At 46.6% G+C, this 288,358-nt stretch overlaps 2 protein-coding genes and 1 long non-coding RNA gene across 12 annotated transcripts in view; 1 reads left to right on the top strand and 2 right to left on the bottom strand.

Moving 5' to 3' along the window:
- The window catches only part of LOC125756067 (uncharacterized), a 178,956-nt gene extending 147,250 nt beyond the window's left edge, over positions 1-31,706 (bottom strand). The window contains exon 1 of the long non-coding RNA XR_007414081.1: positions 31,396-31,706. This is a non-coding gene — a long non-coding RNA (uncharacterized LOC125756067). The remainder of the gene's footprint in view (positions 1-31,395) is intronic.
- The window catches only part of ZCCHC7 (zinc finger CCHC-type containing 7), a 252,482-nt gene extending 215,167 nt beyond the window's left edge, over positions 1-37,315 (bottom strand). Inside the window, exons 1-2 of one of the 3 annotated variants that reach the window (XM_025433198.3) lie at positions 37,160-37,315; positions 31,713-32,343 (exon numbers count right to left, since the gene is read on the bottom strand). In XM_025433198.3, coding sequence (XP_025288983.1) covers positions 31,713-32,322 — 610 coding nt within the window. In that variant the 5' untranslated portion in view covers positions 32,323-32,343; positions 37,160-37,315. Of the gene's footprint in view, positions 1-31,712; positions 32,344-36,562; positions 36,962-37,155 lie in introns of those variants that run through there. The other 2 variants (XM_025433199.3, XM_025433200.3) reach the window with 2 other exon arrangements.
- A 43,724-nt stretch (positions 37,316-81,039) lies between these two features.
- On the top strand, positions 81,040-276,648 carry PAX5 (paired box 5). Of its 8 annotated transcripts, none has more exons than XM_025432587.3 (11): positions 81,040-81,279; positions 94,742-94,907; positions 100,338-100,535; positions 108,329-108,393; positions 112,349-112,477; positions 146,088-146,263; positions 183,427-183,483; positions 189,613-189,742; positions 230,164-230,265; positions 263,157-263,243; positions 269,547-276,648. In XM_025432587.3, the coding sequence occupies exons 1-11, from the start codon at positions 81,234-81,236 to the stop codon at positions 269,621-269,623; spliced, it is 1,233 nt and encodes a 410-aa protein (XP_025288372.1). In that variant the 5' UTR covers positions 81,040-81,233; the 3' UTR covers positions 269,624-276,648. The 8 variants fall into 8 exon arrangements, with proteins under 8 accessions (XP_025288372.1, XP_025288376.1, XP_025288374.1 ...); XM_025432592.3 differs by lacking the exon at positions 81,040-81,279 and adding an exon at positions 87,610-88,844; XM_025432588.3 differs by lacking the exon at positions 81,040-81,279 and adding an exon at positions 87,613-88,874.
- The last annotated feature ends 11,710 nt before the right edge of the window (positions 276,649-288,358 follow it).

Here is a 288,358-nt window from a genome sequence, read left to right as displayed (position 1 = left end):
AAATGCTGAGAAAAAAAGATGACAATGAGGCATACCTATCCAACCATTCCCATTAACTAAAAAATCAACATTTTTTTCAGTTACCACAGAAACAGTGTTTGGTTTACAGTATAATTATGGCCATCTTTTTAACAATTACCTATTTTGTAAGAAATTTAACAGCTTAAGCAAAAGTTACAAGTATTTATACAAGATATTTTTAACTTTTTTGGTCATTTGGATTATCCATCCTATGAAAAAGAATGTCAAAAAAATTTTTACTCCAGGGTGCCTGGGTGGCTCAATTGCTTAAGCGTCTGTCTTGGGCTCAGGTCATGATCTCAGAGTCCTGGATTCAAGCCTCCACATTGAGCTCCCTGCTCAGAGGAGAGCATGCTTCTCCCTCTCCCTCAGCCACTCCCCCAGCTCATACTCTCTCTCACTGCTTCTCTCTCAAAAAAAAAAATCTTTGAAATAAAAATGATTTAATATTAATGTATGGATTTAGAGAAAATTCATGAAAATGGCTTACATCAAAAGAAAATCTAATTCATGTAAATATTCAAAAAATTTAGCTATACTAAAGAAGAAAACAAGAATGGCAAATTACAGCTATAAACAAATTTATCAAACCTTAGGATGAAGCTCCTTGATCCATGTTTAACTTAACCAAAACTTTTAACACATCTCCCACCAAAATAAAACAAAAACAAAACATAGCTAATATACCAACTAATGTATCCAAACTGCCAATAAAGAAAGCCTAAACATCTCCCTCTGCCTGTGTCTCTCTCTCTCTCTATGTGTGTCTATCATGAATAAATAAAATCTTAAAAACAAAACAAAACAAAAACAGGGATCCCTGGGTGGCTCAGCAGTTTAGCACCTGCCTTCAGCCCACGCGTGATCCTGGAGTCCTGGGATCGAGTCCCACATCGGACTCCTTGCATGGAGCCTGCTTCTCCCTCTGCCTGTGTCTCTGCCTCTCTCTCTCTCTCTGTGTCTATCATGAATAAATAAATAAAATCTTAAAAAAAAAGAAAAGAAAGAAAGAGAGAGAGAGATAGGAAGGAAGGAAGGAAGGAAGGAAGGAAGGAAGGAAGGAAGGAAGGAAGGAAGGAAGGAAGGAAGAAGAAAGAAAGAAAGAAAGAAAGAAAGAAAGAAAGAAAGAAAGAAAGAAAGAAAGAAAGAAAGAAAAAGAAAGAAAGCAAGCGAGCCTAAACATAGTAAAGTTGGGGTTGGGGGCATTTTGCTACAGATAGAAGATAGACCAGATGGTGTTATTTCTGACAGGTCAGAAACTCCAGTGTTATTCACCTCTACTGCTTAACAAAGAAAGAAGTCAATAAATAAGTGTGAACTGATGGGGCATCTACACTGCATGACAGGCAATGCCAGAACGGAATATTCTTTGTACTCACATTCTTAACCATTACCAAGTGATGAGGTTATTTGGAAGAACTTAAAGAGAACAAAGACCGCATCTTTTAGGTGGTTAGAGAAGACTGGAATTTGGTGACATTTACGGATTGCCCTCTGAGAACAGGACTTTTTAAAATAAATCACTCTTTAATATCCAACTTCTTAGAACGCCAATTACAAAAATTGAAATGTTTTCAATTGATAACGAGATACTCAATCACCAAACTTGGATTTATAATAAGTATTTATATGAAAAATTATTTAAAGGAAAAATTAGAATTCAAACTATTTATTGAAATACATTCGATAAAACTATCACTATTAAAACATAAAACCATAAAAGTATTATTATTATATACTACTAAAATCAATTTGGTTGACTTAGTTATTGCTAAGTATTTTTTTTTTAATATTTTATTTATTTATTCATTAGAGACACAGAAAGAGAGAGGCAGAGATATACGCAGAGGGAGAAACAGGCTCTCCATAGGGAGCCCAATGTGGGATTCGATCCTGGAACTCCTGGATCACATCCTGAGCCAAACGCAGATAGATGCTCAACCACTGAGCCACCCAGGCGTTCCTGAGTGAACTATTTATTTATTTTTTTTTTTAATTTTTATTTATTTATGATAGTCACAGAGAGAGAGAGAGAGAGAGGCAGAGACTCAGGCAGAGGGAGAAGCAGGCTCCATGCACTGGGAGCCCGATGTGGGATTCGATCCCGGGTCTCCAGGATCGCGCCCTGGGCCAAAGGCAGGCGCCAAACCGCTGCGCCACCCAGGGATCCCCTGAGTGAACTATTTAAATGTCATCTTAATGGCCATCTTTTATTTAGCTTCCAATATCCAAGTGTAATTAGAACACTCACAAACCTGGATCCACAGAATATTAAACATGACTGTTTATGTCCAAAATTATAAGAATTTCATTTTTTTTCCAAAAGCCAACCAAACATATTACACTATAATTCTACATTCTCTATACTTTAATAAAATCTGAAGAGGTCAAATAGACCCCAGAACCCATTAATTCATTACTTTACAAAATGTTATCATCATTCCTCTTAACTTTTAAAAACATCAATCTGAGATCAAAAACCAGTTAACTCTAACACACCATGCAATTCAAGATATACAACTTTAACAATCTTATATCATATCCTTGCCTATGTAGAACACCGCCAATTCATGTAAAACCCCAACAGTTCATCTCTCAAACTAAGTTAGTGATATGGTCAGTCAATAGTTATTAACATGTATTTAGCTCTTACAATGTTCCAAGGATTGCGATTAAGTGTTCTACATGTATTATTGGATTTAAACCTCGACAACAAACCCAAAAGGTAGGCACAATTATCTTCATTAGAAATGAAAAAAAACTTAGACCTGAAAAGTTTAAAGAATCTACCTAAAATCAGATGGCAAGTAGTAAGTGGCAAAATCCAATTACAGAGCCTGAGCTCTTAACCGCTACATATTTACCGTTTCCCAAACAGGGTTTGCCATTGTGGTTGGCTGAGGAAGGCAAGAGAAAGAATTTCCACCTAGTCACAAAATACAAAAATCCTGGAGGCTCCGAGCATGCAACTCTTAATCTCAAGGTCATGAGTTCAAGCCTCATACAGGGCATAGAGCTTTAAAAAAAAAAAAAAAAAGTAGTAGTAGATATTCAAATATGTCTGATTTGATTCAATCCATTATAGTTATGATAAAAGTAAAGATGGAATGCCTGGGTGGTTCAAGCCCCACATCAGGCTCCCTGCTCAGTGGGGAACCTGCTTCTCCCTCTCCCTTTGCCCTTACCCGCTCCTCACGTTCACTTTCTCTCAAATAAATAAAATCTTAAAAAAAAAAAAAAAAAGTAAAGACAAACACTGAGTGCTCAAATCTTGGTTTTTAAACCATTCTCCAATATAAGAAACAAGGCTGAATAGCTGATTTTAGGTCTGGGGAAAGAAATATACAAAGAAATATACCTATGGTCTCTTGCAGTTCCAGAAAGGACATGCTTTTAAAAAATGGTAGGATTATTGGCCACCTGACTGGCTCAGTCAGTGAGCATGGGACCCTTGATCCTAGGGTTGTAAGTTCAAGCCCTTGGTGTACAGATTAATTAAAAAAAGAAATTTTGGGGGGCACCTAGGTGGATTAAATGGCCAGTTCCGAATTTCGGCTCAGGTCTTGATCTCAGGATCCTGGGATTGAGCCCTGGACTGGACTCCAAGTTCAGCAGGGATTCTGCTTGAGATTCTCTCTCTCCTCCCTCCACCTCTCCTCCACTCACATCCTCTCTCTTGAATAAATCTTTGAAAAAAAAAATCTTTTTAAAAAATGACAGGATTGTGTCAGAGACACAGTAACCAACTGCAAGAGCTCCCCCAAAGGCCCAAGTTAGAACAATTGGGACACCTGGGTGGCTCAGTGGTTGAGCTTCTGCCTCCAACTCAGGGCATGATCCTGGAGTCCCAAGATTGAGTCCCACATCAGGCTCCCTGTGAGGAGCCTGCTTCTCCTTCTGCCTGTATCTCTGCTTCTCTTTGTGTGTCTCTCATAAATAAATAAAATCTTTTTAAAAAAAAGTTAGAACAATTTAAACAAAATTTAGTATTGGATTATAACTCAAAATATAAAATATCCATGAGTCCATATAGATATAAATAAATAAATGAGGAAGAACAAATAAATCTCCCACACAGAAAAATTCCAAATAATTTATGTATATACTCTCAAAGAGGTGAAATACTCTACTCCTTAAGTATAGGTTATATGCCTAATGACTTCCTTTCAAAAAGTATTTGATAAAAAGGGACAAGAGTAACTTTACAGTGAAAAAAACAAACACTACCTTGGCCAGGTGATAAAGGCTAACATCATCAATAATAAGTCACCTATAAATTATTTACACTTGATATAAAGAGAATGACCCTTTACCCCTGTGATCTTCCTCCCAAGAACCTATAAGCCACTCTAGCCACGAGAAAAAAATCAGACAAAACCCAATTGTGGGACAGTCTACAAAATATCTAATCAAGTACTTCTCAAAACTGACAAGGAAGGTCATCAAAAACAAGGGGCACCTGGGTGACTAAGCTGGTTAAGCTTCTGACTCAGGTCATGAGTCATAGGGCTCCATGCTCAGTGTGAAGTTGCTTCAGATTTTCCCTCTCCCTCCCTCCCTGCCTGCCTCTCCCCACTCATGCTCTCTCTAAAATAAATAAAATCTTAAAACACACACACACACACACACACACACACACACAAACACATACACACACGGAAAAGTCCAAGAAACTGTTACAGTCAAGAGGAGCCTAAGGAGACATGACAACTAAATGTAATATGCTATCTTAGATGTATGGGATCCTAGAACAGAAAAAAAACATTAGGTAAAAACTAAAGAATCATGAATAAAGAATGGACTTTCATTAATATTAAGGAACCAAGGGGCACCTGGATGACTCAGTCAGTTAAGTGTCTGCCTGGGTTCAGGTCATGATCTAGGGGCCCTGGGATGGAGGACCATGTCAGGCTCCCTGCTCAGTAGGGAGTCAGCTTCTCTCTCCCCCTGTCCCTCTACCCCACTCATGCTCTCTCTCTCTCTCTCTTTCTCTCAAATAAATTCTTTAAAAAAAAAAATCAATGTTGGCTCATTAATTTTCACAAATGCACCATACCACTGTAAGATGTTATTAACAGAGGAAACTGGGTATGGGGCATATTAGGAATTCTCTGAACAGGGCAGCCTGGGTGGCTCAGCAGTTTAGCACCGCCTTCAGCCCGGGTCCTATTCCTGGAGGCCCGGAATCGAGTCCCATGACCGGTCCCTGCACGGAGCCTGCTTCTCCCTTTGCCTGTGTCTCTGCCTCTCTCTCTGTTTCTCGTTAATAAATAAATGAAATATTTTAAAAAAAAAGAATTCTCTGAACCACCTTCGTGATTTTCCTGTAAACCTGAAACTGTTCTAAAATAAAGCATTTATTGGGACCCCTGGGTAGCCCAGTGGTTAAGCGCGTCTGCCTTCGGCCCAGGGTGTGATCCTGGAGTCCCTGGATCGAGTCCCACATCAGGCTTCCTGCATGGAGCCTGCTTCTCCCTCTGCCTGTGTCTCTGCCTCTGTGTGTGTGTGTGTGTGTGTGTGTGTGTGTGTGTGTGTGTCTCATGAATAAGTAAAATCTTTAAAAATAAATAAATGCTTTATTTTATTTTTTTAATATTTTATTTATTTATTCATGAGAGATACAGAGAGAGAGGCAGAGACACAGGCAGAGGGAAAAGCAGGCTCCATGCAGAGAGCCCGATGTGGGACTCCATCCTGGGTCTCCAGGTCACGCCCTGGGCCAAAGGCTGCACTAAACCGCTGAGCCACCCGGGCTGCCCTAAAGCATTTATTTAAAAAGAAAAAAAGAAGAGATGACTGGCTGGCTAAGTCAGAAGAGCATGCAAGTTTTGCTTGATCTCAGAGTCGGGAGTTGAAGCCCCACACTGGATTGTGGAGATTACTTAAAATCTTATAAATTAATTTAATTAAACATTAAAATCCATGAGTCCATACTCATAGACTCAGAAATTCTCAAACTCTTCCTAGTATATACTACCATCGCTGCTCTAATTTAAGCCTACATTCCTAGGAGAGATTGGAATACTGCTGGTCTCAATTCCTCATTTTAAAAAAGGTAGCCTGGGTGGCTCAGCAGTTTAGCGCCACCTTCCACCCGGGGCGTGATCCTGAAGACCCGGGATTGAGTCGCACGGCAGGCTCCCCACATGGAGCCTGCTTCTCCCTCTGCCTGTGTCTCTGCCTCTCTCTCTGTCTCTCCTAAGAAAATAAATAAAATCTTTAAAAAAATAAAATAAATAAGGGAGGGAGTTCAAGAGTTTTTATTCTATTCAAGGAAGTACACTGCCAAAATAAAGAATTGCTAATGTAGCACTGATCCACCAGGAAGCCTATCAAGAAACAACCTATAGGACTATGTTTATTTAAAAAGAGCTCCGACATCACCCTAAAATCAAAGGAAGAGAACTTTTTTAAAGATTTAACAGATGAAGGGTTGCCTGGTTGGCTCAGTGGTTAAGCAGCTGTCTTTGGGTGAGGCCATGATCTGGGAGGGGGATCCTGTGACCCACCCAGTGTAGGGCTCCCAGCTCGGCAGGGGGTCTGCTTTTCCCTCTCCCTCTGCCCCTCCCCATGCTTGTGCTCTCTCACACTCTCTCTCAAATTAATGTGTAGAATCTTAAAAAAAAAAAGATTTAACATAGGACGATCATTTTATAATTTTTCGTAAAATCTAAGTAGATAAGTCAAAAACTAAAATGAAAGGTACTTTTTTCCAATGTCAGCTTTAATGTCAAAAAGTAGGGACGGGTGGGTGGCTCAGGGGTTGAGCATCTGCCTTCGGCTCAGAGTGATGCCAGGGTCCAGGATGGAGTCCCGTATCAGGCTCCTTGCAGGGAGCCTGCTTCTCCCTCTGCCTATGTCTTTGCCTCTCTCCCGCTGTGTCTCTCATGAATAAGTAAATAAATAAATAATCTTTAAAAAAAAAAAATAATAATCTTTTTTTAAAAAGTCCCAAGTAAAATGAAGTACAGAAGGGTCATTGTAGGTGGAAAAAAGGTTTACTCTCACTGAGAAACAGGCTTGAGGTATTCTGGAAATGTATTTCTGATTTCAGTTGGAAAAAATAGTAAAGAAACAATAAATAATGTCTTTATAAATTCCAATGCTACAATGATTCACAGGAAAGAAAAAAACTACTATGTTGAGACTTATTAAACAAGAAAAAAAAACTTATCAAGCCCTGTATGCACACTAGAATGTTACAAAAAAAATCATAAAATAAACTCATAGGGCAGCCCCAGTGGCTTAGCGGTTTAGCGCCGCCTTCAGCCTGAGGTGTGATCCTGGAGACCCGGGATCGAGTCCCATGTCAGGCTCCCTGCATGGAGCCTGCTTCTCCCTCTGCCTGTGTCTCTTTCTCTCTCTGTGTGTCTCTCATGAATAGATAAATAAAATCTTTTAAAAAATTAAAAATTAAGAAAATAAACTTATAGATATTAAATGTTATGCATGAAGTACAAGGTTTATAGGGTCTATTATTTAGAAACCTAACGGGGAAATTATGGTTATATGCTGTACAGTAATTCCTCTTTCCACTCAATACTAAAAAGATCTCTATACATGTGATGCAGTGCCTTCTGGATGTTATTCCAATGTCTGGTGCAAAAATATACTTTTTGTTCCTGCACTGAAACATAGCTGTTTCTGGCACACATTTAGTATTTGCCCTCTTTTGTGATACAATCTGACTGACCTGCAGAATGTACCAAGGTCAATTACTGTCACCATACAAAAGAACAAGTTAAAACAATATCCTTATAGTGGAAGTAGAATTATAATTTAAATGAAATTTCAGATTTAATATATCCAAACAGTTTAAGTTAAACGCAAAAAAGAATTATGTGCTTAAAAATATAAACAGGGTTGATTTTGGTTATTGTCTCAAAATATTCAGAATTTGGTTTACCTTTCTATATTATACCCTACAAATTCAACATTTAAAGAGATCAATGAGAAAGTAAACTGTTCTGTTGTACAGGTGTCCCAAAGCTCCTGCCTATTCCCATTCCCTTCCTCTCCATCCCCTTTCTCCAACCTGATTAAAAACCTAAAAAGAGCCCAACTGAGAATCCCACGGCCACATACTGGGCATCATTGTAGTCCTAGTGATCCTCCTTTCCTCAGGAGCATTCATTTCTAAAACCTTAATGACACTCTGTCACATTCTCCTGAAAAGGAGAGGAAAAACTGCCATTAAAGACTGTGTTCAAAAAAAAAAAAAAAAAAAAGACTGTGTTCATTATAATCAGTGACTTTGTAAAAATGTTTGCAGTCAAGCAGTGATGTATCCTTGGGACTTCTTTCAGAGCTTGAGTCTTTTAGTAGCTTCTTAATGTTTCAGGGAATTTCTGTGCATAGGAAATTATGAGAAATGCTTAAAATTGCTTAGGGACTTTAAAAAAAAGAAAAGGCAAAAACAAAAGAGAATATGGTAATGTTAAATTTATGTATTTCCCATTTGCTATTTAAAATATCTGTCAAAGCAACTTAAATATATTTTTATATAAAGGCAAGCTGACACATGAACTATTAAGAACCTCAAATGGTAATAGAATATCCTCAAAGTAGCGTATTACATGCAAAACACTATAAAGAAAATACAGAAGAACCAAAATTATTCTATATGATATGAACCAACAGTCTTTTCCCCAGGTAATAATAATTTTCCTGGGAACTCCCCAATCTAAAAATCTGGATAGATTCCAGAAAAATATAAGGAACTGAAAACCATCACCTAATTCTTCTGTCAGTTTTGTGTTTGTTTGTTTGTTTGTTTGGGAGTGGTGGGACAGTTATTTTTATTCCTAAAAAAATTAAAGGGATATTTCCAGAAGAGGAAAATCAAGGGAAGTATTCTTTAGTACTGTTTCTCAAAAATTTTACAAAGTTTGATACAGATATTCTTAAATTTGCCATGTTCAATTTACCCAGTGTGAGACCCAAATTTCTTTAGAGACAACAAACTATGAAGTACTTGTTTATTCCTATGAAGTACTTGTTTATTCCTCCCCAATTTATAAAAGCAAAATCTTATACCATAGTGTACAAAATAATGTAGGTTTCATTAATTTTAATGAAATTAAACTGTCAATTTATTGCAAAATTATAAGCAGAAAATAAAATCAGACTCCAAAGTAATCAATTACACAAAGGCTTTGGCTATCATATAGGATGTTCTTTAGAGCTAGAACCTAAGACTTACAACAGAAACCATTCTAATAGGTCTAGTTTATGTTCAGACTGTATTCAGGAATTTTACCCTCCATTTAATAAATTCACAGTCCATTATTATTTAAAATCACACAAGCTGTCCCCATTCATCAGCACTGCCTCCAATTTAAATCCTACATGGTAGCAACTTACAAAAAGTGCAAAGAATTTTGGGACTTAGAGTGAACTCTCCACTACCTTTCTGAATAACCTTGTCTCCAGAAAAAAAATTTAATTCCAAAATAGATTCCCTTGCTATTCACATACTAATGGACCATCTATTTCTTGTCATCAATTTGAATGTGGCCCAAAGAGTACAAAATATTAGCCTAAGCCTTTGTTTCTCAAACTTTCTTTTTTTTTTTAAGATTTTATTTATTTACTCATAAGAGACACAGAGAGAGTGAGGCAGAGACACAGGCAGAGGGAGAAGCAGGCTCCACGCAGGAAGCCCAACGTGGGACTCGATCCCAGGCCTCCAGGATCACACCCTGGGCTGAAGGCAGCACCAAACCACTGAGCCACCCGGGCTGCTGTATCTCAAACTTTCTAAGAAATGTATAAACCACTTTAGAAAAGTTCTCTTCAACTTCAAATTAGTCCACAAATCCCAAATTGAGAACCAGACTTAAGAAATTGAAGTCCTATTCTATAACAAATGTCCTTAAACTGGGAATTATCACTGCAGAGTGTTATCTTTATAACTGGTACAATACTTTTTTTTAAAACATCAACATAACCATACAAATTTTAATAGTTCTTATGGAACTCAATGACCATACCCTCAAAATGGACCATAGGAGTTTGAGGAACCTAGGCTGAGAAACATTGCCTTATTCAAAATAGAAATAAGAGTCTGCTGTTCCCCTAATCATATGAAATAGACTATCTTCCCCACATACCCCCACCCTTTCCTTTTCTGCACCCCAATAGCTCTCTTATCCCACTCATCTCTTGTCTCTTCTCTTAAACTACCAGATCTTTGAAGTCAGGGTCTGTATCTGGTTCATCTCTGTATGGATCAGCACACCTTACAAGGCGACTCCAAAAGGACCTGATTATTTGTTGGCTAAATTAATGGATGTGGAATATATTCCATTGGCTATTATTTGCTATCTCAGATTATTTAGGTCTTTCTTTGCAATCACTTAAATAATCAAAAGTTCACAGACTTTTCAATTCAACTCCTACAGGGATCCCTGGGTGGCGCAGCGGTTTGGCGCCTGCCTTTGGCCCAGGGCGCGATCCTGGAGACCCGGGATTGAATCCCACGTCGGGCTCCCGGTGCATGGAGCCTGCTTCTCCCTCTGCCTGTGTCTCTGCCTCTCTCTCTCTCTCTCTCTCTGTGACTATCATAAATAAATAAAAATTAAAAAAAAAAAAAAGTTTCAATTCAACTCCTACAACCTGCTTATACAGTTAAAAAAAAAAAAAAAATAACAGAAGCAAGTCTAGCTTTTTTTCTTCCTTCTCTGTATGAAGAAACAATCACTGATATTTTAAGATACCAGGAAGTCAGTAAAAGATACAAATATAAACATCACTATCATCAGTGCTCTTATAGAGCATTTTCCTAAAAAAGGCAAAAATTCCTTTATAATTAAACTGATATGTTACAATGTATTAAAAATTCACTGATAAATGGTAGTAATTTTAAAACCTTAAATGTTTTTAAGTGGTCAATGGGTCTGACTGAACCAATAAAATCATAGTATATAAATGACTATTTTATGAATAAGGATCTATAGTACCTTTCATGCAAAATGAAATAAAACTCATCAAATACAGTAAGTTAAAATATAATAATGTTTACTTTTCCTTTCAAAAGCCACAAAGGTTTGGTCTATACTAAAAAGTCATAAAAAAATAATCAATTCTAAGTTACTATACAGTGTAACTCACATATGGATGGTTCCTTAGATGCTAATAAAAAGCACTATATGAGCTATTACTTTTAATCCTACCATAATTGTCATACCTTTTACAAAAGAAAGTAATTTGATTGTAGGAAATGTAAAAGCCTAAAAGGTTAAAGCTTTGGATATGAAATTTAGCTAGCAGACTCAAATACTAAATCCATATCCTAGTCTCTCTTCACTTCCAGTTATCTTTTTGGGATTTGGATATTTGGGAGTTTTTTTGTGTGTTTTAATTTTATCAAAAATAAATAACATTCATATCTCTATGTTAGACAATATTAGAAACTTTCAACAAAGTGTTCTGTGGGATTTTTTTTTGTTATATTTGTCAGACCTCACCTGTTTAAGTTCTTATGGGACAAAACATTTTTCACCCACATTACAATGTCCATTATTCCTAGAACGTTATTTATAAAGAAAGGGTATTCTCTAATAGACTTAAGATCAAATACTATTATTTCAAATTCCCAAACTTCCACTGAACTGTTTTTAAAATAGCATAATTTAAAGGTGTTTGGGTAGCAATTATAAGGAATGGGGCTAAATATTATTAATGGTATGAGATTACTCACTAAATCGATACATTATAATATGTAACTACTACATTAAAAGATGATAAAGAAACAGAAGTCCTAAAGAATGGTCTTTAGAATAGCCTGTCCCTCACCTCACCTTGTACTTCCTACAGTTATTTAAATATTAAACTCTGGACCTATTTTATTAGATACTTAAAGTTAACTTTAAAAGAGATGTTGCAAATAATGTTATTAGCTATGTTTTCTAAATATTTAAAATTTTAAATAGATCAATACAAGAACTCACTAACTTTAAATTATATGACCATCAGAGAACTTGATACTGAGTCAGATTTTCAACTTAACATACATTCTTTCAACTTCCTCTGAAATCAAATATAAAATAATAAAAGAAATTAATTTTTATTTAAATCTGTACTTTTCCATAATATAAGGCCATTATACTAAAGACTTCTCTCTTATTTTCCAAAGACCTTGAGGGAATGTTGAACAGCAAAAATTGCGTTTCTTTATCCAAAGAAATTAGTTTCATATTTGATGAACAACAAACCACCAGAGGAAGTTACTATTGATTTCTTGTTAATTAAGAATCTTCCAGTAACTTAATACAGTTACCATACATTTTTAGTTTTAAAAACAAGAGTAGGGAAAAGAAAGAGACTGAGCCTGATTGGTAGGCAATAATAATGCAGATATAATTTGGTAATAAGGTCATTTAGTCATACGATCAGAAATAAGGTTTTTCATTTGGAGGATCTAAATCCTTTCCAAATCACATTTAAAGAGAAAAATAAGAAAAACAGCATACATACTGACTTAAATGTGTTTCTCAGAAAACTGGATACACACTAAAAATGGCTATCTAGTCACTATCTGAAACTGACTTAAGAAAAAAGAAACCCTTTATATCAGAATCTATATGCTTCATAATTATTTGGATCATAAAATCTTATATAATCAACCCCCATAATAAAGTATTCCAGGTACCAAAAAACTTTGGTAGTAAGCAAAGGACTTAGTACAAAGGTACAGTATCTTAGAGATTAGATAAATCAAGCTAAAAGAATATCTTAAAGTAGTAAGATATTTACACTTGTTTCACCTAGTATTTATTATAAGGCATATAACATGGCCATTAAGGACTCACGTTCAAAGATTTCCCCAGAAAGTGGTAGGTTTGGGCCACACATTCTGAGCTACATAAGAACACACACAAAGATAAATGTTTAAGATATTTATTGCAGTATTTTTTATGTTGCCCTCTCCACAAAATAGGAGAAAGGTCAAATAAATTATGATGCATTTATATAATACAATGTTATACAATCATTAAAACATTTTCTGAGAATACTGTAATGATAATACACTTAAGAGTCTTAAGAAAATTACAGGACATAGAACTGTATGTATATGCAGTTGAAAATTCTATTTATACATATATAGATATTCCCATGAGGGAAAATTGGATATATACACAAAGATGTTACTAATGGGTACATGTGACAGGATGGATTATGGCTATCTTTATGTTCTTTATATTTTTCTGTACTTTTTAATATTTGTATTGTCCTATTTTCATAAAAAATAAAAATCACATTTTAACATACAACTTTAACAAAATGTAAATAAATTGGTATTTATTTATAATTTTTAATGTGTAAAAAAACAACTCAATGTCAAGCCTCAATCAGCCTTTTTTATTTAAAAGTGAATATATGTGAAAATGTATATTGTACACTTCAGCTACAAGATCTAAGATCTATTGTCCCAGATATTTACCTACTAACAAAATCATTATCCTATTTTAATCATAGGGTTTTGTTACTTCTAATTGAAATCAGTATCTACAATCCAATTTATAAGAACAATTTTTATCCAAAATTGTACTGAAACATCTCAGTATTTTAAATGAGCAATGTTATTCAAGGAAACGCTTATTTTAATGAGTTTTTTTTTAAGTCAAGGATCTAAAAAAAAACCTACCAATTTAGTAAGCAAGTAAAAGTTAGGCATGCTCCTCTTCTCTGAACTCCTATAACTTTGTATTTTTATTTATTTCTAACAGCCATGAAGAATCAACTTTCAAGCTGCTTCCCTTTAAATTAAGGCTTATTTCACCTGACAAGTATCTTTATTCTAGTATTCTTATGTTTGGTTTTTACTAGCTCAATCTGTTTCTAATCTACAAATTGGAAGCGTTTTTTAATTTTGGAGTGTTTTAATGTGTATACCTCCCCCAAAATACTTAACATATTCACAGCAAACTGAGGATATTTTTAGAAACATGTTTAAGAATATAAAGCAGACTTCTAAAAATTATTAAAGTATTATTTAATAAAGTAGACTATTTTTAAGACTGAAGAAAAATACAACAGGAAAAGGAAAATTTTAAACAATTTACTCAACTCTACATTCTTCCATGCCAATTTTCAATGTGGTCCATTTTTCAATCAAGGTCTACATATCTGAAAAGTTGACTTATTAAAATTCTCAATGAATTTAAAAGCACTGCTATTAAACTTTTCTTTAGTCCATTCAGCCCCTTAACTAATCAAACAATGAAACAAATATTACAAGACGAAGGCTGACAAAAAATCATAATGAACCTCTCAGATGAGAAACTAATTGGTACTAAGTACACAATGGCTTACATTTAATCCTGTTAATAACCACACAAAAAAAGAAATAAAAGACTCACTTTTCAGTCATCTCTCTGGACCACTGGGCTAAAATAACAGCATGACTAAATCTGACATTGACCCCGTGGCCCTGCTAGGAGTTAAAAGAATTCCTTTGAGTCTTCTGAGGCCTGTTTTCAACTGCTCCAGAAGGGGTGGGCTAGTCATACACACTTGTTAGCCTTCTTTACAGTAACAGGTCAAATTAGAAATGGTCATACACAACTGTAACATACCCTAGCTCTGACTTTAAAGTCTGTACCTTACAACAACAACAACAACAACAACAACACAAAAAGAACAATAAAACAGTAATAGCTGGCTGATAAAACGTCACATATGGATAAAATGTAAGTGGAACAATAAGAATATATCCAAGCAGTAAAATTACTGGAGATACATCTTTAAAACAAATAATATTATGTCTAAATTAACAAGACTGAAATTGAGACAAAACACCAAGATGAATCACTGATAAAAAGGAAAAATACCTTATACAAATCTAACTAGATTTGTCACAAAATAATTTGCAGCAAGCCTACTGATTAAAACACATATAATTCCTTTCTGAAGTTTTGCAGGCTTGGTGACATGAATCCAACGAACAACAAAAATGTCAAAATGGTATAAATATGTCTAAAAGCAGTTTACTTTTCCCTTTCATATTTTCAAAAACACTTTGATTTCCAACAAAGTATTAGCATCTCATATACTCCTAACTAGCGATTTAAAATAATTATAGGTTTATGATACTTGACAAGATTTCTCTAGTTCTAGTATTAGTACTTTTAAATTACTTTTTTCTTTACTAAAATTCCATGTCTTATTCTTATTTCACAGTCTAATCACTGAAAATCTAACAAATCAACCATTAGCATATTTTATATATTTATCTTAAGTTTTCACAATTTAAAATTTTCTACCTTTAAATTTAAAGGTAGAACTCCAATTAATTTCATCATTATTTAAAATTAAAATGTCCACATATTCTGTATGTTAAAAGCCAACAGATGTCCTAATAACACAAAGAAATAAAATTATACACACCAAAACATACTTTGTCTCTATGGCAAAATATCAAAATTAATTTCACATAATTCAATTTCTGTGCTGTTACAATTTTAGCTATCATATTAACAAAATCAAACAAGTACCATAGTCAAAGATCCATTAACTGAACACTATGACTTCAATGAACATTAGCAATTAGCCTAAAGGCATTGTTTTATTAATTTTGTAAAGGCTTAAATTAATTTAGGATAAAGATTAGAGTTGAAATTTTAATATCACAATCAAACTTTGTGAATATGTCAAAGCTTAAGTGAACTTTTAGAGAAAGAGAGTTCCACCCCTCTATGTTTTGAAAATTTGTAATTCCATATAAATCTCCACCTGTCAGGTGACAACATTTTGGGAAAGTTTTCTTTCTCTCCAGTTCTTGTTCTGTTCTCATTCCCTGTTATCTCTCTTTCAGAGTATATGATTTTTTTCAGGAAATAACAACAATCAACTAGAACACTGAAACACAAAAAAACCCTCAAACCTGCCTAGCAATCAGAGAACTACAAAATATTTCACAAACCCCTGTTTAAGGCTCTAATCAGAGTCTATTTTTCTAAACAGAAAACTAAAGCTAAAGTTTCCACACCATACAATGTAATTTTGCTCTCATTGGCTTACCTTCACAACATTTTCTGGCCTAAAAAAAGTATCAAGAATAAAAGTATTTCCATTATACTTGAATAGTTAATAGACATGTTTAGCCATTCTGTTTTAAAAGAATCTTCCACTCATTACCAAAAGAAAAACAGAGAGGGAGAACAACAACAAAAAAAAATCCTACAAAACGAGAGTTTCAAATAAAGACTGGAAAAGGCATCAAGCAATGACCTTAAAAAAAAAAAAAAAAAAGTTGACTGACGATGGTCTGTGAAGTTTTTTAATAGCATGAAAGCACTTCAACCAGTTTGTTCTTCCCTTAATAAATTTCAGGTTTGGCTCTACAGGGCTCTCCTACTAATACTACAAACAATAAAATCTGTGCCGTGAGCTTTAAGAACTAATAACATTTTACACAAACATTTGCAAAACTACTAAAATGTGCTAACAGGAGGATTCCTTGTTATTTTCAAAGCTGCATACTTTCACAGTTGGGTCAATATCCATATCACAGATTATACCTTGATTCAATATGAATACTAAAATTATTCATATCTAAATATATTTTATAACAAATAATAAACCTGTTTTATAAGAAATAAATGTATTTTAGAGGTTATTTATGTTTCTCAATAATTACATCTGAACATTAAGTATAAAACATCTTTCAAAATACTGATCGGATTTAGGGAGAATAATTCTACAAAGTTATGAGGCTTCTATAACTATAATGAAAGAGCAGAAATTCAGAAGATCAACTGCCATGGAAAAACATAGCTATTAGACTATTAGGATACATTTTCTTCATAGTTTGAAACCTCCACTAATTTTAAAAGAAATTGCTTCTTGAGAAGTCATTTGATAGAAATCAAAATGTGAAATACAACTAACTAGAAAACATAGTTACATGAAACAAAAATACAATAATGTTATTTGTTTCTTGGTAATAACAAATCCTATAAATCAGTTTCATAATCTTGGAACACTAAAATCCACAAGAAAATACTATAATTAGCAAACACAGAAAGAAGGCTTGCCCCTATCCCAATTTCCAAAGTACTCAACAGACACCCAGAAACAGAATTTTAGATACCTCACTGCCATGGTATATAATCAATTAAACAAACAAACAAACAACAACAAAAAAACCCTAAAATTATGCAGATCAAAATTAATTCTTCTTTCATCCTATTTATCAACATTAGAAAGTTCTTTTAGCCTTCACAACTCTTATATAACAACATCATTTTTCATGGTATATTAGAACTTATGCAATTTTTAAAATACCAAAATGAACCTCTTTATTATCTTACAGTATTTAATGAATACAAAATTCAGTTAAATAATGCTACTGCATGATGCACCCTCACAAAACAAATGCAAAATAGAAGTAACTCTTACCACATTAATTTCCTATTTTAAAGTCTTCAGATATTAATAAAAAAAATATTTTGGGGAGATGTTAGGACTAGAGACCTCTACTTTTCCCTTACAGCAGTAATAAAATACTCAATATTTAATTGCCACAGCACTTCTCCAAGGACTTAACATTCAGCAACATAAAGTTGTTTCATAAAACAAATTTCTTCACATAAGAAAAATAAGAATGTTTTGAAGGAATAAGCCTTCTAAGATCTGATCAAGTTAAACATGTAGGTTCCCAAGCAATGTATATTAATTGTCCATTTGCTTATATACATACCATAGACAACAAAAATTGAATGTAAGAGAAATCACGTATCAGATAACAACTGATTTCCTATGACTATCTTGAATACACAGTAATATTTAAATTAAAATTTTGTAACAGCTACCTACAGCTAATTAGTATTTCTATTTACTTAGTTCAACTATAACATTTTTATTCCAACAGTGGAGCAACTGTAAATAGAAAATTTGGGGATTAATAATTTTCTGTCAATTTCATGCATAAAGCTAACGTATCTTTTGAGCTTCTCAATGGCTCAAAAATTAAATTGCTACTGTTATTAAGAAAACAAAACCAAGAACAAAATTAGTTTTTCCTTGCTAGTCCCCATGGATCTAAGTCCACACAATAATTCTTCCCAATCTGCAAAACAAAACAAAACACAAATAGATGGGCTAAGGAAGAAAGATCAAAACAAAGAAACAAGTTTAAAAAAAACAACAAAAAACCCTCTTTCCCTTTAGCAATCAACAAAATAACAAAAAAGAAAAAGTGGAAAAGTCACCCAGAATATATGACCATGTAAGCATGGGCACTCTTGCAGAAAACCAAGTCTGCAACCCAAAGCCATGGGAAATTTAAATTAGAGCAAAGGCCACAATAGGCAGGGAAATCTGAAAGATAAAAAGGGACCTGCTGAGGTTGCAGGTATGCTACTAAAGATCTTTCAAGATTTCCAAACAAACTTTATTAGTCTTACTCATTTTAAAAAATAATAAATAATAACTGTATCACATTCCAGTTTTCCCCCACTTAAATCAAAACATACATATGTATGTGATATATCTAAAGAAAGAGAAAGAATTTTCATTGCTTAATACGGAGAATCAGCAAATCAAATTTGCTTCACAACTCTCTTTCTATATTTAAATAATGTTAAAGCAATTTAAAAATTTAACAAAAGGAAGAAAAGTCAGAGATAAGACCCTTCACTGCTGATGGTAACCTAAGTGGTAGCACAATCACACAGCTGAACACAACTTTTCTTTGCCCTGCCAAAAACTATATGTCAAAGTTAGTTTAACTAAGACAGCTTGAAAATTAGATCATCTGCGATACAACCATCACGTTTCATCGGTTAAATCCAACATTAAAAAAAAAAAAAAAAAAAGTCCCAAACAACATCTCAAACAGAAGAATTAAGGGACTTTGACAACAACCAAGACAGTTATGGTTTTAAAGAACTAATAGAAGTATTCTACAACTTAGGACCTGATAGATTTTTACCAGTAACTCACCTATCCAGAAACATTTAGATTGAATACTATGAACTTTTGTAGGGAAATATTTCATAGACATTAAAGCCAATAATATTGGATTAAAATAACAATTTATGGCAATATTTAAGTCACATTTATTCTCCCACAAAATTTATTATTTTTATTTTTATTTTTTTAATTTATATTATTTTTAAAGCAAACCAAAAGAGCTGGAGTAGACACAGATTATGGAATAACCTTCATTAAGGCTATTAATATTAATTATACAGGAGTGAGGTAATTTTTCAAATACTTATTAGAACAATGAAATTTTACTGCCAATTAAAATCTTCCTTAAAAGTGGAAAGTAATGCTATTTCTAAGTAAAATTGACAAAAGTTCATTTTTGTTCAAATCAGACTATGTAACACTAATTAGTGACTAATACAATATAAGGAGTAACTTACAGGATTGATGTGGTTTCACATTTTTTTCTTTAAAACCTTCATTCAGTTAAATTTATACACCATTTTCTTCCATGTCCTGAATTCCTCTCACCTGACTTTTCTAAGCATGATTTTTCAATTACTTTAACAATCTTATTTATCAGCCATAACCAGTCTATTTCCTACATCTTTAGAATTCCTCATTAGCTACAAATGTGGAAAGAGTACTGAAAAGTTTTCTAGAAATTTGGGCTTTTCCTCCCTAGAGCAGATAATTCTGTTACAGGCACACTGAGTTACAAAGCAAAATCAAATGTGACCTACGTACTTCAAGGGAATTGCCAATAAAAACACTTTTTCTCAATAAATAGCTCTAAACAGACATTCTTTCATCTTGAGGTAATTACAAGTTAACTACATATTTAGGCAAAAGGTGTGGGGGGGTATCATTTTCTCATTATAGAATTATGCTGTCTTCTCTTAAATGTATTTGCAAAAGATGAGGGTAACAGCAGATGCTCCAAATCTATAGTTAACTAATTTTCAAAACTATGTCAAAAGCTGAAATTATAAGGTAAAAATGTCATAAAAATAAAAATTACACATTTAGCAGACAAGATCCACTTTTAAATAATCTATTATTATGCTGCCTTTATATCTGAATCCAAATCTGTATTACAAAAATATTTTATCCCCAGAATTACATCTCTATCCAGAGTTAATACTATCAGATCAAGAGTCAAACATTAAAAAAAAAAAAAAAAAAAGTCAAACACTAAAAACAAGTCAAATCTATTCCATTACATATTCGTAAGTACATTTGTATAATTTAAAAAGAAAATGTATCCTTACACATGGTGGATGCTCAATTAAAGTATTTATTTCTTTATTATCAGAAGAATCAACAACAATCTGGCAAGTAACTCAAAATGCCAAAAACTTGACCAGGACAATAATTTATAACAAAGGTAAACAATGAATGAGAAAGTAAAAATTTTTGGCTGAGAAAATTCCATTAAGTCAATACTTTTACTTCATAAAGTGTTAACAACCAAGAGCACATTAGCAAGAGACTAGTAAATTATTTTGAAATTAAATATAAATTTAGCAGTCTTAAAAACAGGATCTCCTACTTAGAGACATGAATGGCCTTCATTCTTACAAGAGAAAAAAGAGTAAATGCTCTCCATTCTGTACTTCTTTCGAAAAATGTTTTACACTCTAATCATATGTAATTAACATCAAATTTACTTTCTGACCATAAAAATACACTGTCTATAAATTACTTCTTACACCAGTGATCACTATATGCAATAGATTATTTTTACAGCAAACAGCTATACGAAAATTACATTTCAACACTCTTTACCCAGACATCAGGATTCAAGTTCCTATGACCTGTAGATAAGAATGAAAATGTTGCCTGCCCATCTAATTTTATGATTCTCCATCCCCTCCAAAAATGTAAAACTGTAGCTGATAAATAATACTTGAATGGCAACTAAACCAAGTCATTAGTTCAATAAATGTACATTATGTTATTTTCATATTAAGCAGTTTCCAATAAATTTAATATCTTACATGAAAATCAAATCGGTTTCTAAAAGAAATGTCAAAAAAAGGGGCAAAATTTAATTCCCTTCCTAAGTACTTATCACTGTTGTAAAGAAAAGCTACTGTAAATGAGTTTAGACTAAAAGTCATAAACTGACTTTGGAAGAATGCATACCTAAATTGCTGATCAAAAGCGAAATCACAGAAATTAGCAACATACAATATCAACATTCCAAAATGTTATTAAAATCCAACCCAAAGCTGCCTTAGCATTTCTGGAATTTCTAATGAGATTTTCAGTCTGCTGAACAATGGCCATAAAAGGCTTTCAAACTTCACTCCATTCACAAGTAAAGTTGAAATTGAACATTTTTATTTCTTCTCTCCCTATGACAACTTCACCATGGAACAGTGAATAACACAGCTCAAGTCATTATGCTAATTAGAAATTAAATAAAAAGATGCCCTTACAATAGTTAAGTGTAAGGTGACATGCTACAACTAGAGACACAGTTCAAAAGCAGCTTTACGAATTGTGTAGTACAGGCTTACAAATGCTGAAAACATCAGGGAGGGAGCTCCTTGATGTTCTCGGTGACTGGAACTCTTAAGCATGTGGCCATTTTTCAATTATAAGGCAGAAATTAAACTATACATCAATGAGAAATATGTCAAATGGCAACCCACCCTTATGACCTAAAAGGCCGTAAGAGCTTCAAGAAACTGTATTTATTGAAATTAAGCAGACTTGTTATCTGATGAATGCAGAAAGGGGGTGGGGGGGGGGGAACACTACCTTAAAAGATCTAAAGAGAACTAAAAGCAAAGTTTAATTTATTAATGTTCCCAAACTAACCCAATGTGTTAAAAGACAGTAAAGAACACAATCTATGAGGAGCCCAAGTTTTATTTTAAGGTGTGTTCTACTTTGAACAGTCCTTCATAAAATATATTTTTAAAATAGCTGGTCAAGTCCTTTGACTAACCTTATAGCACCTGACCCACTTGAGGGATTTTTTTCTACCTGCCATAAAATATCCAATTTTTTTTTTAAAGGAAAAGGAGGAAATACACAAGCAAAAATCAGGTAGAAAACACTGGAACAAAATAACAACCAAAAAAAAATCTTCCAACAGCATTCTGAACACATATAAAAAACATATACAAAACCTAAATACCCTTTCTCATTTAGGCTGAGGCAGTTCCTAAAAAGACATGCTATTAAAATATTTAGTCATACCAAGACACATATTAAACCATTACTTTAGCATTAACGGTACCATACAGACTTAAGTTCTATTAGGGTTTTCAGCTTCTATTCTTCCTCCTTGCACTTACCCTGAACTAAAAATTCTATGCATTCTTCAGGACTCAGTTCAAAAGGCTACTTTCCAATTCAGTCTTGTACTTTGCCTATCTAAATATTTTTAAGTCTATTACATTCACCTGGAAATGATTTTGTAATGTGCTGGAGCATCGCTTGGATTTGTAGAAATGTATTTAACTCTGGCGTTACAGTGAACTTTCCATACTGTCAGGCATTTTATGGCTTCTAGAGGCAGGAACTACATAGCCCAACACCTAATGGTATAGTAACTTGTACATTGTACATATCCAATAAGTAATCATTGGACGTATTTTAATAATTTAGATTTAGTTTAACTAAAAATGTCACCAAATCGAATACAATTTATTTAAGGAAAGCGCCATACTAGAGATATGTTCAAAAGCAACTCTCACAAAAAAAGCTGAGAACCTGCAATTGAAAATACCAAGTGGAAACTATATGCCCATACTTGCTACAGTCATCTTGCAGTTAGAGTTTAGTCAAAACATTTTCCTACTACATTAATTTAGTCTAACCACTGTCCACTTTATCTTATAAGTTTAATAAAATGAAATTATTTTACCAATAATGAGATTAAGTTACCCAAAGTCACAGCTAGGCAACTGAGGAGCTGTAACAGACATAATAACTACCACTAATTGAGAGCCTGTAGGTTACCTCATTCAGAACTCAACTTTAAACTGAGACCCAAGGGATGAGTAGGTATCTACCAGGCAAGGTAGAAAGTGATCCAGGTAGAAAAAAGCACCATTTGTAAAGACCCAGATGGAGTAAAATATGACCTATCTGAAAAACTGAAATTCAAATAGGTAACCCACTCTACTCAAATTTTAATTAGTTATCAAGTCTTGGTTGAGTGCTTAATAAATGCCAAGGATTCAGCAATTACCTGTAGATGAGTTCTTCATCCTCTGAAATTGTATCCAAAACTTTTATGTGCATATTTTGGGGGTGTAAAGGGACTTGATACATAAACAACTACAACACTGAGGCAGCTGGCTGACTCAGCCAGTAGAGCATGCCACTGTTGATCTTGGGGTCATGAATTCGAATTCCACATGGGAGACTGGGTTTATTTTTATATATATATATATATATATATATATATATATATATATATATAAAAAACCATATATATATACACAAAGTATATAGTATATATTCACATATATGTAAAATATATATACATACACATATATATTATATATATATATACATACACACACACACTTACTGCACTAAGTCACTGAAAGTCATTATTTTACTTCAATTTCAAAAGCCATGATTTTACTTCAATCAAGTCATAATTTCACTTCATGTAGTAGTTCTATGTAAAGAGCATTATGCTATATGCAAAAGTAGGACTTCAATTAAATTCACCTAAGATTAACTAGATTATCCACTATGTGCCAAATGCTGATAAACTAAAGAAACAATGTGTCAAACTGTACATACTGAATGAGCTGTATGTTAATGTAAAATTCTATACCATAACAGTTACATACTAGGAACTAATACAGCTTCAACTCTTAAACATGCTATATTCTTCATTCTTCACAAGTTATTTCCTTTTAATATCTGAATCTAATTTTTTGCTAAATCTGAATCTTTTAAAATTACTAAATGAGAAACAAACATTAAGGCCAGTACTAAGTATAAAGCATGCTTGTCGGGCGGCCCGGGGGGCTCAGCGGTTTAGAGCCCCGGGTGTGATCCTGGAGTTCCAGGATCAAGTCCCACGTTGAGTTCCCTGCATGGAGCCTGCTTTCCCTCTGTCTGTGTCTCTGCCTCTCTGTGTCTCTCATGAATAAAAAAAATAAAATCTAAAAAAAAAAAAAAAAAAAAATGCTTCTGAAAGTGCAGTTAGACTATTACACACGTGTTTAAAAATTTTTTTTTTAAGATTCTATTTATTTATTCATGAGAGACACAGACGGAGAGAGAGAGAAGCAGGTTCCATGCAGGGAGCCCGACATGGAACTCAATCCCAGGTCCCCAGGATTACACCCTGGGCTGAAGGTGGCACTAAACCACGGAGCCACCCAGGCTGCCCTAAAATATATTTTAAGACTATAAAAGTATTCTATTCATCAAGTATTTTAAATTACTATTCATTCACTTCTAAAATGTATTTGTTACATGCCTAATGTATCCAGCTCAGAGTAGTGCAGACAACCCAAAAATAGTCCACAGTCCTAGAAATGAGGACTATCTTTATTACATACTACTATGGACTAATCTTCAGGTTATACTGTTAACAGGAAAAAAACAAAAAACAGTAGAGCAAAGTGTGGATAGTATACTACTGTCTAAGAAGGAGGAGAAAGAATACAAAGATATATATATATTTGCTTACATTTTTTAATATAAAAACAAACCATCAATTTTCTCTGGACAATTATCCGTAAGGGGAATGGCAAGAATAGGGTGAAGACTAGACAGAAAGTAGACTTCTCTGAATAAATTTTACCTTGTCTTGTTGACTTAAATTTGGAAACTTATAAACATTTTACATAATTACAAAACAAATTAAATTTTTAAAAGGCAATACTGAAAAATAAGCATATCCAAAGCAAAATGAAACCAGTAATCCATTCATGTATCTAGTTTATAGCATAATCACAGGGAAAGAAACCTGAATTTAATCAAGCTTCCAGCTTTCACTACCAAGTCACATGAAACACAGAGAACAGAGGATTATGTTAAACAATACCACAAAATTCAGACTATAGGACAACCAATCCAGTTAATACAACACATAAATTTCAAGGAAGAAAAAAAAGAATAAAGAAATAAAGATGAATCTATAGATAAAAGGACACTTAGGTTATCAATCAATTATAATAAATGGATCTGATTCAAATAAACTGTAAGAAAAAAAAAAAAAAATGAAGGGCCAGGATAGTAAATCTGAATGCTGACTGGGTTGTTTATTGTTTTTTAATGTAAGTTCCACACCCAGCATGGAGCCCAATGTGGGCCTTGAACTCACAACCTGAGATCAAGACCTGAGGTATGATCAAGAGTCAGATACTTAACTTACTGCCACCCAGGCACTCCTGACAGGGTATTTAATAATAAAAAAATTATTGGTAATTTGTTTAGTATGATAAGGATATGATTATGTTTCTTAAGAACTTTTACCTTTTTAAAAAAAATCTTTTATTTATTTATTCATGAAAAACACAGAGAGAGATGGAGAGACACAGGCAGAGGAACACAAAGAGCCCAATGTGGGACTTGATCCAGGTACTCCACGATCACACCCTGAGCCGAAGGCAGACCCTCAATTGCTGAGCCACCCAGGCATCCCAACTTTTACCTTTCGTAAATACACACTAAAATATATATATATGTGAATGAATGAATGAAATGATATGTCTGTGATGTGCTTCAAAATAATACAGGGCATGCAGCCAAAATTGAGAAAAGACTAGTCATATAAACTGGTTTATAAGACACTAAGTCCATTATAACATTCTATTTTTATATACTTTTTTAAGGTTTTATTTATTTATTTGAGAGAGAGAGTACGAGCAGGGGGGAGCAGCAGGCAGAGGGAGAGCGAGAAGCAGGCTCCCAGCACCTGGGATCATGACCTGAGCCAGAGGACGCTTAACCAGCTGAACCACCCAGGTGCCCCAATACTTTAAAATCTCCATAATAAAAAATTTTAAAAAGCTAATAATTACTCCTAGGGCTACTAATACTTCCCTATGCAGGAAAATAAGTGGCTGATTATTCCTCCATCATTCCTAAAATACTTATTGTCTCTTCCCATCAGTTGGCTATCTTGTATAATAATCCTTCCCCAACCTGAGATCCTCCTTACAAATTAAGAAACATGCTGATTTCCTTTGGTGCATCTTTTTCTTCAACCAGGAGATCTACCTTCCTAATACATGAGAATTGCAAGTCACTTGAACTGGAGATAAAAAAGGAAAGTAAAGGGTGAGAATTTCAAAAAGGAAAACAAATCACTGTTTTATAAAGAAGGCACTGTTATATAAAGAAGCCTTAGGAAAGAGTAAAAGAAAGTGAAGGAAAAGAAGTCTAGATTTCAGAAATAAATTCCTATATCCCTCAGTAGAGAGAGCAGAAAGCCAGATACAACAGGCACAGAGGCCTATGTTTTGGCATGAATTTATTACAAGCAAAATCCTCTTCATAACACTGCATGAACTGAAGAAGGCTAGGCTGAGCAAGTTATGTAAGTATTACAGCTCCAAGGCCACAGTAGAACCTCAGGAAGCTAATCAAGAACTTCAAGTCCGGGGCGCCTGGCTGGCTCAGTCAATAAAGAATGTGACTCTTGATTTTGGAGTTGTGAGTCTGAGCCCCACACTGGTTGTAGAGATTACTTTAAAATAAAACCTTTTAAAGGGGTGGGGGGGCGCACCTGGGAGTTTAGTCATTCAGATGTCTGCTTTTGGGTCAGGTCATGATCTCAGGGTTCTGGGATCAATTAATATAGAAAACTAATATATATCAAGGAATTACTCAAAATATGATAGGGAGACTTCTGGGTATGGAAAAGACCTGCCCTCAAGGAGTCTGTAATCTCTTCTATCATACCAATATTTTAAGTATGCCATAGTTTAGAGGTTTGGGGAAGAGGAGCAGTATACCAAATAGCTACTGCTACTGTTTTAACAACCATCATTTCAAAAGTATATCAGAATTTCTACAAATTTCCACCAAGATGAAAAAATCTTCTCTGTAATGACTACTATATAAAACTGAACTCAGATCGATTTATGAAAAGGATAATAATGGTTAGAGAGTAATAGTACACACAGATAAACATCAGTACAGAATATACTGCTTATTAACTGAAAAGAAATAGGATTATGACATTAGCAGATCAAGGAAATAAAACAGGAGATATATATTTGAATATCTGTCAGAACTTATAAGAGTCAAGCCAAGTTAATACACAAAATTACACACTTTCTTTAAATTTGGCTGGAACAGGGATCCCTGGGTGGCTCAGCGGTTTAGCGCCTGCCTTTGGCCCAGGGTGCGATCCTGGAGTCCTGGGATCAAGTCTCGCATCGGGTTCCCGGCATGGAGCCTGCTTCTTCCTCTGCCTGTGTCTCTCTCCCTCTCTCTCTCTCTATGTCTATCATGAATAAATAAAAAAATAAAATATCTTAAAATAGAAAAAAGAAAGAAAGAAAGAAAGAAAGAAAGAAAGAAAGAAAGAAAGAAAGAAAGAAAAGAAAAGAAAAGAAAAGGAAAGGAAAAGAAAAGAAAAGAAAAAAGGAAAGGAAAGGAAAGAAAAAAGGAAAGGAAAGGAAAGGAAAGGAAAGGAAAGGAAAAGAAAAGAAAAGAAAAGAAAAGAAAAGAAAAGAAAAGAAAAGAAAAGAAAGAAAAGAAGAAAAGAAAAGAAAAGAAAAGAAAAGAAAAGAAAAGAAAAGAAAAGAAAAGAAAAGAAAAAAAGAAAGAAAAAGAAAGCAAGCAAGCTGGAACAAAAAAACAAATCCTAGGCGCAAAGGGATAAATTTCAATATGGGTAAGAGAAATATACACTGAATGTAAGGAGTCAAGAATTACCTGGAATTACTTAGGTCTTGCATCTAATTACTAACGTTACTATTACTAATGTTACTAATGTTGCAGAAAAGGTATTACAAATGTATACACGCATACACACTAAACTTTAAGAGAATATATACCTATAAGAATCAGTTTCTTTAAAAACTCTAAGTGGAAGAAAAGATACAAGGAGAATCTGATGCAAAAAACAGCCATACTAGAGGCATCTGGGTGGCTCAGTCGGCTGAGTTTCCAACTCTTGATTTTGGCTCTGGTTGTGATTTCAGGGTCATGGGGTTGAGCCTTGAGTCCAGCTCTGCACTGGGCATGAAGCCTGCTTGAGATTCTCTCTCTCCCTCTCCTTCTGCCCCTCTCCACCTGCTCTCTCCCTCTCTCTCTAAAATAAAATAAAAGCTATACTAGAAATACATAAGCCAATATAAGCAACAAGTATAAAAAACGAAATACTAAGAGAAAAAACTATAATAATGAAGAGCATACTAGCACCTCAAAATAGAAATATGCAACATCACAAGTCATTGTTAAAAACAACGCAGTTAAATGGACCTCTCATACATACATTACTGGTGAGAATGTATAATGGTGCAGCCATTGCAGAAAACAGTTTGGTGGTTCCTCAGAAAGTAAAACATAAAAATCCCAGCTATACTGGGGGCACCTGAGTGGCTTGGTCATATGCGCAACAGACTCTTGGTTTTGGCTCAGGTCATGATCTTGGGATCATGGGATCGAGCCCCAAGTCAGGCTTCAAGCTCAGAGGGAGTCTGCCCCGCTCTCCCCCTCTCCCTCCCCACTTTGGTCCTTCCCCCTACTCACATTCTAAAATAAATAAATAAATCTTCAAAAAAAGAAAGAAATCCCAGCTATTTATTCTTAGGTATATACCCAAAATAATACCCAACATAGATATTCAAACAATACTTATACATGAATGTCACAGTAGCACTATTCATAATAGCCAAAAGGTTGAAATAACCCAAATGTCCATCTACAGATGATTGGATAAACAAAATGTGGTATAACATCCAATGGAATATTATTCAGCCTTGAAAAGGAATGAAGTACTGATACATGCTACAATACATATACACCTCTAAAACATTATGCTAAAAAAGAAGCCAGACACAAAGGTCATATATTACATGATTCTATTTACATGAAATATCCAGAATAGGTAAATGCATAGATACAGAAAGCAGATTAGTAGTTGCCAGGGTCTGAGAGAAGAAGGAATAAAGAGTTCTATGGGTGCAGGGTTTCCTTTGTATATACCAAAAATGTTTTAGAACTAGATAGATCTGACAGTTCCATAACACTGTAAATATACTAAATGCCACTAAATTGAGCACTTTAAAATGGTCAACTTTGTGTTATATTAATTTCACCTCAATAAAAATAAACACAAATATCCTCTCTTCCAAAAGTACAGTTCAAGAACAAGCATGTTTATTGTCTTCTTGTGACACAAAAACACTACAACTGTTTGCCAGATTTCTTGATATACCTAATTACCAACCTTCTCTTCTTCACTCCGATAAAACATACCTGACTAAATCTATCATTCCCTTCCTTTTAGAATCCTCACTTTCATATGGCTCAGGTCCCCTTTACCTCCTTTTCATGACCCCTCATTAATCTCTTTCATTTTGCCCTGAGAAACCCTCGTTCTACCGTGAACCACTTCACAGTCAACCTGCTCCTCTTTCTGCAGAAAAATAATCTTTCATTTCAATGTATCAAACTTTCAGTATATTAAATCTGAAATGACAATAAGACAACCAAATGGAAAAATCAGCGAGGTAGACAAGGGAAACCTGAGTTCAAGAAGAGTGACTCCTCCTCATGAACATACTGGTGTCTGATGAAACTAGGAGTGATGTCAGGAGAAGGCAATTTAGAGAAAGACTGGGCGACATGCTTTTGATCTGCTGGACCTTCTCTAACCGTATGTATCACCCTGGATCATTTGGTTTCCATAATCTTCCTCCAGATTGCCAAGTATTATGGGGAAAAAGTTATGAAATCCTTCAAAGTAAATTCACTACAAGGTCACATTGTTTCAATTTTGACTGAATACTACTTCTAAGGAATCCTTTTATTTTCTTATTGATTTGCTGGCACAGTGATTTCCCAACTGTGAGCCTTAGACCCCTGGGGAACTGCAAGATTAGTGACCACAATGGGTGCCCAGAAGCATGCATTATAAGACATATACACACATACGTATTATTATTTTTCAAATGTGCAGATGTTGTGGTTAATAAAATACTATCATGTGAAAGAATACTAAAATAGTAGCTAATATGCATTTCTCAATTAACAAATATTAGAAATATAACTACAGTCATGGGGGACCCACAAATTGCTGTGAAGTTAAAAAAAAGTTGTCATCTTCAAATTCCTGGGAACCACTAAGAGTATTCCCACTAGCACTTAAACACACTTTCCACACGCTAAGCTTCTAAGTATCCCCTGCGCACTTCCACTCCTAATTCTGCTTTCATTTTCCCAAGAAAATCAAACACATCCTCATATATTCCCTCATCCTCAATCCATCTAAATTTATTCTTTCTTCTCTACCTCTATAAATATCTGAGAATTTAGAAGTTAATGGAGTGTCTCTTCCTAACTTTTAAGACAAATTCAGATATACACACCCGATCCCCTCTACTTGGCCCACTATCCCAATCCATCAAACAGGTTTAATCTCTCCTTCTTCAAAAGTTTTCCCCTCTACCTAAAAACATTATCAGATCTACCTTATTCTACTAAAACTTTACTTGATTCCACTTTATGTTCTAGCTACTACTCCATTTCTTTCCTTCTTTTTGCTGTCAACTTCTCAGGACTGACCTATGAAAGACTGAGTCAGCCACTTGTTTCTGTAGAGATTTTGTTGAAATAGCCACCCCATTTCTTTAGATATTGTGGATGCTTTCAAAGTTAAGTAGTTAGGAAATCCTATGATCTGGAAACTTAAAGTTTGTATCCTAAAAAAAATGTCTGTCAATCAATGGGGTTCCAAAGCATGACCTATATATTCAATGTCATCATTTCCTCTGAGAATAGGTAGGTACTACAAAAGGTTTTGGAGCACAGTAAAGGACCATGAGTAAAAGGGCATCTCAAGACTATTAGTTTAACAATAGTGTGCAGGGAAGATATAAAAGATCATTTAGAAAACTACTGCAAGAAACCAGGCATTAGGCATACAGGGAGAGGAACAAAAGGGACTTTTTAAAGAAATAAGCACCAAGACTATGTGACAAAGAAGACAAAGTTTGCACCAAAATTTCAGTCCTTGATGATGTGGTTCTAAGAATGTGCATTTCCTCCTATAGTTTACTGTAGACTTATAGCTCTTCAGACTCTCCTATCTTAGGGACTGTGGAGTTCCTAAAATCTCAATTTTAATTCCATATCCCCAGTTATCAGGCATTTCCCACATTGCTACCAGGCTATCTCAGGGGTAAGCAAATCACTTAGGAAGAGGTGGTCCCAACAGACTTGGCCAAATGAAAGCACAGGACCAATGTCAGAGATGAATGGAGTACTCACCTGTGGTACCAAGCAGAGAGATTGGGGACTAAGATTTCAGGTCCAGAACTGGCTCTAGCCAAACAGGAAGAAGCAGCTATGAATTTGTTTAGAGTAGAAGCAGAGTGTCTTTGATATTCTGACATACTCTTTCTGATGTTCAAACAGACCACCATTAGAGTAGCCACTGGTAAAAGTCTCATGAGAAACAAGCCAAAAAACAAGACCGAAAGGTGAGGAATTAAATGGAGCAGACCCTATTGGTCTTTTCTCTAGGAAAAGCAGTCTTCCTTATTAAAGATGGTACAACTTTTCAAAATGGTCAATATGATACTAACCTTCATTTACAGAGTTTTCACATCCCACAAGATTGAGAAGGATATCATCATCTTTATCATCAACTTCACATCCCAGCAGCATCCAGTTTTCCACATTATCACTTTCTGAAATGGTGCTCTCTTCCTCTTCACTTGAACTGACCTCTATAATCATGACCTCTCGGATTGTACCTGGCATCTCTTCAGGTTTAGGCTGCTCAATATTCCTCTTGCATTTCTTATCACTCAACTTATTAGAATGAAGAGATGCAGGAGGACTTTGGGTCTTTTCTTTTGCTTGGACTCTAAAATTCTTTCTTTTGCATCTGTAAATACTATCTTCATCAGACAAAGTGATTACCTCTGACCCATCTGAGAGCTGGATGACCTCACTATCTGAAAGGATAATTAAGTTCTTCTGATTTGGTTTACTACTGGGTGATTCAGAATTCCCAGAGTTCTTCTCTTCATGTTCTTCCTCTCTAATGATATTTTCAAGATCTTGGGCATAATGAACTTGGCTGTAGAGCTGAAATTCCACCTCACTATCAACACTCAGTTCACTAGATGACTCTTCACGATAAAGGTCATCCTCATACGCTTCTATGGTCTCATAACCACCAAACATCATGGAAAGTCAGTAACCTTGATGCTGTAAAAGAGAAAATAATAAGAGAACATATTTTAACAGCTCAGATCATGCCTGTTTAATGCATAACAATATCACCTTAGAGCTAACTTCTGTGAAGACCATCACTGTTCTCAATGACATATTAAAATACCTTTTTCTCTTATAATACCTTTTTTTCAAGAATTTATAAATCCTGTTATGACTAATAATATCCACCTCTCCCAAATAAAAATTACTATCAACAAATTGAGTTATAGTTATTAAAGGAAATATCTTATTTTGCAGGTATGCTAGAAAGAACAGGTTGATCCTCTACCTCATAGACCATTTTTTTCCTCTAAAATGTTAAAAAATTACAAGAATAGTTTAAGTCATTATTACATCCATTCTTCATCTCTTCCCTGGTTCTGGTTCTGCATTTCATCTTTTCAGGTATACAATCTCACATAGGAATATTACTTCAACTTTTTTTTTTTTAAAGATTTAGTTATTTGAGAGTGAGTAAGTGGGAGCACCAGGGAGAGAGAATCTGAAGCAGACTCCCACTGAGCACGGAGCCAAATGTGGGGCTCAATCCCACAACCCTGAGATCATGAGCTGAGCCTAAATCAAGAGTTGGATGTGGGATGCCTGGGTGGCTCAGCAGTTGAGTGCCTGACTTCAGCCCAGGACGTGATCCTGGAGTCCCAGGATCGAGTCCCACATCGGCCTCCCTTTGCGGAGCCTGCTTCTCTGTCTATCTATGTCTCTGCCTCTCTCTCTCTCTCTCATGAGTAAATAAATAAAATCTTAAAAAAAAAAAAAAAAAAAAAAGAGTGGGATGTTTAACTGACTAAGCCACCCAGGCACCACAACATTACTTCAACTTTGACTAAATTCACTACAGGAAACAATCATCATATTTACTGTTTCCGTGCAGATTTTTATTCTCAATTTAAAAATTAATCTCATGGCCTTTTTTATCCTTGACTAAAAGAACACATAAAAATATCTGATAAAAAAAAATATCTGATAAACCTTGGTTTACTTTTGTACTAGCAAAAAGATGTGTCTGAAAAACATACTAAGGACCTAAATAAAACTAAGGCAAAACTTCTAGCTATAGGAGCACTTTATTTTCCTATTGTGGGCATATTAAATCTTGCTCATCCTTCAACTCAATTTATTCCTTCCACTTCCTTTTTAGCTATAAAAATATAACTTAGAAACACCAGCTGTTCTTAAGTTTACCAATTCTCTCCCCAAAATGTCAGGGTGTTCTGATGGTAGTTTTGGTAATACAACCAGCTGACTCCAAGAACCAAATAAACAAGAGCCAAAATTGCACTACCATTATGCTGGAGGGTTTTTTTTTTTTTTTTTTTTGTTAACAGAAATAAAGAAATAAACTTTCGTCATATACCTTAAACTTAGTCTTTTATATCAGGTATGCCTCAATAAAGCTGAGAGTAAAAATGCTAATTAAGTTCTGAGTTAACAATACTGTATTGTATACTTGAAATCTGCTAAGAAAGGTCTTAAAATGTTCTCACTGGGGGAGAAAAAAGGATGAATATATGAGGTGATGGATGTGTTAACTAATCTAAATGTGGTAGTCATTTCATATATCAAATCATGATGTTGTACACCTTAAACTTACACAATGGTATTTGTCAATTATATCTCGGGGGGGGGGGGGAAGAGAAATCAACTTTTAATGCCTTTTTCTTCTAAAAGCTACAATACACCTGTTCCCTTCTTGCAATGTCCTTTAAGTTGTTATGCTGTTGTCATACAAGTTAAATGTGGCTGTCTGAATGATAATGCTCATAGCATTTATCAGTTTATATTGAAATGTTAGCCTCAGAGGAATTCAAATAAAAGATGAATTCTTTCCTCTTTATTTAATAGGTAAATTAATTCTAAAAGAAGTCAAAGGAATTGTGCTTCCTTCAAAATCCTCACTGGATCCACACTGATAAAACATAAATAACATAATTCCAGTGCAGTACAGAAAAAAATTAAAAGAGCTAAATTACAGAGTTACATATTTGTACTACTCTTGGAGCCATCCCAAAGGAAAGGGATTAAGAGCCATGGCACACCTGTGAATGTATGCCAAAAATAAACTAAGAAATATAATAAAAACTGACTTTCTTGGGCCTAGGGGTTTATCTCTTTCCTTGAAATGTAGAAAAATGAATTTAACAATTTAGCCCCTATGGCCTTTAAGAGGATTTTGTACTTCTGTACTTGAAAATTGTGCTCAGCATAACTTGCTCTTTTCTTTACGTAGCTTATGTATGCCAGGGTTAAGGTTTGCCGGAGGCCATTTTGATTTTATGTTTATGTTACTACTTTAATTACATTCAAATGCATTTAATTTTTTTGAGTGTATACTCGCAGGACAAATATGAAATTAATATATATGTCTTGAACTAGAAGACTTTCTCAGCTTTTTAATCATTATACACAATTCTCAAGCATATTTAACTAGATGAGGTCCCCGTGAGAGCCACAAAATTTTAAGTCTCACATAGACCTTTCTGATTATCTCACAAACTCCTCAATTTTCACATAAGGAAATTAAGGATCCAAAGAGATAAGGAAGCCTATCCAAGGTTATGCAGCTGATTAAGAACACAGGACAGATTCACATTACCCTGGTTCTCAGCCAAGTATTCACTAAGATTTTTTTTTAATTTGAAAATATTTTGAAAAAAAAAAAAAAAACAAACAAACCTTCCTTCAAAGCTATATTTGCATTGGTTCTAACACCTTTACTTCAAAAATTTCTATTTCACTTCCTAGTGGAATATAGAAACTATAGAGGCATTTTAATTGAAAGGAAAAGCATACATCTGAATTTGTCAGTTTCCTATCAAGAACCTTATCAAGTTGGTACTCAGAATACAGCAATCCCATGATAAAAAAAAAAAAAAAAAAGATGGTTCCTATATAAGAACCTACAATACCAGATTGAGAATGAAATTTATCTATAAAATTAAAATGGCCTAACAAATATTAAACTGCAAAGCCTCTCACCATTCATAAGTGGGAGTAGCTTTTTCTCCTTCACTTAAAAATCTTAAACTATACAACTTACAGCTTATTTAGACTTTCCCATTTTACTATACTATTTTTAAAGCCAATACTTATGCTCTAATAGTCTACCAACTGGTCATTCCAGACCTTTTGCTTATGTTTCCTTTCAAAGAACTTTCAGCCTCAATGTTTCTTCTTGAGGACACAGGTATGTATCTCACCATTTACATAAAATGTATAGCTTAATTTTAAGTCCAATGCTCACTGGAAACTGATTAAGACAGCTGATTTTCAACTTTAAATTTTGGCATACTTAGTGAGCTCTCCTGACAGTGACACATTTGAAACACCACTGAGTCTAGTAATAAAATCTCTGTCCATTCTGGGGCAGCCCGGGTGGCTCAGCGGTTTAGCGCCGCCTTCAGCCCAGGGCGTGATCCTGGGAACCCAGGATCGAGTCCCACGTTGGGCTCCCTGCATGGAGCCTGCTTCTCCCTCTGCCGGTGTCTCTGCCTCTCCTCTCTCTGTGTGTCTCTCATGAATAAATAAGTAAAATCTTTAAAATAAAACAAAATCTTTGTCAGATCTTCACTATGAAGCAAATCTGACTGTGGTAGAGAATCCTAACGTGTAAAACACCACTCAAAAAAAAAAAAAAAAAAAGGAAGCCAGAATACAAGATATTGGTGGGAGAAAATTATGTTAAATTTATTCAGACAAGTCCAGCTATTCTTGGTATACATAATCTTTGATGACAACGAATCCTATCTTAAAACACTTCCTTCACCTTTCTTAGCCCCTTCTTCCTTTTCCTACAGGGCACCTAAGCCTTGTGGCCACTTTATCCTCTTCACTTCACCCCTTCCCGAGTTCGCTCCCTCCTCTGATTATGGAAAACAGCAATCCTGAACTGTCTCCAAAGCGGAACGCTGTCTGGAATAGACACACAGCCCACTTGGAAGTCTTTGCATCGGACAAACTATTCAAAAACACAAAGTCAAGAGCTTTGCATGGGACCTGAATCCCTCAACTGCACGCTGTCGTTGGGAAACGCGCTCTGAGAAGCTTAATTTATTCATTGAGCCCTAAGATCTCCTGTGATCTGAAACAGAGGTAGTCTCAGCCTCAACAGGAGATTTCTAGAGTCCCCAGCGAGTCGGTGGAGCGGCGACTAGAGCAGAGGCCTGCGGATCCCCGGCCGGCGCTCCCACAGCACCTGCAGCTCTTCAAGTTGGAAGTTAACGGCGGGCTCACACGAAGTGAGGGATAAAGCAAATCTTAGCGAACACAGTCCGAGTCTCCCTGTTTTACATGGGGGAAGGGGCACAGCTCCCTAAATTTTTCTGGCCCCACGGCTGTGGCTGCTGCTTCTGACAGCAGAGGCAGGAGTTGGGACCGTCTGGTCCTCACAGGCCGGGCTCCCTCAGAGCGGCAGGACCTCCGCGTTTAACGGGATGACCGGCTTCCCTAAAAAAAGGGGGGGGGGGGACTAGGGGAGGGGAGGTTTAACAGGCAGAAACGCCCCCTCTCCCCACCCCCCACCGAGGCCAGGGGCGGCCAGAGCTTTCTGACCCGCGACCTCGCCCTTGGCGGGGTGAGGAGAAGCGAACACCCCAGCCGGCCGGCCGAGCCGCGTGAGGTAGAATACGACTGAAGGGCCACAGCTGCACCCTGCCCGGAGTTGGGGGCAGAGCCGGGACGCGGAGGCCGGCCAGTGCACACGCGCTAGTTCCACACCCCAGCGGGAGCGACGGAGGGCGGGCAGGGGTCCCCCGGCCGCGGGCGGCTGGGGGTCCGTCACACACATACTCACTGCCGCGGCTGCGACCAGGAAGCACCAACCAGGAACCAAAACGCGTAGAGGGACGGGGAGGGGCGAGGACAAATGAGGTAAGGAAACCTCGTCCGCGCGGACCCGGGAGGAGGGAAGGCACTTCCGGGGAAAACACAGCTCCCGGGAGTCTTCTTCCGTCCCCGCCCACCCCGCGGGCCCTCTGTGCGCGTGCGTAATAACTGTTAACCCTTTCTCTCCCTCGCTGACTATCTCTTGGTTTGCCTTCTTTGCTTTGCTCCTTCGCCTTCATGACTTCTTTCAAAGATACGTAGGCAGCAGCTGTAATGGGGAACACTTGGTTTGGATCACTTGCACGCAGGAGATGCTAGTAAGTAGGCAAAACCAAGGGAGAGCTTGCACCCTTTCTGTGCCCACGAGGAAAACTACAATTCCCATGATGCCCCTGGGCGGGTTTCCGGATGGGCTCCGCCTCCTCCTCTCTTGACCTCTGGAGCACCCTTTTTGTGCCACGTGGCGTGGGAGGCGACCTGAGACCAAAGTAGGGTGGAAGTGCTCGCTCAAGAGAGACCTTGCCCAGCCCACTGGGGCACCCCAGCGAGTGAGAAATCTCTTTGAGCCTGGCATCTAGCGTTAGGTGACCTTAGGCGGGTCCCTTCCACTTCTCGTTTGAAGTTGAATTTAGTTAGGACTGGGGCGTTAATGGCTGTCTTTTCCTAGAATTTGAGGCAACAGATTTAACTCTTTGTGAACTTTGAAGAGCTACCCTTTTTTTTTGTTTGTTGGTTGGTTTGGGTTTTTTGTTTGTTTGTTTGTTTTTTAAGTAAGCTCTACTCTCAACCTGGGTCTTGAGCTCACGGGGAGATGAGTCACTTGCTTACCGACTGAGCCCGCCAGGCACCCATGAAGAGCTGCCCTCTTGCAAAAAATGGAAGTTAACACTTGTCCTTTGGAAGCCTCCAGAGCAACAAGATTGTGTTGGAAGCCTCTGGCTTTTCTGATCTTCTCACACCTCAATACTTAGTAATCCATCCATACAACTTTCCATAAGGACAAAGCACTTTGTCAGTTCATTGATCTTTGGCAACAGTCCTGAAAGATAAGCTTGACTTTGGTTCTTTTTTTTTTTTCTTAAAGATTTTATTTATTTATTCATGAGACACAGAGAGAGGTGGAGACATAAGCAGAGGAAGAAGCAGGCTCTGTGTAGGGAGCCGGATGGGGGACTCCATCCCAGGACCCTGAGGTCACGACCTGAGCCAAAGGCAGATGCTCAACTACTGAGCCACCCAGGCTCCCCGACTTTGGCTCTTCTTGCCAACATTTTTTGAGCATCTGTTAAGAGGCAGTGTTAGCAACTGGATATAGTGGTGAATTTTTTTAAAGTCTCTGCCCTCCCTGAGCCTAGCTGGAAAAACAAAATACCATTTGGATATAGTCTAGAGGTGTAGTCAGGGAAATAATTAGAAATTTTAATTAACAATGTGGTAAGTATTACAGGTTACAATGAAAGGGTAAAATTGAAGGAACCATTTTGCAGAAGAGAAAACAGGCTTAGAAAACACGGTCACAGAGGGGTGCCTGGCGGGAACAGTGAATTTAGCTTCTGACTCTTGGTTTCTGCTCAGGTGGTGCTCTCAGGATTGTGAGTGAGACGAAGCCTGTTTTGGGCTCAGCTCAGCAGGAGTCTATTTGAGAGTCTCCCTTAACCTCTGCCCCAACCCTCTGGTCCCACTCTTTGCTCTGTAGGAAGCCTGCTGCTCCCCCTGCTTGTGCTCTGTGTCAAATAAATAAATCTTAAAAAAGAAAGGGGTTTAGCATTGAAAATATATGAAGAACTTATAAAACTCAACATCCAAGGGATCCCTGGGTGGCTCAGCGGTTTTGCGCCTGCCTTCCACCCTGGGTGTGATCCTGGAGTCCCAGGATCGAGTCCCACATCAGGCTCCCAGGGAGCCTGCTTCTCCCTCTGCCTGTGTCTCTGCCTCTCTGTGTGTGTGTCTCTCATGAATAAATAAAGTCTTTTAAAAAATAAAAATAAATAAGAATAAAAGTCAACATCCAAAAAAACAAATAATCCAATTTAAAAAATGAGCAGAGGGTGCCTGGCTGGCTCAATAGAATATGTGACTCTTGATCTCAGAGTTAAGAGTTCAAGCCTCACATTGGATGTAGAGATTACTTAAAAAAATAAAATCTTTAAAAAAAATGTGTTAAGCTTTTATCAAGTGCAAGGCTTACTCTATAAATGCATTATAAATAAACCGTTTAAATTTTAACAATCTGGGACGCCTGGGTGGCTCAGCGATTAGGTGTCCACCTTGGCTCGGCATGATCCCAGGGTCTAAGGTGGAGTCCCACATCAGGCTTCCTGCGAGGAGCCTGCTTCTCCCTCTGCCTAAGTTTCTGCCTCTCTCTGTGTCTCTTATGAATAAATAAATAAAATATTTAAAATAAAATAATAAATTTTAACAATCTTTTGAGGATGATTCTTATTTACTTATTTATTTATTTTTAAGTAATCTATACACCCAGCTTGGGGCTAGAACTCACAACCTCAAGATCAAAAGTCACACACTCTACTGAATGAGCCAACCAGGTGCCCCTTGAGTTGATTTTTAATTCCTGTTTCACATAAAGGAAACAGATTCAGAAATTAAGTAACTTGCCCCAAGCCACAAGATTAGAAAATACTCCTAATTATTGTACCCAATCCTCCTATTATGACTCATGCATTCAACAGATTTACTACTTTCCCATGATCAAAATGCTTTAGTTACCCCCTTTAAGTTATGTCATAAAATCTGTAGTCCTGTGGATGGCATAAAGGGTACTTCATGAACTGACTTCTGCTCCTGTTCACCACCATGCTGCATCCTGGGCAGTTATCAGAAGACACTATGCTCTCCCACATCTGTACCTTTGCAGAAGGCATTCCCACTGCCTCCCTCTTACCTTCTTTCTGTTTTCCTAATAGCCCCAACTTATCCTACTCTGTTCAAGCCCTGGGTCTTCAGGAAGACCTTTCAAGTCAGCCAGACAGAACAGACATTACTTGCCCTGGGCTATCCTACACTTTGGATAAATTTCCATCAAGGCAATTGTATTGTTTACCTTACAGTTGTCTCCCAGCTGGATTGTGGACTCCCTGAATGCAGAAGCCTTGACATTTTTATCTATCTTCACCAGCTAATATAGTATTTGGCAGACAACAAACACTCACTAAAGGTGTTAAAAAAATGAAGACAAATTAACTCCCCAGAGGCTCTAGGAAATCAAGAATTAGATGTGGGTCCACCAGAATCACATCAGTGGAGAAACCATGTCATGACCCCAGATAAGTGGAATGCAGTGTGCTGCTCCATGACATTAAGACCGGTGACCGGTATAGGAGCACCTGGGTGGTTCGGTCAATTAAGTGTCTGCCTTCAGCTCAAATCACGATCCCAGAGTCCTGGGATCCAGCTCTAGGTCAGACTCCCTGCTCGGTAGGTAGTCTGCTTTTCCTTCTCCCTCTGCGTCTCCCGACCTGTCCTCCTATCTCCCCACTCCTGTGCTCACATGTACTCTCTCAAATAAATAAATAAAATCTTAAAAAAAAAAAAAGATGGGTACAGAGATTTGTAATTAAGGAGAGTAGTGTATATATACACACCTTTTGCCTTTACATGGTGAGTTCTCATTTAGACGGTTTTTAGAAATCATGAGATCCAGTCTCCTATTGCAGTAATGGGGAAACTGAAGCCAAGAAAGGAAGAGACATGCCAAGAGTCATCTAGCAGAGGCAGAACTATCTATAATCCAAGTCTCTGAGTCTCTTCCTAAGCCACACACACACACACACACACACACACACACACATACTAGTTCTGTTTCCACCTCCCACGGTTTCTAGTCCACACTTCTTGAGATCATGAGTAGCAGTATGCAAAGTACCCTAAAGCTTCTCTTACAGAGAATGTTCCTAAGAGCCCATTTACTTGAAGGAAGCACCTGTTTTCCCCCAGGACCGTGCCAGTACTACATCAACAGTGAGCAGCTGTATGGGGGTGAGGGTCCAGGACAAAGCAGAAATCTGCTGCAGAGGGCAGACAAGATGGGGATATACTGTAGTAGGGTCTAAGTGAGTGTCACATATTACTCATCTTTACCCTTCTATTGCAGAGGGAGGAGATACCACCTTCCTTTTATTCCAGTTTATAGGTAATACCTAATACCTCTGAAAACTAATCATTCTGACCCCTTAACAATTGCCTTTAAAGTATTATTTATTTTAAAGTATTTTTAAAGTATTATTTAAGTTTAAAGTATTATTCATTCATCGAGGCCCTTGCTTGCCACTTCAGATATACTGTCCTCTCTCCCAACCTCGAAATGACTCTGCAAGGGAAGTATTAACACATCTTACTAGTATGGAAATTGCAACATGGTAAAGTCATATGACTCATTCTAATTCACACAGCTGGGATTCAAACCCAATTCTGGTCTGAATCCAAAACCCATGTTCTTTTCTATGCCCAAAGCTGCCTTTAGAAACTCAACTCTTTAAGGGTGGAGACTATGATGACCTACTGCTATCTTTACACCCAGTACCATTGAAAAGATCCTGGAGATTGCCCAATCTGTGGGCTGCAGTGTTGATGGCCACTACTCTCATGACATCATAGATGATGTCAGTCATGGGGCAATAGAATGCTTAGCTAGTTAAAAACTAAAAGGAAAATATTTCAATAGGGGATCATTTGACAATCAAAAAAAGGGGGAGGGATACAAGGATACATCTATACCACTTTCTAAAAAGCTATACCGCTTTTGAAAGACTGAGATCTGTATATACTGACATAGCAAGATCTCCAGGACATACGGTTATGTGAAAAAAAAGGCAAACTGCAGAGCAATATGTGTATTATATTTTGTTATATTTTTTAGGATGCATATGTGTCTGTGTATAGATATGTTGTATGTAAATGCATAGAGAAAATACTGGATGAGTACCAATCAATAACAGCAGTTATTGGGATCCCTGGGTGGCGCAGCGGTTTGGCGCCTGCCTTTGGCCCAGGGCGCGATCCTGGAGACCCGGGATCGAATCCCACGTCGGGCTCCCGGTGCATGGAGCCTGCTTCTCCCTCTGCCTGTGTCTCTGCCTCTGTCTCTCTCTCTGTGACTATCATAAATAAATTTTAAAAAAATAAAATAAAAAACAAAACAAAACAGCAGTTATTGACCTTTGAGGTGGGGATTAGGGATGGGAGTGATGAAGAAGGACTTTCACTTAAAAAAAAGTGAGATTAAAAAAAAAAAAGTGAGATGTGATTCATTGAGAGCAGCACATCACTTCAGTGGTATTCCTAGCAAATTTCTTCCAAAAAATTACATAACCTGAATATACTCATGAGGAAACTATGAGACAAACACAAAGTAAGGGACATTCTAAAAATACCTACTCCACTCTTAAAAAATGTGAGTGTCATAAAACACAAAGACTAAGGAACTACTCCATGTTAAAAGAGAGTAAAAGAAACGTAGTCCCTAATAATGCAATGCATGGCCTATTTCTTTCCCATAAAGGATGCTTTTGGGATAATTGGCAAACTCGAAATAGGTTTAGATGTGATGACAGTGCTGTATCAAAGCTATTTTCCTGGTTTTTATATTTATATTAAGAGTTATATAAGGGACTATAGTTTTTTTATGCTATATCCCGTGAAGTACTTTGAGTAAAAGGGCATCATATCGTGTCTAGTGGCACCTGGATGGCTCAGTCAGTTAAGTATCTGCCTTCGGCTCAGGTTATGATCTTAGTGTCCTGAAAATGAGCCCTACCTCGGGTTCTCTGCTCCATGGGGGAGTCTGCTTGTCCCTCTTCCTCTCCCTCTGCCCCTTCCCCCTGAGCATACGCTGTCTCTCTCAAATAAATAAATGAAACCTTTTAAAATTATTTTTTCTCTTTCCCTCTGCCACTCCCCTCTCCGAAGAAAAGGAGCATTGTGTCTGAAACTCATTTTTAAGGAGTTGAGAAAACAATTGGGTTAGGAGAAGGGAGAGGAAGAAAGAATGATCACACAAATGTAGTAAAAAGTTAATGTTTTACTAGGAATCTAGGAAAAGATACATGAGCATTCTTTAAAGTACCTGGCAATTTTTCTCTAAATCCAAAATTGTGTCAGAATATAAAATTAAAAGGAAAAATAAAAAGAATGTGTCAAGATTTTCCAGATAGAGAGGGCAGAGGAATCTTCTGGCAAAAGGAACAAGATTAAAAAAAAAAAAAGGGAACAAGATAAGCAGAGGAAACTGACAAATGTGTCTTCTGTGCTGAGAAACACCAGTGGCAAAAAAAAAAAAAAAGAAAAAAGAAAGAAAAAAGAAAAAAGAAACACCAGTAGCTCTGAGTATCCAGGACATAGCACGGTGTGGGGAGAAACGGAGACAGAGAGGAGGTTGATGAGCAGCTGGACCCACAAATGGACACATTTCACTGCTTCCCAGTCTTGGAAATGAAGATTTCAAGATTTCTTTATATTCAGCCTCAAGCCCTGCAAAAAATAATTTGAGTTCTTTGGCTGCTCAGTCATTTCATTGGTGATTTCTCTTCATACCCTAGGAAAAAACCCTAGAATATTGATGGAAGGGGACATCTAGCACAATGCCCTCATTTTGCAGAAGGGAAAGCTAAGGCCCCAAAATGAGAAGAAACTTGCAAGTTCCCAGCAAAACTTAGTGTTAACACTGGCTTCCAGTTCACAATCCATCATTCCTTCTGTCGCCCTTAAGTCTGGAAGGTTGAGGCAGAAATCGTCTGACAAGTGAAATGAGTGAATATTGCCCTTTAAAATTTGGGTGTTTTTCATTTGCCACAGATACAGACTTAATGTCTGTACAATTTTAAAATGTAATTGCAGACACTGTTGTCATTTAAAGACCATGTATTAGGACTGGTAAGGGATATTCAATTCAGGCTCCTAGTCTAAAGCAGCAATCAAGGTGATTCTCAGGAATTCTCAATGACATTGGTACCCATCTGGATTTGTTGAAAAGTTTAACATCCTTTTTTATTATTCATGATTTTGCAGTTCTTCAAATTGCAAGGTGATGGGGAGAGCATGCAATTTTCAGCCAGGCTATGAAATCATTCTTGAAAATTTAGACATTCATATAGATGGGTTTTAATTTTTTCTTAGAGACTGTTTTTCCTTATAAAATCATGAAATTTAAATATATATATACTATAAATTAAATTATATAAAGGATAATAGTCACATTACAATAAAATCCTAGGATATGGAGCTAGTATTTCAAGAACTCTATTCTCCTTTGTTATTATTCCTAGTTGGAATTGTATTCCTCAAGGCTTGGATCTAAGTGAGTATATAAGGACCATTGACTAGCAAAACCATTGAGATTCTAATTTATTTAAGAATCATTAGATTCCGTACAAGGATTCTCAAAGCATGTCATCCATACTGTGTTGAGAAGGTGCACACTCCAAAAGACATGCCTTTATTTTAAATGTCCTTAAGCCCTAAACCCACAGATTCTACTGCATGAAGGGAAACACATACTCAGACAGGGACAGAGCTTACTTAGGTGTCATTCTATAAGGGATCAGCTTTCTTCACCTGCCCGCCCCAGACTCCAGAATCATGCTTGCAATTGTCAGTCTAAACATGTCTTTATAACAACATTAGCATAAACTATTTTATCAGGATTTTAGATTGACAACAGAAAAAATTAATTGAGAATAATCAAGATTACCCTATCAAATGAGTTATATACAGTGGACAAGAGTCACCTTAAGCACAATTATATCAAATAAATTATAGATGTTATGCTTTGTGTCTCAACCATTAATACCCATTGTTTCTTACTAAATTGGTGAAACCATTCACAATGTGGGGCTTCAGAGGACTGCCACTATTCTAGTAGAGTCCATATGTTCTTCTGCCTTCAATCTGGATCTGATATTCTTCTAAGACTGATTCTAGTGTGCATTTGTGCTGTGTTTTTCTTGTATCAGACCTTTGAATCGCAGAAGAGGCTGTCTCCTTATCTGTACAGTCTTCAACAACAAGATTTGCATGACCCTAGCAATCCCTGTTCTTGCTTTGCTACTAGACAGATCTATTACAATCCTGGACCCACTGCACATTTTATCAAAATGTTCTATGCCCCTCTCTCGAAAATGGCTTCTTTCTCCTGCCGTGCTATTGCTCTGGGAACTTACTCTCTAAACTTCTTTCTTCTATACCTGTGCTCAGCTGATGGGGACAGGGCAAGCTTTGATTGTTTGACTCAGTTTCTTGGCACAGAGAAGAGTCTATCTACCTAACCAAATATTACCCCTCAAAAAGCTACAGGCTGCTTAGTAGACAAAAACTCTGATTCTGTTCAGATAGTGTTATCAAAGAGTCTAGCTTCGTGTCTTCGAAGACCACCTCGGCAAAACTTTACTAGATTAGACCAGGATAGAACTGTGTGAAATGGGAGCAGGAAAGCAGTGGTCAGAGATTTCTAGGAGCATACTAGACAGCAGAGGGTAGAAGGCGTATCTCTCAGAAAAGAAAAAAAAAAATAGCTGCAGGCTGCAAGGAGTACTGCCATCAAGTAAGGACTGGGAGAGTAAACAGACTAAAATGGATCTCATGTGGTATTGGAGAAGAAATAAGCATCAAAAGTCTGTGTATTTTGGTGTGTGATAAAGTTAGCACTTCAAATCAGTGATAAAAATACAGAATATTTGATAAATGGCGCTAAAAACCCTGCAAACATGAAGTTAGAGCCTACCTTAACCCATTCAAAAGATAAATTACTGACAAATTACGTATGAATTAGAAAAAAAATTTTTAAGTGTAGTACTTTAGGGGGAAAGAAAACATTTAAAAATTAAAAGGCAAAGTGGGAGAAAATATTTCTCTCACGTATACTAAATGATATTACCCATAGCATGTAAAGAATTCTCATAAATCAGTTAGGAAACTAAATGCCACCATACAAAAAAAGCCAAGGATTTGAATAGGTAGTTATAGACAGAGAACTAAAAACAGCTGATTAACATGAGGTGATTGATCTGCCTAATAATCAAGTAAATGGAAACTAAAACCGAATATAATTTTTTTTTATAATATAAATCAGACTGACAAATTTTAAAAGACTGATAATAACCTTCATTGTTTCCTTCATTAAAAAAAATATTTACTATCTACTATGTGTCATGCATGGAAAAATCATGAGAAAAAGAGACTCAATCCCTGCTTTATGCCTTTGGGTCAAAAATGAGTACTCCTCTTACAAGTAGTACATAGTTGAATCATATTTTGTTAATCCATTCTGCCAATGTCTGTCTTTTAATTGGTGCATTTAATCCATTTACATTTACAGTGATTGTTGACAATGCAGGTCTTACCCTTGTCATTTTGCTATTTGTTTTCTCTATGTCTGATATCTTTTTTGTTGCTGAATGCCTCCAATACTGATTTCTTTGGTTTTTCATTTAATCTAGTGTACCATTTTGATTCCCCCATTCATTTTCTTTTCTCTAAATTTTTAAGTTATTTTCTCAGTGGTTACCATGAGGTACCAGATAACACCTAAATGTATACCAATCTAGTTTCTATTAATACCAACTTAGCCTATCCACCTCTCTCTGACAGCTCTAGGAGAGTATCCTTCCTTGACTCTTCCTAGTTTCTGAGGTTCTTAGCAACGCTAAGCATTTCATGACCTGTCGACACATCACTCCAACCTCAGCCTCTGTCGTCACATGGCCATGTTCTTCCTGTGTGTCTCTCTTCTCTTCTTATAAAGCCACCAGTCATATTAGACTGGAATAGGGGTCCACCCTACTCCACCATGATCATATCTATACAACTAATTATACCTGCAATAACTCTGTTTCCAAATAAGATCATATTCTGAGATACTGGGGGGTTAGGACTTCAACGTAATTTTGGGGGGAGACACAGCTCAACCTATAACAATATATCAACATCATTTTTAAAAAATTGTATTTATTTATTCATGAGAGACAGAGAGAGAGAGAGAGAGAGAGAGAGAGAGAGAGAGAGACAGGCAGAGGGAGAAGCAGGCTCCATGCTGGAGCCCGACGTGGGACTCAATCCCAGGTCTCCAGGATCACACCCTGGGCTGAAGGCAGCATTAAACTGCTGAGCCACCAGGGCTGCCCATCATCATCATTTTGAAGGACTCCCCTTTACCTCACTGATTCATTGCAGTCCTAGAAGAGAAAATCCCTTATACATACATATATATATATATATATATATATATATATATATATATATATATATATATATATATATCAGAACATTTTGTTGAAAAGAAGCCCTAGGTGAGCAGAAAATAAAGAATCCTGAAATCCTGAACCGGAAGTAAAAGACAGGGGTGTAGTCCCAGGAGTAACATGGTTTTACTGTGTGAATTTTATCTCGTGTATTTTAATTTCCTTACTTATAAAATGAGGAGACAGACTTAATGATCACAAAGGCCAAGTCCCTTTGAGTTCTCAGATTCTAAGATCCTTAGCATATGCGTTCAGTGCTAATAGATTATTCACAGGTGATACCATGGCCTTTAAATTGTTTAAACTGATTCCTCAGGCTGCTTATGCTCAAGGTCTCTCTGCTCATTTCCATTACTCTCCCATTGTTCATGAGATAATTTATTTTGAAAACACCTGGAGGATTCACTAGCCTCAATTCCAAGTGTCAAATATGAAGACCCATTTAAAGCTCCACAATTAGACCCAGATGTTTCTTCTAATACAATTAAATGCTCTCATCTAATCTTGGTACCAGGAATGGTGTGGGGTTTCCTCTCAGAGAGATGTAGATAAAAGAATGTCATAGGGGCCACAGGGAGAAGGAAAGGAGTGGGAAGATTGAAAATTGTGCTGTATGATCTCCCTCAACATCCCACCTATGAACGTGGCTTCCATGCACCCCTGCCCCACTTATCTGCAGCAAATACTCCTCTGGGGAAGGTGCTCTGTTTTATCTCTGAGTCCCCACCCACATGTATTAGCCCCCAAGCCAGGACCAGAACCAGTGTTGGAGGGAGGAAGGGAAGGAAATCAGTCATAAGACAAGTTTCATCACTGCTCTATGCCCACTCCACTGGTGTCCTCAGATCTAGGAACTCTCTTTTATTTTTTTTCTCCAATTTTTTAAAAAGGTATTATTTTTAAAGATTTTATTTATTCAAGAAACAGAGAGAGCACAAGTAGGGGAAGAGGAACAGAGAGAGAGGGACAAGCAGACACCTCACTGAGCAGGAGCCCAACATGGGGCCCGATCCCAGGACTTTGAGATCATGACCTGAGACCAAGTCAGATGCTTAACCCATTGAGCCATCCAGACACCCCTAGGAACCCTCTTTTATTTATTTATTTATTTATTTATTTATTTATTTATTTATTTATTTATTTATTCATGAGAGACACAGAGAAAGAGAGGCAGAGACATAGGCAGAGGGAGAAGGAGGCTCCATGCAGGGACCCTGATGTAGGACTTGATCCTGGGACTCCAGGATCACTCCCTGAGCTGAAGGCAGACGCTTAACCACTGAGCCACCCAGGCATCCCTAGGAACCCTCTTTTAAAAAAAATGTGGTAAATATACATAACATAAAAATGTGCTATATAACCATTTTTAAGTATATAGTTCAGTGGCATTAAATATATTAACATTGTTGTGCTACCATCAGCACCATCCATTTCCAGAACATTTTCATCTTTCCAAACGAAAATTCTGTATCCATTAAACACTAACACTCTATTTCCCCCTCCTTCCAGTCCATGGCAGCCACCACTCTACTTTTTGTCTCTATGAATGAATTTGAATATTCTAAATGCCTCATATAAGTGGAATCATATAGTATTTGTCTTTTGGTAACTGACTTAGCATCATGTCTCACTTAACATAATGTCTCCAAGATTAATCCACGTTGCAGCATGTGTCAGAATTAGGAACTCTCTTCCTGAGAGCAGCAGCGCCCTTAAATTCCCTTCTAGGTCTGAGATCCTTGATTTTTGTAGGAAGAAACAACTGTTCTGCTTAACAAGAGCAAGGGCTAGACTAATTCAGCCTCCTGATCTTCATCATCCTGTCTTTCCAACCAGGTTTTTGGCCTCCTTGGCCCTCATTCATTTACTCAATTAACAGACACCTATGTGACCTCCTTCTAGGTCCTAATCCTGCTCTGAGCTTCTACCATAGAAGCATTGTGGAATTCACAAAGACATGAGAGTGGAGGATTCATATATAACTGAAATAATGGGAAATGCCTCCATAAGTGACTCTGTGAATCTTGTAAGAGGAGTAGGTGGTAAAACCACTTGTGGAAACACCAGGACAGGGGAGAAGCGTGGTGGACAGGGGGCCCTGCCAGAGCAGAGGCCTAGAGGCAAGACCCAGCCTCATGTATTGGTGAAACTGCACATGAGTTGCCTGATTGGAGCACAGTGTGTGGGGGATATAGGGAGAGGTGGGAGACCCCATGAAAGAATGGTCTAGGAAGCTATCCAGGAAGGCAGAAGCCAGAACTCAAAGACCATGTATGCTACAGAGGGAATTTGGCTTTATTCTCAGGACAAGCAAGACCCATGGAAGATTTTAAGAAGGATGACATGATCAAATGCATGTTTTATCCAATCTGTCTGGCAATAGTGTGAGACTAGAGGTAAGACATCAGTTAGGAGACTGTTGCCTTAGATTGGGTGAGGAGTAACACAGTCATGGTGAGATGGGACAGTAATGTGCTTGAGCTGGCTCAGGCCAGCCTGTGAGAGCCAGCTGTCAAATTTTCAGGAACTTTGCAAGACAATTGTTAAACACAGTCATTGTTTAAAATTCAATTATGTAAACTCACAACTAAATACACTATATATTTAAAATAGTAGTAATACTCAAAATTCACTACTTTCTAATTATTACAACATTATCTTTGCTGTTACAGCAGTTTATGTCTATTGGATCTGCATAGTAGAAACACTAGGTAATATATGCTACTGCTCTTCTCTTCCCAGTAATACTTTCAGTGACAACTTGAAATTGGCCACTGGGGGAATATTTATACCATGGGAATTAGTAGAGGCTTTATTTTATAATTAATTAATTAATTAATTAATTAATTAATTAATGAGAGATACAGAAACAGAGTGGCAGAGATATAAGCAGAGGGAGAAGCCGGCTCCATGCAGGGATCCCGATGTGGGACTCGATCCTGGGTCTCCAGGATCATGCCCTGTGTCGAAGGCAGGCACTAAACTGCTGAGCTGAGCCACCCAGGCGTCCCTAGTAGAGGCTTTAAATCAGGACTTCCCCCCACACCCTTGAGAACCATTATTAAACATTTACCAGGGCACCTGGCAGGCTCAGTAAGAGGAGCATTCCACTCTTGAGCTCAGGGTTATGAATTTGAGTCCCACAATGGGTGTAGAGATTACTGAAAAATAAAATCTTAAAAAAAAAAAACACAGTGATTGGTTGAATGTAGAAGAGCAGAGGAGTCATTGGGTAACAGGTGGAACCATCTAATGAGACAGAGAAACCAAAGGAAGAGCAGATTTTTGAAAGGGAACTACTTTTAGACTTGTTGATATTGAGGTGCCTTTGGACATCCAGGTGGTGAAGTCTGGTAAGCAGCTGGACATAGAGGAAAGATGCTCAAGAGGGAGAACCAAGCACATAACTGTGTTGTATATTTGAGAATCTTCAGCTGAGAGATGACAATTGAAACATTGGATGGACATGAGCTTATCTAGGAATGATATGGAGACTGAAAAGAGGTGAGGACACAAAGCTGGAGGTTGGAACCCAAAGTTTAAGAGGCAGACCAAGTAGCCCAAGGCAAAGGATCAAGGGGAACAATCAGATTCCAAGATAACGTGGTAAAAGTAGTAGGAGAAAACTGTAAGGCAGTGGTGACCTCCAGAAGAGACTTTAAGAGGCAGGAGTGAGGGATCCCTGGGTGGCGCAGCGGTTTGGCGCCTGCCTTTGGCCCAGGGCGCGATCCTGGAGACCCGGGATCGAATCCCACGTCGGGCTCCCGGTGCATGGAGCCTGCTTCTCCCTCTGCCTGTGTCTCAGCCTCTCTCCTCTCTCTGTGTGACTATCATAAATAAATAAAAATTAAAAAAAAAAAGAGGCAGGAGTGATTGTGGTGTCAGATAACACCAAGTGAAAACTGAAGAGTCCACTGAATGCAGCAGTAAGAGGTGCCCAGAGTCCATTTTCAGATAAGTCCAGTTGGAGAGGTGGGAATTTGAGAGTGCTTGGATCTGAGAGGAAGTAGATGAGGTTACAGAGAAACACGTGGCAAGTCTTTGAAGACCATACTAGAGAGGAAGCAATGTGAAAATTTGGGGAGGGTCACCTGGCCTCAGTCAAAATAGCATGCTACTCTTGATCTCAGGGTCTTGAATTCAAGCTCCATGTTAGGTGTAGAGCTTACTTAAACAAACAAACAAACAAAAACGATGGGGCACCTGGGTGGCTCAGTCAGTTGGGATCTGCTTTCGGTTCCAGTCATGATCTCTGGATCCTGGGATTAAGCCTGTCATTGGATTCATTGCTCAGCAAGGAGTCTGCTTCTCTCTCTTTCTCTCTCTCTCTCTCTCTCTCTCTCTCTCTGCCTGCTGCTCTGGCTACTTGTGCTCTCTCTTTCTCTGCCAAATAAATAAATAAAATCTTAAGGGAAAAAAACGATAGGATAGAATTGGCGGTGTCAGGGTGGCTTAGTTGGTTAAGCTTCTGACTCTTGATTTCAGCTCATGTCATGATCTCAGCATTGTGGGATCAAGCCTTCCATTGGGATCTGCACTTGGCTTGGAGTCTGGTTGGGAGTCTCTCTCCCTCTCCCTCTGCCCCTCCCCCTGCTTGTGCACTTGCACTCTCTCTAAAATAAATAAATATTTACAAAAATAAAAATAAAAGATAAGAGAGACCTAAGCACATTTATAGCTGTGGGAAAGTGAAGAAGAGGTCAGGAAGGCAAGAAAGACTGCAAATGACCAATAAAATGACCTTCCAAGATAGAAGGGATTGGAATTGGCAGTTTCTTGGGTAATGTGCACACGAATTGCCTGGGGATCTTAAGATTCAGACTCTGATTTAATAGGTCTGAGGTGGGGCTTGAGGTTCTCCATTTCAAACATTCTTCCACTGAAGCCAATGCTGCTGTTCTGTGAACCACCCTTTGGGTAGTAGGGGCACTGGAGCTCTGAACTATAATTGCACTTTCTTTTGTCTGTCTCCCTCCATGGACCCTGAAGCAGAGTCCTTCCAGATAATCCCTATCATCTAGCACGGAACCTGTCATATAAAAGTTTGTTGAGTGTATTGAATATGTGAAGATTTATATTTGACATTATCTACAACTATGAAAAATGTAGGGAAGAATACTAAAAGTCCAATAACACAAGAATGGACAAGTAAATTTTAGTACAAGTATAGGTGAGAATATTCTTTTTTAAAAGATATTTATTTTATTTTACTTTATTTTATATTTTATTTAAGAGACAGTGAGAGAGAGCATGAAGGAGGTTCACAGAGGATGGGTGGGAAGGGTGGAATGGGCAGGAGTGGGGAGAGAGAGAAAAAAACTCCCCACTGAGTGGAGAGCCCTACTCTGGGCTCACTCCTTGACCCTGAGAACATCACCTCATCCAAAATGAAGAGTCAGATGCCTAACCAGCTGAGCCACCCAGACACCCTGACTTTGGAATATTAAGTAATTAAAATGATCATTGTGAAATCCATATGGTAATATAAGGAAATTCCTATGATAAAATTTTAGAAAGTAGGTGAATTTTTACTTATATTTTGATGGCCACTGTGTGAAATTATGCATTTGGCCAAGAATGGAACAGAAAAGCAAGTTACATATATTGGAACAACAGGATCATGAGTAAATTTTTACATTTAGATTTCTGTAAATGTTGTGAGATTTCAGCCCCCTCAAAAAAACAAAAAAAAAACCCCATGTTACACATGGGTATTCTGTGGGAAAATCAAGACAGAGAGGAATAACCTCTGCACATGGGAGTTGAGATTTTGGGTTGTGTGTATTCTTTTAAAAATATATGTTAACTTTTCTTAGCATATTCTTTTATTTTCACTTGACAATTTCTCTCTCCCTTTGTCCCTCTTTCCTTTCTTTCTTTCCTTTCCTTATGCTTCCCCTCTCCCCTCCCTTTTTTTAAGACATCCCTTAAGGAATTCCCATTCCCAGTGATATCTCGTCAAAGGAGCACATGAATAGCTGACATTATGTAATGCTTTGACATTTGGCATTCCCAAGGCATTACCCCACCCCTGATGCAGAATAAGTTGTCAGAGCATGAAATTGGTATTTTTACATATTCTTAATGTACAGATGTCAGTCTGAAAACCATTCACTAGTATTATGATTACATTCTTTGTCTCATTTTCTTTCTATGCCAAGATCTGTTCCTGTGATTTCTTTTCTTTGGGGAGTTTCAAAGAGGGAAGACAAAACTTTAATAATCCCGCTTACTGATTCTGCCAAAAGGTAAAAGTAAACTTTTAAGTCTCTCACCATTTTTGGCAATGATACTTTTGGCACAAGAGCAAGGATGTAACAAGAAGGACCAGATGTAAGCTGGAAATGCAATCAGTGGCCCACTTGATGGTGCCAGATTCCTCAGTGTATTCCAAATCAAATCTGCTTGGAGTTTACAAGTTTGTTATTTTGTGTTAATCACAGAAATGAATGGCCTAGGCTTATGGGAGAAACAGCCTGTCTAAAAATAATAACCTTGTAGAAAATACACAAGATAAGGACTGGGAGGGATTTAGAGACAGTCCCGTCCATCTTCCTATATATGCCCCTATAGGATCCCTGACAGATAGGAAACCAGTCTCTGTTTGATCACCTTCAGTGATGGACATCTCACTACCTCATGCAGCAACCCATTTCATATTTGGACAGTTGGCAAATACTGTTCAGTATCCTTTCCTCTTTCTTTTTAAAAGATTTTATTTATTTGTTCAAGAGAGACATAGAGAGGGAGAGAGAGGCAGAGACACAGGCAGAGGGAGAAGTAGGCTCTATGCAGGGAGCCTGACGTGGGACTCGATCCCCGGTCTCCAAGATCAGGCCCTGGGCTGAAGGCGGCGCCAAACCCCTAAGCTACCTGGGCTGCCCTCCTTTCCTCTTTCTAGAACAGCACCAACTTCCTTTGGGGAACTGCTACTTCTTCATTCCATATGGTTCTGACGAACATGGAGGTGGTGTCCTGCTCCCTAACCTGTAATTCCCTCACGTCCATTCCTTGCTTTTCCCTGCCCCTCTCGGGCTTGCAGGGGGCCTACAGGTTCTCTGTCCCAGGCTTTCCTGTCAGCTGGTTTTGGGTGGGTCTGACCAATGGGAGGCATTGATAGGAGATTGCAGAGAGAGGAAAGGGAGAAGCGAAGGTATTTCTCCCCCCTCTTCAAAAGGAGAGATGGAGGGGCAGCCCTGGTGGCTCAGTGGTTTAGCACCGCCTCCAGCCCAGGGTGTGATCCTGGAGACCCGGAATCCAGTCCCACGTCAGGCTCCCTGTGTGGAGCCTGCTTCTCTCTCTGCCTGTGTCTCTGACTCTCTCTCCCTCTGTGTCTCTCATGAATAAATAAATAAAATCTTAAAAAAAAAAAAAAGGGAGAGATGGTGCCAGGTTCCTATACTGCATGTCTTCCATGGCTCAGATTTAGCCCTAGTCCCAACTTCCAGTTAGTGACCTCAGCAATACCAGCTTTTCTCCATCCCTCCAATTTAGGATTAGCAATGGCCTCTACCTGTTGGTGATATCGGAGTTGCTTCACAATTCTCAGGGAGGCTACTGATGCTCTTTTATCACTTGTATATAACCAATAAATTCCCTCTGTTCAGAGCAGTTTCTATTTCCCGGTTGGACCCTGATTGCTACAGTTCCACGTGTGACCAGACCTGACAATCATGGTTCCTGTTTTCAGCTGAGTGATTGGCTGAGGGATGGCATATAATGCCAGCCAGATCTATCAGAGTCCTTTTCTGGGGCTGTATATGCACTTTTCAATGGGAGTCACTGAGCTTGGGTTGGGTAAGATTGGAAACTACAGCTATGTCCAGTCACTGCCCATCTGCACAGCGAGAGAATGAAGTTAGCACAGAGAAAGAACTGGAAAAGGATAGGGAGACATCCAATGGCATCCTTCAAGTTCCCAAAATCCCTGAAGCTCTGCCCTGAACTATCCATTTACATGAACCCAAAGTCTCTTTTTCCCCTATGTTTCCTTGATTTAGGCTTCTGTCATTTATAATCCCCAAATAAGCCTGACTAACAGAGACAGACTTAGTTGGTAGGAAAATATTCCCTGGAGGGACCCCAAATCTGCCTTTCCATAACCACCCCATCATCAACTGGGTTCTCAGCACTGGAGAGTGCAGCATTCTAGGTTCCTACCATCCTATAGAGCTCTTCCCAACAACAGCATAGATCAAGGAAATCCCACTGTCTCCTCTCCATGTCCCTGCTGTACCTCTTTCTCCCCTTCCCCACACTTCTCCCCTTCTGGCTCCCACTGCTTCCCTCAGACAATCTTTAGACATGCTGCTGACTTATCCTTAACTTTTCTTCCCATGATGTGGGAAGCCCCACAGGAGCTGGTCAGAAGCCCTCCTCATCCTCTCTGTCAAATAAGGGCATTTGCTGACTCTCTTCATGGCACTTCTGGGACTAAAGGCAGCCTTCATGTTTCCCTCACCTTCCTTTTCCAATCAGGACCTTAAAACCCATGGCCTTCAATCATGCCTTGCATTTTGAGGTCTCTGGTCCCAAGCAGCCTGGCACTCCCCAACAAATGCGTTCTAGAACAGTTGCTATATCTTCAAGAGATGGGTTCTACCGTTCCATGTGGGACCAAGAGCAGAAGATCTAAAGATAACTGTTCACTGTTCCTTGAAATCCCCTAAAGCAGAGACATCTTCCCAACGATCCAGAGAACAGTCACCTGGGATAACCATTTACTGGGCACTCTGCTAGATCTTTATTTGCTTTTTCATTTTCAATCATTATAACACACCCTGCAAAGTGGGCATGGCTGCCCCCACATTTCAGATGAGGAAACAGACCTAGAGAAGTCAGGCAGCTTGCTCCAGCTCACATAGGTAAAGGGTGAGGCTTACACTGGGCTAAGGAGCCACCCCTCACTTCTCTCCCTCTTCCACTACTGCATATGTTTTTAGGAACCAAAGAAAGAGAGAGTATCCTTCTCTGCTGCAGGGCTCTGATGTGTCCTGCTGGTTGTAGATGCAAAAGGCTCAGTGTAGAGTCACTGAGGTCTTCAGTGGGCATAGATATCTGTGAAAAGAAGGTCTAAAATGACGGGTGAGTGAGAAGATGCCCCATTTTAAAAGTGTGAAGCCAAAATCAGTGGCCTACATGATTTTGGCTTTGATTTACAGAGCACAGCTACCTCAGGCATATTGAGGAATCCTGTCAACCAGTGAGGAACACCTAGTAGAGAGATTAAAGGTTTACCCAAGACCACACAACAAATTTTAGAGGTGGAGCCTAGACTGGATCCAGGCTTTTGACTACTGACAGGGAGCTATCTTCTTTGAATTGAAAGGAGATGGGTGGCCCAGTCAATTAAGCATCCAACTCTTTTTTTTTTCTTAAGATTTTATTTATTTATTCATGAGAGAAAGAGAGAGAGAGGCAGAGACACAGGCAGAGGGAGAAGCAGGCTCCATGCAGGGAGCCCAACATGGGACTCAATCTTGGGTCTCCAGGATCACGCCCTGGGGTGAAGGCGGTGCTAAACCGCTGAGCCACCGGGGCTGCCCAAGCATCCAACTCTTGATCTCAGCTCAGGTCTTGATCTCAGGGTTGTGAGTTCAAGCTCTGCTTTGGGTTCCATGCTGGGCATGGAGCCTACTTTTTTAAAAATGGGGTGCCTGAGTGCTGGGTGGCTCAGTCAGTTAAGCATCTGACTCTTGATTTCAGCTCAGGTCATGATCTCAGAGTTGTGGGATTGAGCCTCATGTCCAGCTCCACACTCAGTATGGAGTCTGCTTGAGATTCTCTCCCTCTCCCTTTCCTTCCCCCTCTTCCCCTCCCCCTACTTGTACTCTCTCTCTAAAATAAATAAATGAAACCTTAAAAAAAATTGAAAGGGGAGGAGCTGAACCCTGGGCAGCACTAGTCACTTCAGCCAACATCAGCTTCGGATGTTGAGGTAACACTTCCACTCCCTACCTCATCCCACTCCACCCTTACTCCCTTACATGTCCAGCCAGACTCCCTCAAGAATCTTGTTGCCCAGAGCACCTGCTGGTTCAGTCAGTAGAGCATGCCATTCTTGATCTCAGCAAGGGTGGTTGTGAGTTCAAGCCCCACATTGGGTATAGAGCTTATTTAAAAACAAAACAAAACAGGGCAGCCCGCCTGCAGCCTGGGGTGTGATCCTGGAGACCTGGGGTCGGGTCCCATGTCGGGCTCCCTGCATGGAGCCTGCTTCTCCCTCTACCTGTGTCTCTGCCTCTCTCTCTCTTTGTATGTCTCTCATGAATAAATAAATAAAATCTTAAAAAAAAAAAAAACACCTTTTTGCCCGATATGCAGATCCTGGACTCTAAGAACCCTAGAAGCTTCTAGCTCAGATTCTTCAATCTACTGATAGAGACAGTGAGGCCAGAGAGAGGATGAGCATTTCATAGTTACACAGTAAATAGTTCAGATGTTCAATCACCAGGAATTTATCAAAAACTAATAATCTGCTGGGCCCTATGCTGAGTGCTTGGAATGCTTTGTGCAACCAGCCTGCCCTCATGGAGCTCTCAGTCTAGAGGAGAGGCAGAGATGACAAATGATAAAATTAATTTATTTTATTATTTTATTTTATTTTTATTTGTATTAATCAATTATAAATTATGTACGCTATGAATGAAACCATGAGCTGTAATTGAAAATAACTGGAGTGGAAGGAGACCTCTTCTAAATTAGGTCACCCAGGGAGGTCTCTCCAGGAAATGACTTTTAAGCAAAGACTTAAAAGATGAGAAGGGGCTAGGAATGCAAAAACCAGAGAACATTACAAGCAGAAGGGGTAGCACGAACTAAGACTCTGAGGAAATAATAATACATAAACATTTATATAACACTATATTCTCAGCACTATTCCAAGCACATTGCATATATCACCTCCTTTGTTCTTCTTAGCAGATGAGGAGATGAAGCACACTAATGCTAGTAACTCACCCATGGCCGAGCAGCTAGTAAGTGGTAGCGCTGGGATTCAGACTTAGTAATATGGCTTTAGAGTCCACATGTTCAACCATTTCACTGACAAATTTGGGCCTGGAGCCCAAGTCTCCTGACTTCTATTTCTTTTCACTTTTTTAAAAAAGATTTATTTATTTAGGGGCACCTGGGTGGTCTAGTCAGTTAAGCATCTGCCTTTGTCTCAGGTCATGATCCCAGGGTCCTGGAATCAAGCCCCACATCGGGCTCCTTGCTCAGTGGGGAGCCTTCTTCTCCAATTCTGCTGGCTGCTTCTCCTGCTTGTGCTCTCTATGTGTCAAGTAAATAAATAAAATCGAAAAAAAAAAGATGCATTAAAAAAAAGATTATTTATTTGAGAGAGAAAGGGAGAGGGAGAGGAGCTCGACTGTGTGGGAATGGAGCAGATGGAGAGGGAGAGAGACAATCTCAAGCAGACTCCAAACTGAGCAAGTAGAATGGCATGGGGCTCTATCTCACCTGAGACACAACCTGAGCCAAAATCAAAAGTCGAACACTTAATTGACTGAGTCACTCAGGTGCCCCTCCTGACTTCTGTTTCAAGGCTTATTCCATGGTCATATCCATGTATGAATAGGTTGGCATGCACATGCACAGGCATACACACACTCCCTAAATTTCCCTTTGAAGAATCTGAATGTAAGTAAAGGACACTCAGAGGCCCCTTTTCAATCAATAGTTGTTATAATTGGAATCCTATATGGCATTCCTGTGTTAGGCAGTGGGGATGCAAAAACAAGAAGTGCCTCCTAGTCCCAAGGGGCTCACAGTGCAGTGGGTTTGGAGAGGGCATGATTTGCAGCAGTCTTCCTGAGGGAGGTGACACTGAGCAGCTTTTCTGGAAGGAATGGGGAGAGAAGGGCAAGTTGGATGAAGGGCAAACCACACTGATGTGAGGGAGCTTGACCCAGTTGAGTAAATGCTAAGCCTTGGTATGGTGTGTCACAGAGAGGTCCAGAGCCCGAGGTCCAACTGATCACTGAGCAGGGCCTAGATTACAAAGGGCTTTGAATATCATGCTGAGGAGTTTACACTTTCCCCTGAAGGACCAGAGAAACACAGAAGAGTCTCAAGCAGCATTTTGCTCTTCATCATTTTAAGCCCCACAGCACCAGCTATGTTCTTGTATATATATATATATATATATATATATATATATATATATATACATATTCAATTTTATTTATTTATTCATGAGAGACACAGAGAGAGAGGCAGAGGGAGAAGTAGACTCCCTGCAGGGAACTGGATGTGGGACTCGATCTCAGGACCCCGGGATCATGCCCTGAGCCAAAGGCAGATGCTCAACCACTGATCCACCCAGGTGCCCCTATGTATATTTTTTTTAACTTTATTTATTTAAGTAATCTCTACACCCAATGTGCGGCTCGAACTCATGACTCTCAGATCAAGAGCTGCATGCTCTACTGACTGAGCCAGCCAGGCACCCCAAAGGAATAAATATTCTCACTTTTCTCTTTTCCCGTCCTCTGCTTCCTATATGGTGCCTCCTATCAGCTGAACCCAAAAGGAAGTAAGAGGGCAAAAATTTCTGGTTGGTGATGTCCACAAGGTCAGCCTGTCAGGGCACCAAAAGAGGGAGAGAGTAGGTTTGGAAGAGCATCTGTTTCTCTCGAAAACATTTGGTACCTTTTCGAAAGGCTAAGAATGACAGAGGAGAGAGAGGAATTCTAGACATGAAGTCTTCATGGAGGAGGAGCGTGTGAAGTGGGTCTTGAAGATCAAAGATCCTCAAGGTACAGATAGGAAAGGGGTCTTCTAGGAAAAAGGAAGCACATGAGTAAAAGCTCAGGGCATATTCAAGGAGCCGTAAGCTCTCAGTCCAGTATGGCTGGAGCAGAGGGCAATGTACAAGAGAAGGGAGAGGGTGGCATCCAGAAGAAAGGGGGACAGGAACAAAAGTAGACTGGACTAGATCAGGAAAGCCCAGACTCTGGAGCCAGACTGTCTGCTTTGTAGCCCAGCTAAACAATTTTTAATCTGTGTGACCTGGAGCATGCTTCTTAACCCCTCTGCTTGTTTCCTCCTCTGTAAAATGAGCATGATGCTAGTGTGTCCATGACAGTACATATCTTGTAGGGTTGTTGTGAAGATTAAGTGAATTAAAATATAAGAAGTGCCTAAAACAGAGTCTGGCATCTAATGAGCATTGTATGAGTGTGAGCTGCTGCCGCCACTGCTGCTGGTAATATCATTATGAGGACTATCTGCCTTCAGCTGCAGGGTTTGGGTACAACTCCTGGAATGTGACCCAAGATCACCCAATGTTTCTAATGCTACTGTGCAACACAGGTTTCTCCTCCCCAGGGTGCTCGTGACCTGAATATGAAGAATGTGTATATAAATGGGTGCAGCAAAGGCTATTGTAAAGTGATCAGTGAAAAAAATGGAAAGGACACAGGCCTGGGGATCAGGAGACCCGGGTTCCTACCTGAGCCCTGGCATTAATTCAGTAGGTGACCTTGGGCACGTCCCTTCCGCTCTCTGGACTTTATTTTGACCCTCTGTAAAATGACGAGGGAGGATTATGATGATGTCTTAGGGGCTCTCTTCCAGCTCTATCATTCTGTAATTCTAAATCCCTTTATAACAAACTCTAGGAGAGGAGCTTTGCTCTTGCAAATGGAGTGTAAAGTTAATCCTGCCTGTGCTGAGGCTAACTAATGTGCGTGTGTGGTTTATCCTACTTCATTAAACCCTGACTCCCCACAGAGCAATGCATAAGGCAGCCGAGGCAGGTAATACTGAAGTGTTGCTGAACTGGGTCTCCTAATGGAAAATGATTTTCCCCCACTCTCTCAGGTTTATCAACACAAAGCCTATAACCCCCATTTTCCACACTGTTACTTTGTCACATGCGCAGATTCAGACCCACATAGGTATGGCAAGATGGGTCCCGATACTGATTTATATGCACACAGCCCATAGCCCACTACCACCAGCTGTGGGCGAACAACATCATTTCACAGAGGAAGAAATGGAAGCTCAGAGCAGTGGTCTTGCTGAGGGAAGCAGAAGGGGTGGTGTGTGTTGGAAGATGTGAGGGCAATGCTGCTGTTGACCAATTGTTGGAACATTTGCCAAGGGGTGGAAATAAGGGAAAGGTAATTAGGAAGCTCTGAGGCTAAAAATGTGTAAAAATTCTTGTAAATTCCCAAGTCACTTTTTCCTAAGACTAAAAGAGCTTTTTTTTTTAAGCTTAGATTGTCTCTTGAGGACAAAGTTGAACACTACTCCCTCAGTTTTTCTTCTTTTATTGTGAAACAGAGTACAGCTACTGTACTTTAATGTATGATAGTTTAATGAGTAATTAAAAGTGAACCCTGGCAACTCCCACCCCATTCAGGACAGAGTATAATGGTGGGTGAAAGAGGCAAGACACAGAAAATACATCCAGTGTGATCCCATTCTCATGAAGCTAGAAAACTGACAAACTCAATGTTTGGGCAAAGTAACCAAACTTTGTACTCACTGTCATAGAGAGACCTGGCAAGTCTTCTTCTTTTGCTTCACTGAGCACAGAACCCACTAATGACCAAGAGGCACAGATGTACTGAATGTTACAGCTGGAAGCCACCTCATGTGACTTCCATTCACGCATCCATTCGTTCATTCCTTAGACTCTCTGGGATCTCACTATGTAGGGGCCTCTGGGCTGAGGATGGGGTGGGGAGTGTACAGCATGGAGACATCTTGCACAATACTGCCCCCAAAGGATCAAGAAAAGCTAGAATGAGTTGAGTCTGAAATGGGGAGCAGCAATAAAGGTCTTGGAAGTGCCTGGCTGTCAGCCAGGGCATACCCTTGTGCTCCTCTGAAAAAGAACCAGCTGGGAGCAGGGCCCATTATAAGGGAGGGACTAGGAAAAACAACTTTGGCCTCAGAAAGAATGAATAGGCCACTGCTGATGACCACAACCAAGCCTTCGTGCCAAACTCTGTTCTCAAAAGTCAAGTAGGTGGCGGTTTATGCACAAATGAATGCCAAAGGGCTCAGAAATTAGGCTCCAGAATGTCAGAGAAGAAGGATCCAATGCCCTTGTTCTATGAATGGAGAGAATGAGGTGCAGAGTAAAGTGACTTTTCCACACGTCATCTGAATAGCTTGAGGGGAACCAGGACTAAAGTCCAGGTTTCTGCCTCCCTGACCAGTTCTTTTCCTCAAGCCCAGATGAAAACAATAGTATTTTTTCTTTCTTTCTCTCTTTCTTTCTTTCTTTCTTTCTTTCTTTCTTTCTTTCTTTCTTTCTTTCTTTCTTTTTCTTTCTTTCTTTCTTCTTTCTTTCTTTTTTTTTGAGATTTTGTTTATTTATTCATAGAAACACAGAGAGAGGCAAACACTTAAGGAGAGGGAGAAGCAGGCTCCTTTCAGGGAACCCAATGCAGGACTCGATTCCAGGACCCTGGGATCACGACCTGAGCCACAAAGGCAGCCACTCAGCCACTGAACTACCCAGGTGCCCTGCAACAGTATGTTTCAAGATGAATTTTTAGAATCCTGGGTTTTCATGGTCATGAAACCATGAGGAAGAGACCATCAGAGCTGGAAAAGATCTTCTTGGTAATGTCTCTAGTCCAGTGGCTCCAAACTAAGCTGGGCGTCAAATCACCCGAAGAACTTATTTTTTAAAATAGAGATTCTGGGAGGCACCTGGGTGGCTCAGTGGTTGAGTGGCTGCCTTTGGCTCAGGTTGTGATCCTGGGGTCCTGGAATCGAGTCCTGCATCGGGCTTCCTGCATGGAGCCTGCTTCTCCCTCTGCCTATGTCTCTGCCTCTGTGTGTGTGTGTGTGTTTCTCATGAATAAATAAATAAATAAAATCTTAAAAAAAATTAAAATAAAATACAGATTCTGGGACCCTGGTCCCCAGAGATTGGGATTTCGTAAGACTGAAATTGAGGAGGACAGCTTGGCCATCTGTATTTTTTAAAAGCCCCCTGTTGATTCTGATGATTAGCAGGTAGGACCTTCACAAGCCTAGATAGCTCTCTCCAGTGACAGAAGAAGGAAGTGAGGCCCAGATTAGGGAAGGCAGAGAACCTGTACAAAGTGACACCTCATTTCATCACACATTCTTCAATTATCTAGGAGAAAACTGAGTCAGACGGCATATCTAGAGCCTTGATATATTAATAGTGTTGTCCCCCAATATTGTGTTTGTGGTTAACATATTGTATTTTTTGAAGCAGCTTAAAAGATTCCTCGCCACGCGGCAAGGCACTCGGCTTTGTGCAATGTTTGCGATGACTTTGTTGTTCATTAAACAAATTTACCCAGACTAACCCAACATGAAAAAAATCATCTTGTTTACAGTGAGATCCTGACAAAAATACGTGTAGCAAAGACAGACAAACACACATAAACCTGGATCGCCGAGTGGGACATGATTTGCTGCCGTATCCAATTTTTCTCATTAGAACTTGTTTTATTTGAACATGACTCAGTACCCCGTGTAAATGCAAGGCTGTTAATCTTATTACTATATGGAAAACAAATTAATTAGTATGCATGCTATTGGAGATGAGTTGTAAGGTCGGTGTTGGAAAGATTAGGAAAATACACTCATTACTCCAAATGATATCTGATATACACGTCTGACTTCCACTTCAAGATCGGTTCCATTATATGGGCAACAAATATAGCTAATAAAAATCAAGCTTTTGTGCTTAGCATCTAAATGTCGGGGTTGGCCAGAACATGCATACTGGCCTTCTTTGTTTTAAAACAAAGGTCAGTGGGATGAAAGACTGCTTGTCACTCTCCCTCCGCCCAGACTCACCTACAGCAAGCACCATTTCACATCCTAACTCCCGCTCCAAACCAACCCTGGCTAAGTGACCTTCTGTTTCTGCTACATGGCCAACTGCACTGCATAAAATCCTCCCTGAGCACTTTCTACTTTTTTGCTATGATCATAATAAGCACACTTCATTTTCCCAGAGGACTGTGCCCCTTGAGGGTGGAGACTATATTCCAATGGGAGGTTCAAATGCATATTGATCAGAATACCATGCTACAGAGAAAAGAAATACAAAGAATGAGGAAGATCTTTATGTTCCAATGGGGAACAATCACCAAGATATATTAAGTGTATATGTATGGAGTACAAGAAGTACACTGTCAACATTGATTACCAGAGAGGGAACACTGGGTAGTTGAGGGAGAGATGTAGGAAGAGACTTTTCAGGTTCTTTTTGTGCCTTTTGGATTATATATATAAATAATATAGATGAATATATATAATTATATATAATATAATATAATAATTATATAATCTCCAGTCAAATAAATAAAACAAATATTAAATTTAAAAAATAAAATTGAATAAAAAGGAAATATTTGCTCAAGAGAAACCTCAAAACACCAGAATGAATAAATAAAAACAAATTGCATTTGGGGTATCAAAGAGTTTGGTAAGTTCTTTAATAAATAAGCCTGTTTAGGGGTACCTGGGGAGGCTCAATCAGTTGAGCTTCTGACTCTTGATTTCTGCTCAGATCATCATCTCAGGGTCCCGGGATCGAGCCTGCTTGTCCCTCTTCCTCTACACAACCCCTCTTTTTTTCTCAAATAAATAAATAGAATTAAAAAAAAAAAGCCTGTTTAATTTTAACTATGTATTACCAAACATCTATCACCAGAGAGCTCAAAAAATAAATAAATAAATAAATAAATAAATAAATAAATAAATAAAGTATCCAGCATTTCCCAAATGACTTTGACCCTGAAATCTTTTTTAACATATTCTCACTTTTTAGTACCTCACAAAACACAAGTGACCCCCTAACGTGCTCTAGGCAACATTTTTATATTTTATGATTTTGTTTTCTACAAAATGACGAGGCTACACCCATGACGAGGCTCAAACTCACAACACTGAAATCAAGAGTTACTCCAGCTGTACCTACCAGCCAGTCAGGCACCCTTCTAGGCAACGTTTCAAATCAGAGGGTAGAAAGGAGAGTGGGTACTAACTCCAATGTTAACTCTGTGAATGGACCTGGACAAGTCCTTTCTCTTCTCTTGGTCACAGTTCCCCACTCTAAAATGAATCAGCTGTAAAAGATTATTTCTTTTTTAAAGTTTTTAAAAAATATTTTATTTATTTTAGAGAGAGAGCAGGTGAGAGAGAGATCATGAACAGGGAGTCAGAGGAAGAGGGAGAAGCAGACTCCCTGCTGAGCAGGGAGCCTGACCCCCTGGGATCCTGACCTAAGCTGAAGGCAGACACTTAACCAACTGAGCCACCCAAGCACCACCGGTATGAGATTATTTCTAACATTTCTTCCAGCTCAGAACTTCAAAGATTCCCTGGCAAGAATACATCAAAGATTTCCTCTAAAGCAAGCCCATGTTTTGAGCAGCAATTCGAGGCAAGGAGGTTTATGATGCTTGCTAAAAGAACTTACAAATGTACCTGATGTGAATTTACTTTCCCAGCTTCTCCCAAAACCACAAGGATAACAAAAGCAAAGCAAAGCAAAGCAAAACAAAACAAAAAGAATCCCCTGAGACTATTCCAGGAGGTTATAAGAAACCGACGCAAACATCTTTGGTTCACCATGGCTAATGATATTGCCAAACATTCAGCACTTTCATTTTTCACTGTGCATCCTTGGGCAAAACTGTGAGTTGAGACTCCGTTTCCTCAGCTATACAGTGGGTATAATCATTGCTTTGCTGCTTTCCTCAAATTCTTGGTAAAGGCATTTAATTTATGACACCAACAAAGATAAGAGAATAGAGAGCCAATGACAGGTTGTCAAACCATTTATTTGATGACTAACAATGTTATCAAGCTATCTTTTATTTTATTATTTTTAAAATATTTTATTTATTCATGAGAGACACAGAGAGAGTCAGAGACATAGACAGAGGGAGAAGCAGGCTCCCCATAGGGAGCCTGATGTGGGACTTGATCCCCAGACTCCGGGATCATGCCCTGAGTCAAAGGTGGATATCTAACTGCTGAGCCACCCAGGAGTCCCAGATTGTTAAAATTTAAAAGGTTTATTTATAATACACTTATAGAATACGTCTTGCACTTGATAAAAGCTTAACATATTTTTTTTACACATTTTTTTTTAAAGATTTTATTTATGAGAGACACAGAGAGAAAGAGAGAGGCAGAGACACAGGCTGAGGCTCCATGCAGGGAACCCGATGTGGAACTTGATTCCAGGACTCAAGGACCATGCCCTGGGCCGAAGGCAGGCGTTAAACCTCTGAGCCACCCAGGGATCCCCTTAACACATTTTTAAAAAATATTTTATTTTTATTTTTTTTAATTTTTATTTATTTATGATAGTCAGAGAGAGAGAGAGAGAGAGAGAGAGGCAGAGACACAGGCAGAGGGAGAAGCAGGCTCCATGCACCGGGAGCCCGATGTGGGATTCGATCCGGGGTCTCCAGGATCGCGCCCTGGGCCAAAGGCAGGGGCCAAACCGCTGCACCATCCAGAATCCCAAGATTTTATTTTTAAAGTAATCTCTACATCCAACGTGGGGCTTGAACTCTTAACTCTGAGATCAAGAGTCACATGTTCTACTGACTTAGCCAGCCAGGCACTCTCTGCTCATTTTTAAATTGGATTATTTGTTCTTAGGGATGTTGAGTTTTATAAATTCTTCATATATTTTCCATGCTAAACACCACTGAGCCACCCAGGCATCCTGAAACTATCTTTTATTTTTCAAAGGATTTCCCTCAGTTGGGGCAAGACTGTGGTACAAAAGTATCCTACTTATTCACTATTGGAGGCAAAATCAATTTATAAAAGCCTTTCACAAAGTGATTTATCCATATATATCAAGAACTGGGCAAGTTTTTGAACAAACAAGTCTAGATCTGGGGATTTTAGGAAATAACAAAAAACAAACAAAAAACAAAGGTATGAGGTATGAAGATGTGTGCTTTGGGATTATCTGTAATAGTGAAAAACTGAGTCTTTCTAAATATATAATACTAAGGAATGATATATCTACTTAAAAAGGTATTAAGCAGCCATTAAAATAATTATTAAAACATTTCTTTTAAAATAATTATAAAGACCATGTGGCATAATAAACTGTTGCATGAGAAATGTGTGAATACAAGCTGTAACTGCGCTAACAAATTACCTATGTAAATTTTGCTAGCATGTAAATAAGGGCAGAAAAGGAATGCTGAACAGTTCATTTGTTAGGATGGTAGGATTATGGATAATTTTCTCCCCTTTTTAATTTCCTTTATTGTTATAACAGTGTAAACCAAAAAAATCTGGAAAAAAATACAATGAAAGCAATAGATAGGTACGTTTCGTTATACCCTTTGTAAATCCTTTCACTGAAGAAAGGGATTAAATGTGGTTTACCATAGAAAATGATAAAAAAAAAAAGAACCACATATTGCATTTCTTCTAGACCTTTCTACCCTTCTGAGAATAAATTAAAATTTAAACACCAGAGTTGATTTTTAAAAATCCAGGATTATCTCATCATTCTATTTAAAACATATAAAGAAAGAGAAAGAGAATGCACTCTTTTTCTTTTGGATAAAAAATTTCCTCAGCCAAATTCCATATGTCTATTCTTCTCTGTCGATAGAGCTTGGGGAATCTCTTCTCAGTCTTTTGGCTAAGATCAAGTGTGGATAGAGCTTGGGTCCTTACTCCTACGTTATGCATTTCTCAACCTGTAGGCCCTCTACTTGGATGTATAGACACAGGTAGAGAAGGTCCAGTCACATGGAAGGAAACCCAACCGCTCCTGCTTTGAAAAATGCTAATTTCTGCCCAGGCTACAGCCTGGATCCTTTGTCAGGATTCCCTAAGATAATGTGTGTAGGGCAACACAGAATTGCTTCATAAATCCTAGAAAACTGCATACAGTTGGATCTTTTTTTCTTTGGCAGTCAGTGCAACATAATGGAGGACACACAGGGGTAGAATTTAGGTGAGGGTGAGGGTAGGGGCTAGAGAAAACTGAGTTTTAGGGAAGTGGTATAATGTTAACAATTAAGAAATGTGACTATAGGGATCCCTGGGTGGCGCAGTGGTTTAGCGCCTGCCTTTGGCCCAGGGCGCGATCCTGGAGACCCAGGATCGAATCCCAAGTCGGGCTCCGGGTGCATGGAGCCTGCTTCTCCCTCTGCCTGTGTCTCTGCCTCTCTCTCTCACTGTGTGCCTATCATAAATAAATAATAATAAAAAAATTAAAAAAATAAAAAATAATAAAAAAGAAATGTGACTATAAAGTCAGAGCAGGCTTTCAGATTCCAGGTCTGTTATCTAACTGGGTGATCCTAGGCAAGTCTCTGGGGCTTACCTCAGGGTGATAATGCTGTAAACCATGATACACAGTAAGTAGTGAGCACTCAAGAAATGTTAGGTGCTCTCGTCAGTACTGCCCTTCCCAGTAACTTACTGTGGAACCTTTGGCAAGTCTATTTCCTTCTCTGGACCTTAGTTTCTCCATCTGTCAAATGGGGCAAAGGGTTGGATTCAATGGCTTCCCAGTGGTGGTTTCCCAGTGGTGGTTGTACCAATGTCCCCCCCCCTTTTTTTTAAGATTTGATTTATTTTATTTTTTTAAGATTATTTATTTATTTATTCATGAGAGACAGAGAGAGAGAGAGGCAGAGACACAGGCAGAGGGAGAAGCAGGCTCCATGCAGGGAGCCTGATGTGGGACTCGATCCTGGGTCTCCAGGATCACACCCTGAGCCAAAGGCAGGCACCAAACCTCTGAACCACCCAGGGATCCCCAATACTTGATTTATTTATTTGAGAGAGAGAGAGACAGAGACAGAGACAGAGACAGAGATAGTGAGAAAGAGCATGAGTAGGGAACAGAGGGAAAAGCAGGCTCCTCACTGAGCAGGGAATCTGATTCAGGGCTCTATCCCAGGCCTCTGGGATCATGATCTGAGCCAAAGATAGCTGCCTAACCAACTGAACCACCCAGGCACCCCTTACCAGTGTCCTTTTAAAGATAAATATACAGGGGCACCTAGGTGGCTCAGTCGGGTAAGCGGCCAACTTGATTTCAGCTCAGCTCAGGTCATGATCTCAGGGTCATGAGATTGAGCTTTCAAGCACCTGTGTCCAGCTCTGTGCTGGGTGAGGAGCCTGCTTAAGGATTCTCTCTTTCCCTCCACCACCCCTCCCTCTCTCTTTCTAAAAAAATGATAAGTTTACATAGGAATCTATAGCCTATAGGGATGCAGCCATCGGAATGGGTTTTCAGAAATTTTCTGCAGATTGGGCTCTCAGTCTCATAATTCTTCTCCTGCTTTACTCCTTTTCTTTAAAAAAAATTTTTTTTTTTGTCATCTCTTCACCCATTGTGGGGCTTGAACTCACAACCCTGAGATCAAGAGTTGCATGCTCCGCTCACTGACTGAGCCAGCCAGGCATCCCCTGCTTTACTCCTGAATGTGCTTCCTTTAGTTGACATTACAAGACCACTCTTCTTTGCTGGGATTATTCATCCAAAGACGTACGGGGACTCCCCTTCCACCTTTTGAGCATATAGTTTCACAGGAAACTTTACTATGTTCCTTTGTTCTTTCATGAAGGCAATGACCCACAGAGGGAAGAACTAGGACCAACAGACAGAAGTAACATGAAAGCTGGTGTGTGCTCAATTAGATAAAGAATTCCTGGCAGCCATTCCACAATGAAAGGAGGTAGTGTGCCCCCTGTTCCTGGAGGTATTTGATCTTGGGCTGAGCGGGATGCTGTAGAGGGGCCAGCCTAGATACAGCTCATACAACTTAATGAGGTCCTTTACCCCAAGTGCTCATACTATTAATGAACTATTTACTGACTTAACTAGCAATACATCAATTGATAAACTACTGGTTGTATCATCTTAGAGATCTGGCCTATTCTAGGTTCTCTCTGTAGAGAATGCCCACTAGAAGACTCCTGGGATTAGGGCCTTGTGGAAAATCTGACAGAACACATGACTTACGACTCATCTTTCTGCACCTTCTTTCCCAAAGAGTGAAAGTCTTTCTATAATGTACAGGATGTGTGTGTGTGTGTGTGTGTGTGTGTGTGTGCATGTGGACAGCAGAGTTCACCTCATTAATGCACTATTGACTGTAATTATGTCTTTTCATTTTCCCTCTAGGATCTGAGGCTTTCTTCCCCGTTCAGCTCTGCCCAGCTGTGTGTTTCCCCAGCAATTCTAGACCGACATTGTCTTTTCAGAAATTTAGCAGCAATACCATGACAGCTGTTAACCTATAGCTCTCGGATGTGCTTGAGTTGAATTTTGTTTTCTTTGCTTTCTCTCTTGCAGGGCTGGCAAAGGATACTTTGAAAAGACCTGTACAATTTTGTAAGGTGAGTTCTGTCCGCCTCCTCCTATACGAACCTTCACTCACAGTGCCTGTCAAATGCTGTGCCATCAGCTCCTCCACCAAAGAAGTATATTTAGTCAACCAAACAAGATTTTCTTTTCTTTTCTTTTTCTTTCTTTCTTTCTTTCTTTCTTTCTTTCTTTCTTTCTTTCTTTCTTTCTTTCTTCTCTCTCTTTCTTTCTTTTTCTCCTTCCTTCCTTCCTTCCTTCCTCCCTTCCTCCCTTCCTCCCTTCCTTCCTTTTTTCTTTTTTTAGAAAGAGGGGTGGGTTGGCAGAGGGAGATGGAGAGAGAGAATCTTAAGCTGACTGCCCACTGAGCACAGAGCCTGATATCATGACCCCGAGATCATGACCTGAGCTGAAATCAAGAGTCAGTTGCTTTACTGGCTGAGCTACGTAGATGCCCCCAAACAAGATTTTCTTTCAACAGCTTTTGGGGGGTATAAATCCAGTATTTCATGAGGTAAGAGCCTACCTATTCTATCATTTGATCCTCACAACAGCCCAGAGACATAGGTTGAGTGGTGTCAATTAATCTCTCCAACACACAGGTTAGCAAACTGAGGGGTAGAAAGGTGACATCATACTGTTAGGATGCTGTAAAGTGGGAGTTAGAATTGTGAGATCTCCAGAAAGGATCTTCCTTTCATCACATTTATTCATTCATCAGACTCTCGAATGAGCATCTTTTATGTGCAAGTCCTGTGTTATTCTGGGGTTGCAGAGATAGGTAAGATACTATCTTTGCTCTCATAAGAAAAAGGCAAGAGGACAGGGGCACCTGGGTGGCTCAGTGTTTGAACGTCTGCCTTTGGCTCAGGTCATGATCCCAAGGATCCTGGGATTGAGTTCCCAAGTGGACTCCCTGCAGGGAGCCTGCTTCTCCCTTTGTCTATGTCTCTGCCTCTCTCTCTGTGTCTCTCTTGATTAAATAAATAAAATATTTAAATAAAAAACAAGAAAGAAAATAAAAAGGCAAGAGGAAAAATTGCTATGACAGTGTGACAAAGGCGTTTGCAGAGGTGTGGGACCCAGAGGGACTACAATATGGTCACTCACAGAGTGATTCTAGGCATAATACAGACACAAAACCTCACAAATATAGGCAGCAGGAACCTCTGCTCAGCCAGAGAGGCTCAGCAAGAAAGAGAGTCTTGCAGATTTCAGAGAGAAGTTGATATGTTCCCATGGCATCACCTGGGAGTGGTGGGTGAATGGGCCAAATCTTGAGGTGGCTTAAATGCAGGGGCACCTGGGTGGCTTTCTTGGTTAAGCATCCGATTCTTGATCTCCGCTCAGGTCTTGATCTCAGGGCTGAGTTTAAGTCCCACATTGGACTCCATACGTCATGGAACCTACAAAAAAATTTAAAAAGGGTTGCTCTAATGCAGGTTTTACTGTACCTCCTTGAGGACTCCATTTTCTCAGCTGGCCCCAGTTTCATCACCAGGGAACACTCTACACTCCTGCTCTGCCACTTTCTAAACAGGGCACATAAGGATTTTCTACCTCTTACCCATTGACCATACTGAACCCTTGACCTGTAGCAAACACCTTTCTCCCCATCTTTTCCAACTAAGTCTTCCAAGCTTAGATCAAATACTACCTCCTTCAAGAAACGCTCATAGATAACCCCAAGCTGGAAAGGACTCTGCCTTCATTTTCCTAACGGTATTCAATTAAAAACCCAATCGTGTTCTACCTTATATTATAGGCTTATTTCTCTGTCCTAACTATAAGTAACTGGGGGGCAAGAGAGACTTGTCTCTAAGACTAAGTACTGGGGTCTTTTTGTTGAATAGAACTGAATGAAAAATGAGAGGAGGAGACAAATAGTTCCTTGGTTCTTTTGGGACACACTGGGGATGGTTTGCAAATAGAGGTGCTGGTATTTTGGGAATGGGGTACTGTGATCCTGACAAGCTCCAGATTCTCAGTGTTTGGGTGGGTGGAGACCTGGTGAATTAGGCAGGAATGAGTGAATCCCAGAGGTTCAGTCCTTGCCCCAGAAAAGCTTTTAAGCCAGTGCTTCCTCATGGATGGTTCAGGTACTTTTTGCATCTGACATCCCGAGGAAGTTATTATACATTTGAGTTCCATGCACTGTCCCATACCCCAGAGTTAGGGCCCAGGGATCTGCATGCAATTCTTACACTGAAGTTTAGAAATTAGTGTTATTAACAAACAGAATGATACTTGCCCCAGAGGTGGAGCCCTGCCCAAGGGAGTTTATAGCCTGGGAGGAGTGGTGAGGACTGGACACAAATGCTCTATTGCCAGTGCACAGGGAAACAGGAAAGGGAGAACTCAGGGAAGGGTGTCCCATTGATGGAGGATTTACTAAGATGCATGAGGAACATTCCAGGCTGCAATTTCTTTGTTTTTTTTATTTTCCCCCAAGCCGGAGGTTTTTTTTTTTTTTGTTTTGTTTTGTTTTTAATGAACTTTGTAATAACTTCGTAAATTTCCCAGGTCAATGTTGATACAAATTGAGCTTTCTTGTGTATCTCTCCTTTGGTCTAATGGCCTTTCCCTTACCTCTACCTTTCCACTCACTCCTCTAGTGATACATGCAGCTACTACTCTGGCCATCCTAAGGGAGGCTGGAGAGGCAAGAGCTTGCCCACGGTACCAATCCTCCTTCCTTTGCCCCACACCCCAATCACTGGGAACTTCGTCCCTCAGAAGCCTTTGCATTTCCCCCATCCAAGCCCTTGGTCAACTCTTTCCTGGCTTTTTGCTGATATATTGGTATCTAGGAGTCTCATCTGCAAAACAGGAATATTGCTCTCCCCATCCTTATTATCTAGCAAAGTCCTACTCATCCCTCAGGGCTCATCTAGGTCCCTCTCCCAAAGAGGTCTCCTCTGACCTCCTCCCCTCCACCATTCCAGAGTCTGGCTTCTGTGGCACCCTGTCCGTTCTCCCACAGCCCCCTCTGCTTACCCCCATCCTCACACTTTTGTGGTCCAAGGAGAGATCTGTCTCCCATCTGGACAGGGTCGGGGCTCAAGCAACCCTGGCTTCTGACACAGAGTTGAACACTCCTTCCCAAGGATGACTGTGAGGGTCAAGTGCCCCGCTGTGTGCACTCACTGAGGGTTTCTTTGCAAATGTTTCTTGCCCCATCTCCCTGACACCTGTGACAGCGGAGGGCACTTGGCTGGCCCACTAGGCCAAGTGGACAGGGCGCCCCAGAACCTCAGGCATCAGATACTCCCACGGGGTCCAATGGAAGGCTCCCTACTTGGAGCATGTGCCCTTCCGGCCCAGATATCTGCTCCCCTCCCCCAGACCAGCTGGGCAACAGCTTTCGCCTGGGTGGCCAGAAGGACTTTAGGGACTGAGCTTTCCTCTGTCCCTCGAAGCTGCCCCTCCTGGCACAACCCGGGCATCCGGCCTGCACTGAGGGCCTCAGAGGAAATGGAGGAACCAAGTGCTCGCGACACAGGGGCAGGTTATGGTGAAAGGACCCTGGACAAAACCCAGCTCTGAGCTTAATTAAAAAGAGTCCTTAATCCCTCCCCCAACAAATGCAGATCTCCCACAAAGGCGAACAGGAATGCCAGTGGCCAGGAAGACCCGCAGCCTTATAAACTAGCGCTTCGGGCAGTGCAGGGCAGCTCCGCTAGGATCTGATACAATGACTATTGTCAAGGAGGGCTGTTTTTTCCATGTTTTTGTATCCTTTTCTTCGCATCTTCTTTTGCTACCTAATTTCATGCATCAGAGGTCAAAAGACAAAAGGTCAGTCCTGGTGTAGAGGCAGCAAACTCCCCACCACCAGGAACGTGTGTCCAAAGGAGCGCTTTGAGGCACCGCCTGCGGACCCCGGCAGGTTTTCATCTCTGCCTAATTCTCTTGTGTCACTTCATGGGGTCCACGAGTCTACGTGCAAATTGCATGAGAAATGAGACACCAACTGCTGTACCAAACTAGAAAAAAAAATCGCCCCCCTTTCAATTTACCAAACTATTTCCATCTCCTACCTTGTCTGTAAGAATTTGTGCCTCACAAGAAGCCCATCTGGAGCTTAGCTTGCCTATCCACAGAACCTTGTATATACCTATCAACTTATACTGTAAATAAAGAATGTGAATAGATATTCCTTAAATTGTTTTTCTGGGAGAATTTATAAAGATCTCTCCAAAAAAATTACCAACGCTTGTCCTAAAAATTGTTTTCATTGAAATTTTAGCAGCATTTTTAGGATGAATAATTTGGTACGATTCTTTTAGTATGAATTTAATATGAATATTTTGTTCTGGATCTCCAATTTTTTCAATTTCCCATTTTGGATTCTTAAGTAGTAGTGTATTGCTAGTTTCCTTGTGAGATAGGTAGACACTTAAGTCATTCTAAGAAAAATACAGTATCATGATTTCTCATTAGAAATATTTTCATGATTTAGGGGGAAAATGACTTTGTAGTTCTGTGTTCATAACCTCCTCATTCCATCTTGGTGTGCCAAATGGCTTTCATCTGATTGAAAATAAATTAGGGGACAGCTCTAATTTTTCTTTTTGTAGACAATTTCTTAGTCAATTGGCATTCAGCGTCTGAGGTCTGGCCCCCACCTCCAGGACAAAGTAAAGGAGAAGTTGAACACTTTGGGAAGTGTCTCTGGTCACCAGACACTAGGGCTGGCTGCAGGGCTCACCTCAAAGGCCCTCTGGACCCAAGCCCAGCCAGCTCCTCTTTTGCATCTCACTCTGGGCTGGGTCCTGGTGGAAGCCACCACAGCAGATAGCTGGTTAAGTTGCTAAAATAGGCAATCAGCAGGAAATCTGGAAGATTTTTAGAGCTCAGTTTTATTTCAGGCATATTCTCAAACCCTGTAGTGTCCCCCCCCCCCATAATTTCCCCTCAAAAGAAAAAAATAAAATAAAATAAAATAAAAAAGCAGTGCACAACCTTCCAGGAGACTGAGGTATTCACTTGGCGATTTGCAAGGTCACACAACAGGCTCCAGGGAAGGCGCTCCAATCCTGCTGTGATCCTCTGCCCTAGCTCTGAAGTTATTACAGAAAAACGGGGAATGAAGTAAGTGAGAACATTGAAGGGCCTACTTACGGGAGCGCTGCCGTTTCACACTCTGATCTACGCCCCAAAACTAAAAGAATCGTTTAACCTGTGCACGCACTCAAAATCGCTTGTGAAGTAGGCTCTTTTATGTTCCAATGCTCCATGGAATCAAATTATATCACATTAAAATGTTATTAGTTTAAAACATATTAAATAGAATATAAGTCTGGGCCGGTGCATGAATATTTAAAGCTCACATTAGGCGGAGAACTATCGGAAGAAGGGGTGGGAGTGCTGACGGTTCATCGTATAAATATTGGTGGAAATAAAACGTCCTACGTATAAGCTTTCTTTAGCAAATTAAGATTTTTCATTATTTACAAATTATGGCATTGTTAAATTTAAAAGGAAATATAAGAAGAAAGAAACGGATTTAGACTTGTTCTCAATGTTAAGCGATCAGTGCCAGGAAATCTTCTCCATGCCCCGTTTTGAATTCTTAGGTAGTAGGGGATTGCTGGGAAGTGTAGGCAAATTTTAAATGCAACCGACTGCCTGTTTTCCATAGTCACGTATTGCGAATGTAACTCCAAGAGAGTAAATTTTATCTCAAAATTCTCCAACAATTGCCTTCAGACCTCGTCTCTGTGCATATGTATACGGCGTACACTTGACGTCTGCCATGTGTACCTGTGCCCTGGAACCCAATAGTGGAACTGAATTTAATTACTGGATTGGGTTGCATTGAACCCATGCAAACGACCCAGGTCTGCCCTCTTTGCGGCGGCTCTCAATAACACTTTTAATTAAAGCAAGAAAAGCAGTAAAGTAAGACAACAATAGCAATAACCCACCATGAGCACCAGGTTCCCCGAACGAACACGGCCCCATCGTGTTTTTCCAGCGCTACCCGAGTATTTCTGGGTGGCGAGCCGCTAGCACATGATGCTACCAGCAGCCAGACCTCGAAGCCCTTTATACGCAGAGGACCCCACTGGCAGCAGAAATGGGCGTTTTGACCCAAACCATTCCACGGCCCCTTTCTGCCACCGGCGCAGCTAGAAAACTTGCGGCGGCGACTGGCCTGCGTTACGCGCTCTTTGCGCTCTGCGCCCCGGGAGTTGCCAGCGGAGAAGCGCCCCCGTCCACCCGAGCGCCGCCCCTAGGCAAGCCCCAGGCTTATACCGCGAGGGACCTAACTCGCCGCGCCTCGGCGTCCACCCTCAACCCTGACACCATCCAGGCCAAGCAAACGAAGCAGGGCGGGGCTGGGCATTAGGGGCGCCGCCTGCGGAAGGTGCCGAGCCACGTGCGCGCTGCCAGGACCCGGAATCCTGCAAGTCCAGCTGCGGCCTCAGCTGCTCGCAGAACTGGGCCCCCGGCGTTAGGGCGGGGCCTCCTCCTCCAGCCTGGACGTCGGCTCCCACCCACCCTCAGCGCAGGCCCCAGCCCCGAGCCCCAGGGTCGGAGTCGTTCCCCGCGGCTTCTCCCAGGGCTCGCGCAGAGCGAGGCCCAGCGGCGGACCCCGCTGGTCCAACCTTTGCTGGATTCCGGGCTGGGGATCTCGGGGGGCCCTGGGTCGGAACCGAGCCCCAGTCCCGGCTCCACCTGCCCTGGAGCCCTCGGGCGTTTCCTGGCCGAGGGGAAGAGCCCGAGCTAGGCTCCTCCGCTCCCGACGTCGGGCTCCCCCTCCCTAGACCGCAGCGTCTCAGCTAGAGGGAAGCTCGCAGCGTGCCTAGGCCAACCCCTTCTGCGACTCTTTTATTTTCCTGTCACTCTCTGTTCTCGGTTTCTGCTTTCTCCCTCTTACAGAATACCAGAGCGCGCGGGGCCGGAGAAGCGTCCACACCAGCCCCTTTCCTGGGCCTCCAATCTGCCCTTCCCCACAGCCTCGTCTGTCCCTCGACATCTTCCTGGCTCTCTAGCTTCTCCCCGCATTTCCCTGCCGGGTTAGCCAGCATGTCTCTCGGCCTCTCTACGTTTGCCTCTCCCTTTCTTCCTGGTGTAGCATTAAACAAATCCAGGGGGATCGAGGTTGGAGAAATTCCGGCAACGTGGACAGAAAGAATGCCTTATTCTGTCCGTGTAACCTCTGCGGTCACTACAGTTTGGCCTCCCCTTGAGGTGGTGCCAGCGCGGGTACCGCCGTGCAGGCCGCAGCTGCCGAGGCGCCGGCTCGCTCTCTCTTGCTCTCTAGCTGTGTATGCGTATGTTCGAGTGTGCACTTTTGTGTCTGTGGTTGCAAACCAGGGCAGGCTCTCCAAACCGAAAGCTGAGCAGAGTTGGGTGTCTAGGATTCTAGGTCTGCGGGCCAGTGAGATGGGGGGACTTTTCCGGGGGTCCCGACGCCGATCTGCGCCTAGACTCCACGCGTCCCCAGCCCCCTGCTAAATCTCCCTAGGGCCGAAGCAAGGATTCCGTGTCGTCCGAAGAGGTTGTCCACTTGCTCGGCGGCGGGGATCCGGCCCTCGGTCCAACGCGGCTGGAGTCCGGGAGGTCCGAAGCAAGCTGGCCAGGCGCCGGGGGAGCTCGACCGGCAGCGGACAGGGTGCACAAGGGAACGGCGGCTGGGTCTGGGTACCCCGCGGAGGGGGAGGGGGTCTCTGTGAATTCTGAGCCTGGCACTGGCGCCGCGCGACCCGCAGGGCTGTGACTAGGGGCGGGCGCCCCCTCGGGAACGCACGTTTGTTTCGCGGTGGTCTGGAGCGCGCAGAGCAGGGCGCGGCGGCGCTGGGGTCAGGTATTTCGGAGCCCCGTGAACCCATCATTTCTGATGCCTGGCCTAACCCTCTGCCCTTCTTGGGTTCAGACAGGAACGGAGTCGTGCCTGGTGTCTCCTCCCCCATCCCAAAGCCCCACAAAACCAAAATACACACGCAAAACTCACCAAAGCATCTCACAAACACAACAACTGAAGCCAACACATGAAAACATAAACCAAAAAAACCCCCCAAAACAAAAAAACCCTCTCCAAACGCTCGGCTTGTAAAAACAAAATAAAAATCGAAGACAACAAAACACATACAAACACAAAATTCACCTAACGCAAAACACGCAGACAACATCCACTAATACAAAAATCAAAACACATCAAAACACCGCGTAGAAGCAACAGCCTTCCAAACGACCCAACAAAAGACAACCTCCAAGGACAAAACATAAAAAAATTAAAACCCACAAGACGGAAAACAAAAGCCACCAAAAAAAAAAAAAAAAAAAAAAGACCAAGGCTCCTAGAGCAAAACCCTGTGAAATGAAATCCACGAAAAAAAAAAAAAAAAACAACTACACGCACCCCCCCCCCCCCAAACAAAAGACTCTCTCACAGATGTTGAAAAGAAAATTCACAGGAAAAAAACAAAAACAAAACAACCCCTCTAAATAGAAAACAACCCCAACAACTCCCGCCCCCAGCCTGGGGTGAAATGTCAATTCCGGGAGGGCTTTTGATCTGCAGGCGCGGGCAGGCCGCTCCTCGGCGGCTCGGCCACCCCGCGCGGGCCGGGCGGGAGGGCGGGAAGTAGGGACCGGGGCTGGACGGCGGGAGGAAGAGTGCAGCGCTCCGACAGGGCCAAAAATCAAATCGCCGGGGCAGGGACCCGGACTCGAAGGCTGCGAGAAGGAGGCGGCGCAGGGGGACTGCGCAGATTACTTGGTGGTTGGTGGGGGGTGGGGGGGCCGCCGGGGAATCCACAGCCACGTTTCCGATTGTGGCGAAATCGGCTCAGTGGATAAGAGATGTCCGGTTCCCGCCAGCCTCCCCCCACCCCCCCTTTCTCGGGCTCCGGGCTCTCCCCCCTAGATTGCGGCCCAGCCTCGTGACCACCCCCTCCAAAAAACAAACAACACTCTCGCTGAGGACGATTCACTTTCCGAAACTGCCATTGTCCGGAGGGCCAAGAGTCCTCCCTGCAGAGCGCTCCCCCCCACCCCGCCCTGGAGAACCTTGCCCCTGCGACCACCCCACAGCGGGGCCCCACAGACATCCAGTGGCCAAGCCTTGCAGCTGGACTCGGGACTGGGGAGGGGGGGGCGGGTAAGGGAGTGAAGTTTTAAGCCCGGGCCGAAGAGAGCGGGCTGGACATGCCACACCACTGCCAGGTCTCTCTCGGGCTGATTTCCCCTCTGGAAGCAAGTCCTGGGGGCCCGGGCACGCAGCAACGCCTCCGTGGCTTGAGGGCAAAGGGATTCCATTTATGGGCCGGGGTAAGGTGTCCAGGACTCCCGCCAACCTCCAGAGCCTCCTGAGATGGTTCTTCTCAGACCCAGCGCCCAAAGTGAAGGCCCGGATTCTATCTCCAGCATTTCACATGTGCTTCGGGCCAGAATGGGACATGGCGTGGGACGGAGCTCTGGGACCAGGAGGCTGAGTGGGGACCTGGGGGCTTTAGGGTTCTGGCACTACCCTAAAGTAAGGGACCCGGCAATGGTGTTAGAGTTGCAAGTGGGGGTGGGGGTGGGGTGGCTGGGAGCTCTGGGGGCGGGCGCCGCCCTAGGGGTCAATCTGAGGAATCTGGAACGCCCCCCTCTCTGCCGGGCGACACTACTTGCCTTGGCACCCCCTTCAAAAACACCTGCCTGGCAGGGTGGGTTAATTAAAAAAAAAAAAAAAAAAAAAAAAGAACCCGGCCTGCACCCGCCTACGCGGCGGGGGCTTGCACCCAGAGGGGTCACCCGCCTGGCGCGCCCCGCACGGGGCCGGGACACCGAGACGCGGGGATTCGTAGAAGGGGCGGCCACTCGAGGCCAGGGCTTCCCCGCCTGCCTTCGGTCCGCACCTTCCCGTGGGCGCGCGGGCTAGCGCCCGGCTCTGTTTAAAGCCTTCCTTCCCTCCCCCCAACTCCCTATAAAAGTCCAGGGCGGCGCGGCAGCGGCACTGCTGCTCTCCCGGCCTCCGCGCGGCTCCGGCCCGGCCCGGCCCGCCCCGTCTGGCCAGCTGAGCAGGCCCGGCCGCACAGCGCGGACCCCTTGCCCTGCTCCGGCCCGCAGCGCGGGGCGGCACGCTGGGGGCGCGGCGTGTCTGGGGACATCTTGTGATGTTGGCGAGAACAGGACATGATCTCACATGGCGAGAAGCTCTTTAGTTCCTTAATCATTTCACGGTGCCTTCGGACGCTTTTTTTCCACCTAAAACGTTTAGTTTCAGCTCAGTGATCAGCTACCCCAGCTCGGCGGGGGAGCGGAAGGCTTGAATTATTCCGACCTGTGAGCGGCCCCTGGCACCAAAAAAAAAAAAAAAAAAAAAAGAGAGAGAGAGAGAGAGAGAGAAGAGAGAGAGAGAAAGAAAAAAAAAAGAAAGGAAGAAAGAAAAGAAAAAAGAAAAAAGAAAGAAAGAAAAAGAAGCACACAAAAAAAGTGGAAACTTTTTCCCTCGTCCACTTCAAGTTCTGAAAATCAAAATGGATTTAGAGAAAAATTACCCGACTCCTCGGAGCGGCAGGACAGGTAGGACTGCGATTCGGGCGCCAGGCTCCAGGCGTGCTAATTCCAGGACCCGGCCAGCTCTGGTCCTCAAGCACGTCGGCCCTGGGGGAGGGAGGGAGCCGCATTTTCTCAGATATTGACTGCGTGTCTGTCTGCGGTGAGTTTGTATGTCTTTTCACCAATTTGTTCACACACTTCTGCAACAGCCCAAGTGTCTGTGAGTTTGTGTTTTTCTCTGTTTCTGAACGCTTATATGGGTGACTATCTGGAGGTCTGAAAGTTCGTTTGGGTCTGCGTGTTTACATAGGGGCTCAGAGTGTGCATGAGTGACACTGAGTTTATAAGTCCCTGTGCATGTATTTTCAAAATGTGTGTGACCAAGGATTTATGTGCCTGTGTGTATGTGTATCCTTATATTCATGAGTGTGGTAGTGCATGTTTCTTAGTTGGTATTTCTGAGTACTGTACTCTGCGTATCCAAAATGTGTGTCTGTGAGTGGAGTATATGTAATTTGGGTAAGTGTCTGAGTGTATATCTACTCTGCGTTCACCAGTCGTATCCCAGTGCTTTTGGAGTTGAGAAGGAGGCCGTTACACTGACCCCTCCATTTTTGGAAGTCAACAGTTGTTCACTGTGTGCATGCCAACGTACACAAAAGTGCCTGCCTCTAGGCTCAGAGGTGGATCCAGCGCTCTGGTGGGTCTGTTGGGCTAAGCCTGTTAATAGTTAGGCTCAGGTCACATTCTGTTGGGAGAACCAGGAGTGGACGTGTGATTTCAGGGGGTGCAGTCCCTCGATGAGTGGTGCACACTCTTTCACTCTGGGCACTGTTTAGTGTACCATTTGTATAAAATCATCTCCTGTGGCAGGCACAACCTTAGCAGGTGAGGGCAGGCAACCTTTGGGCCACTTGTGACATTTCTAGGGACCTCCAGCCTGCCTTCACTTTCACCTAGACAAGACTAAGACTTTGACAATGGTGTGTGTGTGTGTGTGTGTGTGTCCTGTGTTGCTTGGGTTTTATCTTGTGGGTGCTGCTCCAATGAAGGAGAGCACAAGTAGATGGACATGTGTGCCTAGCATTCAACTCTGGTGCCTGTATACACAGTCCTTCCTGGCACAGGGCCCAGTGTGCCACCCACAGGCCCAGGCAGTAGGTAGTAGAATGTGTTTATATCTAAGAGGAGGTGGCAGGCAACAGGAGGCCTCAGTTTGTCCTGAGATTAAAGCTGGGTATAGGAGACTCTTTTACTCATTAGGCCAAGTGTACTAGCCTCCCCCAAACACACTGGCCTTGCTGGCAAGAATTATTCCACTTCTCTTATCCCTGTAGATCTTTGAGGCCTTACCTCCACCCCCAACCTTAAATACAGGTCAAAAAGCAGAGAGAGAGGGGTGGACTTAAACTGCAAGCCCAGGACAACTCCCTGGGCATAGGTAGATTTCCAGAATTGTAATAAGTGAGGGCAGAAATCTAAGAGGTGGGGAATTAAAAAGGATTCCTGGGCGAAGGTGCAAGAAAGGGAACCTGGAAACCGTCCCTGCTCCATCCCACCTTCCCTCCCCGCCTTGGGTCCCTTGGTAGCTGGGACTCCTAGAGTTGCCCTTCCCAGAAAGAGGACTAGGTGTTCTGTGTGTGTTGGGAATGGGTCAGAGGCACGTGAGGGTCTGGGGGAGTGTCTGCGTGGCTGGCACGGCTGCCTCTCCCTACGAGCTGTCTACCAAGAATGTAATTCAGGGCGGTCGATGGGCTCTTTGATTAGTTCAATCGCCTGAATAATCGTTTAATCAATAAAGCATTTCATTCCTCAGTAAGGCCGACCTGGGTGGGGCTGGGGGTCCTAGTCTGGCCCCAGTTTAAAAATCTGGAGAGCCACGCCCCCTCTTCTCCTTTGGGCTGGGGTAAGGGCCGCCTGCCTTGCAGAGGGCAGACCTCTCAGGTGACACTTCCTTCTGTCTGCACCTGCCTAGGTCCTAGCTGGGGAAGGAGGAGAGAGCTGAAAAGCTGGCGGGGGTGGGGGGAGGGGTGGGGGGCGGGGGGGGGGGAGTTGGGGGGGATGGACATCCATGTCTTGTTTCAGGGGTTTTGTCTGGACTTTTCCCATCTCCCAACTTCAAGGCCTTTAATGGGCCACTTGACCTCCTTTTCCTTCCTTCAGAACTGTGTTCCATTCTCTCTCATGACCTCAGTTTCCCCATCTGTACAATGGGGAAGGAGTGTATATACCCTTTTAGCTCTAAGCCCAAGATCAGGTAAGGTCAGCCTCGAGCACAGAACCACTTAAAGATCCTCCTGTCTAGCCTCTTCATTGGGGTACCAAAAAAGGAAAAACTGATGTCCAGAAAGGGGCAAGGATTTGTCTGACATCATATAGCAAGAGGTATGGAGGGAGTAGGACTGGAAGGTGACTTCTCTACCCTTAGACCTCTCATTCTTGCCAAGAGAGGAGATAGAGCTCCATCTGTCAAGGTCCCCCTTGGAGAAAAACGACTATTGGCCAAGCTGGCTTAAGGAGTCCAGGGCCAGGAAGGCTAGGAGAGGCCGAACACTGTCTGAGCATCAGCATCCAGTCTCCCAGCATCCAGAATGGGCATGTTGGAATAACAGTCCTCCCTAACCATGGATCTTTATCTTTCAGAACGTTGGGAGGCCTCATCTCAGGGGTTCTTCTCCCCATTAGATATATAGGGAAGCTGAGCCCTAGGAGAAGGGGCCTTTAGCCTGAAATCTTTGGGAGAGAAAAAGGTAGTGCCAGAGCGTCTGTCCTGCAGTGCCCATTGGTGGTGATAGCAAACCCTGACAAAGGCAGTGTACATGGTTTTTGAAAATTTTGGTAAATTCCACCTACTTCAACAATGCCTACAGGAAGACCCCGATCCAGCTGCAGGAATCACACAGGAATCCACGCTGCCCAACTATCTGCGTAACCCGGGTCAGTTGCTCTCTCTCTTTGATACTTTTTTAAATGAGGGTCTGAGAGGGAGCACCTGGCTGGCTCAGTCAAAAGAGCATTCGATTCTTGATCTTGGAGTTGTGAGTGGAAGCCTCCATGTTGGGTATAGAGATACTAAACAAAACCAAACCTTAAAAAAATAAAATAAAATAAAATAAAAAAATAAAATGAAGGTTACAGAGAGAGGACCTACCAAGTTAGGGCTGAGATGGGAGCAGCATCTCTAACTCTCCCAAATTGAGCAACTAATCTGAGCCCTGTATGCCTTGCTTTGCCTGAAGCAAGAGCAGGGATGTGGGCTGGAAGAGTCGATTTCAGGGCCCTAGAGCCCTACAGCAGCCTCAACCCCCGAGAGGCCCCTAGCTGTACAGTAGGGGGTGACCCTGCGGAGAGAAAGGGCAGACAGGGAGGGAGCCTGTTCTGAGTGACGGCAGGTTGCTGGCTCAAGATCAAGGTGGACTTGTTCCTCTGCAGGTATTTTGGCTTCTCAATAATTCTCAATGGGCTTTCTTTCAATAGCAAAACTTTCAAAGACAATTCGACTTCTGTAAATTGAGTTTCTTCCCGGATAGTTTCCTTTCCCAATCTCCGCCTCCAGCGCTTAGCACAGGGGACCCTGCCCAAAGTTGTGTGGTTGGGGGAATGTAACCCCCAACTTAACACACAGCGAGGTCTGACAGGATTCAGTGCCAGGGCTTTGAGACCAGCTCCCTGCTAGTCTGGTCCATCTCTCATTACTTGTCTCCCTGCAAGTCTCACTGACTTGTGTGCTGGTGAGCCCTCGGAGGAGGCAGGGCTGTGGCTCAGAAGCCCAGCTCTGTCATAGAATCGCTGTGTAATCTTGGGCTAGTTGTGTAACTTCTTGGGTCGCCGTTTGGTAGCCTGTAAGGCTGGGCTAGGTGGCCAGGTTGTCAGGTCTGGTGGCGCCTCTTGGCATTAGAAGAAGTTCCCGGAAGACAGCCCGCTTGGAGGCGGTGAATAACCCTACCCAAAGGGAATCTTCCTCTGTCCTGGGCACCTGTCGCCCCACAAATTAGGCAGCCCAACACCGTCCTGAAGCTGCACACTCTCTGTGTGAAATGGGAATCCAAGCTGTTCCTGCTCGGTTAATATCTGTGGTTCCATCCCATCCCGGCAGTACTCAGTATTCTGTCCCTGCCGCACAGGTATTGGGAGAAAAACTGGTTTGTACCGGCATACCCTACCTAACTGGATTGTTTGATTTGGGAGCATACACCCCCTCACCCCACCCCCAAACTCCCTGCTATCCCAAGAGTGGCTCTGGAGAGGCCCATCTGAGAAAGAAGTTCCCAGCCCACAGCCTTGCCTCTACTTTAGGCTTTCTATGTGACCTTGGACAAAGCCCTCCTCGCCTCAGGTTAGGCATCTGTAAAATGGGGGAAACCATAGCCTCAGGGCCCTTTAGGCTCTAAAACTTTAGAATTTGAGTTTCTAAGCCTGAACTCAATGAGTAGGGCTGGAGGTGGAGGTCTCACTGGCTGCATCCCTCAGGGAGTCCCCAGACTCCCGCTTCTCCAGGAACGCTGAGACACCACGTCGAATTCTAATCACTTTTTATCCACCGCTCACCTTGGGGGTGGAGAGAATGTGAGAACTTTAACTCATCCAGGTTCCTCTAGGCTTTTGCGTTCTTCCTGCTTCAAGACAGAGGTAGGGTTGAGGGAGTGGAGGAAGGACTTGGAGGTTTCCCTCTATCCCCCAGGATCTGGACCTGCGGGGTTCCAGACAAAGGAGAGAATGCAGCCACTCCACCCCAGTGCACATTACAGCCTTCTGGGCCCCCAGAGGCCCGCCTGGGGCCGTTTAACGCAGCTGTGCCCTGGAGGGGGTGGGGACGGTGTCAGCACCGGAAACTTATCTACCGGTCAGGGGCAGCTGGGTCTGGGACAGTAACAGGAGGTGAGACTATGGGCTGACCCCAATGTAGGGTATGAGAAATGGGGTAGAGGTAGAGAGAAAGGAGACTGAGGCAGAGAATGAACCAAGAGCCTTCTCAGGGTCAACCTGGGCTGTCTTCCTTATAAGCTCAGATCTGGAGAAGCCATCTCAGAGCCCTTCCTCTTTTTTTTTTTTTTTTTTTTTTGTGGACTTATGTTTACTATTAGAGGATCATTACTTGTGAATTAGAAATAGTGGGTCTTTGGACCACTTGCAGTAGCTGCGGGCACAGGAGTCACAGTAGTCTTCAGTGAATTTGCCCCCTGAGTGTAGGATAGTTGTCACAGGCTTCCTTTTCAAAGTACATTCCTTTGATTGTGGTCCCAGGGCCTCACACCGCTGAGAAACTGAGACTTGCTGGACCAAACTCTGCCCTTCTGGATCCGGAGAGTCTGCTAGAAATCCACCCATCTTGTCTTTAAAGCAACAGGAACTTCCCTGGAAGAGGGAAGGTGGGGTTTTCTTGACAGCAGCCTGGTAGCATGCCTGGATAGATAGTTGCAGATAGAACTCGCCTGCCTACCTGCCAGCTTCAGGAACGCTCATTACCACTGGACTAACGCGGCTGGCTTCGTTTAGTTCCCAAGAAGCCTTGCGCTAGATGCAGAATTACCCCTGGAAACAGAAGCCTTCAGTTGTGCATCACTAGCCCCCAAAACATCTGGCAACTCCTGGTCTGAGACTGGAAAGAGAGACTTTGGGCTCAGTGCTTGAACAACCTGGTCCAAAGCCACAATTTGTTTCCTCGCCCAGGAGCACCCTGATTACAGACTTTTAAAGGAGTGTGAGATTTCTCTCCCCTTAAGGTCTCTGCCTTTCTGTTAGCGCAGAATTGAGATCCCCTGAGGGTAAAATCGAGGAAGGGGGTTGGACGAAGAGGCGACAGCAGCGGCTTAGTAGGCGCTTGACAAAACTGCGAAATGTTTCCTCTGGAAGGAGCTTCCGTGAAAGTCTAGGTAAGCCGACTCCACCCATTTCACAGATGAGGAAACTGAGGTCGGAGTAGGGCAGATGTGCGCACGTTACGAGTCGGTCGCGAATCTGGCGGTGCTCAGATCGAACGCTGGATCTCTCCCGCGCTCCTATTCTCCTCCACCATCCGCGTGTATGTTTTCAGGAGGCTGCGCTTCCACCGTCACCCTTCACCTCCTCACCCCCACTCTGGCTGCCCCCAGTCCCTCGGGGTGTCCCAGGGTCCCGACGCTGTGGCAGGGAGGTCAGGCTCCCGCCGGATCTGCGAAGGGACTCTCCAGGCCCGGTGTGGCTCCCCCGACCCCTCCCCCCACCCGCGCTCCACTAGGCCTTCGCCCCGCGCGTTTGTCAATGAACGTGGCGCCGCCGCCTGGGCCCCGCCCCCCATTCTCTCCTATTGCCCAGGTATCCGCTAATCAGGCGGAGCCCGCCGGTGGCTCAGCCAATGGGGCGGTGTCTCGGGCCAGGGCCGGCTGCCGCAGCTCTGATTGGCTTGATGGAGCGTGATTGGCAGGTCAGCCCCCGCCTCGCCCCCGCCCGGAGGGAGGCTGAGCCCCGGGCGGCGCTGTCCACACGCAGCGGGTCCTGAAAGCGGCTTCGGGGCGGCGCGGTGGCGCACTGTGCGCGCCGAGCAGGCGGAGGGCTAGCGCCGGCGGCGGCGGCGGCGGCGGCGGCGGCGGCAGCGCGGGCAGCCGAAGCCGACAGCGGCTGCATCTCAGCACCGGCGGTCCCGGCGGCCTTGGTGGAGGGGACCTTCCGTTATCTCTGTCCCTCGCTACGCGCCGGGGGGCAGGCGCGGCGGCCGTCCCGGAAGAGGCAACTGAAAAACAGTGGACCCAGACCCCTGAGAGAGGGCAGGGGGGCTCGAGGAGTTGGTGCGCGCGAGGCAGATACTCAGACGCGGAGGAGGTCGCCGCTGTGGTCCCCCTTCTCGGTCCCAGCGATGGGGCATCCTCGGGGGCCGGGGGAACTTTGAAGGCGGAGGGTCCGGCGGTGGAGAGCTGCGAGCGCCTTGGGGACCCGGGAGTCACGGCCCCAACGTCAGTGGCGGAAGCGTCTCCGAGCCCGCGGGGGCCCCAGCGCCGCCAGAGAGGAAGTTCTTTGCAACTTCGTCCGAGACGTCGGATTGCCGGGTGCAGAGAGGCTGGGGCTGCAACTCCGAGCCCCAGAGACTCAGAGAGGCAGGGGAAGGATCCAGCAGAGCCGAGGAGTCGAGGGGAGACTCCAGAGGCAGCGAGCGAGGCCGCGGAACCAGCCTGGCAGCCCTCGGGCCTCGCTGCCCGCGGACTGAAGCCAAGGGCCGTGCGTCCCGCAGGCCTCCTCGGAGCCGCTCCTGCGGGAGGCCGGGGGCCCCTGCGCTATGCCCCCGCAGCTGCCGGTTCCCTGGCCGCAGCTACTCCGGCTCCGGCCCGCAGCCGCTGCCTGAGACAGCCCCGGAGGAGAGGCACCGGGAGTTGCGCGCTCCGCTCCCGGCCGGACCGCACCAGCGCCGTTTCCCGCCTCCAGACGCAGCTCTCGGCGATCTCCGGCGGAGCGGCTCGGAGAGAGGCCCCGAAGCTCCCGCGGCGCTGTCGGAGCCCCGATCGCACAGTACCCGGCCTGGCGGCGCGGCTCCCTCGCCGCGCTGGGCAGCCCCTTGGCGCCGGGAGGCGGCGGCGTGGGCCGGCCTGCAGTCTGGAGCGCCCCGATGGAAATACACTGTAAGCACGACCCGTTTGCATCCATGCATAGTAAGTAGGCGGCGAGCTCGCTTCTCTCACTCTCCGGCCGGGACGGGGTGGGGTGTGCCGGACCGCGGGGCAGGAACCAGGCCCGGGAGGACTCAGGACTCCCGTAGCAGCGCAGTCAAGTTGGCAAAGTGAAGCGCTCCCAGGCAGGGCAGTGGAACTACGCGCCCGGTTCCCCGGCCGGAGCACCTGCCACGGGGAATCCCGCCTCCAGCAACCGGGTAGTATAGGCTTCCAGCTGCAGCCTCTCAGGGCTCCGGCTGCAACATCTCTGCATGTCGGGAGAATCCTGGCTCGGACCTGAAGAGGGCTCTAGGACTGGCTAGTCGGAGGGCAGGAAGTTGTAGGGAGAGGTCAGTCTTGAGTCTCAGACAGCGCCCCACACCCCTGCCCGGGTGTCGCCTTTTGCAGCCCTGGGGCTGATGAGGACTGAAGCTTGGAGGGAAATTGGGGCCCCAGCCATGCCTGTGTGCTTGTATGTGTGGAGGAAGAGGCCGAGAGGTAAGCAAGGACACCAAGTCCAGAGCTCTAAAGGCGTTCTGGAGTTGAGTAGTGGGATTTGAAAAAATTAACGCAGTGGCAGCCCCTCAGCTGAGCTTAGAAGCTGCCAATTTAAATAGAGATACCCTTAAAGACACTATCAAGTCCTTCTCTTCAGGACACTTGCCACATGATAGCTTCTCCCCTTAAAAAAAAAAATCAAGAAGTCAGTTCATCATAACAGGCGTCGCCAACCCCCCCCCCCCTTTTCTGAAAGCCACGGGTGTGTAGGAGACTGGAAGGGTCATTCTGGGCACCAGGCAAGGCGGACTGGGCTGCCTGACCCGCCAGGATCTGCCGGTTCACCCTTTAGCACAGCCTCCTGTGAGATGAGCGCTCCTCTCACGGTGAGTTAACGCCGGATTAGATTCGGAGATTTCAAGGAAATTCCAAGTGGAACGAATCGTGTTTCCCTTCCGCACGCTGTAGAGCTGGGCCGGAGCAAGGCGCCAGGCTTTGGCGGCATCCAGCCGCGTGCCCAGCTCGGGTCCCCAGGGCGGCAGGTCAGGGAGTTGCTCCCGGACAGGGAGCTTACCCCAAGCCAGGTTCCCCTCAGACAGCCCAGGCTCCTGCTTACCCAGCCTTGAGTCCCCTATTTAACAAAGGCAGCATAGACCCGGCTGGAGAGAAGGCAAGCTTCCCGGGCGAGCGAATTGTCGGTTTCTGCCCCGGAGGGCGGAGTGGCCTGGTGAGCCGGGAAATGCTGATCTCAGCCGCCGGGCTGGTTGCGGGCAGGTCACTTTCTCTTTGTGTCAATTTCGCGAATACAAGGTAATCCACCAAAGCAGTGGGGAGATTTGCGCAGAGAAGCCGCTTGCACCGGTCCTACCCCAAACGATTCCTCACCATTTGGGGCCTGTGCCAAAACGGTTTCCAGTCCATGGTGACCCCAGCGCCCCGGCAGCCGTCTCCTGCGCAGACTTGAGCCATACTCCGGGGAGGATCTGCTCTCCAAGAGTGAGCGACAAAACAAACGAGTTGGGGTCAATACCCTGAGAGGTGGGCAAGGCTTTAGCTCACCCAAGGAGCGACTGAGGGACAAAATGAGGAGGGCTGACCCCTGCATGGTCTCTCTTCGCCAGCCAGAATCCACATAGCCTCACTGCCTCCTACGCAGAGCCTGGAGCCCCGGGGTTCACCGGGCCCTTGGGGAGACAGCATCAGAATCAGTGATCTCCAGGCAGAGCATGAGGGTGGAGAGGGTGGTTCCTTCCAGGGGCCGGTTGGCCAACCGAAAATGCCTGTGTCTCTGTCCCTCCTCGTCCAGGCCTTCATCTGCCCCCTCCTCGAGAACTGCTCCCTCCTCCCGGTTTCAATCTTCCTGGCAGCATGGTGGGGGCTGGGCCCCAGCCAGCCTAGCTTTCAGAGCCGGCTCCTCTGGAAGCGCCCTTGGTTCTGACGCCTAAAGCTATTTGCTTGTACAATGTAGGCCCACCCTTGGCCCCAATTTGTTGGTGATTGAGGGGGTGCACAAGTAGATCCTGAGAGATTGCTGGTATAGTAGGGGTTCAGACCAAGTCCCACTTCCTCTTCTTCCTTCCTGGCCCTGGTCAGCTTCTTTTCGCCTACTTCCCTGCCCCCACCCTCTTGGAGCAGGACAGCTTCTGGGAGGAGGTGGTGTTGGGGGAGGGGAAGGCACTGCTGGGAAATCAGCGTTCTCCTGCCCTTACCCCCTATTCTAGACTCATCATTTTCATCAGCACAATGGCCTCCCACCCCCCCTGCCTAGATGTTTCCTTCCCCCAGGTATGGTTTCCAGTTATAAAGCACTTTTATGGCCAGCCTCCTACCTGAGTCTCATCTAAACCTTCAGCTAAACCCATTTTAGAGTATGATATTGAAGTCATAGAGACAAAAAGACTGACAGGAAGTTCACATGGGCAAAGCTGGAGCTGGTTCTTGGGTCTTCCAGGATTCCCTGAAGGGGAGAGGGCGAGACTCAAGATTCCAGAGAGAGGGCAGTGGACTGTTCTGTCTTGCATGTGCAAGACACTCTCTCTGGTTTACCTCTATCTGTATCCATGACCCGACTGTCCATCTGTGTCAGCGTGTGTCTGTTGGTTTGCGCCCGTTGAGGAAATTTCATCCCTGCTTTTTTCCCTGTGTCTCTGTTTGCATTTCTGTGTGCCTCTTCATTTACCCTCTCCTGTGTTACTAGGAGGAATTTCAAGAACCCTGTGGGATTTTGGAGTAGGGTCTTCCCACTGAGTCAGCAGAGGCCCTCTCCCCACAACCCTTTACCTAGCCATGGTCTTTGGGGTTTGGAGAGGGCCCCTGGTGAGTAATATGCCCTTTTCAGGTCCTAGGGAGCATCTATGCAGGCCAACCCTCACAGACCAGAGCCACAAAGGCCTCAGGGGGTATCTTCAACCCTCTCCCCCAACCTCGAAACCCTGCATGGTCTGCCCTGTGGGGGTGGAGCTGTGTTTCCCTTGTATCTGTGTGTCAGTTTCCTGGTTTTGCCTTGATTTGTTTGCATCCGTCCCTGTGTCAGGCTCTCCTAAAATTCTACTTGGCCCTGAGAAGGGTAGCTGAGAACCTGCACCTTCATGTGGGATGAACCCTCACCCAGCTGGAGTCTGTAGGAAGTAGAGCCTGGACCTTGGGTTCTCTGAGGAGATGCAGGGCTGGAGCTGTGGTACCGAAAAACAAAGATTCCTCTCCAAACAAGTCCCCTGTCTCCCAGATGCCCCTATACTGGGCTTCCTCCATTTTCTCTTCTGGTCTTCTCCCCTCCCACTGTGCGCCACACTCACCTTTCTTTTCTTTGCCTGTACTAGCCAATGCATTCCTTTCCCCCCTTCTCTGCCTTTCTAACCTGAGGCTTCCCTTCCAGGCTCTCTGTCCTTGCTGTCTGTTTCCACGCTTTGCATCCTTCCCCCTTGCTTTTCCTCTTTTCTTTCTCCCATCCTGCCTCCTGCTCTCAGGCTTCAGGTTTTACTTCTTTCCAGTCTCAGGGTAAGTGGGAGACATTGCCTTCTCAGACCAGGTAAATTACCTCCCCACCACCCTTGAAATGCTCTATTGGGTAGGACTGTGATTGAGGCGAGAGGGCTCAGCCTTTCCAGGGAGTTTGGGAGTCTTTCCAGGAAGTTGAGGGAGACAGGGGGCCAGGTCATCCTGAGTCTGGTGTCAGCTGTAGTTATATGGGTCAGACCCCGAAGAACATTGGTAGCCTTGTCTTTGTGGTCAAAAGTAGAGGATTTGGGGACCTGCTGTCACCTAGAGTGTCGGATCCTTGGGATTTTTCCATCATGCGAACAATCCCCAAAACTCACATATGTCCTGCAGGACTGCTCTTGGAATTGAAGTCCTCTGAAGGTTGCCACTGTGTTTTGGGCAGAAATGTTAAATTGCCAGTGGTATAGGGAATAAGCAGTTGCAAATGGGTCACACGGCCCGGATAATAGGCTATCCAAAAAGTGTGCTGGATGCTTTTCGCTTCATTTTGGTCCTCTCAGATGAGCTTGTACCAATTTTGAATTTACTTTCTTCAATCCAGCATGTTCTTTAAAGATCTGTACAATCCCTTTTTATTAGGTGTTCCCAACCCTGGAACAAAGCCTTCCTAAGGCCCTTGACCAGGGGTGGTTCTAATCTTTCTGTTTTAGGTGAACTATGCAGTTTTGTTTCTAAGTGCGAAATCCTGTTTGGGATGGTTTTCCTTTTTTCTTATGTTTGGGGTGTTTCAGAACAATCAAAACCAATTAAAGCTCATTTCAAAAATCAGAGAGAAATTCAACTAAGAATTAGAATTAAGTACTGTCGTTACCTATAAAATTGCGTTTTTCCTTGAAATCAGCCTGAGCCTGGAAATTTGGGGAAATATTCAATTAGGACCCTCATGGAAAACTTTAGTGAATTGCTTTGGCAGTTTTAAGGAAATAGGTTATGTTATGGGTGTTTTTCCCCTTTTATTTCAGATGTTCTTCATGAACCTAGATATGTTATTGAATGTTTGGGGCGGGGGATAGCTGACATGAGGTGGCTATTTTATGTTTTAGAACTGGAGTGTGTGTGTGTGTGTGTGTGTGTGTGTGTGAGAGAGAGAGAGAGAGAGAGACAGACAGACAGACAGACAGAGATGTCTGAGATGCCCTAGCTTCCCTAGTATAGTCTAATCCCAGGCAAGTGCCAGTTTAGATGGAGATTTCGCCATCGTTGGCCTCTGAGCTGCCTGCAGCATTGGTAAATAAATGCTTGGACTTGGATTTTGGCTTTTGACTGTCCTCAGTGATGTCAGTTAGTGGCTGATTAACGGCTACAAGGTCAATGATGTTGCTATCCTGGATCACTCTGTGTTTACTGGTTTCACTCTTCATTTACTTGAATCCCTGTTTCCCTTCAGATGGACTTTGATGTAAGAGAAGGGAGCTTGTTGGGTGGAGAAGATACTTTCCCTGACTCATTTTGCTTAAAATCCATCTCAGAGCCCTTGTAAAACCTGGGACTCGGAAGCCTTCTCCAGCTTCTTTATTCTCACCACCGAACCCCCCCCCTCCAACCTAAAGCTGCTTGTCAATGGCAAAATATTTCAGAAATTCCAGGGAAACTCCTGTATAACAGATCCTGATGGGATAGAGTGGAATGTGATCCTCTGACCCATTTCTTTTGTGTGCTCTGAGAGGGTACAGTGGTCAAGTCTGCATCTCAGCCTCACCTTTTTTGTTTATTTTTTCCCCTTATTGAGGGATGAGCCACATCTTCTAAAGAAAGGGTTTTTGTGAAGGCAGTGGTTGGATTTTGTTTCAGTACTGAGCAGACACTATTTAAAAAAAAATCTTAAGTCCTTAGACCTTGAATCAAATTGCTGACTTTAAATAAACAATTCATCCCCCCCCCCCCCCGAGATCTAGGCTTATTGGAGTAGTCCTTTTCACTTTTACAGATATTTGTTAAAAGGAAAAGGGTTTTATTTTTAAAAAATCTCTTTAAATTAATGTGCTTTAAAACATATTTTCTCTCCAGGATATTCCTTAGACCTCAGCATTATGCTTGTAATAAGTTGTGTCTCTAGTATAGATTGGGGTCTTTTACATATTCCATTGTTAACAAAAATTACAAGGCGAATGCTAGCAACTAAAGGAAACATAGTGTGGAGATGCTTGTTATCAATAGCCCGATTGACTGGGTGAAGATGGACAAAGGCAAAGGTTAATTTTAAAAAGCAATGAGTTGCTCATGAAGCCTGCATGATCAGACTCTAGGCTCAAGACATCCAGCCTGTGGCCATTTCTGATCAGAGAGGCTCTGGGTGCTTGCAACAGCGCTTCTACTACTGTGTGACTGGTTCTAACCACCCTTTCCTTCGCCTTTTGTTTCTGTTTCAGGACATGGAGGAGTGAATCAGCTTGGGGGGGTTTTTGTGAATGGACGGCCACTTCCGGATGTAGTCCGCCAAAGGATAGTGGAACTTGCTCATCAAGGTGTCAGGCCCTGCGACATCTCAAGGCAGCTTCGAGTCAGCCATGGTTGTGTCAGCAAAATTCTTGGCAGGTAAAGGCAGGAGCTGCAGGCTTCCCTTGATTTTTCAGTTAACGACCGAAAACATGACCCAGCAGCTGTCCCATGTGCCCACGACATATTGAAAATCATGGTAGCACTTCGTTAACATGCATAGTACTTTAGAGTTTGCAAAGCCCTTTCAAGGCCGTTCAAAGTAGCCCTGGGAAACCCCTGTTTCAAGTGACACGTGGAATAGGGTGACTCAATCAGGAGGAATGACATGCTTTCTGAAAGCCTGGTGAATTATTCCAAAGGATCCACGAGTAAGAGGTTCTTGGGAATTTCCCCTACACATCTTAGGTGAGCCCGGGGCCTGAGGAGGGCGGGATGGAAAATCCACAGGTTATAAAATCACATTATCATGTTCAATGTTTCATTTTAATGTTTTCAAAAAATACATTCCAGTTTTAAGAGTCAGCTGTCATTTTCATCTTTGGGTTATCGTCAACCTTATTATGTTGGGCTGTAGTATTTTTCTCCTCTATGTTTTGTTTTCTTTGTAGTGACAGGCATCCTAAGTGTATATTAGAGAGAGAAAAAAAAAACCCTCAAACACACACTAACTCTCAGATCTGACATTTAAAAGTTGCCACTTGACCTGTCGATTTGCTGCCAGCAAAATACTAACAATGCCAATTCTCCCAGAGGGCTATATAGCCTAGCCTTTGAGCACTCCTGTTTATTTTCTCAGGAGAGCCTCAGTATGATCCAGGGAAGAATATTTTAAGATGAGGAAACAAATCTACGAGGCCAAGGGACTGACCCGGCTCCAGCCAGCCAGTCAGTACTCGGACTGGCAGGAGGCCTCAAGGACTCTTAGACCATCGGCATCTCACCGTGCCCCAAAGTCAAAGCCACAGGTTTGTTTCTGGGCACGTGAAGTTGTTAGAGGTCTGCCTGGCAGGCAGAGTATTCTCAGGTTGAGTTGTTCCGTGCTTTCTCAGGATTTTTCTCCCTGGGTCTGAAAACAGCCTTGGTCTCATGGCTTGCATGATGATTTGAGAACAGTTGCCTGAACAGAAAATAAATATTTTGAAGTATGTCAGTGACATTGTGATTTTCTGTGTGCTCTCTCCCTTTCATCTGCTGGAATTTAAAAAATTCTCTTAGATGGAGGGAACAGCAGTTTCTAACCTTGCGGAGCCTTGCTGGAGGCCAAGGGAAGGAGTTTCAAGGCCGGGGAGCTGGCATTCCCTTAGGGGACGTTGGTCCTTGTGTGCCTCCCCTATCCCCTGCCCACCCCAGGTCGCCTCAGCCGGGGAGACTCTGGGCTCCACTCCTGTTTATTACTCAGCAGCGAATGAGCCCCAGCCCGAGTTCAGGGAGGAAGGCTGGACATCAGCATGGTGTTCTTGTTGCTTGGTGGTTTTAAGCAGGAGGATGAGAGTGAGGATAAAAGAAGAAAAATAGAGAAGAGAGGGGGATGAAGAGAAAAGAGAATGATTGATTCAAAAAAAAAGAGAGGCTAGAAGAGAGCAGTGAAGACAAGACAGAAGGAGAGAGAGAGGGAGGGAGGAAAGAAATATTTGAGACTATCTCAGTGTCAGACTTCAAGAGCCAAGTGGACCTTAGCTATCTTCTTGGGAAGCCTCTTCATCGCACTGAGGGAGAGAGGGAGAGAAAAAAGAAGGCCCTTCCTTTGTTTTTGCTGAGACATCGTTGCTGAGCCGACATCTTGTTGCTATTTGAAATCTTCTCAGGGCGAGATCGAGCCCTTCTCCGAGGGGACGTCCAGATGCCCGATCCTCGTGTTCTGGTGCCCGGGAGCCCTCCAGATCGCCCCTGGACACTGAAGGGGACGAGGACCCTCCCAGGTCCAGCCGGCGGCCTCCCGAGGCCCAGAATAGATTTGTCACTAGGTAGAGTGGCACTCGGAAGTTATGCGCCGCTCCGGTGCCTGGCCGTTTAAGTTGTCAACAATAAATTGGAATTTCATAGCTCATTATTTTCATAACTAAGAACCACAGTGGACAAAATGTCACTCTAATTAGAACTGCCTTTTAAGAAACAAGTTCAGCCCTAAAACAGTGTGACTGGGAATTTCTGAACTGGGGCTGTTCCATCCACTGACTTTTTCTTTTTTTTTCTTTTTTTTTTTTTGGTCACCGAAGAATTTGATGGGCACACTCGGAGTGACAGATTATAGAGAGTGTGCTGTGTGTGGTGGCCGTGGTTTTCAGAGGCTGCATGACAAGGCAGGCAGAGTCCCTGGGGCAGGCAGAGACCCCGTCATCTCGGGAAGGTGGCGGTTTGCCAGGAGTGTGGGCTTCAGTCCACAGAGCTCGAGGCTCAGGAGGGGCTCGAGAGGCACAGCCTGGTGGCATGTGAGGCCCATTTAAATCCACCCAGAAAGCCTGGCTCTTGTCTTCTTTCACTGGAGCCTGGCTGGGAGGTTCAGGCCGTTTGGAATTGGGTGGTATGTTACACAGTAATAAACACTCAGAGGATTTTAATCCGCAGCACGTGCTCTTTATGTTTTGCAGAGCTTTTCCTTAACCATTCTGCGTCTCTGCCCGCGTCCTGGGAGGCAGGCTGGGCAAACGTCCTCCCCTTATACAAATGGGGTATCAGAGGCCCAGAGAGGCTAAGTGATTTGGCCAAGGTCACACAGCCCATTAGTGTCAGAGACCCTGACTGACACACCCAGCTCCTTACTCCAGCTTTTACTCGGTGTTTTGCACCGAACTACACCGTGTGTTGGCGGCCGCCGTCTGTCTGTTGTGTGGAAGCCAAAATGCTGCATGGCTATTTTGCTGAGATGAAAGAGCGGTTCTTCAGTCTGATTCCTCACTTTACGCAGTTGCCAAATGGGGTCTCCCCTGGGGTGTCAGGGTTGCCTTCTAAGGGCCTGGCTGATGTGTCAGTCAAAAGGCAGACAGAGAGGTCCCTTGTCAAGCCACGGCCTGGGCCTGCCGTGGTTGGTGCTGCTCAGGTGAGATGGGTGGAGAGCCCTGGGTGCTGCCACCGCCCGCCAGACAAGGGGGGCGGGCGCTGTGGGGGATGCTCTCCCAGCTGCTGTGCCAACACCGCATTCCCATTCCACTCCTACGTTTTGAGTACTCGGCACAAGATTGTCTGTGTGTCTGTAACCTCCACCCCAGACAGTGCCCGTCCTCACAGGCCCTCGGTGGCTAGTGAGTGAGTGAGTGAATGAATGCAAAGATGCAGGTGAACTGCCTGGTGAACGGTAAAACTTTCTACAGTGGCCAGGGGTCATCATCATCATTATTGTTTTCATTTTCACAGTTTGCCCTAGTGTGAAGAGCACTGGATTCCGAATCAGATCTGAGAGCTGACTTCCTCTAACTTCCAGAAGGGAGTTGGGCAAGTCAGTTATTCTTCTAATCATCAGCTTCCCCTTCCATAAAACCCTGCTGGCCCCTTAGGATTGATGTGAGGATCCAGATAATTTGAGGAAGAGCTCTGTAAACTTTAGAGCACTGTGCCTAAAATAAGGAGTTACTGTGTAGATAGTAACAAATGACTTTTTATCATAAAATTGGAAGCTGCTGAAATTGCTGTGTGCCTTGATTGGGGTACCTTCCTAAACTTCTGGCAAAGTAAAAATTTCTTGGATAGTTCTTAAAGCCTGTTTGTCACTAATAATAGTGTTTCAGTAATTACAGAAAGAAGTAGGATAGGTTGGGTTTTGCCTTATGGTCTCTTCTCAGTGAAAAACAGAATTTCCACTTCTGTATTACTGTTCCCAAATTATTTCATCTGTTTCTAGACTGTCCACTAACTTTGCCCTAACTGGATTTGCCCAAACTGAGAATTTCAGCATCTCTTTAAATGTAACTAGTCATTGTTCTTGGGTGACACTCCCCATTCTTCCCAGAGGAGAATCACCTCTTTCTCTTACCTATTATAAACTCTGCTAGGTTGAAAAATTACCAGTCATAGGGGTGCCTGTCTGGCTCAATTGGTAGAGTGTGTGACTCTTGATCTCGGGGCTGTGAGTTCCGGCCCCACGTTGGGTGCAGAGTTTACTTAAAAAAAAATTACCAGTCGTTTCTAAAATGTCTCCTTTGCTAGAAAAATTCTCAACAGCAAGATAATCTCCTTTGCAAGAGAAGTCAAGAATTCCTCTGTAAATGTTGAGAGACATCCAGCAAAGGCTCAGATTCAGAAAAGGAATCAAGTAATTTTTTTCCCCTGAAATGATCTTTCACGGCACTCTTCTCCCCGGTCTCGGTTTTACTGTAAAACCCTGACATCCTATTTGTGTTAACGAGGAAGAGCTGATAGCATGGAAATGTCCTTAGAAACAGCGATTTACCTCAGGGGAGGTCCCTGAAAGAGCTGCAGTGACTTGTGGTTGGCTTTTTTTGATTGCTTGGGTTTTTGCTTATATGTAACACATATTTCCAGTTAATTCTGGAATGCAACACTCCTTTTAATTTTATACCAGGGTTGTCATATTAATCTTAAGGCAAAAAAGCATGCATTTTAGGGGACATTTTCACAGAATGCAGATGGAATCTGCTAGGGGATGTGAGTGCTGGTAAATTAAAGGTACAAGCCAACTTTCTGGGGAAATTTTAGCTCAGGAGGCTGGGCCTCCATCCTGGTTTGGCTAGTGGGTCTTGTGTGACCCTGGACAGGCCGTTTAACCTCTATGGATCTCTGTTTCATGCCTATGGATGGGGACCCATTCATTCATTTTTCATTCATTTGTTCAAAATATCTATGTGCTTTAGAACTGTTGTGCAGATCAAATGGGAAGGACTGACTTGAAAGTTTTCTGTAAACTGTAAAATGGTAGATAAATGTGATAGATTAATTAATTAATTAATGCATAGCATCTGGACCAACACTATCCTATAGAAATACAACGTGAGCCACATTTGAAATTTAAAATTTCCTGGTAACATTAAAAAAAGGGAAAAAACCAGGTACAATTAATTTTACATATTTTATTTAACCCAGTATGTGAAAAATGTGATTGCTTCAGCATGTAACCAATATAAGAATTATTAATGAGATATTTTATGTTCTGTTTTTCTACTAAGTTTTGACAGTCTGGTGTGTATTTTACACTTATAGCACACCTCAATTCAAATAAGCCATATTGGGCAGCCTGGGGGGCTCAACGGTTTAGCGCCGACTTCAGCCCAGGGCGTGATCCTGGAGACACAGGATCGAGTCCCGTGTCGGGCTCTCTGCATGGAGCCTGCTTCTCCCTCTGCCTGTGTCTCTGCCTCTCTCTCTGTGTCTCTCATGAATAAATAAATAAAATCTTTAAAAAAATCAACAACAACAAATGAGCCATATTTCAAATGTTCAGAAGCCCCATATGGCTAGTGGATGCTGAATTGGACAGCACAGATCTGGATGTTTTCCGGACAGAGTAACTATTTTGTTGCAAATGTCCATTTTGCTTGTTCCTCTTGGCTAAGCTCCTTTCTCCTTGGGTCCTAGGTATTATGAGACGGGGAGCATCAAGCCTGGGGTAATTGGAGGATCCAAACCAAAGGTCGCCACGCCCAAAGTGGTGGAAAAAATCGCTGAGTATAAACGCCAAAATCCCACCATGTTTGCCTGGGAGATCAGGGACCGGCTGCTGGCGGAACGTGTGTGTGACAATGACACGGTGCCCAGCGTCAGTTCCATCAACAGGTGAGGGGTTGGTGCCTTGGGGGACTAGGGATCTGGGTGGAGTGGGGCATTCTGGAGGCTCTGTGGGTGCCTTTCCAAAAGATCTGGTCTCTCCATTCATCAAAGCCCCTAAAGGGTTGTATCAGACAGGAGGGGTGCTAATGGGGCTTGGTGGGTCTCTCTATTGCCATTCTTGTCTTTCCAAAGTGCACAGGAGTTCTAGGCCTGGGGAGGGAAGGCCATGTCAGTATCCAGGCTGCTTCAGATTCTTCTGATCCCAGAGTGATTTTTATCTCTCCCTTTACCACCTGCCTCTGTGTGGGGAGCACCTAGCTATGAATTGTCCCAATCAGGCCCTACAAATGTCACTTCCTTGTAAGCCCATGCTCAAAGTCTTAGCACTGGCCTATATCAGAGCTTCCCAGGAATAAAATCCCTGTCTTCAGTTTGGGCAGAGGTTGAGCCATGGAGTGGCTCGAAAATCGAGCCTGGACTTAAAGTTGGGAGATTTAGTTCTTTGTCCCAGCTCTGCCGGGAACTCCAAGTGTGGCCCTGACAAAGCTCCTCCTCTCTTTGAGAGCCCCACACCTTGGAGGTTCTGATGTGGGTCTGTGATCTCCAAAAGTGACATCCAGGACACTAAGATGCTGTGGAGTTAGGGGCTGCCCTCTACCCAGTTACCCTCAATCTCACCCACAGAGAGAAAGAACCAGAGAAATAGCATGAGTAGGTTCCATACCCAGGCATGGGATATTTCCGGGAGCCACATAGGCACCTTCTTCTCCACAATTTGATCTGGGATGTGTCTAAACGGGCTCTCAGAGCTTTAAAAAATTCCCGAGAAAAGGGGCACGTGGGTGGCTCAGAGGTTGAGCATTTGCTTTCAGCTCAGGTCGTGATCCCAGTGTCCTGGAATCGAGTCCTGCATCGGGCTCCCCACAGGGCACCTGCTTTTCCCCCTGCCTGTGTCTCTGCCTCTTTCTGTGTCTCTCAATAATAAATAAATAAATAAATAAATAAATAAATAAATAAATAAATAATAAAATATTTTAAAAAGGAGGGGGAGAATTCCTGAAAGAAAGTTTTCTATTGTAGATGATGCAGTCTCAACTCCATCTAAACCCACAGAAGTCAAGGATGAAGTTGTGAGATAAACAGAAATGATTGTTGTCTAAACTCCACGTGAAAAAAAAAAAAGAGAGAGAGAGAAGCCAGCAGACTGAAAACATAATCAGTTCCTATCTCTCCAAGGTCACACCTGCCCCTTGTCAGGACAGAGCCTGAATGGGCATAGGAGACCCCTGACCCCTGGCTGAAGGAGGTGGTTAGACTAGAAAGTCTCAGCGATCCCTTCCGGGCCCAGCGGTGGTTTCTTCTGCGTTGACTCAAATGCACAGAATCACTGTATGAGAGTGTGTGTTGACGTTCTGAGTCCTGCTGTTTCATTACCGTTAGCCTGTTTTCTTTCTCTCAGCAAATCTTTACCTTGGCCCAGACATCCTGCAAGGTGCTGAGAAGAGAGAGGGGAATTGGGGACACTGTCTCTTAGTCTCTGTTCTAGAGGGGCTTCCTTGTCTAGGATGGGAATCGGGTGCATATTAGAGGTCTGGTCAGCCCGAGTTAGCTGGGAAGGTAACAACTATTGTGGTAGGTTTTGGGCGGGGGGTGGAGGGATGCTCCTTTCTCTGGATTACGAGGGGCTCTGATGTGCTTCGTGAGTCTCCTACTTCTGGCTCATTGCAGGATTTCCATCACACAAAGCAACATGACTTTCCTCCCACATCTCCAAAAACCCTAACGTGGAGTGAGGCGTACAGTTCCTATAGCAATGAAGTGGCAGGAGCCTGCTCTGCAGAGGAAACCTCTGCCAAACCCATGGCCAGGCCTTGGGGGCCCACGGATTTCCCAGTGTAGGGCCTACATGTAATTGATAGTTTGAAAGATAACTTTAGGTTGCCCATGGGGATCCCAAATTCTAATGCTTGTGGCCAAGCAGTAACATAAGCAAGGCGGGCTACGTGTGAGGTGACAGGGAAACGTTGGGGCTGTGGCAAACCAGACATCACAGCAGTATTGCAGGGGCAGGTCCTTCTTAGCTCTGGCTGAATGCTGCTGGGAATGCAGGCCCAGTGTTTGCCAGAATTTTTCCACTCCTTTTTTCTTTTTTTTTTTTTAAGATTTTATTTATTTATTTTTAGAGAGAGAGAGAGAGAAAATGAGAGAGAGAGACGGAGAAATGAACATGAGCTGGGGGTAGGAACACAGGGAAAAGCAGACCCAGGACTCGATCCCAGAACCCTGAGATCATGACCAGAGCAGATGTTGGACACTTAACCAACTGAGTCACCAAACACCCAGAATTTTTCTACCCTTTAAGAGGATCTTGAAACTAGGATTTGTGTGTGCATGTATGCGGGTGTGTTGGTATATATAAAATCCCCATATTTCTAAATGGTGGCAACTAATTTCAGGAAGAAAAAAAAAAAGCCTTACAGGATAAGCATAATCATTTGCAGGGCTCCAGCTTATATTTTCTGTAATACAGGATGAAAATGATTTTTATAATGAATTAATTTTAATGTATTTTAGAAAAATATAACTAGAACACCAAGCTGGTCAGTGTGAACTTTAATGAACTAGCCCTCCCATTTATAGTAAAGAGCTAGAAATGCCTCAGAAAATAAATCTGTTTAAGTCAAAAAATAAGTTATTTGAAAGGAACATATGAAATAAATGGAGCACAGTAGCTTGACAGGGGTGGTGAAGGCTGTGAGGGGTACTTGAATGGGTGTCTAGGGAGACCAGGGACCAGCTGATGCTTTGTGCTTGGAGCTGCTCCGTGCAGCTCTGCCTGCTGGTTGCTAGTTGCTGGGGCCACCGCTAGCCTTGGGGCCTCCTGGGTGTCCGCAGCGGTGGCTGTGCCTCTGAGGTGTTTTCACATCTGTGGTCTCCTATAGCCCTCAAAGCTTAACTTTGTTCTGTGGCAGGTATAGAAACTGAGGCCCAGAAGGGGAGTGTAGAGGAATGATGATTTTGAGGTTAGAGCTAGGAGTAGAGCCTGGGACCCTGATGGTAAGAGGAGGGCCTGCCTCTTGCCGCTGCCCCTGCTCTGTAGGACTTAGCCAGTGACGGAACTGAAGATCCGAGGGAAGAGAGGCCAGGAGGAGTAAAACAGTCATTCCTACTCTGCCTCCATGCACTCTGTGGCCTGTGTGCTTTGCTGCCAGCCTGCAGCTCCCTCGGTGACTCAGAGCCCTCTCCTGCACACCCTGGGGCGGGGAGGGCTCTCCTCTGGCTCCTTCCTCTACTCTTGACTCAGAGCTTTTACTGCTCTTTAGCCAGCCAACCCAGCAACGCAGATAAACGAGGTGTGGGACACTGTTGCTGCCTGTGCTCCCCCCACCCCCATGCTGCCCAAGAAAGCCCCAGCCATCTCAGCAGGCAGTTTTATTTTCCACATGAAGGCAAGGTTGTGCTTCGTTCAAATGGATGCAGTTTCTAAATAACTGTCTTGCAGATGTCTTGGTATGAGAGTCCAGAGATTTCTCTCCCAGCCCCTGTCTCCCTTGGGGGCAACTTCTCACCATTCCCCTATTTCAAACAGCTAAGGAGGGAGTGGTGGCTGGATTTGTAGCTATTTCAGTGGCCACCGTGTCCTTTCCACTGTCCACCCCCACAAGTATCTGCCTTCCCGCTGTCTTCTGGGAGCCAACCCAGGAAGCCATGACTGTCATGGAGTTAAGCGCCACAAAACCTGTTCTGCTGAGCATGTGGGAGATTTCCTGGGACACAAACCATGTCATTTATGTGGTCTCCTAAGGACAAATAAGTGCTGGGATCCTGCACAGGCTGCATCAAGGATTTTTAGAATCCAGCCCGAGTGGCCGTTGGAGGTGACTGCCCAAGAGCTGACGGAAATGGGTGGCATGGAACCTGCCTTCTGTTCGAGTCCCATGGCTCTAAATCAGGGGCCAAGTGGTGGGCGTCGTGAATGGCATTCCCACTTAGAAGGACAGTGGTAGTTCACACAACGGGTTGTTGTCATGGGAGACAGTGGGCTCAGTATAGCTAGGTGTAAGGATTTTTCAAAAGAAGCTACAAATCCATGTATTTATGCAAAAGCTCCCACTTTGCAAATACTGGAAACTAATTCAAATAAAAACAAATACCGTGCAGGCCAAACAAAGCTTGTCCCTGGATGGATGTGGCCTGAGGAATGACAGTTTGTAAACTCTACTCTTCATCTGAACTTGGGCAGCAAGACTTGTGAGATTGTTTTCCCATTCCCTCTTTCTTTTCTGCGTCAGTTGCCTGCATGTCACCTGTGGGCCCTCTGCCAGCATGGCCCAATTGGATCCTTGGTTGTGGATTCTTAGCACAGCTGATGGCCCAAGATTCTTACTGCACCAGTGGCAGTTCGATTAGTGCCTTAGATGTGGGTATCTCTTCAGTTCTATCTTCCTTTTTAAAAAAACTTTTTTAAAATTTATTTTTATTTATTTTTTTCAGCCCTATCTTCCTATTTCCTTTTTAAATGCGCCATAATTGTCTCTTTCAGTGTAATTGTGTGTGTGTGTGTAGGGGGGCAATGAGGGGATATATCTGGGAAGACCTAGCCTTTCAAAGAAGTGACGATAATGTTGAGATCAGATCCTTACAAATGCCTGTAATGCCTGAAGTCCCTAGGACTTTAGTCCTTCAGTTGCTAAATGGATTTGGAATCCAAATAGGCTTTATGTGTCTCATAGAAACATTTAGCAGAGGGGCCCTTTCCTTTGAATGTGGTTCAAATAAAAGTGCTCAGGCATGGGACCGGAGTCTGGGCTGACCTGCTGTGTTACCCTGGGCAAGTCACTTGAGCACTCTGGGCTTTGGTTTCCTAATTTGGAGGAATTGGTTGATTGCTGAACTCTATTCCTTGTTGGATGTCTAGGAGGTTCACATGGCACCCAGGGTCATGCTCATGCTCAGCGGAGTAGAGGCTATACACTTTTTAGTATTAAGAGCCAGTTAGCCAGACTGTCTCTGGTTTAGAAAAGGTCCGGAGTATGACTCTTATTGTGACAAGTTTTGATGATTGCTTGTTAATTTTAAAATTTTAAAGAATTGCTAGGATTCAATTAGTCTTGTTCTTCCCACTACCATTTCTTCTCAGTGGAAGATAATGCTCTTTGTTCTTTTTTTTTTTTTTTTTTTTTTGGCAGCTGCTGCAAGCAGATGGGCAAAATCTCTATCCCTGGGGACGGCTTTGGAGGGTTCCCTATATTCTGGTCTCGCCTATAAAGGATGGCCCCACAACAGCCTTAAAATAGGGTGTGGGGATGGCTCCTTTCCCCTTCCCAGCTCCCAAGGGGGATCCCCTATGTTTTTCAGGGATTTGTGGAAAATGTGAACTTTTTAAGGTTGAAGCTGGTCTTTAGTTGTTATGAAGATACAACTGAAAATAATAGCTAACATTTGTAGAGAATTTCCTAGGCCGTAGCCACTATTCTAAATAATTAGTATAATTTTCATAAGAACCCTATGAGGTGGGAACGCTTCTTGGTCCCATTTTGCAGATGAAGAAACTGAGGCACAGAGAGGTTAAGTAATTTACTCCAGGCCATGCAGCTGGCAAACTGGAAAACTGGAATTCAAATTCTAGTAGTCTGATTCCGGAGTCTGTGTATTTAATCAATACACTGCAGCTGCCTCTCAATGATTTATAACAATTGATAATGTCTTACTGAATGATTTATAAATATTTTAAAAGAAAAATAAGGGACATATAATTTTCTTTGCTTAAATTTAAGGTCTAGACAATACTTCTAAAAGTTAGGACTTTATGCTGGAAAATATAGGAAATAGTTCTTATATTTTACCATGCTTTTGTATATACGTAAACCGTAACACAGATTATATCTTATATATCCATATATTCATTGAGCATATTTCTGTAAACAAACACACATGTATCCACAGAGAAGGTGACATACACAAAGATACAAACATTAGATCCTAGCTTAATTCCAAATGGTCCAAAAGACTACCTCACTTCCAGGTCCTTGTCAATGTGCTCCACATTTGCTTGGTTAAAATAAATGGTTGGAATATCGGAGAAAACACATGCATGCACACTGAATGCATTTGATGCAACACTCACGCTGACTCACAGAAAAGGGCGAGGGACCCTGGAGGCTCAAGGGGCCTGGACTCCAGAGGACCTGTGGTTGGGCTGTGGTGTGAAGAGAAATGTCCGCTGCAGGCTCTCAGCCGAGCGTGCTGAGCTGCCTGGGTGCCCACCGATGAGCTGTGAGATCCCGGAAGGCAGAGGCCATACCCAGTGAGGGCATCCTCACTGCTCCCCATTTGTATAAGCTGGAGACCCAGTGCACCTTGAAACTTGAACTTCCAGAAATAATGGTCTGGAATGTGAAAAAGCCCCTCATAAGACACTGAGTGAAGAGAGCGGGATACCAACTGTATGTGTGATTTAGTGTTGACTTTGCTAATAGAAAATGGATATTTCCTAATATGCATAGGGATGTTAGCATGAAGGAAATGTGATTTGCATATACTAAAATGTGATTTTTAGATGTCTTCTTTATATTTATTGTCCCAATAGTCTACAATGAGCACAAAGTGCTTTTATAATTAAGAAAAGCTCTAATAAGTGAAGCTCTAATAAGTGCTTTTTTAGAAGGTAGTAGTTGAAGGCTGGAGTACAACTTTTCCAAAGAAGCTGAGCATTTTGTTACCACCTACCCTTCTCCCAAATGCCAGGGAAGGAACTTTCCTGTAGACCCCACAGGGGCTTTTGGTCAGGCCCCGTTGGTTACCCTGTGACACACAGGGCTTGGGGTCCCACGGAGGAGACCCATATCAGTGTGTTTTTCCAGATAGAAATTTACAGACTGAGCTTCCCAAAGCCCAACATTCTGCAGAGAAACACCAGAGCTGCCAGGTGCAAAGAGAAGGCAGTACCATTATTACCTCATTTATACAGTGGGTTTTTCTGCAAGATTTCCCTCCCCCTGAAAAAAAAAAAAAAACAACGATTTACTTACTTGAAGTAACTAGTGTGGTCTGTTCCAATTCTCTCATTATATCAAAGGCCCACAATGGAATGGACTTGCCCAGGGTCACAATAATGTTCATCATATTAGAACTAGAGCAAGTCTCTGGAAAGACAGGCCAGGACACCCCTGGCTCCCGGCCCTGTTGGAGCCTAACCAGGAGATTTTGCACAAGGCAGCTTTGGAGGGTTCCTCTTAGCAAAGCCAGCTAGGTATGTCCTGGCAGCACTTTAACTCTTTTTAGGATCAGAGCAATACACATCTGCTTCCTTAGTAATTTTGAATGGGTGGGGTTGTGACTCCTCCTGTGGCTGTCTAAGGCAGAGAAACAGAGCATGTGGGTCTCCAGGGAACAGAGAGGTCACCTGGTTCGGTGTCATTCCACTGAGGGCAGGGGCAGAGGTCCAGGGAAGGGAAGAAACTCCCTAATGACACTCAGGGAGTTCCTTCTGGAGCTGCAGCTGCTCCAGAGAAAAAGATGCCCATTCGTAATATTAACATATCATCCTTTTTCTACAGAAGGTGCACGTGAATCCCAGAGAGGGCTGCAGGTTATTCAAAGACACCCAGGGAGGTAGGGGCTGAGTTGGGACTAGTCCATAGCTCTTCTAACCCCCTAACTCCCAATCTGGGGTCATAACCCCCTTCCTCCTCTGCCCCAGCTTGATATTGCTTTTCTGGATGTCTGTGCATAGCTAGTCAGGATATCTTCTCCATTATGGTAAATAGCCATTTATTTTTTTTCCCAATTGTCCACAGGATCATCCGGACAAAAGTACAGCAACCACCCAACCAGCCGGTCCCAGCTTCCAGTCACAGTATAGGTAAGAAGAACTTTTTAAAAAAATTTAAAAATCTAATGGGTTCCAAATATTCTAAAGAACTTTTAATCATTCTTATGGACAGATAATTCTGCATAAAACACTTCGGCACACGTACTAATGCGCCTTCTTTGTCATTCTCCAAGGGCTGAACCTGGTAAATGAATTTTATAAATACTGCTAAAAGGTTTTGAATTTTACTGATTATTATGATAAATAGCTTTCACCATGAGACAGAAAATTGAAATCTAAGCCAAAAAAAAAAAATCCACTAATGGGGGTCTATAGAATGTCAGATAATTAAAGTAATAAATCAAGAAAGGGATACTTATTCATAACATTTTCTGCATCATTAGTCAGTAAGTAGTTTTGAATGTGTTTTTTTCTTCTATCAACCAGCCCTTCTACAATTCTTTGTGCACTTGCAGTCTTGAGTGAAGATGTGGCAAAACTTCCCAAACTTTCTCTCTCTCTCTCTCTCTCTCTCCCTCTCTTGCTTCAGTCTCATGTACTCCATGAACTGTCAGGGGCTGCCAGTGGGGTTTTTGACACTCACGGGAGATAGTTTGAGTGAGCGTGACGTGTAAGCATGGGGGTCCTATTTCCTTCTATTGAAGAGTTCAGTTCAGAGGTTTCCCTGCCTTTCCCTTCCCCTCAAAGACTGTGAGATGACAGTGACATGTGTCTCGTTAAGGTACATTATTTCACCACTTGGGATAAAGGAAACACCTCTGGGGGGAAGGTTATTCTACTATAGGAACGTGGTGACCATTCAGTAAACCTCTGACAGTGCCTATCACTGTCACTTCATAATGCTTTGGACTGTGTAATGTTTCCACATCTTTGTCACTCCCTCTTTAACTGAAAACTTGAACTCTCTGTGGTGATGGGGTTTGGACAGAGGCCGGATTTATACTTCTAGCTCTCCCATTAACTCATCCAGTGAATTGTGTATCCCTTCACTGCTCTGAGCCTCAGTTTCCCCATTTGTGGACTGAAAGGCTCACACTAGGTGCTCCCTGAGGTTTCTGAATCTTCATGGTTGTCTCTTTGGATAAAGGTAAGAGAGAATTCCTCCCTCCCATAAAATAATTCTTTTTTTTTAAAAAAGGATTTTATTTATTTATTAGAGAGAGACTGAGAGAGAATGAGCATGAGCAGGGGGAGGGCCAGAGGCAGAGGGAAAAGGCTCGAACCCAGGACCCTGAGATCATGACCTGAGCAGAAGGAAGATGCATAACCAAGTGAGCCACCCAGGCACCCCTAAAACAATTCTTTATTTATTAGTCTATTCCAAAAGTGTTTGCCAAGCCCCTGTTTTGCAGGAGGCTAGTATTTTATTTTATTAAAGATTTTATTTATTTATTCATGACAGAGAGAGAGAGAGAGAGGCAGAGACAAAGGCAGAGGGAGAAGCAGGCTTCATTCAGGGAGTCGGTCATGGGACTGGATCCAGGGTCACACCCTGGGCTGAAGGCAGCGCTAAACCGCTGAGCTACCTGGGCTGCCCAAGAGGCTAGTATTTTATTTTTTAATTTTTATTTATTTATGATAGTCACATAGAGAGAGACAGAGACATAGGCAGAGGGAGAAGCAGGCTCCATGCACCGGGAGCCCGACGTGGGATCGAATCCCAGGTCTCCAGGATCGCGCCCTGGGCCAAAGGCAGGCGCTAAACCGCTGCGCCACCCAGGGATCCCCGCAAGAGGCTAGTATTTTAAAGGAGCAGGACCAAATCCCTTTTCTCAAGGGCTTCTCAGTTTAATGCGGGAATTCTCTTAGTTAAGAGAAGTTGGCACAGCACTGAGATAAGGCTCAAGAAGAAAGTATACGGTGCTGTGTGAGCCAGAGGTGAAGCTGGTTGAACTGAGGTGAAGAGGGTTGAGGAGGGTTTCTGGGGAAATGTTTGTGGCTGAGATTTCACTTGTAGCTTGAACTATTTCAGATCACGGAACAATGAATAGCAGACGAAGAGTACCTGATAATATTCTTGTAGTTGGGTTAGAGGAACAATTCTACTTGTAGGTCAGCAGAATGCTTTGTCTTGTCTCAGAAATTTTTATGAAAAACCTATCATATACGTGTACAGGCCCTGATAGTTTACAAACTTGTTGCTGGGTAAGGAAATGGAAGTTGAGCGGTTAAATAACTAGCCCAAGGGCACACTGCTCGTTAAGTGGTGGAGTCAGAATAAGAACTTGGGTCCTAGTTTAGTGCAGTCACAAAATAGCATTGGCTCTGTCTGCAACATGGCGAGCCTTGGTTATATGTGGTTGTTGTTTTTTAAAGTACCGAATGACTTGTGATCTTCTTTCTTCCTCTGTTCTTTGCACCTTAATACAGAAAAGGTTGTGAGATTTGCATAAATCTATTTTGAGGAGCTTCTTCTGGTGAAGGAAAAGAGAAGTTAACGATTTCTACTTCTGTGTCTCCTAAGGAAGATCTAAAATCTAACTCAGATATGAGAAGAAAGGCACTGTTCCCTCTAGGTCTGTAGGAGCAAGAGCTGGATATGCTCCAAGGAAAGCAACAAACAGCTTCTCACGCAATCACCACCATTTCTAGTAATTTCCTACACTTTAGAGTCAAAGGCAGCTCCACCTGCCTCCAGCTAGTTATAGCCCAAGGAAATGTGTCTGAGATTGGTTTGTAGGTTTTAATGAACCAAGAAAGAATTCCCACAGCCCAGAAATGGAAATTCAGTTGTATAGCTTGGGAGGACCCTGACGTCTTTCCCTTGGACTCTGGGCTTAGGAGTTAAAGTGAAACTTGCACAAAACCTCCCCTCCCCCTTGCTTTTCCTGAGGAATAGAGAGACCTGGCCTCAGCCACACACAATAAGTCACTAACCTTGGCCCACATTTCTGGACAGGGGAAAACTAGACTTTAAGTCAGTAGACTGGAAGCTAAATCCTAGTGCTACTGCTTACCGGCTAGATAACACTGAGCAAATCATTTCATCTTGTGGAGGCTCATTCATCAAATGAGGAGAATAATAGCACTTTAGGTTGTTGCAACCATCAAATGAAAAACACTGCATTACTGGGAAGCATGTTACCGTTTTTCATGATTACTTAACGAGAAACGGATTACTCTGGGGTCCAGACTTTAGTGACTCAGTCCTGTGGCCTTGGGCAAGTCACTTTCCTCTCTCTGAGCCTTGGTTCCCTTCCCTTTCCCAGGAGATGACATCGCCTCCCTTGTATGGTTGTTCTTAGAATTAAACAAAATAATGCCTCGGTAATGGCTGGCACAGAGTAAGTTCTCAGAACATGTTAATCATTATTCCATATATCAATATATATTATGTATGTGGGAGTACATATTCTATTATACATCATATCATTATTACATAATTAACATGAAATATTGAAATCCAGGTGAACTGGAAGGAGAAAAGACAGTGAGGAACTATAAAAAGAAGGAACGGTTTGCCATTTGGAGTTTTGCTGGCTGAGTGTATGAGTGTGCAGGTATTTATGTCTGCATGGATGGGTGGATGTGTACTCATCTACCTGTCTAATGAGTAGTGTAGTCTAAGCCTTTTTTTTTTTTTTTTTTTTAGCACTGGCTGCTGGTGGGCCCCGGATCCCCTCTCCCTGTCTCTCTCCTCTAGCCCCCTGCTTCCTGCACCCTTGGACAGGCCTGGATTTGAGCTAGTGCCCTTCTGACACGTTCCTGTGTTCCCTTCTGCGCCGCCAGGCCTCCTAGTTGCCCAGCAATCCACCACCCCCCCCCCCCAGCAGCAGAACACCCGGGCAAATGGCCCCCGAGGGCGGCTCCTATGCCCAGGTGTAGCCACTGCTACAGGGCGAGCGTCCTCCGCGCACACTTGCGTCTGCACCCGGCTGGGCCGGCGTCGCATCCCGGTGGAGGGTGAGCGCCTTTGTTCCCGCCGAGGCCCGCAGCGCCGCCGCACGGCCCGGCCGGCCCTGACCGCCCCTCTCCCTCTGCGCAGTGTCCACGGGCTCCGTGACGCAGGTGTCGTCGGTGAGCACGGACTCGGCCGGCTCCTCGTACTCCATCAGCGGCATCCTGGGCATCACCTCCCCCAGCGCCGACACCAACAAGCGCAAGAGAGATGAAGGTAAGAGACGCCCACGCCGCCCTGTGCTGGGGGGACTAACGGGATCTGCTTTGGGGCGATGAGTCGGGGTGGAAGCCAAGAGCCACTGTTTGCCTGCAGGGCGCCTGAGTCCCCAGGCGGGGTGGACCCGGGAAGGGGCTGCGTGCTCTGGGAGGGGCAGGCCAGGTGCTGGCTGGGCCTGCGGATTTCCCGGATTTCCCGCTAGCCTGCCCTCATCTTCACCCCTTGGGTGGAAGAAAGTGGGCCTAGCAGAACCCATGTGGCTTGAGCTTTGTGGTCTGTAAGAAGCCCTGTGTGCTGATCTGATGCCTGGGGGCAGGGTATGCAGGATGTGGGCGCACCCTCTCCTGGGGCTCCTGGGAAGAGAGGGAGAGCTGGGTGCCCTGCACTGAGGAGGGCACACGGGGGCAGAGGTGGTCAGCAGGTGGGTTCTTGAAGGACTGTGCACACTCTCCCAGAGGGCCTCCAGCAGTGGTGGTGGGGGAGCGGTTTGAGGAAATTAATCATCTCATCTCTGCCCTTGGGCCTGGAAGGAAGGAGTCCCCTGGCCTCTCTGGGATTACAAAGATGACAATCTTCCCAGTTGATTTTTCTCAACCCCTGCGTGCGCCTGCTGCCTGGGTCTCTGTCCTGGACAGGGCCCTACCTTAACCTGGCTCTCCGTTCCCTGGATGGGCTGCCAGTGTGGCTGACGTTAATGGGTTTGAGAGGAGAAACGAACCCCTGGGAGTTTGTAAGACCGTGGTCAGGAAAAGGGGAAATAAAAAAAAAGCCCATGGTCTAGGGCCTGAGAGCCGCGTGACAGAAATCTTGATTCAATTATTCTGTTCCTCAGCACAATTCCCTTTCTCAGCTCCCTGTAAGGGATGTATGTTCTTTGAGCACATGCCTAAGTACTTAAGATCGGTAACTAGAAAATTGAGTCGGCCCAGTGGTGGATTGGCCTGTGGACTGTCTGTTCCGGGCAGTGCAGAAGCTGGGCCTGGGGCCTCCGTTTGGAGCTCTGGGGGCACCTGGGGATGGTTCACGGCTTTAGAACCTGCCTCACCTTTCCCCTGCTCTTGACACTCGGAGCAGATGTCAGAAGTCTGTAACTCAGCGGGCACTGTGCTGTGTTACCGCAGGAGGCGGTGGGCCTAGCACCTCTGTTGGTTTATGGGGTTGATGCTGTCATCTTTTCTCCCATTGTCACCTGGACTCGCAGCAGATGTGCCCAAGCTGGGGCCCAGCGGTGTTTGATCAGGGTAGAGGAGAGGCTTGTGTGACGCTCTTTCACAGGCTGAGGGATCCCAGCACAGATTTTTGGAGAAAAAAATATATATATATAGTTTGATATTTACCACGAAACAGACAGGTCCTGATTTGGGAGGGGCGGCTATTTTACTGTGCTTGTGGAGCACGGTACCAGCTTTCAGTGTCTGATCAGCCACTCTTTAGCCTCTTCTGCTGCTTTAAAAGGTATTGAGGGGTGCCTGGCTGGCTCAGTCCGTAGAGCCTGCAACTCTTTTTTTTTTTTTTTTTTTTAAGATTTTATTTATTTATTCATGAGACCTAGAGAGAGAGAGAGAGAGAAGCAGAGGGAGAAGCAGGCTCCATGCAGGGAGCCTGATGTGGGACTTGATCCTGGGTCCCCAGGATCATGCCCTGGGCCAAAGGCAGGCACTAAACTGCTGAGCCACCCAGGCACCTGAGCCTGCAACTATTGATCTTGGAATCATGAGTTCAAGCCTCACATTGGATATGGAGCCTACTTAAAATAAACAAATTTAAAAAAATGTATTGAGTAGTCAGAATAGAGGTGTGTTGTTGGTCTAGAATGCTCTGTGCCATCAGATCATTCCTTGAGGACTGTGGTCCATTTGGGGTGGAAGGACAGTGACAGATTGAGATGTGTCTGTATTTGGGTATAACCTAGATGGACAGGGATCTGGATATCAGAGACCCTGGACAACACCTTGAGACTCTAGGGTTGTTCTGATACAATGAAGAGAAAAATGAGCAGGACTGGATTGTTTTCTTCAAATATTTGGGGGGCTGGCATGGAAGACGAGAGGAATGAGACTTTGCTGTGTGGCTTTCAAGGCCAGCATGCAGCAGACACAGAGGAGATTTCAGCTCAGTGTGAGAAAGAATGTGTAAACATGAGGGCAAAAGGGGCTACCTTGGGAGGTAGTGAGTACCCTGTCGCTAAAGGCATGTAAGTGGAGCCTAGGTGACCATGTGCTGGGCTGCTGTATAAGAATATGAAGAATTGAAAAAAAAAGAATATGAAGAATTGGATGTAGGATTGGATAATCTTTGAGATCAAGTCCTGATCCCCAAAAAGACCTGGGAAGTGATCAAGTCTGTGGTCTGGTCTGGGAGATAAGGGAAAATGATTTGATGATGGTCCTGGAAGCTGACAGGACTGGGAAGAGTGGGAGGCACAGATGGCAGATCCCCTTCTCCCTTGCCTTGCATCACCATGAGAGTACTGAGCAGAGAGGTGGGCAGAAGTGCCCTTGCCCAAATCAGCAGCAAATTGCCCGGAGGAGTACTCCCACGTGCTCCCTGCTACCCTTTCCTGCCTTCCCTCTCTATCTCTCTGGAATGGCCATCTGCCATAGGGGAGGAAACTGAGGCACCAAAGAGTTCTGTGCCATTGGCAAAGACACATAGCTTTGCCACACACAGCTTTGGTGTGGCCTAGGTGGGGGCAGGAGGGAGTGGGAGAAGAGCTGGAGAGCCCCTGACGGCCTCAGTTCCCCGGTATTTTGCTACTATCTGTTACCCCTCAGGCCCTCCAGAGAGATGCTTTGGAGGCAGAGCAGCCTGGGGCTGGGCAGAGCCTGGGACAGTGGGAGGAAGAGTATCAAGCACAAGGGCCTACACAGCAGGTTGGATGCTGCCAAGAGTATGGTAAGAAAGTCAGAAGCCAGCGTTGCTGGGTGCATGGGAGGGCTGGCCCCTTGCTGCAGACCATGGTACTGCTTTCTCCGGAGCCCTTGGCAGCCTGAGGGAAGGGCCACGAGGGAGAGAGGCATAGAGGGCCAGGGGAAGAGGCCAAGAGGAATCCCCACTCCCATGTCTCAGATGAGGTGACTGAGGCTCTGTGGGGAGGAGGTGCTGGCTCCATTCTGCTTTGCAGTCATCTCCAGCTAGGACTTGGACATTTCCTGGTGCCACCCTTCTGCCCAGGCCTCAGGGTGGTGGTGGTGGTGGTGGTGATAATAGAGTGTAGTCACAAAGGGCCTGCCCTCTAGGGCTCCCAGTCTGGTGGGCAAAACTGACAAGCCCGAAGTCCCTCGAAAGGGCAGCATGTAAGACGGCTCTGTGATGGGCAGTGACACTAGAGGGGGAGAGCAAGGCAGGGAGGGGCTGATTTTGACCAAAGGGATCTGGGAAGGTGCCTCCTAGGAAGTGGCCTTTTACTGAGGGAGAAATACTTTACATTGCTTGTTTTTAAATTTAAAATAATTAAAATCAAATGAAATTGAAAATTTAGTTCCTCGGTTGCACTAGCCACGTTTCACAGCATCCAGTAGCCCCATGATGTGCCCAGTGGCTGCTGTATTGGGTAATATGGCTTTGGTACAAGTGCTTGGCACATAATAGGCGCTCAGTAAGGGCTCCTTGGTGGAATGGGTCAGTCATATGCCTGTAGAGCGTTCATAATTAGTAAGTAGGGGGACTGGGTAATCTCCTCAACAGGAGGGTTTCTGTTTGGTATTTTGGGCTTCCACAGAAAGCTCTATTTGAATAAAGAGTTCTGTAGCAAAAACAAGTTAGAACAGTATTGGGTTAGTGCATTGCCAAGGGCCCTTTCAATATAGAAATTCTAGGACTCTCCCTGGGACGTTTGCCTCCAAGATTGGCTTTGGGGATAAGACCACTATGTCCAAATCTCAGATGAGCTGTGTGCGGCTCAGGTGGCCGAGAAGGCCCTGGGGCCTCTGAGAGCAGAGCTGTGGCAGGCTGAAGGACATGCAGGGAGGCAGATTATAGCTCAGTGCAAGGAACAGCTTTCCAACAACAGCCAGATTGGGCCGAGGATGGAGGTACTAGGTTGGAAAGGTGATGAGCTCCCTGCCATGGGATGTGTGAGCAGGAGCTAGGCAAAGGAGAGGCCGGGGAGCCAAAGAAGTCATTCTGATCTGGACTCTGCGACTTTTGAGACCTGTTACAATCTGGGTAGCAAATGACTCTCTGACTGCCTGTCTGAAAGTGCTTCTACCTACTGGATTTTCCCTCCTGCCACCTGACTCTGAGGTGGCCATCCACATGGACTTGCCTGGGCAGAGGCCACGTCACCTGTCTTTCTCTCCCCACTGGCTCCTTGGCAGAGAGCACAGTGCCCAGGATGCTCAGGAGGCTTGTGGATGGTACCGAGGGTCCAGCTAGCGTGCTGCCCAGATGTGGGATGTAGCCTCATCTCCTCCTCGGGCCAGCCTGAGAGCTTTCACAGAGAAGTCTCTGGCATAGGCCCTCAGGTGTCCCACGGGGCTAGGGGGTCAGAGGCGGAAGCAGTGCTTCCCTCCCCAGGAGGCCTGGAGGAAGCAGTGGCAGGGCTGGACTGGGGAGGGGGGTGGCCGTGGGTGAAAGGGCAGCCCCAGACCCTTGGTTTCTTCCTGGGCCTTTGATGGCTGGTGGGGCCTCTCTCCACTATCTCTGCGGCCCCCATTCAGGTCCCCTCGGCTTTCCCTTCGCCTCATAGCCCCAGAGTTTGAAAGGCCCTGAACACACCAAGGTCAGCCGCGTGGGAATCCCTTTCACTGGCGCCTAAAGCTGCCCAATCCAGCGCCAGTGTGGACTGTGGGGCCTGAGCTTCCTGTCGGGCAGGAGAGGGTACGTTGCCGGTGGGATTCCTGGCCTTCTGGCCTCTGGACTGCTCTCGGCCTGCGCAGGGCACGGGAAGGGCGTCTAAAACCCCTAGGTGGCCTGTCCTTTGCAAGAGATGCCGAGTCCAGCAAGATCCTCAAGGAAGGTTTGGGTGCTCCTGTCATGACTAGGGTCCACCCCTCTTTCTGGGGGTGCCTGTCTCCTCTATGTCTTTGTGTCCCTCCCCATGCCTTTCATTTGGGGGTGCATCTCCTCCAGTGTTATCCGCCTCTGTTGATGGGAATAGACTTTTTCTGTGTCTGCTTCTGTCTGCTGGTCTAGCACGCTCTCTCTCTTTTTCCCACACATACACTCACCCTTGGCCACTCTCTCTCTCTCTCTCTCTCTCTCTCACATACACTCACACACACACACACTGTCTTCGTCACACACTCTCATATACAAATACACCCCCCCTCCCTCTGTCTCTTTCATAGCACCCTGTCACACACTGTCATACATATATACTCTCTCACGCACAAACCTTTTACACACTCACACATACATATACACCTCTCTCTCTCTCTCTCTCACACACACTCACTTTCTCTCTTCTTATATTGCTCTTGTTCTCTCCCTCTTACCAATTCCCTGCTCCTCCTTTGACCAGGTTGGAAACCCAGCTCAGCCCTGCTCTACAGACCTCCATGGGAATCACAGCAGGGAGGGAAGGGCTTTCAGAAGCTTGCAGGCCACACAAGGCCCAGGCCCCCCTAACTGTGGGCAGATCCCGGTCTTCTTCTATTAGGTTCCTTTTCCTTGTTGGACTCTCAGACCCTGTCTTCTGCTCCAGGTCTTGCGATGGAAGGCTGGAGCAGAAGGTACAGAGACCTCTCTCAGATACCCCAGAAGGGAATGGGATGTGTGGAAAGGTCAGTATTTCTAAGTTAGGAGTTATAGGCAGCCCTGGATTCCATAGATCTCTGATCTCTGGAGGGCCCAAAATAAGAGGGTAAGGTATTGACGCAAGGATACAGGCTCATAGGCCAGGGACAGAGTGATTTGAGGACATCCTGTGGTGAAATCTTAAGCAAGTTACTTAATCTCTCTGACCCTCCACTTTGTCATCTGGAAAATATAGCTAGCAGAAGCCTGGCAGGTTATTGTGAGGATAAAACGAAATCATACCCTTAAAGGGTTTAGCCCCAGGGCCTGGTCATAGAAAACACTTAATCAGAGGCCACTGAGGGAGACTGGGGCTAGCGGGTATGAGGCCAGTCACAGGCTGAAGGCAAGCTGGTTCCAGCCACAGTTCTATTTGGCAGCTGAAACTAGCGGATCTGCTCACCACCGACTTCCTGTTTGTAGACTACTGTTGTGCCATCAAGACTGCACAACAGTGCCCCCAGGTGTCAACAGCAAAACCAAGGGCCACTTGTTTTCCCTTTGCTTCCTTTCCTCAGGACCTTGGTCTTCCAGCCCCCCTGTTGGAAGGATAAAAGGATCAAGTCTCAGTTTTCCACAAAAAAGAGGCCTTTAGGCACACGAGAGAGGTTCCAAGGTAGAGGGCAGAAGGCAGAGCACCCGGGCCTGGGAGGGCTTGGGAGTGGGGTCACCAGCTTGGACCTCAAGACACCCCCAGTGGAGTACAGGGCCTTGGAGGACATCTAGGACATGTCCCTCCAGTCATTATTCCGTTGGGAACACAGGTTTGCAGAAGGGAAGGGGTCTGACTGGCACAGAGTAAAAGTCTGGAAAACCCAGAGGGAGAGAATGGAGTCCTCAGAACATCCTTGGTATCCTGCTGCTATTTGATGTGACAAATCTCCGTTTCCTCTTTCCCACCTCTCCCATTCTCCTTGGTCCTGCTGCCACCTCCACTGTTGACCCCACCAGCAATCCCACAGGTCTATGTTAGCCAGGCAGGCGGGGGAGGTGAGGTGGGGAGGGCTGGGCCCCTGCTGATCTCCAAGAACTAACCTCAACTCTTGACGCAGGCCCTGACCTTCCTGCCTTGCCTCCCATTCCTCTTCTTCATTCCTTCTGTGTTCCACTCCCTGTGCATTCTCCGGGCTTCCCTGTCTCTGGGCTGTTACCCACGCAGGGCCCTGCAACACAAATGCTGTCCTGGTGGCTGGTCTGTTGACCCGGCCTGGTTCCCAGAGCCGGCCTGTGGCCTGAGGGGATTCTGAGTGTTGGACAGGTAGTTCTTCCCACCTGGCGGAGGCCCTCAGATTCATCAGGGCCAGGATGGAGCAGTGGAGGCCAGACAGGCTCTGCAGAGAGGGAGGGAAGCCACTACCATTTTGTCTCGATCTTTCCTGGGGCTTCACCAGAGCAGGGGCCCTTCTCTGAGGTGTGTGTCTGTGTGTGTGTGTGTGTGTGTGTGTGTGTGTGTGTGCGCGTGCGCAGTGCTTAGGACCGAGATTCTTGCTGGGAGGGGTATCACTTAGAACCCAGGTGGCAATTGCCAGTCTGGCCAGTCATGCTTTACTTGGCTTGCCTTGTGTTTAAAATATTTTCGAATTACTAACTGACATTTAAAAATCAGGAGATTTTATATATGGATGTTTGGCTTTTCTTGGAAAAAAACCCCCCAAAACCCCAATCTGGCAATACTGGGTGGACTTTCCCACATAGCAGCAATCATCTGTAGCTGTTGACGCTGCGGTCCTCAGATTGCTTCCTACTCAGCTTGCTGTCACTTATTCATGCTCCATTTGTCTCTACCTGGAGGCTTTTGAGTTTCTGGATTCCTAGTATGACCTCTGAAGAACAACTGTGAGTCTAGTCTGTGGCACCTGAAGCCTGTGGGATGTAGCACCCTGACCTGGCCCAAAGTTGCGCTGTGTGTGTGTGTGTGTGTGTGTGTGTGTGTGTGTGTGTATGTGTGTGGTCAGGGGAGTGAGCAGTCAGGTTTTTAGGCCAGTTGTGGGTGGGGTAGGGAAGGCAGTAGGGCAGGGTCAAGGAGCCACACCCCTTGTAGCCCAGAACAGTGAAATTGAGGTCATTCAGTTCACACCCACCAGATGGGTAGTCCAGGCTCAGAGGGCACAGGCTTGGCCTCAGGACATGCAGGGGGTGCTTAGTGGCAGTGATGATAAAGACCCAGGTTTCTACCTCCCAGCCCAGCCAGCCACTCTCCCCTGTTGCTCTGGCCTTGCCATCATTGGCACTCTTACACGTGTCAGGCTTCCTCGGTAAAGCAGGGGGACTTGAAGCCAGGTGGCCAGTTGGAGGGGCTTCTTGGGCCTTTCCCTAGTGCCTGGGGCCTGTCCCTTGGGTGGGGGGGGATCAGGTTTCGGTTCCTCCTGGCCCCCAGGTCCCTGAGTTTCACTTTGATTCAGTGAGTGAGAGCCTGTGTGAGAGCCAACACCACCGAATACCCCCTCAACCCCTCCCTACCCCTGTTTGCACACTTGGCTTTGCCCGGGCCCTCCCCTCCCCACCCCCAGCTCCTTTTCCTATGGACTGTATGCTGGTGTTCCAGAACACCCTAGGAAATATAAAGGGTAGGGTGGTGGAGTGTGAGGATCTCCATTCAGGGAGTCAGTTCTGAGATCAACCAGAACAATATAATAGTTGTGGGATCAGCTGTGGGGACAGCTTAAGGGGTATAGAGTCTCATCCACAGGGGACAGGCTCCCTGCCTTGAACTCAAGGTGGAGTGCACTTGGCTTTCTTCCCCACTCTGTGTGTCTGTGGCACTGTGGGGCAGAGAATCCCATAGCCCTTTCTGGCTTTGGAATATTGTTGAATCCTTGGCTGGAGTCTGCGGTTCAGGGGATTCAAGGGCTCCAAACTACTAGAGGCTTCTGAGACAGGGACAGGAGCCCAGAGGAAGGGGTTGGGACCTCTGGGCTCCTGTCCTGACTTTGTGGCCAACTTACTGTTGACTTTGGAACCCCTTCCTCTCTCTGCACCTCAGTTTCCTCATCTGTAATATGGGATTAAGGAATTCCTAAGGCTTTTTGTGGCACCAAGATTCCGTCCTTCTCCTAATCCCATTTCAAGTTCTGTTGCGGTATTTTAGAACAGTGGTTCTCAAACTTTTGATTTTGGGACCCCATTAGAGTCTTAAAAATTAGCAAGGACCCCAAAGAGCTTTTTAGTCTATGTGGGCTAATTAAAACATAAAAGTTGGGATGCCTTGGTGGCTCAGCAGTTGAGCATCTGCCTTTGGCTCAGGGCATGATCCTGGGTCCAGAGATCGAGTCCCACATAGGGGTTCCTGTGGGGAGCCTGTTTCTCCCTCTGCCTGTGTCTCTGCCTCTCTCTCTCTGTCTCTCATGAATAAATAAATAAAATCTTAAAAAAATAAAACATAAAAGTTTAAGTATTTACTTACTAATTTCTTAAAAATAAGAATAATAAACAAGTACTGTAAGTAATTTGTTTGAAATAAGAATCATATTTTCCAAACCAAAAAATTTAGTTGGAGTGGTGTTGCTTTATGATTTTGCAAATCTCTTTAGTATCTGGCTTAATAGAAGACAGCTGGAGTCTCATATCTGCTTGTGTATCCAGTCTGCTGTGATATCACACATCCTAGTGCCTTTGGAAGACCCTACTGCATACTTGTAAGAGAGTGAGAGTGAGTAAGGCCAATAAAATCTTGTTTTTTTTAAAAAAATTTTATTTATTTATTCATGAGAGACACAGAGAGAGGGAGAGACATACGCAGAGGGAGAAGCAGGCTCCCTGCAGGGAACCCAATGTGGGACTCCATCCTAGGACCCCAGGATCATGACTTGAGCCAAATGCAGACTCTCAACCATTGAGTCACCCAGGCATCCCTTGAATCTTGGTTTTGTTGTCAAAATAGTTTTGGCTTCACAGGACCCCCTGGAAAGGTCTTAGGGAGCCCTTAAGGGTTTGAGACTTTGAGAATGTCTGCTTCAGGCTACTGTGAACGTTGAGCTTGCTTACTTATCACTCATAGAGAGAGGGAGAACAGCTAAATGGTTTCAGTTAAAAGGAAAAGTACCATCAGTTTCCCCCATACTTAGCTCCTGAAGGCAATGGGAGCCATGGCAGGTCTTTGAGCTAAGGAGGCAGTGACAAGACATGCTGGGCTTTGGAAATCCTCCCCTAGCACACTGGGGGTATACAGTGCTTGCTTCTCTCCCAAGTGTGAGCTCCCATAGAAGGCCGTACTACTGAGGTTTCCCTCATTTCCATCAGAATTTCTGTAGGATTGGAGGCTTCCTGCAGGGTAAAAAGCAGCCACCTTGTGCTTCTTAAGACCCTAGGGAGTGGGCATTTTGAGACCCAACCACATCCCCCCATTTCTGGCTCAGCTCTGTACCAGCCAGCAGATCCCTGAGACCTCACCCTGGGCATAGTTTTGGTGGGGAGAAAACCCCAGAAACTATTATTGAATAGGAATGAAAACAAATAAAATGAAATAAAGTAGATAGTTTGGTATTTTTCGCGACTCCTGCTATTTGAGGAAAAGCAGGTTGAAAGGCAACCAACAGGGGAGATTTCTGTTCTGATTCTATGGGGCTTCTGGGTGTCTCTGGAATGCCAGTAGTTGGTCACTGGCATGTGTGCATGTGTGCAATTTTACTTTGGAATGTCCAATTTTCGTGTTCATTGGTACAAGTTTATCACTTGTTCTAGTTTTTCCTTGGACTAACGGACTAACACAGAAGAGAGGGAGAAAAAGAGAATGTCCTAAGGTCATTTGAGAAGAATTGAGAGACGGAGGATTAAAGGTGTTAGGGAAGATGTGTATGAGAGGAGGTTGCTTGCAGTGAAATGAACTGCGCAGTGTGTGAGAGGAAACAGAACAGCTCTGGGCCCCTGGAGAGACTAGAAGATGAAAAGCAACCAGGGGTCAGACACTTCCCAGTACCAGCCACCAGGTGGCACCATTGACCCAAGACAGCTTAGTTGCTGTCCAGGGTTGGGGACCAGAGGGGTAAACAGGGCAGCGTGTACCCGCCTGTCTGGTGTGAGCTTGGTGTGCTTGTAACTCCATGGGGGGCGGGGAGGGGGTGGCCGTGGCCAGGGAACCTGACCATTTCCCTGAGTCTCACTTCTTTCACAGCATTTAGTTAGGGTGGGAAGGGGCTGGACCATCTTTGTTGGGGATCAATCTGGCCCTTCCTCACCACCGTGGTGCACGTGTTTGATATAAACCTTCCTGGGAATCAAGTCCTTGGTTCTCTTCTAAGCCTTTACCAGCTGTGTGACCTTGGGCAAGTCACTTCTTTCTGAGCCTTGTTTTTCGCAGGTCAAAATGCAGAGATTTGAACAGGAGGTCTTAGGGGTCTTTGGGCCTCTGACCTTCTGTAGTGTGCCTGAGGGAACAGGAGAGCTGGAGTTAGATTCAGGATCATTCTCTGTCAGCTGTGTGACCTTGGGCAGGTCACTTCCCATCTGTGGGGGTTTCAGTAACCTCTCCCTCAGACTTTTATATAAAATAGCTTTGAAGAGGCTTTGTGATCATTTTTGGTCCTGTAGGACAGGGAGAGGTTGCTGTGTTATTTTCCCTGGAATTTAAGTTGGCTAGATGCAAATGCTCCCCCATCCTCATAGCTTAGAAAGTTTGTGCCTCTGCCTCTGTGACCACAAGTAAAGGCCTGATGGCATCTCTTGGATCTGCTCATTTCTGTCTGTCCCCACTGCTACTGCCTTGGTCCAAGCACTCTCTCTTCCCTCTTGGACTGTTGCTGTGACTTCCTGGTGCATACCTGCTTCCAGAGTCCTTGACTTCTCCAGAGTCCACTTTCCACAGAGTAGTATCCATGATACATGCTCAACAAAGGGTGCCTTGGGCAGCCCAGGTGGCTCAGTGGTTTGGCGCTACCTTTGGCCCAGGACGTGATCCTAGATCCTAGAGATCCTGGATCGAGTCCCACGTCGGGCTCCCTGCATGGAGCCTGCTTCTCCCTCTGCCTGTGTCTCTGCCTCTCTCTCTCTGTCTCTCATGAATAAATAGATAAAAATCTAAAACAAACAAACAAACAACAAAGGGTCTTCTGTGTTACTAGGATGCTTTTCCCACTGCCTTGAAAACTGTCCTCTCTCACCCACCACTCACCCAGGTCCCATTGCAAATCTTCAGGATCCAGTGTGAATAGCACTTCCTAAGGGACAGCTCCCTTGTTGCCGACTCCTCTTCGCTCCTCTGGTCCCACCTGTAGCACACAGAACCTGCCTGTTGATAAAAAGACCACATTTGTCAGTTTACTTCCCTGTGAGAATGTATCTGCAGTGGTCACTGTTGTTGCCTTAGTACCCAGCACAGGGGCTGGTTCATGGTAGCAAATATGTACTGAATGAGGACGCTGGAGGTCGTAGAAGCCTCTAGCCCATCTGGGCAGTGGGCGCAGGTAGCTGGTTAGAACCCAGAGCCTTGCACATCAAACATCCACCCACTCCTTCCTGACCCTAAAGGCTCTGTCCTCAAGCCTCTGCAGTCTGGCCCCATAGGAAGGATCTCATGGCAACTATTCTGGAGGAGAAGAGAGCTCTCTCATGTTCTAAATACACACTTATGCGTGGGTGCCGTGTACACACACACATAGATGTGCATGCTGGTGCCTTCAGCCTTTGTCCTGCTTGCTTTGCCTCGAGCATGTGTTCCAGTGGATATAGATCATGGCCCCAAATGGCAACTGCGATATGCCACAACTATAACGGCTAGGGCGTCTTGAGTGTTTACTATATATATTTGAAATCATTAATGCATTTAATACTCTCCACCATGGTACTGGGTAGGTACTCTTATCATCCTTGTCCTTTTTTTTTTTTTTTAAGATTTTTATTTATTCATGAGAGATACACAGAGAGGCAGAGAGAGACAGAGAGAGAGAGAGAGAGAGAGACAGAGACAGAGACAGAGACAGGAGAAGCAGGCTCCATGCAAGGAGCCTGATGTGGGACATGATCCGGGGACTTCAGGATCATGCCCTGAGCTGAAGGCAGACCCTCGACCACTGAGCCACCCAGGCGCCCCTATCATTCCTGTCTTATATTCAGAGAAATCCAGGAAATTGCCCAAGATCACACAGCTCCAACACTCAGGGGTGTCAGTGTTGGGCCAGGCTCCTGGGTGGCTGCCTCCGGAGTAGCCTTACCTGCCATTTCTGATCTGCTCCTCACATTGTGTCACAACAGGACAACATCAGTGGGGTTTCCCCAGCTTTCAAGTCCACCTCTCCGCTGCCTTCCGCCATCCCCATCATCCTGCCAGACAGAGCTCAGAGGTCTTGGCTCAGAACCTGCCTCATTACTCAGGTGTCCCATTTCTGAGTCTTCCTCCAGCACTGCCGTGCACACTTTCTTGTCTCACCTTCATGTTGATCGGTTTTAAGTGCAGTAATTGGCTGATCACATGTAGGCTGTAAACCACAGCAGGGCAGTGCAGGGGGTGGGCTAGAGTCTGGACCCAGCCCTGCCATTTACCAGCTGTGTGAGCTGTGACAAGGGCCTGCTTTGAGTTCAGTTTCCTCACCTGTCAAAAGGGGATAATAATTCTTGCTTTTCCTGCAAATTAAAAAATATAACTTGTGATATTTTGATAGGCACTGGCACATGGCAAGTTTAAGAAATAGCTATTATTTCTGTCATCAGAGATTTTTTACACTGAGTTCAGATTCCTTGGTGACTTTGAGAACTTTCTAGACTTCCAGTTCTTTTCTTTCTTTTTTTTTTAAAGATTTTATTTATTTATTCATGGGAGACAGAGAGAGAGAGAGAGAGAGAGAGAGAGAGAGAGAGGCAGAGACACAGGCAGAGGGAGAAGCTGGCTCCACACAAAGAACCTGATGTGGGACTCGATCTCAGGACTCCAGGATCACGCCCTGGGCCAAAGACAGGTGCTAAACCATTGAGCCACCCAAAGATCCCCTTACTATTAGTTTTTTAAATGACTTAATTAATTTATTTGAGGGGAGGAGGTGGAGGAGCAGAAAGAGGGATAAGCAGACTCTGTGCTGATCGTGGAGACCGATGTGGAGCTCATTTTCGTCATGCTGAGATCATGACCTGAGCCGAAACCAAGAGTTGGACACTTACCTGACTGAGCCACCAGGTGCCCTTCTCCTTTTTTTTTTTTTTTTTTAACAATTATATTTATATTGCTGCTACTGATAACAGGATTATTCAGGCAATGGGTCAGAAGAAAAAGAAAGACATACCCACCAGAATTTACACTGCAGAATTTTAGTTCTATATTTCAAGAAGCTAATAATTCAAATTGTGGATGAGGACAGCTTGCAGAGGCAGGATGAGCCTAACATGGGGTGGAGAGGCCTGGGTTCCTGACCCGGGTCCAGCCACTATCTTGCTGTTTGATCTCAGTCAGGTCCCTTCCCTCTGGGCCCTCCGTTTGGATGTGATGAACCCGACAACCCTTCCAGCTCCGAATCCTTCCTTTCCCCTCTTCCCTCCTCCCTGCAGCCCCCTCCCTCCTCCTCCATCTCCTGTCTCTTCGTTTCCTTTCTGTCTGAGACACAAACGCCATCCAGCACTCTTGAATGGGACTTTTGTTCTGCTAACATCACTTTTCTGAAAAGGACCATCGGTCAGGTTTGTATCTTTTAAATGCTGGCACATTTTATCAGTTAAGAACCTGCATACCTCTCTCCCAAGACATAGCCTTAAGGAGCCCACACGCTGCAAAGGGGAGGTTTATGGGAGACAACAGGAGGAAAAATAAATAACCAAATCTCTTTGGGGGTGTAATGTAAAGTACGGCCCCTACAGAAAATGCCTTCTCTCCCAGAAGCCCCCTTTCCTGCTCTTGCCAAGACCCTAAGCATTTTGCAGCTCCACTTCAGTTACGATTCACGTCTCCCCCTTTTGGTTCCCCACAGACTGGGGAGAGGGGCCGAGAGCAGAGCTGTGCTTGCGTGATCCCCGTCTCCAGGCCTCCTTGAGGTAGGCTTTGGAGCACTGGACTTGGAGTGACAGGGCTGTGGGTGTGAGTGCTGGTGATCTGGGACAAGCCACTCTGGGCCTCAGTCTTCTCCTGGGCGAAAGAGAACAGAATGCATTCCTCCGGGTCTTGTGCAGACTCAGTGAGAAGCAATGTGTGAGAGAGCGCTTCGTAAACTGCAGAGCTCTGTGGGGGCACGAGAGGGTTCCTTCTAGCTCTCTCCATGGGCCTGTTCTGTGACCTCGAACAATCCGTTAACTTCTCCAAAGGTCAGCTTTGCCATCTGTAAAGTGGGAAATAGCTAGGTCGTGCAATTACTGGGAGAATTCCTTAATGGGTGCACAGCACCTGGCCTGGTTCTTGGCCGTGGCAGGTGCCCATGTAGAGGCCAGTGCCCTGTCCCCTTCCCTTCCTCATTTTTCCCCGCAGCCCTCCCCCTGTGAGCACAGGCCTGGATAACTAAGCTACGGGCTTCTGAAACTGGGCTGCCCCATGGCAACGCCAACTGGCTGCTCCTTGGCTGGGGCGGCTCAGGCAACTTGCCTAGCCCGAGCCGCCTCCCTTCCCTTGCCTGGAGAGAAGGGTAATAGTAGTGTCTGCCGGAGAGGGTTGTTGGAATTATGAGACCCTGCTCAGACGCCCCCCGGCCCGGAGTGGGCGCCGGGTGGGTCTTCGCAGTTCACCCAGACCTTGTTCCTCCGGTGGGGGGAGCCGGCCGGGCCCGAGCAGAGCGCGAACGGACTCGCCCAAGGGCGCACCAGGGCTCGGATGCCGGGATCTCAGGGATTTCCAGGGACCGCGCCGCCTGGCGAACGGGGGCCAGACCGCCCCCCTTCCTCGCCCGGTCCCCCTCGCCCCCCCCGCCGCCCGGAACGGGGGGCAAACCCCTTCCAGGAGGAGGGCATCGGGATTTTTCCAACGCGACGTGGAAGGGGAAATAAATCCAGCCGCGAATTCCGACGGCGGCGCGGGACGCAGGGAGCGCGCGGCGCCCTCGGGCAGGAGGCGGCCCGCCCCGGCCCCGCCAAGCATTTGCAATTTAATTGACATTTGGCGGCGGGAAGCCAATCAGTGTAAGTCAATTGACGTTGGGCGATAGCACGAGCCCGGCCGGGCGCCCCCGCCCCCCCCGCCGGCGGCCTCGGCCCGGCCGCGGGGCACAGCGTGGCGGCCCCGGCAGGTACCGGCGCTGGCGCGTGTCTCGGCCCGCGAGGGGGCGGCGGGCGGCCCGCTGGTTGCCGCGCGGCCCCGGCGCCGGGAGAGGCCCTAACGAATGACTTTATTTGCCGGGGCCCTGCTGAGAACAATTGAGTGTGTGACGGTAACGGCGGACGGCGGCCTCCCGGGCCGGAGCGCGGGCGCCGCGGCAGCCGCGAGCTGGGGGCGCGCAGAGGACGCGCCGCGGCCGGGGGCGCCGGGACCCGCGTGCGGGGCGCCCCGAGCCCGCGGGGGAGGCCGCGCCGGCCCCCCGGGGGCACCCGCCCTCCCTCGGCTCCCGGGCACAGCCGGGGCGGCAAGACGCTGGCTGTCGGGCCGGCCAGTCGTCCTGGGGGGCCCGGCCGCCCCTTGTCCCCGGGCCCCTGGGGCCTAGGGGGTTCTGGCGTAGGGACTTTCTGTCTCTTGCACGAGTGGAAAAGTAGAAAAAGGCACGAAAGGCATCCCCGCTTCGAGCGCCGCGGCCGGACAGCTCAGCGCTGGGTTCCAGCCCACCGCGGCTGCCGGCGTGGTCTCTGTCCCCTTCGCCCCGGAGCGGTGGCCCTCCTTCCCTCCATCTCAGGTTATCCCCACTCGGGGATCCCCGTGCTTTGTGGCACGGCACCTCCCACAGGAAGCCCTCCTTGCTCCCACAGAGAAGGCTGTCAGCCGCATGGCTGCCTCTGAGCCTCTGCAGCCTTCTGCTGCCTCCCCCATCAGACCATGAATTCCAAGGACGGGGCCACCTTCCATTCGTCCTCAGTGCCCAGCATGGAGCCCGGCGCACCGCACAGATGTGGAAGGAGTGGATAAGAGCCGGACTCCTCTCTTCCTTGCCATCTCTCTCTTTCCCTCTGGTGAAAGACACCAGAGTTCCTTCTCCTTCTTTTCTTTTCCAGTTCTCATTTCAGGTGTGCTGTCATTCACTCACTCAACAAATAGTTACTGAGAGCCAACTATGTGTTAGAGACTCTGGAACTAACAGGTCACTGCCCTTGGGCAGCTTACTGGTCAGCGACAGAGGATGATGCGCTGCATATGATGAATATGTCAAGCACCTACCATGTGCTGCATAATGGCCCAAATTCCGAGTTGGCAAAAGCTTAATAAAGGCTTGCTGAGAGCTTCTCCCTGTCATTGCATTCGGTGATCCCTAGTGCCACCCTGTGACAATCACCCTAATTCACAGATGTACAAGCTGGTGCTTAGAGTGTTTAAAAAGCGGTTTGTGGCTGTGGAAGGGGTCTAGCTTGGGAATCTTTTTTTTTTTTTTTAAGATTTTACTTATTTGTTCATGAGAGAGAGAGAGCAAGAGAGAGGCAGAGACACAGGCAGGGAGAGAAGCAGGCTCCATGTAGGGAGCCCGACGCGGGGCTCGATCCTGGGTCTCCAGGATCAGGCCCTGGACTGAAGGCCGCTGAGCCACCCGGGCTGCCCTAGCTTGGGAATCTAACACTGGTTTGCCACGTGAGCTCTGCCTTCTATCCCTCAGTATTACCATCTGTAAAATGGGGGGATTGCAATTGACTTCTGAGGGTCACTTGAGGAGGAATGGGCCACAGGGGAGATGGAGCCAGGACACAGGTCTCTGTTCCCAGCCCATCGCCCCCTGGTCTTGCAGTGTGACCACTGGAAGAGAGGATACTCTTTTTTCTCAGCCTTATGAGGCTGGCAGTGAGACAGAAGCACTCACTATGTGGCAGGCACTGTGCTCGCAGCAGCCTTAAGAAGTGCAGGTGCTGGGGCCCTTGCCTGGCTCAGTGGAGTGTGTGACTCCTGATCTTGGGGCTGTGAGTTCAAACCCCACATTGGCTGTAGAGATTACTTAAAAATAATATCTTTAAAAAAAAAAAAAAGAAAATGCAGGTGCTATTCTGTTTCCCTTTTGCAGATGGAAAAGATGAGAGATTAAATCACCACCAGTCCAGGGTTATACAACTAGGAAGTATATTGCAGGGCTGGGATTCAGACCCAAGCAGTCTTGTTTCAGAACCTGTGCACTTAACCTGCTCTACTCGTGGCAGAAATAGCACACGGACCTCCTCCCATCCCTCCCCTACTCTTACACCTCACCCCAGGCTTTGTCCCACCTCCCTGGCCCTCTGAACTCCAAGTCCATTCTGCATGTTTGCAGGATTGCAGGAGCACTGATTTCTCAAGGTGTCTTTCCTTCCCTTGGCCTTTTGCTCTTTCCTTTGTTATAGACCCTGACAGGAAGGAGAAGCTGCTGCAGAACCTGAGTCCCTTCTTGGCTCTGTCCTGGTTGGATTATTGTATTTGGGAAATGGGTTTCTAAAAAGGATAGGGGGAATCCAGGTGTTGTCTTTTAGGAACAAGCTCTCACTGTTCATGTTGAGAAACTACATTTATGTTACTATTTTAAAGGTTTTTTTTTTTTTAAGATTTTATTTATTCATGAGAGACACAAAGAAGCAGAGACATAGGCAGAGGGAGAAGCAGGTTCCCTGCAGGGAGCCCGATGCAGGACTCTATCCCAGGACCCTGGGATCATGACCTGAACCAAAGGCAGACACTCAACCACACAGGTACCCAGATGCCCCATTTTTAAAGGTTTTATTTGAGAAAGAGAGAGAAAGCATGAGCAGAGGAGGGCAGTAATAAGCAGAGGGAGAAGCAGACTCCTTGCTGGGTAGAGACATATGCGGGGCTCAATCCCAGGACCCAGAAATCACAACCTAAGCCAAAGACAGACTCTTAACTGACTGAGGCACACAGGTGCCTCGGAAATACATTTATTTTAGAGTTAGTTTTGGCACCTGTCTCTCAAAAGGAGTCAGAGAACTCTTTCTCTCCCTGGATATATTCCTTTTTCAGGAAGACAGATTAAGGAAGAACAATCCCTACCATGGAATAGTCCTAACAGGCAGAACCAGAGGGGCCTCGGAAAGTATATATAGTGATTATCTGTCAACTCAGTGTCCCCTTTTTAAAACAAATATTTTGTAGCGCTTCCTTTGCCATCCTAAAACGAAATTTAGAAACAATGTAACCTATCTGCAAATATAATTTAAAAAACCAATGCCCCCCATGTGACAAAAGAGGGAAAGAAAAATAAAATCATAATAAAATGATGTATTTCATTATGTAAATGCTCAGGCATGACTACACCAGAAGACATAATAAAGTAGTCAGTTGCTTGCACTTATGCATAGAATCACCATGAATGCAGCAGCTACAAATGTGGACAGCTGTGTTTTTTGGCAATACCAATTCTTTCTGAAATTGTGAACATGTCTTGATAAAATTCCAACCAAAACAAAGCATAATCTTTCCTCAATTTATGTATGGTTGCATTCCTGGAAGTCAGTGTAAATTAAAACACTAAGTTTTTATCTGTAAGTAAAACAGTTAGGTTTTATGGCTCAGATATTTATAAAGAGAATTGTCACCAATCTGAATGTATGATGGGTCATTCCAAAGACATGTGGGCACACGGCAACTCTTCTCTGTGTTGGACTGGGCTGTGTGGTGCCCCGCCCCCCGCCCGGCTTTGCCCCCATAATTCCTCCCCAATAACAAAGACTCACAGATTCCCCACGTTTCTTCTGATCTGATCATCTTTGTTGAGATCCACTGGAACAAATAGTTTCTCTCTGGGGTCCCTTCCTCTGGGGGGTTCTGTGATTCTGTTTAAAAGCAAAAAACTGCATATGTTATGCACCTACTGTGTGCATGACCTGGCACTGGGGAGATAGAAATGTGACCTGATTTCTATCTGGGCTGTGAAAGAGAAGTCCCTGCTCTGTGGGTGCCATGCTCCCAGGAGGCTTCCATCTGTGATGTGAGCACAGCCTGCCTTGCATCTTAGTTCTGTTCAGGATACCCTTTGTCTCCTTCTTCATATTCCCCAGCCCAAATCCTGGCTCACATGCCACCTCCTCCCCCCAGGAGGCCTTCCCTGACTGTATCTGCCTCCTGCCCCCTGCCCCCCACACCAGACAAGTTCTATCTCTGGGCCCCCACTGCCTGCTGTTCAGGGTTCTCTTAGGGCACTTCCCTGTGCTTGAATCAGAGCTGCATCTCCAGGCTTTGGCTCCCTGCCAGACGATGGGTTCCCTTGAGGGCTGAGACTGTTCCCTTCTGGGGCTATGCTTGGGGTCAGAGCATTGGCAAAAGATGGTCGAATGCTTGAACCAAGAGATGTGGCTTAGCCAGGTACCCCTCTCTGTATACATCTTGTTCTTTTAATTAAGCAAATGGCTTCTCTTCTCCTGCCCTCACTCCCGTCCTCATCAGCTGACATGAGATGCTTGCTGTGCAGACAGCGCTATCTCATTTGGGGTCTAACAGCCTGCTTGCTCTGACCCAGTACTTAGACTTGGCACAATTTATTTTTAAATATTTTATTTATTTATTTGAGAGTGAGCGAGAGAGTGAGTACAAGGAGGGGCAGAGGGACCGAGGGAGAGGGAGAAGCAGACTCCCCATTGAGCATGGGGACACAGGGCTCAGTCCCAAGACCCTGAGATCATGATGTGAACCGACGAGCCACCCAGGCTCCCCAACTAGGCACAATTTATTGAGCCCATTGCACAGATGAGATGAGCTCTGTAAGGTCACATAGCTGGCAAGCGGCAGAGCCCTAGCTGGTGCCGAAGGCACTGCTATCTGTGTTATCTAAATGCTTGCAAGGCTGGACCTTCCTTCCTTTTTTTTTTTTTGCGGGGGGGGGGGGGCTCTCTTCCAGGAAGTCATCATTCATCCATTTAGTGGCTTCTGACTCAGTGTTGGGCACTGTGACCTCCATGGTAGACAAGGCCCTGTAGCCACCTTTGAATTCCCTCAGGGGGCTCTGTCTTCCAAGCCCCAGGCCAGGCATGGAAGGGAGCGTTGGATGCCCCCAGGGAGAGAGTGGACAGGCTTTACCAGCAGGTCATCAAGGAGTGGCAGTCTCCTTTCTACTTGTTTAGTTTTTCACTTTCAGTGAAACGTCCACTTTTATTCATTCATTCCACAAGTATTTATTTTGTGCCTGCTATGCGCTCTGGGTCCTGGAGACGCAGCAATGAACAAGATAGACAAAACCCTCTGCCCTCATGAGCGACATTCTAATAAGGGAAAAGAGAATAAGTAAATAAGGAAAATAAACAGCATGTTGCTAAGTGCTCTAGAGAATAGCAAAGCTGGGTAAGGGGACAGAGTGTGGAGCTGGGGGTGGAGGGCGTATGCTGGTGTACGGAAGGTAGTCACAATCATGAAAGGACATTTGAGGAGAGACTCTAAGGGAGGGAGGAGTGAACCAAACAGATATCTAGGAAAAAACAGTCCAGAAAGAGGGAACAACATATGCAGAGGTCTGAGGCAAGGGTGTGCTTGGCATAATTGAGGGACAGTGAGGAAGCCAGTGTGGCTAGAGCAGAATAAGTGGGGGAGAGTGGGAGGAAGGGAGGTCAGGAAAGCCCAGTTGCAGGGCAGGGTACCCAGTGCTGTAGGGCCTCCTAAGCCATGATCCACTGTGGATCTCACACAGTGAGATGGGGCATCAGGGAGTGGCAGCCTAGAATATCTAACAGGGAACTTCAGAGGCCTGTTTTGCAGCCTGCCACTGGCGACTCACTAGCTCCAGCTGATTTTCCCTTCTGATCATCTCCTGAACCTGGCTCTGAACCTGGGTAGTCATTCCCATCATCAGCTCTCCCCTGGGCAGGAATCTTCATCTGGCCCCCCAGGCCTCTGTCACCTCTCCCTCTGATGGGGTCTCTACTCTGTGGCCAGCTGAGACGACACGAACCCCTCCACTCCGCAACCCTTCTGCGTCTGGCATGAATTCTAAGTGTATTAATCTGATCAGACAAGGGCCCGACTATTTGGAAAACACACAAGGGGATCTGGGAGGTGGATATTGGGGTTACTGGAAGGTGGACTGTCGGTTTGTGGGTAAGGAAGGCAGCGTGCTGCAGGGGGAGGCCCAGGAGCCCCTTCCCACCCCAGCAAGCCCCCATCGCAGCCCTCTCTCCGGCCTCAGCAATGGCTCCCCCCAGAGGCGCCTACTTTATTTATTGCTTCTCCCCAGCTCCCTGCGGGCAGAGGAGAGGTGCATTAGTGTGTTTGCAGACCCTGCCAGCTTGGAGCAGATGCAGGGCTGATTTGCAAACTGTCATTGCCCTGGCCTCCTCCAGAGACCCACATGCTGGGCTCAGCCTCGTGGCTCCGAGAACCACCTCCCCCAGGCAGACAGCCGGACAGAGCCCCTGTCTCCTGATTTCCCAAAGTGCAGCCGCTTGGCTTGCCGTTGAGAAATTTAAATTAAATGCCATGGAGGAACCGTCGCAACGCATTGGGCCATGTTGACAGTGGAGAATGAAGTTCTCGCTGTTGATAGGAGCTTATTGGCCTGGCACAAATTAGACAGGTGTCGGACTCTAAAGTGCAAAGGGTCCTGAGCTGAGCACCTGGGATCCAGATTGGAGTTCTGGTTGGGCCGCTGAGTGTCTTTAGACAACTGTTTACTGCCCTCTGGGCCTCAGTTTCTAAGCTGTACATGAAGCCACAGGCAGTCTTAGAATCCACCCCAAGCTCTAAAATTCTCTGAACCAAAATTTGAGGATGTTTCCTTCATCCAAGTAGTCGAGGATAGTGGTGTGTCCAGCACGGCTTGGCAATTCTGGAATTGCCTGGAGGTTGGCAGAGGCACCCAGGAGCTGAGACACTAGGGCCTCTTAATCTCACCTGCCCTGGTAACTCTGCTGTGTGACTTGGGCAAACCACCTCCCCCTCTCTGAGCCCATTTCCTCACCCATAAAATGGGAATGATCATCTCTTGCCCTTAGGTCATTGTAAGAATCAGACAAACTGATGAACGTGGAAGGCGAGTGTGAGTAGACACTTGAGTGGCAGTTGTCGTTACCATTTTTGGCTATGCCTTACCCTGTACGGGCACACACATTTGCCAGTCTAATGCAAGAAGATGCCCCTACTGAGTACAGAGTCCAACCAAGTTGACTTAGCTACGTAAAAGAGAATGATGGTGCCTCTGTGCAGAGTGCAGAGCTCTCTTAGGGGTTGTGCTTGCTCGGTTCCGTGCCATCTTAAGTCCACCGTTGATGGAAAAACACACCACAGATAGACACAAAAGCCTCTCGAGTTCTTTTCAGCTGAGACAGGAGATGACACACATTGGCGGACAGAGGCCGATCTCTGTGTATCCAAGAGGAGTCGAGCCAGTCCGAGTATATCTAACAGGTCAAGCTCTGAAATGAAGAAGCAATAAGCCAGTGAAATGGTACTATCACCGAAACATGATTGATCAATTGAATTCTATCAGAGACAGTGGACAGTGAGATTAACTCAGGCCTGATAGGTTCAATGAGTTAAAGCATGATGTTCATTTCAGCTTCATTTCACCAGTCTTTGCTTGTGAAATTGGTCAATCAATAGAGGTTGAAGATCATATATATATATATATATATCGGGGACCATCTTATGGGGAATATAATCTCAGTAGTTGGCTCCTGGCTGGGGCTGCCTGCCTCGGGTAATGGAGACAGAACAGGGACTCCATCAGCCCCATCGAAATGGCCTGATATCTCCTCCAAATGAAAAGTATTTTTGGATCTCTGATGATTTATCTTTTTTTCCTCCCTCTCACTTTGATCTATGACAAAACCCATACCCATCTTGGAGAAATATAGTGATTTCTCCTGAAAACATTTGTGCAATGATCAGAATGATACACTTCAAAATATGAACCTTCTTTTTAGTTATATTGTCCTTGGAAAAAAATAAAGACAGTAATTTAAAAACCCAAATGGGGGTAATGCAAAGATATCAGTGTAAATATGATTTTTAAACTCTCTTATTTATTTATTTATTTCTGTGCCGTGGAGGATGGGGGACAGACTGCTGTGTGTGTGAAAGCCAAAAAAGGGGGTGCATGCACAAGGAGTCCTTCTAGGTATAATTAAAATGATGCCTTCAGCATTCTTTGATCTCATTTAAAAGCACGACTCATAGAAACAAATCACCCTTTTGCTCCCAGTAATATTTCATTTGCTCCGGAATATTTTCACTATGGTGGTTGATTTAACATCCCTCCTAATTAGCGTGCATATCTCTCTGTAAGGTGGAGTAATTAGGTACTACTGTACAAGGTAATGGACTTGGACAGTATGGATTAGAGAGAACAGATTTGTGCCGAGGCAATGCCCAAGGTATTGCCTATTCTTGGAGGTCATTGTGATTCAGTTCATCACAAAGAAATCCCATCTCTTCATACCAATGCCATGAGAGCTTCCGTTATGTATTGACCCTATGTGTACGTCAGAGCGTATATTAGGCTCTGGATATGGATAGAAATGCTGAGAAGCTAGACAGATGGGAAAGAGCCTCGCTACTCTGCTCTCTCCCCCTTCCCCAGTTCCTGCATTCCAGCCCTCCTGAATTATAGCCATTCTCCAAGCAAAGCATTTTCCTGTGCCTCTGGGCCTTTGCAGGTGCTGTTCCCTCTAGTTGGAATGCACTTACATCCTCTCCCTGCCCTTTTCTTTGGCTAACTCCTTCCTACTCATTCTTAAGTCTTGGGCTTCATTTCTTCCAGGTGGCCTTTTTGGATCACCCCCGCCCCCAGCCTGGATGAAATGGGGTGATTTAGTATAAGGTTAGGAACAGACTCCAGTCAGACTGCTGGGGTTTGGGTTCTAGCTCTTCAGTCTCTTAGCTGTGTGACCATGGGCAAGTTACTTTAGCTCCCTGTGCCTCAGTTCCTCATCTGTAAAATGGGAGGGGCAGTAACGGACCTGACATTATTGGACTGTTACGAGCATCAAGTAGATAAGGTGCTTGGAATAGTGTCTGGCACAGACTAAGCTCTGTATAAGAGCTGGCCACCACCGTCCAGCTCCTGGGCCTGCCTCCACTTCTTAGGCTCCCAGCACTTACCTTACTTACCACATTGGAATGATTCACTTCTCTACGTCCTCCACTCAGGGCAGGTTCAGGTGACCCTCACAGGGCCGGATAGCCAGCAGGGGTTTGGTGCCTGTTGCTCAGGAATGCATGGATCCATGAGGCTTGGAGTGGGCCTCGGGGGGCCTCGTGCGTTTCCAGGCTCAGCTTGCTTTGGCCCTGCCTTGTGGCCCGGGACAAATCCCTTTGCCATCCTGGAGCATGGAATCTTCAGTCCTTTGGGGCCTCTCCCTCACTGACAGCCTGTGACTCATCGGGTAACACACGGCACAATCAGATTCACTCTGGTCGAACCTGAATGTATTTGGCAATTTTACAATTTTGCGTGTTCCTTCTCTGAGAAGAAAGAGTGAGTGAGACTAATGGGTGAATAATGGTAGTTCCTGTGGCGTTTCCTCCACGCTACTTTGATTTTTCGCAGCCCGTGGTCCCAGTTTAAGATGGGATTTATACAGTCACCCAGAACATTGATTTTGGTTCTGGGCTGCCACGGGACGTTTCTGGCCCTGCCACCCTGTTGCCTGGCACAGGGCCTGGCTCATGGTAGATGCTCGTAGTAGATGGCTCAGAGTAGAAATGTTGCCGGCTGAATCTTGTCTGTGCCGAGTCCTCTCCCCTTTATCGCCATGCCTTGTCTCTGTCTCTGGGGTCTGGCTTGGATGGCTCCTCCTGCAGGGCCCCTTCCCTGGTGTTAGTCATGTCTGGGTCACTCTGAGCATCCGGACATCCCCATGCAGAGTAGAAGAATGAATGGCATTTCGTCACTGTTGTTGGACTCTGAGCAGTTGACAATGTACTGCATTCTCCTTTCGGTGTGTGTCACTGGGAAGCTTAGAGCTCAACTGAATTTTAGCAGTTGATTATGCTCTCATTTAAACTTTTATGGACTGCCTCCAGTCCTTCTTAGAAGTAGGTAGAACAGAAGGCCTTGGTCGTTTCGCTCTTTCCTCCTCCGGGATCACTGATGTCATGGAGGTCACCCCGAAGGTTTTCTCCTGAGTTCTCTGCTGATGCCAGAGACCCATCCTGCTGCCAAGTTCCCCCAAACCATTTGGGCCTGCAGCCCTCAAGTCTTATCTAGGTTACGTATTCAGTCAACAAACCTTGATTAGCATCTCCTTTGCTTGAGGTGAGTCTGACGTGGGCTCTGCCCTCGGAGGGCTCATACTGTTCCCAGGGAAGGAAGGAAAGAACAATCCTAGAAACGGCTAATGTTTTTCGAGCACTTGCTATGTGCCAGGTACTATGCCAAATATTTAACCTGTATTCCCCTTCTGTTCTTTTGTCAAGCCCGGGTCTCCTGATTGTCCTATTTTACAGATGACAAAATCAAGGATTAAAGAGATTAAAGAAGTTTCTCAAATATCATAGCTTTTAAGAGACAGAGTGAGGATTTGACCCTGGACCTGCCCACATTTAGGGTGCCCAGGCTTCCCTGGTGGCTGTGCCACATCCACCACAGGGCCTAGCTTTGCTCTAAGACATGTTAGGAGGCGTGCAGGTGTTTGCTGTGGCCTTGAACAAGTTACTTCTTATCTTTGCCAGGTTCCTCAGCTGTAAAATGGGGGGAGGGGGGCTGACCTCACAGGATGAGTTGTGAGGAGTAAAATCCAGCCCATTGTGGTGGCCCACGCAGCTTGCTGAGGAGACCCAGAAGAAAGGGCAGTTCTTTCAGCCTTTGGACTTAGAGGCTGCTTCAGAGAGGAGGTGGTTTTTAGGTTGAGTCTTGATGGGCAGGGGTGAAGGTGAGCCAGCAGAGGGATGAGGAAGGAGGAGTAAGTAGGCCGCTGGGATGGTGTCATGGGGTGACTGGGGGGTGAGTCTGACTGCAGGGACATATCATGGCGGCCGGGAAGGCTTGGGCTTTATCTTGAGGAAGCCTTGGAAGGGTTTTCTTTTTTTTTTAATTTTTAATTTTTTTAAAAAGATTTTATTTATTTATTCATGAGAGACACAGAGAGAGAGAGAGGCAGAGACACAGGCAGAGAGAGAAGCAGGCTCCATGCAGGGAGCCCGACGCGGGACTCGATCCCTGGTCTCCAGGATCATGCCCCGACTGAAGGTGGCGCTAAACCGCTGAGCCACCCAGGCTGCCCACTTGGAAGGGTTTTCATAGTGAAAGTGATGGTGAGAGCTGTTCACATAGTTTGGACACTAACTTTGTGCCAGGCACTGTGCTAAGCATGTTATGGGGATTATCTCATTAACCCTTACAAGAGCCCCAGAGACCGTCCTGCAGACCACTATCCTAGTTTACAGATGAGGAAACGGGAGCATGTTAGTTTTAGTGGCTGACTTGAAGGGTAAAGGGGAGTGGAAAGAACACTGTAGGTATGAGGCCTAGGCATAAATCCCAGCTGAGTGACCTCAGTTACTCAACCTCCCTGAGCCTGACCTACCAAGACCTGGCTCTGCTCCGTCTGCACTGAGGGAGGCAGGCCTGGGAGCATGGGTGGCTGCCAGAGTGCTGGGGTAAGAGGTGGCAAACTGGCTGGGTGTCACGACCGTGGAACCCTGCAGGCCAGATCAGGAGAAGACCTCAGACCCTCGGGAAAGGGTGGGGGGCACTGTAGTGCACAAAGCAGGAATGGAATCTGGGACTTATTCTCACAAAGTCAAAAAGATTAAGGGGAAATATATCCTAGTGAAGAAGAAAGATTTCTTCCTCTCTGACTTCCTCCCAGAAGCCCTTAACAGCCTGCGGCTACCCACATGTCTGTTCCTAAACCAAGTATTGGCAAAGAGAATGGGATCCCCTATGTAGGCTCAGGCAGTTGTTTAGGGGTGGAACAGATATTGCAGTGTGTTTGGGGGGTGCCCTACAAAGACTGCACAAAACAACCAAAATGGGAAAATAAATTAACGTTCATGTAATACTATTTCATAGACAAAATCTAGGTGGATTTTGGAGGAGAAAATGATTAGAAATGACGGACTCAGCCTCCTTAGGTTGGTTGATAGGGCCTCTGACGCCCAGAGAGGGCTCACACAGCAAGTAAGGGCAGAACTGGGGCTAGAACCCAGGTCTACTGGCTCTCAACCCTTTTCCCACTGGGTCCTGCCGCTGCCCTGCCATGTAGAGGAGCACCTGGGAGGATGGAAAGTTCCATAAGGGCTCTAGCATTGGCTGGGTTCTGTAGAGAAATGGCACCTGGAAAAAGCTGAAGACAGACCCAGGGGCTCCAGCCTCCTTTCCTGGGACTCCCGGGCCTTTGGCTAGGGTTGCAGTGTTACATCCCAAAGGTCATCATAACAGAAGGGATTATGGAGATTCCTGTTTGTTTTTATTTTTTTTCCTCCCAGCGAGCATCTGCAGACATAAAGTACATGATGATTTTTAAAGAAACAAACCAGAACCCTTCAAGAAAAATGCAAACCCCCTGAATCTGCTGTGCTCTGAAGAAAACGCAATGGGTTTATGATCTTTTAAGACACACAAGAGACAGCTTTCTCTTGACAGATGGGAATCTGAGGCTATTTTGCTTCCTCCCCCTTTGCGTGACCAGACCCGATTGTGTAAAGCTTTTAGCTTCAAAGCCGGGTTGTGAATAACATTGGTTTAACCTGAAATTTAAAGCCAGCATTTCTTTGCTCCCTGAGACGGGGCTTCCTGCCCCTTGCTCCCCTGAAGCTAGCTTCCAGAATGTTAATTCTACGAGCCATGGTTGACTAAGCCCAGCACTGGGTCTATTACATATTATTTGATTTGGAGTAGAAAAAAAGATTTAAAGATACCATGCCCCTTGTATACCTTTGTACTTTTGCCCATGTCTGTCCATATATTTAAGCATACTATTCACATTGTGAGTCCAGATTTTTCTCCCTGGAATGAAATGGATCCGAGTGTTTCTGTAGCTTGTCTCCAAGACCACATTCCCCAGTGAAGTCAGACAGCATCTTTGCAGCACAGATGAGAAAGGCTACGACTTCCACTGGAGACTTAGAGGTTCAGACCTGCCCTTGTGCCAGGGATGGTTTTTGGGGATTCAGCTGTCTCTGAGCATATACTTGGTTGGTTTGGCTCATACTCGCTATATACCCACTAGGTGTGGCACCCAGAGGTAGGTCATCTGTGTCCCTGGCCTAAGAATTATGCATCTTTTTGTCAGAGTATTTATCTTGGTTGGCATGTGTGCCTTTTCTGGTCTGATTATTTTTCAATTAACAGTTGCCTCCTCCACTGAACAGAAGTGCATGAGGGCAGGGCCAGGCCAGCTCTTGCCCATCGCCATAGGCCAGCAGTAGCATGTGCTCACTGAGGTTGGTTAAGAGAAGAATGAATGATTGAATGAATGAGGTCAGATGGAGGGATGCTCCATCTTTGCAGACCAGACCTGCAGAATGAAGGTGGTTGTCACAGGTATTACTGACTTGTTCATTTATTCCACAAATACTCCCCGTGGAGGAGACCGAGATGGATTAATGGTGGCTTCCTCCTGAGGTAGCTAATAGTGCAGTGTCAGAGTGAAGGGCCCAGTGGGTTTGACTCTAAGAAAAAGGAGAAAGCGGTGAGAGCCCGGGGAGTAGGAGATGAAGCAGCCAGAGCAGAAAGGAAGGCATCCTGGAGGAGGAGGCCTGCATGCTCACAGGCTGTCTGTCCTGGCAGCAGTGCACACGGCAACGGGGAATGATTCACCTTCCCTAGCAGCACGGCGGCTGGCCTGTGGGTGACAGCCTGACCCCATGCATTGCATTCAGATGCCCACAGTGTGGATTTCATGTTGCTGAAATCCCTTAGTCTTTCCAAAGGATGAGGCTTGGGTGCGGGGCTTCGAAAACACAGCCTGATGTAAAGGAACTAGCAGTTCAGGGTGGAGAGTGACTGTTTCCCAGCCCCTCCTGGGGCCCCCCGCACTGCTACCCTAGCGGGACTCAGATCCTCCCCATGGCTTTCCATGGGTTCTGGGGCTGCCTGGCCATCTCCCCACAGCCTCTCCACAGCCCCCTGGGGTCTCTTGCCCTCACCATGTCTTTCATCACCTTCTCATGTCTAAGCCTTTGTGGGCAGCCTCCTCTGCCTGGCATGCCCTCTCCACCCCCATCCTCTGTGTCCTCCTGACCCCTTGTCTCTACTTTTCAAGCATGACTTCTCCTTGGAAGACTTCCTTGACTCCTCCCCGTGTGGTTACACCCCTTCTCCATCATCCAGAGTCCTTTGCATATGTTTCTAGACACTTTTTCAACTTGGCCACAATCACAGTTTGTAGCCATATGTCTGTGTGAGTATTGCCCTTTCTAGTTTGGAGAGAGGGGCCTGTCGTAGTCATTGCTGTATCCTTTTTTGTTTTTTTTTTCTAAACATCCCCTGGTGCAGGATCCCTGGGTGGCGCAGCGGTTTAGCGCCTGCCTTTGGCCCAGGGCGCGATCCTGGAGATCCGGGATCGAATCCCACGTCAGGCTCCCGGTGCATGGAGCCTGCTTCTCCCTCTGCCTGTGTCTCTGCCTCTCTCTCTCTCACTGTGTGCCTATCATAAATAAATTTAAAAAAAAATTAAAAAAAAAAAACATCCCCTGGTGCAAAGTAAACACTTCATCAATATTTGTTAAATGGGTGATTATATGTGTAGAAGTGTCCCAGCCTCCTAAGGAAATGAGCAATGTCAGGCATCTGCGCAAAGTGACGAGGTAGGCTTACCTCACCTCCCACCCCGGTAGAGAAAGCAAGTGGGGGTGCTGGAGGGGCAAGGAGGAGTAGGAGGGATAATAGGTCAGGGCACACTCCTGGAGAGGTGGTTCTTCCCAGCTCTCTGTCCTCCACTACGAGTGTCCAGGTCACCAAGACAGCCTGGACCCTCTCACAGACTTGGCCCGTGGGTGCTGTGGTTGACTTTCAGAAAGCCGGAGCAGGATGCAGCAAGTCTTCTTCCTAGAACATGGCTCGGGTCCCTGCAGGGCTGCCTGTGTCTGCTAGGGAGCTAGGCTTCCAGGGACCCCCGGTGCATACACATGAGTTGGCCACGTATGCTGAGCCTTTACTCTGTGCTGGGCCATACTCAGTGACCAGATGGTGACTTTACCCTCAGGAGAGCCCTTAGTGGAGCCAACCTTAGCTTCCTTAGTAGAGGTGGAGCTCTGCCCTTCTAGAATTCTGAGCTGTCAAAGAGCCCAGCCTGTGAAACCCATGGGAGAAGGAATGAGCCTGAGGACATCTGTGGGAGGACCGCCTGGCCAGCATATCTGATGGAGCAGGCCGAGTGGGAGGGAAAGAGTGGCCATTACCCAACTGAAGGCAGAGTGAGGCCTTGGTGGTCCCTTTGTCATCAGGGACCAGCTGATAGGATCCTTCCTTAGGAGTTTGGGGCCTGGCTGGCAGGATGTGGCTGGGAAGTATAAGTGAGGTGTGGTGGAGAAACTTGATGGGAACATTGGGGACCCAGGGCAAGGTCATACTTCAGCAGGAGGGACTGGAGCCAAGATGACAGGCCAGAGCAATAGCTGAGGAGGAACAAGATGAGCATCCTCCTGTGTGTGTGTGTGTGTGTGTGTGTGTGTATACCTTTGATAATAGGGCCATTTGGCAGATGCCAACCAGTGAGGGGAGCATAGACAGGGCTGTGAGCTCCCACATTCTGCTGCTCTCAATGTCCTTGTAGGAATGGTCTCCATGGGGATAGACCATGATGGAAAAGGGGACTCTGAGGATGATGTCTTCTTGTGGAAGACTTGTGTCACAAGTGGCCAGAAGAGGGGCCCAAATTCTAGCCTGGGAGACATTGGCCAGAGAGACCAGCTTCCATAATGGCCCACATGTTGGGTTATCTGGTCATTCAGGCTGTAGCCTAGCCTGTGGTGTCCTCTTGGGTCAAAAGGGAGGTGGGATCTGTTTGCTCAAGTTGCTTTATGAGCTGCCTATGAAGGCCCTTCCCATAGAGATACTGGGGTGCTCTGAGCTGTCAGCCTCCATGTTGGGCTCTGGAAGGCCATTATGCATGTGAACACCCACAGCTGGTGTCTTTGCTGAAATGTTAGACCCTGCATTGCACTTTCCCCCAGATAGGACAGTTGGGGAAACACCCGCTTTTGGCAGCATCTCTGGCACAGCATCTCACTGCTTCCGGCTCTTGGTGTGGTCTCCTTCCTCACATGACATGATGGATGAGGTGTAGCCAGCATGTGCTGGCAGGTGGGATGTAGCAGAGAATCGGGCAAGGCCTGTGTGAAGGCACCTGCCATCAAGAGATTTGATGCATGCTGGTCTCCCCTGGGGCTTCCCCATGCAAAGGCAGAGGCCTTGCCTCTGGGCCTGGGTTCCAGCAGTGTCTGTGGTCAGACCTGCATGAGCAGCTGGGTCCTAGGGGGCCCTGGGGGATGAGGGCCTTTCAGGCCATTTCCTTGCTGGAAACTTTTTACCCTCCTTGCTGTCTTTCATTTTGAATGGTTCAAGCTCACAGCTCACAAAAAGATATTTCATCCCATTTTCTTTTTTTATGGGTAACTCATAATATTTTCTTTAAAATGTAAGCATCATCACCAGAGCCTGTTACAGTGTGAAGAGCTAGCAATACAGAATACATAGAAAATTTAATCCTGTACTTTCTTGGTAATGCATGTTTTTGAGTAGACAGTACATTTAAAATTCTGCAGTAAAACCAAAGCAAACAAAAAGCACGTGATGAGGAGTGCCCCTCCCTTCACCTCTCCCCCCTCAGTTCCTGCCTCTGGGAAAGGAGGGATAAGTGCTCTCGATGTTTCTCATGGTGCCTTCCAGAGTTCCTTTGGAGATATATATACAAAATGCACATAAAGTCTTATTTTCTTCCTTTTGTTTTTTTTACACAGTTATATGTTATACATGCTGTGCTGTACCTGGTTTATTTTTCACATGACAGTGTATCCCGAAGATCTTTCCACCTCGGTTCACAGTGGGAGTCCTCATTCCTTTATGCAGCCGCCCAGTAGTCCACCGTGCGAGCACACCATAACTTATGGAGCCAGCACCTACAAATAAATTCTGGCGTTGTTTCCAGTCTTTTGCTACTAGAACCTTGTACATACATCACTTCCATATGTGTGAGTGTAGTAGTAAAATACATTTCTAGAAGTGCAACTGCTTTATCAAAGGAAATATGCATTGTGATTTTGATGGATTGTGTCAAATTGTCTATCACGGGTGTGTGACCAGTGGGCTTCCACCAGAATTGTATGAAGGCTGTTTCCCTACAGCCGTCCTGGCATGGAGCTTTACTGACTGGTCACGTGATGTGGTGGCAAATGTCCTGGGTGAGGCCATCAGCTCTGTACCTTCAAAGGGGTGGGGGAGCTTCAGTGCAGAAGAGGCAGTGGCACCTGGTCATTGAGGCTGCCACTCCAGGGGCACCTGGGTGGCTCCATCGGTTGAGCATCCAACTCTTGATGTCAGCCCGGGTCATGATCTTGGGGTCCTGGGATTCAGCCCTGCATCAGGCCCTGCGCTGAGCAGGGAGTCTGCTTCTCCCTTTCCTTTTGCCTCCCCTTACTCTCTCTCTCAAATAAATAAATCTTTAGAAGTGAGTCCCAGTCAACCTGAGCTCCAATCCTCAGGCAAATTACTTGATCTCTCAGGCCTCAATGTTCACATCAGCAAAATGGGGAAATGTTTTCTACCGTGGGTGACTGAATTTCAGATGAGGTGATGTATGTAAAAAGGGCTTGGCATGGTGCCTGACATGTGCCCTGGGAGGCTGGCTCTGTTTCTTCTCCTGTCCAGGAAGGAGCTGGGCTCGGGGGTTTCGCAGCCCCTCTTCCTAGTCTCACTGTCTGGCATGCCTTTCTGCAGCAGCTCTGTAACCTGCACTCCCCCTTCCTGTCTCCTGCTCATCAAAGGTATTCAGGAATCTCCAGTGCCAAACGGTCACTCCCTGCCAGGCAGAGATTTCCTCCGGAAGCAGATGCGGGGAGACCTGTTCACGCAGCAGCAGCTGGAGGTGCTGGACCGCGTGTTTGAGAGGCAGCACTACTCGGACATCTTCACCACCACAGAGCCCATCAAGCCCGAGCAGGTATGTCCCACCACTCACTACCTGCCATACCTCCAGCCAGACGCAGGCTTGGGTTGCCCTCCCAAAAGCGTTTGGCGGGGTGTGGGTGAGGACGCCAGGTTCTACTCAGAGATGGGCTTCTCGTTGTTCTCGGCTAGACTTGGACAGTTGCAGCATCCCACGGGGTCAGGAGGACTTGTCTGAGGTTTCTGGCAACTTCTTGCCTTGGTGCCTCCGTCCCTCCGGCCAGCCTGGGGGGTGGGGGGTGGGGGCAGCGACATGACATGTCTGGCTGCTCTGCTGTTGCTGAATGGTGTCCTTTCCCCAGGCTCTTTGCACAGGGGTGGTGTGATGATCTCCTGGGCCACTCGAGGTGGTCTTGGGTCATTATCCTGTCAGTCAGGGTGGAGATGGAAAACCACATGACGATGGTGCTAGTGTGTACCCCATTGTCAGTTCACTTGTCGGGTCACCCTGGCATGCTTTTAGAGACTGAATCCAAGAGTCTGGAAATGAAGAAGTGTCGCACTGGACAAACTTCCAGCTGGGTCATTTGCAAGAGAGGGAAAGAAGTAGGAGGATGTCCTCTTGCTAACCCTGACAGGGAAGCAGTCACTGCCTTGGCTGTGGGACCAGGAAGGCTCTGCCCAGGGAGAGGCTCCTGAGTCCTTGGATACGGTCCCTAAAGGACCAGATTCAGCTCAGGAGGCTATTTTCTGATGCCCAGTCTGGGCTGGTTACCTGGGAGGCACAGGCAGCTCACCTGTGGTTCCTGCCCGCAGAGTGCTCCCATCTGGTGGGCAAGTCAGAGAGAGGTAGCTACTGGTACTGGTGTGAGGACTGGCCTCGCTGAGCTTCCTCTACTTGCTAACTAGATGGCACTTCTGTCTTTTTCCCATAGAGCTGTTCAGAACCAGGTAGGCTGGCTGCACAGGCTCCCACGGAGAGGAAAGATGCCAGAGGGGATGTTGAGTAGTGAGGAGTGAACAAAGCCTCAAGGGCCACCATCCTATGACAGTCTGGCCATCTGAGCAGTTCCCATGAGGGCTTTCATGGACCATCTAGCCACTGTGTTTTCAGATGAAGAAAGCGAAGCCCAGAAAGGCTTGCCTAAAACCACACACACAGCAAGTTGTGTATTCACTTAACAAACACTGAGGAGTATCACCTATGTGCAAAGTATGAAGCCAGGTACTAGGTGCTTCAGTGAACAAGACAGGCTTGCACCTGCCCTCAGGGAGCCTACAGGAATGTGAATGAGCCACATAATTAAGAATAACCCAAAAGGTCAGGGATTACACATGTGCTAGGTGCTGAGGCAGGGATGTCTGAGGGTCTCTGAAAGAATAATGTAGAGGCTGAGCCACTGTGGCCTCCAGAGGGAACTGCATTTATGCTGAGCCCTGAGGTATAGGGCAGAACCAGGAGAAGGGACTAGGGGTGGGGGGAATGTGCCTGGCACAGGGAATAGCAGGTGCAAGGGCCTTGAGGTAAGAGAGGGCACGGCAAGAGTGAGGAATGGAAAGGGAGCCAAGAGAGCCAGTGTGGCTGAGCATCAGGGCACAGGGGCGAGGGGAGGGGGCACAGTGATATTGGGGAGATAGGCCAGGCCTTGTAGACTCTAAGGCTTTGGTCTTTCTTCTACAAGTGAAATCTCTGGGAATGAGGTGGTACTATGTGCTGGACTGAGTGGATCTCACACGCTCAAGATCTTGAGTTTTCAGGAAGTCTGTTTCCATCACAAACAGCCTCTCCCACTGCTTACAGCCCTTCTGAGAGATGGCTGAAGCCACATTCCATCTGACACAGGAAGAGAAAGAAAAGGAAACTTCCTTGGATAAGGCCTACCTTTTCCTCCAGAATCAGGGAGAAAATGTACCTTCTGACCATTGACCAGGTCACGTGTCTTTAGAGCTAGCAGAGACTGCAGAGGCAAGCTTCCAACCCCTCATGTTGTAGAGCCCCACAAGGGGAGAGGATTTGTCCGAGGTCACCCAGCAAGTGATTGGTCAAGAGTGAGGGCTCGGGCCTCTGCATTCCTGGCCTCCGCCACATGAAGCCTCCAGTGCCTGTATTAAGCTCCTGTTCACTTAATGCAGACATTCAGTGTTAGAGACCGTGTTCCCCTCTGTGTTTCACGTGATACTCGGGGCTGTATCGTATTTCATTTAACTTGGAATGCCCAGGAAATCTGGGCAGAGACCATAGCGCTTCACTGGGAGGAGTCCATCTGTGTATTTACTCACTTGCTCAGACATTCGCTGCTCATTCATCCAACCTGTTTCTTGCACGCGGGCTATGAGGCTGGCCCAGCGCCAGGCACCCAGGGAGAGGAGGGATGAGGCAGGCACCGGCTCCGTCTGCCCAGTCTCTCAGGAGCAGTAGGACGTGGATTAGAACCTGCAAGGCAAGGGAGAAGGTTCTGTGGGCCCTGATGAATGGGGCGGGGGTCCCCTCAGTTGGCAGCATGGGGGGGATGTTATAGAGGTGCAGCCTGGGGGACAGGTCTGGTAGGCTCCCGTAGAGGTGGGGCCGGACTTGCCTACGCCGGGAGGGCCGCGGTGTCCTTCAGAAGGCGGGCGCGCCGCGGGCCTGCGCGGGGGCTCCGAGGCCCGGTAATGACTGACTCCGTGCTCTCTGGTTAATCTGCTTCACCTCCCCGTGATGCGCCCTAATGAGGAGAGATGGAAGGTGAGGCCGCGGGCCGCCGGGCTCCCACGCGGGCAGTGGACTATGAATGACGCACCCTCGCTCCGGTTCCCAGTCACTGGCGCTGACGGCCGCAGCCGGGGGCCACCGCCCGGGCAGGCTGCACGCCAAGGGCACGGGCTCCTTGAGCCCCTCAGGCCGCCGCCCGCCTGGCCTGTGAGCCCCGGAGCCCACGCGCGGCGGGGCCCGGGGTGTCCTCTCCTCTGTGAGCAGACCCGGGCCTCCGTGGGGTCCTGCTGTCGCTTTCAGCGAACAGCCTGCGGGGAAGAAAGAGCTTTCACTGGCCTCGGGGTTGAGGGAGTTTGACTCGGACCCCGAACCCCGGCTCTGCCCTGTTGGGCGGATGACTCAGTTTCCACGCCTGTGGCGGCAGTAATTGGGACTTTGCCGACGACCACGATAGCGCGGCAGCAGCTCCCCGACAGTGGTCTTCCCCCTCTGCACGGCCCAGGACTGTTTCCAGAGGGCTTTCACCTCCATCCTCTCCTCTGGCTCCTCGTCTAAAGGCCCACTAACCAGCGTGGGTAAGATCGGTGAGCCCCATTTCACAGACTGGAACATTCCTTCCCCCAGACGGTTCACCCCATTTTCAGCCCAGGGAGCTTCCAGGACTTGTGGAGGCCGCAGAGCTGGAGTTTGACTTCAGGGTCTTTTGTCCTCATCATCTTGTGCTAGATGGTCGCCTGGGCCTCCTTGTTCCCGAAAGATTCCAGGAGCATTTTCCAACTGGCCGGTTCTCAGAACTGGCCTCCTGCAGCCGGAGTGTGTTATTCCAGAATCCTCAGAGTCTTGCCTTGGGCTTGGGTGGTCACATCCTCCTAAAGTGCCCGGCCCAGCCACTCGTGGGAGGAACATTCCCCTTCGAGACCAGGCTGGGGTCCTGCCAGTCACGCCTACCCCCCACCTTGCCGCTCTTCCCACCAACATCTGCCCTGCGTGGGTAGGTCAGGCTCCTCGCTTTTCCAAGGAAACCGAGGACACCCTTGGCCCCGGGTGTCACGCATCCACACTCCTGGAGCAATGAAACAGTTCCTTTTCAAAGTGGTTATTGAAAAAGCAATTCTGTTTTCCCTACACGTGGAAAGCCTAAAAATCACCCTGAAGGAGAAAGAGGGGGGAAAAAAGACAAGAAAGGAAACAAGTGCTGGTAGGGTAGGGTGCGTGTTGCGAACCGTGGAATCTGTTTCAGCAAAACTCGCTGTGACGCTGTGGCCCGGTGCTGCTCGCGGGAGCCCGTCCCTCCGTCCCTCCGGCGGCAGGAAGGCCCAGGCGAGCACAGCCTGCCGTATTTACTCTCGGCAGACTATTAACCAACACCAGGCTATTAATCTGGCTTTTGAGCCTTCACTAAAGCCCATAAAAGCTCACAGTTGTCAAATGGAGTTCATTTTAATTTCCTTTCAATCACAGTAAATTATTCAGGTGATAAATCAGCTGGAGCAGCCTCCTGGCTGTAATAGAAACCCTAATTCCTGGCTAATTATCCAGCCCATTGCTGCCAACAGATCAATACGGGCGCAAAATGGAACCGGCCCAGCGCCCTCCCTCCCATCGGGCCGGAGACAGAAAGACAGCTGGGGAAGGGGATGTGCTACTGACCTCCCGGGAAGTTCAAAGGTCATGAGGGGTTAAACCGGGAGAAGGCTTGTCCCTTGTCTGAAAGAGAAAGCCACCAGAAATGCCTCCCGCTTGCCTCTGCTGCTTTGCCCTCTGAATGGTGGCATCTCTCCAGCCCGGTGGGCCTGGGCCAGGCATTGCCTGTTCCTGTGTGTGTCCTACTCCTGGAAAGGGGTTGGTCTGTGTTTTTGAGCATAATTGAGCTTAGTCATCAGGGATGGTCTGAACACCTACCTGAGCCAGAAAAAGAGCTGGGATTGTGGGGAAAAAATGAGGTGCTGGGCATGCTTCCTTTCTTCAAGGAGCTCATTTTCCTCTCTAGTGGATCGGGGCCCACTAGAAGGGGGTGGGGTAGGAAGAGGAGGGAGGCAAGTGTGCCAGATGAGGAAGGGGGAAGGCTTCCTGGAGGAGGGGCCATGAGTTTTGCATCTTGAGATATGGACAGAATCCAGATCTGTGAAGATGGTAGAGCTTGTGGGAGGGGGCATTCTAGGTGGAAGGAAGAATGTGGGCAAAGGTTTGAAGGAATGCAAGTGTGGCAGGGACATGTGAGCCAGTCCAAGTTGGCTGGAAGGTAGGACGAGTGAAGGGCTGTCAGGGACAGTGGGGCTGGAGGGGTGAGAGGTGAGCCAAACCGCAGAGGAATGTGGAGCTGTGGGTATCTGACTTTGCTTTGGGGGCAGCGTGTCCCAGAGAGCCCTGTGTCTGGCCTGGGCTATTCTGCTCACCTGGAAGCAACCTTCATGGGAATGCCTGCCTTTTGCCCTGTCTCTGTTATACTGTTGGATCTCTCTCCCCGAAGCCCATCCTCACTAAAAAGTCCCTTCTGGTTTCCCCCACTGAGACCTCAGCCCAGCCCTGCATTCCCATCATGACCTTTACCACCACCCCACGTCCCTCTTGCCCACAGGATGCTCTGGCTGTTGGCCAGGCCTGACCTCTCACTGCCCCTCAGGGGCTGGGCTCCCCCTCTGTTTGAGGGGGCCACAGACCATGGGCTTGTGTGTGTGTGTGCGCACGTGCATGTGTATGCATGTGGACGAGCGGGTGAACAGCAGGATGGCAAGTACAACAATTATTAGTATTTTCTTAACATTGTTGCTCTAACTCCAAGCTCCTGCTCACTCTTTCTCTGCATAGAATCTTCCTTCAGTCGGTTTCTAAATCTACCCTGTCCAGAGCCCACCAGGATTCCTGCCTGCCCCGGGAGGCCTTCACCGACCCACTTCAGTCCACACAGACTTGCTTCTTGTGTGAGCTCATGAAAGCATCAGGTTCTAGTCATTACTGCAGTGATTGTTGTAGTGACTGCGTATTTGGTGTTTACCATGTGCCTGGCTCTCTTCTGAGGAGCACGTTCCTTGCACCCTCGCATTATGAAGTCACAACAGCACCATTTTCCCCATTGTGCAGGGAGGTGAGCAGTGACTCAGCCACAGGTTTGCAGTGAATGCAGGGCCGAGATTGGAAGCCAGATCCTTGGCTCCAGTGGTCACTGGGGCTGTCCCAGTTACAGCACAATCAGGCCACCTACTGATTCTTACAGGTGACCAGTTTCCTGGGAATGCACCTGGTGGTTTGATGTACTCATCCTGGGAGCCAGGCATAAGTTAGAAAGTGCTGGGGCTGCCACAGGAACCGGTGTGGTTTCTAGAAGTATGAGCAGCAGTCTCACGGCAGTGACTGTGCCGTTCTACTGTGACCTGGTTCTGCTCCACTCACCCTGATCCTCCACTCACGAGGCTGTGCTCAGGGCCAGGCTCTTCCTCTGCAGATAAAGTGGAGAGTGTTTTTAGAAGAAATGATTGAAAATTCTTTCCTACATAGGATACATGGAGAAATCAGGGCTATTTGGTGTGAAGAAGGGAAGACATGAGCAGGGAAGGAGGCAGGCTAAGAGAACTTGCTAGTAGCCCAAGCTTTCTAACCAGCTGAGTGGGCCTCCTTGTGAAATAGTGAGCTTCCTGTTACCAGAGGCATGTAAGTAGAGTCTATCCTTGTTCATACATGCTGTATTAGAAGTTTAAGAATCCACTGAGGACTCGATTAGCTAAAGGTCAAGGCTCTTCCAACCTGAATGAATAATCCTAGGGTAAGAAGAGCAAGAGAGGTCTGGTGGGAAGAGGGGAAGGAATGGGGAGACAACCAAAGGAGACCTTTAATGCTACGGGGTGGAAGGGACACTCAAGGGAAATTTGTCCCCAGGGATCCTCAGCAGGGTGGGCCAGCCTGGGTCCCAGGGGCTGTGGCCCTTAATGTAAGAGGCTGGAGGCTGCAGTGTCTCAGGAGGCTGGTGATGACCCCAGCTCCTCTTATGCACAGAACAAGGTGGGGGCTGCTGGTGAAGAAGCCAGCACCAGAAGTCTGGGTGGTGGTGGCTGCCATCAGCCCTGCTGCCCACACATGGCACCAGTCATCCTCTGCCTAGGAACTCAGGGCCAGGCCCCTCAGGGAGGAGGATTAAACAGACCCACGTCCTGCTAACACATGCCACAGCTTGCAGGGGGCTGGCCAACTTAAGATAAAGGAATCTCTCAATGAGAGATTCCACTACCCCCTACCTAGGACTGTAACTCAAAATGGTTCTGTGAAATAGAGATTGCCTGCAGCATGATCTGCATGTGGTAGATAAGGAAACCGAGGCACAGGGGGCTAAGTAATATGCTCTGATAATGTGGCTCAGCCACATTCTCTGCTCCCTGCCTTTTGCGGGTGTGGAGAGTCCTCTGGAGTCTGCGCCCTTTCCTCTGCATGTGCACACACTTCCTGATGGATTGATTGGTTTCACTCAGCATGTGCTTATTGAGCACTGCCCCTGTGCCAGGTGCTGTGCTAAGTGCTGGGATGCCGCAGCAACAAACACGCTCCCTAGAATTCACCCTACAGCAAAGGAGACACATGTCGACAAAATTACTACACCAGTAAAAATAGTGTGTCATTACCAAGTATCACAGAATGTGATGGGTGCTCTGAAGAGGAAGACCAAAGAGTAAAAGAGTGAGGCCTCATCTGGATGGAGGGGTCGGAGCATGTCTCTCTGAGGATACACTTTTGAGCTCAAGAAAGGGAAATGTGGTGAGAATAGCATTTCATGCAGAGGGAACAGCCTAGCCAAAGGCTTGAGGCTAGAAAGACTTTGGTCCAGTAACCAAAAGATGCTGCGTGGGGCTGGTAAGCGTGGACAGCAGAATGCGGCATGTGGTGCAGGGGCTGGTGTGGTGGGGACAGATGTGGACTAGGGCCGGGGTCTTGGATTTCGTCTTGAGAGCAAGGAGAAGCCTCTGTAAGACTGTAAACCAGGGACTATCAGGCTCCAATCTGGTACAGATTAGATTATTCTGCTGCTATGAGGAGACTTGGAGGGTTGGGGGACCAGGAGGCTGTTACCAAGGTACAGACCATGTCTCTGTACTCCTGGAGGTCACTGTACCCCTGGAGACAGTTGTCAGCCCTGTCGGGGGTTGGCCTGCTCTCCAGGCTGGAATCCAGAGCAGGGATTGTGGCCCTGTGATGCACTGCTTCTCTCCTCTCCTCTCTGCCTCCCTGTGTCTTCCTGCCTACTCTCAAGCCCCCCAGATCTGCAGCCAGACCCCCAGATTACTAGAGTTGTACTCAGATTTGACTCTGAGCTTTCTGATGGTCAAAGCAAAGTGGGATGCAGTCAGCTGTGTGCTTCTCATTGTCCACCAGGGGGAAAATAGGATAATTCCCCAAAGGAGGCCATGCTTTTTCTGACAGATTGGAAAGGAAATTGTCACTTGGGCTTTCAGTGGGTGGCCCTGTGGAGGCTGTGGCTCTGTCCTCAGCAACTCACACAGAAGAGCCATAGCAGGTTTCACAGGGCTCTGTGTTATGGGTGAGCGTGATGACCATACACTAAGCAGTACAGATCTATAGGGGCAGGCCCATTGGGACTACAGCGCTTGAGGAGGTGGCCGTTCTAGTAGCCCAAGTTAAACTAAGAAAAATCCCAGACATTCTGGGGCACCATTCCTAGATTTTCCAGTATGATGTGTGGAAGATGTGCCACGATCCTGGGGCTTTTGTGACTTCCTGCCACCACAGGGTACCTTAAGGGAAATGTCCTACCTGGAAGGTTTGGTCTATAAGAACATACCTCATCATCAACTCAACTCTAGATGAGGAAGAGGAGTTAGTAGTTTTGCATTTGACTTCTCTGATGACTTGGTGTGCGGGGACGTGGAGATGTCAAAGGAGGAAAGAGTTGTGTTTTAGAGATTAAAGAAGCAGACGGCTTCCCCACAGTTGCAGATGGACAGGATGGAATTGAGAGGCACAGTTGGGCCTTCCTACGGGAAGCAGGCACTCTCTGACCTGGTTGCACCTGGAATCCTGATGCCACAGGAAGACTTTTTTTTTTTAAGGTTTATTTATTACTTAGAGCAAGAGAGAGAGAGAGAGAGAGAGCGAGCACGAGCATGAGTGGGACGGGTAGAGGGAGAAGGAGAGAGAATCTGAAGCAGACTTCAGGCTGAGTGTGGAGCCCGGCGTGGGGCTTGATCTCACAACCCTGAGATCGTGACCTGAGCAGAAACCATGAGTCAGATGTTTAACAGCTGCACCACCCAGGAGCCCCCAGAGGAAGACTTCTGACCCTAAGGCACAGTGGAGGTGACCCAGTGAATGCTCTGGCCTTTGACCAGTCTGATGAGTGACTCTTCCCATGGAAAGAGCCATAAGAGTGGAGAGGGTAGTCACATCAAATAGAAGGACAGGAATTCTCTCCCCAGTTCTTCCCAGCATAAGGAAATGGGGAAGAAACGTCTTCCTGAACAGAAATGCAAGCAAGATTTAACTTGGATGTCATCCTGCCTCTGGAATGAGATAACAGCAAGGACTATGCTGGAGTTCTTGCTCACTAGGTCTCCAGAGGAGCTGGGTGCCTCTGGACCAGCCATATTCCCTTATCCTCCTGCTGTCATCATCTCAAAGTGACCCAGGGGTGAAACTACAGGGATGCTGAGGCCTCTATTTTTTCACTTACTCTATTCCATAGAGTCTTGCCTAAGATGCTCATTTCTTCCTGAACAGCTTTTAAAATATTTCCTAAACAATAGAATATTCTAAGTATTCTTTATCTTCCTGTGGGTCAAGCAGAAGGGTGACTTCCCAAGAAAAGCCATTGTGCTTATTTTGCAATATTGAGGGAACAGTGAGCAAGTTGCCATAGTATAAAAGCTTGGGACAGGCCCCTGGGCTTGTGTAATGCTGCTTGGGCTGGTCGCTTCTCTCTGGGGGATTAGACTGGGTCATCCTTGAGACCCATTCCAGCTCTAACATTCTGTGTTGAGAAATAAAACAAATTGGAAATCCATCTCTTATTTTTATTTCGACTTGTTTAGTTTCTCTTCCTGTCTGTTCCACTCTTTGAGATGACAGGCAAATTCTGTGTATGTGGAGTTTAAAGATTACAAGCAAATTGTCAAAGAGCTGCCTGTACCTTGCCAGGATATTCTTTCATTCATTTATTCATTCATTCATCCAAGAAATTTTTACAGATTTGCCATGTCAGTGACATTGACCACCTGTGCTGTGCCGTGTGGCATAAAGTAACAGCAAAAGATGCAGCCAAAGGTACTGTGTGAAAACTGACTTTGAGGTAGAGATATTTCCCCTACCCAAGGCTAAGCAATATTTGCAATTAAGAAAAAAAAAAAGACAACAGAATATTCCACTCCTATAGTTTGTTTGTGTTGAGAGTACTCTGCAAGTTTGGCTTAAGGATTGGTTATTTACAAAGCTCTTAAGGAAATAAAACTTTATTGTTTCGTAAATTACAAGAAAAAAAAGAACATAGATTTCTGGTTCTGATAACAAGGTCTCAGGTATTACAGGCACCTCTTTCTTCTCAAACAATAGAAATACGGAATCAAATATAATAACAAAATACTTTTGATATATATCTGAGGTTGAATTAAAGATAGGGAAATCCTTGGGAGCTGGAAATTAGGAAGGAGCTCAGAGCCAGAACTTTAAGTGCATGAGCTAATGTCCCAGGGCCCTGGCTTCTTACCAGTCCTGGACATAGTTTGTGGTGAACAGGTGTTGATGCTGTGACTGAAGATCTGGCCTTAGACTTGTGTGATATGGGAGTTAGAACTGAAAACTACTGCAAAAAAACTTGAAACCCAGAAGAATGGCACTTTCCATGAAATGAGCAGTATGCATATTTCACCTTCAGGCTGACAAAAGCAGTAGAAACCTTGATTCTCCACGAGACTTAGAGTAGAGCAGAAGTTTCCCATGGGAGGTTAAAATCCCAAGCCTGTGCCACATATTAATGTGGTATCTCACTTTATATTATTTCCAAGAAACTCAAGAAGAGAAGTTAATATAAAAACTGGGCTCCTATCAATGAAATCCTTGAGTTGCCTAACAGAAGCACCTGAAAAACCCTCATCTGGATCCTTCCACAAACCAGTCTGTACAACATGCCTGTAGAGCAAACCGTAACTACTGAAGATGAGTTACAATTTTAAAAAGTCACAAATCACATGGAAATGAGGAGGAAGTGGAGACATAACCAGAAGAATTAGTACTGCAAGAACCTAAAATAACAGACAATCTGAAGGAAACTATAAAATGACTACAGAGATGAAAAAGGGACTGCAAAAGGATAAAACACCATGATAAAGGAATATGCAGATAAGAAAAAGAACCAAAGATATTTTCTGGAAATAAAAATTTTATTAGTCATCAAAATTAAAATTTGAATGCATTGTTTAAATAACAGATAAGACACAGCTGAGTAGAAAATTAGTGATTTGGAAGACAGAGCTGAGGAAATTGCAGGGAATGCAGTATAGAAAGGGTTACATGGAGTGCCTGGGTGGCTCAGTTGGTTAAGCATCTGACTCTTGATTTTGGCTCAGGTCATGATCTTAGGATATGGGATAGAGCCCCATGTCAGGCCTCATGCTCAGCACAGAGTCTGCTTGAGATTCTGTCTCTCTCTCTCCTTCTACCCCTCCCTACCATACACTCTCTCTCTCTCAAATAAATGTCTTGAAAAAAAGTAAGAAAGAGAAGGTCACAGATAAAGCAGAGTTTCATGAGAAGTTCCAACACATATCTTAATGTTTCTCTGGAAAAATAAATAGGAAAAATAGAGGCAATGCTATATTTGAAGAAATAATGGCTAAAGAACGTATAGAATAGAACTATTGCAAGACAAATGTCATTAGATTGAAGAAACATACTAAATCCCAAACAAGTTAAATAAAAATAAATATACATCTAGGCAAAGCTGTAGTGAAATCGAAGAACATCAGAGCCAAAGAGAACGTTATAAAAGCAACCATAGAGAAAGTATAACTTTTAGATCAACAGAACACTTTTTATCTAGCATCAGTAGGAGTCAGAAGATAGAAGATATCTGTGTTAAGAGATAATAACAATTGATCTGTACTCAGATAAATGCTCATTTAATAGTGAAGGCAAATAAAGACATTTTCAGACAAATACACAGAAGATTTACCACTCACAGACTTCTGCTGAACTGCTAAAGGATATACCTCAGGAAAAAGGATATGAGAGACCTGCAGTTTTAACTCTGGCCTATGAAGAGCTTGGAAGTCATTATTCCCATATTTGCAACAACAAATAAAGCTGAGCAAAGTGAAATCAACAACTTCTCTTGACCCACCAGAGACCTGAGGTTGAGGGCAAACAGCTACTGAAACTGCAGAAATAGGAGCATACAGAGTTATAGCTGAGATCTTCCAGATTAATATAAAACCTCTACTCAAGGTCTGTTTACCTCAGTTTCTATTACCCAATGCATTATGTCCAGCTTTCAGCAAAAAGTTAGGCAAGAAAAAAAGTCTGAAGAGACAAAGTAAGCATCAGAAACAGATTCAGATATGACACAGATTTTAGGTTTATTATATAGGGAATTTAAAATAAGTATGATATGTTATGGGCCCTACTAGAAAAGTAGGCAGCACAAAAGGACAGGTGGGTAATGTAAGCAGAGATATGGAAACTCTAAGAAAGAATCAAAGAGAAATGCTGGAAATCAAAAGCACAATAACAGAAAGAAAGAATGCCTTTGATGGGTTCCTCAGTGGATTGAACAGCCAAGTAGAGAATCAGTGAGCTTGAAGATGTCAGCAGAACCTTCCCAAACTGAGATGCAAAGAGAAAAAAAAAAAACAAAAAACACAAAAACAAAGACAAAACCACCAAAACAAAACATCCAAGAATTGTGAAATAATTTTAAGAGGAGTAACACATGTATAATTGGAATACCAGAAGGAGAGAGAGAACAAAGAAGTGTAGTATTTGAAGTGGTAATGGCTGAGAACTTCCCAACTCAGAGAATATCAAGATACTTCAATATCTACACCTACACACACCATGTTCAAAAATCAGAAGACTAAGGACAAAGAGAAAAATCTTAAAGAAAGCCAGAGGGAAAAACTACTTCTAGAAGAACAGGAATAAAAATTACAGTGGATTTCATGTCAGAAACCATGCAAACAAGAAGAGAGTGGAATGAAATATTTAAAGCTTTGAAAGAGGGATCCCTGGGTGGCGCAGCGGTTTGGCGCCTGCCTTTGGCCCAGGGCGCGATCCTGGAGACCCGGGATCGAGTCCCACGTTGGGCTCCCGGTGCATGGAGCCTGCTTCTCCCTCTGCCTGTGTCTCTGCCTCTCTCTCTCTCACTGTGTGCCTATCATAAATAAATAAACTTAAAAAAAATTTAAAAAAAATAAAGCTTTGAAAGAAAAAACCCACTAACCTAGAATTCTACATCTTGGGAAATTATCCTCCAAAAGTGAAGGAGAAAGGGGCACCTGGGTGGTTCATTGGTTAAGCATCCAACTCAGGTCTTGATTTCAGCTCAGGTCTTAATCTCAGGGTTATTGAATTCAAGCCCTGCATTGGGCTCTCTGCTGTGTGTGGAGCCTACTTAGCAATAACAACCAAAGTGAAGGAAAAATACTTTCTCACAAAACAGAGTGAGGGCAGCCCCGCTGGCGCAGTGGTTTAGCGCCGCCTGCAGCCCAGGGCGTGATCTTGGAGACCCTGGATCGAGTCCCATGTCAGGCTCTCTGTATGATGCCTGCTTCTCCCTCTGCCTGTGTCTCTGCCTCTCTCTCTCTGTCTCTATGAATAAATAAATAAAAAATCTTAAAAAAAAAAAAAAGAGTGAATTTATGACCAGCAGACCTATTGTGCAAGGAAAAAAAGTTCTTCAGGAAGAAGAAAAATAATATAGGTCAGAAACTCAGATCAAACAAAAAGCAAGGAGGGGAGTCAGAGAAGGAATAAATGAAAATAAAATAAATTCTTTGAGAAGGAATAAATGAAGGAATAAGTGAAAATAAAATAAATTCTTTGATTTTTCTTATTCTTCATTGACCTAAAAGGTAACTGTTTGAAGTAATAATAATAACAATGTGTGGGGTGATTATGACATACGGATAAGTGAAATGAATGACAGCAATGTCACAAGGGGCAGGAAGGGGGGATTGGGAGGACACTACTCTGTTAGAAGATACCTGTACTACAATTGAAGAGGTATTGTGTTAACTGAAGGTGAACTTAGATTAGTTATATATGTATATTGAAAATTCGTAGGACAGCCACTAAAACTTTTTTTAGCTTTAAAATTTTTCTTAATTGTGGTAAAAAAATGTAATGTAAAAATTACTCTCTTTAAACATATTTAAGTGTACATTTCAGTAACGTGAAGCAGATAAAATGGAATCCTATAATATATTTAATTAAACCCAGAGAAAGAAGAAAAAGGGTGAGGAATGAAACAAAGAACAAGTTCAATGAATAGAAAACAATTACAAACATTTATATGTAAATGGTCTAAATATACCCCTTAAAAGACAGAGATCGTCAGAGTGAATTGAAAAACACAAAAGACCAAACTATACATTGCCTACAAGAAGAACATGAAGCACAGAAGGAAGGGATGGGATTTAAGGAGCAATAGTAACCAAAGATACTGATAAACAAAAGACAGTCTAAAGAACTGTAGATGATGGCAGAAATAATGACTAATTTTGGTGGGTTTAAAAACCAATAGAAAAAAGTACAATAATAATATGTAATGTTGGAGTGGGCTGCTCTGGATTAAAAATTCTAAAATCCTTGTATTAGGAGGAGGATAGATGTATTCACAAACTTTAGATTTGGTTCTGTCAAGGATGGAGATGAGCAAATCAAGTTAATCACTAAAATCATGGTAATGGAATGTATAACTTCCAAACCAGCTGAGGCAAAAAAAAAAAAAAAAAAGTATAGAATACCCAGTGAATCCAGTAAAAGATAGGAGAAAAGAAGAAAGAATTTAATTTAATTTAATTTTAAATTAAAAATACAAAATCATGGGACACCTGGGCTCAGTGGTTGAGTGTCTGCCTTTGGCTCAAGTCATGATCCTGGGTTCCTGGGATTAAGTTCCACATCAGGCTCACAGCATGGAGCCTGCTTCTCCCTCTGCCTGTGTCTCTGCCTCTCTCTCTGGGTCTCTCATGAATAAATAAATAAAAATTTTTTAAAAATACAAAATCAGATGGTAGATAGTAGAAATAAATACAAATATTTGAGTAGTCTCAATAAATATAAATAGAATTTGTCAGATAATACAGAAGGTATGAAAAATAACCAAAACCTAGATATACACTCTTTATAGGAATTAGGAATTAACCTATAACAAAATGGTACTCAATGGTTACAAGTAAGGAGATAGGAAAATATAGACTGGGCAAATATTAACCAAATCAAATGTGATAGAGTATTATTACTCTCATATGAAATCAACTTTCCGATCCAAAGGATATGCAAAGACAAAGAGGATCAAGAATCATTTATAGGAAGATACAGCAATCCCAAAACTATGTATTTAGCAAGAGAGTCTCAAAAATTTTAAAGCAAAAAATGCCAATGAGCCCATTTAAAAAATCTTGTAACATATTTTGGGGGCCTTAACATGCCCCTCTTACTAGTGGATAGGTCAAGTTTTTTGTTTGTTTGTTTTTGATAGGTCAAGTTGACAAAAAATTGGCAGGGGTATTTATAAGCTCTGTACAACATAATTAATATACTTGATCAAATAGACATATAAAAGCCCAATAATTAGCATCCATACATAGTTTTCAAACACACGTGGAATGAACAATTACAGAGATTGAGTACGTGCTAGTTGTGAAAGCAAATCTCAACAATATCAAAAATTCACATCGTAGACCATGTACTTTGATCAGATTGTGCTAACATTGAAAATCAATAGTCCAAAGCAAATTATGGCCTCCAGTCTTCTGTATGTTTGAAAGTTAAAAAAAAAAAATCAACTTTTCTAAAAAACTCCATGGGTTGAAAAAGGAATCCTAACAGAAATTATGAAATACTAGAACAGAATAACCAAAAAACCCCACCCTCCCAAAAAACAACAAGGTTGCATATCAAACGTTGTGCAATGAAGCTAACATGGTACTTAGAGGAAATGCATAGCTTTAAATGGAATTGATTTTAAAAAGAAGATAAAACAAATGAGCTAAGCATTCCATTAAGCAGTTACAAAAAGAGCAGCAGATTCCAATAAGGCAAAGTGGAAGTAGCACATACTTGTTGCAAACAATTCAAACAATACACAATCATACTTAAAAAATTGACTCTTTTCCTACCCCTTGCCTAATCTGTGTCTCTATAGAGAGCCAACACTAATGAAAGAAGAATTTCTAGACTTGATGTTCTAAAAATAGCAGATGAATAGTTACAGCTATACCGAGTGGATAGGCCTCGGTATAGGAAAGGATCAATGTTTTTGTTGTTGTTGTTTGTTTGTTTGTTTTTTAAATTTCATTTATTTAATCATGAGAGACGGAGAGAGAGAGGCAGAGGCACAGGCAGAGGGAGAAGCAGGCTCCATGCAGGAAGCCCAACGTGGGACTCGATCCTGGGTCTCCAGGATCACGCCCCGGGCCGAAGGCAGGCACTCAACCACTGAGCCACCCAGGCGTCCCGGGATCAATGGTTTTATAAACAATAACCCCATAGTTATATGAGTAATATTTCAGGAAATTGAAGCAAGAGGACATGAAGATCAACAAAAGCACTGGTGAGAAAGATCTAGGGGTTTTAGTTGTCTGGGATTTCAGTCATGTGGCTGCCAGTGAACACAGACTTGGGTCAGCTTGCCTTGTGTTAGTCAGACCACACCTGTGGTGGAGAGCTCCAGGGAAGTACCTTACCTTTTTTTTTTTTTTTTAAGATTTTATTTATTTATTCATGAGAGACACACAGAGAGAGACAGAGACATAGGCAGAGAGAGGAGCAGGCTCCATGCAGGGAGCCCGATGTGGCATTCAATCCCAGGACTCCAGGATCACGCCTTGGGTGTGAAGACAGATGCTCAACTGCTGAGCCACCCAGGTGTCCCAGGAGTACCTTACCTTAAGAAGGATAGCAACCAACTGGAGCATGGCCAGTGGGGTGACCAGGTTGGGAAAGGGACTAGGTCTAAGAGCTAATATTTATTAAGCCCTCAGGATGTGCCAGGGACTGGGTGGGACTCTGTGTAGCTCCTAACCTACCCTCTCTATGCTCTATGAAGTAGGTGGTATGCAACTTCCCATTTTATAGATGAGAGAACTGAGGACAGAGAGAACAACTTGTCCAAAGATGCACAGGTAGAAACATCTGCAGCCAGATCTTAAAGCCAGGTGATCAGCGTCCAGGGCCTATACCTTGCACTGCCATTTATCCTCCCCTCCCCCCACCGTTACCCCCGCTGCTTCCGCAACCCCAAACCTGTCTTGTGAGGCACTCCTAGAGAAAATGAAACTGGTTGACGTAGAGCAGAGAAAACGCAATGGGTATGCAAGAGCATAGTGTGGTGTCAGAAGGGCCCCTATGGAGGAGAAGCAGATTTATTTGTGGGTCTTTTAGGCCCAGAACCTACATGGAAATTATAGGCAGCTTTCACATCAGTCAAAAGAAACCTTCCAGATGGACAGAACTGCCCAAATGTGGGTTGGGCTGTGGGTTTCCTGTCACTGGGAGTGTTTGGCATGGGCAATGAAGCCACTTAGGAGGAAGGCCAAGGACAGTTTTCAAGCATTGGATGGGGCCTTGGAGGCAACGGCCACTAGAGTCCCTTCCAGCTCTGAGCTTTGACATTCTGTGACAGATGTGGTTGCCTTGCCTCTCTTCCATTTTGTTTTTGTTTTTGTTTTTGTTTTTGTTTTTGTTTTTTTTGTTTTTTTTTTGTTTTTTTTTTTTTTGCCTCTCTTCCATTTTGGAGAAGAGATGGATTTATTTTTTCCCGATAACTTGGCTAAGAAACAAAAGGGTGAATTTGTTGAAGGCCTTCACATCATCCAGCTCAGTGTCAGAGCTTTTTTTTTTTAAATCTGTTTTTATTTTATTTTATTTTATTTTATTTTATTTTATTTTATTTTATTATTTTATTTTATTTTATTTTTAAGAAAGATGTTATTAAAAAGAGAGAGGGAGGGAGAAAGAGTATGAGCAGGAGGAGGGATACAGGAAGAAGTGGACTCCCTGCTGAGCAGGGAGCCTGATGAGGGGCTTAATCCCAGGACATTGGGATCATGACCTGAGCTGAATGAAGGCAGACACTTAACCAACTGAGCCACCCAGGCACTCCAGTGTCAGTGCTTTTTAAGAGAATACAGACAATTTTAGGGTTGGGGGTGAGGGAATTGGTCATGCTATTATCATTTTGGGCCACCAAGAGGGCAGATAACTTAATCTGCGTGTTGTAACTGTTGGAGGTCCTGGCAGGGGCTGGCTCATCAGGATGAGAGTGTGTTCTGAAGATGCTTAGAGATTTGAGGTCTGGGAGATGGACCAGATCTAAATGACAGGATAAAGTCCAACCTGTAGCGATCCATGGGACTGGAGCAGGGGAATGGAGGTTAAGATCAATGGAATCAAAGAGGGTGCTCAGTGAGGTTGAAAGCAGATGAAGATGTCAGTGGAGGTCCCCAGGAAGGGGGCATCTGTCAGGATGGAAGCGGGCAGTTCATTAACACTATGGAGGGACTGGCTGGGGCAGATGGTGAGGGTTTCCAAGGACATGTAGTGGCGGGGTGATGTGATGGAGCAGTGGCCTGGATGGGATTGGTGCTGGGGCACAGTGAGCCTGCAGATCCCTCTGCCTTATCCAGAGAGTGGCGGGGAGAGGGGGGAGGCATGCTCCCCATTGGAGAGGGCATCCTGGATGAACACGTGGAGGACTGCTGGAGGCAGTAGAGTGCCGTGGTTAAGAGCACAGGCTTCCAAAGCGGCTGTTTGTGACTTTGCAACCTCTTATCTTACTTTTGAGCCTCTTGGGAGAGCCTTACCTCCAAAGTCTGTGTGACTCTTTATTCCTGGGTGTGAGTATACAGGTCACCATCACTTTCAGAACAAATAATCAGCTTTTCTTCCTTTGTGTGCAAAGTTATTATTTTAAACCAATTTGGCTTTATCACTGCTTTAACCTCGGTTTTCTCATATGTAAAATGGAATAATAACGGTTCTGGTGTCATTTCCCTTGTACAGATTAAATGAAATGGACGAGAAGAGAATTTAGCAGAGGGTCCAGCCCATGATAGACACTCCACAAATGTTGCTTCTTTTATGTGATTCTTATCATTATCGTCAAGGAGCATTTGCCACAGCAGAGGTTCTGTAGGGCAGAGATGGGGTTATGATGGCACAGAGATCAGGGCGGGCTGTGCAGGGCGGGGGTTCGAGAACAGGTGGGAGGGCTTTTGCTTCGGAGAGGCATAGAGGTTGGACTTGTCAGGTGGGAGGGATGGAGATGCACCAGAGGTGCTATGTGACCCTGCAATGGTGGGACACGTGCACTGGGGAGTTGCTGGAAACTTTGTCCCCCCTAGGCTGTTTTTACTGTTTGCCTGGCTACAAATTACACCAGCAAATGAGCTCAGGCTTTGAGGGGAAAATCCCATTAAAGTAATCAAAATAACAATTTGTATCACTTTTAGAACTTCTGCCGGAGGAGCTAAGAAATCTTTGTAATAAATTATTAATTCTGGATTGCATTATATGAATTTTCCCCTACAAACAAGCAAATTAATATTTCCCTTTTGGTGCAACAGAGGACAGGAATTCTCCAATCTCCTAGATCTGTCTTGAAGAGAGATGGGGGGTCTTCAAACACAGACTTTGCTACTTCTGAGCTCCCGGGAGGAAGGGACTGGACTGTGGCCACGCACTCAGGGATGCCTGCCACTATCTTTCATGCTCAGCCTGTATGGAAAATCAGGTGGCACTGTGCTGGTCACCTGAGCAGGCCACATGGCAAGGTCGTTCAGAGTGAGCTCCCTGGAGTTTGCTTGGTTCTGCAACCTGGTGCCTGCACCTGCTGGCTGTGTGAGCTGACCAAGTTGCCCAAACTTACTGAGCCTCAGTTTCCCCATCCACAAAAATAAGATAGAGATGTTTGTGTGCCGTATGCAGAGCTGGTGTGAGGACAGAATGGGAGTCTCGTGCGGGAGGTCATGGACAGCTCTTGGCATGTGTTATTTATCCTCATTATTTACATCCTCAGAGAATGCTGGAATGATACAGATGAGGCTCCTTCTCCCACAGGGGGGTCTGGAGAGCTGCAGAGGGAATGGGTAGGTAGGGGTGTGAGTAAGAGGGTGCCAGGCTGGAGAAGAGGAAGAGCAAACGCCGGAAGACCTGTGCTTGTGTAGTCTGGGGAAGGGGCAGTGGGTTTCAGGTGGTTGAGGGGAGTGGGGCAGGTTTGATGACTCTGGAAAGTCTGCTTAAATACACACACACACACACACACACACACACACACACACAATACAATATAATGCAATGCAATATAGTAACATAATATCTGGACAGTGCACAAGTTAAATACTTTGATTTATTTAATCCTCATAACAAACCCTTTCTGGTTGCTGTTTATTTTACTCCTTTAAAAGATGAGGAAGCAGAGGGAATGATCATTCATACACAGTGAAGTCTCAGGTGTTTATGTTACTTTTGCCCCCGCACCATACATGCGGTAGGTTTGGCTACAGTGTGATTCGTATCCTCTTTTTGACTTATCACCGTTGGATGCGGGAGTGTGAGGATTGGTGGTAGGGCTGATGTGGCTGTGTCTGGAGCTGCTGGGAAGGGGACACTGCTTCCCTATGGGACACCCTTGGAGGAATAGGTGTATCAATTTATACAGATTGTTCTCAACAAATTCATTATGAATAGATCCGGGTGTTAAATTATAACATGGAATAAAACTGGAGAAATCCTTTGCTCTCTGTGCTCTGGGGACCGTGCTGTAGATTCTCTTACTACTAACTTAGGCTTCTGATTCTCTTCAGAATGGATATTTGTGTAGGCATTTCCCTCCTGTAGTGGCTCTGGGCATGGCTCATTCGTCACTTAGTCCTTGTGGTTTGGGAGGGTAGGAGCTAAGAAGCAGAAAGTGGGCTATGGGGCTTTCAGATTTTTGTTGGGGACCTGCCTACTGGTAAATAAGTTGCCTCAAGGGTCTCCTGGGGATGCCTCACAGCTCACCAGTGAATTCCTAATACCTTACAACGGACTTTAACCACAAAGTGAGCCTATGACCTATCACTAGCACGCAGTTTTCTCTTCCATTATCCAAGTCAGAAATCCACATCTGTGCTGGGGGGGGGGAGGGGCAAAAGAACTCGGAAATGTTTACACACAACCTTGAATGATGAACCTTTCATTGCCTTGGAGAAGCTTGGGTATAAGAAAGTCTTTTTTTTCTTCTTCTTCTTTTTTAAATATTTTATTTATTTATTCATAAGAGACACAGAGAGAGAGAGGCAGAGACCTAGGCAGAGGGAGAAGCAGGCTCCCTGCAAGGAGCCCAATGTGGGACCCGATCCCAGAACCCTGGGATCACGACCTGAGCTAAAGGCAGGTGCTCAACCACCAAGACACCCAGGTGCCCCGGCTATGGGAAAGTCTTAAGGGACAACCTAAGACTGGCCATTAGATCCCATGCTAGGGCAGATTTGGGGTCCTAATCTAGAAGTTCTAACTTGGCAAATGTGGACACAGGTTCTGGCTGGTTCTGGGGAAGTTTATTTTCCCAGCTCTATAAACTGAGGCCAGCTGTTTGGATTTCTCCAGAGCTTGAACAGGTTCCCAATGATAGCTACTTGACTTAAAAGCTCAAGCTGGCCATCTGTGCACCCAGAGACACATATAGGAATGCTCAGAGCAGCACTGCTTGTCACTGCAGGGGTCCTGAAGCTCAGGGGAAATGGGTGGGGGCACCTTAGGAAGTCTTGTGATGGAGTAGCACCTAGTTGCCTACATGCTCTTCTTTCATTTTGCTTCTTTTTTAGGACGGTGTGTGTGTTGCATGTGTGTGTTGGTGTGGAGAGCTCAAAGTTGGATATTCTACAGTCCACGACCATGCTACTTTATAACAGAGCCCTTAATGTTGTACTCAGCACTGGTATTCACTCATTAACCATGTATTAACTCATTTTATCCCTTCTACAGCCCTGTGGGGTGGGGACCTTTATGATCTTAATTTTACAGATGGGGAAACTGAGGAACAAAATGGCTGAGCAACTTTCCCAGGGCCATGCAGTGGGTGAGTAGTTGTGCTGGGATTTGAAGACAGGCTCCTCTATCTCCTTCAAGCAGTGGCCCAAACAATTGGATCAGCTGATCCCATTTTCCAGAAAGAATGACTGTGGGCCAAGTCTTCTAAAGTAAAAGTTACTATTCTTAGGGCCTGTCTCCCACGTTTGAGCAGATTTATAAATAGCAATCCCTTTTAACAATCTGTTTGATTTGGTTATCTTGGCATAGCTTTCATCCTGGAAGGTACCGGAAGCAGCATTGATCAATGCTAGCTGTCCAAGGGGAGTTTTATTTCCTTTTTTTTTTGAATGACAGAGATGGGAGTGTGGATACACCTGCCCCAGGCATCTTCTGGGACCTAACCCGTGTCAGTGCTAACTGTGGGAGAACCCCCGGGTCTCCATCATCTTGATATCTCCATGTTGGAGTAGATCCAAAACAATTTTCTAAGGAGACTCCTGTCCCTGCCACTGGATGTCTGCTCTGCTCACCTCACCTCTGTGTGGCTCCAGCCCCAGGTGCCTGCTCAGCCCCTCATTTTCACAGGCAGGTGTCAGGGCCGCTCCTAGCTCCCAGTTGGGTCTGTATTTAGCTCTGGGCACAGAGTAGCTTTCCTCCTGCCACTTGTTAGGGATCAAAATGCTTTCCATTGTTATTGGTTTGGCTCAGAGGAGCAATATTTAGGGAGGATTGCTTGGAGAACATATAATCCCTGAGTCTTCCATTTATTAAAGTTATTCCCTGATTAAACCATTCAACTGGGTAACTAAACCACACATGTGGTCCCCTTGGAGTTTACCTGTGCTGCATTGCATTTTGGGGTGATGCCTGAATCTTCATGAGAGACACCCTGAGAAATAGCCTGCAGCAGTGGTCCTGGGGTCTGGAGAGCATTCACAGTTTCTCAGCTTGCTCTTTAGGGAGGACTCAGGGAGAACCCTCACTTGGTCTGTGAGTCAGTAGAGGAACCTGTGAGCAACGGACAGTTTGTGTCTCCTGGACTTTGTGAAGTATCACACCAGCTCTCTCCTCTCCAGTGGCAGCCAGGAGGCCCAGATGTGGTGCCTCCTAGAGCAAGTTCATAGGCCTGTAGCCTTAATCTTGGCTGAGAGGGTGTTTGAGAGTGTGGGCTCTAGAGCCAAACTGCCTGGGTTCAGTCCCAACTCCCTCATCTATCAACTGTGTGGTCTTGGGCAGGTTACTTAAAGCCTTAGTTTGTTCATCTACAAAATGAAGGTAGTGAGTTCATGCTTTGTAGGATCTTGTGGGATTTAAGTGAGGGTCCCTGTGCAGGGCAGACCCTGTGCCCAGCGTGTCATTTGGGTTTGCTGTTGGCCCACTCTGTACTCTCTTCTTGTTTCTGTTTCTGCCCTCCTCGCCTCCTTGCATTTTTTGCATCATTGTGAGCTGCCTTAAATCTTTTCTGCAAAGTGATGAGGTATGAAAGAATGAGTGAATGAATAAATAAAGTTAATATAACAGTTGTTAATAGGAACAGTTGTTTGGGGACTCATTTACTCTTCTCAAAGTCTTTCATGTATCCTTTCTGATTTCATTATGAAAATTCTCTTGCGACATTATTTTACCCTGAATCCTCAGACAGAGACGCCTAGGCCTTCTCTTTGGGTATTAAATAGCTTGCAAAGATGTGGCTTTTGTGTGTGTGTGTGAACGTTGAACTAATCCACAAATCCTCAGCAATGTCTTTAGTGGAGCTGAAGTAAGCGAGTAACATCAGCTTTATCTCACCACAAAGTTCTGAATTTTTTTTAAAGATTTTATGTATTTATTCATGAGAGACACAGAGAGAGAGACAGACAGAGGCAGAGACACAGGCAGAGGGAGAAGCAGGCTCCATGCAGGGAGCCCAATGTGGGACTCGATCCCGGGACTCCAGGATCAGGCACTGGACTGAAGATGGTGCTAAACCACTGAGCCACCTGGGCTGCCCAAAGTTCTAATTTTTGAAAGAAATGTTGTATGGTAAAACTCAGGCTCATGTTCTAGAGGCCAGGTGTAACCATTTGAAATGAGGGATAGGAGAGGATGGGAAATGAATTGGAGCTAGTGCCAGTGCAATGCTAGGAGCCAGCCAGCCAGACGCTGGGAAAGGCCTGGGGACATCAGACCCCCTCTCTCTGCCAGAACTTACCCTCAGTCTACACTCAGCTCAAGGCAGTGTTCCTGGGGAGGTATGTTCAGTTATCCTCCAGATAGACCAGAGACCCACAGGGCAAGATGTTCCTGCTTCTGTCACTGGGAATGGGAGAGAAAAGGATGTGAAGCAGTTCAGGGTGGATGGTGGGACTGAGATGAAGAATAGACAGATTTGGCAGAGAGGGGGGCACCCTGGAGGAGGAAAGGCCTCAGGGCAGAGAAGACCCTGTTGGGGGGGGCGGTTGGGAGCTGAGGGCTGGGTGCAGAGGAGGGGGCCAGGAGAGAAAAAGTTGTGGGTGTTCAGGAGAATCCAGGGCACTTGGAATCCCTGCCTCCCTGGAGTAGAGTTAGCTGTGCTGAAGGTGGCTTTTCATGGCAGCCAGTGCTTTGGAGAAGAAGCCAACAAACTCTACTGCTACTAGCAGCTTCTCTGCTAACAGTTCTGCCCCCAACATCAGCAACTGCAGCCACACGATCTCAGTTACGGTTCTATTGTGTGACCCTGGGAAACTTACTTCATCTCTCTGTGCCTGGATTTCTGCATTTATAGACAAGGAGAATGCTAATGACAGCACCTCCCTGATTGAGTTGGAACAAAGCTCAACATAAAAGGTGTATCAGTAGCTAAATAGTATTCTACTGTATAGAATATAATAATTGATTTAACAAGTTGCCTGTTGGTCACTTCCACTCTTCCATTTTCAAAAAAGCCTGCATTGGGCATCCTTATTGATATTTATTTTTGCACATGTGATACTATACCTGCAGGATAAATTCCCAGAAGTGGAAAGGCCAGATCCGTGTATTTGCACTTTGAATTTTGAAAGGTAGAGCCCCTGCTCGCCAAAGAGGTTCATCCCCTGAAAAGAGACCTATTACCCCAGTCTGCCTACATAGTATTGTATCAACCTTTGAATCACTGCTAATCTTATAGATGAAAAAGGATTCAATGTAGTTTTAATTTGATTTTCTCTTATTATAAGTAAGATCTGGCTTCTGTTTTTTACATATACTTTTTATTTTGGAATAATTTTAAATTTAGAAAATGTGTGAAAGTATTACAGCAAGTTCCCATATACTTCTCACCTAATTTCCCCTATCATTAACATCTTATATAACCATGGTTCATTTGCCAAAAACGAAGAAACCAACATTGGTACAATACTTATAGCTAAACTCCAGACTTTATTTGGCTTTTGAGCAATTTTCACACTTTGGTAACCATAAGATAAATGTGTAAGCTGACAGTGATGTTGACTCCCCTACACAGAGGCTGTGGGTGCCTGTGATTTGCATCATTCCCTGCAGCCCATGGCTAGGCCTCTGGTCTGGGAAGGCAGACTCAGTGGAGAAATGATCGCTCTTTCTCTAAGTTCCTCTGGGAGAGAGATGCATTGTTGTTAAATCACTGGATTGGCTCTTTAGTGCGGTCCCAGCAGCACTTCAGAACTTTTGGTATTCCGGCAGAAGGAATAGTATGTGCCAAGGTACAGGGGTATGAAACTTTACCAGCAGTTTTTAAAGAGATTTTTATTTATTTATTTATTTATTTATTTATTTATTTATTTATTTGAGAGAGGGAGGAAGCAGGAGGAGGGGCTGAGGGAGAGGGAGAAGCAGACTCCCTGCTGAGCAAGAGCCCAACGTGGGGCTCAATCCCAGAACCCTGGGATCACCACTTGAGCTGAAGGCAGATGCTTGCCCGGCTGACCCCTCCCCCAGGTGCCCCTGAAATTTCATCAGCTTGAAAAATCCCATGACGCAAGCAGTACTTCTCTTCTAATAAAAGTGACACATTACAGATACAGTTTAAGCTAGAACTCTGACCTCAGGCCATGTTTTCCCCTCCCAGAGGCCACACTGTGGTTGCCTTGGTGTGTATCCCATGAGGACTTTTCTGGAAAGCATGAACCCAGGGGAGGGGGTGGCTGGTGAGGCCAGTGGGCAGCTGTTGAGAACTCTCTCTCCTCCTTTTTTTTTTTTTTTTAAGATTTATTTATTTATTTATTCATGAGAGACACAGAGAGAGGCAAACACATAAGGAGAGGGAGAAGCAGGCTCCATGCAGGGAGCCCGATGTGGGACTCCATCCAGGATCCCAGGATCACGCCCTGAGCCAAAGGCAGACCCTCAACTGCTGAGCCACCCAGGCGTCCCTCTCCCCCTCTTTCTTTGCCAATGTCCATCCCTCCTGTGCAGACAGCACTTTATCCTAACAACCAGCTTCCCATCGTGACTCCATTTGAGCCTCATGGCTGCTCCAGGAGCTTGGTAGGCACCATCTTACCCGCTCTCCTTGGCCAGACCGGAGGAAGCCAAGGCCCAGAAGAGTGGAGTAGCCTGTCCTGAATCCCACAGCTGGTAGGGGGCCTTTCTGTTGCTTCCTGAAGAACAGCTGTCATGCCAAAAATGATAGCAAAGCATGATCGAGCACCAGTTGCTTTGCACACACGACCTCATTGTGCCCTTAGAGCAGCTCTGTGAGCCAAGTACTGTTCTCAGGCTGGGTCTGCAGATGAGGAAGTAGGATGTGGAGGGATGAGGTGGGCGGTCGGAGATGGTGGAACTGGGATTCGAGGTCAGCCGTGCTCCTCCCCGACCCCAAGCCCACAGGCATTGCCGTTCTGCTGGCCAGCACTGCCCCCACCCCAATGCCTTTCTCTTACCCCATAGCCTCTTTGCAACACAGGTTTGAGCTACCTGCACACTTCTGCTCTCTCATCACCAGATCAGTGCTTCCGGTGCTTCTGGGCAGATCTTGCCTTAATTCCCACAGGGCCTGCCCTCCAGCTGTCTCACCTTACCCTGTTTTCAGAGCTCTTTTTAGCTGCTCACCACCTGGGCCCAGGGACTATCTCCTCTCTTTGCACTTCTCTAGGCTCTTTCCTGAGCACCTGCGGGTGCCAGGCGGTGGTGAAGGAAAAGCAGGGGACAGCGCAAACAAAAATCAGGAGCAGCTACCCTCATGGGGCTTCCATTCTCCCGGGACAAAAACTGTTTCTGACCTGAGGTCTATGGGATTCTGCAGGTCCAAGACTACTTCTGCCCGGGGCCTGAGGTTCTGAACATCCCACCCTCCTGCCATTTACTGGGATGATGGCATGTGCCAGCATCTATTCTACAGGCCCCACGTGTTTCCCCCTCACCACCTGCCTTCCTCCTCCAGTTGTCCTGGGGATGTCGCTGCAGCTTGGGACAGGTCCCCCGGCTGCTCCTGGGGATCATGTGCCCGCGTGATTTACCGTGCCTCACAGCGCCACATGTCTTTAAAATTACAGTGCCCATTTCCTGCTGAAATAATTTCCACAAAGAGTGGCTCCTATTACCGCAAGAGGCGTGCAGACGTCATGATTTATTATTATTTATGGTCCCAAGGCCTTGTTTATGCAAGACGGGTTAGGTGCGTGCGATAGAAATGCCATTATGCAAATGACATTGAATGTCCTTACTGCGCCTAAATAATTTCTGTGTTGGACGATTAAACCTCATCTGTTATTGATATGGGCTGCAGTCGGGCTATTACAGAGTCCCAACAGTACTTACTCCCAGTAATGGGAAAATTGAGAGAGAGACACCAACACAATTGCCTCAAGTGGGCCGTGATGGTCAGAAAGGAGTAGAACATCTCGGAGGCCCGCGCACAGGGAGCCTGCCGACTCCTCTGGATAAATAAGGAAGGCAGCGCCCAGCAATAAATTAAGCCCTGGGTTGGAGTGGGTGCCTTGGAGGATTTGCGGCCTTCCAGTGGTGTGATTTAGCTATTTGATTGAACCAGGGGCCGAGGCAGCCCCACCCTGAGTTCCAGGGTGCCCCTTGCTGAGGGAGCCGCCAGCTTGGAGAGGAGGGCACAGGGGAAGAGGGTGGCCCCTGGTGACACCTGGGCATCCAATCTGCTGTGCCACCACCACCAGCCGCCTGCCGCCCAGCCCCTGCACACGACCGCCTGCCTTCGAGAGCTCTCCCTCGCTCTTGCTCTTTCTTTTTTTTTTTTGACACAGCTGTGAAGTCCCATTTTGATCAGTGTTGATAGCTTATGAATTCCAAAATTGACAAAATTTACAGAAAAATGAGGATAATCCATCTTCCTTAGCAGCCTGTCAGGAGCTGGCCATACTTCATAATCTCCAATTACAGATGCTATTTTCCGACATTTACATGCAGATATTAGAACCAAATGAAAATGAGAAACAAAGAGAGAATGGAAATGCAGCTATTTATATGTATAAAAGACAAACAGGTAAATTCAAGACATTTAGATTGGATTTGGGGTCCCTTTAGGAGGCTGGAGACAGGCTTGAGCACGTGGGGTTTCAGAATAAAATGGTAAGACACGTGGCCTCGCCAGGCCTGCCCGTGGTCTGGCAGTTTGGGTTCAAAATGGGTCAACTCTGCTGGAACAGCCGGGGATGCTTGATTCGGGTGGGGGCATGTTGGGCATCCCTCCGGGTTTTCAGGGGTCTCTGGGGATCAGCCATGGCTCATGGTGAGCCATCGAGTCCACACATGTTTCACAAATGAGTGAGCTTAGATCCTTCAATGTTCGTTTTAAACAATGGTGTGTGTGTGTTGCTGTGGGGAGACAGGATATGCCACTGGAGTCAGCTCTTTCTCCTAGGCAAATTTCAAAAAGTTGGTACATTCTGGTGACCTGTGCCCCCACTGCTCCTGAGTAGGAGATGCGTGAAGGTACCACTGTCTGTCAGAAGGGCTCTGGCCAGGTGCACTGAGAGTTGCACCAATAAACTTTTAAAATGGGGTATAAATAATAAAATTAATGGAGAGAGAAGGAGTTCTGATATATGGATCATCCACTTCCTTCTCGAAGCTAATCTGGCCGAGAGAGAGGAGGGTCTGGGAGGAGGCTTTGTAATGAAAATGTTCTTCCCATAAAATTGAAGGGAGAACAGCCTTGTTGCCCTCGCAGCTGTATGTGGCACTGGCTTCTGGAAAGCCAGGGATATTAATTAGCACAGCTTTGGATTAAACTCTCCCAACCATGTCGGATGGTACGATTTTTTCTCTTTGTGAGCTTGACACGGGTGGCAAGGAGAAGTCGGCCTGGGTTTTCCCAGCTTAGTATCATTGCTGAAGTTTTCTTTTATTTGGGGATCAAGCCTCTTCCTCTCCCAGAAATGAGAATGAAGTATTTCAGGGTTTTCTGGGGCAGTTGGGGAGAGAGAGAGAGAGAGAGAGAGAGAGAGAGAGAGAGAGGAGAGAGAGAGACTGTTTTGTCAGAGAAGGCAAAGGAGGTGGAGAAGGTTGGACCGGGAGATGTGGCTTGAAAGCTTTTGTTTGTTTGTGTGAAGCCTGTTTCTAGCCAGCAGTTTTATATTATTTGAGGTTTGATTTGTGGGAGAGAGGTGAAGGAAATAAAACCAGGAGGCTAAATTTAATGTGTATGTGTATATGAGAGAGAAAAAGGAATTGTTAAAAATCAAACTTAAACCGGGCTCCCAGAAACGTGTTTGTTTACATGTCTGGTTTCAAGGCCAAGGGCTTGCTTATTTAAGTAAATTATAGGTATTAACACACACAAAATGCTTATTATGTTTTGTTTCCAGGTACAAAATGCGAGATTCATGAAATTAACCCGTTACTGCAAAATGAGAACATATTTTCAATAATTAAAAGCAAAAGCTTTTAAGTTAACCCTGATAAAAAGGCAAATAGAAACACTGCTGTCACTGTGCTAGTTTTTTCTCTATTACCTACATTAGCTAGAATTTGGGCTGAGACATAATAGCTAAAACCTAAGCCTAATGTCTGCTTCCTTAAGTTTCTGGTGTCTCTAAAAGCCAGAATGTTACCTTCAGTACAGAACAGAGGGCTTGGACCAAGCAGTCAGAGGCCTGATTTTTCCTTAGCGGTACTAACAATGTCACACGTTCTTCTTTGTTTCTCTGTTGGTTCCCACTAATGTTAGGATTAATTGCTAAATCTGACAGAGATCTGAGAATTGCACTGTCTTCCGAGTCTAAGTGGGGAGAAGAAAGAATAAAGTTAATGGCATCTATGGTTAGAAACATCTAAGCACATGTTTCCAAACCCATCTGGGTCTGGTGATGGGTTTGTCCCCATCTGGGATGGTGACAGGTGTAGGGTCGAGAGCAGGTAAGCATCCGAGGGGGCTGTGAAGCACGTGGAGCCGTGCCTGGCCTGAGAGTTGGCATCTCTGTCCCTGGGCCCCCCACACCTCCGAGTGAGGCAGTTAGAATCATGATGAAGAACACAGATCGGAGAGAACTTAGGCCGACACCCCATCCACAGCTCACCCGACTTCCCTACTCTCGGTTTTCTCACTCATCCCAGGATGGCAGAGAGGTGGTGCGTAGCGCTTTAAGATCTTGGACTTGGGGTCTCACTGCTGGGGAGAGATGGGGACGTGGTGGTTGGGCTCCATGTGCCTCACTTTCATCATCTTCCAAGGGTGGGCGGTTGATAATACCCATGGGGTGGTTGTAAGAATGAAATAAACGAATGTGTTTTAGCACCTAGAACAGTACCTGGTGTGTAGTAAGTATCCAGGGAGTTCACGTTATTCTGACTGGTTTAGGTGAGAGCCAGGGTCTTCTCAGCCTCCACCCCCCGCCCCCCCACCCCCGCCCCATGCTTCTCTTGCATGGTTTCTGTTTGGCCCTAGCAAACCTCGGTGACAAAGGGGGCACTCCCTCCCGAGGCTGCCTGTGTTTGCCTTCGCAGAATATCACCCTTTAGAAAGTCCTGTCGAATAGGCAGCCGACAGGGCGGAGAGGCGGCCTGTGGCCTGAGGAGTGTGTGTGCGCGTGCACGCCTGTGTGTCACCACTCAGCAGCAGCGGGGTGGAGGAGGTGGTGGTGGGCAAGGGCATCCACCTCCCTGCCTCCGCCCTGTTGGCCTTGCAGTACAGACGGGTCTCCTTCGTTATGGCCTCAGGGTAACCTCTGTCCTGCTGCAGCTGGGAAGTCCATCCGAAGGAAAGTGAAGTGTGAGCATCTTGCGGTGCCCCCTCCACTCCCGTACCACACTTTAGGATGAGGGAGAGGGCTCCCTTTGCATGTCCCTATTCAGGGCCCTTGCTGGCCAGTGAGTCTGCATTCCTCTGGGGGTAATGGGCCTCCCTGGCCTAACCCCCTTTCTAGTCCTATAGCAGGATGGGACAGCTAGGCCCCACCATGGACCACCTGGGAGAAGCCCATAGAATTTGGCTGCCTAGAGATGGAGCTTTGTTTTTAGGACTCTCTCTTCTTCTTCATGTCAGGATCTGGAGCCACTCATCACACAGACAGAACCTGAGCAGGCCCTGGGGCTCCAGGACGGGGTGTCCTCTTCACCCTCCTCCCCTGCATGCTGCCCTTGCCCCCAGTGCACACACCACCACACCCACACCACACCTTCTTATCACTTAAGAGACCTTGACCCTGGTTCCTGGCTCTCATCCTCCAGAAGTGGAGCTTAGCGCTCCAAGCCTTGTCATTTCTTTTCTTGCATTTGGGAAGACAAGAGCCAGAATGCTCTGAGCTCAGGGCCTTCTCTTAAGGTTCAGGGTGAGCCCCGGATTCCTTTGCCTCTTCTCCCCCTCCCTCACTCAGTTTCACTGGGGATAGGTCCTGTCCAGGCCTACTGGTGGGATCCAGCTTGGAACAGAGCAGGAGTGCTACCTATAGGTGTCTCCCCATCTCAGAGGGGAAGCAGACATGGTCCCAAATCACTAGAATAAAGTAGCGTGGAACAAATGTCCTAAAGGATGTGCAGGGGGAATGCCATAGGGAATTCAGAGAAGGAAATGATCTTTCCTTCTTTTTTTTTTATAAAGATTTTTCATTTATTTATTCATGAGGGACACAGAGACATACACACACAGAGGCAGAGACACAGGGAGAGGGAGAAGCAGGCTCCATGCAGGGAGCCCGATGTGGGACTTGATCCCGGGTCCCGAGGATCACTCCCTGGGCTGAAGGCCGCGCTAAACCACTGAGCCACCCAGGCTGCCCTGGAAATGATCTTTCAACCGAAAACCTAAGAAAAGTATGAGGAACAGATGCTGTGTGATCTGGACGATAGAGGACGAGGGTTTTGACTGGGGCGGGAATGGGAAGGCAGTATGAGCAAAGGAATTGACGTGGGCTTTCAGGGATCAGTGTGTGTGTGCTGTGATTGGAGTAGAGGACAATGTTTTAAAAGTAGGGTAGATTAAAAGTGGAAGCTGGAAAAGTAGGTTGGAATAGGGTTGGGGCCTGTACAGTTCAGGTCAATGTTACCTGGAGGCAGTGTGAAGCCAGGGAGAGTTTATAAGCCCTGGGTCAGGGGTAGGAGAAAATGAACACTTAAAAAATTCATATGCATAATCACTTTCCATTTCTGATGAACTTGTAGTGAGCTCTGCGCTGATGAAGAACAGCATGAGTCAGCCAGGTGATGAGGTCACCAGAAAAGCAGAAGCAAGCTGCTTATGCCCCAGTCAGAGAGAATAGGTCCAGAATGAGGAGCGCGGGACATGTGGGCCCTGCATTGGGTCCAGGAGGGAACAGCACTGCCACTGTTAGAGGATGTTTGTTAGAACGGGAGCCACAGGGAGTACACCCGAGGCTAAGGCTGGGAGGCCTACGGGGACAGACCTAGCTCTTTCTCGTAGCTGAGCTGGGTGGCCACGGAGTGGTTGCCTCAGGAAATAGTGAGTTCTCCACCACTGGTGGGTTTCAAGCATCAGATAAAAAGATCAACCCTCATCATAACTCCTGAGCTTCTTTGAGCTCTGAGATTCGGGGCTTACTAAAAATTCTCTAAGTGGTCAGGGGGTGGGGAAATAAGGGGCCTCCTGATTAGTCATTGCCAGAAAAGTTTCTCTTGGACAGAAAGTACAATATCTAATTTCAGTCCTGTCCCTGGGGCTTCCCCTGCTACTCCACACCACCTGGGAGTGTGTCTGAGGGTGTGCTGGAGGGATGCCTTGCAGACTGCAAACAGAATAAGGGGAGATGAGTCAAACTTTGCAAGTCTCTTGATTTGACTGCGCTCTGTTGTGGCCCAAGCATGGGCACAGATATAGAGAGCCAAATGGATAAAGACCAGGTCTCATCCATGCCGATAGTACTTTCTGATAAATAAAAGCATCCTGAGATCACTTATCCTCTCAGTGACCCTGGGAAGCACCTCTGGTACTGTTGGCAGAGCCAGGCCATGGTACCTGTCCCAGTTCATTTGGTTCCTCAGGCATTTATGTCACATCTGTTCAAACCTGGGCACTGGGCCAGGAGCTGCTGTCACAAAGATGAGGGAGACACAGCTCCATCCTCATGAAGTTCACACGCTAGTTGGGAGATGAGGACCCTAAACAATTAGATGTGTGATGCAAAGTGGTGAGTGTAGTGGTAGAGGTATGACCACTTAGATGTTCTGGGAACACAGAAGAGGGGAAATCGGGGAAGGCTTCCTGGAAAGGGGAGGTTATTCAGAATCCTAGGCAGTTCTTTCCCCCTGTAAATACTAACAGTACTGCTGTAGATTATGGAGTATTTTTGAAAGCATCATTTATAACACCCCCTTAGAGCAAACTTTTTTTAAAAGGTTTTCTTTCTTTATTTGTCAGAGAGAACACACAAGCAGGGCAAGCAGCAGGCAGAAGGAGAAGCAGAATTCCCACTGAGCAAGGAGCCCAATGCAGGACTCAATCTCAGGACCCTGGGATCATGACCTGAGCTACAGGCAGACACTTCACTGACTGAGCCACCCTGGTGTCCCAAAACTTTTTTTTTAAGAGAGTGCACACACAAGCAGGGAGGGGAGAGGGAGAGGGAGAGAGTGAGAGAGAATCCCAAGTAGCCTCCATGCCCAGCCTGGAGTCAAGTCAGGGCTTAATGCCACAACCCTGAGATCATGACCTGAGCCAAAATCAAGAGTCAATCAAAAATCAGACGCTTAATTGACTGAGCCATCCAGGTGCCCCTAGCAAACATTTTTTATTTTATTTATTTATCTTTAAAGATTTATTTTTTTTTTATTTGAGAGAGAGAGCACGGGAGCAGGAGGAGGGGCAGAGGGAGAGGGAGAGAAGCAGATTCCCCATGTTACTCATGAGAGAAGTGCCTGGCCTAGTTCCACACAGATCTTCAGATCTGAGCCCTGTCTTCCTGGTTGCAGGGCTGCTGGGCTCCCTTAGCCATTCTCCTCTCTAGATGGTAGCCAGGTGTCTGCATTCAGGGGCCTGGATAGAGTGTGCAACACCTTCACTAACCCACGGGGTGGCCAAACCTGATCTCAGCCACACCAGCGAGAAGCCCAGGGAGGACCACACCCGTGCAGAGCACAGCTCCCCACCTCTGCCTCAGGTGAGGCCTCACAGCCAGAGGGGCCCTGATGGTTCTGGGGTTCTGGTTCTTCTTCCTCATTTGGCAGGTGGAGTCCCTGAGGCCTAGAGTGGAGCAGGGTCTGCCCCAGGTTGAATGGGAGTCCAAGGCAGTAAGTGTCAGGTCTCTAGGCTCCCTGCCAATTGGTTTGATCCACTGTAATCAAGACAGAACTATTTCTTTTTTTAAAAAGATTTATTTATTTATTTATTTATTTATTTATTTATTTATTTATTTAAGTGGTGGGGGAAGGCCAGGGGGTGGTGGTGAGAGAGAGAGAGAAGAATCTTAAGTAGGCTCCATAAGCAGTGCAGAGCCTGATGCAGGGCTCAGTCTCACGACTCTGAGATCATGATCTGAGCTGAAGTCAAGAGTTGGACACTTAACTGACTGAGCCACCCAGGCGCCCCTAAAGATTTTATTTTTAAGTAATCTCTACACTCAGTGTGGGACTCGAGCCCACAACCCTGAGATCAAGAGTGGTATACTCCACCGACTGAGCCAGCCAGGCTCCCCAAGACAGAACCATTCTTTAACACATGCTCTGCACATGCAGTTTTTGCGTACCCAGGTTTAAATAGTGTGGAACCTTCTTCCTCCTTGCTTGCAGATTCAGGGCTCTCTGTTTAGCTGGAGGAGTAGAGTTTGGCCGGTGGCCAGGGCATTTTACAGAGGACGATGTCCTACCATAAGTGTGTGAGCTTCCCCTCAGGGCCAGTAGCAAAGTCTTCGCAAATCCTCTCTGCTTCTGGCGTGATGGGCCAGCACTGAGCTTGGAGCTGGCACACTGGGGCTCCCCTCTCTGAGCCTTGTCTTTGCAAGGACTTTGCAACCTGGAAAGGGCCCATGCAGACGAGGAGGCCCTTATGCTTCTTGTGTTTGGAACCTTGGAGTCTCCGAAGATGGGGAGATAACAGGCTTCAAGAGAGCAAATTCCTGGCTGGCCTCACCCTCTGGGGTGCTCTCATTATGCTGCAAGTGTTTTTTGGACAGTTGATGGGTGTGGCAAGTGGGGTCATGACTCAAACACATGCTGTTTGGGACTTTTGATGTTATGGAGAATTTCAAAAGGAGACCAAAGAGTCTAACCTGTAAGCATCCCTCCCCTGGATTCAATGATCATCCTGTTTCCTCAATACCCTTGCTTTCTTTTTCTGTCTTTTTTTTTCTTTTAAAGATTTTATTCATTTATTCATGAAAGACACAGAAAGAGAGGAAGAGACATAGGTGGAGGGAGAAGCAGGCTCCCATCGGGAGCCTGAGGTGGAACTCGATCCCAGGACCCCGGGATCACACCCTGAGCCAAAGACAAATGTTCAACCACTGAACCACCCAGGTGCCCCTCAGCTTTAGTTTTCTTTTTTTTTAATTTTTATTTTTTATTTATGATAGTCACACACACAGAGAGAGAGGCAGAGACATAGGCAGAGGGAGAAGCAGGCTCCATGCACCAGGAGCCTGACGTGGGATTCGATCCCGGGTCTCCAGAATCGTGCTCTGGGCCAAAGGCAGGAGCCAAACCGCTGCGCCACCCAGGGATCCCTCAGCTTTATTTTTCAACAGCTTTATTGAATTTTCATTTTTCTATCAAAAATCTACTCATTTGAAGTATTCAATTCAGTGATTTTTAGTAATTTATGGAGCTGTGCCACCAACACCAACAATCCAGTTTCAGAACAGTCCCTTCACTCCAAGAAGATCCCTCCTGTATGTTTATCGTTAATCCCCCTTCCCACTCTGGCTCCAGCCACCCCCTGCTCTGCTTTCTGTGTTACGGATTTGCCAGTTCTGGCCATCCCACTTCTGTCTGGCATCTTTCACTTAGCGTGCTCTTGAGGCTCACCTGTACTGCAGCATGCCTTGGTGCCTTGTTCCTTTTTATTTTTGAATAGTATCCCGTTAGACCACAATTTGTTCACTGTAGCCAATTTCCTTAACTTTATTTTGAAGCAGACTCCAGACATCGTATCACTTTATCTGTAAGTGTGTTAGAATGACTCTTTAAAAGATGAGACCTTCACTGGCATAGCCATGATACCATTATCACGCCTAAAAAGTTAGTGAATCTGTAATGTCCTCAAATAAACCGTCTGTATTTGTATTTATAATAGGTTCGTAATATGTCATAGTATTTCTTTTTACAGTTGTTTATTTTTACAGTCTGTTTGTCAGAGTCAGGGTCCACATTGCAACCGATCGATATGTCTCAAGTCTCCTCTAACCTATAGCATCCCCTCTGTCTTTCGTTTCTTGCCTTGGAGCTCATCTGTTGAACAGGGAATCCACGCTTGGTCACGTGGCCAGTTAGGGAGGCAAAGAGCATCCGAAGTGGCAGGAGGCTTGGAGATCACATGCAAGTCTTCAGATAGCTGGGGAAGCAGAGGCCAGGGAAGGAAGACACCAGCCCCCAGGTCCCAGCTCCACCCTAGCTGCCGAGGCATCCAGACCCCTCTGCCTCCTCAGTCTCAGGTCACCAGGCCAGGCCCTAGGGACACACCTCCTCCAGTTCGTGTCCTCATTGGGGTAGGTGTATAGGTGGGCAGGCCTCTCGTCCCTCAGGATGGGAGTGGTTGGCCTGGTGCTGGCCCAGAACCCAGGGACCACCTGAGGCTCAGCAGCAAGCCTGGAGGAGCTTTGCAGGTGATGGGGAAGCCTCTTGGGCCGAGGTAGCCATCTGAGGTAGCCAGCTCTGCAGCCTTCGTCCCCATGCCCTGCCCTCCTTCATGCTGCCCTCCTTCTCACGTGTCTGTGTTTCTTTTCTCCTCCATGCTATGGCAGTGGTGCCCCGTGCTGATGAGACAATACTTGGTGCAGCCCCAGGCAGTCCTTTTCCAGGTAATTTCCTAGGGACCCAAATGACACCCAGCACACACTTTTCCCAGGGCATGTGCCTCCTGGAGTCCCTTTTAGGATGCCCTGTCCCTTGTGTTGCTTAGGGTCAGAAGTGCCTGTCCTTATGCTTCAGATCCTCACACTGGCCCTGGCAGACAGGCAGCAAGGGTTTTGACTTAAATCTCATGTTATTAATGAGGCAAACGAGGTACCAAGAGCTGGCCTGGCTTGCCTGAGGTCACACAGGAGAGGAAGAGGCAGAGCTGGGATGAGAACCTGGTGTTGCTGCTCCTGGTTCGCTGCTCTTTCCACCACGGGGTTAAAGGCTACAAATGATACAGATACAAAGTAGCCGAGGAAGTCCATTCCCTGCCCCATACCTTAGTTTTTCCAGGTTGGGGTAGATGACTCGGAGTATCTGTCTAGCTCAGACATTGGAGAGCGTGAGACTTTCCATCATCTGGAGCATAGTATTTGAGGAGGGTGTGCGTACCTGCTGGTCTGGACCCTGAGACCTCACAAGAATCTATGGCAGGAGGCAGAGGGTTGTATTCCCATTGGTTGCCCTGGAGTGAACAGTCTGTGACTTGCTGTTCATTTTTCTTTCTGGGTCGTGGTCAAGGACAGCACCCCGGGGCCCTGATGGGAAAGGAGCAGAAGCCCAAAATAACATCCTAAGAAAGAACCCCAAGAGCTCAGAGAAGTCAGAAATGTGGAACAAAGCTATTGCCTGTGCCTGGCAATGGTGGGAGGAGAGGGGAGCCACGTTCCCGAGTGTGTAGGCCTGCTGACACGCCTATGCACGCGTGACTGCCTTTGTTGCGTCAAGTTCAGCCCCTAGCCTCCCAAATAACTATGAGAAATGGGAGGACGTTGTCGCTGTTACCAGAGGCACCGATTATGCCTTCTCTCTTCTTTCTCTCTCGTGACCTTCTTTACCATCTTTCTTATCCTGTCATCCTTTCTACCTCGTCCCGTCTCCACTTTCACAAAGGACTTGAGATGCCCTGCAAAACAAACAATTACGTGTATCTAAGTTAGTAAGTTAGAGCTAAAAAAAAGTTCAGAAATTATGTAGCGAGAGAGGGAAGGTCCTGACACCAGGTGCCAGCAATGCTGTGGTTGTGGTGGTTGAACACTGAATTTGACTGAGCTTCTTGGCAGCCAAAGCAAAAAGGGACATACCGTGGTTTCCAGAGTTCCTGTTGTTCAACCACAGGTGGGTTAACTGCTCATCAGGAGAAAAAATTTCAGGGGTGCTGAACTGTAGGAGGGATTGACAAAGACTTTGGCCATCCTAATGGGCAGTGTCTTCAGAGGTTAAAAAAAAAGAATTTCTGGGCAGCCTGGGTGGCTCAGCGGTTTAGCGCTGCCTTCGGCCCAGGGTGTGATCATAGGGACCCGGGATCGAGACCCAGGTCAGGCTCCCCACGTGGAGCCTGCTTATCCCTCTGCCTGTGTTTCTACCTCTCTCTCTCTGTCTCTCATGAATAAATAAAATGTTTAAAAAAAATTCTTAGGGTGGCCCTTTTATTTCCTCTAACAAATGTTGAATGCCTGATATATTTTTAAAAGATTTTATTTTTTTTATTCATGAGAGATACAAAGAGAAAGGCAGAGACATAGGCAGAGGGAGAAGCAGGTTCCCTGAGCCTGACACGGGACTCCATCCCAAGACCCTGGGATCACACCTTGAGCCAAGACACTCAACCACTGAGCCACCCAGGTGCCCCGAATGCCTGATATTTTATCACATATGAGTGAAAGTGCTTCCCCAGAGGCTTTACCTAATGATGGCCAAGGGTGTTATTTCCTGGTCACCTAACTTGATGAGGGGAGTGATGGGGGTGGGGTGGGGGAAGGTTAGGATATCACTTGGGGTTCTTGTTCAAACACTTCTTAGTTAATTTTTGAGTGTTGTGGCTAATGTCATGCTATTGGACCATGTATTCATTTATTCAACAAACACTTAGGGGGGCTCTAGGGATGTTCCATGTTCCATGCTCTCAAGACATCCTCAAGGGAAATAGACAAATAGCCATTAAACATGATGGAAGTATGGTAATGGAGGTCTGTGGAAGTATGGAAGCAGAGACAAAGAGTCATGATTTCTTTGTAGAAATGGGGGGCCCAGGAATGGCTTCCCCAGGGAGGTGACATTGGAGCTGGGTCTTGTGGACAGTGCAGGAGTCCTCTGAGTGAGATGAGTCCTCCAGGCAGAGGTGGAACTGGCTGGAGTGGCTGAGGAGCAGCTGCTATAGCAAGGGAGCCCAGAAGATTGGAGAGGATCAATAGCAGCTCAAAGGGACAGTCAGTGATGAGGACTCAGGGGATAATTACACCCCAAAACTAAATGACAGCATCCCCTGGCTTACGCAGGAGCAGAGTAAGAGCTGTGGAATCCTACCAAAGGAGAGAGTCTAGGCTTGGGGCAAGCCCTGCAAGGTGGTGGTGTAGGAGGTACGGATAGCCAAGGGGAGCTGAGGGCTGGTTTCCAAGTCCCCTGTCCTCAGAGCCCCTGCTCTTGAGGGAAGTTCACTCTACCTTCTGGCAGCCAGGGGTGGTTGGGAGACTGGATTCTTGGACCTCCTACCACATGTGTAGCACAAGTTAAAGATTTTTTTCTTGGAAAGGTGATCCATACCCGACTGTCAAAGTGACTAGACAAACTTTGACAATGAATTTATTGACTAAACCAAAATCAAATACCAAAAAGACCTTTCCAACAGGACATCGAGGAAATTAAGAGGCAGAGTAACCCCATTGGCTACCATCTTGCAATTTTCTTAAATCCAGGTTGGCTCTGCTTTCTTGGTGGGGGACATAAAGGCTTTCCCTTGCAGACCCAGCTGCCCAGCCTAGAGCCTAGGAAGGGGGTAGGTCTGGCAGTGGGTAGGGAGGGGCGCAGGGATGCTGACCCTAGGTTGAGATTGCTGCCTGGCCCGCCTAAGGGCCACTCATTCATTTGTTCATCTGTGTGTTCACTGTGCAACTCTTCACAGGTGAATCCCAGCTCTACTGCCTTTCTGTCTTCGCTTCGTCTACTTTCACTTCCCCCAACTATTGGCATGTGCTCTGTTTCTAGACGCCTCCTGTCCTCTTACCTTTGAGCTTTCCTCCAGCACTTATCAGCCTTGGGGGCCGCGGATTCCTCAGACCCAGGTTAAATACCACCTGCCCAAGAACCCTGTCCTGACCACTTCCCACTCCAGGGTCAATCAACGGTTCTGCACTCCTGCTCCTCTTGGTTAAAGCTTCCAGGGCCTTGTGTCTTTTCCCTCAGGGGTTTGTGGATGAAGGTCAGAGAGCATGTCTGGTCTGCAAAAGAAAGGCTCAATAAACACTGAACATTCGTTATGCTCAGGCCTCCACAAGGGTACCCAGTAGCATGGAGAGGAGGGAGCCCTGTCCCCTACCCTAGAGTCCTGGGACCTCCAGGAGACACCATCTTGGAAGAGATCCTTACAGAATTGTTTTGACCTCCTGTCCTTGCTCACGGCAATGCACTGAAGGAGCTGTTCCAGCGAGTTCCTTCTTTAGCAAATTAGGAGGCTAATGCCATGACCAGGTCCCATTCTATGGAGGATGAAATCTAGATGGTGACCTTTTCCCAACAGCTCCTTGCTGTGTGGAATGCAGACTTTGCTGGTCTGGACCTGAAGCAAGAAAGATATTCTCATCTCCACCTAGGATGCATATATTCGCTTATATGTGAAACAAAGATTTATAAAACAGGTCTTGGCTCTTTCTGTGCATGAGAACCTTGGATATTTTCTGTTCTAGTTCATTCTGATTTCGTTGTTTAAAATATTGGCACTAGCAAATTGATTTCACATCTATTTTCAGGTCAGGACTCACAGTATGAAACTCATTAGAGTAATTGTCAAGACTTTGGAGTCAGGTGGATCCAGATTGGAACCCTGGCTGTGGCACCTAGAAGGTGTGTGACTTTAGGCAAGCTACTTCCCTTCTGTAATAGATCTCAGTTTCATCATCTGTAAAGTGAGGACAACGTAGAACGTATTTCATGGAGTTGCTGTGAGGATTAAATGGGAGATTCAGGTAAAGCTCCTGACACAGAGCAAGGGATCAATAAATATGAGCTTTTGAGATGGTTGTGAAGATTATGGTTCTTCTTGCTCTGGCATGACCACTTGGTGGGGCCAGCAGAGCAAAGGCAGGACTCTTGCTTCCTAAAGAATGGTAGTCAGGAAGGACTTCCTGGAGGAGGAGGCATTGGATGAGGGCAGCCCGATGACTGGAACCCACTCTCGTCTTCACAGTGACCAAGAACCCTGCATGAGCATCCCAGGACCACTTGTTTCCTTTTGAAGGGCAGGCTTGTCCCCAAGGATTTTTGGCTGGACCTAGAGCCAACCACATTAGATGCCTTTGCCTTTCCCATTTAGGTCTCCAATCCACCTGGAATTGATTTTTGTGTCTGGTGTAAAGTAAAGATCCAATTTCTTTTTTCCGTCTTGTTTCTGAATGGATAACTCGTTACCCCCGTACTGTTTATTAGAGTCCATCCTTCCCTGCTGATTTGTACATCACCTCTCTCGTATATCAAGTTTCCATATATGCACAGATCTGTTTCTGGACTCGCTTCTGTTTCATTGATCTATTTATCTGTCCCTGTGCCAATCCCACACTGTCTTAATTACTACAGCTTTACAGTGGTTCCGGATGTTGAGGAGGCGTGTCCCTCTCGTCCTTCTCCCTTAGAAGCCTGTACTCTTCTCCGCGTGTTTCAGAATCAGCCTCTGCTGGAGGTGATTGAGAGCCCCAGGAGCTCTGGACAAAGCTGTCCTCCGTGAGGCTCATGGCAGGGTGCCTGGGCCTGCAGTACCTCACGGACTCACTGCTGCCAACCACCCCAGTTTGAGCTGCCTGAGAAGTACTTCCTAATTCATATGCAGAGAGAATCACGAGGAAAATGCCTGGGTCTGAGTCCCCTCTGCCTGCGGCTTGCCGGGTGGCTCCCCTGCTTGCCTTCCCTGTGGCTCAGTCCTCAGCATCCTCCCCAGGTCACCTGCATCTTCTTTCAGGAGACTGCTTGCTTCCTTGTCCCTATCTACTGAGGACATAGCCCTGGACAGACAGACATGTGGCAATGCTGGCTATGCCAGCGTCCTGGAGGGAACTGCTCACGCCAGAATTTGGCCCGCACAACCAAATTCTTTGGCTTAGGTGTTTGCAAATACTTTCTTGTTTTTTTTGCAAATACTTTCTTTACTGGAAAATAGGCCCAGGGGTTGGGTGGAAGAAAGAGACCTGGCACTCATGCTTCTAATTTCATCTGTCCCTGAGCGTGAAGACCCAGGGTCTGGAGACCCTGCTGATGGTGGCTTGGATGCCAAGGACATGACTCATCACAAGCTTTAATTTCATGAGATGGCTTAAGGAAAGGAGCATGATTCTGGGCCACGCACACACGTCGATGTGGACTTGCTCAGTCAGATACGTGCATCCCGTCAGCATGTAGTTGTTTGTACGCTGCCAGAACTCAGAAACACTTGCCAAACTGTGGTTCATTTGGTCTCATGTGTTGGAGGTTGGAGTGAGACTCCCTGGACTGGGACTCTACCCTGGTGGCCGTGACAAAGCCCTCTTCGCCTTGGGCCTCAGTTTACTCATCTGTGATTTGAGGGTTTGGCATGACGATGTCTGACATTCCTCTTGACCTGGTGGTGTCTGTTATTCTGCATCTGTGGTTTCAGAGCTTGGAAATCAGAAACTTCTCTCTCTCTCCTCTTGGCAACGAGACTCTTATTTCCATTCTGGTTTTGGTTACTGATATCTAGGGAGATGGAAGAAGCTGTCGGTGGCCGCTGGGGCTGGGCACGTGGAGCCCACAGGCCACGAGAAGCTAGGGTGGAATCCTTGTGAAGCTGCGCTGAACCCTGCCCACCTCCTCACCTGGGGAGAACTGTCGAGCTTGGATTCCTGTCCTGTTCCACTGAACTGAATCTGCCTTCCCAACACCGGGGGGCTTGTGAGCCCCTGTGGGCCTCAGCACAGGCAGGGGCTAGCCCCGCTCAGTGGCTGAACCCCAGAATGTGGTGGTGGCATTTGGCTGAGGTGCTTTGGAGTCTTGATACTGAGATGTTTCTGTTTTGTTTCCTCTTTCAGACCACCGAGTATTCAGCGATGGCTTCGCTGGCTGGAGGGCTGGATGACATGAAGGCCAACCTGACCAGTCCCACCCCCGCCGACATTGGGAGCAGCGTGCCTGGGCCGCAGTCCTATCCCATTGTGACAGGTGAGGGCACCTAGGGTGGAGGACAGAGAGAGAGAGAGAGAGATTGATGGAGAGAGACTGAGATTGCCTGCATGGTGGGAAGAGTGGCTTGGTGCTTTTGGACTTAACTGGCCATTTTTTTGTTTTAATAAGGTTATGAGGTCCTGGAATTGGTCAGGCTGGGAGTTGTGGCTCTGATGAGACATGGCTTGCTCTGAGAAAGCCAGAGGAGAGCAAATGCCCCACGGACTATGGGCTGGGACAGATGGCAGGGGAGGCCCAGGACAGAGGGGCCTCGGTGACTTCGGGATCTCCTGTGGGCTAGGGCCCCGGTGTTCAGTTCCTCTCATGGGAAGAGCAGCCCTGGCTGGCGAGACTTGAGAAAGAGCAGATTTCTGGCAGACTGTCTCTGGCATTTCAGATTTCCAGGCAGAGGCTGAGTCAAGAAGGGCAAGAGGTTTAGGCTGGAAGGTGCCTGGTGTATGCAAAGTAGCTGTCTTTCTGGAAGGCCCAGGGCCAGCCTCTTTAGCTATCAGCAGAAAGATTAAGAGTTTGGGCCCTGCCCACAGCCTGCTGCATGGGGTGGTGGCCCTTCTTGCGAGTCATGGCCGGGGCCTCAAGCTGCTGCTTGCCAGCGAGGGCGCTACCACCCAGGCCCAGGCCGCTGGTCATGCTGCTCGGGGCATCTTGGGCCAGGCTTAGCTGGCTGGTCAGCTGGCTGCGTCCACACTGCTCCAGCCTCTCTAACCCACGGAGTGGGAGCACGCGAGGGGAAGGGCTGGGGCTGCACACTGAGCTGCCCGGAGAGCGTGGCAGGCACCACCTGGGTCCACAACCGGCTTCCCGGACCGGGCAGAGGGGAAGGTCTGTAAAGGCCCCAGCTCAGAGCCCTGGGCTTCTTTGGGATGGGGAAAGAAAACTATTTGCTAGGCTCAACTAAAACCATTCACAGCTTTCCCACACATAGACTGTAGTTGTTTTTGTCTCCAAAGCTTTCGGCTTTTGTATTTTTTAATTTTAATTTCACTGTTATCCTTGATTAATTGTCTTTTTTATTGAGTTGTTGGAGAAGCAGGAGCTAGTCGTGCCTCATCTATTATTGCAAAATGTAACAATAAACTTCCTCAAAATAAAAAATGAATGAATGAATGAATGAATGAATAAATAAATAAATAAATAAATAAATAAATAAATAAATAAATAGTTTGGGCCCTGGAGACACGCTGCTGGATTTGAACTTGCCCTTGACTAGGTCTGTAATCTTGGGTAAATTATATAAGAATTCTGGGCTGGGTTTTTTTAATTATTATTATTTATTATTTTTATAGATTTTATTTATTTATTTATTTATTTATTTATTTATTTATTTATTTATTTATTTATTCATTTATTTATTTGACACACAGAGAGGCAGAGACATAGGCAGAGGGAGAAGCAGGCTCCATGCAGGGAGCCTGATGTGGGACTTGATCCCAGGACCCCAGGACCATGCCCTGAGCTGAAGGCAGATGCTCAACTGCTGAGTCACCCAGGCATCCTTGGGCTGTGTTTTTCAAAAAGATCCCTAAAATGAGAATGATAATAGCACCTGACCCAGAGTGTTGTTGTGAGGATTAATTTGCTCATACAGGTGAGGTCCTTAGACTCTCGTTTATAGCAAGCACCCAATATAAGTTGCTGCTCTTATTCCTCTCAGAGCCTTCTCATGGTGGCCGGCCACCATTGTTGGGCTTGGTGCTGCCGAGAGAGCTGGACTAGAAGGGCCGGGTTAGGCAGATACCTCCTCCTGCTCCAAGAGCAGTGGGATAGGATGGGGGGACAGATTCTGGAAGTTTGTCCAAGCTGGCAGACAGGGAGCAGTCTCAAGTACTGTAGAGACAGATGAGGAGAGGCTTGGGGGTGGTGCTTGGGCCAGAGTCCAGGGGTTCAGTGGGGGATGGTAGCAAAATGTCCCTGTAGGCTGCTAGGCAGGACATGGTAGGAAGTTACAGAGACAAGGGTCTTTGGAAGTACAGGAGGGCTATGGGTTGTGTCAGGGAGGCTGGGGACTGGGCTTGGGTTAGAACCTTGGGGGAGGGGGCTGGGTGTCACACAGGCACCAGGACGACGAGAACCCAGCTCTAAGACCTGTGCTTATGGTTTGGCATTGGGCCTCATGGGCTCAGACAGAAGCAGTGAAGGCCCTGTTTGCAGATCGTGCCAAGAGCCTGAAGGCAGCTGAGCCTGTGCAGGGGGAAGGTGTCAGCACTGGGAAGGGATAGAGAGTGAGGAGCCTCAGTTAGAGTGAGGCACAGATATCCCATGAGGTCCTCTCCCTCAGAAGGCTGCAGTTGGCCCAGGCAACACGTCTGGGCATGGATTGGGTTTTCAGTAAACCTTTGACCAAACACTTGTTTGTATTTCAGAGTGAAGTCAGACTTATGCTTGATCTTTAAAAAAAAAAAAAGTTTTTTAGATATAATTCTAGCCTCTGACCCATTATTACTCTTTGTGTTGCTTTTAACTTTCATCTTTCCTAAAAACACATTAAATTATCTGCTGTAGGATATTAAAAGCACTCAGGTAGTAGAAGAAAGATTTTCTGCCTTGTTCTGGGAAAAATAGAGAAAAAAGGCTCTTTCACATGCCCTTCCACACAGGTGTGTTTTCCGGGTGTTCATTGCTGAAGGAGTATTTTTGTGGAGGACCGCCTCGGGCTGTGAGAGCAAGATATGAGGTGGCAGATAAAAGCTGTTGGGAAAAATCAGTATTATATTACATAAAAAGCTCTTACCATATCTAGGACCACTCATGATCATGTGCAATTCTGAGCTATTTTATTTTATTAAAACATTTTTAAATTCAGGGGCACCTGGTTGGCTCAATCAGTGCAACATCTGACTCTTGGTTTCAGCTCAGGTCATGATCTCAGGGTGGTGAAATCTAGCCCCATGTCAGGCTCCATGCCCATGCCTAGCAGAGAGCTGCTGGAGATTTTCCCTCTCCCTCTGCCCCTCCTTGCACTGCACCCCTGCACCCCCTCCCCACTGCTCTTATGCTCTTGCTCTCTCTAAAAATAAATAAATAAATCTTGTTTAAAATTTTTAAAATTCGATCTATTCTTTAAAAGTTCACCTTATGTCTTGATTTTGCATAACCATATGCTTGATTTTGAAATATTAGAAGTATTCTAATTATAAATACAACCATTAGCTTTCTTGCGAGTAAACAAACAATAGCTAGCTAGAAAAATAATAGAAGAGTCCTTTAACAATAGCACCAAAAAAAACAAATGTTGAGGAATAAACCTCACTTTAAACTCCACTAAGGACATAAAAGAATAAATGGAGAGATATAACTTGTTCTTTGGCAGGAAAACTCAGTATCATAAAGATGTCAGTTTCCCCTAAGTAATCTACTCATTCAAAGCGATCCCAATGAAACTAGCAGCAGAATTTTTTTTTTTTTTTTGGAACATGTCAAGATGATACTAAATACTGGAAAAATAAGCACTAGAGGATAGGTAAAAATTCTGAAATAAAGATATGAACAGAAGTTGTAGCCTATTTAAAGACATTATGATAAAGCAGCAATTAAAATTACTTTGAGGTTTTTTTTTAACCTATCTTTCTTTCCCTTTCTTTCTTTCTTTCTTTCTTTCTTTCTTTCTTTCTTTCTTTCTTTCTTCTTTCTTTCTTTCAACTCTATGCCCAATGTGGATCTCAAACTCACACTCCAGAGATCAAGAGTCATTTACTCTCCTGACTGAGCCAACCAGGTGCCCGTAAAACTATTTGTAACTGAAACCAAAGTAAACAAACAAATATAACAGCATAGGGAGTCCTTAAATAGACCCAAATATATGTGATGTTTATAAATGTAGTATTTCAAATCAGTAAAGATAAATCATTCAGTTAATGGTGTTGGGACAGCTGGGCTTGTTGGAGACATACCTCACTTTGTATATCAAAATAAATTCCAAGTTGATTTAAACTTTCAATGTAAAAAAAAAAAACAATAAACTGGAAAAAAATGAGGGATACCTTTTAAATCTTAGAGTGGTGAAGTCCTTTTAAAATCTGTTCCAAATATAAAAGACAAAAAATAAAATAAATGGCAGTTAAAAATGTAAGTCTTTTGTCTGTATGTAAAAACATCCAAAAGACAAAGAATAAAGTTGGGGAAAAATAGAGAACACAGATGACAAAAAGCTAATTTCCTTAATATATAAAGAGCTTCTAGAAATGAATAAGGAAAAGATCAGTAGAAAAAAACAGGTCAAGAATATGGATAGGTGATTCATTGGAAAAAAATGCAGATGTCCAACAGCACATGAAAGATACACACCTGACTCATGATTCTAAAACTGCAAATTAAAATAATCATGAGACACTTTAAAAAACCCATTAGCTTATCAAAGATTGAAATGTTTCTTGAGGGCCAGTGTTGGAGAAGATATGAGAAGCAAATTATTTTCATGCACTGTTACAAATCAGTGTAATCTATTTTGGAGTGAAATTTAGCAATATCTATCAAAAATTTAAATGCACACACCTACCTTTTAACCCAGAACTTTTATTTTATTATTTTATCCCAGAACTTTTATATGAAGGTCACATATTCACATAGATACACAGTGATATCTCTATCTGTATAATAATTACAGAATTATTTATAATGGCAAACAAATGGAAATAATTCAGTTTCCATCAATAGGAGCTGCCTAAATTATGGCTCCTTTATAGCACAAAAAACCATACAACCAATTATACCAATTAAAAAGAATTAAGTAGAACCTTCTGTGCCGAAATGAATAAATATATATTTTAAGTAAATAAACAATTTGTAAAATACTACATGAAGTAGGATCCCATTGGTGTGAAAAAATATAAAGGGCATACACACAGAGGCACGGATGCACACAGGCAGGTCGGAGGCTTGTATCATGAAGATTCAGTAGAAGATTCCCCAGTCCTTCCCCTGCCTTATGAGGCACTGTGATGTTGGGGTTCTCTGCCCAGTTCCACCCAGCATGCCCTTGGGATAGCAGATAATAGCAAGGCCCCTTTACCCTCCTGAAATTAAGTTCATAAAAACTATTTTAACATCTGATTTCAAATAAAATCAAAATAATGCCTTCATTATGAGATATAGGAAGAATGAGAGTGAAATTGTTTATAATTAAATACTATGTACCTACCTAAGTAAATACTCTGCATGTTTATTTTATTTATGTATTTATTTATTTATTTTTATTTTATTTTTATTTTTCTCTGCATGTTTAAACTGCAAGACATAATGAAGTAGTTTGGGGCTTGCCCCGTGCATGGAATCACTGTGAATGCCACAGCCCTGAACAGGCTTAGGGACTCATACTCAGACTGTGAGTGTGATTTTATGAATAGGTAAAGAACTCCTGGCAAAGTTCCAAGTAAAATAAGGTACGAGCTTTGCTCGGTTTACACAGTAGTTGCATTCCTAGAAAATTCAGTGTATATTAAGACCACGGAAATTGCAAGTTCACATTTATATGTAAATGAAGCTCAGGGCTAGATTCAAATAATTATAAACAGATTTTTCACCTGTCCCGTTTGGCAGGACATGACAGGAGTGCAAGCTGAAAGGAAACTTCACCGTGGGGACTCTTCCACTGCAAGGCAGTGATGCCTCACAGTCGTAGAAAAGCACCCCCCAGAATTGTCAGAACACCCTCTAGGGGGGCTGACCCCACTGAGAACTGTTGGAACACCTTGAAGGAATGCCCCCAAGAGCTGTTAGGAGGGGCCTCCATGTTACCCCGGGGCAGTAATTGAATTCTGCTTGAGTTTGTGGATGTGTTGACACAGTTCTGAACTCCAGGGAGACCTAGAGTCTTCCAGCCCCACACCTTACCTTCTCCCCTCCTCCACAAAGCCCAGAGTGTAGTCGGTGCTCAGCTAGATTGTGAGCCAGCCCAGGGCACTAGCTAGAGTCAGGAGAGGGGTTCCCAGGGGGTGGGGGTGAGGGGGAGGTGGCCTCCGTCCTGCTCCGTCTTAGCCCTTACATTCGTGCTGTGCGGGGAAGATCTCATTAGAGAATGAGTCGATTTCTCTCCATCGTTTATATGCCACATTAAATATTAAGTTAAACTCGTGCTCTACCAGCCAGGGCCACGGTTCAGAAACTGCTCACCATTTGCAAACCAGTGACATGGCCAGCTCATTTCTGCATCATCAGCAGTTTGGGACCATCCTGATTGGGACTAATTATCTGCAGGTGTGTCCTTGGGCCATAGGCCTGCCGATGGGGCAGCCGCTGAGCCTACCTGCCAGCGAGGACAGCAGGTGGGGTGCCAGGCTCCCTGCTTCTGCTCACCTCCCTACTGGTGAAAGGCCCGGCAGTCTTGCCCTCAGCTGGCCCACCTGACCTTTGCCTGGAAGAACAAAGGAACAAGGCCAGCCTGTGTCCTTGCCGGCCCTCTTCCCCTGAGGACCATCTTTTTGCATCAGCAGCTAGCATGGAGGGAGGAGACCCAGGGAAGATTCTTCTCCTCAAATAAGTTTGGCGTGGTGGATGACCCTGGGGTATGAGGCCCCCCGGGCACTATCCCCTCTGAGCAAGAGAGACCACTAGTGGGGCAGTAGATGAGTACCACCAACTCTGATTTGCTGCACCCCTGGGTTCAATGTTGGAGCCTCAATACCCAGACTTGGCAGCCCAAGGAAGTCTACCCTCCTCTGCCTCTTTCATCTGAGAAATAGCTAAGGGCCAGAGGAAAGAGCACTAGATTAGGAGTCAGAGGGATGAGTGTAAACGTGAACTTTCCCACTTAATTGTCCTGCCTTTCAGCACATAGATTGTCTTCTGAGCCTCAGTTTTCCTGTCTCTGAAATGGGGATGGCAGCTCCTGCCCTTCATGTCTCCTTTGGCTGTTGCAAGGATATAATGAGACAGTGGAGGGTGAGAGTTTGAGTGCCTCCACAGGGGCATCTGAGGGTGTGTGGGTTGAGGGAGAAGATAATCTGGATAATCTGGAGGGTCCAGGATCCAATGTTGGCCTTCTTCCCGCCTCCCTCTGGACAAACATCCACAGGTGGGCAGGGTGGGAGGGTCATGCAGTCCATCTGCTCAGCTGACAGCTGGGGAGACCCAGGTCCAAAGACGGGAGGTGACCTGCTCAAGGTCACATCCAGTGAGTTAGAGCTGGAACTAGGGCTTGCTCAGGGCCCTGACCTTTGTGGCCTGTTCCCATTACATGGTGGGATGGACCAAAAAAAAAAAAAAAAAAAAATCCCAGTTTAAATTGCCAGAGGGCATTTCTTCTAGCATGCAATTGAGAATGTCAGCAGGAAAGCCAGACTACTTAGCTTGAAGCCCAGCATCACCATATTCTAGCTGGTTGACCTTGGGCAGGTTACTAACCTCCATGTCCAAGTTCCCATCTAGAAAATGAAGCCCAAACAGAACTCACTCATAGGCTTCCTGTGGGGATCACATGCATGGTCCATGCAGAGTCTTAGCACAGTGCTTGGCACGTGCAGACACTCAACAAATGATAGTTATTAACATATTTCTGGGCTCTTATACCAAAATGGTCTGGCCAGTGCCAACCCACTCTGAATGGCTGGCCTTTTGCTCATCTTCCCATTGGGAGCACTTTCTTAGATCTGTTTTTTTTTTTTTTTTATGAGCCTTTGAGGCTCAATCAGACCCCACAAAATACTTCTTCCCTCAGAGTGAAATCATAATGAATAACAAAAACTAAAATGTGAGAAATTCCTTATGTATCCGGTCTGCCAAAGATGCTTCAAAAAATATAATTAAAGCTACAATACAGTGTAATATCTTATAACCAAGGGCTCAGCCACGGAGCTTTCCTAGGAATGCCATGGAAGATGTTAGGGTGTCAAAGTTGTATGCTCTGAAAAAGGGTGCAGTGTGAATCGTTACTATTTCCTGGACTCGCTGGTGGTCCTGGTGGACAGCCCCTGCACTCACCAGGTTTATCTGCTGGGAAGAGTCAGACAATTCAAGCAACCAGAGAAAAACAATGTGCAACTTAACTTCCTAGTGGCTGGTGTTCTGCAGAAACCAGCTGGTTGAAGAGTGACAGTGAGTGGGGTTGGGAGACAAAGCAGATCCTCTCTAAAAGGGTGGCCTTTGATCTGAGATCCCACTGATGAGAGGCTTTGGGGAGATTTGGGAGAAAGGTATTCCTGACAAGATCAGCCTCGGACAATGCCTCTTAACTGTAAAATGAGTGAGTGAATGAGATGTGGGAAGTGTGGGACTGCTTCTCAGTTCTCTCTCTGCTGCTAGTTGGACCCAGCCCTTAATCAGGCTTTGGGGACTCTTGGGAAATTAACTTCAGAGGTTAAGCAGCCCATCCCTTTACCACCATGGGATCCATTCTATATCAGGGCTTGGTTACTTCTGGTGATGGGGATTTTACTACCTCAAAGGCAAGGAATCTTCAAGCAGTACCTACCTGAAGCCGTTTCCCACTGAAGTGATTTCCTTTCCCACTAGTGACCCGGCCTGAAGTGTCTGTAAAGTCCAAATAGGCATCCAGGCTATAAACGCATAGACCCGGCCACAGCCAACACCTCCTTCGGCTGGCATTCTGTGTACCCACTGTGCAGCCCAAAGGTTGTTTGGTCTGCATAGTGTTTTTTAAACTTAAAAAAAAAAAAAAAAAAAAAACTTAGGCTAATGTTCCAAAGATCAGAGGAGAACAACCCAAATGTCCATCGGTAGGGAACTGTTGAAGTAGCTTATCCATCCAATGTACTGTTGCGCAGCTGTAGGAAGGAATGGGGATGCTCTCTATGTCCTGATAGGAAAGGATCTTCCAGATACATTATTCATGAAAAAAGCAAGACTAGTTTGTACAGAATGCTACCTTTTGTGTAAGGAACAGGACAATGGGAATGCATGTTTGTATTTGTGCACACATGCATAATAAAGAAGCCTGGAAGGGTACTCAGGAACTTAACAACCATGTTTAAGCAGAAGCTGTGAACTGGGTGTGGGAAGAGGACTTTTTACTGAATGCTATTTACATTTTTAATTTTTCAAATGTTGTCAATATGTGACTGTCAAAAAGTTAAATTAAAAAGTGCCTTACAAGTCAGGAGTTTTCACATAAAGGTTAAAATGTCTAACTTGTCTTGAAAAATTGAACATCTTGTCTACCTGGGTCCCCATTGCCATGCAGCTACATGTGGTAGAGCTGAGAAGTGGCTGCTCCTCTAGGGGAGGCAGCACTCTCCCGTTTGCCCCGGACTCCTGGACAGCTCGCTGATTTACCATGCCGGCCGCCTATCCTTCCTTGTCTCCTCTTGCTCCTGCTTCTGCCCAACAGAAAACCTCCCTCTGTCAAGCCAAGAAGGGCCGGCTGGTCACAGGCTGGCTGTCCAACTGGCCTTGCCTGTGTCTGACTCCAAGCCTTTGCTCAGGCTGTTCTGCTTGCCTGGAGTGGCTTTCCCTAAATATCAGCTCAGTGTGTAACCCACCCAGTGGGGAAGGCCTGGAGTGCTGAGTAGAAAGTTCTGGAGACTGCTCAACAACATGGCATTTCATCCCAGGGCAGAGATGTCACACTCTCTCTGAACTAGATGTCGTGCTTCAGGGGACGACACCCCAGAGAGAAAGCTCAGCATGTGAGACTGGAACTTTCCACAGAGATACAGGGCTATTTGCATTCTGGAAAGATCCAAGGTGAATCCGATTGGGGTTTAAAGTATTTGGTTTGGGATTATTAAATAGACTCACAGTTCTAGATTCTATAGAAACCTGGAATTCTGAAATCTTAGTGTTTGGAAGGATGTTCAGAGAGATTCAGAGAAGCTAAAGGTCTGAATCATTTTAAAGCCAAAATTCAATTCAAGCATCTCCATAATTAAAATGCACATCAAAGGAAAATATGATTTGCTTTCAGGTTAGCACAGTGTTCCTCAGGACTGTTGGTTGAATAAATGAATTAATATTTGTGGAAAGTGCAGTGTCAATTAAAAAAAATAATTTCAGCAGAAAGTACTGTGGTTATTTCTGACCTTGTATTTCGTAGGATAAAAATAAACAAAGCTGGCTGGCCGTCCTGGTAATGCACTCATAGATTTTTACACTTGCGAGCAGCTTGGAAGCCGACCTTTCCAAATAGCCTTTCGAGCAGGTCCCTGGACCTCCAGCTTCCCAGCCCCCCATGCTGTGATCCATCTTCCTAAAATAGCGATTTCATTAGCTTGTTCTCCTGGTCAGAGATCACCACTACCTTGCTGTATCTGGAGGAGAAAACGTACCAAACTGCGGTGCCTGGCAGTTTGCTGAGTGCTGCCATTCAATCGTTGGCTCACTCACTCACTCACTCATCTCTTCATCAAAATCCAGCATCTCCTTCCTGTCAGACCCTAGCCGGGCCTGAGTTCCTGCCCTCAACATGCTCATAGTCTGATGGGGGAGGCAAATGTACCAAGCAAAACAAAACAAACAAGAAAAATAGAGATATTATGGGAGAAGCCATGGTATGTGAGGGCATCGAGGAGGGAATGGTGGCCTCTCTTTGACTGTGAGCTTTGGGGAACATTTTGTGGAGGAGGCCCTGGCTAGGCTATTCTGGGAGAGCCAAGCACTGCAAGCTTCTGTTTTGAAGCTTGGTTTGTTCTCTTGCAAACCCCTTTCATAATTCCTTTTTTTAAAAAAATGTTTATTGATTGATTTGAGGGAGAGAGACTGCATGCAAGCAGAGGGAGGAGCAGAGGGAGAGGGAGAGAGAGAATCTCAAGCAGACTCTGTGCTGAGTATGGAGCCTAACGTGGGGCTCAATTTCATGACCCTGAGACCATGACCAAAGCTGAAACCTAAGAGTCGAATGCTTAACTGACTGAGCCACCCAGGTGCCCCGATAATTCCTTTTAAATCACAACATAATATAATAAAGCCAAGTGGTGCATATGTGTGTATAGCTGCATGTGACCATACCCCCCTCACCCCATTCCTAACTTATCCTGCTGATGCTCAGAGTTGATGGTTTGATACATGTTTTTCCAGAAACTCTTCTATGCATAGATATCAGGTTATATACCTGTGGTTTATTTCCTACAAATGGATTTTTACTCCTCATACTGTTCAATTTTTCGAAAATTTTATTTCGTGTTTTATGGATACTCAACATGTTGATAGGGACAGAACTTCCATCCTATCTGATGTTCTGGATGAACTGTCATGAACTTTTCTCAAGCAATACAGGTTAGAGAATCAGTTTTTCAGGGCTAAGGGGTGAATCCCTCTCAGTATTTGATACTGGGACTGCAGACGGAGGACAGGGTCCAGGAAGGAGGGCAGGCAGGGTACCTTGTCACCCAGTGCCGGTGGCTTAAGACAGCTGATTTGGGGCCTGGCTCCTGCCTCTCCTGTGCTCAGGGCTGTGGGGGAAGAGGTGTGGTTGCTAGGAGCACATCAGGGAAAGCCACAGGGAGGCAAGCTTTAGTTGAGTGCAGGGAAGAACTTTTTAACAGTTTGAGCTCTCTGAAGCTGGAATAGGCTGCCTCAGGAGATAATAACAATAATAGTGAATGTTTATTGAACAATTGTTATGTGCTTTGGTTCATTTCATCCCTTATTCCATGAAACATAGGTACTATTTTTGTGCCAGCTAACAGTTAAAGCAACTGCCTGAGTTCACGCACCAGTAAGTAGCAGAGCTGATTTTCTAACTTTTGTACTGTATCATTTCTGTTGGTAATAAGCTCCACATCATCAGAGGTATCCAAGCAGAGCTCTCTCACATTGACCTGCAGCACAGTTACACTAGCAGGCACTGGAGTCTGTGGAAGCTGATCAAACTGTACAATCTCTCATATAGACTCTGGAGCCAGACTGCCTGTCTTAGGATCCCAGCTCTACCGCTTGTGAATTGGTGACCTCAGTTGTTCAATTGTTTGCATGTGAGTGTGTGTGCCTCAGTTTCTTCATCTATAAAACGGGGGATAGAAACCTGTTATGTAATAAAATGGGTTGATATTTTCAAAAACACAAAAAAACGCTGCTTGGAACACAGTAAATGCTATATGAGTATTGATTTCAAGTTTTTGATTAAAATTAAGATAAAATAAAATTTTGGACCTCAGGAAAGCGGCCTGAGCCAGAGAGCCTAGGAGGTCCTCCACACCAAGAGGATGGTGAAAATGCTTACTAGGGGGTGGGCTCTGTCCAGCATTGAGCAGACTGCTTGGCTCCCTCTTCTGGATATTCCACTGGCCTCCTGAATCTGATTTTAGCTGCTGCTGTCACAAATTACCAGAAGCATTAAGCTTTGAGGCTTAAGATGACACAAATTTATTATCTTACCATTGGGGGAAGAAGTCCTAAAATCAAGGAACTGTGTTTTTTCTGGAGGCGAATCCTTTTATTTGCCTTTCCAGCTTTTTCTAGAGGTTGCCTGCATTCCTTGGCTCATACCCCTTACCTTATCTTCAAAACCGGTCAGGTAGCCTCTTTTCCCTCCCTTTGATCTCTACTCCTGTCATCACATCTCTCCGTGACTCTGACTTCCTACCTCCCTCTATAGAGACCCTTGGTGATGGATGACATTGGGCCCACCTGGATAATCCAGTCACTACCACATCTCGAAATTCTTGATTTAATCACGTCTGCAAAGTCCCTTTTGCTTTGTAAGGTAACAAAGTTGCAGGTTCTGGGGGTGAGGATGTACACATCTGTGGAGGAGTCATTCTACTGTCCACCACACCTCCCCAGTGCTCATTAGAAGGGTCTCCGTGAGGACTCCACATCTCCTCATACCTGGCCTGACGCATCATCTGGGAGAGAGTCAGGCACCTCCTTTGCTCTGTTTCTGCCTGGCCTGTCCCCACCGCGCCTGCAGTTACTGCTGGTCCTCACTCCGTCTCCTCCATCTACCCTGCTGTAGTGAGCAATCATACCCTCCCTGGGTGCCCAGGGTCAAGAGGGTGGACCTTTGGTGCCGGATAGGCCCTTAGGGACCATCTAGTGCAACTCCCTGGGTGAACACATAGGAACAGCGGTGAGGACCAAGAAGTCAGGGTCTCCGAAACTAAGACAGCAAGCACATCCTTTGACTGCCAGTCTAGTGCTCCTCCCTCCATGCTGGACTTAGCCTTTGTCCTTCCAGAACGGGACTATTTCCCTTTCCCATCCTTGTTTGTCAGCCTGACTGGTCACTGCCATCTGACTACCTCATCTGTGAAGCTGTCCAATGGAATGCTTTATCCAGGCCTGTTTTTTTCTTAAACCACCATCCAACTCAGCCATGCCTGGCGTGACTCCAAGCCTTCGCTTCTGCTGGTTCCTCTGCTTAGAATGCTTGTCATTTGCCCAGAGGTGGCGGCAGCCTGCCGTGAAAGGAAGAGCGCTGGGCTGAGTGGGGTCAGGATCACAGACCTTCATCCCAGCTCTGCATACTCCTCGCTGGGTTTGTGGATGTCTTGCACCTGCCAGAGCCTCAATTTTCACATCTGCTGGTGGGAATTGCCGTCGGGGCTCATCCCTTCGTGTGGGACTGTGGTGAGGTGCATGTGAGCTATAAACTGTAAGCTGTGCCCTTTCCTGTGACTTCATGGAACCCCTGCTGCCTTGACTATACCAGGTGCTCAGGTCCCATCTCCCAGCAAGAGGGAAGATGGGAGCTGATGTAGGGCTTTGCCTGTAAAAGTCTTTCATGACATCTGCTGAGGAACTCAGGAGCCAGCAGGCTTGCCAGCAGTCTGCCTGTATGCCTTCAGGGATAGTCTCCTGGGAGCAATCCCCGGGTGCCACCTCCTCCGAGAAGTCCTAATTACCCCACAATCAGAGTGATGTCCCCCTCACCTGGCGCCTGGGGATCAACCCACCTGTTACTCTATTGTTCCCTGATTTATAATTCTTTGTTACCAGCCTAACTTTCTCCTTAGGAGGTTCTAGAAGACACCTGCCTTCCCCCACAACAGCCTACCATGGAACTGGAAATGTAGTAGGTACTTAGGAAGTGTTTGGTGAATGGGCGGATGGATGAACAAATGTCCACTGTGAGGGGCTGATACTGATTGCCCCAAATCCCACTCTCCTAAGTTATTTCCAAGATTATCCTTATAGGTTATTTTGATTCACACACTCATATCACTTTGGTGAGTGTAAGGCACATTTGAAAGTAAGGTGTTATCACAATTATTATTTCTTTTCAAATGCATTAACTTTTACTGGTCTGCCACCTTTTCTCCCCTGGTGTTCTTTCTCTAATTTATCTCAATTAGCTCTTATATTCATTCACTGAGAGGCTGTAGAACTTCTACTCCCACCTTATATCTCCTGTGAATGTTTGGTGAGGCTGCTTTTGGCACGAATCCTTATGGATCTGTTTGTTATCTGTCCAACTTGCCCATAGGAGACATGTGTACATTTCCAGACCTGCTGCTTCCTTTGTAAGTCTCTGTTAAGCCCTGTCTGGGAAGGTGTCACATGCCCACGTCAAGGATAGGGTGGTCAGGTAGTGTATCTGAGGGGTCAGCTCTAGGGTGGGGGCAAGGGCAAGGGCCTTCTCCCCAGAGCTCATCTTAATCCTGAATGGGATCCGAGAAGCCAGAGTCCCCAGCAGGAGTGGTAATACTTGCCTCCCACTCACTAGGCACCAAGAATCATTCTAAGCACTTATATAGGTTAACTTCTCTAGTCTGCATAAAACTACCCTATGAGAGAGTTAGTCTTATTATCCCCATTTTACTGATGCAAAAACTGAGGCACAGAGGAGCACAGAAACTTGCTTAAGGTCACACAGCTCCTAAATGGTGGAGCTGGGTTTCAAATGCAGGTAGTCAGATTCCAGCAGCCACACGCTTGACCACTGCTTCTCACCAACCTGGTGTCCGTGGCCAGCAGGCGATCTGTCCAGAGGAGCTCTGAGGCGGGCAGAGCCTCACTTGGAGAACAGACCACAAACAAGATTGATGGATGGATCAGGGCCACATGTGGGGGCCTGGCGTTGCCTGGCAGGATTACAGTATCTTTGATAACCAGTAATGTCAGTCTGGATAGTTGCGCAAAAGGTATTGCCCAAAAGAATACCATAGCTGGCGCAGGCAGCCATCTGTGCCAATAAGGGGGTGGATTACAAAAACAAAAACAAAAACAAAATCCTGTGGTTTGATTATTATCTTTAAATCTTTCTTGTACTAATGAGGCTGATGGAGTAAGAGACCCCCATAGAACCCAGCCTGGAGCCACAGAGCCCAGGGTACGGCTTCCTGCCCCGCTCTGGTCTCGCAGCCTGTTTCAGCTGGCTCCCACCCCACGCTCACTGAGCCTGGGCTACGTTGGCCTGGGCCGCCTGGAGCATGCCCTGCAACTGCCCAGCTTCTCTGTGGGCTGAGCGCACCTCTGGCAGGGAGTGGCCCGGCCCGTGGCACCCCCCCCAGAGGAATCCCTTCTTTGACCTTTGTAATTATTCCTGTTCAATCTTCCTCCGTGTTTTTTTCCTCCCCCTGACCCCCCCTTCCGAGGTGCTCGACTCCTGCACTCTCTCCAGTGTATTAAGGATGTGAGTGAAATTGATGACTGGGATGTCTCAGGTCTTTATGATGATGAATGACTTTCACTGCCAAAGCTTTTATTGTCTGTGATTTGGGAAGAAGGGGGAACTGATATATCAAGGCTGCCTATCACACCATTTAATACAGTTATAAATCCTGACGTCACTAACTGGTGGTCAGAAGCTGGAGAATTCCACTGGCCGCCGCGTTGCCGAGCCTTTATGGATTTTTCCCCCTCGCCTTTCTTTGCTTGACTGTCACCGTTGTGTTTTGGGAGGGGGATGGGAACAGCTGGATGATGACTTTAAATATCCCAGGGGTAATCTGGGCCAGAGTGGAAAGTGGGAGTCCTCCCCACACCTCAAGGAAGGAGGACATGGCCAACGTTTGATTCTAAGGCAAGCAAGCCAATTGTTTGGTGAGCCAAATTCTAAAAGTATGAGAGCCCCTTCCTCCATTACTGGAAAGGGTGATATACCCTTACCAAGTGATCTCACATCTGTTACTCTTTGGATCTTACTCCCATCCCTCAGGAAGGTGGCAAGGAGAGGCTTGATCCCCCATGTGATAGAAGAAGAAACAGAGTCAGTAAGGCCAAGTGGCTCAGCCCAAGTTATGCCACAATAGGCAGATGCAGAAGGCAACTCCCTGGGTGAAGCCAACAGGACATCGCTGTTCAGAACTTTGAGCATAGTGTCATACAGCGCAGGGTTCCAATCCTAGACTCACCCCTGGAGTCCAGCTGCTGGTCTTGGGAAGGTCCCTTCAGTTCTCTGATCCTCAATTTCCTCCCCTGGAAACGGGAATGACACTTTTCTTGTGGGGTTGTTATGAGAATGACATGAGGTAATGCATGTAAGATTCTTAAGAAGTTTCTGTCCCATCCAAAGAGCTCAGCGAGAGTTTTTTTAAAGGTGGAACTTCAAGGAGAGACAGCTATGGTAAGTATCACAGGAGCAAGAGGAGGGCCACTAGGTCTTCCTGAGGTTGTGCATGGAGGTGGTCAAGGAAGGCTTCCTGTAGGAGGTGAAACTTGAGCTGATTGCAATGAGTAGGAATTAACCAGGCTGCGAGGGCAGGAAGGAAAAGCATACCAGGCAGAGGGAACAGGATAGATAAACGCAGAAACGACATAGGAAGTGCCAGCAGCTGGAGGAGTGGGGAGACCCCTGCTGGACATAGGGGAGGGCTCAGACCAGGGAGGCTACCAGTGTGACCTGAGATCTAACCTCCTCAAAGGGCTTTAAGGAGAGAGTAGCATCTTCAAAGATATCTCTCTGGGGTCTTGACAGAAGGTGGATGTAATGAGGACAAGACTCAGCAAGAAAGCCCAACCCATTGACGGTGGTTGCAAAAGTCCAGGAGAGAAAGGATGAGGGCCTGGACCCAGGAGGCAGAGATGAGAATGGAGAAAACATCCTGAGGGGTAGAATTGGCAATAGTCAAATGTGGGGACAACTGGCATGCAGGAGTCAAGGGTGGCTCCCCTAATTGGAGTTTGGGGGACTGGGTGGTCAATGGAGCCACCAGTTGAGACAAAGACAACCAGAAGTGGAGCTGGTTTAGATACTTCGACTTTGTGGTACCTTGAGGACACCCAGGTGGGAATGCCCAGGGGGCAGTGGTGAGGGGGGCCAAGGGCCGGGGATGACAATTTGAAGTCGTGAGCCTGGAGGAGATGAGTCACCCAGTGAAGATGGGGAAAAAGGAGCAGAGACCTAGGAAGAGGCTCTGGGGAAACACTGTTGCCTGGAGAGAGGAAGCCATGGAGAAGGCGGGGGGGCGGGGGGGGCGGGGGTGATTCACGAGGATGAAGCAGGCCACCATTGCCCTGCACCTTGGAGGCTATAGCAGTCAGCCCTTAGTGGAGACCGACAGAATTTTTTCCAGCTGCTCCAGCAGAAAAGGGATTTTCCAACAGATATTAGGATACTCCAGAGGCTTGGAGGCTTCTCAGCCGGGAACCTACCTCAGGACTGATTCTGTGGAGATGCCACCCCTTGGCCCGTGGACACAGAGCGCTCAGCTTACACTGCTGTCACTGGACACTGCATGTCACTGCTAGAACCTGTACCTCAACAGATGGACTGCATGGGTGCCTGCTTCTTTGTGTCACTAGCTTCTGAATTAACAACTCACACCCTGTGTCTACTTGGTAGAGCCAATAAGGTGCCTGCACCCTGGCTATAAGGGAGACTGGGACATCAGGCTGCTGGCCTCTGCCTTAAGGAGACTAATAAACTCTTAAGATACAAAATTCCCAAAAGAGGAGTGTTCAGTGGTATCAGATCTCCAAAAACGTTTGAAGACTTAGGGAGCGAGGAAAGAGATCCAAGATAAGAAGAACTGAGAAGCATCCCTCGGCGGTGGCATAAAGGAGGGCCATGTTCTTTGAGTCATTTAATGACTGTAGTCAACCCCTTCCCACAGGATTTGAGGTATCATTAAGTTCAAACCCGAGGACATCTGCAGATAGACCAGAAACCACTGAAGGAAAGGGGGGAAACGATTGTGCTGGATGGATGCCAGGAGAGCCCTGGGGAGGAGAGGCAGCTGGATGTGGAGACTCTGGGGTTGGGTTGTTTTTTCTGGATTTGACCTTTGGCAAGTGGCTGGCCTGGGAGGAAGGAGTAGGGCCAGGAGAGAAGCAAGGGCCCTGAGGCCCAGCCCTGGATCGGGTGGCTGGGAGGCATTTCTCTTTGCTGGAACTTGGGTAGCTTCTGTGTTTGGGCTACTGGCCTTGTCTTCAGTGGAGAGGATCAAAAGTATCACTTGTCAGGCTTGAAGAGAAAGCTTCCTGTTCTTGAGAAACAAGGTACAAAATCCCTAGCACCTGATGACATGCTGGGCACATAAGAATGGTTTGGAAAATGTTTTCTGAGCAAATGAATGAATGAATGAATGAATGAATGAACCAATAAGCATTTGTTTGGCCTCAGCTCTATGCCGAGCTTTGTGCCAGCACCGTGGGGAACTGTGAGTAGGATAGGGTCCCTGTCCAGGAAGGGTTTGGTCTAGTGTCATCTGGAGAGCATCAATGAGGGCATGTATAACTTTGGGTGGGCAGGGCAAGGTGGGACATCTGGGAAGCTTTTCTGCAAGAGATGACATCCGTGGAGTTTGCTGGTGCTGCCAGGGTGCGGCAGCAACATTCGCTAAGGCCTGGAGGTGAGATGGGAAAAGAAAAAGCAAGTTGTTTAAGGGCTGGAGTGGAGGTGGGGGCTGGAGGCTACACTGTTTCAGCAGGAATGGGGGTAACAAGGGGTTTGGACTTGATCCAGAGGCGGTGGGGAGGCATGGAGAGTGGGATCCGAGGGTCTGGCGTGTTGGAGGAGGCTGGGGCCAGGCAGGGAGACAGTCATGGAGCAGGTGGCAGTGGGAGTTGGCTGTGGATGCAGAAAGCCTGCGACATGCTGGTGCTCCCCAGTCTCCCCCATGGTTGGGTGTTGGTGGGAGAAGCTGGGCCTTGGGTGCTGTGGGTGCCAGGGTGTCCAGGCTGGGCCTTCTTGCCCAGGGCCACTCCGGAGCCTGCTGGGTGCCCTCATTATGCCTCTCACGGGCGGCGAGAGACGAGAGCAGCAATTGAAACGCCGGCTGCCTCCTGCTGGTGTGCGGAGCGCCGGGCAAACCACATGAGATCCCATCTCGCGCATAATGTGCATCCGAGGACAAAATTAGATTGAGAAGTAAATGGAGCCGAAAATTTCCAAAGCATTTCCCGTCAAGAAGCTGTTTGATTGCGTGTTTTAATTCTCAGAGTCCTCCTGCCCGGTGAGGTTCATTTCGGTGGGGACGGTTGGAGCCTGAGGAGCTTGACCCGGGTCCCGGCACTGAGGTCTGGGGAGAGGCCACGAGTCCTGCCTCCATCTCCTGGGTGACCTGGCCAAGGTGGCGAGCACTGGCCCGTCCAACTTTAAAACTCAAGCTGATGGCACACTGGGTTCCACACGTGTATATTTCCTTTCCCCCTCCTCGCCCAGAAGCTCTGCTTTCCTGCTCTTCCTCATTCCCTCCCTCTCTCCTTCCTCCATGCCAAAGCCCAGGAACCCAGGGGGGCAGGGCAAGGGCTATTACTCCACTTTGCAGATTTGGAAAGTGGGGCTCAGCCAGGTGCCATCATTTGTTGGTAGCCCAGAGGGTGAACGTCAGCAGATATCCTGTGGCGTCTGGTTCCTGTGTGGGCTACCCTACCTGTTCCTGACCACGAAGGTCAGTAAGTATAAAGATGTGACAAAATCTCTCTCTCTCTCTCTTTCACACACACACACACACACACACACACACACACACACACAGTGAGTTCTGAAGCACAGCATACTGGGCGTCTCTGGCAAAGCCTGGCCTGGCCTGTCAGTGCCTGCCCCTCGGGGGCCCCAGTCCGCGCTCTGCACCTGCTCCCCCGGGGAGGGTTCAGCCCCTCCTGGGCTCCCGTGTCCCTGCCGACTCCAGCCTCCTGTGTGGAGCCCGTGAGGATGCTTGCATCTCAGGCATGTCCACAAGGAAAGCATTCTGTTCACTTTATTAGGAACATTTGTGCCCGGACCACTGGAGGAAAAGAATTGAGAATCGGTTTCTTGAGCTTGAGGGGTGTTCTGAGAGAGGTAAGAGGCAAGAAATGAGTAGAGAAAACAAGAAAAGGAATTTTGCATCTGGGACCATGGTGGTTCTAGGGCCCAGGCCTGGCCGTGCATGGCTCTCTGGGCAAGGCCTGGCCTGGGGGCCTCTTCACTGACCTGAGTGCGGTACAGACAGGCAATCTGTGATTTTCTAACCATTGTTAAATTTTAAATTTTTTTTGTCAAGAAGACTCTTGTTCAGATAAAAACCTTCATGGGAAGCCCTTTATATAAACCAGTTAGAAACAAGGTTCTCTAATTAAGGGAGTGGAAGTCCCAGAGGCCCTGAAGGTCCCCCAAGAGGACCAGTGGCACACAGCTGGAAGCCCCAGCACTGGTCAGCCCTTAGCGTCCTCTGGGCCCTGGTGCTCCCCAGTTCCTGAGTGGTTTAGAGCCAGTGAAAGTCAGCTCACAGAACAAGTGTGCCCTTTGCTCAGTCTGGCTCTCAGTTCCTACCTCTGGGACCCAAGCCATCTCATGTTGCACCCCAGCCACCTGCCCACCTCACCCAGCCTCTCCCAGTGCCTGAGGATGCCCAGACCCAGTCTCAAGCATCTGGCTCCCTGAGGCTCACCCACGGGGGTGAGGGGACCCACTGGTACTGCTTTCCCCACCACCACTCAGCCTGAGCCCCAATCCTGACACCCCTGCTGCAGGAACCCTACATACTGAGGCCCAGTTCCAGCCGCCTTCTCCAGGAAGCCTGCAGTCCAGCTGCCGGAATTGAATCTCAGGTCTGCTCTTTGCCATGCGTGGGATCTTGGGCAGGACTCTAAGCCTCCGTTTCCCCAGCTGTGGGCACCAAGATGGCAAATAACAAGCAAATTGAACCCAAGCCTGACTGACTCATGCACTTGTTCCCAAATAATGCACCCTGCTCTATAGTGTTCCCTCCCCATGTTACATGAGGCACTCTCACTTCTGGGATCCCCTTTGGGACTCTAGCCCATGAAGGCGGCAGAGGCAAGACAGGAATGGTCCCAGAACTCCCAATGGCTGGCAAGCAAGAACTCAAGCTACACTGGGCGTCGCAGAAGCCCTGGCACCTGATTCAGCCTCTCTGGGAGGGGAGGGCGGGGGAGGGAGGGGCCGGCGCCTCTGCAGCCTGCAGTGCCAGCAGTGCAATTTAATGCGTGTTCTCTGCAGCACATTAATTTGCCATGCACCCTGGGAGGTGCCTCTGCGGGAAGTGGTGGCAGGGGGAGGCTTGGTTCTCCCTGACAAGCAGCACACCTGCCCAGCCTGCATCTAATGTGTGGCCTCGCTGTTTGATTTGGGGAAACAATTGGAGGGGCAGGAGACTTGTCTGTTTGGGTTTTCTCAGTTCCAGGCCTGGATCCCTGTGACATCCACCGTCCTGTTAGCCTCTGGACCAGAAGTGGACCAGCGGAGACCCTGGTGTAGGATTTGTGACAGGTGTCAGAAGAGATCAGAAGCCTATCTGAGGCCTTTCTGGCTTAGACTTTCACCTATTGACTATTTTTTTTAATTTATTTTTTATTTTTTTATTTATTTATGATAGTCACAGAGAGAGAGAGAGAGAGAGAGAGGCAGAGATATAGGCAGAGGGAGAAGCAGGCTCCATGCACCGGGAGCCCGATGTGGGATTTGATCCCGGGTCTCCAGGATCGCGCCCTGGGCCAAAGGCAGGAGCCAAAGTGCTGCGCCACCCAGGGATCCCACCTATTGACTATTTCTTAGAATAAACAGGCCATCAGCCAGATATGAAAGTAGGGCAGAGAACCTGGTAGTATGCATTCCACACACCTCGGGCACTGTTTGATCCCCCGGGTCGCTGGCCTGGGATTGGGACTCAGGTTCACAGATGAACATGTTCAGAAAGAGGAGAGGAACCGCCTGAAGGCACTGTGAGGAAGTGGAGGGCTTTCTGACCCAGCCCCAGGCTGGCTGTGCCTACCTTCACACCCGACCGTCCAGCCCTGACCTTGCCCTTAGGTTGAAAGGTCCAGTAGGTCCCTCCCACCATATTTGACTTCATTTCAAACCCATCCTCCATGAGGAACTTCCCCCACCTCTGCCTGGCCCGGTCCCACCCGTGCAAACTTGGGCAAGTTGCTTTACCTCTCTGAGCTTCGGTTGCCTCCTTTGGTTGCTGGAGGTGATAATAGGCATGGCTGACATTTGGGAACACTTTCACATCCTGGCTCTTTTAGTCCTTTCAAGCAGTCTCAGGAGGTGATGGTATCATGAGCCCCACTTTATAGTGAGGAAACGGAGGCATATCTTGGTCAAAGTTACAGAACAACCAGTGAAGAGCAAAGGATTTGGATGCAGGCAGCATGCTCCCAGAGCCTGTGCTCTTAATCGCTGCTCTCGGCCTCTCAACACCACCACCACCACCAGTAATGATAATTTCCACTTCATAGGATTGTCTTGATGATTAAATGAGATCATGTGCAGAAAGCACTTGGAAGAGCGTCTGGCAGATAGAGCTCGATTAAGCTGCTTCTGCCGTCTGTCCATTGTGTACATGTTCAGTGATCTGCGGGGGTGCACAGTGATGGGTGGGTGAGTGGTTCTGAGGCTTTCCACCTTCGTGTGAAGTCCTGTTTCCTTCTTGTCTTCTTTCACATTTTGGTCTCAGGTGTTTTACGTGGGTGCAGGAGCACGGCGCAGAGGAAGGTGGCGGCAGGGAGGTGCAGTGTGTGTGTGGCATAGGGAGTGGGCAGTGAGGGGCTTCGAGGCCAGGAGCTGGGCTCACTGGGAGAGCACAGTCATCCCACTCGAGAGGAGCTGTTGGGGCGCTCTTCCCCCTGCCTTCAGCATGCGGCGAAAGGGAGCCTGGGGCACCTGCGCAAGGTCATGTAGCTGGTAAGAGGCAGAGCCCGGGACCCTGTGCTCCTTGCTGTGTCAGCAGTGGGGAGCCACTGACATTTGGCAGCAGCCTGACGGAGCAGAGCACACTTGCAGAGCTGAGTCGGTTGCACTCTTGGGTGAGCCATGGAACAGTCGTTGCATTACCGAGTGCCCGCTCTGTGCCAGGCCCTGTGCTGGGGGCCTAACATATATTTGTTCATATAATCCACTCAGCAACTCTATGAGGTAGATGTTTGTTGAGAGGTAAGAAAACTGAAACACAGAAAGGCTAAGCAACTCTCCAGATCACACAGCCGGCAACCAGTGGAACCAGGGTCTGGATGGCTCGTGCCAGCCTGTGGGCCTTGTCATTAACCATTCTTCACTGCCGCCCCTTTACAGGGATGGAATGTCCCCTAGTCTGGAAGGTCACCTCAGGGGAACTCAACTCTGTCTGTGTATTTCATTAGTTCATTCCATTTTCCATTTAGCAATCATCTTAGGTTTTTTGTTTTGTTGTTTTGTTTTGTTTCAGAGAGAGAGAGAATATGTGACTGGGGGTAGGTTGGGGCAGAAGGAGAGGGAGAGGGAGAGAGAAAATCTTAAGTAGGCTCCACTCCCAGTGTGGAGCCCGATGTGGGACTCAGTCTCATGACCCTGAGATCATGACCTGAGCTGAAATTAAGAGTTGGATGCTCAACCGACTGAGCCACCCAGTGCCCTGCAAGCGTCTTAGTTTATGTAGATTCCAACTCTCAGGAAGACAGACTTTCCCAACCATTAGAATTGGGAAATGTGTCCTGCATTAGTAACCTGGTGATGAGATTGCTGTTGGCCCTGAATCGAGAGTGTATGTGGTGAGGGAGGAGTAGGACACCCCAAGTTTTAGTCCAGCCATGGGATTCCGTGATTCTGAGACATTACGAGGCAAGGGTACATTTTCAATATTCTCCAGCAAGTGTGGGTGGGCGCACACCGTAAGCAGGAATGGAGGCGTGGTGGGTGTCCATCAGCAGGCTAACCTCCGGGCGGTCTTTTCTGTTACCCTGCACTGTACAAGGGTTCTCTAGGGACCCATCCTAGACTGAAACGGACAGTTGGGCTTTTCTCCATCTGCTCCATCTGATTATATAGGTCCCAAGCCAACTTTCAAAACACTTGTTTGTCATATCAGTTTCTCGGGTAAGAGATACACATAGTCAGGGTGGAGTGACATAAGCTCCCCCTCCCCCAATGACAGCACCCAGATTCACCTCTGCGGACTGGCACTATCGAATCTCGCCCAGTACAGCGGCAAAGCCCCTGGAGGTCTGTAAGCAGGCAGCCTGCCCTTCTACCGAGCACCCCAGACTGCTGAGGTTTGGACTTTATGTGTGATTATATTGTTTTCCTGTCTCTATCCTTGCTGCTCACCTGTCACCTGTCACTTCTCCTAATGTCAGTTTGCCTGGTTCTAGAAGGCTCTCTCCCCCTTTTTATTTTGCTGTTTTTAGCCTGCTGGGGGCTGGGAACCCAAGCCCCTGAGCTCTTTGGAACTGTGTGCAAATGAGGATTGGACCTGCTAGAGCTGGTGCCCAGCGGGACTCTAGGGACAGGCTTTGTGCCTACCTTTCAGCTACTCACAGCCAGATTGTCAGAGCTGAGATTGTTTAATGGCACATCTCAGCGTGGCAGGACATTGTGGTATTTCCTGTCTATGTAAGGGCTGGATGCTGGTTTGGGGGTGGCCTGGTGGGACTGTGAGCTGTGAATATGTGACTTGGCCAAGGTACTCCTGCCATCATGATGCTTTCCTCAAAAGGAAGAAGTGCCTTCCAAGGTAGCTTTTGCCTGAGACCTGCTGAGGTGGGAGCAGAGAACAGGAAGCAATTGTGCATCTTGGATTCATTATTATCTCTCTGTGGAGACTGTGAGTGGGCCCCTGGGGCGCAGACAGTGTCTGGTTCTTTAAAAAAAGTTAATTTTAAATCAAAAGTTAATTTCAAATAAAAAGTAATACATGCATGTGGTTAAATATTCAAACCATACAGAAAAATATAAAATGAAAATGAAATCTCTTTCCCCCAAATTCAGTCCTCCCATCCATAGCCCCTCACCCCAAGGTTGAGTGTCTTGTGCATATTTTCAGTAACATTTTTATGCATCTATCAGCATATAGCTTTTATTGGCTTTTTGCTAGCACAAGTAGAATTATACTGTATGCTGTGTTCTTCTGTACTTTGTTTTATTCACATAATAATGTATCTTGGAGCTATTTCCTCAATCCACACATTCCCATCTACCTCATCTTTCAGAACTTTGTAATACTCCATCATAGGAAAGCATCATAATTTATTTAACCCAGCCAGTATGGTTGACATTTGTATTGTGTCTCTGCCCTCAACCCCAATCTCCCTTCCATCCACTAAATGTAAATCTTGGTGTACCTTTCCGCATATTTCCATCAGTAAAGTTCTCGAAATAGACTTGCTGGTCAAAGAAGAGGTATGTTTTGTATTCTGTAATTTACCTGTTGAAGGAGAAGAGTGTGGGGAAGTGGGTGGTAAAGGTACAAGACTCTAGCATCAGATGGCCTCAGTTTACAGCCAGCTCCACCTCTTTCTGGCTGGATGAGGTATCTTACCTGCAAATTGGGGATTTTAAAGGTTTATATCTCCCAGGGTGGCTGTGATGCTTAAATGAGATAATACATACAAGGCACTTAGAGTGGTGCCTGGAAACATGATAAGAGCTGAATAAATAGTAACTGTTACTATTGTGGGTATTATTATTATTCCTCTTATTCCTCTTATTTTGCTCTCCGGGGTCCTCTGGAGCATTTAGGAATGTTCTTAGAACTTAGTAGGTATCAGATAATGCCTGGATGAGTGAGTGAACAAATGAGTGAGTGAAGACATGAGCTAGCCTGCAGCTGCCTTCACCATCCTCCTGCTGTAACTATTGGCTTCCGAGTGTCCCCGGAGCAGGGCCTGTCCTGGCAGGGAGGCCGGGAGCCGTGAGCACGGCAGAGCTGTTTGCAGCCTTGCTCATTAGAACTCTGCCTTCGTAGGTTTATTACATTGGATCAACAGTTGCTAGTTCACAGCGGATCATGTCATAAATGTACATGGAAATATTGACTGAGCCCCAGTATCTGCTCTAAAATGCCAGGCAGATAAAATTCAAGCACGCTCTCAAAATTGAAACACTCCAACTTCCAATTGGAGACTGGAAGTTCCCAGGGATTCCAGGGAAGTAGATGAGGTTGGTTCAAATGGAGGAATGGCGGTGTTGAGATTGCAAAGTAAGCAGCTTGCTGATTAGTGAATTCTCAGAGTTGTCTTCTCTGCTCTACAACGCCAGATTTGATCTTTAGCCAGGGCAACTAGAGGAAGGCCAGTCAGAATTAGTGCAAAGGGGGGATTAGGTAATTTTGGGAAAAGAAATTTAGGGTTACTACCTGTAAGTAAGTAACACCACCTAAACCAATGGCTAATGAGCCTGTTCTTAGGAGCTGCCCAGGACGGCTCTAATGACTGGATGTGGCTCAACTGCGATTAGCGTGTCCATTGTCTGCAGGCAGGTTGGGCTGTTCCAGCTTGGCCAGCCTTCTCCCTCTAGGTGAAACACTCCGCCTCTGTGCCACCCAGCTCAGTGCACCCTGTACTCGTGGCAGGTCCGAACAAAGGGAGACTTCAGAGCAGCCCTGTTCAAACTGTCACATATTTCAAACGCCAGCTGGAGCAAACGGGCCTGGTGGCGTGCGCATCACATGTACACGTACGCCGGGGTTTGCAAAGCAGGATGAAACCCCTCCCCAGACCCCATGTCCCGGGCGTTGGGCTGATTCTCTCCCCCTCCCCTTAGGTGGCAGTTGTTCACTCTCATTTGCTTTGATGTTGGGTGAAAATCTTCAGCTCATGTCACTCAGGCATGGTTGACTTTTTCCAATAACAAGTGTCAAAGTATAATTTTTAAAAAAGTTAAGAAGATAGCTCATGTACAAATACAGAACGAACATGTGAAGATTTTATTCCACTCATAAATTAACCAGGGGACATAAAAAGATAAAAGTGGCTCCAAGAGCATTTGAGGATCAGGGGTTTATATCATCTATAGGGACAGAATTTTTTTTAAATGCTGGAATAGAATTGCTAGATTAGATACAAAATTGATTAATGTCCTATGGGACAAAAACCCCCAAACCTTTGGGTTTATCTTTTCTACTTGATAGAAATCCACACATTATTAACACATACCTTTCCCATATCTGAGCTCTATTCAAATAGTAAAAAAAAAAAAAAATCATTAAACATGGGAATATTCTCTTACAGATGTGATCCTTTGGTGTACCTGTTAAAAAGTGCCCTGTGATATTGAAAAGCTATGCTTCCCACCTATGTGACCTTTTTTTTTTTAGGTTTTAAAGAATGTTTCTTAATATACAAACAAAAAGGTTTCTTATGATTCTGTGACTCTAAGGAAGGGTTTTCTGGGAAAACATTGGAGAAGTAGAAGTGTCTGTAAGTTTTGGTTTATGATTGGACTAAGACAGAAGCTTTGGCTCCGGAGACCTCACGGAGTTCCTAGATGATGCCAAGTTGGCCTTCGGTGGCTGGACCTGGGGCGCTGGAAGGAGAGCCTTGCCAGGCAGGGGATGGATGGAGAATCAGGAGGGGCTTGGGGCCTGACTGGGCACAAGGGAGGAGGGGTATCTTTGCAGCCAGCATGGCTGGGAGCCCAGGGCTGTCACTAGAGAGACAGGGAAGACCGTAGGAGGTTCAAGCAGCCCTGGGGCTCAGGCTCGGTTTCCCAGAAATCACCTTTTGCAGTGCTTTTACTCTGTATACTGGCCCATTCCACCCACCAGGGTGGTTACCTGTTGGCAGTCACCTGGACACCCAACTAGGGCCGATGCCCTCAGAAGGCCTGCAACTGGTGAAGCTGGTAGGGGTGGTGACGGTAGTAGGGTGGTTCAGACAGAACTCAAGGGCCAGAAGCTGGGTAAATGTTGAAAATTGGCCGTGTGAGGGCTAAACATGACCTTTGGACAGGTTTTCTTTGGCCCTCAGTGTATATTTTAAAAACTGGACTAATGTCAACATCCACATAGGCAGGAGATTTCCAGATGAAGTGAAACCAGAGCTCTGGCGTCTTTTGAAAATTAACAAGAGCCCTAAGAGGAGGCAAAGTCACCATTGCCCCTGTCTGGGGTGTGCAAGTGTCCTGGGCATTCAGAGTCCCCAGTCGATAGGATGGTCAGTTTGGGACTTTGCTTCTCCCAGCCAGCTCCACCAGATCCCTTATAGCTTGGGTCTAGAGATCCCCCTCTCTGGGCACATCCTCTGGCCCGGGGCTGTCAAGGCTGGCAGACACACTCTGGCCATCGAGCCATCGCCAGCGTCCTGCCCCCACCTCCCATTTTGTTCACAATAATTCATGCTTCTTTCTTTCTCTACACAGTCAGGTAGATAGAGGGGGAGTTTGGTTGGTGCCCTGTGGTATTCAAAGTGAAGGGTCTTCATACTGTCAGGGTAATGAATTCTGTAAGGGTTTGAAGCAAGGGGCTGGGAGGATCTCTGTGTCATGTGTCTGGGAGTGACAACCCCCAGTGGTTAATTACTGCCACACAATGAGAACCGAGCTGGTAGCAAAATGAGATAAGTTCATTATGAGCTAAATTTGAAGTTAATTGGATTCACATTTCCCTCCATTAATGTACATAGAGCCTACCTAGAAATGGGCTGTATAAAAAAAGAAAAAGTTGCATCCAAGCAAAAAAATGGATAAATCAGACCTGGTTATTTCGTGGAGTTCGTGATGAAAGGCTTTCCGAGATCTTGGTGAGATGGGAACCGAAGTTTCTTTCAGATGGTAAAACCAGTGTCATTTGAATAATTTCATCTTGGCAGACATTTTCTGAGCACCTGCTATGTGCTGGACCAGTACAGCAGGGAGATATCTCTTACTACCTGGGGACCTCCAGTCCAGAGACAGGAAAAGGACAAGTGCCCCGTATGTTGGGGAAATGTGGGGGAATCTGGTGCCAGAATGCCTGGGTGTGGCTATGGCTCTACTTCTTACCAGCTGTGGGACCTGGGGCAGGTCCCTAATCCCCCTGGGTTCTAATTTCCACGTCTGTAAAATGGGGATAATAATAGAATTTACCTACCGAGTTTTTGAGGATTAAAGGAGTCAGTATCTATAAAACACCATGAACAGTGTTTAGAACACTGCCTAGTGTTAGAACAGCACCTGGTTTGTAGTAAAATGTTAGCTAGCATGACTATCAGCTCTGGGACCTTGGGCACCTCAACTGCTTTGAGGTTTCATTTCCTCATCTATAAATCTTCCTCATCCCCACCTTCTGGGGTTGTTGCGAGTGTTGGCAAGGTACATGCAGTGCCCAGGGCCTGACTCATAGGAACCTCTCGGGAAGCTGTTGGTTGCCCAGTCACCAAAGTGGACTAGATTCAAGGCAAGGGAACATAGACCCCATTGCCCCATGAGAAGGGTAGCGGTGAATTTGCAGACAGGTTTAATACCATCACAGCAAACATTATTATTTCACTCCCAATAGATACCCCCTTCTCCTAATCATAAAAGGAAGACCAAGGTTCAAATGATTGTATTACTTGCCAGAGGTCACACAGCTACTAAGTGATAGTGCCAAGATTTGAACCTAGGCCTGTGTGACTCCAAACTCCACCTCCCCTTCCTTCCCTGTACCCCTCTGCTGTCAGTCTTGGGAACCTAGATTTGGCTCTAGGGGCAACTGGGGGTAAAGCAGGTGCAGGTGGCTTCATGCCCCGTAAGTCTGACACCCTTGGTGCTGGCTTGAGCCTCTCCTCCCTGGAGATGGATCTGCCTTCTGGAAGTCACTTCCTCCACAATGTCAGCCACGGCTTGCCTTAGCCCCACCCTCTCCCCAGGTGCATCTGAGAGTTCATACCTTCCCTGCATTTCTTTGGTTTGTTTTTTGTGTGTGTGGCCAGAGATCTTTTTTTTTTTTAACCTTTTAAAATTTCATTTAAATTCAGTTTGTGAACATATAGTATAACACCCAGTGCTCATCCCATCACGTGCTCTCCTTAGTGCCCGTCACCTAGTCACCCCATCCCTCCAACCACCTCCCCTTCTGCAATCCTTTGTTTGTTTCCCAGAGTCAGAAGTCTCTCATGGTTTGTCACCCCCCCTCTAATTTTTTTGCCACTCAGTTCCCCCCTTCCCTTATGGTCCTTTGTACTATTTCTTATATTCCACATATGAGTGACACCATATGATAATTGTCTTTCTCCGGTTGACTTATTTCACTCAGCATAATACCTTCCAGTTCCATCTATATCAATGTAAATGGTAGATTTTCTGATGGCTGAGTAATATTCCACTGTGTATATAGACCACATCTTCTTTATCCATTCATTCGTCGAAGGGCATTGTGGCTCCTTCCACAGTTTGACTATTGTGGACATTGCTGCTATGAACATTAGGGTACAGGTGTTCCCTGTACTTCTTTTTATCTTGAGCATCCCCAAGTCATGTACCTCCAGGATCAGTAATCTACTTTTGTCCCTTCCCTACCATTGTTCCTTCAGGGCTCTCCATTGGTCATTTAGAACCTGAACTTAAACTTCTCTGAAGGCTCTGGCCTGGAATTGTGTGCAGTTCTGCAACCTACTGCAGGGGCTTGGGGAGGCCAGGGTTTAGCTCCTGGACTCCACTTGTGCCAGGCTGATGCCCCCCAACTCTTCATTCATTTGCACAGCTGCATAGTGCCCCATTGTGTGTATGCATCACAGTTTATTCACCTGTTTCTCTATGTTTGGACCTTTAGATAGAGTTTCTAGCATTTTGTAGTTACAGATAATGTTGCAATGATTAACCTGTGCATATGCATTTGTGTAGTGCTGAAGGTGTACGTATGTTCAAGGTAAATCCCTAGAAGTAGGATTGCTTGTTGGAAGGGTACATGCATGTATCATTTTGTCAGATATACAACCTCTATATGGAGTTGTACCATTTTGTGTTTAATTTGCATTTCTAGTAGTATGAGTGAACCTGAACATCTCTTCAATTTATTTTAGTCTCTCTCTCTGTCTCTCTCAAAAAAAAAATTTATTTATTTATTTATTTATTTATTTATTTATTTATTTATTTATTCTGGTGGGTTTTCTGTCCATGAATTTTGCCCATTTTTCTATGGGACTTTTTGACCTTTTACCTTTACTTTTTACAAGTTCTTGGTATATAGGGATAGTAGCTACTGATTTCACTTTTTGGCTGTTATAAATAATGAACATTTGTGTACATATTTTTGTGTGAACACAAGTTTTCATATTTCTTGGGTATATACCTAGGAGTGGAATTGCTGGGTCACATGGTGACTCTACATGTAACTTTTTGAGAACTGTTAAGCTCTTCCAAATGGTTGCACAATTTTACATTCTCACCAGCAGAGTGCAAGTGTTCCAGTTTTCTACATCTTTAGTCAATGCTTGTCATAACTTTTTTGATTATAGTGGGTGTGATGTGGTGTCTTATGGTGGTTTTGATCTGCATTTCCTTGATAGCTAATGAGTTGTATGTCTTTTCATGTACTTATTGGCCATTTGTACATCTTTTTTATTCAGATGTTTGCCCATTTTTAAATTTGGTTGCTTGTCTTTTTATTGTTGAGCTATAAGAGTGCTTTTAATTTTCTAGATACAAGTCATTTATCAGATATATGACTTGCAAATATTTTTTCCCATTCTCTAGGTCATCTTTGTACCTTCTTGATGATGTCCTTTGAAGCATAGAAGTTTTAAATTTTTATAAAGTTCACTTGATCTAATTTTTCTTTTGTTGTTTGTGTCATATCTAAGAAATTATTGCCTAATTCAAGGTCATGAAGATTTATGCCTCTGTTTTCTTCTGTGAGTTTTATAGTTTTAGCTTTGATCTTTGACCCATTTTGAGTTAAGTTTTGTATGTGATGTGTGCATCTATCTGATTTTGAGTCATGGTGAGAAAGCTTCTCCTTGCACATGAGAGAGGAATTCACCTGTGTTTTCTTTTGGTATATGCATAGTTTATTTTTTACATTTTAGAAAGATTTTATTTACTCATTTGAGAGAGAGAGAGAGATAGTGAGAGAGAGCTTGAGCAGGGAGGAGAGGGAGAAACAAGTTCCCTGTGAGCAGGGAGCCAGATGTAGGGCTTGATTCCAGGACCCTGAGCTGAAGACAGATGCTTAACTGACTGAGCCACCCAGGTGCTCCTATTTTTTACATTTATATCTCAGATTCATTTGGTGTTTATTCTGGTATATAGTATGAAGAATCCATCAATTTTATCTTTTTTCAAAAATGGCTCTCCAGTCATCCTAACACCATTAAATAAAAAGTCTGTATTTGCTCAAATGATTTGCAATCCTACCTTTGTTGTATGTTAGATTTCCATATATAGTTAGGTCTATTTCTAGACTTTCTATTTGGTTCCACTGGCTTTCTATCTATTCATGTGCTAGTATCACACCTTTAATCATGAAGGCTTTGTAGACTGTTTTAACATCTGGCAGGAAAAAAAAAACATCTGGCAGGGTTTGTCCCTTTGAGGGGGGCATTTTGAGTAATCCTTCAAGAATAGCATTTAACTAGAAGTCATGTGTCGTAAGTTGAAGTCCCTCTTCTACCACTTACTCTGCAACCTTAGGTCAGTCAAAACTCATTTCTGAACCTCAGTTTCCTCATTCATATAGGGATAGGTTCCTTCCACTTGGGGTTGAAAAGAGTGAGTTATTTTAAACTAAGTCTATCTCAAAGACTTTTGTATTGACAGAAGATCTGTATGGACTCATTTCTAAGGCCATTGCTATATGGACTCATTGACCAAGGCCAAGTCTTGATCATTCTCTCTGGAAAGAGGAAGCAACACATGAATTGTCCAGGATGTACTTGTGTGCTGTTAATAGGAAGACTTATGTTACAAACCTAAATCACTGTGTGCAAATGTTTTACATGCCATCAATAAGATTCAGTGCCATTGCAAATGATATAAATAAATCATTTCTTCCTTAGCAAAAAAAAAAAAAGATATAAATATGTGTATTGAAGTCATATTGATTTCAGAAGCATCGATTCTGGCATCCCATTGAGTCTAGAGGCCTGAATTAGAGCGCAAAGGAGCAATAGCATCTTCGTTGTCTTGTGTGGGCCGGTTGTTAAAACCCCCAGCCCTGGAGACATGCCTGAAATGTTTAGGGCAGGGACTGAGAGGGGGAAAGTGCTCATACACTCCAGGGTCATAGAATCCTCAGCTCAGTGTCAGGAGAATCCTTTTAGGCATCAAAGCAAAGGTGAGGGTTAAATTTACTTTGTGGGTTCCCACCAGATGATGTCCATCTTCTGCTCAGCTTTAGACAGATGTCCTTAGAAAGTCCCAGGCAGAGTATTCTCAAGCAGAGAATAACAATGAAAACAAGAACAGCTAACATTTATGAAGTCCTGTGTCAATCAGCTATTGCCACAATACTGCTGCTTAGCAAACCACCCCAACATTTGGGGCTTAAAACAACAATCATTTATTCTTGTTCATGTACCTGGGGGTTGGCTAATCAAAGCTGGGCTTGGCTCCATTTGTAGGCTAGTCCATCTGGGCTCCCCATGACTCCTTTCTCTTGGCAGCTGGCTAGCCAGGGCCTATTCTCATGGTGTTGGGACACCCAGCATATAACAGGCTTCTGCTTGCTGAATGTCTGCTAACATCCTATCAGCCAAAGCAAAGCACATGGCTGAGCCCGAACTAAAGGGGTCAACAAGCACACTGTGCCTCTAATAGGAGGAAGTTTCTTTTTATTTTTTCATAAAACTGAATTTCCCCGGTCTGAAAAAGTTTAATATTTAATAAATAATATGCTTTCCCTACATTTTTGGTGTCAGATTACCATTTCTTTTTTCAAGAGGACGGTTATCACCGTGGGTTGAGGGGTTGGAGCCCACAATTCAGTCTTCTGCAGGTGCTTGCTGTGGGCTAGCACATGCTGCATGCTGGGCATGACCATCTCACTGACTCCTTATAGCACCCCGTGGAAGAGGCGTGTTACTGTTACCAGTGCCGGGTGGCACAGTGTGAGGGTGGAGAGTGCAAACTTGCCAGCCAGACTGGCTGCTTTTAAAACCTGGCTTCCTTGGGATCCCTGGGTGGCGCAGCGGTTTGGCGCCTGCCTTTGGCCCAGGGCGCGATCCTGGAGACCCAGGATCAAATCCCATGTTGGGCTCCCTGCATGGAGCCTGCTTCTCCCTCTGCCTGTGTCTCTGCCCGTCTCTCTCTCTCTGTGTGACTATCATAAATAAATAAAAATTAAAAAAAAAAAACCTGGCTTCCTTACTTACCAGCTGTGTGACTGTGGCCAGACACTGGAACTTTCTATGCCTTGGTTTCCCCCTCCCTAAAATAGGGATAATAGGTAGCTCTCGAATAGAGTTATTGTGGGAATCAATGAGTTTGAGTGTGTCTGGCTTTCTAAGTGTTAACTACTGTTTGCTCTAAATAAGTGTTGGCTACTATTATCCTCATTTTACAGATGAGGAAATGTAGGCTCAGAAGGGTTAAGAAACCCTCTCAAGGCTGCATATCTAGTAAGTGGTAAAGCAAGGATCAAAGCCTGGGCAGACTGGATACTCTTTTTTTTTTTTCTTTTTTAAAGATTTTATTTATTTATTTATTTGAGAGAGAAAAAGAGAGAGAACATGAGTAGGGGGAGGAACTGAGGGAGAGTGAGAAGCAAGCTCCCCACTGAACAGGGAGCCTGATGAGGGGCTCCATCCCAGGACCCTGAGTTCATGTCCTGAGCCAAAGGCAGACGCTTAACAGACTGAACCACCCAGGTACCCCCAGACTGGGTGCTCTTAATTGCCATATTCTGCTACCTTCCTTTCTATATTGACCTGCAGTCAGCCTCCCTGTGACTTCCCCATAAGATCTCATTAAGTTTATTGGAACTTTTTAAGTTTGTGAGGATTAAATGGAATAATGTTCATGAACAGCCTATCCCAGTGTCTGGCACAGAGTAGGAGGGCTCAGGAGGCTGGAGATGTCATAGACACAGTCTGTCTTTCCCTTTGCTGTTCACCACAAGTGATAACTCAGACTCTGCTTTTATGGCCAGTCCAAGGAAGGTAAATGCAGCACAAGCCTTTGATCGTAGGGACATTTGCTGGGTGAAATTGGAGCTATGGGCAATGCAAAGGAATTCTCCAGCAACAGGGAACTCAGAGGCAAGGTTATTTGTAGGATAGCCATTTGTCAGGTCCTCACTTTGCTCGCTGCCACTCTAATGGCCTGAAAGGAGGGACTGGGAATGGCATGAATTCATGGTGTGGTGGCCAGGGCCTGAACCCTTGCTGGAGCTGATCCAAGCCCCCACTGAGGCTAGAAGCTCAGAGAACTGCCTGCCATTGTCCTAAGGAGGGCATATTAGCCCTCCAGGCAACAGGATTACATTACATTACAGAATTGATTGCCGAGGTTCCAGAGCTGGGGTGCAGTGGGACCTTAGAGCAGAAAAATCTACTCAGAGCTGAATTATCCTTTGGGTATATGCACACAGAGACCAGGATGAGCTTTGGGGACTCTTGGAGAGTATTGAGTTAAGAGCTTTCTTTTAAATTTGGGAAAAACTGAGGCTCCGAGTGGAGGGGCTTGCTCAGAGTTCCACAGCAGTTTCTTAAGTAGCAAGACCAATAAATGGGTCCTGGATGGGCTTTGTGTCCTGCTTCCCCACCGAGAGTGCTGAGCACTCGCTACATGCCAGGCACCGTGCGGCCCCACCCCCTGGCGGACTAATATTGGTGAGTTTCTGCCCCAATGGGCACTGACAACCACTTTCTATCCTGACTCTAGCAGCCTGTCTTTGACGCCCCATACTCTCTCCCTCGCTCCAACCTGCTCACCACTTTCAGCTGCTAACCTGAATAATTGAACCTCCTAGTTCTCCATCCTCCTTCGAGGCTCCTTCTCACCCACACACCCACCCCCTGCTGCCACCGAAGCAGCTCAGGCTGGAGCCTGGGCACCTGGGTTCAAATCTCCGCTCTGTCTCCTCCTAGCAGGGTAACCTTAGGCAAGTTATTTAATCTCTCCATTCCTCAGTTCTGGGCATGATCATTGTTTGAGGCTCACGGAGTTGACAGGGTGATAAAATGAGTTAACGCATGTCAAAGAGTGTCTGGTAAGTAAGTGCTGTCTTCTCATCATGAACACCACCCCCAGCTTATCTGTTCCCCTGACATGATGCTCCCTTTGCACAGGGACAGGGTGGGGAGCAGAAGGACCTGCAGAAGAGGAACGGACTCTTGCCAGCAGAATTTGGAGATTGAATGCAATGTTGAATTGAATGAGAGAAGGGCAGTGAGAAAGGGAACAGCATGAGCACAGGTGGTGTGGGGATGGGGTAGGGCAGAGCAGGTTTGGGGAAGGGCCCTGGGGGAAGTCAGGGTTGATGAGGCTGGAAGGTTCATAGGTTGGGGGCACAGACAGAGGAGGGCTTTGGAAGCCAACCTGAAAAATCTGCACTTGATTGGATAGGTGGTAGGGAGCTACTGAATCTAGAAAGATATTGATTCTAGGTATCCATTACCCAGCTGTCTCACCAAACCTTGTCACTGGTTCTAGTAGATGAACTAATTTTCCAGGCTCACAATCTCCCCAGCTAATGATCATTTTGGTGTTTTCCCCACTCACAGTGTTTAATTCCTCTTGGATCTCTATCTTTTCTTCTTGTACTGGCTAAAACTTTTTTTAGTTTTTGATTTTAATAAAGAATGTTACAAGTATTTCACCAATTAAGTATGACGTTGACTCAAAATTTAAGATCAGTACCAGATCAAAGAAGTATATTTCAATTCTTATTTACCAAGAGGTATTGCAAGGAATTAGTATTGAATTTTAGCCAATGCCTTTCCCACAGCTTTGATATAATCATATGGTTTCAACTTTTGATCCATTACTATGATTTTCCAACCAGGGCTTTAATACTGAATCATCCTTGCATACTTGGAATCAACTTTATTTGTTCATGGAATATTATTCTTTCTAATATTGTTTGATCAATGAGACCGTAGATTTTTTGCATGGATATTAATAAATTGTGACACTAGCCCTTAATTTTCATTTTTGAAACATCTTTGTTATGTTTTCATATCAGGATTATGCTAGCTTGGAAAAAATGAATTGGGAAGATTTTCTTCAGCTTTATATATTCTGGAACAGTTTAATAACAAAAGTATGTGTCCTTTGAAGGTTTAAAAGAACTTGCCCCAAACAAAAACAGAGAAGATACTTGCCTGAAAGCTAAATGGACATCGTATATTAAAAAATAATTTAAAAAAAAGAATTTTCTATTTCTGCCAAAGTGATTGGGCTGTTCGTGTTCTCTCCTTCTTGAGTTAATTTTGGTAATTCATGTTTCCCTAGAAAATTGTCCCTCCTGTTGAGATGTCCACATTTATTAGTGTAGAGTATCTTTGCTTTTTTTAATATCATCTCTCCTATGCTTCTGGTTGTACCTTCTCCTCATTCCTTTTCTTGATATTTGCATCTTCCTTTTTGGATCTTGCCCTAGGTTTGTCTGTCTTACTGGTCTTTTCCAATAATAATTTTTGGGTGCATTTATTGTTGTATCTGCTTTTCTCTGTTTCCTAATTCTTTCTCTTTTACTTTTTCTTTATCGGTTCCTTCCTCCTGTTTTCCCTAGTTCATTTCATTACTTTGTTGTTGTTGATGATGATGTTGTTGTTGTTAGAGAGGGAAAGAGGGAGAGAGGCAGAGGAAGAGAGACAATCTTAAGCAGGCTCTATGGCCAGCATGGAGCCCAGTGTGGGACTTGATATCAAGACCCTGAGATCATGACCTGAGCTGAAGTCAAGAGTTGGACACTTAACCTACTGGGAGCCATTCAAGTACCCCATTTTATTTTTTTATCTGGCTTCTTGAGTTGAGTGCTTTAGTGAAGCATTGCATTTTCTGCTTTAGGGGTCAAGGTTTTAAAGCATGTGTAACACTGGCAGAAACTGTTGGGGTTCTGACCAAAGGCACAAACTCTTGTTGAAGAAAGAATCTAGTCCTAGGGGCAGGAGAGCTGCTTTCCAGTCCTAGCCTTGCCTCAAATCAGCTGAGTGTCCCTGGTCCAGCCCTTTTTCTTCCTAAGACCCTGTTTCCCATCTCAGGCAACCAGATGTGGGCCTTATGAGGCTTGGCTCCCTTGAACTTCCTGCACCAGGCTGCCTCCTATCAGGATAATGCCCTCTATCTTTCAGGAGACAGATTTGGCCTCTCTCTGTTGTGGTCCTGGCTCCTATGCCTACACACATATCCACAAAACCTGCAAAGTTGAATTTTCTTCTGCATGCCAGAGCCAATAAGCAATGGTGACAGTGTGGCCTGAGCCTGGGTGTCTCAGCCGAGAGATACGTGGATCCTCTGGACTCATGGTCAGAGCATAGCCAGGTGTATGTCCATGGCAGTGGAGGGAGTGGCTAAACATGTGACCTCTGTCATTGCATTTATGGTTTGTTGTCATCATCAGGGGTGTGAGCCTGGGGCAGTGCTGGGGCTGGAGCTCCACAGCCTATCAGAGCTCCAGCCATGGTTATTTTCTCTGCATGTCTCACAGCCTTGTACCAATTAGTCTGACTCTTAGGCTCACTCTGGCTCCTCAGTTACCCTTTTTAGCAGCCCTCGGGTCACCAAATCTCTGTGACGGTGTGGAGAGGGCTGTGTGTCGGGTGTGAGTGCTCTTCCCACCTCTACCATGATGCTGCTTAAGGTAGAGGAGGGTCCTGGGCTGATGTTACGAAATGTGAGCTCAAGTACCTGCTCTGCCTCCTGCTCCCTGTGGGATCTGAGCCAGTTACTCCCCACCCACCGTGGGTCTCAGCTTTTCCATCCACAGAATGGCAACAGGGGTTGGCTAAGAAGAGCTTCAAGGGCCCTCCCTTCACCAATTCTTGACTGCAAACGGAGGGACCCTTATGAGCTCCAGAAAGCTCTTGCTGCTCCAGCAGGGCCGCTTCTTTCATTCACTTGACAAATATTTGTGGGCTTCTGCCTTTCTGACCTTGTACAAATACTTGACTCTGGAGTTTACTTTCTGGAGAGAGGAGCTGCCACAGAGGGCCGTGAGGGCTGGCTCAGAGGAGGATGGCAGGAGGCAGGAGAGGGCTGGGGAGAAAACCTTCTTAAATCACCTTTATTATAAATGAAGAAACATGAGTGATGCTTATCACAAGCTGAGATGCCCAATCCCAAGCCAGGGAGGTGGTGAGCAGAGGGAAGGGGGGAGCCACATGCCTGCCGTTTCATAAGGTTCTGGAAGGTAAGGGGAACCCTGTGAAATGAGGCAGCTTCTGGCTGTTGGCTGGACAGCCTTTGAATGACTGGCACTGGAAAGGCTGTTGGTTTATCTGGGGAACAGTCACAGCCCATACCTTGTGCTGGCTTGGATTCTTTGGGGAGTGCTGTTCAGAGGTGCTCTCTCCTTGGGCCACCTGCTAGTGGGGCTGAGCTCAGAGTCAGCTACCTGTGGTAATGCCTGCACCATGCCCCTGGGCCTCAGAAGAGGTTCCTGGGACCTGGCTTGGCTCTTCATGGTCAGGAGCTGCCCTCACCCAGTCTTTGGTGCCCACATTGAGAGGAGGTCAAGGTTCCACTTTCCTTACACTTTCTCGGTGCCATCTCCTTACAGAGTTCTGCTTCCTGGGGTTTCTCCCACACAGCATGAAACCCAGCACATTTGGACACTCCGTTCGTTCTGCGTTTACTCAGGGCCTACCGGGTGCCAGGCCCGATGGTGGATAAATGAGGTGTCACCCCTGCCCTCCAGAAGCTGGCAGCCTGCAAAGAGGTGAACACATACCCACCAGAGTGTCTGCTCCCAATGGCCAAGGCCTTAATCTCCACGTCCCAGGGCCCAGAACAGTGGCTGGTACGAGGAGGTACACTTCCTGCGCCTTTGTTGGGTGAATGACTAGCTCTGGGCCAAAGGAGGCAGGATTTAGTAAGGACCAGATACACAGCGGTAGGGTCTGAGGAGGGAGGTGGAGTGGGAGGCGGGAGGTGTTTGGGCTGGCCTCCAAAGGTCGGTGGTGTTTGGCGGCTGCGGCTGCGTGAAGCTGGAGGAGAGGGTGCTTTGCGCAGAGGCACAGCAGAAGCAAAGGTTCGTGAGGGGGAGAGAAGTCCGAGTGCTACTTCAGCTCTCGCAAGGTGAGCTGGCCTGAGCTCCATTTCCCCAGGGAAGCAGCCGAGCTGTCCTGGGTTCCTGCTGAGTGGAGCCAGGGTGGCTGGAGGGGTGTGTGTGTGTGTGTGTGTGTTTGTGTGTGTGTGTGTGTGTGTGTGCACGTGCATGTGTTTGCATGCATGAGTGACGGGAGGGAGGTGGGGCACACTGGCGTTTGGCGCCCAGACGTGACAAATGTGCAGATGTCCCAGGAGCCGTGGACATGAGCGGCTGGCCGCGGAGACACTCACCCCGTGATTTGTTGCTTTGATTCCTCAGGCCGTGACTTGGCGAGCACGACCCTCCCCGGGTACCCTCCGCACGTCCCCCCCGCCGGACAGGGCAGCTACTCAGCACCGACGCTGACAGGGATGGTGCCTGGTGAGTTTGCACTGCTGGCGTCTCCACAGCAGGCAGTGGACGGGGTTTCGGGGGGGCTTCCCCCCAAACAGCCTGGGTGACCTCTATGCTTCTGAGAAGTGGACCTGAATAAATGAGGCAGAGGTCTGCACTCTCAGTCTCTTTCTCCGCAGCTGGGCCTTAGTGGGGCCAGCATGAACCCAGAAAGGGGGGGCCTTGACTGTCACTCAAACGGCCCCTTGGCGGCCACAAGATAGTCTGAACACAGAGGGGTGCGGGACCTGACCAGAGGTTGCCCGGCCAGTGCTCAGTAGGGGGTCCTCCTCCATCCCCCCCCCACCCCCCCCACCTCCCCACCCCCCACCCCCCCACCCCCCCACCCCCCCCCACCCCGCCAACTCGTGTGAGGTGAACACCAGGAGGCTCCCTGGGGGTGGGCCCAGGTGTTCTCAGCAGCCTTACTCCTTGGGGTTGAGGACCATGTGCTCAGGGCACATGGGGTGTTGGCTGGTGGGTTTGTCACTTGATTCTAAACTGAATACCCTGTGGCCACAGAAACCTCATCCCCTCGGGCCAGCAATGTATCAGTTTCTTTAAAGACATTTTAGAAAGTTGGCACCATGTTCCTTCCATTGTAGGATGGTGTGGGGAAAGACGACACATCATCATGGTGCTGGCTTTCTATGTACTAAGGGCATGAGCATTGCAGGGAAACCCAAAGTATCATTTTTTCAAAGATGTTTAAAAAAATCAGGGGGGATATTAGGACCGGATTGGATGTTGTTAAACTTCTTTTAAGGGTCAGTATTGTTTGTTGTTCTGAATCATTTACCTGGTGCTGAAGCTCCTCCTTCTAGCCCATCCTAGGGGTCCTGCTCAGATAACCTCATGCCTCTTCCAGTCTCTTCCTCAGCCCATGTCACGGGCATGTGCGGCTCGGGCCCGAGGATGGGTGGGGGATGGACAGAACTGAGTCTGAGACTGGGTGTTCACACCGACACATGAGTCCCCATAGGATGATGAGAGAACCTAGGTCTGAGAAGGGAAGCAGGGCAAATTACAGCCTGGTTGGGCTTTCCACGTGCAGCCAGGTCCTGGCACAGATGCAAAGGAGTCCCAGAATTCTCAATTCACTCCTGGCCTTCCAGGTTGTTACAAAGATGTATTTAATAAGGTAGGAGGACAGAGCATATTTCATTTAACGGTTTGTTAGCTTGATTTATGACTTTTAAATATGAGACATATGGGAAATGGCCTCTGCGTGTACTGTTGCCCTGGGCCTCCCCAGTGCCAGGGAGGCCTGCCAGGTTCACACCTGCAAAGAGCCTTTGCCTTCCTGCTGGCCGGATGGGATACTGGCAGAGCATTGGGAGATAGTATGCACAGGGCCAACAGAGGCCAGGGGGGACCCAGACCACTTCCCACCCCTATTCTCAGGAGATGGAGTCCAGGTCCTTCCCCCTAACAGCCCCTCACACTTCTATAGCACTTTGCAAAAGGCAGAGTGCTTTCCCAGGAACCCTTTATTGTTCCAACTCTCTGAAGGAAGCTGGGTAGGAATCGAATCCCCATTTTTCCAAAAGGGGAAGCTGAGACTCAGAGCAGTTAGGGAATCGCCCAAGGCGGCACAGCTTGCAGGTGGGAGGCTTGAATCTGGGTCCTTCCCTTTACTGCGCTGCCTCTGTGTGCTCTCACTCCATCACCAAGCTGCTCACGGATGGGGATGGCCATGGGGATGGCCGAGGGCCAGGCAGCCGCCCCAGGCCCTCCCCCAAGGGCACTCTGGCAGGTAAGGCTGAGACCACCCACCTGGCCTCACTGGCTTCCCACTGCACTCCCCAAGGAGGCCAAGTTCAGAGAAGCGGCTGAGCTTTGTTGAGTTTATCCAAACAGAGCCTGCCCTGTCCCCGGCCCTCGTGATTTCTCCAGCCCTAATAACTGGGCTCAAGATACAAATGGCCGTGGGCGGTGGAACTCCCAGTGGGAACCCACGGCGATTTCCCGCCTCGTAACTGCAGCAGCAGGAATCACAGGCCTGAGCAAGCCAGCGGACAGGTGCTACCACAGGGTGGGCCTGCTGGTGAGGTCCCCTGGCATGGAGGGAGGGTCCACGATGTGGAGGGAGGAACACCAGCATGTTGGCTGGGAGCCCCCGTTCTGCCTCCCACTCTCTCCCTTTCTTCTCCTTTTGCTTTCTCTTCTCATACAGCCCGGGTACTCATTCGCTTCCAGACCTAGTGTCAGGGTTGGGACTCCATGCTCTGGGGCCATGGCCCTTAGTTCCTGTTCTCAGGGTCCAAACTCTATCACATCTTTGGGATTCCTTGCCAGTATGATCGCCAAAGCTGTTTTTGAAATGGCTTCATGGGGCACTGCTGGCCCACCGGCATGGGGGCCCCAGGGCTGGCACACAGCAAAGAGGGCCCACCTCACAGCAGAGGGGTCTTGGGCCTGCCATTCAGGCATCACGTGATCTGGCCTCAGCTTACCTTTCTGGTCAGCTGTCCCAGCTCACCCCTCTCCTGACCGCTCCCTGGTTCCCCCCACGCCCCACATTCTTATCGATCAGTGTCACTCTTTGGTCTGTTTGACCTTGGTTTATACTATTTCCTTCCTCTGCCTGTTGGGATCCAACTTTACCCTTCAGGCTAAGTAGAAACATCACCTGCCCATGAAGCCCTATGGTGTTGCCCCCCTCTGGGGGCTGCTTGGTACTTGGCTTTGCTATACCCCATGGCCCAGCATGTTTGTGGCCCAGTTAGCTATACCACTGGATGGTGAGTCGTGAAGGCCATGCCCTCTGCTTTGTCTTCTGTACTCCTCACAGTCCTCTAGCACATAATAGGTCCTTTTGTGTGTGGTGGCAGGGGAAGGGGGCAGGGAAAATGAATATTAAACTGTGGATTAGCTCCTATGACTTGTTGCACAGTCCTGGAGCCGAGGGTTGTGCTCCCTCTGGAGGTTCTAGGGAAAGATCCCTTCCTGTGGGTCTCTCTCTTCCACCTTCACAGCACAGAAAGGGTCAAGTTTCCCTTTTTGGTTAGATACATAGGGCCCGCCTGAATAATCCAGGATACTCTACCCATTTTATTTTAAGATTGAATTTATTTATTCATGAGAGACACAGAGAGAGAGGCAGAGACACAGGCAGAGGGAGAAGCAGGCTCCACGCTGGGAGCCCAACATGGGACTTGATCCTGGGACTCTAGGATTATGCCCTGGGCTGAAGGCAGACGCTCAACCGCTGAGCCCCCCAGGGATCCATCTTCCCATCTTAAAATCCTTAATCACATCTATAAAGGGAACCCCCTCCCCCATTCCTCCCTCCCTTTTTTTTGGTCCATATAAGTAACATTCACAGGTTCTAGAGATTAGGGCATGGATAGACCACAACCTGTTTGGGGATTTCAACTTTGTTCAGACTTTTTAAAAATTATTTTATTTTATTTTATTTTATTTTATTTATTTATTTTATTTTATTTTATTTTATTCATGAGAATGAGAGAGAGAGAGAGAGAGAGAGAGAGAGAGAGAGAGAGAGGGAGAAGCAGGCTCCATGCAGGGAGCCCAATGTGGGACTCGATCCTGGGACCCCAGGATCCCACCCTGGACCGGAGGCAGGTGCTAAACTGCTGAGCCACTCTAGGATCCCCCTTTTTTAAATATTTTATTTATTTATTCATGAAAAAACAGAAAAAGGCAGAGACAGAGGGAGAAGCAAGTGCCTCGCAGGGAGCCCCATGTGGGACTCGATCCCTGGACCTGGGATCATGCCCTGTACCGAAGGCAGCCTCTCAACCACTGAGCCACCCAGGTGTCCCTGTTCAGACTTCTGATCCAGTATCTCTTGGGCTTCTGAATCTGGGAGATGTTCATTGACTGTGGCTGTGCTAAAGGCGATACCATTTCACAGCCTTCAACACAGCCAGTGTGGAGTTGGTACAGTTTGGAGAAACAGATTGAGCAAGGCTGTAAGAGATTGTTTAACCTGCGTTGGTCTGAAGCTGTAACATGGTAATGGTCTGTTTCACTATATGGAACAGTCGCCCTGCCTCCCCTAGCAGCAAATGCAGTGGGAACCTAGAGATCTTCTAAGTTGTTTTTTTCCATGCTAGGTTTTAGGAAATTTGGCTGCCTCCTTTTCTTTTAAGGGAAGACTTGCACGTATAAAGTTTGCTTTTAGGACACCTTGAGGAGGAACTGCCTCCAGAGGGTACTTGGGCAGTTGAACTTTTGGCCCTGAGAAAAATAGGCATTATGTTTTTTCCGTATTAAATGCCATCTTGTTGGCTTGGACTCTGTATTTTCAGTCCTGATTCCGCCATCAGGGTGTTCATTGTATGACATTTCCCGCTCCAAGGCCTTCCCATGTGTGCATAATGAGTCTTCTTAATCTTCTCTGGTATTTGTTGATTCCATTTCTGCAAAATCTGTATATCGATCACTTACACTGAATAAAGCAAAGAGGGCACACATCAGCTTAGAGTGGACACAGTTCAGTTTTATTTTCATCAATTCCTAGCAAATACGAAAAGTTTTGCACCAAAGATTCCATAGTGTCTTGATCGGTAGAAGTACTTGATTCCTGCCTGGCGATATTTGTACAAGCTAACAGATACCGACATGGCATTTGAAACTCTTAAAATTTCTAGGCTCCCTTTGGCTTCAGTTAGTCTAAGCAGTCAGGAAACCGTATTTGAGATGACCCAATCAGGGATGTGCCATCTTTGTGTTGCCCCTTTAGGAGCTTTAGGCCAGAGTGCCAGGAAATCTTGACCACGTCCTATTTGCCTCCCTTGGGCTGCAGCAGACAAGAAGCTTATTGGAGGCCCTAGAAGGAGCACAGCAAGTTCCTCCTGGCCTGGGCACTGCACTTGCCATGGATTGGTGTACATCATTTCTAGGTGCTTTTCAGTTAAATTGCTCAGTTAGGGGCACCTGGATGGCTCAGTTATCGAGCATCTGCCTTCAGCTCAAGGCATGATCCCAGAGTCCTGGGATCGAGTCCCATATTGGGCTCCCTGCAGGGAGCCTGCTTCTCCCTCTGCCTAGGTCTCTCTGTGTCTCTCATGAATAAAGAAATAAAATCTTTTAAAAAAGTAAATTTCTCAATTAACTGATGGCTTTTATTTTCATAAAGAAGGGGGTGAAGGTGGATAGAACAGGAACCTGAGGCCAGTGAGGAGGTATGGATCAACAGGGAGAGATGGGCAGGCAGATGCCCACTGGACTCTGGCAGAAGGAATGAGAGGCAGGCGCAGCTTCTCAGCCCCTCTCTGCTGCTCTTACAGACCAGCCCTCTCCCGGCTGTGGGTCTCACCTCAGAGCACCCTTCCCAGTAACCAAATGCATAGTAATTTCCTATTGCTCATGTAATCTGTGACCACAAACTAGTGACTTAAAACATAAATTCATCACCTTATGGTTCTGGAGGTCAGAAGCCCAAAATGAATCTCGGTGGGCTAAAGTCAGGGTGTTGGCTGGGCTGTGTTCCTCCCGGAGGCCCCAGGAGAGAACTGTCTTCTTGCCTTTCCAGTGTGTTGATACTCCCTGCATTCCTTGATTCGTGGCCCCAGTGCTTTATCTTCAAAGCTGGCAATGTCAGGCTGAATCTTTATTGTGATGCCATCTTTCTACTTTTCTCTCTGGCCTCCCCCTTCCACTTATAAGGACTCATGGGATTTTATGGGACCCACCCAGATAATGCAGGGTAATCTCCTTAGCTTCCAGCTAATTGGCAGTTCCCCTTTGCTATATATAGCCTGCCATGCTCACAGGTTCCAGGGATTAGGATATAGACCTCTTTGGTGATGGTGGTGGGGCATTATTCTGCCTACCACACCATCTATTTTTTTTTAAGATTTTATTTATTTATTCATGAGAGACACAGAGAGAGAGGCAGAGACACAGGCAGAGGGAGAAGCAGGCTCCATGCAGGGAGCCTGATGTGGGACTTGATCCCAGGACTCCAGGATCACGCCCTGGACCGAAGGCAGGCGCTAAACCACTGAGCCATCCAGGGATCCCCAGCCTACCACACCATCTAAACCAGGACCCCCATCACTCCTCTCACAAAGTCTCCTGTTCTTTTCATTCACGATACTAAGCACAAGTGAAGGAATTTACTTAGTGGTTTATGCCTTCCTCATCTGCTTTCCCCTCAGCTCTGTGCAAGTATACAAGGGCTGTGCAGCACACAAAGCTGTCTATTCTGTTCGCTGCTGTGTCCCAGTTCCCAGCCACAGGGTGCACTAGGGAGGCTGGGTGGTTATAAGCATGGACCCTGGAGCCGGATCGCCTGGTTTTGAATCACCATCCTATTTCTCACCAGCTGCGTGACTTGAGGCAAGCTGCATAACTTCTTTGTGTCCTGTTTCCTCCTCATCTATAAAATGGGAGTGATGGAAATGAAAGGGAGCATTACAAGATGTAATTTATGTAATATGCTTAGAATTTTATCTAGCATATAATAAGTGCCATGCAAGTGTTGATGATGATGACGATGACTGTTGTTCATTCAGGGCTCTGAGCTGGGTGTGGTGCTGAGAAAAGACACCTAGCTGGCATGCCTGCAGTGGGCCTGATCTATGCTGGTATCAGGTTGAGGACTCTCCAGCAGAGTTCAATGGCCCATGGAGCCCACGGATCAATGGGAGAAACAAAGAATCCAGTCACAAAGAGTGTTGCCAAGCAGGAGTGGAGGCACACTTTGAAGACAAGGAGAGGCACCTGGGGTTAGTTCCATTGAGAAAGGTTTCCTGTTGCAGGATCTGTAACATTGAGAAGGGTCTCCTGTTGCAGGATCTGTATGTTGTTGGCCAACTGAAAGGAGGGCAGGGGCTTCGGGATGGAGCAGGAGTTGAGCCCAGTGGCTAGGGTGGGTTGACGTGGGTGGAGCGTGGCCCAGCTAGCCCACATCTGGGTAAATTACGTTGGCAGGAAAGGGAGCTGGTTGAAAAGGAGGAGGCTGGTGGCCAGCAAGATTGGGATTTGAGTTGTCAACTTTTAGAGGCCAAACAGACATCCAGGCAAGGCCCTCAGCAGGTAACAACGCAGTTCAGGAGCGCTGGGGCCAAGCTCTGGCCCAGAGAGAGAGAGAGGGAGTTCCTCAAGGAAAGTGAGGGGTACAATGGAGGGAGTATGGCTTCAACACTGATCGCTGTCTGGCTATGCACGAGCTCCGTCTGAGTCACCCTTGCCTATTGTTTTTAAGAATCGTTAAAAAATTTTTAAGAGATATTTATTCATGAGAGACACAGAGAGAGGCAGAGATACAGGCAGAGGGAGAAGCAGGCTCCCCGCAGGGAGCCCGATGCCAGACTCCATTCCAGGACCACAGGATCAGGACCTGAGCCAAAAGCAGACCCTCAGCCACTGAGCCACCCAGGTGCCCCCGAGAATCATTTGAAATGACAGTTGTAATGTTACTGAAGCACCAGCCCTGGGTGGCAGGAGAGGGGGGGCAGGAGGGCTTCTTTTGTCTTTCTATAGCAAACCCCTCCGTGACTTTGAGCCTCCACTGCTGGGCAGGCCTGCTCTGTGGAAGCCAAGCAGGTTTGGGGGAGTGGGGGTCCAGCAGGGAGGCAAAAGCCTGGATTGTGGCCAAACTCAGCCAGGGACTCACTATGTGATCAGACATGCCATTTCCATTTTCTGGGCTTCATTTAGCATGTGGACCATGGGTAGAGTACACTCTACACAATTCTGAAAGGCATGGCTAGGACCGGTGGATGGGAGCCAGAGGGCCCCCTTTCCAGACTTGTATAAAGACCCTTCCCCGAATTAGAACTGAAGATAGGCAAATGGGCAGGTGGGGGGGGGGGTCCCAGAAACCAGGAAGTAGCTGGTGGAGGGCCTGAAGCATGGAGAGGGAGGGGGACTGGACCGTGCTCCCCAAGTGCCTCCCAGGCCTAAGCATCAGGCTCAGTGTTTGCTCAGAGAATGAATGGCCTTTGGTTTTAGCTCTTTCTTCCCCATCACCGTCACCGTCACCAGGGCTTCTGGTGGGCCCCCGACCTGAGAGCTTTTGAGGCTCCCTCCGCCTGTTTCGAGCTCAGCCTGGGCTCCCTGGCGCCCACCTGTTGCTCGTTCCTGACTCTTTGCTGCCCTCTAGTGGCCCCCAGTCACTCTGCCACACCAGGAACAGAACTGACGGGGAATGAATACCAGGCACAGCCGGGAACAGCAGGTGGCTAGACATTTGGTCCATCAAACATTTCCTGGCAGTGCCAGTTCTGGGCTATAGTGTGGTTTTGCAGACACAGTCCCTGCCCTCAGGGAGCTCACAGAGTGGCTGGGAGACAAACAAAAAGTCATTCCTGTATGCTGTGTTAGGAGCTCAACTGTAGGAATGTGCTGAGGAAATGCGAAGGAGGGGGCTGCTGAATTTGCTGGAGCCACGGGGTGAGGTAGGGGAAATCCAGGAAGGATCCCCAGAGGAGGTCACTTGGGCCGGCCCTTGAAAGGCAAGTTTGCAGTCTGAGAAGTTGGAGGTGCGTTGTTGCACGAGGGACTGGTGCATGAGAAGACCCAAGGAGCAGAGAGCATGGGCACCCGGCAGGAGCTCTGGGGTGTGTGCAGGGACAAGCAGGAAGGACAGGCTGGGCTGATTGAGGAAGAGCCTCTCCCAGCACCCAGATGTCAATGCCTGGAGACCTCGGGTCGGGAGGGAGTGCCACCAGCAGGCTCGGCAGGTGGCAGGCTCTTCCCAAGCAGATCTGGATGTGAGTCAGGGCAAGGCAGCTGCGCCCTCACGGAATGGAGCATGAGGGGGCTGGAGTGATCTGATCTGAACAGTCTCTGTAACTAGCTCCTGGGACTCCTGTGTTGAAGTGACACTGGGACTGGGGAGAAATGGATACCCCGTGTGAGCTTGATGATCTTGCTGAGGTGGGGAAAGAAAAGAATTGTAAGGCGGGGTGCCTAGGTAGCTCAGTTGGTTAAGCGTCTGACTCGATCTCAGCTCAGGTCTTGATCTCAGGGTGGTGAGTTCAAGCCCCGTGCTGGGCTCCACACTAAGCACGGAGACTACTTTCAAAAAAAATTGCAAAATCAAAGACTCAGAGATGGAGAACACACTGAGAGCATGAAGGTCCTATTGAAACTTCAGAGATCTGGGTTCTGATTCTGGCTGCAAATACTCGTAGTGTGACCTCGGGACATGGCCTTGGGGCTCCCTGCTCTCTCAAAACAGGAGCCAGGAGGTGGGGAAATTGGGTAAGATGCTTCCTGAGGGGCTTTCTGGTCCTGCCATCCAGGATTTCTAAGCCTGTGACACCTCTCCCAGCTCAGCTGGAAGGTTCCCTGAGCCCTGCCACCTCTGTTCTAAGTGGGCAGCAAATACACTGGAGTTCCTTTCAGGTCTGGGTCTGTGATGTCACAAGGCAATGGCCCTGGGCTATCATGTGTAATTTGAAAATGACTTCCCAGGGGTACAGCTGAACAAAAGGGGGCTCAGGATATGCTAATAATGTACACCCATTGCCACGTCTCCACAGGGAGGGTCCCCTAATACTGCGGTGACCGTCAAAGACTAGCTGTCAGGGCCTCCACACCTGGGATGGGTTCTTAAAAGACTTTAGAATCTAGAATGTTAGGACAAGTTTTAGAAGCAGCAAAGGTCACCATGATTAGTTCTATCTAAATGCTATTTTTGTTTTAGATTTATTTGTTTTTTTATATTTTATTTATTTGTTATTTATTTATTTATTACAGAGTGTGCATGTTGGGAGGGAGGGGCAGAGGGACAGAATCTTCAAGCAGACTCCCTGCTGAACGCAGAGCCCAGTGAGGGGCCCTAGGTGCTCCATCCCAGGATCCACAAGATCATGACCTGAGCCGAAACCAAGAATTGGATGCTCAACTGACTGAGACACCCAGGCACCCCAAGTTTTCAGTTAGTAATAATTGGGCCTTGCATAAACCGCATGGCTATAATAATGCCACAGTGCAAAGCTACTTCCATCTAAACAGTGTCCTTTTGGGGCTTGTGAGGGGAAGAGGGAGGGAGCACATCACAGACCTTTCTCACACATACCCTGTGGCGGAAACAGGTGAGAAGCAGAATCCTAGCTGCGGAAGAGTGCCCTGCTGAGCCAGGAGCTCACTGGCTGCCCGGGAAGTATCCAGCACTGGGGAGCTTGGAGGAGGAGCTGAGACCGGCTCACCTCCTCCAGGCTGCTCTGCGTCTAGCGCACTTGGTAGCTTTCCCTGTGTCTGCTCCTTCTGATGGCAGTTACTGAGGACCAGTCATGAGTGAGGGAGACCATATGTCTGGGCTCCTAATGTGCATCTGCAGTGGTATTTTTAAAACAAACAAAAACTGGATTGTGATGCCTTTTTGGGAAATTGGGGGATATAGTCAGGATTTGCTTTAGAAGAAATTGAAGTATTTGGAGGGCATCTGAGCACTGGGTGAAATGAAGTAGGGCCAGTTGGCCTAGTGGCTGTTAAGGGCTTCTTAGCCCCAAGAGGTTGGGTTCCCAAGTTGGTTCAGAGAGAAGTGTGGGTACACAGCCCTAGAGTGTGGGTGCCCTGAAGAGAATGAGTGGCCTCACTGGGCTGAGGGCCTTTGTCCTCCTAAATCCTGATGGCTAAGTCCGATTCTAGGAGATCCTCCCTCCGTGGACAAGGGCGGCAGCTCATGGATGCACAGGCCCGAGCAGAGCAGCAACAGAGAAGTCATCCTCAGCACCTGGCCGCACAGTAAGTGGCGGAGCAACCTGACCTCAAGCGCCCGGGGTTTGAAGCCATTCTATTGTTCTTGCCTGAGGCTCTGCCAAAGGGTTGGGTGGCAGTTCTCTCTGGTTAAGTGGCTGAATCCTGGTTAGGGGCAGATGAGGAAAAGGTGCTCTGGGCCTAGCCCAGCCAGGTGGGCTGGGAAGGGAGAGGCTGGGAGGGAAGGGGTCCCCATGCAGGAGGGATATCCAGGGCTCAGATGGCCTTCTAGCCATCTACCCATTGCAGGCTTAGGGCTCAGTCCACTTCTTCTGGTTAATTTTACCCTTAGTGTTTATGACATTACCTGTGAGTGCATCTTAGCCCCTACCAGACTCAAGCTCCTGAAGAAGGAGGTTGACATCCTAGCCAGGACTTCCCAGGGAACAATAAGAGGAAATGCAGGGTCCCTGGGCTAAGGGCCTAAGAGTTTTTCAGGAATTCACAACAATTTGAGGGCTGGCCCAAACTGTTTTTGCCTTGAAAATTCAATTCACCTGGCTGGCTCAGTGGTTGAGCATCCGCCTTCGGCTCAGGTCATGATCCCAGGGTCCTAGGATTAAGTCCACATTGGGCTCCCCTCAGGGAGCCTGCTTCTCCCTCGCCTATGTCTCTGCCTCTCTCTTTCTGTGTCTCTCATGAATAAAAAAATAAAATCTTTTTTAAAAAGAAAGAAAATTCAAAAAGGAAGCTGGAAACCTGGCATTAATAAATGTTACCTTTAATGTCTATAAATTGTAATATGATGTCACCTCCATTATCTATTACATTTAGTGCTCCTAAAAATTTCATTACCTCTGAAAACAGTATCTAAGTTGGATTTTCTCACTTTACAAGAATTCCCTGGTCTGTATCTTGATTGCTGAGAAATCATAGCCAACCATGGATTAGATAAAGTGCTTGTGGCCAAATAATTTCAAAAGCAAAATTATAAAAATAAGCCTTTTGTGTTTTTTGGAGTGAGAAGTATCATTATTGTGGTACCTTTATGGGTGAAGTACAATAAGGTGAGTAGGAGAGATTCCCTCATAGGAAGACATTTGGGGGTCTGGGAAGAAGCAGTGTGGGAGACACTCTGATTTCTTCTTTAACCATATTGAATATAAAAAATAATGATGGGGACTTGAGTTGATCAGATTTCACCATCCATCCAGTTTTCTTTCCTTTTCTCCTCCCTCCCTCTCCCTTGCTCCCTCCCAACATTTATTAACTATCGGCATGTGCCAAGCATGAGCCTAGGGATATAAAGGTGAAAACCATGAACCTTGTCTATGGAAAGGTCTTAGTCCATAGTGCAGATGGGCAAGTCAGTGAGGGTCTATGGGGACTCTGAGAGTACTGAGAAGGGGGTGCAGCCTAGACTAGGGATGTCAGACATAGGGGGCCCCAGAATTTCTCTATAGGAAGGTTGGAGTGGGAAGGGCATGTCTGAAGCTGATTTTGCAGAGTTTTGCTAAAATTGTGAAATACTATCCACATCAAAGAATTTAAGAGGTTAGGAGTGTAGCTAACCCTGGGTCAGGGGAGGAATCTAGGAAGAGATGAATCTCTGGCTTGGCTTGTCATTGGGGATGAAGCATATGTTAGCCAGTGGGAGGTGGAGTGAGGTGGGAGAGAATGAACGGATCGAGGTAGGGGGCAGTGAATACAAAAGGTATGCTCTGCTTCTATACATCCTGGAGTTCTTCCAGAAAACCAGACTGAATCTACCGGGGTTGTCTGTGTTTTCCTCCCTTTGATTTGCTGGAATCTCCAAGCCCATCTATGAGACCTCAGCAGCTGTCAGCCCTCTGCTGACTTGACCACCATCTCTAAGCCTGTGGGTCTCTCCACCTGGGACTTCTCTCTAGAGAACTTCCGCAGGCTCGGAGTAGGGAGAGCCAGTAGGGCTTGGCTCCTGCTCTCCAGAAGACTTCTTAATGAGGCTTATGCCCACGAGCTAATTCCACCAGCAAACCACCCTACTCCCACCCCCATCCCCCCCCCCCCCCAAGGGTGGTGTAAAAGGAGCCTTCTCTGTTATCCTGGTTGCAGTCTGAAAGCACCTGGTGAGGCTGGAGTGTTTATACCCACTTCAGGAGCAGGCTAGCGGAGTTCAGAGAGGTACCGTGCCTCTGCAAGTGGTGTTTTTTTAAAAACAAACAAAAATTGGATTGTGATGCCTTTTTGGGAAATTGGGGGACATAGGATTTGTGGCCAGGGGTACACAGCCAACAGGGGAGCAGCTGGGCCTGGCCCCTGGCGCTCATGTCTCTAGTTCACCCAGCTCCCAGTGCCCATGAAAAGAAGGAATGGGCTCTGGGTCCGGGAGATGATCTTGATTTCCCTGGTGCTCCGTCCGGGCTGTGGGTGGCCTTTCTGACCCAGAGGCCTTTTTGTGGCCCAGAAGAGGCTCTTCCCAGTTGGGACACCAGAGAACCACACTTTGGATTCCAGTATTTTCCCTTCTACTCCTCATCTTCCCTGTTTGTGTTCCACATCCTTCTCAGCCCCCAATCAAATGCTCTTATAGGAAGCCTGCCCCCCACCACCCCCCACCCCCAGGGCCCCGTCTCTCCCGTGAGCACGTCCCAAGGTGCTGCCTGTGGTCTACCTGGGTCAGCGCTATAGCAACAGAGTGCTCCTATCTCCTGGTTGTCCTCTTGGAATCCTACACCTGCTCCGTCCCTGAATACAGTAGGCACTCAATGGAGATGGGTGGAATTCATTTGAATCAGGCACATGCCCCTCCCTACCTTGTCCGGTCCAGAGTCAGGGGCTGAGGGCCCAACTGTGTAATTAAACAGAGCTTCAGCTTGACTTCCGTGCCCCGACTCTTTCTTCCAATATTTGCTCTGGCTCCTCGCTGGAAGACGCGGAGACAATGGCCCTTGTTACCCTCTGTTTGAGTTATTTATTTTTTTCACTTTTCCCTCCTTCCCCTCTCAGGGGACTCGCCTCTCGCCCTCATCCCTCATGTTTTCCCTTTCACTTGACTGTCACTCTCATTGTCCTCCCGGGGCCGGGAACGCGGGGTGACAGGCAAGGGGAGCCCAACCGGGCCGGGGAGGCTGGAAATATAGTCATTAATGGGACCCGCGAAGCCCAGATGTCCTCCCTGAATGCGGGTAATTTGTTTTTAATGAAAAACCACGCGGTGACCCTGAACAAATGAATTTTCTTTATAAGGAGTCTCTGTGCAACGGCACAAATAAAGGACCCAAATCAGGGAGACTTAGATCCAGGGTAGGAAAAAAGAGAAAGGAAGAGGGAAAGAGTGGAAAAGAGCAGCGAGAAAGATAAAAGAGGGAGGAAGGGAAATTTTAAAATGACAACTGTGTTATCATGTCCTTTTGTCTAAAGAGCAATCCCAGGTCACAAATGCCTTGGGCATTGTCCTGCCAGAGCAGGATGCATGACAGTTGTGGCCATTTTGAGGTCTTGTTCACAACAATGCGAAGGATGCGAACCACCATCTGGACAGACCTTTACGATTTACAAACCTCTTTAGTGTGTGATCTCAGAGGATCCACACCGTCGTGTTAGGAGGGCTCCATTCATAGCCCCATTTGACAGAGATGAAAACCAAGGCTTAGGAAAGATGGTTTGCATCAGGTCACACAGCTAGGAGGAGCTCCAGTCCAGATGACAAGGACTTTGCAATTTGGTGTTTGACTCTTAGAAACATCTGGAAATAGCTTGCTAGAGAACGATGTGCACAAGCGGATCTAGGTAAGGGGAGATACCATGTCTGCAGCCGGGAGTCTTGGGTCGAAGCAAATGCCCACAGCCCCTGGACTTCCTCTCCATCAGGGCTTTGTTCAGTGTGCAGACTTTCTGAGACCACTTTGGGTGCGGTATTTGTGGAAACAGAACTCCCCCAGGAGGAAGCCAGAGACACTTGGGAAAATGGGTGTGAGGGAATCCAATCTGGAGGCCAGCCCAGCTGTGTATCACTGGCCATTTACCCGGGACCTTGTGGTGTGCAGTGTGGAGCAGGTGACTGGGGGCAACCGCAAAGTCATGGACTCGATGGGGGCCCCAGCGGAGGCCCCACCCCTGGCTTTGGGGGAATCCTCCTGTGGGTAAAGCATTAGAGGTGGTCAGCACAGGTCTAGATTGGGGTGTGTCTCTGTGGAACGGGGAGGGTGTGACTAACACATAACCTCACAGAGGGCTGGAGACAGTCCTCATTCTGTGGCTGCTGCTCCCTCCGGCACAGATGGACAGGGCTGGACTGAACTTGAGAAATCAGCCTGCGAGTGTGCAGTGAGGTCAAGGAAAGCACTTGTTCAGAGTCACACAGCAAATCAGAGGAAGAGCCAGACTGGCCTTCTTGCTGCCGGAGACGTCTGCTCTGTTGTTCCCACCCCGGAAATACCAATGTTCCCCTTCCCCCACTTTCAGTTTTCCCCTGAAGCAGTGAAAAGAAAGCATTTTGTCTCCTGACCTCGGGCAGGCCTGGTATTCCTGGGGTGAGCCCTGGGTGACTTGGCTTCTAGAACCACTCAAAGCAGGACTCTCAGCCCACCCACCCCCGCCTTGGCAGGTTCTTCCTAAGCCCGCATCTTTCCCCCCAGCCCTGGGACCCGGCCAGCTGGGAGAGCACCCTCTGGGATAGAGACAGTTCCCGTCCCCTGGCCCATCAGGGCTTCTGCCTGGGACCTGTAGGCCACGCCAAGGCCCCAGCTCCTCCCATGCTCTGCTTTTCCCCCAGAGTCAGGCAGCTAGACAAAAAAGAAATGATTGTTTTCTTTTCCTGGGTTCAGTTTCCCTCTGGAAGTTGTGACCCAATTAGAAAATCAGACAAATAGAAAAATCTGGCCACGACCCCAGCTGAGGTTAGAAAGTCTCTGCTCGCATTTAGGTCTCTGCCTCCCGTGCTCTCCTGTGAGTCCCGGGCGGCGCAGGCTCCCTTGGCCACCTGGAGCAGACCTTCCTCCGTGCCGTGCTCCTCCGTAATTGATGATTTATTCCCCACTGACTTCCAAAATGGATTTGAGACAGCTTCTTGACCTTTCAATAATATCAGCCCAAACCCAAAATCCCTGTTATAAAATAGGAGGACCACTGGTGGGTCACACGTAGAGGCCCAGGAGTGGAGCTGCTGCTGCGTGCCTCACCTCCGCAAGTGGACTGGTTTTTGACAGGGTCCCACCATCAAGCCCAGCTCTGCACCTGGAGCTGCCCAGGCTTCACTGCTGGGAGCAAGGGGCTCACTTTCTTGGAAACAGTCTCTGTCTGAATGCGTTCCAGAGCGTGCTTCCAAAAACATAGTTTTAATCAAAAAGAAGACCACCAGAAAAACTGGGACAAATTGTGATTTTTGACAGTGGACAGTTGTAAATGCCAGGAGGGGTTGCCAGTTGGCAAACAAACTCCTCTGATGAGGTCTTCGATTAATTATACAACCAGTGAGCTGACCAGGGCTGGGGTCTCTTAATTGTCCTCAATTGTGGGATGAGTTCTGGTCTTCCTTTCCTCCCTCCCTCCCTCCCTCCCTTCCTTCCTTCCTTCTTTCCTTCCTTCCTTCCTTCCTTCCTTCCTTCCTTCCTTCCTTCCTTCCTTCCTTCCTTCCTTCCTTCCTCATTCATTCCTTCCTTCCTCCAGCAATCCCTCTGCTCCTCCTGGGTCCTGAGCCCAGTTCACAGAGTGGGCCCAGAAATTACTGAATTTCTCAAGTCCTTGGAGTGTCTGTGGGGAGAGTCACCCACGTTACTGACTCAGAATGGAAAGAGACCAGCTCAGTGGTGGCAGGTTTGTGGGATTGCTAGGCCCAGGGACTAAGCAGGGACTCTGGGGGACCAGAAGGTGAGGTTTGGTGGATGCAGGAGCCCAGGGCTGGCCTGCTGACAGGAGGGGATGCTCTGGCCTGTGGCCAGCCTCCCCGGGAGGGCTCCGAGGGAAGCCTGGCCCCTGGAAATCTTCATGCCCGAAGTGGGTGCCAGGCCCATGTGTACAAACAGGGGGCTCAGTATTTAGGAGTGGGGAGGAGCAGGGAGCTGCCCTGAATGGCAGCCCGCTTTGGAAATTTCTATGCATTTGTAATAACAAAATTACCATAATTTGCTCGTTAACGCAGCTAGATCAGTCAAGCATTGTTCCATCGCGGGCAGGGAGGCCGCGGCGCCTCTCTCTGCACACTCTACACACCCCAGCCAGCCTGCCAGCCCGCGAGAGCGCTGGAAATTAGCATGCAAATGGTCCTAATTCGGTGGGCGAGCTGTCAGGCAGCGCCTCTCCGGCCTCGTCTCCGTGAAGGCCCTGACAGCCCGGCTCCAGCGCCGGCCCACCCTCCTCGCTCCAGCCAGGAGGGGCTCCGAGGGCCACCTCCAGACTGACAGCTTGGCGGCCTCCCTCCCTCGTCAGCGCCATCAGGCCTGGCGGCGGACTCCCCGGGGAGCGGGCAGGCCCTGCCACCGTGCCGGCTGGGGCTGGCCGGAGGAGGCAAGTAGGCAGGTGGGCCGGTGGGGGAGGCTGGCCAGGGCTGGGGTCCACCAGCCTTGGCCGGACGGGCCGTGGGAGAGAGTGAGGGTGGAGCCGTGCCGCCCCCCAACCCCGACTCAGGGCCTGATTGGGGCACGGGGACCCTCAGTGCTGGTGGGTTTTGAGAATGGGGACTCTGGGGCACCTTCTACCAGGAGCAAATTCAAATCCTGCCTGGCTCTCCCTCCTTTGTCTTCCTGGTCTGACTTAACACAGGACTCCCCCTCTCCCCTATACCTGGAACATCTCTGCCCAAACTGTGCCTGGAGTTCCTTAGGCCATAATGGAGAATGGGGAGGCTAAGAAGGAGTGTGCTGTGGGCAGGATGCCCTAGACCGGGCACACCCTGGGCCTCAATCCTGCCTCCAGGATCATGAGCCTTTAGGCTCGTTCCCCTCTCTGGACCCCAGCCTCTGCATCTTTATAGTGCGGGTGTCTCTATGATTCTCCTCCCAGGGCTGTCCTGAGGATAAGAGAGGGAGACGGCCCCGCTTTAGAGCAGTAGGTGCCATCTAGTGAGAACTTCCGTATGCTGGTCCTTCCCAACCTGCGTGCCCTTCACAGTAACCCCACCAGGTTGGTGTTGATCTTACTTACCTGAGGCCTCAGCTCACACAGAGTAACTTGCCCAAGTGGCAGGGCCAGGATAGAGTCCAGTCTTGCTTGCTCCAGCGCCCTTTTAGAGGAGAAAATACAGAGCCCTGAGAGCCAGATCTGCTTCTGAGAAAAGCATGATGACACCACCTTCCAGGCGACTGGTGCTCTTACATGCCTGGCACATCCTCAGTACTGAATAAATGTGGGCTGATGGAAGAGAACCCGGGTGGGACTGTCTTTGGGGATCCTCTGTATCCATCTTTATGTTCCCCTCTTGACCTGTAACAGCAGAATGAAGAAGCTGCTGCAGGAAGAAGAGGGGGAGCCACAAGCCTTGAAGTTTCCCCCATGCTGTTTCTCAGGAGCTTGTTCCTTCCTCTTCATGAGCCAGATACAGCCCCATACCAACATGCAGGGTTTGGTGAGTGGAGAGCAGGATGGGTTTCAGTCCCCACTTACCTAATCAGCTGGTAGCTCTTATGCGGTGAAGAACCTACTCACCCCTACATGGCTGCCCTGCCCTCTTTGTCTGTTTTATGGGAATCTCATTGGGCCTTTTGAGCCTTCAGATAAATGCAGAGGTAAGAGCGACCCTGAGAAATCCAAAACCCTAGCTGGCTCCTGGCTGTCCTGGGGTGGGGGCAGAAGAGGGCTCATGAGCCTGAGTCCCTGCTGCATCACAGCACCACCCATTGCTCAGTGTGGATCCTACCACAGAGCAGATGCTCAGGACAGCTTTGGAAGCCTGTTTAATAACATGTGGACCAAGAGAGAAAACGTGCAGACATGTGCCCGGGTGAACTAAAAGTCATCCAGATGTGTGCCTCAGACCACAAACTTTCAGCCATCGGTGGCTTCTTTTCCACCTAGTCTTTGGTTCATTTATTTGGGGCCCATGGCATGAGCCTGATGGAACCTTAGGGCTCCATGTACCAACCAGTCTCTCAACAGTTGCTGTTGGGCTCTTGAAAAGAACGAGTCCTGCCAACCACAGGGTCCCAGACACTCTGAGGACAGCTCAGGGGCCCAGCCATTCCCACTCTAGAAGGCCATCCTGGGGACTTCGAAATTCCGGGGGGTGAGACTGGAGGGATGCCTGCAAACTGCATTTCTGCTCTAGGAAGAATTGCCCAGGCTCCCCCTAGTGGAGAAGCGGGGTGCAACGCCCTGCTGCATTCCTGGTAGGCGGCAGGACAGGGCAGGAGTGCCTCCTGCCACCATACTCTTTCTACAGTTGGTACAGGCATACTCTCCTAGAATCCTCATCACAATCCTGTGGGTACCCTTGGTTATCACTTTTGTTGTAGACTCAGTGAGAGGAAAGGGCTGGCCCCTTGTCATACGGAGCCAGGTGCTTTCCCTTCCACCCAACAGCCTACATCTAGCCTCATTCTGTAAGTGCCCTTGGCTTTGGCCAGCTGGCCATCTGCTTGCATGGCCCTTCTCAATTTTGTGGCATTAGACTCCAAATGGCCAGAGGGCACCCCTCTGTAGATAGGTTAATCTTTCAGTACGTTTGCAGTAGCCTCCTTACTGGCCTCCCTACTGCCAATGCTGCGCCTTTAGTCCATTCTCAACATAGTGACCAGAGCAAGCCATTAAAATCTGAGTCAGGACATGTTCCCGACATGTTCCTGACATGTTCCCATGTGCTCACTTAGAGTCCTTATATGATCTCCCCCTCCCCACTTGACCCTTGACCTCATCTTCTGCCTAACTCCCCTTCACTTCTCTGCAGCCGTACAAGCCATACAGACCTCCTCACTGCTCTTCCAACACATTGCCTACTCATGCCTCAGGGCCTTTGCACTTGCTGTTCCCTCTGCTTGGAGAGCTCTTCCCACAGATAGTCACATAGCTAATTCTCACTTCCTCAGCTGGTTATTCAAAAGTCACCTTTTTGATGAAGCCATTCCTACTCACGCTATCTAAAATTTCACCACTTTGTTTTTTCTTTAACATATGCTATATGCTGTGTTCTTAATTATTTGTTTTGTTTATACAACTAGAATACAAGCTCTATGAGGGCAAGGTCTTTTGTCTGTTTTGTTCATGGCTGTATCCTCAGTGTCTAGAACAGTGCCAAGTATTTAGTAGGCACTCAGTCAAAATCTGGTGAATAAATAAGTGGATAAATAGACTGTCTGCTGTGTGCCTGGCATCAAGATAAACACAGACTGGGTCTGCCCCCCACACCTGTGGTGCTCCCCCACCCAGCCCTACATTTGCTCCCTTAGGAGGCTTTTCCCCTCCTTCTTGCTTGGCCACCAAAGACATCTCCCCTCCTCTCCCATAGCCCCAGGTTGTTCCCCCCAAAGCCACCGTGTCACAGTGGACACAGATGAACATGTCAGTTGAATTTAAGAAAGAAGAAATCTCCATCAGCACAGCCAATTTCAGGGCTGACCTACTCACTACACTCCTGGGGAAACTGAGGCCTGGATTGAGGAAAGGCCTTGCTGCAGTGAGTTTGTGGTAGAGAAGAGACTACCTCCTGGTCCTTGGATTGTGAGGACTGGCATGAAGGGAGGTTCTGAGTCAGCTCCCTGCACAGAACAAGCGCCTGATCGAGGTCCCCGAGTAATGGTGGTGGCTGCCCAATGACCTGCATGGAGTTCACCCCCACTAGCTGCCCCTTCTTGGTGGTCTTAGAGGTTGGCCTCCTTGGGACCTGGGGACTAGACACTAGTGTGTCCCCGAGGACCCTGGGAAACCCCTTCACGTGGGACCAGTGCTTCTCAAACTTTTCTGTGGCCAAGCCACTGGGGGATCATCTTCCAGAGTAGATTCTGATTCAGTAAGCCCAGAGAGGGGCCCAGGGTGCTGTGTTTTAAACTTTTTAATGGGGCCCAGTGATGCTGATGCAGCTACCCTCGAGTGGCTATCCAGTGGTTCTCAAACTCATTGCACATTGCAGTCACCTCAGAAGTTTGGACACATACTGATATCTGGCTCCACCCCAGAGATTCCAGTTTAACCGGGATGGGGTGTGTCTTGGTTGTCTGGGGTTTTCAAAACTCCCCAGATGATTCTACTAGACAGCAAGGTTTGAGAACCACCAGTCTGGGTCACTGCACATTATTCTTGCACCGAGGGCAGCTCCACTCTGGGAGAGCCATACAACTTAAAGAGAATGGCATGAGGAGCTCAGAGGCTGCATCCCACTCCTGGGCAGGAGAGAGGATAGGAGAGGGGCTCAGGTAGTGAGCTGGAGGCCAGCATGGGGGGAGGGATACGAGAGAGCCTGCGGAGCCCTTCCCAGCAGAGAAGCAGCCAGGAGAGGTGAACCAGCTGCACAGCTCTTCGGAGCCCCGTCTTTGGCTTCATTCTTAACCCTGACTCTGATAGAGAAATAACTCCCTTTCTTCCCCCCCCTCCAGCCTCGCCTGCCTCTGTACCTGTATCCCCACACTAGTCCCCAGCCACCCAGGATCCGTGTAATTTATGTGTGTGTTGCCCCCTCCCGCAGACTGTGGGCCCTCGGTGGGCAGGGACCGTGTCTGATTCATGTCTGCCTCCCCAGGCCCCGGGCCCTGCATGCTGGGGGTAGGAAAGGTGTGCGGAATTGAGTGTACTGCTTGGGGCGCGCTGGTGCCTGGGACCTCTGTGCTACCGAGTTCCCAGTGCACGGCAAAGCCTGTGCATCGTGGTGGTAATTGTGAAGGTAAATCTTGTCTGGTGTCCTCGCAAACACTTGGTGAGGCGTTCCATAAATATGTCAGCAGCAGCATTAAAATTTGATGGCAGGCGGCTCAGGTCGGGACTAGCACTGTGACTTCCCAGCAAGGTATGACACCATCACCTCCTTCTCATTAGTCAGCGGCAGGATGCTCAGGCTTCTGTACTGAGTTGGGCCTGGTCAGGGGGAGGCGATTTCTTCAGAGGAGGACCGCTGGCTGCTCTGAGGGACAGGCCAAGGTCGAGGCCATGGAAAAGTACGTCAGCTTTGGATTGGCATCCAAAGACATTGGGCTGAGAGTCAGAGTTCCTGAAGGCTCTGGGAATGTGCCCAGTGGCTAGAGGGCACCCAAACTGGAGGAGGCTGGAGCCACTTGGAGTCTGGGAGCCACTAAGAAGGGCTTTACAGTCCAACCTGGTGGAAATAGTCGATTTGCCCCCAAAAAGGCCTTGTAGGATACTTTTTTTTAAAGATTTTATTTATTTATTCATGAGAGACACAGAAAGAGAGAGAGAGAGAGAGAGAGACAAGCAGAGGGAGAAGCAGGCTCCATGCAGGGAGCCCGACGTGGGACTCGATCCTGGGTCTCTAGGATCAGGCCCTAGACCAAGGCGGCACTAAACCACTAAGCCACCTGGGCTGCCCTCGTAGGATGCTTTAAAGGGGCATGGCATCAGAATCATCATTTAAGCAAGCAAAGGGTCATTTGGACAGGAGTCTGGGAGGCAAAAGTATTTAGTGGCGCAAAGAATGGAACCCAGTCTTGTCTACTTTCCACCCCAGCACTGTCCACTTGGGGTAACCGAGGTTAGGTGAACTTGAAAGAGACATGTTCAAGGTCACACGGTGGTAGAGACAGAATGAGGTCACTGGCCTAACTCTTAGATTAAGGCTTTCCCTATAATCAAGTGTTTGGGGCACTTAATGAAATACGAGGAAACTACCTAGGAATACAATTTTCATTAAAAAAAACAAGCCAAGTGCATCCACTTTTTTCAACAATCACACAGAGCACATGCTTTGTGCCAAGGACTGACTCATGCATCAGGGAGCCCCTCACATTCTGATTCACAAAGGACTTCGAAATGCATCAATATCCTTTAGTCGTGTGAGTGTTGTAATATCACGTTGCAGATGAGGAGGTCAGGTGCAGTGAGGTAAAGTGACTTCTCCAAGGCCACTCAGCTACATGGCTGAGGGGCTTAAATGGGGACTGCTGGCCACAACCCCCTGCTCTCTCCATCCCCTCAGTTATCAGCACAGAGTGGCAGCCACAGCTGTTGCCAGTGCCTACACAGAGAATCAGGCCCACTGTTTTACAGTTACTTCCAAAAATTATGATGTGGTTCTGAACGGTTAAAGAGTTTCTGGGTTTATTGGGTGGTGTGCCATGGTAGCAGCTGCCTCATGAGGCCTCTCAGGCCAGGAAACACGGTGTCCTGCTAAACTGGCCTCCTGTTTGGGAACATCCAGAGACTGACCTCGTCCCCAGGCTCCCTTCCCTGGAGATGGAAGCAGCACACTTTGACTCTTGAATGCAGCCAGGGCTGGCAGGAGGTGCATAGGGACAGGTTTCGGTAACCCACTAAATGACGTGGAGGCCCACATCTCAGCCAAGAAGCCCTCCTGGATACCCCAACCAGGATACATTTTACCTTCCTCTCTGCTTCTAAACCTGCCTCACCCTTTTCTAGTACCTGAATTTCTAGTTCTGGGCCTAAGAACCCCTTAGATGCAAGGAGTTCCTGGAGAACTAGAGTCTGAGACCCTCTCCCTGAGTGGCGTAGGACCTAGCACAAAGCTCTGAATGGAGTAGGGCCGTTGTGACTGCTGAATCGAATAGATTTCCCAAAATCCTGGTGAGTTTATTAGACATCTGTCACAGATGTGTGAGCTGGATTCCTTTGAGAATACAGTTCAATGTTATTCCAGAGGAACTGTGTGGAATCAGGAGCCTAGCAGGTTAGGTCATGGAATGGGGGCTTCCAGCAAGGTCACTCAGAGAGACCTTCAGGTGTCCAGACTGAGTACCTTCTGATGGCCAGGTGGGTGGTAAGGAAAAAACCCTTCCCGGTTATCCCTCCCAGCTGCAGCCCCAAGCAATGCAATTTGGTTTTGCTCTTTTTCTGAGTGTAGCAATCAGTGTTTTGCTCTTGCCTTACAAAAACACAAAACCAAAACTGCAACGATGAAACCTCTCTTCAATTCTTGCAGTGAAGCCAGGCTTGGTGCTGTCCCTGTGTGTCAGAGAGGCCTGGTAAGGGCCAGCCCCTTCAGGAAGCACCCATGTACTGTTCCTCTCCCTGTGTGGGACCCGCACCCTCACCCCTGCAACAAACGTGGCCCACTTCCCTTTTCAGTGTGTCTTGCCGCCTTTGTCTCTCTCTGTTTCATGCTCCTGCCAAAGATTAAGAACTAGAGTTTTATTACTGCTTTTCTAGCATGTTCTCATGACCTGTTTGGATCTGACACTGACAGGGGCTGGCCAAGGACCACGCAAGACCCCCTCAACTAGCATTTCTGCTGTGGGCGGGCCCTGAGCTGGGGACAGTGGAGGTCCTCGCCCGGATCTGTCACTCACACGTGGTGATGAGTCTTGGCTCCCGCCCTCAAGGAGGAACCAGACAGACTCCCCAGTGGAGGAATGGAGATGAGGGTCACATCTATCCTAAGTCTGAGCATCAAGTGCTCCGGGCTGTGGGGCTGAGGCCTCAGGGGAAAGTGGGGCATTGCTCTCAGCTAGGACGATCAATCCAGAAAGCAATATTTGAGCTGGGTCTTGACAAGCTGGGAGACTGGACATGAGGAGCAAGAGGGAGGTGGCCCTTCAGATGAAGGGCACAGCATGCGGAGATGGAGATGAGCCCCCTGGAACCTGCAGGGAATGGCACTTGGCTTTTGGGGCCGGGAGGTGGGGGACAGTGGGAGGTGTGACTCAGAAGCTCACTGGGACCAGACCCCGCAGGTCCTTGAATGGCGCAACGGGGCTTCTGGCCCCTGCCTCGAAGGCTTGTTTCTGTTTCTCACAATGATGCTGTGTGAGGGCACTCCCGGGTGAGGCTCACCAGAGACTCACGAAGGAACTCCGTTGCCCCACACGCATACACACAGATCAGGTATGTCTTGCACCCTGGTGAGGCTGCAAGAGCCATTTGCACATTGCGCATTGTCTTGTCCATTGTTTGCTTAGATGAGCGCATTGGGACAGAATTTTGGAATAATACCACAGCAGGAGAGCAGATTAAAATTGCATCAGAACCACTCAAAACATACCATAGCAGAGCCAAGGGCCTCCAGCTGAAACGTCTACAGGGGCCAGACATGTACAGAAAAAGATGAGAAATCAGACTTGGGGGACACGACAATAGTTATAAATTGCTTGTGGCTGATGACATACTTGTCCCTTTAAAACACTGGGTTGACCATCAATATATTTTGATTGGCCCCATGTGGCTCAAAAGCCCCAGTTCTTGCCTCTGATGACAGCCAGCTGGTGGGGTCTAGCATGTGCCCCATAGCCCACAGCGGAGGTACTGTGATGCGAAAGTGGAGTTGTTTCCCTTGAGGTCCCTGGAGGGTCCTTGCATTCAGGTTCTGGTGGTTGTAGACGGCAGGAATTGGGCTCAAGGCACAGCAGGCTCCTGGCACAGAGGACCAGGTTGAGGCCCACAACGGTCACCCACCCGCCTCGTGGCCGGCCAGCAGCAGAGCCTGGTCTCACGGGGGCCCACCCGGCACCGCTGCCCGATTGCGAAGCCCTAGTTCTCTTGAGAAACAGAAATGAGACACATTCTGCATTCGCTCCCTCACTCTTGCCCTCTCTCTCGGTTTTTCTCTTCTCTGTTTTTCTGAAGGCCTTCGTGGCTGGCTTGAGCTGGTGGGAGAAGAGGTTTTTCCCAGAAATGGATCGATGCTCTATGTGCCAGGCTGTCTGGGCTGACACGGCTGACCTTTACTGAGTTTGCTCAGGTTTTCCTTTCCCTGTTGGGAGCCCGCGGAGGTCTTGCTCTGCAGAGAGGGAGGTTGGGAAGCATTGGTCTTCAAGGGGGCCTGTCTGGGTGTGGGTGCAGGGAGGGTAGGAGAAGGAAGAGTGTTGGTGCCGGAAGACTTTTGAGGCCACTTGTTGGAATCTCGGCCATACACATTTCCTGTACAGATGAGAAAACTGAGTCTTGGTGGGGGGAAGGAGTTTGAAGTCACTCAAGAGGTTTTGACTGAGCCCCAGGATCTGGTGTGCATGCACACACCTACTCACCCACGCACGTGCACACACACATGCACATCTGCGTATACACATATGTATCCACGTATATGTGTATGCATGTGTGTTATACATGTCATACCTAAAATAGGAATATAATATATATACAATTGCATATAACATACACACATTTGAAGGTTTGTGCCTGCGTGGCGTGTTCTAGTTGGCACGGCGATGCAGAGCGCCCGCTGATGCCCGAGTCGTGGCATAGCATGCAGATCTACAGGACCACGGGGAGGAGCTGGAGAAATCTCATGGTCCTTTCCAAATCTTTCCTTCCTCCTCCTCCTCTGTAAAGCTTTTCTCTTAAAGCCCAGCTTCAATCCTTCAGAAATAGAACTTGGCTGCGAAGTCACTTTGAAAGACTTTCCGTATGTTAATTACAGCCGGCCAAGGTCTCGAGCAGAGGTGGGAGCCCACCATCTGCAGATGGGGTCGGCCCCCGGCGAGCTCTGCAAATCCCCATCATCTGGCAGGTGTCGTTTTGGGTTAATTAAGAGCTACACTGAGCCGGTTTACCTGTCACTTCTGAGAATTTTAGGAAACTTCGACTTTCTTGCCATCTCTGAGCTTTTAGCAAAGGAGAAAGAAAACATCTCTGATTCTGACAATTTTCCTGGCCCTGGAATCTCCAGGAAAGCTGCTTTAAAATAAAGCTGCCTAAATTTTTTTAAATGGATTTTAATCAGTCCTTTCTACTTACCCCATTAATCTTTACCACTAGTTCTTTTATATTTGGAAGGCAGTGCTGTTCTGTGGAAACCCATCATTTACCTAAATTTCTTTAGCCTCTGCTTTCATTCTGAGTCTTCGAGGAAAGAACATACATCCTTCAGCTTTATTCTGTTTAGTGGCTTTGGAAGGACTTTCGATTTGCGTGTCAGGGGCCTCTTTCAGCAGTCAGGGGACAGAGCGTCTGGGGTGGAAGCAGGAAAGACTGAGTTTTCCCTACCATCAGTGATGAGGAGGCACCAGGTCCTCCTCACACAGGGGTTTGTAAAGATCTGTAACTGTTAAGTCATGTGATCTTCCCAAGCTTCAGAAATAGAGATTTTCCTTCCTTCCATTTTACAGACAAGGAAACTGAGGCTCAAGAGGTAAATCCATGTGCCCAAGGCCACCCAGCCTCTGAATGGTAGGGTCTAGCCTGGACCATGGGCCTGTCTGACTCCAAAGGTAGAGAGATCTGGGCAGAAATGTAGGGCAGAGCACACCTGCTGGTGTGGTCCTGGGTGCGAGCCTGAGAGAGGGCCAGCCCTCTGTTCTTGGACCTGTTGACAGCTGGTGGGGTGGGGGTGGGGGATCTGGCTCCTCGGCCCAGAGCCCCATTATGTACCATCTGCCTGGTCCCACCCCCTTGCTTTTGCTCATGCAGTCGGCCCTCTGGCCCCACCTCTCCTTTACCCAGGGCAGAGTGCCGACAGCAGCCAGCCAGTATCTTCTGGCATCTTGAGATCAAGTAAGTTGGACTCGAATCCTTATCCCCTGCCTCATGGAAAAGTCCTATGTCTTTCCCAGGATTTCTGCCCCATTTCCAGGGGAGGCTCCCATTCACACACTCTGGCTCAGGTTCCCTGACATCACCAAATTCTCGGGCTCTGTGATCTCTCTTGCTCTTGGACCACATCCGATCACCTCAGCCTCACGGGCTACCCAGACAAGCACTCAGCCACCACCTTTGATTTGCATGTAAGGAGAAAACACCAACCTGGTCATGAAAGGCATTCGGATGGGTGACAGGCTTTACTGGATGTACCTGAGGTGGTAGTTGGGGGAAGGGATAGTTACAGCCCCCGATAAGGACAACTTAGAATGGGAATCTAGACACCCACTTAAATGTCCCTCACCCCCTACTCTCTAGACACACACACACACACACACACACACACACACACACACATGGTAGGACATGCACAGGGCTTTTTTAATGCACTGCACTTGGGTCTCTAAATCCTGGATGGCTTTCTTTTGCATATCCAAGAACTCAGTGAAAGCTGTAAAAGTCCTTCTAGGGCCTTCCTCCTCCCTCTCTTCTCTGCTACCTTAGCGTCCTGGGTGTGGGGAGAGGGGAGAGTTCTCTTCTTCTGGTAAGATTACCTTGTTTCCCCAATCCCATGATGTAGGCCCATATTCAAGATGAAGCGACTCTGCCCAGAGACGTTCATTTACCCAAGGCCACACAGCCAGTAAGCAGAAGGCTGAGTGCAGAGCCTACCCTTGCCCACCCTTCCTCATCTGTGGACACACCTTCCCTGATCCCTCTTCGCTTTCAGCTCCCATGGCATCTTGGGGGCAGGGGGCAACCTGCAGTGCTGACTCCAAGTCTGGTCTCACTCCAATCCTGGCTTCCCCCTTGGAACTGCTCCTTCCCAGGAGGCTGGGGATGGAGAAGATCATGACATGTTTTGCTGGTGAGAGTTCCTAGGGGCTTATATGTGACCAAGTCCAGACAGCCCAGGAGCTGTCTCTAAGGAGGGCCCAGGTGCTGTGTGCTTCCCAGATGGAGGTCTCACTGTCCACTGAGTGACAGACACCTGGGCATGAGCTGGCACCCCAATCTACCTCACAGAAACTTTTCTATTAATGGATAAAGGGTTCCCAGTTGAAGCAGTTGGTATTTTCTGAGAGATGCCAAAAGCCTGGATTGGGTGGTGGAAAGACGCAAGGGGCCCATGCTGTCCTTTGTGCTGGGTGGGGGTAAGAGAAGGTGGTTTTTTTTAAATTATTTATTTATTCATGAGAGACACACACACACACAGAGGCAGAGACACAGGCAGAGGGAGAAGCAGGCTCCATGCACCGGGAGCCCGATGTGGGACTCGATCCCAGTCTCCAGGATCACGCCCTGGGCTGAAGGCGGCACTAAACTGCTGAGCCACCCGGGCTGCCCAAGAGAAGGTGTTTATTTTTTAGTTCATTTTTGTAGGAGAGTGAATTGACACACATGTTACATTAGTTGCAGGTTCTACAAGTTTATACATTGCAGTTCTGCTTACCACAAGTGTAGCTGCCATCTGGGAAGGTGTTCATTGTGTGATCTTTGTCTCAGGCAGGCTAGCTGTACTTCTGGGGGTCCTAACAATGAGCCTGAGCCGGGGACTTCATTTTCCGCCCTGGAGAGCATCGTTCTGTGCCTGCGGTTGTTGTGGCCATGCTGTCTCCCAGGCTTCTGTTCCATCTGCTTGGACTATGGCAGCAGGCACCTGGCTGGTTTTCCCTGACCACAGGCTCACCCTCTCCAGCCTGCCCTCCAGATTCTGCTGCTCCCTAGTCTTCCCTGGGTCCCAGCTCTACTGGAAGAAAAGCATAATGTTCTGGCCCCACGCAGTTCTGGCTTGCCTCTGCTGGGCCTCATGATGACCTGGCCATGCAGGGCGTCACGCTCTGACCAGTCCCACCCCGACCTTTCTTGTGCCTGTCTCCCTCTGCATATCAAAATCCTGTCTCTGCTGGCTCACATGCTCTTCTGCACTCCAGAAAGTACCACCCAGTGCTTTCTCCAGACCTTCTCTTGGTTGGACAGGGTTCATTTTTCTAAGCTGCTGTTGTAAGGTTTGAAGGAAAGAAGGTGAATGTCCTTTGGATGTCATAATGTGGTGACTTTAAGCAGAAGAGATGAAATAGGTTATTGGAGCCTCCAGACCCAGAGAAGCCAGCAGCAGGTGGGATCCACTGAGCCCCCAAGGACAGGGCCTCCTTCCCTGCTAAAAGGATCATGGCCCCTGAGAAGTGAAATTCAAGCTCAGCTGACAAGAATGGCCTTTAAAAAAAATAAAGAGACAGGCCAAAGATGGGAAGGCAGTGTCACATAGGCAGAGAGTCTGGGACCAGAGGGCAGGAGGCCAACCTCAGAGTCCCCCCACCTTCCTGGGCCTCCATTTCCTCACACAGAAGACGCAGACAGTTGCACCCACCTGTGTGCTTCATAGGGTTGTCAGGAGGGTTAAATGAGATTCTGGATGCCGGGGAGGCCTTGGTGACCAGTATCAGGTCATTGTCATCATGGCCGACATTTGCTAGCATTCACTGTGTACCAGGCACTCTGTGTATCACCCATTCAGTCTTTACAATGACCACATGCAGTGGCATTTATTAATTGCTCCTACTTTACTGCGGAGGATACTGAGGCATGGAGAGGCTGAATGATCTGAAGGTCACAGAGTTCAGAAGAGGCAGACTCAGGATTTAAATCCCAGCAGTCTGGCTCCAGAGATTTTGTTCCCAGTCTCTGTGCCGAACTGACTGGAGACCACCGGGTTGAGTGGCAGCATGTGTGCTTGATCCTAGGCAGTCTGCTGCTTCCCAGCCACAAGGGCAGGCGAAGCCAGGTCTATAAGGCAGGCAGCTTCCTTGGTATTTGAGGACCTGGCCTCCCCACATCCCCTGGGGTGAGGACTCCCTACACTAGTTTTCTGTGTGGTCCATCAGATCATCCGAGAACATTCCAGAGTGTCCAGCAGGTGGCCGGATCACCCCCATGGGTCAGCCTCATGCCCCAAGATGGTGAAGCTCCTCTTCTCCGAATTCTCACTCTCCCAGGGCTTCTCATGGGACAGGGCTTGCTGAAGATGGCCACGAAGCCCCCCACTCAGCACACCAGGCAGGGGGGTCTCCAGGGGTTCACATCATCCATCGAGGAGCAGAGTGTTGTTGTGAGTGGAACCCAGCAGTGGATCAGATAAACTGGTTGGCATGCAGCCGGTGCTCAATGCACCCCTGGCTCTCAGTACTAATAGCAGAAGTAGTGGAAGCCACCATCTGTGTCCCTGGTTGATTGTGGGGTGCCTGCTCATTCATTCATTCAACAAATAGCGTTCAGGGCCAGCGAGATGCCAGGCCCTATACTAGACACTGGGAGGGAGACGTGACTTTGACAGACAAAACTCCCTGCTCCCCATTGTACTGGAGGAGGCAAAATTAATAAGAACAGCACAACAAAAACAAGATATGTTGGGTTGTCATCAGTTCTATGGAAAAAAAAATATAGCAGGAAAGAGGGGTGGGGTAGAGTTTCCATTTTACATTTGGTGGTCTGGAGATGAAATTGGAGCAAAGCCTAGAAGGATGTGAGGGAGAGAGCCATGCAAACAGCTGTGCAAGAGCAGTATGTACCAGGTAGAGGCAGGTGAGCTACCGGCGATTTGTGGAATGCCGACTATCCACTGTGGACACAGCATTACCCGGGGACTGTGGGGGGTGGCACAGAGGTGCACAGAGGAACCACACCCAGACCTGCAGGGCAGACACTCCCATGTCACAGGAGACCCCCCATGTAGGTGCTGTGTGATGCTGCGGGAAACTGGGTGCACCTGAAGTGGGGGCTTCCCAGAGAAAGAGATGTTAGCCAATTTGGGGACTGGGTGGTGGTGGTGGAGGCTGAAGGGTGGGTAACACACAGTTAACTCCAGCTGAATGGACCCAAGGCTAGCACTTCCAGGAGCTGGAGATCAAGGAGGCTTCCCGGAAGAGGTGGCCTTGGAGCTGAGCCTGGCAGATGAGCATGATGCTGCTAGATGGAGAAGCTGAGACAGCTTTTGCCAGCAGAGCCCTGGGCCCAGGCACAATGCTGTCAGGAAGTGCCTCTGATGGGGCAGCCCAGAGCCCTGAGGGGAGGGCGGCTGTCCCCTCTGATCCCCCACCCTGCCTCCTAGGAGGAGGAGGAGGCTCTGATGGATATGTGGAGGCTGGGCTGCTACGGCCCGGCCCGGCACTGTCACCATGCTCTCCCTCCCTACGCCGGAACCTGACACCCTGACCACTGAGGCATAAAAAACAGAGAATTGGAAGGCTCAGCCTGTCAGGCTGGGAGTGGCCCCCAGAGAGGCCTGAGGAGGAGCACGTGTGTGTGTCTGTGTGTGTGAGTGTGCACACGCTCCGCCAGTGGCTGCCTGGAGGAATGGGGAGGAGGCCAGCCCTTCGGCTTCCTTCATTGTTCCTGCCCTACCTGGTGGGTTTCCAGGGACCCTGCATCTGGGCCTGGCCGAAATGGGGGAGAGCAGTGCTTCAGGTCCTGACTTCTGGTTGGTCCTTCTGGAGGCGCCTGCCCTTTGGCCCTTCAGCAAGCATCCTGGAGAATGCATGGAAGCATGTCTGGGCTGAGGGTGGTCTCGTGGGGCTGTATAACTCCTGTCACCACGGCCAGGGAGGGGCCCACATGCTCCGGAACCAGTGGCTTAAAAAGCCACTCAACAGCCAGCCACCAACGCAGCCGGTGCCAGGCATTGAGTCAGGCCCAAACGGTGCCCTCTGGGGATCCCAGCCACTCAGAGGAGGCAGGCAGGGCCCTTCCTGCTACAGAGCCCAGGCAGCAAGGTTTGAGGGCAGGAATTTTCCTTTCCTATGACTGGCTGGTGGTAAACAGGCTCTCCTGAGGCTGAAGAAAGAGCACAGGGCAGTGCCAGATGCAAGAATCACTGCCCCAGGAGCAGCTGGGCAAGAGCGAGCCATTCCCAAGTCCTACTATGTCCCCCTTCCCCGATGCTGTGCCCACCCTGGCACAGCTTGTGGTTTCTGCTTCAGCAACCCCAGCAGTGACAGCTGCCCCTTTCCCAATGCCTAGAAGGCCCTGACCCACTCCCTCTGCTGTGCTCCCCAGCCCTTTGGCTCATCCCTTCAGCTCAGCAAAGTGCCATCTGCTTTCTCCTGGCATGGGGCCTGAGCCTCTGTCTCATCCTCCCCATTAGGCCAGGGCCCCGGGAGCAGACACCTCTGGATTCACAACACAGAGGGCCAGACTAGAGCAGAGGTCACCTTTGGCTTCTCAGTCCACAGCCACGTGGGAAACATGTGGGCAGTGGAATTCAAACCACACTGGGGTGCTGGAGTGCCTCCGTCAGGGCTGAGAGCCAGGCAGTCTGGAGCTTTGAACTTGGGTCAAGGTCATTTTGTGAGAGACCCTGGGCATCAGTTTTCTCACCTGTAAAATGGTCCAGTAACCCCAGGGAACACCTGGCATGTAGTAGTTTTGTGGTATATATGTTAGAGGCTGGTATTCACTCCCACCGTTAAGAAAAATGTTGCAGGGGGAAATACAATGCCAGTGTTAGCCGTCCACTGGATAAGGACGTGGACCAGACTTGCCCTCATTGGTTATGAAAAGTGCCTGCAGTTCATGTAAGAGGCAAATGCCATTGGCATATTCCAAACCTGACCTGACATTTGGTTCCTGTTTCTCTCCCCGCCCACCACATGCAGGGAGTGAGTTCTCCGGGAGCCCCTACAGCCACCCTCAGTATCCCTCGTACAACGACTCCTGGAGGTTCCCCAACCCGGGGCTGCTTGGTGAGTACTGGTGGAGGCCCTGTGGGGCTCCTGGGCCATCAGCTGCCCCAGTAGAATCCCTCTTTGGGCCGGGTCCTGTGACAGCCTGAGGTCTGGGCCCTGAGTGGGGGTGGGTAGCTTGCCTCATATATTTGCCATCTGAGAGTTGTGATGGGAGCTTTGGACAGTAAACACCACTCCAGCCCTGCTCATGCCCTCCTCCCTTCCCCAGAGGTTTTGGTGGATAAGGCAAAACGGCAGAGAAGGAAAACAGAGAAAAAGAGGCATTGAAGGGATGGTAAGAATGTAGAAAATGTGCTTGCCTGAGAGTAACATATTTCTTAAGGATCATTGAATATTCCAGGGAGAAATCCCTGAGAGGCAGTAAGGAGGCCAACCTGAATTGATTGGTAGTGGTTACCTGTCTTGATCAGAACTCAGAGGCTTAGTGATTGATTAGTGATGTCTGCCATGGACATCAACAGAGCCAGCTCCTTTTGGAAATTGATTGCAAGCGGCTAAAGGCCTTCCAAGTCAAGCCATTCCAAGCTCAGCTGGCACCCAACCTCTCCCCAGGCCTCAGGCTGGCAGATGATCCATTGCTGGGGCCAGCCTGATCTGTGTACATCATCAAAGATATTTGGGCCACTCTGAAGACCAAGTAGGGCTAACTCAGCCCTCAAAAGGCCAAGGAGAGCCTTTTGTTGTGTTGAAATGAACTTACATGAAACCAGCTGGTGAGCAATAATGGGAGCTGAAGGTTCTAGAGCATGAAGCAGGGGCCCAGGCTCACAGATGTCACTTACCACCTGGGGGCAGAGCTAGCCAATGAGCTTGCAGTCAGCAACATGGATCCTGCCCCAGCAGTCAGCTGAGGAATTCTTACACAGGTCAGGACAAGTCTCAGAGACCACCCAGGTTTGTCCAGCTTAACTAGAGCAGCCTAAGTATAATAATAATAATAATAATAATAATAATAATAATAATAATATATTAATTCCTAGATCCTGAATTACTTTAGGACTGGGAAACAGACCTCATCAGAAAAGCAAGAACCTGGTCCCTTCAGACTCAAGTTGCCAGGTCATGGGTCTGTGAAGGAGGCCATGTGGTCACCACTGTGATTAGGTGACTAGGGCAGACATGTGACATAGACACCATCCCTTCCTGGCTAGACTCTTCCATGCACTTGGACCTTGGGCTGCCTCAAGCTGCCCAGAGCACTATGATGTGTCATGTAAGACTAGTGGGTGCAGTAAAGAACAATGCCAGGTAGTACTCCAGGTCCCTATGCCTGCAGATTTCATTTTATAGAAGACTAGAATATTACCTTTTATGGGGCTGGTCTGGAGGGGCTGATCTGTGGACTGATGTCTCAGACTTCTTTTTTGGTTTTGGTAAAAATTAATTCTAAGTATTGAACCATGTCTCTCCACTTACCTAATGCTTTTCCTTAAATAACCCCCCTGAGAGGCCTGGATCTCTGAGTTGGCCCAGCTGTCATTCTTGGGAGGCAACGGTTAACCATGGTCTCCCTGAACCAGCATCTTTCAGAGAGGTAGGGGCAGAGGAATGGGTCTGGAACCCAAGCAGATGGCAAGGGGAGGTGGAAAATGGTGGCATTTGAGGCCTTTACTGCTCACACTGGAGTGAAGGCCAGCTCACATCCCCAGGTGTGAGGCATGGGCTGTGTGCCTCATAGGAGAAAGATGTGGACTCTGTCTCAGGGAGCCTCCACGCTGGAGGTGAGGGAGTCTCGGGTGAGGGTGTCTGTGCCGGGAGGTGCTCAGTGCCTTGAGAGGGGCTAGAGCCAACATAGAGAAGAGGAGAAAGTCCCCAAACCCTGTCCATCTAAATGACTACCTGCTAATTGTGTGGATACTGGGCAAAACTTGTCATGTGGGTCACCTTATTTTTTATCATTTCAACAGCCCAAGAGAGCACATGCTATTATCTATATTATACAGATGAAAACAGTGAGACTCGGAAAGGACATTAACTTACCTGAGGTCACACAGCAGGAGATTGCAGAATGAGGACTCAAACTCAGGTTATCCTAATCCCAGAGCCTATATTCATAACCAGTATACGATGTGGTACTCTTCTCCCTGGCCAACTAAGTCTGAATAGTACTACAGCCAGGAAAAGAGGCTTCATCCCTCTGTAAGAAGCCTAGAGGATCCTGAATACTCAGACCGTATATGTAATGAGAACAGCTCTGATCAATTTTTGAAAGCCAGATTATTGTATTTATCTGTCAGACTTGCAGTTGCAAACAACAGAATCCACTCTAGCTGGTTTAAGCAGAAAACCAATTTATTAAGGAATATTGCAGGCTTCCAGCATCTCCTGGAGGACCAAAGAGACAGGTGTGAGACACACAGCCGGGAACAACACCCAGCCACACCACCAGGGCTGCTCTAGGCCTCCTGCTGTTGCCAGTTGGCTCTATGCTCTATGCTGCTGCTCCAGCGAGGGTGCATGAGAGCTCTCCGCTGCCACCACCCAGAGCTGGATGCCTCTGCCATCCACTCAGCAGATGGAGGCTCTCAGCCCACCCACTTCCTCATGTTGCTTTCTTCACAAAGTCATATGCAAGAGACTCTAATTGGCAGAGCCCAGGTGACACACCTGTGCCCTAACTGCAGGCGGAGCTGGGAGAATTAATTCGTTCAAAGAGGCAGGCCTCATACACAGAAAATCTTGCAAACACAGGAAAAGTTTAAACCATGTTGGGCAGTTACAAACATGAGAAGTGGCCCCTGCACTTCCCAGTTCTGTAACCTGGGGAATCATAGTCAGGTCATCCACCAATCTGGGCCTCAGTTGCCTCAGGTGTGAAATGAGGATAATTGCCACTGGCAGCTTCGTTCAAGCAGGAGCTGAATATGATGCTCTCTTGAGGCCCACAGTCCCGAATAAGCAGTGATCCCACTTTCCTGAAGATGAGTGAGCTGCCAGGCTCACTCTACCATAGTCTTGCAAATAAGTTCCAGGTCCATTCACGTCTACCAGACTGCCCTTTATCCAGAGCATTTTCGGGGCTTTAGCTGAAAGAATCCCACTGAACCAGAGATGTAGACTGATTATTTCTGGGGAAGGTACCAGGGGTGTGGAGACCCGCTGTGAGACTGCTTGGTGCTCCCGCTAGATCAGTCGGAGCTTTGGAAACAGGTGAGACCCTCCATGCATGGAGCCCCTCCATGTGCTCCCGCCCCCACATGCATACTGCCCACACCTCGGCCAGCCTAGTCGAAGCCCCCTTCACAGCAACACCACCAACGCGAGGATGGGAAGCACTTCTAGGGAAGCTGCACACTGACTTCTCGGGAGGACTCCCCTCCCGGCCGTGCCTCCTGTGCTGGGGCTGCCTGCAGGTAACCCACAGGCCCAGCCAGGCCGGGAGGGCGCAGAGGCAGGGGGTGGGGAAGAAAGCAGTGGCCACTCAGGATTAGAATGGGTATGCCTGTGGGTTAGGCAGTGAGCAGGAGCCTGGAATGACTGTGTCAGAAAGCAAATTGACAACACTGTGAATTAGAGAGGGAAAATGACAGAAGAAATGGACAGGTTTATTCTAGATGGAGGTCGAATGGGCATCAGAAAGAGCACTTTGTAAGGCGATGTCTTCATTTCTCATGGTAAATGCATTTTTGACTTTGCAGGACGGGCTGGCAAGAGATTAGGCTTTGGAAAGGGAGTGAGTCAGAGCTGGGGGTGAGAAGTGGCCAGTGGGGAACTCAGAGGGCTGAGCCAGGAGCTGCCAAGGAGCCTCACTTCCATTTGCGGCCCCTTGAGGCCCCTTTGTGAGGGCAGCCCCTGTGGTTTTCCCACTCCTGTGCCATGCCAGGCCTGCAGGGATGTCCCCACTGAAGACACACACACACACAAACACACGTGCACGCACACACATTCTCTCCTGGTCTCATCTGAGGGCAGGATGCAGGGCTGGCACTGCAGATTCTCTGTGGGTGACTGTCCTAATGCTGTCCCCATCCAGGGGAGAGAGTGGAGGAGGCTGGCTGACAGGTGTTTCTGAGTCAGGGCTCTAACTTGGAAGGTGACAGAGGCGGTAGCAGAAAAAGCCATCACTGTGAACACCTAGGCATGGAATTGGTGTCTTCTGGAATAGCACGGCAAGACATTTCCTGCTCCTCCTCTGTTGTTATTGTTGCCTGAGCCATCCTGCCTTCTCGGGAGAAAACAAAGGGAGGAAGTAGTATGTCTGTTCATTGAGACTGGGTTTCGAGGGCCGGTGGCACATGCTAAAGTGCCTCCCCTGTCCTGCCCTCTTGAATACATACCAGCTATATCATCTTGGGGAAGCTACGTACCTCAGCTTCCTCATCTGCTACATGGGGACAATACTAGTTCCTGCCTGATGGAATTGTTTTAGAAGTTGAAAGAATGATTGGCTATAAGTGGCTTAGAAAAATATCTACTTCCAAAGTACTTTCACATCTTTATCTCATGGTGCCCTCTCAATAGCCCCATTGTGACCCCCTTTTATAGATGAGAAAACTGAGACCCAAGGGATCACTCAACCAAGAGTGATAGAGTCCAGGCCTTGGCGCTCAGTTATGGTATCCGGGAGAATCACCAGGATTGGTCTGAATTTGGCTGGGACTTCAGAATAAACCTGAGTCTGTTCCCCTGGGAAATTAAGCAGCTCACTATTCCCACCTCAAGAGATGCATAGTCTCCATTGCTACCAAGACCCCTATACTGTCCCCTTGGGTAGACAGGGCCCTGCAGCATTGGGTAGACAGGCTGTGAACTGCACTGTGGTGGGAAGAGTCCTGAATGCAGGCCAGGCTCTGGCGCTCAGAGGCCCCGTGGCTTTGGGCACATGGTTTTGGTCTGTTGAGCCTAGTTTCCTCACCTGTAAGATGAGGCAGTGGTGGCCTCGCATCTCTAACCTGCATGATTCTGAGAACCCACTGGTCTCCCAGCACCGCCCCCAGACCCTTTTACTACTGGGGAGGAGTTTGGGCCCAGTGTAGGCCTCCTGGAGGCCTCATCCAAAGCAGGTAGTCCCAGGATGAAGCCTTGAGACAGTGGGAGGAACCCAGTTTGGCCCTCACACTGGCTCTGTCTGGAGGTCACAGGCAGCAGGGCTGCACTTCACCCTTCTCCCAGGGACTCACGTACCTCAGGCGCCCCATGTCTCTATCTTCCTGCCCTCCAAACCCAGCCCAACCCCCATCCTCCAGAAAACCTGACTCTTTCTCAGAGCTCTCATCCCCCTGCTGACTGGACATTGGTCTGTGATGTTTGTGCATCATTGCCCCTTGCGGTCTCCAGTAGAGCCAGCAAATAAATGAGTGAGTGGGCAGAGGGCTCTGCTACTGTGTGTTTACTCAGCGCTGTTGTTCATTTACTCATCAAGCCTGGCTGTGGGCACCTGGCATGTGCCCGGCTGCAGACTGGGGCCTGAGGACCTATGGCAAGAAGAGCAGAGCCCAGCCCCTGCCCTTGTGGGGCTCTCTGTCCATAGAAGGGGGAAGAAGCAGTAAAAGAGGTGATTGGAGCAAGGGTCCAGGCCACAAAGGAGCATGTGCTCAGGGCAGGGGGCTTCAGGCAGCAGAGCGCAGAAGAAGGCACAGAGGCAGGACAGCAGGATGAAGTGGCCTACCTCACCTGCCCAGGAGGTGCAAAGGAGACAACACATGTGAAAGGCATAGCAGTGTGGGGCAAAAGAAATGTTTATCCAGAGGTAGTTGCTATTAGCACTAGGGTGCATTTGAGACACCTGCAGAGTTTGATTTCACTGGAATGTGGGATGCGAGTCGTATGGGGTAGGAGGCGATGGTTGTGGGAGGTACGTCCAGGGAGGTCAGCAGAGCTAGGTCACAAAGTATCCACAGGGTGGACTAAGAAGTGATGGCTTTTCATCCTCAAGTTGGCAAACTTGTTCTGTCAAGGGCTAGATAGTAAATATTTTAGGTTTGCAGGCCATGTGGCCTCAGTTGCAGTATTCAGCTCTGCTATAGTAGCATAAAAGCATCCACAGACAACACAGAAACAAACAGGCAAGGCTGAGTTCCAGTGAAACATTATTTACTAAAATAGGCAGCAGGGAGGATTTGACCTGAAGGCCCCAGTCCGCCCACCCCAGCTCTGGGTGGTGAGGGGGCCTGGAAATCTTGTTGGCAGGAAGCAACCCTGATTAGGTTTGCAACTGGGGGCACAGACTGGGGCAGAAATCTTGGTGGCCTGGGAGGAAGGGGAGAGGGTGGGGGCCACCAGTGGAAAGGGGACCCCAGGTATGGGATTATGGGCACAGGGTCACCCCGGAACCTCTGTGTCCTCTTCTGTCTCTCCCAGGCTCCCCGTACTATTACAGCGCCGCAGCCCGAGGAGCTGCCCCGCCAGCAGCCGCCACTGCCTACGACCGGCACTGACCCTCGGAGCCAGGCGGGCGCCAAGCACTTATCACACATATCACTGAGGGCGGTAGCCTCTCGGCCCCTCCGAAGATGGCCAGAGGGGCCCAGCGAGACCATCCTCCAGCAATCCCCACTCGCCTGAAACTCCCTCCCAACCTTTTCTTGCCAAGGACTCTGGGGCTCTATGGTAAGGCTGTTAGACTTCTAGACACGCGTGTGTTTCTAAGAGTCAATCAGCGAGCTGCTCCCAACAGCAACTGGGTCTCTGCAAAGCAACGGACTATTCTGCAGACAACTGTAGCCCCAGCCTAGCCTGCCAGTCCCCAGCTGTCTGACCATCCACCTGTCTTCCTGCCCCAGGCCTGGGAAGGAGAGCTTGCTTTTGTCACTTCAACAGCACCCATGTAAATACCTTCTTGCTTTTTTGTGGGCCTGAGGGTCCAACTGAGGCAGACCGCCTCCCCATTATGCATCCAGTACTCCCGATGTGTCACAGGACATCTTAGACCTGTGTGCAGAGCATTCCCTCTGTCCTGGCTGCCCCCCACAGGTGGGCTTGTAGTTGTCCTTGAGACTAAGGATGCCCACCTCAGGGCCCAGCCTCCTGCTCATTGCTACTTCTTCAACGTCTGGACTAGGAGTCTTGTTGGACTGGTTATGCTTCACGCTTCCCCCCTGAGACCCTTCCTCAGGAGAAACACACTGGAGAGTTGCCCTGGCTTCCTGACTCCCATTTTTCCTGGGCCCAGTGCAGTGTGAGCAGCTCTTCTTCCATAGCAAAGGACTCAGAGAACAAAGAACTGTCTGGGAGATTCCTCAGCTACTTTTCTAAAGTAAGATGCTGTCCAAGGTGCTGACCGCATTGTGGACTCAGTGCTGCGGCTGGGCAGGACCCAGAAGACCATAGTCCAAGGCGAGGACTCCCAAGCCCCTGGAACCACTGAACTGAACTGGGATGTGTTTCTGAGGTGTTCCCAGGCTCATATCACATTGGACACCCACCATGGACATTTCTTCCACCCTCCAGGATGCTAGAGAGTGGATTCTGGGCAAGCCTGTCCCTGCCATGTAGACAATAATTCACAAAAAGGAAGTTCTTGCACCAAGGACTACAAACCCCTACAGCAGTCAGCCAGAACTTCCTGATCAGCCTCTCCCAATTCCTGTGGAGCCCAGTGTGCAGTTGGGACTAGAGGTGCTGGGGTGGGAGCAGATGCCTAACTGCACAGTGGGTATATACCTATTGATGCAGGGGGTTGTGATGGTCAGCACCATGGCCAAGGGCCCCTGGAGCCTGGAGTGGGAGTTTGGAGAACTCACTGTAGGCTGGAGTGGTCAGAAAAAACTACCTGGGAGAATGTGGGGGACAGAGGAAGGCCTTCTGGGAGAGTGAGGAACTGGTGTGTGAACTAGGAGTGATTTTGAAATAGGGGTTCCAGGGGCCACTATCTCTTTGCCTGGGACCTCAATTCCTTCAATAATCTCTCTTGCCAGCTCCAAGCAGCCAGGTGGAGGTCTGTCCAAATCTGGGCTGAATTACAGTGATGACAATGGACTTTGCCATCTCATGTGACAGGATACCCAATGTCTACATGTCACCAAGTTGGCAAAGAGCTGGGGCAGAGCAGAGCCTGCACTTGAGGCTATTGGCCCTGAGAGGTCTTATCCTGGCCACACCATTTCCTTGCTGTAGGACCTCAGACAAGACCCTCACCTCTCTGAGTCTCCACTGCTTTGGTACAGCAGGGTCACCTGCAGGGCCATCCTATAGTTCTCTCCTCAGCTTCCTCTTTCCCCAGATGCTGGGGCTGTGACTGGGTCATCTGGGGCAAGTCCTCTACTTATAAGCAAGCGTAAGAGTTGGGCATCTGAGTCCTGCTAATATTTGGACCAAATGGGAAATAAGAACACCCAAAGAGATGAGAATCAGCCTTGAGGAAGATCTAGCCCAGCTCCCCTCAGGGGAAACTGAGGCCCAGTTTGGGGAAGCCCAGTATGATGCAGGGAAATAGAACAGATATCCTCTGGCCACTATCAAGTGTTTTCTCCCCAACATCCTACAAGGTGGTGGAAGAGAAGAGGAAACAAGCTTACCAAGGTGGAGGCCACAGGCAGTGACTGGCAGAGGTAGGGCTGGGATTCAACCCCCCAACCCCTGGCACAAGGTGATCATCCTTCCATCCCTGGGGAGGGAAGTTGACAGTGAGGGCAGTGGGAGATCGTTCTGGGCCCACTGCCACAGATAGAGTGTTCTGGGCTGTTAGAACTGCCAAGAAAGCCCAGGCACCCAGGGCAGAGGTGGAGCCAGTGGGCTCACCATAGGCACACCCACCTCCTTGGAACCTGCTGGGCAAAGAAGAGAGGCAGCTGGGGGCAGAGCCCACCTTCAGGAACAGGATGAACCAGCTCCAGCCTCCACCTGCCAGGCAAGGTAGGAGAAGGAATGTCATCTGGCCTCTCCTTTCCTCCTTCCCTCCCTCCTTCCCTTCCACAGGAAATGGTTGGCTCAGGAGTCTGAAGCACAGGCTCTTGGCCTCTTGCACCCACATCTTTGGTCTTCATCCCTCCTTGTGGTCTCAGGATATTGGGAGGTCAGCCTTTCCTGAACCAACTGCCTAAAGCACACACTGTCCTTCCTCATCAAAGCCCAGCCGGCTCCATTCTGTTCCTTCTCTTGCCCTGTGATGAGGTCCCCCCATACCTCTCCTCTCTCCCCCGAGGCTCTGCTGGTCTTCAGATTGTATTTGTATTTATTAGACAACCACTTGATTCCTGGGCTGCCAGGAAGAAGCACAAGAGCACATGGATGTACACGCATGTTCTCACACATGTACCTGCTCTCTCCAGCTCAGGGTACACACACTGCCCAGTGGAACGCCTGGGAGCTTGGAGAGAAAGGTTCCAAAGGACACAAGCCGTTGAGTAAATGCCAGAGAATTCTGAATGGAAAACACAAGGCCAGAGCTCTCACGAACATTGTGGCTGGAGGCCTGGGGCACTCCTCCATGGGCTTTCAGCCCTATGTTCCAGCTCTGAATTTTGGAAAGGACCTTGTGGATTTTATGAAAAAGCTTCATATCATTAGTCTAGCTCCAGCCTTGAAAAATCTGATGACATATCAAATCCAATCTCCCTTTTCCAAGGCGCCTTAGGTAGGGTTAGCCCTTTCATAACTCACATTTGTATGGTGCTTTGCAATCCTTGACCATTCCCTGGGGCAAAGACCACAATGCCTATTCTACAGATGGTAAAACTGAGATTTGGGGTTTGCATGGCAAGAGAGAGGTAAAGTGAATTCTCAGATCTCTGGGCCCCATTCTCTCTCCACAGAATTGTGCTCTTGTCATGAGAGCATGTGGCTTAGACAAATGCTTCAATCCCCTAGAAACCCCCTAGACCCACAAGGAGGAAAAAAAGAACAGGGACCCAGAGGCTGCCCTGACCAAATAGCCTGGGGCTTGGTGGCATTGCCAGTCTACCTTGATTCTCATTAACACCAAACCTGCAAAGTCTTTGCCCAGATGCATTCATATCAGTGCCTCTGAGGTTTTATCCACACTTCTTCCCTGCTGGGTCCTGAGCCTCCAAGGGGATCAGACCACACCATTAGCCCTGGCAGAGCCTAGACACGGGCCCGCCTCCAACTCCCAGGGTCTAAGATTCCAGGGTTATGAGATGTCCCCTCACTGGGGTTCAGACATCAGCCCTGTTTGTGACAACACGTAGGAGTCCCCCAGCAGGGCCCTCAGAGCAGCCACAGGCCTGGGAAACACAGATCGCAATCTCAAGGGCCCTGAACTGCTGCTTCCCAGGTTCAGACGGAGTAATCTTGTCGCTCAGGCCGGGCCAGAGGCAACCAGAGGGCTTGCCCCAACCAACAGCATTCAAATGTGAAAGCTTTTAAAATGCTCTTCCAGCCAAAAACCTACATTTGTGGGCCAGATTTGACCCACCAACCACTAGCACATAACTCCCAACTTTTGTCCAGTGCTCCCTTTCTCCTTCACTTGCTCTTCATTGAAGATCTGGGGGAGATGGGAACCCAGAGAGGGATGGGCTTCAGGTTTTAGGCAGTCACTGTCAGGGACAAGCATCCCCAGTCCTTACCCCCTCCCTCCTCACCCCGGGCTCTTGCAGACCATTTGGGCTTTGAAGTGGATGGGATAGAACAGTTTGGGGGTGGTGGGGGTGGAGGGACTATTGGCTTCGAGAGGAGGTCAGTGCCTTGCCGCTGGGGTCTTTCATATGTGTGGGAAAGTGCCCCAGATGTGGCCACAGGGCACTGAAGGTTGAAATCCCTTTATGAGAAGTCGTATCCCAGAGCAATTGCCCTGCCTTTGGCAGCCTCTGGCACCAGCTACCCCTCTTCTGGATGACATTTCAGCTAGAATTTAGCTCCAAGCCATGGGGAGCAAATCTCAAAAATAAACCAAGCACTCCTGACAAATACTTAGAAACAAGATATGTCTGAGACACAGCTGCCCGGAGGGTAGAGACAAATCCAGGCCCCTGGAGAAGCCAGGTCCAGGCTGAAGTGGGTGGATCCCTCAGCACTCTGGGCAACACCAGCTCCCGGGTGGCCCCAGCTAAGAAGCTGGCTTTGCAACCATGGCCTTGTCACCCATCTAGGGGCCTGCCTCTGATGGTTTCCAGGCACGCACGTCAGTGCTCCCGGAGAATTTATTCCTTTAGTTCTTTTGGCCTCGGAGAGGTCCAAGGCAAGTGCATTTCTTAAAAGGTAACAAAACATTATCGGAAAGTTGGACAGTCAGGCCATGACTCCTAGCCGGCAGTCTGCCCCACCTCCCAGCAGCCCCTTCAGCCCCTGGCCCTCTGACGACCCCTTACCTCAGGATTCCCTCTTGCATATTCATGGCGGAGCCACAGTGTTGATCCGAACTTCCCCAATGTCAGCTCGTGGCTGCGCCTCCAGAGTGGCGGCCAGGTCCCCAGGGGCTGCTGCGGAGGGCTGGAAGTGAGTCCCTGGCCTGCTTCTCGACGTGGGCGGCTTGCTAGGAGCAGCCAGGCACCAGACTTTCTTTCATTCACTGTGATTTCTCGACACTGGGGTTCCGTTCCCGGACCCCCCCACCCACCACCCACCCCAGGATCCAAGGAGACCTCAGGATCTTGTCCCTGCCGATCTAAGCTGCAGTGCATGTATTTCCAGGGGTCCATTTAGTCCATGGCTGAGTTGGGGGTAAATGTAACCACCACGCAGTAAGTCTAGATAGTCTCCTTCCAACATCTTAGACCCCAAAGCAGCACAAGGAGAAAACGCAGCTGTTTATCTATTTATGGAGGAAATCTTAATGAATTCTAAAATGGAGTTGGTCTCAGGTAGCGTACTTGGCCTGTGAGTGGGACAAGGCGGGTAGGAATCCCACCTGATTTCAGCTCTAGACAGCTCTGAGCATGGCTGGGGAAGGGAGCATGTGAAACAGCAGGGGGCGGGGCAGATCGGAGTTAGTGCCCCCTTGCCTGATCTAAGGCCTGCCTGGAGGAGGTCAAGCTGAGCACCCGCCCCAAGATCGGGCCCACCCAGTCCTGCAACTATGGCCACCAGGCCACCCTCATCCCCAAAATCACCACGCATAAGGCCAAGTCCCTCATCATCTCTAAAGGCACCATTAAGAACAAGTGATTTTGGATGATGGATTTTTGATTTACAAACGGTGCATTTCCCTTGGAGTGGAACAGAAAGGAAACCACTTAATGGCTCCCTTATTTTCAAGCATGAATACATTTTAATGAAACTATTTTATTGTATTTGAGGAAATGGAGAGTTGAACATTCCAACCAATCGATAGCCAATTAATTGCTATAAAGCTAAAAATAAATAAGTCTTGAGTCTTTTTGAAATGCCCCTGCAGAACTCCGAGCCTCCGGATCAGGCCTTGCCCTCCATATGTGCGCCTGTGTGTACATGCATTCCCACATGCGCACCCCTGCACCTCAGACATACTTGAAACTCAGAGATCGTGCTGAGTCTCCTCATGCCAATTCTTGCCTGCTCTCCTCGCCTCTGGTCAGAGATGGTGAGCAGACCTGGCAGCAGCCCATGATGGGGCTCAGGAAGAGGCAGGGCCATCCCTTGGCCCGGCACCACCAGCTCAGTGTGGGGGATACTGGGCAGTGAGGGCCCCCTCGTTGGCCCCCACTGCTGAGCCTCCAAGTCTGGGCCGAGGGTGGAAATTTGACTTGGGTTTTGCCCTGACTCTTGCTGGAAGATGCTGTCCTGGTTCTTCACCCTCTAGTGGCCTTTGGACATTGAGTATTTATAGAAATAAATGCAGATTACATTGCAAGTGGAACTCTTTGCCAGGAAGACACATGGATTTAGCTTCTCATTCTTTGAGACATTTGACTTTGTCTTAGGGACTGACCTTCCAGCATCAAAGAAATACATATCTACTGTATCCGCCAAAGTTTGTGATGCCTGCATAGACGCTTACTTGTAAAAAAAAAAAAAAAAAAAAAAAAGTACAAAAAAATGACAAAAAAAAACACAATTGAATTGCCTTTGAAAGTGGGAGATGATCTGTCTCCAACAGATTGAAAAAAAAATGCTTCTTAAAAATGTGTATGTTTTGTATTCTTTTTTTCTAGTAGAAAATAACTGACTTGAAATATTGGTGGGTTTTTTTCTTAGTGACGTGTGTTGCTTTTGTGTGTAATAATATTTGAATGTAATTACAGCAGTGCCAATTTGCCAAAGATGTCGGACATATTTTTCTTTTGTTGGGAGGAGGGCAGGGGCCGGGGGTGGGATCGGGAGAAAACAGGGGTGGGATTTTGGTTCAATTTTTTACCTTTTTTTCTCGTCAAACCTGAAATTTGTGGTTTTATTCTAAGTTAAATGGTTGACTGCAACACTTTTATTTTAGATTAGTTGGAGAAACTTGCAATAAGATTGGCGTAGTTTTAATATCTGTGTGTCTTTTCATGAGTGACTGTTACTTGTGAAGAATTGATTTTATGTAACCTTTATGTGAGATAATTATTTGTAAATATTTGCCATAATTTTATTGGTTCCTAAAATAAAAGTAATTTTTTAAGTTCAGAAAAAGAACTTGATTTCATTTGTTTTTACAACTTCATAGATGATTTTTGACAACTTTGGCAAAGCCACATGGGGCATGGGGAATTTTATTGGCTCTGCTGATGACGCTGGGTCCATGCAACTACAGCAGCGCGGTGTGGTATTGGACCATGGCCTGGGCAGAGCAGGAGGGGAGCCTGCTGGGCACCCTGGCAGCCTACTGGGCAGGGTGGAGCCCCACCCTGGATTGGACACCCAGCTGTGATAATAGTTGGAGAACCTTGGTGGGGACTGTGACTCAACTTCATTAGCTCCAAAATGGTCAGTAACATCCATCTCATTTACTCATTCAACAAACAGTGTTTGAGCATCTATTCTGTCCCCAGCCCTGGGGACACACAGCAGTGAACAGAGCTAACAAGGACCCCAGTTACATGAAACCCACAATCTAGTAGGTTCTTGGGAGGGTAACATTAACATGCTTTGGATGTGTGCTCAGTAATGTTGTATGTGTGCACACATGCTCTTAACCCGGGTCTTAAAACTGCCTGAAATAAAAAATGTCTGGGTATTACCCATACACCTGTAACATGCAGACAGCTTAGGAGCCCATCATACCAGGAGACCTTGTCTTGGCCTCCAAAGCCAGCCTCCGAGCCCAAGAATCCATGATCCTTCTGTGGAAGGCGCCCTGTCTCTACACCTTCAGAGCAAAGCATTTTGACTGCATGGGAGCCCAGGAGCGGCTTTTCATCAGGAGCAGTTGCAGACCCGAGCCCTGCCCCTGCTGGGCGGTGTCAGTCTGCAAGGGCAGGCAGGGACCGCTGCGCCCCTTGGCACAGTGTGTGCGACGCAGTAATTGCCAGAGATGGAGTGGGCGAGTGACCGCGTGGGGGCCGTGGGCTGCGACTCATTCATATTTAATAAAGCCGGCTGTGCAGCCTCCATTCGTTTTGGCAATGGATGGTGACGAAGGTGATTCCTGAGGGAGAGAGACATGCTGGGGCAGCGGAGCACTGGCCCAGCGCCTTTCTTCCCACCACTCACAGCTTAGGGGCAAGAGCTTCAAAGAGAAGTGGCAGCATTTGGAACTGAAAATTGGACCCTCTGATGAGGCAGAGTGGGCTCCGCTGTCCCTGATGCTACAGCCCTCGTTCCCAGCTCCCCTGGGACAGCGGCCTCAAGCCTGCCGTCCTCGGGTGGGGGGCACCAGTATCTGCAGTAGCCCGGGCATGTGCAGCCCCCACATGATGGCAGAATGGAGGCCATGGCAAGGCCTCCAGTGAGGACGGTAGAAGTATGCTCAAGCAGCGTCCAGCAGCACCTCTGACCTCAGCGACCACCACAAAGACGAGGATGGGGTGCCTGATGTCTGCCGTGAGACTCTAGCCTTAGGCCCATCTGTTACTCAAACTCCCAGTGGAGCCAGGCCCCATGCTAGGTGCTGCATCCAGCGGTGACCCAAGGAGGGATGCGGCTGCACCGAGGCTGTGGAAAAGGCAGAAGGATAAAGGTTCTGAAGAGCCTGCGCTGGGTCTCGGCTCCAGATCTTGGCGGTCAGTCTGCTGATGTAAGCAGTCTCTCAACTTCTAGGAACCTTGGTGTTTTCATCTGTACGATGGGTATAAACCTCAGAACATTCATTTCAGAGGTCTTGTGAGGAATACATGCATTGTGGGAAATTTTTTCCAAATGACCGATGTGAGTTTTGCCAAGATATTTTCTCAGCTGTTAAGAAGCCAAAATTTGGGGATCCCTGGGTGGCTCAGCGGTTTAGTGCCTGTCTTGGGCCCGGGGCATGATCCTGGAGTCCCAGGATCGAGTCCCGCATTGGGCTCCCCACGTGGAGCCTGCTTCTCCCTCTGCCTGTGTCTCTGCCTCTCTGTGTCTTTCACGAATAAATAAATAAAATCTTAAAAAAAAAAAAGCCAAAATTTTACATTCAAAGGTCAAACTCTAATTGAAATCTTCTCTGAGCCAGACTCAGTACTAAATGCAGGAGGAGGGTTTCTATAAACTGAATGTTTGTGTTCTGGTGAAATTCATATATTAAAACTTAATCCCCAGTGTGATGATATTGGTAGGAGAATACTTCGGGAAGTGATTGGGTCGTGAGGGTGGTGCCCTCATGAGTGGGATTAGTGCCCTTATAAAAGAGACCCTGGAGATTTCCCTCATCCCTTCCACCACATGAGGACATAGGAAACAAGCCTTTGCTAGATACCAAATCTGTCGAGGCCTTAATCTTGGACTCCCAGCCTCCAGAACTGTGAGAAATAAATGAGACAAAGCAATGAGACAAAGGTAAAATGCAGAAATGAACCATCAAGGAACCTACAAAGTCCCAGGAAGATCTTTACCTCACATCGTCACTCAAATAAGCCCCTGGTGGATTAAACAGTTATTTTTTTTTCTTTCAAGTGGGCTCTGTGCCCAACGTGGGGCTTGAACTCACAACCCTGAGATCAAGAGTCGCATGCTCTACCAACTGAGCCAGCCAGATCCTCCTAAACAGTTGCTTTTTAAATTTTTAAAATAAAACTAGTGGGGTTCACAGATGAATATATCTTGAACCTCCAAATGGAATGTGACTTTGTAAGCTTAAAAAGATGGAAAAACGTTCACAAATTGAACACCAATAAAAAATAAATTTATTTTTTAAAAAAGATGGAAAAACCTCAAAGGAAAAGATAGAATTTTGACTACTTATTTTTTTTAACTTTAAATGTACAATAAAAGGACAAGTAACTTGGAAAAATAAAACTATGAAACATGAAGAGATGCATTGCCCTTAATATACAAAAATTTCGTGTGCAATTATATGAAAAATACTACTATCCTCAGTAGCAAAATAGATAAAGAACATGCATAGACCACTCACACATGAAGACATGCAAAACAGGAGTACATGTGTAATCTGAGATTAAGAACAACACAAATCAGTTTCACAAAGATCTCTTTTTAAAATACCCAGTTCTGGTGAGGGTATGAGGAAATGGACACTGTTCTATGCTGCTGCTGGACTGTGTGACAATAGGAGGAGGGCCCAGGCTGGTGCTGGCCCCAGGGACGCCTGGAGGAGCAGGGACTCCGAAGGGGTGGTTCAGGGACCCTACACCCACGCCTGCCCATGCCAGGTCTACGGTTTTTCCACTAGGCTGGCTGCCTGCAGTCCCAAGATGACATCTACAGCCCAGGTCAAGTGGGGAACATGGTGTTTCAAGCCCAGCAGTGTCATCAGGAAGGGCACACAAGCAGCAGAGTTTCCCACATTATCTACAAACATGTGTAAATATCACGACGGCTCGTAATGTAACCAAGAAAATCACTTCCCATTGTTTCCCCTTCAGTGATATTTTCTGCTTGGCTGAGTTTGCTTAGCACACTGGAAAGGCCAACTCATCAGTTCTTGTTGTTAATCAAGAGCAGTAATTGTCCGAGTTCAAAGCCTCCTGACTTAGACTCTGCTGAATAGGATAACAAGTTCCAAAAATGCTAAGTAGTAGTTTCTATAAATGGGACTTTTTAATAGGGAAGGCCCCTGAAGAGGGTTTGGAAAGAAAACCTTTCTGTAAAGTGGAATTAAAACATTGTGCAGACTTTATAGAGCATGGCAGATAAATGCCTGAAACTCCTAGAAGTTCTTAAAGCATGGACAATGTAGACACAGACTAATTTCCTCATTTGCTCTGCAAACTTGTGTATTGGTTAAGGCCATGCCAGCTGACGTAACAAACACACCCTATAACGTAAATGTCTACACACACACAAAATATGTCTTTTGCTCAAGTAATTGTTAGTTGTGGGCATTCCTGGTCAGCAGGCAGCCTTCCACAAAGTGACCCAGGGGTCCAGATCCCTTTTACCATTTGGCTCTGCTGGCTTCAACACGTAGCCTCCAAAGTTATCTTGTTTGTCTGCATCAAGCCGGCAAAAAAGGTAAGAGCACAGAGGATCATGCCATGCAGGGTTTCATGGGCAGGGCTGCAAATGGCAGACACCATTTTCACTCACATGTTATTGGCCAGAACTCAAACTTGTGGCCATACTTAACTGCAAGAGAGGCTGAGAAATATAGTCTACCCGTGTGCTGAAGAAAAAGAGGAAATGGGTCTGGGGATAGCTAGCCAGGCTGTATCCTCATGACACCATGGACGGTGGAGAATTTCAACCTCAGCTTTATTCAGTTCTTTCCTAGCAACTCTGAAGCAGTGAAGGACAAAGGTGGAAGCAAATGAAAGGCATGAATACGTCCTGCCCACCTCCGGCCCCCTGCTCCTCACCTTTGCCCTACCCTCATTTGAACTCAAACTGATACCACGCTTGGGGAACAAGTGTATTCCTGGCCTGGAGGAACTGAAGGAGTCCCTCGACTTGTCACATGCAGCTTTGCTCCGGGTCCACTCTGATCTTCTGCCCTGCTTCTAAGTACAAGACTCTTTAGGTTGAGTTCTGATCAATAATATCTCTTAGCATTAATTGAGCACTAACTGTTTACCAGGTGCTGAGACTTAGTGGAGTTTTTCCTGTTGTCCCAGAATTGTACAGCCAAGACCCAAAGTTGAAACCAGAAGTTCCTGAAGCCTCTAACAGTTGGGTCCTGTCACCTTCTGCAGTGCCACCTGAGAGACAATGATTCAGAGAATGGATGTGACTATCCAGGAACTCCTCCTGCCTTCACCCCTCCACTACAAATATAAGAAGACTGAGAGAGTAAGAGGTGGTCAGCTTGGGCAAAATGCAGGTTCAAGTCCTGAGGGCAGAGATACTGCTTCCTGTCTCCAAAGCCAAGGGAAGGTGGATTTAGGAGCATCTCTTAGAGAAGTTTGCAGATATTTTCAAGAAAAGGAGACTGGAACTTTACTCCCCGTGTAGCCTGCAGATTTGGTGACCTGTCCTTTTATTTACTGAAGCAGGAGAAAGGAGACTAGGCAAAAATAATGGGTGAGCCTTATGGGTTGCAGGGGCACCATAGTTGCTTGCCACTTTTACACTGCCCTACAAGAACCCTGCCCCAAAGATCCTCTCCCTGGTGAGGGGACATCTGAAAGCTAGAGGCTGTGCAGTGACAGTCTTTGGTGGGGCCAGGGGAAGGAGAAGAATTAGAGTCAAATTTCCTACATCCAGAAACTGTGTGCAGGAACTGGGGAGGTAAGGCACATGGGATTACCACAATGTGGGAAAGGTGAAGAGATTCTGCAGATGTTATTAAGGTCCCTAATCAGTTGACTTTAAGTTCATCAAAGGGGAGATTATCCTGGTGGGCCTGACATAAGCAGGTGATTTCTTTAAGACTATCTAGAGGTCAGAGAAGCAGATGCCCTACTTTTTTGGCCTTGTAGAAGCAGAGTGTCATGTTTTAGAGAGGGCTGTGTTGCAGGGGATGGGAGACAGCCTCTAGTAGCTGAGGGGGCCAGTTGTATAAACAAGGAACCAAATTCTGTCAACAATCAATGAACTTGGAAGAGGACCCCAAGCCTTAAATGAGAATGAAGGCCCAGTCAACACTGGATCTCAGTCGTGGGAGACCCCAAGGAGAGCACCAAGCTAAGTCATGCCAAACTCTTGACACACAGAAACTGTGGGATAATAAATTCTATTGTTTTAGGCCATTGAGCTTGTGGTAATTTGTTATGCAGCAGTAGAAAACTAATACAGTTTCTCTGTAGGCGATGGGAGACACAGAAATATCTAGTCTACTCGGAGGGATGAGGGTAGAGCATCAGCTTTGAGTTATGTTTGAGACTAATGTTTCAAGAAAAACAGGACCGAGTATTAAGTTCCAGAACAAAACTGTTCTAATTTATTAGAAATTACTTGTATTATCTAGTAAATCATGGTATTTACTAGAAAGTTCTAAAATATGACTATGATGTCCATAAAGATCCTGCTGCACTACCAGAAAAGGTGGGGGGTATAGTTCTATACAGCACAGCTGGAGGAGCTGGGGAAAAGTTAAATCATGTTTATAATTCAGAGTTGTGACTCCTTAATAAATTGATTTCACATGCATTATCTAATGAAATCCTTATATTAACCCTATGAGGTAAGTACATTTATTATTATCTTCACTTTTACAGGTAAGGATACTAAGCCTGGAGAGCTCAGCTATCTTGTCCCAGCTCACACAGCTGTGAATGGTGGAGTCAAGATGTGAATCCAGGCTGTGTGACCCCAGAATTGCACAGAGTGGACCCGGAGCAAAGCTACATATGACAAGCCTAGGGACTCCTTCAGTTCCCCAAGGCCAGGAATACACTTGTTCACCAAGCATGGTATCAGTTTGAATTCAAATGAGGGTGGGGCAAAGGTGAGGAGCGGGGGGGAGGGGGGCTGGGAGGTGGGGCAGGACATATTCATGCCTTTCGTTTGCTTCCACCTGTTTGTCCTTCACTGCTTCAGAGTTGCTAGGAAAGTCACTGAGAGTCACTGCACTCTGGCTGTGGGCTGAGTTTGTGAGTACTTAGTGCCCTAGCCCAGCAACAGATAGGTCCTCATGGAGATGCCAGGAGGACTTTCTTATTCCTTTTAAGAAAAGCACTCTCTGGGTGATACCTTCAGGCAGAGTTTCCAGAGTTCCCTTCTTCTAGCATGCCTCACCTTGGCACTCCTTGGGTTCTGCTGAATGTTGAATCCTGGAAAAACTAAAACTCCAGTAAAAATCATGAACCAACTGGAGTTTCTGGGAACTGTCAGCATCTGCATTTAAAAATGAATTACCAATTGTTTTCTCCTTCCTTTGGCCAGTAAATGCTCCTTGATCTCTAATTCATGCCAGGGTCTGGTCTGGGCACAGGGGGGCCAGGAGCAGAGATGAATGGAAAACAATCTCTGCCCTCGGGGATCTCCCCCTCCAGTGGTGAGGAGGCAAGCCATATCAGGACAATTGTACGTGCAAGCAGTGTCTACGAGGTGCTGTGGAACATGCAGGAATGACAAGCTGGCGTGGGTGTGATAACAGTAATCACCACCTTTGCTGAGTGGTTAGGATGGGCCAGCTCACCAGGTGTAGTCGCCACAGCCCTGTGAGGAGGGCCTAGATCTTCCCCAACTGCAGAAACAGGTTCGGAGGTTGGCGTGTTTTTTGTTTCTCCTTGTCCACAAAGAGGTTAAGATACTTAGGGAGGAGGCATGCACCCCATCACTGAGATGCTGAAAGAGGAGCTGGATGTCCATTTGGCAATACTGAAAATGTTCCTTTGATAGTAACTAGACTGGGGGCCTCTAAGGTATAAAATGGTATTTAATTTATTTTTAGATTTTTGCATTAAAAAAAGAGAACATATACATGTGTGAAAAAAATTCAGAGCAAAAAGAGAGGCAGTAAGTCTCGTGCCCACCCCAATCCTGAGGCCTCCAGTTCTTTCCCATGACTACAGTATCTTCTAATTCTTCCAGAGGTAATTTAGGCATAGAAAGAGAGAACATGTGTATATACACATACCTCTTTATTTCTCTTCATTTTTAGCTAGAGAATCTAGTTTCTTAATAAAATTTCCTTTTGAAAAAAGTCCAATGTTTTCTTGGCAAAGCTAGAAAGAATGGAAAAATTTTTTAAACTCTGAAGTATATATTTTACTACCCACAATAGAATATATCAGCCATAGAATGCCTGAAAAACGCAGAATAACAATGGCTTAAATAAGCAGAAGATTACCCTCTCTCACATCTGAAGTCTGGAGGCTGCTGAACAGGGCTGATAGGGTGACTTGGCCGCAGGAGACCCACAGGGACCTCCTTTTAGTCACTCAACCCCAAGGTCCGAGATGGCAGCATCAGAATCCCAGGGAGCAGAATAAAGGGCACAAAGAAAAGAGCACCAGCTGTCTCTTATGTGAGGTTCCAGGAAGCTGGCACCTGACACTTTGGCCTATATCCCATCAGCCACAACTAAATCACATGGCCACGTCCAGCTGCAAGTGAACCTGAAGAATATGATCTTTACTCTGAGTGCCCTATTTGCCCACCTACAAATTCTGTTACTATGGGAAGAGAAGAGAGTGGATAATGGAACATAAGCAGCAGTTTCTGCTACACTACCTTGTTTCCGTTGCCTACAGCACTCTGCCTGGTTCAGAGTAGAGATTCCTTCATTTTTTTATTCAACTAGTCCATCCTGAATGAGTGTTTGTTGAATTGAGTTGAAGGAAGATGGAAGATAGGACAAACTTGTATGAGATTGCAGAGGACTCAGAATTTCTGCTTCAGAAACTCAAGAGGGAGTAGTTGAGACCCCCCTACCCCACTGAGAACTGTCATCTTCCTGCCTGATTGCTCTCACACCCATGTCAGAAGGTCCTTACCTCGGGTTCAGACTCTCCATTTGCACCGTGGTGTAGGAGATGTAAGGTTTAACCACATGTTCTCCAGCCCTTCCAAATCAAAGTCTCAGTGAGTCCATGGTTCTAAGTAAATTGAAGGCAAGGGACTAAGTATTGACCATGAGGACTCAGAGTCAAAGATGAGGGATCAGAGACTGAGGGCTCCTTGGGTCTGGCCTTACCTGTGTTGACCTTTATCCCTCAGAAGGCCTGAAGTCCCCAGGCACTTGATCCTGCTTAGCCAATGAGCTGGATCTCAATCAACACTACCCACCCAAAGACTGGGAAGAAAGTAGAAAATAAAATTGCAGAACTTAAAAAAAAAAATTGCAGAACTTTGGCCACATGAGATGTCTCTCATTGGATATTACCCCCCAAGCCAAGGAATGTCAAGCTGCCATGGTAGCAGACTGCCTGCCAACAGAAGGTGTCTGGGAGAAACTATCAAAAATAGTGGCTTGGGAGTCCATGAAGGACAAACCATCAGAAGGGAGGAGTGCAAAGAGAAGCCTGTCTGCCTGATCCAGGAAGCTTTTTTTGAAGAAGAATGATGTTTGGATGAGAACGAACTAAAGGATGTCATTATTGAGTCTTCAAATGGCTTGGGGACACTCCACAGCAAACACAGTAAAAACAGTAAGATTTTCAAGAAGTCTTGAGACATTTCCTCATCAGTAACAAACTGGCTTAGGGAAAGGGAAACCAAATGTGAGGATAAATAAACACTTGTCTGAATAGACTACAGTAGCATTATCTAATTCTCTAGGGCCTGGGGTTAACTGACTTTAGTTAATATTTGATAGTCATTGGGGGGAATTCCTTGTGAGGAAGATGTTAAGCCATTTGAAACTCAAGCATTGGAAAAGCTCCTGGGCTCCTTGGAGGTTTGAAATGAATCATGTCAACTTCAGTGGGGGGAAAGGACGGGCTACAGATTTGGGGGAGTAGAAGGTATAACCCAGGAGCTATGTGTAGATCACAGCTGCTCAGGGACTCCCCAGAAATTGAATCTATCAAGGAATCTTTTAAGTAGAGACTATGCCTACAGAATGTGTGGCCACTGACGTTTATAGCAGCTCTAAAATGTAGAAGGGAGGCCAGCTGAGCCCTGCTGTCCATGGTCCTGAAGCATCCTTCAGCCCTTGACCAGCCAACAGTTGCTTCTTCTTTTGCCAGTACACTAGGCTTTCTATCTAACTTCCCCAAGCAATTCTGAACCTGGTGAGGATTTTAATTTTCTATCTTATTGAAAAATGTGTGGTTTATACACTGTCGCAGAACAAATAGAATTGGGATTTATGTTTCACAACTTACATGGTTTGTTTGAGCTTTTTCTATATGTCTTCGGCAGTCCTATCACATTTCTGACAGTTACATTTTTTTTTCTTTCTGAGAAGTTGGGGAGAAGCAGAGAACATGTTTTTTTCTCCTTCCTGACCTTTACTTGGGAGTATTTATCTGTAGTCTATGGATTTACCCATGTGTGTCTCTTGTGAGAGAATATTTGCATGTAAGTGCCCAGAGTGTGGGGTTGTATGTTTGAAAGTGGTGTACAAGTGGGCTCCAAGTGTGTGTACATGTATACATCAAACATAGTCATATGTGTTTAGTTATGTTTTTGTGATGTGGCAACGGTAGTGGTGGAGTACAATAGAAACAATTAGCCAATTAATTAGATGTTATTCCAATTCAGATGTCATTAGTAACCAAACCTTTCTCTTCACAGTGTCATGCACTGATGTGTACTGGGCCTGCCAGCAATTGGGAGGAGTTGAATTATTCTCCATGTCCCAAATTCCATGTGTTTTTAATTAATTTCACATCATGTGTTTGCAAGGGCAGCACTTTAATTAAATAGGTGAAGAAAATACTCACTCTAAGTTATTAATTGAGATACATTTCTTCACTTTGTGCTGCAGAGTCTTCACCAGGAAGTGCTGTTAAACAGGACATTAATCCCGATACTTTAACTAATTCCTTTTTCATTATTAAAGCAGATTTACAACTTTGGAGTCAGGACATTGGTGTGGGGTTTGTTTGTTTGTTTGTTTGTTTTTCCTAGAAAATTCATCTGTATCCTAGAATCAGCTTGTAACCCAATGTAAATTCAGTGTGGAATTTAGTCAGTTATTAAGTGGATTTAAGTGGCTGAACCCTGGTGTAATCTGACCAGCAATGCATGAAGGAAAGAGTTGGAGGTGTAAAAAATGTCAAATAGCTTTCTCAGATGCATTAAACTATTAATAAAGATAAAACGATCTTTATGTTTGGGGTTTAGAACATCTCTTTTATGATATCGAGAAGCCACTTTGATTCACGACTCGTTGGCTTCAAGGTCTGCTGTCATTATTCAGAAGGTGTCAGATAAAAAACAGAGACAAGCTGCTCAGCAGGGGGAGAGGTGAAAAGAGAAACAGTTTAGGACTGTCCGGGCCCGGCTGGGCTGAGCAGGTAGAAGTACCAGTGAAGGGATACACGGCAGCTGGCACTCATGTCCATGCCCTGGGGAGCCCTCTGTAGAGGATCCCCACTTAATCCAGAGGCAGGTATGCTGTGGCCCTTCTGGGGTAGTCCTGGCTTCTCTGCAGAGGGGCTGGCCCATGACAATGTTGGGAAGTATGGGGAGGTATTCTCCGTTTGTCCCATACCCCATCCCTACCAAGGCATTCCCCCCTCCTTTTATTTTTCTGTTCCCTGCTCTGGATCCCAGGAGGTTGATCTCTATGGCCCACAACACTCAGACCCCCTGGCCCTCTGGGAGGCACCAGTCAGACACTAGAGGGAGAGAAGAGTGGGAGATCAGAGGATTCATTCCCAATCTTTCCTTGCCTCATCCCAACTCTGTGGTGACTGCTTTCTATTTACATCTTCTTTCAACCCCTCTTCAATGGCTCCTGTTTCTTCCAGGGTCTTGCAACCGCATTCCCTCTGCCTTGCCCTTCAGGCCTTAAGGTGTGATGGCTCCCTACCCATGCCTCACTATCCCATGCTGGTCTCCCTAGCTCTGCTCACAGCTCTGCAGAGTCCTGTCAGTAAACCCTCCTCACTGAACTCTTTGAGTGGACCAACCATTTTCTCCCAGACCCTGATTCATGAGTTCCTCCCAGAAAACCAGACTCTGACCCTTCTGGGGCTGGGGGGAGGAGGGGCAGGAGGCAGAGTCAGCAGGATGGGGATAGGGGAGCCAGAAGGGAAGAGCCTTGGCATACGCTATTGCTGCTCAAGGAATGCTGGTGTGTGGCGGCCTCTCTGTCCAAGGCTGCTCAGGCATGGCACTGTTTGTGCTCCATCCACTCTTTCAATGAACGTTAGTTGGGCAGCTTCCAGGACCAGGCTCTATGCTAGGCAGGTCCTGCCCTCACAGAGTTTGCGGTCCAGAGGGGGATG

This window comes from Canis lupus, chromosome 11 (genome assembly GCF_003254725.2).
Source record: "Canis lupus dingo isolate Sandy chromosome 11, ASM325472v2, whole genome shotgun sequence".
Classification (NCBI taxonomy): Eukaryota; Metazoa; Chordata; class Mammalia; order Carnivora; family Canidae; genus Canis; species Canis lupus.
Note: the sequence above shows the minus strand (reverse complement) of the source record. Positions and strands in the feature narration are given on the sequence as shown.

Coding starts and splice junctions, on each gene's coding strand:
- PAX5 (XM_025432587.3), top strand. CDS start 81,234: ATGGATTTAGAGAAAAATTACCCGACTCCTCGGAGCGGCAGGACAG. Junction 94,908..100,337: donor GTCAGCAAAATTCTTGGCAG/GTAAAGGCAGGA, acceptor CTTGGGTCCTAG/GTATTATGAGACGGGGAGCA. Junction 108,394..112,348: donor AGCTTCCAGTCACAGTATAG/GTAAGAAGAACT, acceptor CCCTCTGCGCAG/TGTCCACGGGCTCCGTGACG.